The sequence below is a fragment of the Hylobates moloch genome, unplaced genomic scaffold (genome assembly GCF_009828535.3).
Source record: "Hylobates moloch isolate HMO894 unplaced genomic scaffold, HMol_V3 SCAFFOLD_3, whole genome shotgun sequence".
Classification (NCBI taxonomy): Eukaryota; Metazoa; Chordata; class Mammalia; order Primates; family Hylobatidae; genus Hylobates; species Hylobates moloch.
Window position 1 is genome coordinate 100,835,743 of NW_026652278.1, and position 288,358 is coordinate 101,124,100.

The window sequence follows — 288,358 nt, forward strand, 5'->3', positions numbered from 1 at the left end:
TGCAACCTCTATTTCCCTGGCTCAAGTGATTCTACTGCCTCAGCCTCCCAAGTAGCTGGGACAGGTGCATGCCATCACCCCTGACTAATTTTTTTTTTTTTTTAATAAACAGGGTCTCACTATGTGGCCCAGGCTGGTCTTGAGAGGTGACAGCATACTGGCAGTCCTCACAGCCCTTGCTCGCTCTCGGCACCTCCTCTGCCTGGGCTCCCACTTTGGTGGCACTTGAGGAGCCCTTCAGCCCACCGCTGCACTGTGGGAGCCCCTTTCTGGGCTGGCCAAGGCGGGAGCCGGCTCCCTCGGCTTGCCGGGAGGTGTGGAGGGAGAGGCGCGAGCGGGAACCGGGGCTGTGCGCGGTGCTTGCGGGCCGGCTGGAGTTCCGAGTGGGCATGGGCTTGGCGGGCCCTGGGCAGTGAGGGGCTTAGCACCCAGGCCAGTGGCTGCGGAGGGTGTACTGGGTCCGCCAGCAGTGCCGACCCACCGGCACTGGGCTCGATTTCTCACTGGACCTTAGCTGCCTTCCCGCGGGGCAGGGCTCAGGCCCGCCATGCCTGAACCTCCCACCCCCTCCATGGGCTCCTGTGCCGCCCGAGCCTCCCCGACGAGCGCCACCCCCTGCTCCACAACGCCCAGTCCCATCAACCACCCAAGGGCTGAGGAGTGCGAGCGCACGGTGTGGGACTGTCAGGCAGCTCCACCTGCAGCCCCGGTGCGGGATCCACTGGGTGAAGCCAGCTGGGCTCCTGAGTCTGGTGGAGATGTGGAGAACCTTTATGTCTAGCTCAGGGATTGTAAATACACCAATCAGCACCCTGTGTCTAGCTCAAGGTTTGTGGATGCACCAATCCGCACTCTGTGTCTGGCTGCTCTGGTGGGGCCTTGGAGAACCTTTGTGTGGATACTCTGTATCTAACTGATCTGATGGGGATGTGGAGAACTTTTATGTCTAGCTCAGGGATGGTAAACGTACCAATCAGTGCCCTGTCAGAACAGACCACTCGGCTCTACCAATCAGCAGGACGTGGGTGGGGCCAGAGAAGAGAATAAAAGCAGGCTGCCCCAGCTAGCAGCGGTAACCCGCTGGGGTCCCCTTCCACAGTGTGGAAGCTTTGTTCTTTCGCTGTTTGCAATAAATCTTGTTTCTGCTCACTCTTTGGGTCCATGCTGCTTTTATGAGCTGTAACAGTCACTGCAAAGGTCTGCAGCTTCACTCCTGAAGCCAGCGAAACCACAAGCCCACCGGGAGGAACGAACAACTCCAGACGCACCACCTTAAGAGGGGTAACACTCGCTGCGAGGTTCCGCGGCTTCATTCTTGAAGTCAGTGAGACCAAGAACCCACCAATTCCGGACACAGTCTCACACTCCTGGCCTCATGCAATCCTCTTGTCTTGGTCCCCCAAAGTGCTGGGATTACAGGCATGAGCCACTGCATCTGGCCAAAATTGCCTTTTTTTTAAGAATTAATAGGCCAGGTGCAGTGGCTCACACCTATAATCCCAGCACTTTGGGAGGCCGAGGTGGGCAGATCACCTGAGGTCAGGAGTTCGAGACCAGCCTGGCCAATATGGTGAAACCCCATCTCTAGTAAAAATACAAAAATTAGCCGGGTGTGGTGGTGGGCACCTATAATCCCAGATACTCGGGAGGCTGAGGCAGGAGAATCACTTGAACCTGGGAAGCAGAGATTGCAGTGAGCTGAGATCACACCACTGCACTTCAGCCTGGGCAACAGGGTGAGACTGTCTCAAAAAAAAAAAAAAATTAATAATGTATCTTTCCACTTTCCCTTCCCCCCTCAGAGTTTCCTTCTTAAAAAGAAAACAAAATAATTAATAATATTATGTTCATGACTATAATCGAGCACTTTGGGAGGGCAAGGTGGGTGGATCGCTTCAGCCCAGGAGTTCGAGACCAGCCTGGGCAACATGGCAAAACCCTGTCTCTACAAAAAAATTCAAAAATTAGCTGGGTGTGGTGGTGTGTGTTTGTAGTACCAGGTACTTAAGAGGCTGAGGTGGGAGGATCACTTGAGCTTGGGAGATCGAGGCTCCAGTCAGCTGTGATGGTGCCACTGCACTCCAGCCTGAGTGACAGAGTGAGACCCTGTCTCTCTCTCTCTATATATATATATATATTCCCTCTCTCTATATATATATATATTATATATAATATTACATTTCAGTGTGTTTGTGTATCAACCACAAGTTTTATCCATTCATTCACGGCTGGACACTTGAGTTGCTTCTATCCTTTGGCTGTTGTAAATCATGCTAGTATCAACATGAGTATACAAATATCTGTTCTAATCCCTGTTTTAAAATCTTTTGGGTATATACCCAGAAGCAGGATTGCTGGATCATATGGTGATTCTATTATTCTATTTTTAATTTTTTGAGGAGCCACCATACTGTATTCCTTAGTGACTGTACCACTTTACCTTCCCACCAACAATGCACAGGGATTCCAGTTTCTCCATATTCTGGGCAACACGTGTTATTTTCTGGGTTTTTTGTTTCTTTGCTAGTAACCGTCCAAATGCATGTGAATTTTTGTTGTTGTTGCTTTGTTTTGTTTACAGATTGTGATCGTATATTTTTATACATTGCTATAATCAAGAATTATATTTATACTGAAAAAAATATCTGTTTGCAAAAGACTCTGAGATGTATCATCTACAGCTGGCTATGCTCAGTGCTGTTTGTCTCATGCTGTTAGCAAGTCTGCAGACACGGATTTTGGGAGGAATTAGCCTTTGTGGGGTTACCTCAAAATCCCATACCTACTAAGTGATGGTAACAGCATGTTATAAAGGCCATTATCCCCCTCACCTAATCTGCTTAATGCTCCCAACTTTCTCCTATACCAGCCACTTCCTACATATATTTTTTAGGCTGTTTCAGTTTTTTTTTCTTTTTAGAGACGGATGTCTTGCTATGTTGCCCAGGCTGGTCTTGAACTCCCGGGCTCAGGCAATCACCCACTTTAGCCTCCCAAAGTGCTGGGATTACAGGCGTTTGCAACCATGCTCAGCCCCTGTTTCAGTTTTTTTTGTTTTTGTTTTTGTTTTTTTGAGACAGAGTCTTGCTCTGCTGCCCACGCTGGAGTGCAGCGGCGCTATCTCGGCTCATTGCAAGCTCCGCCTCCCGCCTTCATGCTATTCTCCTGCCTCAGCCTCCTGAGTAGCTGGGACTACAGGTGCCCGCCACCACGCCCAGCTAATTTTTTTGTATTTTTAGTAGAGACAAGGTTTCACCGTGTTAGCCAGGATGGTCTCGATCTCCATCTCGCGTGAGCCACCGCGCCTGGCCCTGTTTCAGTTTTAATAGCGCTTCAATATTCATTTAAGAGGAAGAGGAGGAGGAGTGGAAAAAATATTCATTTCAAATGCCCATTACTTGGAGGTATACGTTCTTCTCCACGAAAATAAGAAGTTAGGCCAGGTGCAGTGGCTCACACCTGTAATCCCAGCACTTTGGGAGGCTGAGGTGGGCAGATCACTTGAGGTCAGGAGTTCGAGACCAGCCTGGCCAACATGGTGAACTCCATTTCTACTAAAAATACAAAAATCAGCTGGGCGTGGTGGTGCCCGCCTGCCATCCCAACTACTCAGGAGGCTGAGGCAGGAGAATTGCTTGAACCTAGGAGGCAGAGGTTGCAGTGAGCTGAGAGCACACCACTGCACTCCAGCCTGAGCAACACAGCAAAAATCTGTCTCAGAAAAAAAAAGTTGAGCTTTATGTTTTTACTAAAGCCTTTGAAGTATGTGTATTTATTAATATGAAAGTCATAATTCAATCAAATTAAATATTCACTTTAGAAATATTTTCTATGGAAATAGAAGGAAAAAAATCCCCTTAGAGAAATGAAGTTCCTTCTGTACCCCTCAGAAAATCAGTGCTATAATGGGTAAGTTTTCATTGCTGCCTCACCCTACTTGTTCCGTTTTATACAAAACCAGAATAGCTTCCTGTTGCACTGCCAGATGGTTGAAGTGATTTCACGGGGACATCGCCCACACGTGCTTTAATGAAGAAGTCCAAACAGAATAGTTTACATTTCTGGACTAAGAACTCCTAAAATGCCTTCTGCTCCAGAATAAGAGAAAGCAAGATACAAATTCTTGCACACGTTCTTAAGTGTCAAGCTTCTGATGGCTTCTGTGAAGTAAGCATTTCCTTTTCCACTAATTGTCTCTCTAGCAGGTGGTTCCCATCCCTGGTGGCACGGTGGCATCACCTGAGGGGAGTATTTAAATCCCCATGTGCGGGCGCCACCTCCAGAGATCTTGAATTCATCTATCTCCATGGTGGCCTGAGCCTCAGGAGTTTTGTGTGTGTGTGTGTGTGTGTGTGTGTGTGTGTAGATATATATGTATATGTATACATATATATGTATCTCCACGCACACACAATAAAATATAGTGTGTGTGTATATATATAGTGTGTATATATATAGTGTGTGTGTGTATGTGTGTGTATATATATAGTAGAGATAGGGGTCTCACTATGTTGCCCAGGCTGGTCTTGAATTCCCAAAATGTTGGAATGACAGGTGTGAACCACTATGCCCAACAGGAGTTTTTAAACTCTCAGAAGAATTCAAGTGTATAGCCCAGGTTGAGAAGCCAGGTACTACTTAATTTGCCACTTTTATCAACTCAATTCCTAGAATGATGAATCCTCTTTTTTTTTTTTTGAGACAGAGTCTGCTCTGTCGCCCAGGCTGTAGTGCAGTGGTGTGATTTCAGCTCACTGCAACCTCCACCTCCTGGGTTCAAGCGATTCTCTTGCCTCAGCCTCCTGAGTAGCAGGGATTTATAGGCACGCGCCACCACACCCAACTAATTTTTGTATTTTTAGTAGAGACGGGGTTTCACCATGTTGGCCAGGCTGGTCTCAAACTCCTGACCTCAAGTAAACCATCTACCTCGGCCTCCCAAGTGCTGGGATTACAGGCATGAGCCACCGTACCCGGCTCCTGCATTTTCAAATGTGTAACCAGAATTCTAAATCAGACTTGGCATCAGGGTTCTAAGTTCCCTACCTTTAGCTACGAGAGAGCACAATTTAAAATTAGTGAGCTAGATTTACTGCCTGGGATCCCATGGACAAACTGGAGTTCTCTGACATGTAACCAGTCTGTGATTGCGCAGAAGCACAAATTCGAGTGACAGGAGCATCCACATCGCTATTCAGTGTTGCTACTTGCTGTGGGTGGGCTTATTGCATAACACCTTTGTCTTCTGGTTAAAAATGACCTCCAAGTGAGAAAGCAAATGTTGGCGAAAATGAAAAGAGCAGGCTGGATGTGGTGGCTCATACCTGTAATCCAAGCACTTTGGGAGGCTGAGGTGGGAGGATGGATTTAGCCCAGGAGTTTGAGACCAGCATTGGCAACACGGCAAGCCTCTCTTGCTACAAAAAAACACAAAAATGACCCAGGCATGATAGCACATGACTGTAGTCCCAGCTACTATGGAGGCTGAGGTGGGAGGATAGCTTGAGCTTGAGAGGCAGAGGTTGCAGAGAGCGGAGATCATGCCACTGCACTCCAGCCTGAGTGACAAAGCAAGATCCTGTCTCAAAAAAAAATTAATAAAATAAAAATAACAGTTACCTTTTTTATAAAGATATACATAAAAAACACTCAAAAACATTCAATTGTAGGCTGGGAGCGGTGGCTCACACCGTTAATCTCAGCACTTTGGGAGGCTGAAGTGCATGGATCACTTGAGGTCAGGAGTTCAAGACCAGCCTGGCCAAAATGGTGAAATCTCCATCTCTACTAGAAATTAAAAAATCAGTTGGGCGTGGTGGCACACACCTGTAGTCCCAGCTACTCGGGAGGCTGAGGTATGAGAATCGCTTGAACCCAGGAGGCAGAAGTTGCAGTGAGCCAAGATGGTGCCACTGCACTCCAGCCCGAGTGACAGAGCAGACTCTGTCTCACAAAAATAATAAATAAATAAAGAAAAGAAAAGAAAAAGAAAAACATTCAATTGTAAAGCATTTCCATGCATTTTCCATTTTCCTCAGGAATGCTTATATTCTTCACCTCTTTCAGTAGTCAGTCACTTAACAAAATGCCATAAACTAGAAAAAAAAGTCAGCCACCTTTCTATAGCACATGTGGGGAGAAAGAAATAGCAAATTAATTTCATGTCTCTTCCTGGCTCATGCAGCTGCATAGCTGTATCTCTGTTATCCTCTGTTCCCTCTCATGGCTGCCAGCTTCTGTGTTAGGCCTCTGTTCAACCTGTACCTAGTTGCTGCTAAAAACCTTGTACTACTTTTATTTATTTATTTATTTATTTATTTATTTATTTATTTATTTATTTATTTTTTATTTATTTATTTATTTATTTATTTATTTATTTATTTATTTATTTTGAGATGGAGTTTCTCTCTTGTCTCCCAGGCTTGAGTGCGGTGGCACGATCTTGACTCACTGCAACCTCTACCTCCCAGGTTCAAGTGATTCTCATGCCTCAGCCTCCTGAGTAGCCAGGATTACAGGTGCCCACCACCATGCTCAGCAAATTTTTGTATTTTTAGTAGAGATGGGATTTTACCATGTTGACCACACTGGTCTTGAATTCCTGACCTCAAGTGATCCACCTGCCTTGGCCTCCCAAAGCGCTGGGATTACAGGTATGAGCCATTGCGCCCGGCCCAAAAAACCTTGTCCTACTCACCTTCCATGACACAAGGTTCTACGGCCATGCTGAGTGGAGGGATGATTTAGGGAAGGCCAAATTTCCATTTACTGCCCAATCCTTTGGTTTTCCACAACACTCCACCTGAGCCCATGAGGCTTGCTGAAGTTATGCAACTAACTAAAGGGAATTACAGCCAAGCTCAGTGGCTCATGCCTGCAATGCCAGAACTTTGCAAGGCTAAGGTGGGAGAATCGCATGAGGCCAGGAGTTCAAGACCAGCCTGGGCAATACAGCAAGACCCCCATATTCACACACAAAAAATAAAAAGTTAGGCTGGGCACGGTGGCTGATGCCTGTAATTCTAGCACTTCGGGAGGCCAAGGCAGGCAGGTTGTTTGAGCTCAGGAGTTTGAGACCAGCCTGGGCAACACGGTGAAACCCCATCTCTACAAAAAAATACAAAATTTAGCTGGGTGTGGTGGCACATGCCTATAGTCCCAACTACTCAGGAAGCTGAGGTGGGAGGATCACTTGAGCCTGGGCAGTGGAGGCTGCAGTGAGCTGAGATCATGGCACTGCACTCCAGCCTGAGTGATAGAATGAGACCCTGTCTCAAAAAAAAAAAAAAATCAGCCAGGTGTGATGGCATGCACCTGTAGTCACAGCATCTCAGGAGGCCGAGGTGGGAGAATCCCTTGAGCCCAGGAGTTGAAGGCTGCCATGAGCTATGATCATGCCACTGCACTCCAGCCTGGGTGACAGAGCAAGACCTTGTCCCATAAAAAGAGAATTACAGGCTGGGAGTGGTGGCTCATGACTGTAATTCCAGCACTTTGGGAGGCCAAGGCGGGTGGATCATTTGAGGTCAGGAGTTTGAAATCAGCCTGACCAACATGGTAAAACCCCGTCTCTACTAAAAATACAAAAATTAGTGGGGCGTGGTGGTGCCCACCTGCAATTCCAGCTACTTGGGAGGCTGAGGCAGGAAAATTGCTTGAACCCGGGAGGCGGAGGTTGCAGTGAGCTGAGATCATACCATTGCACTCCAGACTGGTCAACAACAGCAAAACTCCATCTCAAAAAAAAGAGAGACAATTACAATGTAGTCAGAGGAACTTTTAAACAGGAGGCAAAATATGGCTATTTTCAGAACCTAAGGCAAAAGAAGAAGAAATCAAGCACTCCTCACAAGGCCCTCTCTGGCACAGCCCAGTTCCTGGCCTGTCTTCTCTGTCTCACAATCCACCTTCCTATATATTTCTGCAGAAAGGCTTTTCTTCAATTATTGTTTCATTTTTTGAAACTGGAAAAATTCCTTCCCTCCCTCTGAAATAGCTTCCTACCCTAATCAAGGCAATATATAGCACTCAAAAATCTTAGAGTACATTTCCCAAAATGGAGTTGCAGGATCTATTCACTTAATTTACTCAAATTCAACTGCTATACAACCCTTTTTAAATAATAGAGAATAATAACAATTTGTATAGTGCAGGTGACACTGCCTGCTTTCTTCAAAAGCTTTCCACCAAAAGTGAAAATGAGATGGGAGATATGAGTCTACATATCCTTCCTTGGTAGCAGTCCAGGAAGCATCTCATCTGCCTGTCCTAAGGTTAATCCTGCTATTAGATACCCATCTCATTCAGCATGCAATTGAAGAAATAATGACTCTCTTGCTGGGGAAAACACTAGTAGAGGCCTATTGGGTAACAATGTATCCATCTTCACTTCCCAAAGGATTTTCAAGGGTAATGTTGATTGTATACAATTTTCTCTTTGGAGGTACTGACTGGGATTACAGGCATGAGCCACAGTGACTGGCCAAAAGTGTTTACAACTCTTTATAGAAGGTTTTCTTCATGCATCATACAGAAAGAACACCCTTATCTTCTTGAGACAGCCCCACCCCTAGTGTTTTGCCTTTATGGAAACATGCTGAAAATATAGCCCCTTTCTCAGCCATACATCTCTTCACCACTATTCTGCCTTATTCTGCCTTTTCTTTTTTCTTTTTTTTTTTTTTGAGACGGAGTCTCGCTCTGTCGCCCAGGCTGGAGTGCAGTGGCGTAATCTCGGCTCACTGCAAGCTCCGCCTCCCGGGTTCACGCCATTCTCCTGCCTCAGCCTCTCCGAGTAGCTGGGACTACAGACGCCCGCCACCGCGCCCGGCTAATTTTTTGTATTTTTAGTAGAGACGGGGTTTCACCGTGGTCTTGATCTCTTGACCTCGTGATCCGCCCGCCTTGGCCTCCCAAAGTGCTGGGATTACAAGCGTGAGCCACCGCGCCCGGCCTATTCTGCCTTTTCAATGTCTTCTCTCTGGTCACCCCATCGCCCATGTCACACAGCCTTCAAGTGGTAATGGTCAACTGGTCACTGAGACTCCCATCCCTTTTGTTGTTGTTGTTGTTGTTGTTGTTTTTGAGACGGAGTCTCGCTTTGTTGCCCAGGCTGGAGTGCACTGGCACGATCTCGGCTCACTGCAACCTCTACCTCCCAGGTTCAAGCGATTCTCCTGCCTCAGCCTCCCGAGTAGCTGGGATTATAGGTGCATGCTACCACGTCCAGCTAATGTTAGTATTTTTAGTAGAGACAGGGTTTCACCATGTTGGTCAGGCTGGTCTCAAACTCCTGACCTTGTGATCCGCCCACCTCGGCCTCCCAAAGTGCTGGGATTACAAGCGTGAGTCACCGGGCCCAGCCGAGACTCCCATTCTTGCCTGATGGCAGAGCCACGCCACTCTAGAACGGCCAGAAGACCTGGCAGCTCCATACGCCCAGAAGACCTGGTAGTTCCATATGCCCAATGGCCCCTACCTTTCCTTTCTCTACACAGAGGAAAGTCCACAGAATCTTCCAGGAACTACCACTGCTTTTTCTGTTTTTAGCTCTGGTGAATATAATCCTCCAAACTATTACATAGGTGATGATGTGCTACAGTTTTTTCATGTTCAGTCATTTTCTTTGCTGACGAGGTTTGGATTTCATGATAGCCTGTATACACACAGCACCTCTCACCTGATCAGTTGTGCATTTGATTCAAGCAGGATTCGTTTTAAAAAGTTACACATTTATTTATTTATCATTAGTCTGTGAATAGTCACAGCATGTTTTCCATGACCAATAATGACAAAGAGAAAATGCTGTGTTTCCAGCAAAGCAGAAAAGATTGATTAGATTTTTATCTTTTTCATCTGTAGAGTTAAATATTATATTTAAATATTAACCATTATAAATATTAAATAAATATTATCATTTTAATTTAAAGTTAAGGCTAAACTAGGTGCAGTGTACTCGTACCTGTAATCCCAGCACATTGGGAGGCCGAGGCAGCACCCTAGAAGTTTTTTTGTTTGTTCGGTTTTGAGATAGGGTCTCACTCTGTCACCCAGGCTGGAGTGCAGGGGCACTATCTTGGCCTCACTGCAACCTCCACCTCCTGGACTTGGGCAATCCTCCCACCTCAGCCTCCCAAGTAGCTGAGACCACAGGCGCATGCCACCGTGTCCAGCTGAGCCCAGAAGTTTGAGATCAGCCTGGGCAATATGGTGAAATCCCATCTCTACAAAAAAATAAAAGAATTAGCCAGGTGCAGTGGCATGTGCCTGTAGCCGCAGCTACGTGGGAGGCTGAGGTAGGGGGATCACTTGAGAGTCTAGGAGGTCGAAGCCACATTGAGCCATGATTGTGCCACTGCACTCCAGCCAGGGAAACAGAATGAGGCCCTGTCTAAAATTAAATTAAAATTAAAAAGACTAAAAAGTGAATACATAAATTAAAGTTAATATGTAATACATATTCCTTGCAAAATCCTGTAACATTACAAAAACATAACAAGCAGAAAATAATAGTCATTGCCATCTGTTGGTCCTATCCACCCTACCAAAAAAATCACTATTCATAGTGAATATTCTTCCCAATAATGTAACCTCTTTTATTTTGTTTTCACTTAATAATATATCATGGCTGTGCACGGTGGCTCATGCCTGTAATCCCAGCACTTTGGGAGGCTGAAGTGGGCAGATCACCTGAGATCGGGAGTTTGAGACCAGCCTGACCAACATGGAGAAACCCCATCTCTACTAAAAAAAAAAAAAAAAAAAATTAACCAGGCGTGGTGGTGTATGCCTGTAATCCCAGCTACTTGGGAGGCTGAGGCAGGAGAATCTCTTGAACCCTGGAATCGGAGGTTGTAGTGAGCCAAGATCACGCCGTTGCACTCCAGCCTGGGCAACAAGAGCGAAACTCTGTCTCAAAAACATATATACATATATATTTTATAAACATATATATATATATATATATAATTACTGGGCAGGCGCACTGGCCTGGGACTACAGGCACATATGTATTATATATAATTATACACCTGTGATCCCAGCATGTTGGGAGGCTGAGGCAAGAGGATCACTTGAGGTTAGGAGTTCATAACCAGCCTGGCCTAGTGGTGAAACCCTGTCTCTACTAAAAATACAAAAACTTAGCTGGGCATTGTGGCAGGTGCCTGTAATCCCAGCTACTCTGAAGGTCGAGGCAGGAGATTTGCTTGAACCCAGCAGGTGGAGGTTGCAGTGAGCCGAGATCATGTCACTGCACTCCAGCCTGGGTGACAGAGTGAGACTCTGTCTCCAAAATAATAACAATGATAATAATAATAATAATAAAGTGTTACTATTAGGTTGGTGAAAAAGTAATTGCAGTCTTTGCCATTAGTTTTTTTTTTGTTTGTTTTTGAGCTAGAGTCTTGCCCTGTCACCAAGGCTGGAGTACAGTGGCACCATTTCTGCTCACTGCAACCTCCACCTCCCAGGTTCAAGCAATTCTCCTGCCTCAGCCTGCAGAGTAGCTGGGTTTATAGGCACCTGCCACAATGCCCAGCTAAGTTCTTGTGTTTTTAGTACAGACGGGGTTTCACCATGTTGGCCAGGCTGGTCTCAAACTCCTGACCTCAAGTGATCCACCCACCTCAGCCTCCCAAAGTGCTAGGATTACAGGCGTGAGCCACCATGCCCAGACTTCTCCCATTACTTTTTTTTTTTTTTTTGAGACAGAGTCTTGCTTTGTCACCAGGCTGGAGTGCAGTGGTGCTATCTTGGCTCACCACAACCTCTGCCTCCCGAGTTCAAGCAATTCTCCTGCCTCAGCCTCCCGAGTAGCTGGGACTACAGGTATGCGCCACCATGCCCAGCTAATTTTTGTATTCTTAGTAGAGACAGGGTTTCACCATGTTGGCCAGGATGGCCTCAATCTCTTGACCTCGTGATCTCCCCACCTTGGCCTCCCAAAGTGCTGGGATTACAGGCACAAGCCACTGTGCCTGGCCTTCGCATTACTTTTAATGCCAGAGAAGAAGGCTTTAATTGGGTGCTGCGGAGGAGGAGAATGGGAGAAAGTCTCAAGTCCATCTCCCTAATCTACTAAAATTGGAGTGCTTATATAGCAGGGAAGATGGGAAAACAAGAATTAGGGATGGGTAAGGAATCTATCATGTTGGATGAGGGGTCTTCTAAGTCTGGATGCAGTGATTTGAAGAGTTTCAATTCCTTGCCTGAGGGTTGATTTCTTAAGAAAAGAACTCAGATAAGACAAATGGGTTTCAAATTTCAAGACTGGGAGGGTCAACTTTTAGTTTATTTTAAAAAACCTGTAAATATCAGTTCTGTGGGACAATTGGGACAGTTTCAGAAGCAGGGGTACTACTTCCTGTGGTTCAGTTGGGCCCAAGACAGCTGGAGTCTTTCTGATTTAGGGGGAGGATTACTAAACCTAACTGGCTCACATTGAAAGCCATGTTTTCCTATCAGCTTCATCACTAATAAAACCGACTTTTTTTTTTTTTAATGCAGAGATGTCCTAATTTCAAACAATAGTTCCATTTATGTAATGAACTTCCATCCAGCGTACATTTAATGTATTATTTAAAGTTAACAGTAATATTTTAATTGGGATTTTAAAAATCATTCTTATGTGAAATTGTCTCCTGTTTTGTTTTTTTTTTTCTCTTAGGTATTTGTCTTGAACTCCTGGCCTCAAGCAATACTCCCTTCTTAGCCTCCCAAAGTGCTGGGATTACAGGCATGAGCTGAGATTACAGGCATGAGCTACCAGGCCTGGTTATTTCTATCATATATTTATCATTCATGCTTTAGATAAAGGATTTTAGATAATTTCTTTATTTATGCCCCAGAAACATTTAAATTGCATAAGAATTAAAGATCTAGAAAAAAAATTCCCATCTCCCAGGAAGACTCTGGGTTTATAGTACATTCTTCTCTCTTTCTTTTCCTTTCTTTTCTCTTTTCTTTTTTCTTTTCTTTTCTCTTCTCTTCTCTTTTCCTCTTCCTCTTCCTCTTTCTCTTTCTTTTTCTCTTTCTCAAGACAGGGTCTTGCTCTATCACCATGGTTGGAGGGCATCCGTGCAATCACAGCTCACAGCAACCTGAAACTCCTGGGCTCTAGCAATCCTCCCACCTTGGTCTCCCAAAGCGCTGGGATTATAGGCATGAGCTACTGTGCCCAAACTCTTCAACTGATATTCTATGGGGTGTCTAGTGTATGTCAGGATTTGTTTTAGGCACTAGGGATACAGCAATAAATAAAATAGACTTGTTTCCTGTTCTTCTGAGATTTACATTCTAGGCTGAGAAGACAGTCAATAAATAAAAAATAAAACAATAGGTGGCAATAAGTGCTTTTTGAAAAATTAAAGTATGTATAAGGGGTGAAGGTGGAAAGAAAGGGTAATTGGGGTGGGGTGGAGTTGGGTAGGTGACTATGATGCTATTTTAAGTAGGATGGTTAGGGAAGACATGTTTGAGCAAAAGCCTGAATCAAATGAAGAGAGTGGATATCTGGCAGGTAGAAGCATAGTCTAGCCTTGGGGAATAACAGGTGCAAACAGTAGGTGAGTGACAGATGAGGTGGGGGAAAGCCTGGGTGCCTGATGAACTTTAAGCATATTGGTATAGCCCAGAGGTGGATCAGTAGGATGAAGTAAACTACTGTAAAGATTTTGGCTTTTTATCTGAGTGAAATGGGAAGCCATCAGAGTTTTAAGCAAAGAAGAGACAAGACCTGATTTAGGCTCTAAAAGGGTTGCGCTGGCTCCTGTGTTGACAGCAGACACTAATAAAGACAGAGCAGACTAGCTGAAGGCTGTCAACTCATCCAGGTGATCGATGACTTTACGTGGACTTGGGTGATCGCTGTGGAGGTGATCAGATTCTAGATATAATATGATGGTGTTGCTGACAGAGTTTACTGATGTGGGGATGTAGGGTAGGAGAGAAAGAGGAGTCAAGGCTCTTTTGAAGTTCTTAGTCTGGAGCAGCAGTACGAACAGAATTGCCACTTAACGTGGAAAGGGCAGATTAGGGTGTCTTTAATTTGAGACCTCTTGAATTTCGAAATGGAGCTAGTCATTTCCTATTATTCAGGGTTTGGGGCCTGAGCAACTTGAGCTGCCATTTACTGGTTTTGTTTTGAGACAGAGTCTCATGCTGTCGCCCAGGCTGGAGTGCAATGGCACGATCTCGGCTCACTGCCACCTCCGCCTCCCAGGTTCAAGTGATTCTCCTGCCTCAGCCTCCCGAGAGTAGCTGGGATTACAGGTGCCCACCACCATGCCAAGCTAATTTTTGTATTTTTAGTAGAGACGAGGTTTCACCATGTTGACCAGGCTGGTCTTGAACTCCTGACCTCAGGTGATCTGCCTGCCTTGGCCTCCCAAAGTGCTGGGGTTATAGGCCTGAGCCACCACGCCCCGCCTATTTACTGGTTTTGTATTTCCCACCTGAAGAGCTTCTGTTTTCATCAACAGTTCAGCATTTGCTGTTTTCAGACTGATTTTTGCCAGTCTGATGGATTTGAAATTGTTCTCATTATCATTTTAATTTGCATTATCCTGATTTCAGTGATACTGAGCATCTTTTATTATGTTTGGTGAAAACATGTATTTTGTCTTTCATAAATTGCCTATTCATCTTTTCTATTTTAGTTATTGGTTTATGGAGGCTCAGGCTATAAATCCTTGGTGGGAGGCCGGGCGCAGTGGCTCACGCCTGTGATCCCAGCGCTTTGGGAGGCCGAGGTGGGTGGATCAGGAGGACAGGAGTTCAAGACCAGCCTGGCCAAGATGGTAAACCCTGTCTCTACTAAAAATACAAAAAATTAGCCAGGCATGGTGGCACGCGCCTGTAATCCCAGCTACTCTGGAGGCTGAGGCAGAAAATTGCTTAAACCTGGAGGGGCAGAGGTTGCAGTGAGCCGAGATCGTGCCACTGCACTCCAGCCTGCGCAACAGAGTGAGACTCCGTGGCAAATCAATCAATCAATCAATCAATCAATCCTTGGTGGGTTATATCAGTTGCGTATATCTTCTTATAGACTATAGCTTGTTTTTTCATTTTGTTTCTAATTACTTGGTCACTCAAACCATTATTTAAGGCAGATTAAATAACACACAACCAGATTGGGCAACATAGCAAGACCCTGTCTCTACAAAAAAATTAAAAAAAATTAGCCAGGCATGGTAGTGCACATCTGTGGTCCCTGAGCTACTCAGGAGGCTCGGGTAGGAGGATCAATTGAGCCCAGGAGGTCAAGACTGCAGTGAGCCGCGATGGCACCACTGCATTCCAGCCTAGGCAACAGAGCAAGACACTGTCTCAAAAACAACAACGACAAAATTTATCCTAAAAATGTATTTGTCGTTTATCTAAAATTCGAGTTGAGGGGCTGGACATGGTGGCTCACGCCTGTAATCCCAGCACTTTGGGAGGCTGAGGTGAGCGGATCACAAGGTCAGGAGTTCGAGACTAGCCTGACCAACATGGTGAAACTCTGTCTCTACTAAAAATCCAAAAAAAAAAAAAAAAATTAGTTGGGCGTGGTGGCGTGCACCTGTAATCCCAGGTACTCAGGAGGTTGAGGCAGGAGAATTGCTTGAACCTGGGAGGCAGAGGTTGCAGTAAGCCGGGATCACGCCACTGCACTTTAGCCTGGGCAATAGAGGGAGACTCCATCTTAAATAAATAAATAAATAAATAAAATTCAAGTTGAACTGGGTATCCTATGTTTTATCTGGGAACCCTACTGGAGATAGAACTGGAGCATCTGCCTTTGACCCAGAGATGAAACCACCTATGGAAGAAAATGGAGCTATTGTAGCAGGCCTGAAGAGCATACTTTGGGATCGTTACCTGAAAAAGACATAACTTTCTTTGTAGCCACCTCTATATACAAGTACTGTGGTATTTAAAAAACATTTTGGTGCAAGAGCTTAGCCTTTGTCCTAACCAATACGTGAAAACTTTCTTGCAATTCCAAGGATTTAAAGGATTGACCAGGTGCGGTGGCTCATGCCTGTAACCCTAGCAGTTTGGGAAACCCAGGCAGGGAGATCACCTGAGCCCAGGAGTTCAATACCAGCCTGGCCAATATAGTGAGACACTGTCTCCACTAAAAAACTTTTTTTAATTAAAAAAAAATTATGTTTCAGGGATTATGAAAACAGAATAGTGACTTGGGGGAAGTTACTAAACTTTGGTATAAGAAAAGAAATCCGGCCGGGCACGGTGGCTCAAGCCTGTAATCCCAGCACTTTGGGAGGCTGAGGTGGGTGGATGACTTGAGGTCAGGAGTTCCAGACCAGCCTGACCAATATGGCGAAACTCCCTCTCTACTAAAAATACCAAATTAGCCAGGCATGGTGGTGGGCACCTGTAGTCTCAGCTACTCGGGAGGCTGAGACGGGAGCATTGCTTGAACCTGGGAGGTGGAGGTTGCAGTGAGCCGAGATCATGCCACTGCACTCCAGCCTGGGCAACAGAGTGAGACTCTGTCTCAAAAAAGAAAATAAATCCTACAAGCAAATCAAAGTGAATTACCTAATGCAGGGGTTGGCTGACTGTGGCACATATACCAAATCCAGTCTTCTATCTGTTATAAAGTTTTATAGAAAACAGCCACATTCATTCATTTATACGTTGTCCATCCCTGTTTTAGTACTGTAACAGCAGAGTTGAGTAGTTGCAACAGAGGTCGTGTGGCACTGCAAAGCCTAAAATGTTTTCTATCTGGCCCTTTACAGAAAAAGTTTGCTGATCCCTGACCCAAAGGAAAACCATTACTCACCTAAAAATTTTTCTCAGCATTAATTGATAAGAAAAATTTTGAAGAAAACAAATAATGTGACTTAAAGATTGAATGATGTGGTCATTCCCATTTAAAAGCAGCTGAGAGGCTGGGTGCAGTGGCTCATGCCTGTAATCCCAGAACTTTGGGAGACTAAGGTGTGAAGCTTTCTTGAGGCTGGGAGTTCAAGAATAGCTTGGACTAAAAATTAGCTACCACACCCAGGTAATTTTTAAATGTTTTTGTAGAGATAGGTCTAATTATGTTGACCAGGCTGGTCTTGAATTCCTGGGCTCAAAAAATGGCCTCCCAAAGTGTTGGATTACAGGTGTGAGCCACTGTGCCCAAAAGTTTTTTTTTTTAATGAGACACACACTAAAATCTGATTTGTTTATTGCCTGCAACATTTTTCTTTTTTTCTTTTTTTTTTTCTTTTGGTTTTAAACACCAATTTGAATGAGGCTTTTTTATACTAAAAGTTATCTGTTGTTTATCTGATATTCAAATTGAACTGTGTGCTCATTGTTTTTATTTGCTAAACTTGGCAACCCTACCTCCAATCACTGTGAATCGGGGAAGGGTCTAGGAAGGCACAGATCTAAGCCTTTTAAGGGAAGGCTTCCAGAGTGACACACAATCATTCCTGCCCACATTTCATTGCCTAGAATTTAGTCATGGCCACACCTAGACACACCTAGATAGAAAGTCTAGCTTGTTAACCAGGTGCTTAACTAAAATACTCCTATTATAGGAGAAGGAGAGAACAGATTTGGGGGAACATTTAGCAGGCTACCATAGTATATCTTTGAAAAAATTTTTTTTAGTTTCATTAGTTGTAAATTCTGTCAGAGACATCAATTTCTCTAAATCAGATTTCTGTTGTCTTCTATATTTTTCATCTCCTGTCTAATCACTTTAATCTTTGTCCTTTTCCTTTGTATTTGATGTGCTTTAAAAAAAGTCTGTCATCCATCCCACAATTTTCTGCTAGATATTTCTTATTTTTATTTTTTAAAAACAGAGATGAGATCTCACTGTGTTGCCCAGGCTGGTCTTGAATTCCCAGGCTCAAGTGATCCTCCCAGCTTGGCCTCCCAAAGTGCTGGGATTACAGGCATGAGCCACTGTGCCCTGCCAGACATTTCTTATTTCTTATTATTTTTAATTCATGTATTATTTCTGCAATGGTATGATTTTTCCCTCTCAGTGCCTTCTCTTGGCCATTCTAACATCTTTTATATTTCATTCATTCTCTTGTGATTTCACTTCTGATATATTTTATTTTCTTCAGGGTATGAAACATTTGTCTCTATATTTCTTCTGCTTACTGGGGTGAATCTTCTTCCATAATGTATCTTTTCTTTTTAGAATATATTCCTTTATTTCATCTCTTCCCCAATATCACAATTTAAAATGTTTATGTCAGTCTTATTTTCTTTTCATTCATCTTTGATGAATATTTACTATCTAAAATTTCTATTTATATTGAAAGAAACAGGATGGATGAATTATCTTTGAGGACCCCAGGCTTCTTGTTGGATTCAAGCAATGAGGAGCCACAGAAGAAAGCTGGAAGGAGGCATGAGAATGGGTTCATAAAATGTGGTATGAGATTGGGCCCCTTCATAGTTTTAGTGTTTGTTTTTTTCTTTTTTAACGTTGTAATTTTTAAAAATTAAAATATAATTGAAAAAATCTTTGAGGAGAAAGGTTATGTAAGCCTGCCATCTATCCTACTTAAGCCCAGATGTGAATTACTACATATTGTCCTGCGATCTCTTCCTATTTAAGGGAAGAAGCCTTGGTTAGTTGACTTTTGGATTAATAAGGAATGCAAGCAATTATAGGGACAGAGGAATGGAATCTACAGTGCTAGACAATATTGAAAGATACTCGGAGTTTCTTGAATCAAGGAATAGAGAAGTCTTTAGGTGTCTTTCCTGATTCTGCTCAATGACAATGAAAGGGAAGGCTAGAACTTTTTTTTTTTTTTTTTGATGAAGAGATTTGATTACTTTGGATTAGGCCTATGATATTAAAAGTCAACTGCTAGCACAGTTTCCTAGTTAAAATGCTTGGAATTTAGCATTCTATTCCAAAATGATAAAAACATATTTCAATTCTCCAGTTGTAACATGGGTTTCTCCAGATTGCACAGTATTTTCACAATGTTCCAACTCATATTTAGTTGGGTGGGTGGAAACATTTTAAAAACTGGTCTCATTTTTAAGGAAAGTTGGAATACTTATAAATGAAAGTCACGATTCTTAGGATAAAATAAAAACTTGCACATGGATTTTTTTATTCATATTTTTTCTTAAAACATATAAACTTAACAATGTTGATGACTATGACTAGCATATCACTAAATTTTAATTATGGAAATTCTAATGCTGAATAATAATTTGGATCTAAAGAAAACTTTTGATATATGATTAGGATAAGCTTCGGGGTGAAACTTTATAGTTTCTGCCAAAATGCAAGTGATATTAATTTTTAGGATGGTCTTATGGCTGAAAAACAGCTAAATCGCTGGCGGTAAAGTTTATTTATTTATTTTTTTGAGATGGAGTCTCACTCACTCTGTCAACCAGGCTGGGCCCTGCCTCCCAGGTTCAAGCAATTCTCCTGTCTCAGCCTCTCGAGTAAGCTGGGATTACAGGCCTGTGCCACCATGCCCAGCTAATTTTTGTAGTTTTAGTAGAGATGGGGTTTCACCATGTTGTCCGGGCTGGTCTCGAATGTCTGACCTCAAGTGATCCACGCACCTGGGCCTCCCAAAGTACTGGGATTACAGGCGTGAGCCACAGCGCCTGGCCAGAGAAGTTTTGACAAGGAGATAAAATGTGGCATTTCTGAAAGTTGAGGCCCATACCAAGTGTTCTCTTTGTGGACACCTCTTATAATTTACACTGTTTGTTTTAGGCATATTCACATAGGCCTATACATATATCTTCCTGTGACCTGTACTGTTATTGGATCTGTACAGCCAGGAATTTCTTGAGGTATAAATATTTATCAATAATAGTGACATAACCATCTTTTAGTTCTTGAATAATTCTGTAGCAATTTCTATGTGTAAAAGATGTGGTAGATATTATGGGGATGTGAAAGTAGTAAAAGCTCCAGGAATCTCCTCTAGAGAAGTTTATAATCTAGATTTAAAAAGGAGATAATATTTAAAAATAAGATTATTTTTTTCCCACAATATATCCATGTAACAAAAGAAGATTGTTTATAATCAAGTAACAGCAACAAAGAAACAAACAAACAAAAAAAACCCAAAAATAAACACCAGTATTCTAGTCCAGAGGAGGAAAAGATGACAATAAACTGAGGGCAGATAAATTATTCAAGAATATTTATTGTGTGTGGCACTTTACTAGGCATTGTATATAATGAATTAAATAATGTCACTGCCTTCTAGAAATTCATCAAAGATAGTAATCATGTGGAGAGAAATAATAAGATACATATTTAGCAAATGCAGAACAATAAATTAGTAAATCATTTACATTATTCGTTTAAAAGAGATGAAGGAAGAATCCTAGAAATTGCTGATTGTGGAGAATCATTCCCTTCTCTCAATTAGAATAGTTAAATGCCTTGCAAGTGTGGTGGGATTTCTGTAGCTAATCAGTTCAACATGAAAATCTTTTGCTTTTTTTGTCCAGGCATGGTGGCTCACGCCTGTAATCCCAGCACTTTGGGAGGCTGGGTGGGTGGATCACCTGAGGTCAGGAGTTCAAGACCAGCCTGGCCAACATGGTAAAATTCTGTCTCTACTAAAAAATACAAAAATTAGCTGGGTGTAGTGGTGCATGCCTGTAGTCCCAGCTACTGGGGAGGCTGAGGCACGAGAATCCCTTGAACCCAGGAGGCAGAGGTTGCAGTGAGCCAAGATCATACCACTGTACTCCAGCCTGGATGACAAAGTGAGACTCTGTCTAAAAAAAAAAAAAGTCTTTTGCTTTTTCAAAGTAATATTAGCAGGTAATGTGTCTTTTTCGTAATGTGTGAATAAGAAATAAAATCCATAGCATTTTCCTAAAACCAACAAAACAAAACCCCTTACTCTTCTGAGGGCCACTGGTCTTAACATAGTTTTGCAAATGCTTCAACCCAAATTGCAAATTTCATTTGTGGATTCACTAGCAAACACTTGTGCTTCTCAGAATTGCCAGCTTCTGTTAACATATTCATAGTAGAAATCATTCATAGATTATCATAGAATGGCCTTCCACACCAGGGGCTGGGATACTTTGACTCCATTTCTGGCTTTGACATTTTTTCCCTTGACATTGGTTCACCAAAACAGTGTTACGTCATTAGCAAAGCCAACATTTACCTTTTAAGGATACAGTTCTCATCTTCAAAAATGTCTTGCCTAGATTTTAGTGTATAAAGCTTTCTTGTAGTTTTTATTAATATAGCTATAGTAATTTCAGAGGCTTTTTCCAAGGATACTCCAGGAAGTTTGATTATAGGAAACCCACACATTTATTAGCTATACTCTAAGGAGGAAAATAGCCTTTTAAAGCAAACAAAGCTAGAATTACTGTTAGCTCTTGCTTATCCATGACATTTGAGGATGAAGAAACTATCAAGATAGCAACCAGTTAGTTTCAATCTCCTTTCAGTTACAATGGCCCCAAAACCTATTGTTTCACCAGATCTCTCACTGAAACTAACATGTAGCCGCGTGACTGAAGTCTGGCCCCCTTTCCTTTCCCTTGCCCTCCCTCTGGTGGAGGTGTTCACAAGTGAGATGTCCACGATGGGCAGCTAAGGAGAATTCCAAGGGCGTGCACCCTCCACCAATTACACCAATTAGCCTTTGGAATGGAGAAAAACCAGCTGCAGGCTTCTTCTTTCCAGATGCGTAGGGGGGCCACACTCACTTTTTGGTCTGGTCAGAAGGCATCCAAATGATGACCAAGCGCGGTGGCTCACGCCTGTAAACCCAGCACTTTGGGAGGCCGAGGCGTCATTTGTTCAAGACCAGTCTGGGTAATGTGGTGAAACCCTGTCTCTATGGGGGCGTGGGGGGTGGGGGGAGAAAGAAAAATTACCGGGGTCTGGTGGCATGTGCCCGTAGTTCCAGCTACTCAGGAAGCTGAGACACCAGAATCCCTTGAGCCCAGGAGGCAGAGGTTGCAGTCAGCCGAGACTGTGCCACTGCACTCCAGCCTGGTGACAGAGTGGACCCCGCCTCAAAAACAAAAACAAACAAAACAAACAAACACAAAAAAGCATCCAAATGAGAGCCAATATTAAAATATTCTTGTTCATGGCTTCAGAAAGGAGTAGACCTAATTTTTAACTGGGCTCATATATTCCTAAACAGTATCAGTAAAATGTTATAAACAGTAGGGTTCCTGTTGGGGAAATAGTACGAACTTCTGCTTCGTAATAATATTTTATTTTTTGAGATGGAGTCTCACTTTGTCACCCAGGCTGGAGTGCAGTGGCACAATCTTGGCTCACTCCAACCTCTGCCTCCCGGGCTCAAGGGATTCTCATGCCTCAGCCTCTCAAGCAGCTGGGATTACAGGCTCGTGCCCCCACGCCAGGCTATTTTTGTATTTTCAGTAGAGAAGGGGTTTCACCATCTTGCCCAGGTTAGTCTTGAACTCCCGGCCTTAAGTGATCCGCCCGCCTTGGCCTCCCAAAGTGCTGGGATTACAGACATGAGCCACCACGCCCAGCCCGTAATATTTTGATTGAAATAATGTTTTTTACATTTTAAAAGTGTCTTCTGTTGCCCAGGCTGGAGTGCGCTGGTGTGATCAAGACTCACTGCAGCTTTTACCTCCTGGGCTCAAGCGATCCTCACACCTTAGCCTTCCAAGTAGCTGGGACCACAGGCATTGGCCACCACACCTGGCTAATTAAAAAAAATTTTTTTTATAGAGATAGGGCCCCGTTATGTTGCCCAGGCTTGTCGAACTCATGGGCTCAAGTGGTCCTCCTGCCTGGGCCTGCCAAAGTGTTGAGATTACAGGCATAAGCCACTGCACCTGGCCTTAAAACTTTCTTCACATCCATTATCTCATTTGATTCTCTTTAACAGTCCAGCAAGATAGGGAGGATGCTGTTACAACTCAGAGGCCCAGTAGAAGCCCAGGACACAGGTTTTTCAAATCTTAGCTGTGCACCTTTTGCACTTCTCCGTCCAGATAGCCTAATACACTTAAGATACCTAAGATAGTAACTTATCAAAACAGTTCTTAAAAACATTCCCAAATTTTAGAACATCACAATTATATTTGTCCCAGTGTCCCAGGAGTAGAGTTAAATTGGCACTCAAAGACCACAATAATTAACACATAGTAAGTTAAGTGTTAGCTGTTATTATTAAAAACCCATATTAAGAGGTAGTATAGTGACTTATTTATTTATTTATTTATTTATTTATTATTTTTTGAGACACAGTCTGGCTCTGTTGCCCTAGCTAGAGTGCCACACTTGGACATGGCTCACTGCAGCCTTGAACTCCTGGGCTCAAGTGATCCTCCTGCCTCGCAGCTTCCTGTATAGCTGGGACTACAGGCGCATGCCACCACGCCCAGCTAACTTTTTGTTTGTACAGACGAGTCCCCCTATGTTGCCCACGCTGGTCTCACACTCCTGGACTCAAGCGATCCTCCCACCTAAGCCTCCCCAAGTGCTGGGATTACAGGCATAAGGCACTGGGCCCAGCCTAGTATAGTGTTGTGAATAAAAGAATGGACTCCGGAGCCAGATCCCTTGGGCTTGAATCCTTGCTTCACCACCCACCTATCTCGATATGTTGTGTGTAAAGCTTTGAGAGGACTACCTAGCAGGAGGCATTGACTTTGATAGCTCTAGTACTTAGACACATAAGAATTTGCCCTGAGTTACATGGTAAATGATGGAGTTGGATTGTAATCTTGATCCTTACATCTTATTACCTCTTATAGCAATATTGCCTCTCTAGGTTATATTATTTTTCCATAATTCCTAGAATGTGTTTTCCTTCCTTTTCCTTCTCCTTTTGTGGCCCACATTTTACTCTCCTTTATCAAACTGAAAATTTCACAATCAATATCTACAAAAATTGCTAGTGCAAAAATTTTAACCCAAAAGTCCTCAGCTGTTAGGTATGCCATGCATGCACATTTGCATGTGCAAGGAGTTGTTTTGTACTGTAAGTTGTTTTTCCTTTCTGGACATATTCTATAAGCCCACAAGCGGTGAGCTACTTGAACCCTGAATTTCTATTCACTTCTTGTTAATTTACTCAATCGTATCTAGCACTGGATCTGCTACAGCCAGTGGGCTATTTAGTAAATTACCATCTGACCGGCAGTCCCTCCTTGGATTTTATTCTATTTTTCTTTTCTTGATTGTTAGCTGACTTGTTTGGTGACGGGCTGTCAAGAACATGCAAATTTCATGGCCATATAAAAATGATCTCGTCAACGTCTTCCCTCGAATTGAAGCGGAGGATTTAGTTGTAGATTTGGTTTGGCACCTTCCACTTTAAGGAAGATGTAGAAACTAAGGCGCAGGTACTCCAGCTGCAGGGAGTGTTTTTTGTCCCCGCTCCCCTGTCCCCCATAAAGAAACAGGACCTCAGGTGGTGGGCGGGCGGGGAAGAAGGGATGTCTTTAAGTCTACAGGGGAGAGTGTAGAAAGAAAGAAGGAAAAGGTAAGCGGATTCCACAGTTTCTAGGTTTTGTTCTTCTTTTTTTCCCTTTGGACGGCGGTGGCAGCTGATCAGACACAATAGCTGGCAGGCCCCCGCCGCAGAGAGGATAAAAATAACCCTCAACAGCACCAGCAGGAGCACTGAGAAGGGGAGGGGAGTGTGTATGGGGGGGGCGAGGATGAGGGTGACAAAGTGACAAACGCTGCCTCCGACTGCGAGCAACTCCCCTCCAGCCCCGCGAGGCTCGGAGCCGGGGAGCCACTTCCCCGGAGCGGGGCGGGGTGGGAAGGGGAGGCCGAGGGGGCGGCGGCCTTCACCCGGGGGCGGGGAAGAGGGCGGAGGAAAGCCTGACTCACCAGCCCCTGACTGGTTCGCGTTCTCTCGTCGCGTCTCCCGATTGGGTAATTTACAGCGGGAGATGTTGTGAGGCACGGCGGGGCGGAGCGAGCTGCCGGGGTCTGTGACAAGGCCCGGGAACTGGGTGGGGAGGGCGGCGGTTGTGCCGCGGCTCCGGAGCCGCTGTGACCTGGAGTGTGGCGGACAGAGAAGCGCAGCCGCCCCTCCACAGTTCCGCTAGCCGCGCCAAATTCGCTCGGCCGCTCTGCAGAATTTATAAAAGGGAAAGAACTGAATGAGCAACGCTTGGCTAACTTCCCCCTTCCCACCACAGGAAGAGATTTTTGCTGTGAGGCGTGAGGGGACACTCCCTTATCTGGAAGTCCCACGTCTCCTCGCAGCTTCATTGCCTTCCTGCTGCAAAAAAGGGTTGGGGGCACAATTTGCCAAGCCCTGTCCCCCGGTCTAGGACCTTTGATCCCTGGAGTCTGCAGATGTCGCTGTTACAGGCTTGTCCCCCTCTCCACCCCAGACGCCTACCACCAGGTCTCCTTCCCCGGGAGCAAGCCCATCCCTGGACGCTGCCGCTCAGCGCGTGGGAGACTGCAGGGGCGGGGAGCGTTGTGTGTGCCTGGTTTTGGGGTGCTGGGGGACGAGGGCTTGTAGGTCCCGCGACCCACGGGGAGGGGGCAGGCGAGCACTCCGCTCCGGCCTCCGGCTAATCCCCCTTCTCCAGCGTCGGTTCCCCGGACCCGTGTTATTCAAGACAGAAAATATTCAGCCCCAGAGCCTCCCCTGGGGAGGGGAGGGGAAGGAGGTGGAGTGGGAGGAGGTGGATCCAGGGAGGAAGAAGCGAGAAATCCGCCCCCGGGAAACAGCTCCGCGCGGCCGCGGACCGAGGCGCTTCTGTCACTTGGCGTTCGCGGGCGCCGGAGCGGGGCCCCGGCCCGGCCCGGCGAGGCGAGGGGAGAGTCCGGCGGCCGCCGCCCCGCCCCACGCCCTCCCGCGGCGGCCAAGAGCCCGGGGCCGGCCGGGGCAGGTCGCGGCGGTGCCTGGGAGCGGCCGGCCGGGGGCGGCGGCCTCGGAGCGCGGCGGCGGCGGCGGGCAGCGCCGGTCGTCCGGCTGCGGGGTCTGGCTCGCGCCGGGCGGGCGGAGCGCGCTGTCCCGGAGCTGGCCAGCCCAGTGCAGATCCACTCGTCCCGCTTCCTCTGGTGCGTGTCTGGTTTCCTTTCCGTCTCAGCCGGGAGGGCACCGCGCTCGCGGGCCGTGGAGCCCGGCTCGCCGCGGACTCTCTCCCTTCCCGCCACCTCAGGCCACCCGGCTGGGCGCTGGCTCGGGGCCGGAGGGAGCCCACGGCAAGGGCCCGGCGGGGGCGGAGGGGCCGCGCCCGCGTGTGCTGAGCAAGGGCGGGCGGCGGGGCGGAGGGAAGGGCACAAAGGCCGTTGGTGGGCGCTGGGGTCCGGCCGGCCGGCCTTGGAGGAGGGGCGCCTGGGGCGGCTCATGAATATTAACCGAGCCTGCGGCCTAGCGCGTCCCGGCCGGGCCCGGCGCCCGGCCCGCGTCCCCGCTCCAGCTCGCCGCCGCGCTTCGGCCGCCGGGCCCGAGCGGGCGGGAAGGGTAAGGCCCCCGGTTTTGTCTCGTCCCGGGGCTCCTAGCACCTTTGAGAAAGTCCATATTGGGGCCGCTCTTCTCGGGAGCTCGAGGTCCCCGACCCGCCTCAGGAAGGGGCGGGGGAATCGTGGGGAGGTGGGTGGTGGTTTTTTCCCCCTAGGTGACCACAGGGGAAGGGAAGCCTTGTCGAGTGGTAGTTGGGGGAAAAGCCGCGACTTCAGAGTTGCTCGGGTGTAGCTCCGGAATCATGCCCCAGAGCGGGAGCGGCGCCCGCGTCCCGCCCGCGTCCCACCCTCGGCCGCGCACGCCTCCCCGGCCGTCCCCGGCCGTCCCCACCCAGCCCCGCCGCGGGCCAAGGAAAACAGCCGCCTCCTCGGGGACGCCGGCCGGGGCGGTGGGGCGGAGGGGCGGCGCCCGAGTCACCCGGAGACGCCGCTGAGCCCACGCCGGCCCCAGCCAGGCTGGCTTTGTGCTTGGGTTTTTGGGGGGCGGAGGGGAGTGAAGAGGGGGCTTGAAAAGTGTGATCCCATTTCAGCCTCGTGGGGGAGAAAACTTCACCGAAGTGTCCTTGTCTGGGTGATGCAGAAAACAACATGCACAGCCTTCTGCTTTGCCCAGGAAAGACATGAATTAAAATGCACTTGAATGGGGAACATTTTTTCTTGAAGGCTGCATAACAGCCAGGTGTGTTTGACGCAACCGCTGGGCAGTTTCGAGATTTCTCTTTTTTAAACACCCCCTCGAATTTATAGGCTTTTTGTTTGTTTACGTTAAATTTTTTTTTTTTGTTTTGCTCGGGAGGAAACGCGAACTTGGTGTGGACATGTGGGCAAGACAGTGATAGGCGCCTGGAGAAAGTTCATGCCCTTTAACTTCTCCTTTTCCTAGGATCTCTCTAGGAGCTGACCCTCGAACCTTCACGACCCATTCGGATTTTTCCAGGACTTAGGAGTGGCACTGGGAAGAAGGGGACCGCTTTCTGCAATTGGCCTCGACACTGGCTGCCAAGAAGACCTGTCGCCTTTGTTTTTAAGTCTCCAGAAATGGAAGAAGAAGGCGAAGTCAGTTGAAGTCACGAGAAATCAGCGAGGCATTTGAAGGCGCTTCCTGAAAACCTTTATTCCTTGGCACGTTGTCGGTTTCACCAGCCCTGCCCCTCCTCGGAGCCTGCTCGTGGAATTCTTCCCCTTCGGGTGTGTGGTGGCATTCCCCCCCCACCTCCAATGTGGACTCCAAAGGATTTGTCCCTTCTTTGTCATTTGAAATGAAATGATGGCCACGCGTCGGACTGGTCTGCCTGAGGGAGATGGTGACAAGCTCAAGGCCTGCGAGGTAAGCGCGGAGCCAGCGTTCCTGGCCGGCAGGGCGGTGGCCTGTGTCTTGAGCGTCCTGCAAGTTGGGGGTCACCTGCCACGGGGCCTCACTAGGGGCTTCCCGGGGCTTTGAGCTGGTTGGTGGGAGCGCCCCAGCTTAACCAGTAGCGAGGAGAAGCCTGGCCCGCGTCTGTTTCCAGGGACTCCCGTGTTTCTTTTGCAAGAACATGTCCCACATTTTGGAATGTCCTCATCTTGGTCACCCTTTCTCAAAGCCAGGAATTCTCCCATCTCTGTGGCTGTGGATACTACAAGCCTGAGAATGGGCACCTCAGTATCCGTTTTCCTTCAGTCCCCTTCTAAGATACTTGGAGTTGAGCTGGTTGGGGGTGGCTTTGAGCGTTTGTGTCTGCTCCCAGGTGCAGAGAGGGCAGCTAGTATGCTTGTTGCACCTGGAACTTAGTCTTTCTTTGGTACTGATGAGGGGAGCCTGGCTGCTGTTGCTGCAGATCTCTGCTTTAGGTAGAAAAAGAAGTGTTTTTCCGTGAATAGTTTAAGCACAGCCTTGCAAAACAACCTTACAGAGTCGTAATTCCAACTCCCAGAAAAATCTCCTGCCTTTACTGTTCTCTTATTTATACCCTCCCTTTCACTACTCTGAAGTTCTGTGAGCTGCTCTTGGGTGTCAGGTGGCTTGCGTTGCTGGTTAGGGTAGCATCTAGCATCTTCCCAAGGGCCCAGAGATTTTACTCCAGACTTCCTGAAAATTTTGGAGCAGGCAGGACAGAAATCATAGAAAATACATTGATTTATGACACCCATATACCCTGTTGCCTCTCACCTTTTTTTTTTTCTCGTGTTTGAGATTGAAGTATTCGGAATTTACTTCTATTATGAATATACTATGTTTATCATTGGCGGTTTCTGTAATTTGCTCATTCAATAGACTGAGTATTCTTATCCTTTAAATTTTACTTTTGAGATGCCTATGTTTTCATTGAAGGGTTGAGGATTACTTTAGACAATAACATACCCAAATGAGCCCTCATTCACTGTCTCACTTTCTTTTGCACCGGATGTTAAATTTTACCTTCATAGTCCTTGAAACAAGGGCTGGCTCTAAGTGTGTGAGTTTTGGCATTTTAATAAAAATGAATCAGAAGTTAAATTTTGGTTCATAAAGCAAACAGAGAAACTTGCTTCGTGCAGCTTACTTCATGTCGAGTTAGAAAGTTTATGCAGAAAACGCTGTGAGGTACAGTGTGCTATTACTGTACAACTTATTAGGCAGAACTATAGGTTTACATTTAGAATCAGTGTTTTACTTTTTGACATCTGTAAACACCTGCTTGCAGGCCAAAGCATGATTAAGTAGAACACCACAATCCTCTGTTCAGGGTAAACCATAATAACTCCTTTTGGAAGGCCTACCTGCAACCCGGTGATTGCTTAATGTGTATTGCAGTTACATAATAATATGTATTGTGGTCCTGAAGCCTTATTTGTCATTGTCTTGTGAATACTTTAATTAGCATTGTATTTGCATTCTATTTGCAAGAACTAATGTTATTTGATTTTTTTTTTTTTTTTTTTGGTCATTTAAGAGATGTCCTGAAACCAAGAATTTAGACACATCTTGTCCTTGGCTAGCAAGCAGTATTTCCAGTTTGTTGCACACTTGGCTTTTATTAACAATGACAGTTATGTATTTTTTAACGGCTGTGAAATTTGTTTTCATTTGGACCTACTGCTGGCGGCATGGCTATCTTGTTTTTAGTTTAGGAATGAAGAAAACACAGTATCACCTGTGTTTTGCTCATGTGAAATATATATACAGTATTTATGTTTGGTATTAAACTACAATATTATTTGACTTTCTAAAGAATAGGTATTTTGCCTAGATTCTATGTGGAAGTGGAAATAAAGGGGATATATGTTGTCAGAAAACATTTTAAAACCTCAGGGTTGGGAGTGAAGAGAACTTGTGTAATTATTGCCTATATTTGTGACGTGTTTTTATCTGTGATTGATGCTTCTGATACACATTAAATCTTGTGAATATTTTTTAGTAATAGAAAGGGAGTTGCTAATGAAATACTTTGGGCTGATATTTAAGTTTTTGAACATTGCACTTAATTTTTGTCCTCAATTTTATTAGAAGCACTACATTCCACAGTGGTACTATCATTCTTTAAAAAATTTTAAAAATCAATAATGTGTTTGGATACTACATTTATTACTGTGTTTTTAACTAACAAAGAGATGAGCATGTATGTCTTAATAGTAATGCTGTTAATCAACCAAGAAAACCTAACTTTGTAGGACAGAAGAAATCAATGTAATGAATTAATAGGAGTCTCTATTTCATGCTTTATCTAATTAGCCAACTCCACCTTCTCTGAATAAGGTCTTGTGCTTTGTTGAAAAGCAATCAGATTTCTTGTTCATCTTAAGCATTACAATTTTATTGTGTTGATATATGAATACATTTAGACTTCCGCACCCCCAGGATATATTGGAAGGCTCAAAACAAATAAACAGCCCTCTTCAAATAAGAAATTAGGACAGTTCAGTAGAATATGTCTTGGCATTATACAGTAAGGATGGTCCAGAAGGTACTCACACGAATTTATATACTTTATACATCTCAAAGTGTATTTTTAAAACTTGAAATCACTCACTCTGAACCTAAGTGATTTTTGGTGTGTGTGTGTGTGTGTGTGTGTGTAGTCTGTGAAGTCTTCTGACACCAATCTTTGAGTAACTTTGCTCACAAAATCACTTTATATAGGTTTTTCTGTTGAATTCTCTGTGATATTATCACCCCTTTTCATATCCATATAGCTTCATCTTTCAAGGTTTAACTTTTTTTTTAAGCCAAAGAAGAGAAAATTTTCCCTCAGCTTTCTTAACCACATGATTTTTTTTCCATTTCTAACATTTATTTCACTTTTTATCTGTAGTCCATACTCTTGTCCAGTAATAGAATTTTTGACACTTTGTCTATTATTAAACTTTTTACTAATGCAAATGAACTTATTTTTGTTTTGCTTCTTGACCTAGGCTAAGATTATTCTATGATCGAAATGTATTATGGCTGATGAAATACACTTGTTAGTTGATTTTGAAATACTGTAAACAATACGATAAGACATTTTTCTGGGTACGAGTTTATATGAATCCATGCGTTGACTCTTCCTTTTGGAATGCTGGACAGTTTGCTTTTGCTTTCATCCCAGACTCCCTGGTTCCTTCTCAGGCGCGCTCTCTTCTCCTCCCCTCCTTTCTATCTCCCTCTCTGTCTGCCTCTTTTGTAGGGTTTTTCTTCCTCTTCTTGCCCCATTGTTGGTTTTATCCAGAGCCAAGGCCTTTCCATTCCTTTATTCTCTTTCTCACTCCTTGGGTTTTATTTTGCACTCTCCTGTGTGCTGGTCACTCCATATCTACCCCTCTATCTCAGCCTTTATAGTTGACCTCTAGACCTTTTCAGCCAGTTGCCTATTTACCGAACACTTTTGGGGGATATTCCCCAGGCGTTGCAAACTCATCAGATTTCACCGCTACCACTGACTCTCCCTCTTCCTGTGCGCCTTCTTTCGCTGAATAGCACTACCATCTATTTATTGGTCCAAGTCAAAAACTAGGTCAGCATCCTCACTCTTCCGCCTCGTCATTCCTCATATGCAAAGTCTTATGGAGTCCACATTCCCAATACCCACTACCCCTACCGGAGTTCAGGTCAGCTGCATCTCACTGATGAACCACAGAAACAGATTCCCTACAGAGTGTCCCAATAACTTAGCCTTGTCCCCTTCCGCAGCTCTGTCCCTACCGTAATCAGAATGATCCTCCTGATGGGCAGATCACCTGAGGTCAGGAGTTCTACACCAGTCTGAGCAACATGGTGAAACCCCATCCCTACTAAAAACACAAAAATTAGCTGGGCATGGTGGTGCACACCTGTAGTCCTAACTGTTTGGAGGCTGAGCTATGAGAATCCTTGAACCCAGGAGGCAGAGGTTGCTGGGAGCCGAAATCGTGCCACTGTACTCCAGCTGATCATTACATTACCTCCTGTAAGACAATTTTCTGTCTTCCCATTTCCTTTGAAATAAAATTCAGACTTCTGGGAAGTCTGAAAGAACTTCGGTAATTTGGTCCGTGCTTCTGTCTCACTTGTTACTTCTTTTTGTTCTTCCTAGGTTGAACTCCCGTCAGGTCCTTTCTTCTACCCTTCCCTCTACTGTCCCCTGCTCCTCCTCCCTCTGCTCCATGGCTGATTTTCACTCATCATACTGGTCTTTTCTTCAATACTGCTTCCTCAGGAAAGCCTTCCCTGACCCACAAGACTTTCAGTTGCCCCTAGTGTATTCTCTCAAAACACCCTGCACTTACAGGAATACCAGTTACAAGTTTATCTATATCCCCCTTGGATTGCAGTCCCCATAAAAGCAGGGACCATGTTTGTTTCCACAGGGACTGACACATAGTAAGTGTCAGGTGATATTTTTTGAATGAATAAATGAATATACAGGAAAGACTCTACATTTTATTCAGTGTTCATTTAGATTCCGGGACATTATACTCTCAATTATCTTCCTTCCTCATTGTCACCTCCTTCTGTCTCTTTGAAGTTTCCTCAGCACCCTGATCTGCTAAACCTTCCTACACCTCAAGGCTCAGTTAATCCTCATTTCTTCTCCCAATACTATTTCCTGGTTTTAAATATCAAGTATATGCAGATAATTGACACACACACACTCACTTATATTTCTTTATGTGTACGTGTGTGTATCTCTATTGCTGACCTGCCCCTCTGTCTCTCAGATTCAGATTCCTACATCCAACTGAGCTGTCTGCCTAGAATCTCCATTTGAATAGTAAATAGGCATATCTAAAACCACAATCCTGACTCTACCTCCATTCCCCTGGCCCACCTTCCTAAGTCTGCTCCTTCCAGTCTTCCTCATCTCAAGCAATAGCAATCCCATCCTTCCAGGCCAGGCGTCTTAGAGTGATCTTTGATGTCTCTCTTTTTTCTCATACATGACATGTGGGTCTGGTTGACTGATTTCTCCACTTCAGTCCTTGCCAGCCTAAAGCCTGTTCTCCACACAGCAATCAGGACAGACAATTTATAAATCAAATTGTGTCATTCCTTTGCTCAAATTCCTCAAATGGCTTCTCATTTCTCTGAAGATTGAAGGCCAAAGTTCTTGCAGTGACCTGCAAAGCCCTGTATAATTGGTCCTCCCCCCTCCCTGAGCACACCTCCTGTGCCTCTTCCCTCCTCACTCTGTGCTAGCCATGGTCTCTTGCTTTTCTGCATGTACACAAACATGGGAGTCCCCAGAGCCTTCCCACTCACTGAACCCTCCCCTTAGAACACTTCCCCCGGTCTCTGCAGAGCTTGCTTCCTTGGCTCCTTCGGGCTTTTGCTTAGCGGTCACCTTCTGAGTGAAGCTTTGCCAACCACTCCCTTTATTGAATGCCCTTCCCCTGCTCCCTGTGCCATGCTCTGCCTTCCTTCTTTGCTTTATCTCCCTATCACTTAGTCTCCACCCGGCATGCTTATACATTTGATTTTGCTTGTTTATTTGAGACAGGTAATATATCTAGAATGCAGGCATTGAGAATGCAGTTTGTCTGTTTTGTTCACATTGTGTTTCTTGTGCCTAAAAGAGTGCCTAGCACATAATAGATTGTTAATAAATATTTTTTTTGAATGAATAAAGACTTAGAAAAACTCTAAAATGTTACTGAGTTTGCATTTGGACATGTGATATGTGAATTCTTATTTTATTTATTTTATTTCTTTTTTGAGACAGAGCCTTGCATTGTCACCCAGGCTTGAGTGCAGTGGTGCAATCTCTGCTCACAGCAACCTCCGCCTCCCAGGCTCAAGTGATTCTTCTGCCTCAGCCTCCTGAGTAGCTGGGATTACAGGCGTGTGCCAGCATGCCTGGTTAATTTTTGTGTGTTTAGTAGAGATGGGATTTTGCCATGTTGCCCAGGCTGGTCTCGAACTCCTGATCTCAGAGTGATCCGCCGCCCACCTCAGCCTCCCAAAGTGCTGGAATTACAGGTGTGAGCCACTGTGCCCAGCTGAATACTTATTTTAGTTTATACAAAATATGTACAGTATGAAGTATGTTCTTCCTTAGGCCTCCTGCCCACCCTAAATTCCATTCCATTTCCGTTAGAACTGCTGTTAAAATTTTCGGTGCCTTTTTTCTTTGCACCTTTTTTACCTTTGGGAAGCTGGTAACCAAGTAACAGTAACCAAGACAATGTGTAGTACAAATGTATGAAACAATTTCCACTAAGATATGAGATCATGATAATTAACAGATAAGTGAAAGGGCAATCAGACTGGTCGATAAGAGAAACTATAAAAAGATAATCTGTCTGTATGGATGACGTTTTATTTCTTAAAATGAATGGCTAGTGTATGGATGTTCCTTATTACATATTTTTATTTTTTCATGTCATAAATATTTCATAACCAGTTAAAAAAAGATCACAAACATTGACTGTGACGAAATGTTAAGTTGTTTATCCTGAATGATGAGAATATCAGGATTATATTATTTTTACGTTTTTTCTTTTTTATTACCAAAATGACAAAGAAAACTATGTATAGACTTTAAAAATAGGTAATATGTAATCAGTCTTGTGAAAATTTGGTTTGTGGCAAACCTACACTGCTTAAAACAATACTTAAAAAGCATACACACTGCTCAAAGCAATACTTAAAAAACAATTTTTTCTTTTTCTTTTCTTTTCTTTTTTTTTTTTTTTTTTTTGAGATGGACTCTCGCTCTGTTGCCCAGGCTGGAGTGCAGTGGCGTGATCTCAGCTCACTGCAAGCTCCACCTCGCAGGCTCATGCCTTTCTCCTGCCTCAGCCTCCCGAGTAGCTGGGACTACAGGCGCCCGCCACCATGCCTGGCTAATTTTTTGTATTTTTAGTAGAGACTGGGTTTCACCAATGTTAGGATGGTCTCAATCTCCTGACCTTGTGATCTGCCTGCCTTGGCCTCCCGAAGTGCTAGGATTACAGGCGTGAGCCACCGTGCCCGGCCAAAAAACAATTTTTAAAAAGCAAGTTTCTTCATTGGAGGCATAGGATTCATTCTAGACTAGTTATAGTACGGTATAACTCTATTATTTAATTTTAATTGTGTGTTTCTTCATACACCTGAATTTAAGTGTCAGAATACTGTTCCATGCCAAAAGTTTTATGCTGTAAGTTAGGGTTAAATCTAAAACCTGTTAGAATTGAGAATGATGGCAGTAACAGCAGCAGGGATCATTAAGTGGCATTTCGGCAGAAGCCTGGATTTGAATGTATGGAGTGGGGCCTATCACTAGATAAGAGCCATCAGCAAAGTGAGTACCCAGATCTAAAGAATTTCTCCGTAAATTGTTAGTGTTCCTTCCCATTCATTTCTTCCAGGTTAAGCGTTTTATGAAGTTCATTGTGCCTTGCTGTTCTTCATTTCTTTAGTTACTACCAGGTCAAGTAATCTAGCACAAAAGTAATACTCAGTTTCTTTTGTTCTTTGCTTTGTGAAGGGTCCTGTCATCTTATTATAGTTAACAATATGCTGATTTAAGTATGGGCAATGCTAGCGTTGATAAGATGCACAGATGCTGTTATTCAATGCAGCTATTTTCTGTTACAGAAAGACCATATGGTAGGCACTTGTTTTTCTGTCTAGTTGATGTGATTAGATTACTAAAACGAAAGGTTATTGGACTTAAAGATTGTCCTACTATTTTATCTAATTTTAATTGATTATAAGTAATTAAATGTGTTAAAATATTATAAGTCTTCCGTATCTTCCCTGGTTTGAAGTAGAAAGATATCTAAATGCAAAAAACTCAATTTTGGATTGCTTTCACCAAAATAGTTTTATGGTTTAAGTTGCCATGTTCTTATAAAATTGCGTATTGTGCAAATAGTTTATTTCACAATATAATCTGGATGATGGCATTTTGTGCTTCTCAAATAATCCAAAAGACAAATGGATATATTGTACTACAGGTTTAAGAAACTTGATGTGGGCTGGGTGTGGTGGCTCACGCCTGTCATCCCAGGACTTTGAGAGGTAGAGGCAGGAGGATTGCTTGAGCCCAGGAGTTTGAGACCAGCCTGGACCAAATAGGGAGACCCCCATCTTTTAAAAAAAAAAAGAAAAAAGAAAAAAAGAAACTTGATGTGATGGAAATGTTTTATAAGTCCTCTTCTAGTTATCTATTTCATATGCAAGAATTTTCGGCCGGGCGCGGTGGCTCAAGCCTGTAATCCCAGCATTTTGGGAGGCCGAGGCGGGCAGATCACGAGGTCAGGAGATCGAGACCATTCTGGCTAACACGGTGAAACCCTGTCTCTACTAAAAATACAAAAAAATTAGCCAGGCGTGTTTGCGGGCGCCCGTAGTCCCAGCTACTCGGGAGGCTGAGGCAGGAGAATGGCGTGAACCCGGGAGGCGGAGCTTGCAGTGAGCCGAGATCGCGCCACTGCACTCCAGCCTGGGGGACAGAGCAAGACTCCGTCTCAAAAAAAAAAAAGAATTTTCCACTGTGTAGATTTGTGAATAAAAGGATAGATTGAGAACCCAAATTTGATATTTCTGACTATTCATCTGTTTTGGGGTAAACAGATCAGAAGAAACTATTTATTATTGTAAAAAAAATAAAAAGACAGGGAAGTTAAAGACTTTATTTACTTTTCCCTGGTGACTAGCTGCTGTGGAGTTTTCTATTTGATATTGGGTGTGTTTTTGATTCAGAATTGGTTGCTTACGGCCTTTTCCCCTGTTGCTTATCTCTGTTCTGAAGAGGGCTCTGGCATAGTCAGAATTAGTGCTATGTATGCAGCACTGTTTATAATCCCACAACTTCTTTTCCCTTCGTACAACCTAAGGAAGACACCCTCTTGAGTTCTATTTTTTGTTCATTGTACTACTCATTAATATATTGAGAAGACTTACATTCTTGGGTATATGTGCTGATGTTCTCCTTACAATGTAGAGAGTGTCCTTGAATATCAGATACAAAGCTGGATTTATGATTATATTTAGACATTCTTCTGGATGTGGCATAGCTAGTGTGATGTTGGGAATTCATCAGCACCATTTTTTTTAACCTTGAGGTAATACCTCTGTAATACCCAGTATTTTCCTAGTAAATACAGATTGTATATTTAAAAGAATTTGTATAAGCCAGATCAGTGAGACTTACTTTCTTCTCTGGGTTCTGCATATTGGTTTCTGGAAACATTATGTGCTAGTAGTGGATGTGAGGGGAAGGAAAGGCTCTGGGCACCCCGTTCATATCAGATTGTTATTCTAATCCTTTTAGGAAATTGTTTTTGTTTACTTTTTTTTAATTTAATCGTATAGACGCCCTTCTTTGTCCATAGATTGTATAAACAGTCAGCCCTCTGTATCCATGGGGTTGCACATTCGTGGATTCAACTAACTGTGGATCAAAAATATTGGGGAAAAAATTGTGTCTGTGCTGAACAAGTACAGACTTTTTGTTCTTGTCATTATTCCCTAAACCACAGTATAACAACCGTTTATGTGGTATTCATATTGTATTAGGTATTGTAAGTAATTTAGAGGTGATTTACTGCAGGAGGTGTGTTAGGTTATATGCAAATATTGCTTCATTTTATATTAGGAACTTGAGCATGCGTGGATTTTGGTATCCGCAGGAGGTCTTGGAACCAATCTCCCATGAATATTGAAGGACCACTGTATAGATCATATCTATTTTGTGGCAACATAGGTCCAGTCTCTGCCTGTCTGTACATGGCCTTCTCTACTGCATGCCCATGTCTCCGTCTGCCTTTCTCTTGTAAGGTCATATGTCATTGGATTTAGGTAATTCTCAAGATCCTTAACTTGGCCAGGTGCAGTGGCTCACACCTGTAATCCCAGCACTTTGGGAAGCAGAGGCAGGCAGATCACTTGAGGTCAGGAGTTCGAGACCACCCTGGCCAACATGGCAAAACCCTATCTCTGCTAAAAATACAAAAAATTAGCTGGGTGTAGTGGTGCACGCCTGTAACTCCAGCTACTTGGGAGGCTGAGGCATGAGAATTGTCTTGAATCCAAGTGGCGGAGGTTGCAGTGAGCCCAGATGGAGCCACTGCACTCCAGCCTAGGTGACGGAGTGAAACTCTGTCTCAAAAAAAAAAAAAAGTTCTTAACTTAATTACATCTGCAAAGACCCATTTTCAAAATAAGGTCATGCCCACAGGTTCTAGGTGGACATATCCTTTCAGGGGGGTTACTGTTCAAACCCCTACACTGGGGTTTCTTCTGTTTGGTCACATGCTCAGATGTTTCTCTTTGCTCCTTTTTTTCCAGATGCTGATGCTGTGTACAACCTAAAAGTGTTAGTGATTTGCCTCTTCTCATGTCTGTTTTGGGGTTCCTAGGGATGCCTTGACACCTAGTTTTGTTGTAAATATTGCCCACGTGTTTTTGTTGTTGCTTTTGGCTTGCTATCTGGCTACACTATCTTTTTTTGAGGGGAGAAGGGGATTCAGGGAGATTTCCATGTTGATTCTCAAATAAGGAAAAGACAGTTACGTGAATATTATCCTTCACGTGAAACTGGTTGAGTTTTCTAAAGGATTTTACAGATGAAGATGTTTTGAGGTCGGGACTGAAGATAGGAAAAGTAGACTATGTTTAGGAATGATTTATAAAAGATTGATTATGGTTGGGCCTTTGGTCTCTGAGTTTTTTTTTTTTTTTCTTTTTTGGTATGAACTTTTCATTTAGTGGTTCCCCTGGGAACTTTTGAAAATCAAATGCCTGAAACCCTTCTTTTCCTTCTCCCAGAATTTTTCAGCATCTTAGAGGATGGAATAGTATCAGTTGTTAGATATGCAGCGATTTTGCTAGAAGCCCAAGTGCTCCAACTAACTTCTTTCTCTCTTTCTCTTTTTCTCTCCCTCCTCCCTCTCTCCCTCCTTCCTTCCTTCCTTTTTTTTTTTTTTTTTTTTTTGAGATAGAGTCTCGCTTCGTCGCCCAGGCTGGAGTGCAGTGGCGCGATCACAGCTTACTGCAACCTCTGCCTCTCGGGTTCAAGTGATTGACTTGCCTCAGCCTCCCAAGTAGCTGGGACTACAGGCACCCACCACCATAGCCAGCCAATTTTTGTATTTTTAATAGAGATGGGGTTTCACCTTGTTGGCCATGCTGTTCTCGAACTCCTGACCTTGGATGATCCACCCGCCTTGGCCTCCCAAAGTGCTGGGATTAAAGGCGGGAGTCACCACACCAACTACTTTCTTAGTGAGATTGAGGAAGGAAGCAACTTGTGTTTTGCCTACAACTGGTGATAATGACCCTTTTGTTCCCAAGATAAAAGTTAATCAAAAATGATTCAAATTTGATGTAGTGCCAAACTTTCCTGTTATATTTAGAAGTGTCCTTCCACATTTATTAACAAATTCAACAAATATTTATTGAGCACCTTTTAAGTACCAGACACTGAGGGTGCAGCAGCATAAAAAAAACATAGTCTGGCTCCTACCTTCATGGGTATACGTGGGCAATGGGAAGTACAGACAATTGAACAAGTACTTATAGTAGAGTTGCAATGAATAGGATTTTACGAGAAGAATAAGGAGCTATGAAAACGTATAGCAGGCCGACCTCACCTATTGTAGAGATCAGGGAAAATCTTCCTGGGAAGATTGTGTCTAAGCTAACTCAGGAAGGAGTTAACTAGGTCGAAAGAAGAGAAGAATGTTGTGGCACAGGGAACAACTTTAGATTCTGAATATGCTACAGCTAGGGAGAATATCTATTATCTCTAGAATACTAGGGAGAATATTTAGTGTCTCACTAGATTCTATCTAGAGATTCTACATATAGTATATCTAGAATATTTATATCTTGAGATACTGAATATTCTCCCTAGCTGTAGCATATTCAGCTGCAAGACCAGGAAGGGAAAAATATAGAAGTGAGCAACAGCCTTTATTGAGTCTTTTCAATATACTCAAGTTAGTTTTCATAGAAAGAACAACTTTTGTTTTTACCCATATTTCATCAGTTTCCATACCATCTACATTACATTATTACCAAACACAAATAAAACAGACATAAAGAGATATGTGCAAAAATAAAACTGACTTATGTTAAGCTTGAATGTCACTTGTTGGGAGCAGAATTGAGTGTCTAGATTATCTTCCCAGACATAAGAGTTGAGTTTGCAGTACTGTTGGATTCAGTTTGCAGGTATTTTGTTGAGGACTTTTGTGTCTGTATGCGTCAGGGATATTGGTCTGTAGGGTTTTGTTGTTGTTGCTGTTGTTGTGTCCTTGTCTGGATTGGTTTTTGTTTTTTTTAAGAGATAAGGTTTTGCTCTGTCACGCAGCCTGCAGTGCAGTGACATGAACGTGGCTTACTGTAGCCTCGACCTGCTGGCCTCAAGCAGTCTTTCTGTCTAGTCTCCTGAGTAGCTGGGACTGCAGGCATGCACCATCATGCCTGGCTAATTTTTAAATTTTTTTTGTAGAGATGAGGTCTCACTGTTTTGCCCGAGCTGGTCTTGAACTCCTGAGCTCAAGCTATCCTGTCGCCTCAGCCTCCCAAAGTGCGGGAATTACCGGCATGAGACACTGTGCCCGCCCCCTTTTCCAGTTTTGGTATCAGGGTGATACTGGCTTCATAGAATGAGTTAGGGAGAATCCTTATTCTTTAATTTTTTAGAACAGTTTCAGGAGGATTGGTATTATTTCTTTTTAGTTCTTTGTATGTTTGATAGAATTTGACTGTGAATCCATCTGGTCCTGAGCTTTCTTTATTGGGAGATTTTTTTAAATTACTGATTGAGCCTTGCTACTTGTTATTGATGTGTTCAGGTTTTCTATTTCTTGGTTCAACCTTGAGTGGTTGCATGTTTCTGGGAATTTATCCGTTTCCTCTAGGTTTTCTAGTTTGCGAGCATAATTGCTGTTCATCATAGTTTTTGATGATCATTTGTATTTCTGTGGTATCAGTTGTAATGTCTCCTTTTTCTTTTTTTTGAGACGGAGTCTCGTTCTGTTGCCCAGGCTGGAGTGCAGTGGCGCGATCTCGGCTCACTGCAAGCTCCACCTCCCAGGTTCACACCATTCTCCTGCCTCAGCCTCTCCGAGTAGCTGGTACTACAGGCGCCCGCCACCACGCCCAGCTAATTTTTTGTATTTTTAGTAGAGACGGGGTTTCACCGTGGTCTCGATCTCCTGACCTTGTGATCCGCCCGCCTCAGCCTCCCAAAGTGCTGGGATTACAAGCGTGAGCCACCGTGCCCGGCCTATGTCTCCTTTTTCATATCTGATTTTTTTTATTTGGGTCTTCTCTCTTTTCTTTGTTACAACCTCTGTGGAAAACTGTGTGGAGATTTCTTAAAGAAGTAAAAATAGAACTACCATTTGGCCTAGGAATCTACTCAAAGGAAAAGAAATCCATTTATCAAAAAGATAACTGCTCTTGTATGTTTGTTGCAGCACTATTCACAGTAGCAAAGGTATGGAATCAACCTAAGTGTCCATCAATGGAGGAATAGACAAAGATGATGTGGTATATTTGGAATGGAAGACTATTCGTGGAATACTGTTCAGCTATAAAAAAGAATGAAATCATATCTTTTGCAGCAATGTGGGTGGAACTGGAGGACATTATCTTAAGTGAAACAAACTAAGCACAGAAAGTTGAATATTGCGTGTTCTCACTCATAAGTGGGTGCTAAAAATTTGTACACATGGATGTAGAGAGTGGAAGGATAGACAATGGAGACTCAGAAGGGTGACAGAGTGGGAGCAGGTGAATGATGAGAAATTAGTTAATGGGTACAGTGTGTGTTATTCGGGTGATAAATATACTAAAAGCTGACTTGACCACTACACTATCTGTGCAAATAACAAAATTGCATATGATACCCCATAAATTTATACAAATAATAATAATAGAGTTGAGCCATGAGATCAGCCAGTATTCAAGAATTAGCCAGGAAATCAAGAATTTTGGTTGATCTAGCAAGTCAGTTAGGCAGAGTTCAATTAAGCCAGCATCTATGGTAATTATAGTTTTGGGAGTTGATGAGGTCGTTGAGGGAGGGAAGAGGGTCAAAGTCCAGAATCTGAGGAAACACCACCAATTAAGGGACGGACAGAGGCCGACAAACCAGCCACCAAGACGAACTAGTTAGAAACAAGCTTTTCAGTAGCCTCAGTTTTCAGATTTTGAGGACTTTGAATTTGATCTTTATATTTAGCTTTTGGCAAGCTTCCAACAGCAGCATTGTTTAACCTAGCTTCTCTCAAATTTATTTTGCTATTGAAGACTTTTTTTACTTAACTGTAGTTTATATTCTGCATCCTATAAAACAAGTAGGAACATACTTTGGGAAACACTGCTGTATACAGGCAGAAAGGAGCAACAGAAGGAATTTATAGGGTAATCATATGATTAGCTTTTAGTTTAAAAGATGCTTTTGTTAGTCCTGAACAGACAAGATTCCAGAGAGGGGTGACAGGATGTTTGGGAGACCAACTAGATGCCCTGTGATAATTCAGGAGAAAGTTGATGGGGGTCTGAATTTAGGCAGTCCCAGTGGAATGGAAAAAGGACAGTTCAGTATATGTTTTAAGAGAAGTGACAGGATTTGGTAGCTGGATATGAGAGGTAAGGAAGGAGGAGTCTAAGATGACTCTGGTTTCTGTTTGGGTGACTAGGGGGATGAGTTGTACAGCCACTATGCAGATTAGGGAATAGAGGAGGTAGTGCAAGTTTGGAGGGAAGGTGATGAATTCAGTTTTGGACACGTAGTATGTAGGTGTATGTGCTTAGCAAGTGTTTAGTCATGCAGATTTGGAGCTTGGGAGAAACAGTGGTGTTGAAGAGGGCTTTAGAAGTAATTCATAGTTAAAATCACAGGTTGAGGTGACATCACCTATGGAACTGTAAGAAATTAGAGGGAGGTCAAGGATAGAATTCTGATTTAGACAGAAAGGGGTGATAATCTTGAAACTATTAATCATTTATTAGATATCTGTTAGACACTGTTTGAAGCATGTTACAGATGTTATTTCAGATTAAACCTTGTGAAGCTATGTCTCCATTTTACAAATGAATGGTTTGAAGCTTAAAGGATAAGTCTTTAGCCTCCTTGGTCATACATCTGTCTTATTAAGATCTAGGCTTTTCTCACATTGCTACATTGCCTTTTGCAAAGAAATAATATTTAAGCAGTAAGAGAACAAAGAGAGTGGAACTGTGGTACCCAGGATGAGAGTCATTGAAGGAGTTTTTAGCTCTGTGTGGCGCTACTGAGCGGTTAAGAAAGGACGGAGTACCCTTTGGTACCCTTGGGATCAAGTCAGTGTGAGCGTCATTGATGATGGCACAGCCTTGTGTCGGAATTTGTTTGCTGTGGACCGGAGCCAGCATAGTTGATTAATTTATATACCACCTCCCCAAGTTGTGTTTTCATTGAATGACTGAAGATGCCCAGAAAAGAAGGAAAAAGCAATAACCTTTTACAAATTAAATAATGTTAAATACTCAATAAGAATTTTATGAAAACTTTCCTTCATGATCTAATAATTTAAATGTGCTAGTGGGAACTACATTTGGGAAGATGATGTCCTTCTGCCAGTTAGCTATTTCTGCTTAGACAGGAAAGGGAGGGGAAGATCTTATTTGTGGACCACATCACTGCAGAGCTCTCATAACCCGCTGCTCTGCTGACAGAAGCTGAGTCAGAGAAGAGATGCAGACTGCGCTATAGGCAGTCATGGCCCAGTTCAGGATTTTAGACTGCATGATCAACCACAATTGGAGTTTGTTGTGCAATCTGTATTGTGCATGGGGTGGTCAGGTTTGTTTCATAAGTGTGTATGTATATATTTGCTTTTTAATTCAAAACTGCTGTGATGTATAAAGCAAAAGTAAATCAGGATATGAAAACAGTCTTGTAAGAATAGGAAAGTAATCTTTTAGAATATTTTTTGTCAAAATACCTGTTTAATGTGATAAATCTAATGATCTGAATTACTTTAAAAGAATTAAGTTAATTCTTAAGTAGCACAGATGAGACTATTTGCAGAGCTTTAAGTGGTGGAGGAGGGGAAGTTAGAATGAATTACTTAAAGCTGGCAAAAAATCAAAACAATATAATTGTAACATAAATGTTACATATTTTTGAAGGCATCTGACATTGTATTTATTAGAAAGTAGGCAAGATTTTGGAGTGAGTTGCTTTTTAGCTAGTTTTTCAGTTTTAGTGAAATATGGTTCTTGAGTTCTTTCACAGTGGGATTAAATGGAAGTACTTTTTGAAACTTTTTTGATTACTAGTCTGTTTAGAAAATGGTTATTTTGCAATAGAGAAAATCTGCTACGATAGCTGTCGTCTGCTTTTGAGTATTCTTCCCTAAGAAGCAAAAGCTCTTATTTTTCCCTTTATCCCTCGATCAACATTGTTGTTATCAGACTGTTGTTGTTAATCGTAGATAATATTGTACAAATTCAGCATAATGGCTTCTTTTACAGAATAGAAAGCAACCTGGATGATAGCTTTTCTTCCAGTTATCAGTGAATCTTTAAAAACTGTGAATTATTTACCTCATAGGTTATTCATCACTTTGTGGGTATTTGTCTTCCTTACTAAAAACAAGTTATTTAATATTGTTTGAAATTTAAAAGGAAAACAGTTGAAAATGTAATTGAAAGCAATGAATGATAAATAAAGCACACTGACCATGCTTGCCCCAGCCCCAGCCATTTCTCAGTTCTTCCATAGCTGTGATGTGAGCTTCTTCGTTTATGATACGGAATTAGTTCCCAGTAGGACTTCGGGGTCTCCAATACTTTTCTTTATGTCCTGTTTTCTCTATTCTGGAATGGTGAAAAAATATTTTCATAGTTTAGGCTGGGCATAATAGACTAATGTATCAGAGAAATCAGAGATGGAGAAGGTCATTTAGTCTCTGTTTATTTCACCGTAAGATTGATCCCTCAATGCACTTTCTAGTTCTGTGCCTAATGGATTTACATTACCGTAAAAAATATGGATTTTGAATGGCTGCTAAGAGGATAAAAGAAGATAGATATTGGAATTATCTTAACATGTAAAATTCATAATATCAGGAGCCTAACAAAGCTGAAACTTAAAATTTTTTAGCGTTTAGTGACTAGTTTACATATTATTAACTCATTAGTTTAATCATCAGAAAACTTTCTAGTTTGAGGTCTGAGACCTTTTTAAGACGTCTTCATTCTGGGTAATCCCAAAGGAATTTTATTTGAGTTGCAATAGAATCTTGGGATGCATTGATCCAGTAAGCCAGCAATAGCAAAAGTGCTTCTTTGGATGTGCCTTGGCCTGGGGTTTTTTGCTAGGATTGTTGTTGCTACCATCCTTGTGGTTTAGGTCTGATAATCGGCCATTTAGTTGCCAATGTCTCTGAGAAGAAGAGTTTTTAGGCCAGGCATAATGGCTCATGCCTGTAATACCAGCACCTTGGGAGGATCACTTGAGCCCAGGAGTTCGAGACCAGCCTGGCCAACATGGAGAAACCCTATCTCTACCAAAAATAGAAAAATTACCACCAGACATGGTGGCTCACACCTGTAATCCTAGCACTTTGGGAGGCCAAGGTGGGCGGATTGCCTGATCTCAGGAGTTCCAGACCAGCCTGGGCAACATGGCAAAACCCTGTCTCCACTAAAAATACAAAAAAAATTAGCCAGGCGTGGTGGTGCATGCCTAATAATCCCAGCTGCTTGGGAGGCTGAGGCATGAGAATCGCTTGAACCCAGGAGGAGAGGTTGCAGTGAGCCGAGATTGTGCCACTGCACTCTGGCCTGGCAGTGGAGTGAGACTCTGTCTCAAAAAAGAAAAAAAAATAGAAAAATAAGTCAGGCATGGTGGTGTGCACCTATAGTCCCAGCGACTCGGGAGGCTGAGGTGGGAGGATTACCTGAGCCTGGGATGTGGAGGTTGCAGTGAGCTGAGAATGGGCCACTGCACTGCAGCCTGGGCCACAGAGTGAGACCCTGTCTCAAAAAAAAGAAAAAAGAAAAAATGTGGAACTTAGCATAAAGTAAAAATGGCATATGACAACATCTCCTGTGGCTTCTGTGCCACCACTTAAAGTATTTGGTGGAGGTCACAAAATCAGTGCTTTGGGAGCCAGGCAGTTGAAGAGTAAAGAAAGTGAGTGGATCACAGTCAGGGGTTAGACAATAGAGGCTGGTGGAGACCATGGATAACTAGAGATTTGGCTTTAGGAGATTGTTGTCACGTTGTACCCACTGTTGTCAGATCATTTAGATTTCAAGAGAAGTTGAAAATCTGAATTTTCATGTGAACGTGTCCTAATTTTTAAATGTTGATGACTAATTCAAGGTTTTCAAAATAGTGAGATCTAAGCAAAATACATCTGCTGGCCAGATGTGGCTCTAGGCCTTTAGTGTGTAACCTCTTGTTTATAGGAATACTTAGGGCAGCACTTGGTTTCTTTTGAGTTTCACCGTTGAAGCTAAGCAGTGATCAAGGATGCTGCTGGATACCCTTGGAAAGCTTATGGTATAGGTCGGGAAGAAGTATGGGTGACAGAAAACAAGTCACAGAAAAGGCAGGATGGGAAGGAAGGAGAACAACTGACGGAGACAGACAAAAGAAATGATATCATGGGAAGTGGGAGAGTGGCCATCATGTTTCTCAGGTGGCATACTGAGAATTCTGCAAGGTAACGTTACTTATTAAATATTACCACTGTTGTATGGAGGCAGTATAGTGTTATAGTTGAAACTGCAGAGTTTAGTGCCCAAGAACTGAATTCAAGGCCTGGAGTTGTTCCTGGCTCTGTGGCAGTGGTATGGCTTGAGTGTTACTTGCCTTCTCCCCTCTAACAGTACCAACATCAGGGATTGTTGTGAAGACTAAAATGAGATAACCTGGATATAGCATTTAACATAGTGCTGGCGTGTTGAGTGCTTAATACATGCTTACAATTATTATTAATGTATTCTAAGTTGGTATAGGTGATGTTATATGAGATTTACATTAAAACTAAAGAGATGGTAGTAAAAAGATCCATTAATTTAATTTTAAAAATTACAAATGCATGGTCACTTGTAAAAACTGGAAAATTAAAATTGGTTTACATAATTAAATCCTTCAAATTCAACTCCTATTAATATGTTGATACTGCCATTTTTTTTCACCCAGTGTGTCTAGTTTGTGTGTGTGTTTTACAAGTTGGAATATTACGTACATTTTTCCATTTTAGGACATCATTTTCAATGCCTGTGTAATATAGAGTGTATAGTACAGTGTATAATATACACTATAATATAAACTATGTATTATGTGTGCATATATATATATATATATAGAAACCATTTATCTGTTGAACATTTAAATTGCTTCCAGTGTTCTGCTTTTATAATGTATGGTGAATATCTTTGTGTTTTAAACTGTTTCCTGTTCAGGATTATTTTCATAGGATACAGTCTTAGAAGTGAAATTACTGGGTCATGGTGACACTATTTTTAGGATATAACTTTAATAACAGCCTGGGCAATATAGTGAGACCTCATCTTTACAAAAAAATTAGCTGAGTATAGTAGCACACACCTGTAGTCCCAGATATTTGGAAGGCTGAGGTGGGGTGATTGCTTGAGCCAAGGAAGTGGAGGTTGCAGTGAACTCAGATTGTGCCACTGCTCTCCAGCCTGGATGACAGAGCAAGACCTTGTCTCAAAAAAAAAAAAAAAAAACCTTAAAACAATACATTTTTGTATTCTGAAGATCTTAGAGAGGTGATTGTTCTTGGGCTTCTTGACGGATGAGTGAATTTTAAAAAGTTATAGATTACAATACTGGTTATTCCCATACCACAATTAAGAATGGAGGTATTGGCCAGGTGCGGTGGCTCACGCCTGTAATCCTAGCACTTTGGGAGGCTGAGGCAGGCGGATCATGAGGTCAGGAGATCAAGACCATCCTGGCTAACACGGTGAAACCCCGTCTCTACTAAAAATACAAAAAAATTAGCCAGGCGTGATGGCGGGCGCCTGTAGTCCCAGCTACTCAGAAGGCTGAGGCAGGAGAATGGCATGAACCCGGGAGATGGAGCTTGCAGTGAGCCGAGATCGCGCCACTGCACTCCAGCCTGGGTGACAGAGCAAGACTCTGTCTCAAAAAAAAAAAAAAAAAAAAAAAGAACTGGAGGTATTTTCTCTCCCTCACCAAGGTGTGTGATAAATTTCAAATGTTCTAATCAGTGTTTAGAAATAGGGGTTGAATGTTTGGTCATAATGGAGCCAGATACAAGAAGTTGTGCATTAAGTTTTCATATATATGGCATATCCCATAATCCCAGTTCTTGGTTTCCTTCAAGTCCAATGACAGCTGTTATTACACAGCCACATACATAGGGAACTCAGAAGGAATACTGGGGAGCATCAAGCATGGGAGATCCTGGCATTATCACTTCTGTAGAAGTGTATACAGCCTGCGGTCTGTTTTCAGCTCAGCATTGAGTATGATCGTTTTAAACATCAGAACATGAACATGGTATTCTACCAGAGTCCACCAGAGGCTGCCTATATTAGCATAAAAACCAAGGGCCTTAAGAGATTTTGTTCCCTCGTTTCATTATCTCCAGTACCCTGTTTCCACTTCCTTTTGAAACCCTAGTCATTCTTCTCTAACCACACTGGCCTCCTTTGCTGTTCATCTCAGGGCCTTTGCACTCACTGTTCCCACTTCCTGAAATGCTTTCATTTCAGATCTCTGCATAGCCTGCTGCTTTGCTTTCTTTAGGGTTCTAGTCACATGTTCCCTTCTCAGAGAAATGTTCTGTTCCAATTTAAGATATTACAAAGGGAAAAATGATCATGCCATTAAAGAAGGCACTTTTTTTTTCTTTGAAAGAAGGTTGTAAAATGATTGGAAATTTTTATTATTTAATGGAAATCTCATTTTGTATAAGTCCATTTCAGGAAAGAGCTGGAGAAATCATAGATTGGATCCTTCGAACTGGAAATGACAAGGAGATAGCCACACCAAAGAGGCCTCAAGCTTAGTGAAGTTCCCTCTCCCTGGGGAAACCAAATGGGAGAGGGAAGGAGAGGCTGCATAGAGCATTTTTTTTTTTTTTTTTTTAATTTTACTGCTTTCTCCCTGAAGCTCCTTCCTCTTCTCTTCCTCCTCCACTCCTCCTGTTTTGTTAAATCGTATCCTAGGTCTCTGTTCCTTAGAGCTGTTAAAATCAGCAGCTGCTTCTAACACCAGTAGAAGGAGGCTTTACGTTGATAAGCTAGGAAATTGGAAATACGCCTTTTGACACTTAAGGTACCTTAAATTCTTGCTACTTTAAGTGTGGTCTATGAACTGACCAGCAGTATCTACACTCCGGGAAGCTGGTAAGAAATGCAGATGTTCTGGTCTCACTCTAGACTTTAGGGAATCAGAATTTGCATTTTAACAAGATCGTCAGGTGATTCTTCTGCACATTAAAGCTCTGCCTTCAATGGCTAAAAGAGAGTTAAAGGTTATTTTTGAGAGGTACCTAATTTGTTTTTCTTTAAATATTACTTTACGTTGTATCATCCTTTTAAAAATTAGGACAAATGCAAAGTATTATGGTGTTACCACTTACCATATTATTTAAATAATTATGTAGGAAAATTCTAAGTGGCTAAATGGTACCTCTTTTTTGCAACCACTGGATAAGATCCTAAATTAATCCAGAATACCTAATCATAAAGAAAAGTCTCAATTTTTCATGTTTTATATTTCATTGTTAACATAAATGGAAAAATCGAAACCATCTTTAATTCTTATTATTTTAATCAGTTAGGGAGCCTGAAAATTGGACTTTTAGGCTGAGAACTCCGAGGGTTTTGCCTTGCCTAGGTGTAATACTTTAAATTGGCTTTTTTCCTGGCTTGACCTCCCCACCAGCCTCTCTGTAGCATTGTGGGTGTGCTGTGTGAGTGCTCTCTCTGCACATGCTTGTGGCACACTTCCACACTCATCACCTTGTGTAGGAGACATCAGCTGGAAGTGGCACAGGGAAACCTTGCTGGTGGGCAGGGTGCATACGGGATGAGCAGAGACACTAATATGTGCGGGGACACAACTGGCATTGCCAAAATGCACAGACGGTTGGTTTTCCACAGGTGGATCTTGCAGGTGAGAGCAAGGGGACGGGAATTAAAGGACAGAGGCCTATTAACCATTGTTAGGAGAAATCCAGCCAGACCGCTTTTGTATTTCACCAGCAGTATTGGAGAACCGTTGACCTAAGCTTCAGAATTGCAGCTATCATAGCTATTGGCCTTCAGCAGGAGAGGGAAAAAACACCTCTCTCTGCCCCTCACAACAAGCCTCTAAAATGATGAAAAATGCCGCAGGAACATTAGTTCAATATTTTGTGAGTGATGAAGAATAGGTAATATTTAGTGAGTACTTAACTATGTGTCAGACTATTTAACCAACTCTACGGAGATGCTATGAATATCACATTCCCATTTTACAGACGAAGAAGCTGATAAACAAGGGCTTAAGTCTCTTGTCGGGGCCACATAACTAAGAAGCTGCAGAGCAGCATGCAGGCCCAGGGAGTGAGACTCAAAGTCTGGGTGCTTGATGCCTTCTCTTTACCAAAGGATATAATGTAGTGTTCTAGTCATCAGCTTTTAAAACTAGTAATTCTAGGCCGGGCACGGTGGCTCATGCCTGTAATCCCAGCACTTTGGGAGGCCAAGGTGGGCAGATCACCTGAGGTCAGGAGTTCGAGACCAGCCTGGCCAACATGGTGAAACCCCATCTCTACTAAAAATACAAAAATTAGCTGGGCGTGGTGGCAGGCACCTGTAATCCCACCTACTGGGGAGGCTGAGGCAGGAGAATCGCTTGAACCTGGGAGGTGGAGGTTGCAATGAGCCGAGATCACACCATTGCACACCAGCCTGGGGGACAAGAGTGAGACTCCATCTCAAAAAAAAAAAAAAAAATTCTAAAGATGTATCAGACATCTAGAGTAAATAATAAAATTATATGGATATAATATGCAAATACATGTGTAAATTATATATTTCCCTCTCATTCCCAATTGCTGGCCAATTTAGGGAGTAGTGGAGAGAAGTAGACTGAAAAAGAGATAATAGGAGCCAGAAAGGGGACAAAAAGATGAAAGGAATGTCTGGAATGATAGATACACAGTACTGAAGAGCTAAAGATTGAAGAGAAAGCTAAGGTAGGAAAACACTTTTGAAGGGCAAATCAGGTTTTGCAGTAACTATTAGTGGTTGTGAGTTTTAGGCGCTTTTTGTAGTGTTGATTAGTTGATGTTCTTCTGCTCTGTTACTGAAACCTTTAGCATTGCTGATATATATGTACAAATATATTGTGAGTTGGTGAACGTGTCATATAAGCAATATAATTACAAACATTGAGCCTATGTGAGCAGAATTCAATGTTAAAATTCTAAAAAGTGGCATCATTACTGTCATTTAACAATATGCATAATTGCTTTTAGCTGGAAAGTGGTTATGTTTGGATTGTAAACAATTTGCTTTAATTTTAGTTCACATTGGTGGTTAATAGCAAGCCAGCTGCTTCTGGATCTGTAACTTAGAGGACCTAGTAGGTACTTGGCCAGAATACCCTTGTAGGGTATTCTGCCTGGGAGCTCTGGTTGATGGGTGAAATCAGGTTTAAATGAATAAGAAAGAGAAAATGGAAATCTCTGAAGGAATAGGAAGAATTTAAAGGAACAGTCTAAATGGTGTGTGGATGAATGGATGGCAGACCCATCTGTCTTGGCTTCTTGATGAGAGTTGGACTTGACTGCAAAGAGAAAAGCACTTAAAAATACAACCTCCTCCCCAACTTTGGGGAAAACAGTTTGCTTGAGAGTAGAGGCACGTACTCACTAGTCACTTGGCCGCTGCTTGGTTATGTGACTGAGCAAGTGTGTTAATGCTCTGGATTTTAGTTTTCCTATGTTATAAACTGATTAGATGATTTCTTGGGCTTCTTAATTCTAGTTCTGACAAAAAGTGATTCTTAGAAAAGCAGGATATGTTTTTACATAGTACTATATATTTGAGAAATGAAATTTTGACTCCCGTGTTGTACCATGTTTAATTCATGATTGATGGGGAAAGTTTCTTGTGTAGGGTCCCATTCATAGTGACTTTCAATTTAGAGGATGAATGGGAAAATCCTTCATTTATTACAAAGTATACAATAGGTCCATTAAAGAATGCAGCACTAAATTTTTCTGAGGGTGGTCATACATAATAAGCAAATGTGGGAGCTACTGAATTTACTAGCTATATCAACAAAATGCCTTAGAATTTTCCCCCCAAATGCAGTACATATGACTCTGACACTACTGGCTTTTTAGCTGAAGATAGTGTTCAGCTCATCGGGTTGTTTTATTTTGGTTTTTCTTGAGACGGAGTTTCACTTTTGTCGCCCAGGCTGGAGTGCAGTGGTGCGATCTGGGCTCACTGCAATCTCTGCCTCTCAGGTTCAAGCGATTCTTCTGCCTCAGCCTTTCTAGTAGCTGGGATTACAGCTGCACACCACCATGCCCGGCTAATTTTTTGTATTTTTTCAGTAGAGCCTGGGTTTCACCATGTTGGCCAGGCTGGTCTCAAACTCCTGACCTCAAGTGATCCACCCACTTTGGCCTCCCAAAGTGCTGGGATTAGAGGTATGAGCCACCGTGCCTGGCCAGCTCATCAGGTTTTAAATTAGAAATTATAAAGCTCTGTATAAAATGTAAGAAAAAAGCATCCTTTAAATTGATGGCTCATTTAGGGAGTAATGGAGAAAATGTGAACTGAAAGGGAACGAGGGGAACCTGGAGAAGAAGAAAAGATGGGATAGGAAAGTGGGAGAGGGAACATACTAGACCAAAAGGTGTCTCTTTCTTTTCCTTCTTGCTTTGTCTCTTTCTTTTTCTGTTGCTGAAATTCATCCCTTTATTTGTCATATTGTCCTCATACCCCTCACCCCTTCACCCAGACCCCTTTATAAGGTCATTTCACCCATTTCTCAGCAGCAAATACCTCCAGCTGCCCTTTTCCTCTGGATGGTTTCCCTTGGCTTAATGAGTTTTGCCCCATCTGGGACATCACTTTCACCTTTCCCAGGGGTGGATGAGAGCCAGTGAAGGGCCACCCCTAGGAACATGTTTTGTTACCCATCTCTAGAGATGCTGGGTCGGGCTTCTGGATGCTGTCTTGATTTTGATACTCATTCCTACATTTCATTGACTTGGAATGTTAAATGCTGCTACCTGGCCTCTGCTGTTCTGTGATCCTAACATCCTCCGTGGTCCTTAAGAAGCCCAGACCTGTAGCAATACTGTCAGTGCTGGCCAGTATTGAATTCTGGCCAGCACTGAATACTGTCAGTGCTGGCCAGAAGGGGACAGAGAACTGGCACTGCCTCCATCAGCACATTCAGTATTGCCGTGGTACACGGAGTGTCCTGTGGGCCCTCCCGAGGGTCGCTGTTAGCTGGTTGGTTTTCCGACGTAACACATAGCACATAGACCTGTTTAGCAGGCCCGATTCTCTGAGCCTTCAGATCCCTTCTGCCATGGTCTGTCATAGCAGTTCTGGCATCTCTACTTCATATAATGTGGGCCATCATTTTTTCCAAACTTCCTAGAGCCATCCCAGTAGTATATTTGAGCCTCCACTGAGCCCATGCCTCAGTATTAATCCTGTGTTAGGTCATAGTGCCTCATTTCAGCCTTCATCCAGCGTCACATTTTACCGCCTTGAGCTAACATTCTCAGAACCACTCTGCCCCACTAAAGAGGCACAGTATGCTTCTGAGTACTTTACCTATTGCCCCTGAATGCTGAGGTTTTTCCCACTCATTGGCGAAAACGGGCTTTCTTCTTCGTCCTGTGTGACTTTTGAGGGTTGGTGCCTGTAATTTCTTCAGGAGATTCTTTTCCCTCATCATTGCTCAGCTGAAGACGGGTCGGGGAGGACCCCCTGCAGATTCTCAGAGCTTTCTGTCTCTCTGGGCCACTTTCTTCTCCAGGACTCTGTGCTTTGAACTTGAGCCGCCCTGCCTGGTTCCCCTGCCCTGTGTCAAGGCCCTGAAACTTTCTGTGCAGTAAGCTAGGGCGCCCATAGGGCCCACTGTTTGTGTCCTCTTTTTGAGGGCTCACTGTCCCTTGTGGCCTGATGTCCAATGCCTGGAAACCATTGTTTCACATATATTGTCTGGATTTTTAGTTGTTTTTGGTGGTAGAGTGTGTCAGTTCAGTTATCTGTTGCTGAGTAATAGATTACCCTTAAAATTTAGTGACTAAAGGAACATTTATTATCTCAGTTTCTCTGGGAGTCAGGAGTCCAGGTGTGGCTTACCTGGGTCCTCCAGCTCAGGGTCTTTCGAGGCTGTCATCATGGCATCAGCCAGAACTGCAGTCATCTTGAGACTTGCCTGGGGAAGAGTCTGCTTTCAGGCTCACTCATGGGTTGCTAGTGGGATTTAGCTCCCCACAGGTGCTTGGGTTGAAGGCCTCAGTTCTTAAGGGGGCTGTTGCCCAAGGCTGCCCTTAGAGGTTTCTTGACACATGGGTCTCTCCAGAGGGCAGCTAACAATAGGGCAGCTGGCTTCATAAGAAGAAATGATGGAAGAGAGCCAGAGAGAGTGCAGGCGAGACAGGTCACAGTCCTTCGTAACCTAATCTTGGAAGTGATATCCCATCACATTTGCTAAATTCTATTCTTTTTTTTTTTTTTTTGACACAGAGTCTCACTCCGTCACCCAGGCTGGAATGCAGTGGGGCAATCTCAGCTTACTGCAAGCTCTGCCTCCAGGCTTCAAGTGATTCTCATGCCTCAACCTCCGGAGTAGCTGGAATTACAGGCACCCGCCACCACGCCCAGCTAATTTTTGTGTTTTTAGTAGAGACGGGGTTTTTCCACGTTGGCCAGGCTGGTCTTAAACTCATGATTTCAAGTGATCCACCTGCCTTGGCCTCCCAAAATGCTGGGATTATAGGCGTGAGCCACCACACCCACCCTAGATTCTATTTATTAGAAGCAAATCGCTAGGTCTAGCCTACACTCAAGGGTAGGGGATGACACATAGCATGAATATTGCAAGGTGGGGATCACGGTTTTCTTCTTTTTTCTATCACTGTGCTTGATGATAATCCATTTAGGAATTGGGAGATAATGTTCAGGGAGTTTCTTTCTTTTTGTTTTTTTGTTTTTTTTTTTTTTTGAGGTGGACTTTTGCTCTGTCACCCAGGCTGGAGTACGGTGGCACCATCTCGGCTCACTGCAACCTCCGCCTCCCAGGTTCAAGCGATTCTCCTGCCCCAGCCTCCCGAATAGCTGAGATTACAGGTGCGTGCCAGCATGCCCAGCTAATTTTTCTATTTTTAGTAGAGACAAGGTTTCACCATTTGGCCAGGCTGGTCTTGAACTCCTGAGCTCAGGTGATCTGTCTGCCTCAGCCTCCCAAAGTGCTGGGATTACAGGCGTGAGCCACTGTGCCTGGCAGTGATTCATTTCTTTTCTAGGACTTAGAGGATGCAGCATAAAGTAGTGCGCAGGCAGCTATGATGTATTATAGTGAAAGAATACAAAAGCAAAGTGAAAAAGTGTATAGGACAAAGTTCAGAGGACACCCCTACAAGCTTCTAAGAGTCCTCTGCCAGTGGAGCCACATAGGATGTACTTAATCTTCCAGCAACAGATTGTTAAAATATGTGTGAAATACTGCCTACCAGGGAAGCTCATTCATGACAAGACGTTTATTGGGGGCAGGTCACATAGGTACCTTCAGCCTAGTATATATCAACATTCTAGACCCCCAGAAGGAAAGGAAGTGTTCAGCATAAACCATATTGTTTGCACAGTCTAGGCACGGGGAGCCACTATCATTAAGGAATGACGGGAACCCTCTTGAAATCCAAGTTGCCAAACACCAACAGAGGGCCGCCTCGCAAGCTGGCCTTTCTAAGGATAGCAGTCAGGCCTCCTTTGTTAATTCTTTCTTGTACAATAGGGAATGGGAATTTATGTTAAGCTTACCACAAACCATAGTGACCAGTCAAAATATTTTGTTAAATTTGATGATTGTGGGCCTAGGCATAAGGGAGTATGGGTGAGTTGAATGGTACTTTCTGGGGCCTAGAGATCAAAGGAATGTAATTCGGGCAATAATCCTAACATTTAGATCCCAGCTTGGTGTTACAATGTATACTTGTGAATTTAGAAAAAAATGAAGTTTCAGTGGGCCATTGGTATATATCTTTTGCGCCTGATTTTGTCCTGACCACTGTGCTGGGTATAGGCTGTAAAATGGTGAACATGTATGTCTGTGTTCCTGAAGATTGTAGTCTAGTGGAGGAGAGAGATATTAAATGAATGAACACAGAAATAAAAATATAATTACAAAAATAAAACTCTTTTACAGGAAAAGAAAACATTCATTTTCTACTCAATACAGTTTCTTTACATACCTGGTTTATGGTAGTAAAGCCCTTAAGATGAGACAGAGCTTGGGTAGTGAGCTTTGACACAGCCAGGAGATTTGTGTGGCAGGAGCCAGTGAATGGGGGAGAGGGATGAGGGTGTTAGGTTAGAGTCAATCCCTCTGCAAGAGAAGGTTTTAGGTGCCAGGCGCGGTGGCTCACACCTGTAATCCCAGCACTTTGGGGGGCTGAGGCAGGCGGATCACCTTAGGTCAGGAGTTCAAGAACAGCCTGGTCAACGTGGTGAAACCCCATCTCTACTAAAAATACAAAAAAATTAGCCAGGCGTGGTGGCAAGTGCGTGTAATCCCAGCTACTCGGGAGGCTGAGGCAGGAGAATCGCTTATACCGGGGAGGCAGAGGTTGCAGTGAGCTGAGATAGTGCCATTGCACTCTAGCCTGGGCAAGAAGAGCAAAACTCTGTCTCAAAAAAAAAAAGAAGGTTTTAGATTTCCTTCCCAGTGTGATGGGAATTCTATTGTTGGCTTTTTAGTATGACAATGACAATCAGATTCATGTTTGTTTTCGTAAATATTTTAAATAGAAATATAGCAGTACGTAAAATGCATATATCATAAATACATAGCTTGGCGAGTTTTGCAAAGTGAACACGCCTGTGTCGTCATTGGCCACCCAGACATAGAACATGAGCAGCGCCTCAGAAGCCTGTGTTATGCCCTTGGCAGTCATTGTTTTCTCCTCCAAAGATCATCCCTCTCCAGACTTCATCACCATATAGTGGTTTTGCCTATTTGAACTTTCATGTGAATATTATCACGCTGTGTGCACCTGTTATGTTTGACTTTTTTCACTCAGGATTATCTTTGAAATGTATCCATGTTGTTGCATTAGCTGTAAATTGTCTAAAAATTTGTTTATGGTAGTTCATTGTATGAATAGACCACAGTTTATCCTACTCTTTTTTTTTTTTTTTGAGACAGAGTTTCATTCTTGTTGCCCGGGCTGGAGTGCAATGGCACAATCTCTGCTCACTGCAACCTCCACCTTTCAGGTTTCAAGCAATTCTCCTGCTTCAGCCTCCTGAGTAGCTAGGATTATAGGCGCCTGCCACCACGCCCAGCTACTTTTTGTATTTTTAGTAGAGATGGAGTTTCACCATGTTGGCCAGGCTGGTCTCAAACTCCTGACCTCAGGTGATCCGCCCACCTCGGCCTCCCAAAGTTCTGGGATTATATGCATGAGCCATGGCATCTGGCCTATCCATTCTACTCTTAATGGACATTTGGGTTGTTTCCAACTTTTGGCTTTTACAGTTTCCAAAATATAGAGCTGGTTTATAAGAAGACAGACTCTTAGAAATGGTTTCTTGTGAAAATTAAAATTACTTAAAATTTGATTTAAATATTTTATATAATTTAGTGAGAAGAATTGTACCAGTTTTTCCCCTCATAGTCTATACTTTCCATGGATGTTTTCATCGACTCCATGCCTATAGGTATCATATGATAGACTGACGATTTCCAAATCTCAGATCACTTTCCTGAGCTTAGATTCGTTTGTTTAACTGCTAAGTATCTCCACTGGCACCTTACAGGTGCTTCAAACCCATATCACAGACTAAACTTATGTCCTTCCCTCCCAACACCATTCCTCTCCATCTACTAGACTTCAGTAACAACAACAATACCAACATCATCAACAAAAATCCGAACACCTACACTATTAGTAAAGCAGTGTTACTGCCCTTCTTGTAACAGAGAATTCCATTTTGTCTCTTCAGGCCGATCTGAGTGATTCATGTTTCTTATTTCTAGCTTACACATTTTTAGTAAAATTTATGGTATATTGGATTCTATTTTTTGTGAGTATTGTATGCATTTCATAGTACTTGAAGATTGTCTTTGTAAAATATACATCTTATATATTTATGCTTACTTAAAAATCAACAGTTTGCCCTTGTAAAAGGTTTTAGAGGTTTCTCATTGTTCAACCTTCTCTGGTATTATTGGGCTTCTCTGGCATTATTTGGTCATTTCTGTATTTTAGCCAATTAAAACATTTATTCTTTGTAAAAATATTGTCTATTAAAATAATCCATCTTATAATGTTTCCAGAAATACATTATGTTGAAAGGCAGTTGTATTTATAGGACATAAATTATGAAGTGATTAAAATAATTTATTGCTTTCTAAAAGGCCTTCCTCCAGGGTTTTAAATAGTAAGTTCCACCAATGCCTCTAAAATGTGTCTAAAATACTTTTTGATATTTAATCATAACTTTTCATGAACAAGATATAAAATAAATACCTTCTACCTTTAGAATTTTTTACTTAGTTGGGTTTTTGAAATAAATAAGACACAATTCAGTTTGACCTCAGCGATGTATTTGAAAGAACGTGAGTGAACTGTATGTTATTACCACATTAGAAGTTGGATGACAGCCTCATTGCTCCATGTCTAAGCCCTGTCTTTCCCCAGGGAACTGTGGATGCTATTAGCTCAGCTTCATGCCATTTGCCTTTGCTGGACCCAATAACTCAAAGCTGGACCAACTCTGATGTTTCCACCTAAAGTTAGGGTACATACCAGTGCTCACACTAATCAGAATGTAAGACAGCTTGATCCTGTTACCTTGAAAGGCTTGTTATCTTGTCTCTAAGGGGTCTGCTACCCCAGCTGATGACTTCTCAGTTTCTGTGTATTTTAAGCTTCCTTTCCAGTCCCCAGGGATTTTTCTTTGATTTCTACTACTATATTTTAAGACATTCCTGTTAACCCCAATTTGTAATTTTACATGGGAGCTGTGTTCTGAACACCAATGACACCATGTACTTTTCTAATTTAATCTTAAAGACGCTGGAGACTATATTGTATCTGCCTTTCTATGTCTTATGTGTGTGTGTTTGTGTGTGTGTGTGTATATATATATATATATATATATTTTTTTTTTTTTTTTTTTTGAGAGAGTTTTCCTCTGTCGCCCGGGCTGGAGTGCAGTGGCATGATCTCCACTCACTGCATGCTTTGCTTCCTGGGTTCATGCCATTCTCCTGCCTCAGCCTCTCAAGTAGCTGGGATTACAGGTGCCCGCCACCACGCCCGGCTAATTTTTTGTATTTTTAGTGGAGACGGGGGTTTCACTGTGTTAGCCAGGATGGTCTCGATCTCCTGACCTCGTGATCCGCCTGCCTCAGCCTCTCAAAGTGCTGGGATTACAGGCAGTCATCATCTTTTATCTCTTAAATGTTCAATACCTGCTGAAAAACAGAATTACTTTTTGGGAAAAAACATCTAGATACATCTAGATATTTATCATCAAAGCATTTCCCATTGTTGACCTTTATTGACAAAAAAAAAAAAAGAGAAAGAAATCTTTAAAATTAGAAGCTCCGTAAACAAGCTGCTTGTGAAGTTATCAAGCATACTTAGCATGTAAAAAATTGTATTCAAGAATCTAATTTCTCAGTTGGAATTTAAACAACCTTTAGTTCACAACATCAGATTTCCACATGTTGAAAAATTTTGCGGAGAAATACCCTGTCAAAGAATCCTAGTATGTGAGGAATAATTTACAATAAGATTGATCTCTGTGGCATTAGGACTATGGATAGAGTAATTTAAAAATAAGCAATATTTAAATGTTGAAAAACGTATTATTCCCTTCCGATTCATGGCATATAGAGAAAAGCAGGAGCTAGCTCCATCACCTACTATTAGCTGTGTATTTTTGACAAATTCATCACAGCTAGCCTGTTTTTCCATCACACTTGTGATATCTGCAAAAATATGCTGAAAGTTTTATGGATATTCAAGATTTTCTTTTTCCCTTCGGACAAAACAATATTTTATATACTGTTTTCCCAAGTATCTCAAAAGTGATATCACAATACATTTTTGAAATAAGCCTTTCTGTATCAGTGACCCCTATGTTTTTTTTTAGGTAGTTAAATAGTGCATGTACTATGTGCCTGGTACTATTTTAATCCCTTTACAAACTCATTTAATCTTCTTAACAAGAATATGAAGTGCACTGTCATTATCATCCTCATGTTAAAGACAAGGCACAGTTGTGTTAAGGAACTTGTCCATGAGCCACAACTTAACAAATCAAGAATCCAACTTAACAAATCAAGGACCAGGCAGTCTAGCTCCAGAGTCCATGTCCTTCCCCCCAAGCATGCCATCTTCCAGTGTTACAAAAGAAAAAACGAGCCAGGTGACGGTCATACCATACTAGTTCCAACAGTTTATATACAAGAATAAAAAGCCATGTGGCTGCACACATTCAAATCCTGTCTTGTATTTTCTCGGCTAATGACATCATAAAAAGGTGTTGCGTCACCATGAAACTGGCTCTAAAGTAAGGAATGAAATTTTACTTTAAGTAAGTGGTATTATTAATGTTGATAGTAAAATGGAAAAAAAAAAAGACAAAATGCTTTCCAAGAGTCCATAGGAGTTAGGCTTGTAATCTTAGATACATGATGGAATCAATATCAGTATCTTTTAAGAGGAACGCAGTATAAAATGCTTTCTTGGGTCTTATTATGAATGATTCCTGGAATATACTAGGACCCTGTTCTACTTAAAGTGCAAATAATTACAAAAGATAGATTAGGACTTATATATTGTTTATACAGGCACTCTTTTATAATTCTCTTGCATTTACTTTTGTGACAGCCCTATCTCTTTAATCTCTGTTGAACATGTAGACTTTGTACTTTTTATCTGTGAAAACCAGATACAACATATCTATCTAAATAAGTTTTTTATTTTTATTTAAGTATAACTTACTAACTATAAGATCCATCCATTGTAAGCATACATTGCAATGGTTTTTAGCAACTTTATGCAGTTGTGAAACTTTCATTGCAGTCTTTTGGAACATTTCCATTGTTCCAGTTTGGGATGCCGGTTTGCATTCCCTTATGTGAGGTTTTTATCACCTTTATTTGCTTTATGATTAGTGATTTCCCCTTACACTCTCTCTTACCCTCTTTGAGTTTGCTTTGTCTAGTTGTTATATCTAATTTTTATGGAATTAGTTTTTAATCTTTATTTTGGTTTCTTTTAACCTTGAGTTATTATTCAATCAAATGACCTTGTTATGAAGTCCTTTAAGGGAGTCAAATGACAGTTCTTAGTCCACAGGAATTTAACTGCTATTATTCCAGTCACTTCTTGGCTTCTTGCACTCTGATGTTACATGAATTGGCACTCACATTAGGGAAATAAGATGCGTGTAGAGGGATGTTTCTTAGGTGAAGAAACCCGTGACTGCTGGCTCCTTCGCTGTGTGTGCCTATAGCTTGCCCTTGTTATAAGATCTAACAGATCAGTGGCAATGTGGGTGAGTAGAAGGAGTGAAGAGGGCACATATGTATATTTCTTTTCATCTTCTCCTTCTGTGAAGGCCCATAGAAATGTAACCCTCTAGGAGACTAGAGGAGCTTCAATGTTATGTTCTGGGTGGGTGGAATGACTGAGACACCTGAGCTATGTCACATTCAGAAATCTTAATTAGTTTGCAGAGAGCAAGAAAGAAATTGCCTACTCTGCATCCCATCTTCTCTGTTTGTGTAAAGAGCCCAGTAAAACAAGACATAGCAGGCTCAGTTCAGAAATGTGAAGCATGTAACCATGATCCAAGAATTACCTATATAATTTTAAAAAAAAGAAAACTTGGATATATTTGGGAGCTGTGAGGCCAAGTTATAATAATATATTAGAAATAAATTTAATACTGTATAGTTTTTAAAGTGTTCAAATATGAGTCCCACAGGAAAAGGAAAATGTAAAAGATAATAAATTAGATCAAAAAGCTGTTACGGGGAAGAATCTATGTAGATTATGAAATAAAAGAGATGATGAAAAAAATTTAACATAGAGAAAATATTCCAGCATTGAATTCAGGAGACCATTATTTTAATTCTTAACTGCGATGTAAACCAGCTACAATCTTGGATAAATCACTTAGTAAATCTGGACCTCATGTGTAAAGGGTTCACTTATTTAGATTAAATCTTAAAAGACTCTTTTGTGCTCTAAAATTATATAATAGGATGGCAGCTAAGCACGTGAAAAGATATTCATCATCATTTGCCATAAGAGAAGTACAAATTAAGATCACAATGAGATGCCACTATACACTTGTCACAATGTCTAAAATAAACAATAGTGGCGATACCAAGTCCTGTCAAGGATGTGGAGAAATGGATCACTTATACACTGCTGGTGGGCATGTAAAATGGTACAACCAGTCTGAAAAGCAGTTTGGCAGTTTCTTATAAAAGTAAACGTGCAATTATATGCTGTGGTCTGAATGTCCTCCCAAAATTCGTATGTTGACATCCAAACTCTCAAGGTGATGGTTTTAGGAGGGTAGGGCCTTTGGGAGATTATTAGGTTCTGAGGATGGAGCCCCATGAATGGGATTTATGCCCCTATAAAAGAAGCCCCAGGAGACGACTTTGCCCTTCCACCATGTAAGCAAGAATGTGCAGCCTATTTAGGAAGTAGGCCCTCACCAAACACTGAATCTGCCGGTGCCTTGGTCCTGGGCTTCCTGGACCTCTAGAATCATGAGAAATAAATTTCAGTTGTTTATAAGTAACCTAGCCTTATGATACTTTGTTATAGCAGCCCAGATGTACTAAGATGACATATGACCCAACAGTAGCACTCTTGGACATTTATTCCAGGGAAATGTAAATTGTGTTCATACAAAAACTTGTACATAAATGTTCATAGCGTATTTATTCATAGTAACCCAAAACTTGAAACAGCTGAGATGTCTTTTAACAGACAAATGGTTAAACAAAATGTGGTACATCCATTCCATGGAATACAACTCAGCAATGAAAAGGAATGGACTATGGATACATGCAGCAAGCTTGGTGAACCTCCAGAGAACTATTCTAAGTGAAAAAAGCCAATCCCAAACGGTTACTGACTGTATGATTCTATTTGCATAACATTCTTGAAATGACAAAATAATGGAAGTATAGAACAGATTAATTTGGGAGGCTAAGGCAGGAGGATAACATCAGCCCAGGAGTTTGAGGCCAGCCTGGGCAACACAGTAAGACCCTGTCTCTAAAAAAAAAAAAAAAACCCTCAAAACAAACCAGGCAGCCAGGCATGATGGTGGTGCATGCCTGTAGATCTGTAGACCCAGCTACTTGGGAGGCTGAGGTGGGAGGATTGCTTGATCATTGGAGGTTAAGGCTGCAGTGAGCCTGATTACACCACTGCATTCCAGCCTGGGCCACAGAGCAAGACTCTGTCTCAAACAAAACAAAACAACAAAAAAACAGAAACAAACCAAAAGAAAAACAGATTAGTGGTTGTCAAGGGTTAGGGGACATGTAGGAGGTGGAGGGAGAGAGCAGGTGTAGGTATAGTTATGAAAGGGCAACAAGAGAGATCCTTGTGGGGATGTGACACTTCTGTATCTTGACTGGTGTGGTGGGTATATACACTTACATAATGTGATAACCCTGCATAGAACTAAACACGCAAGGAGTACAGGTAAAACTGGAGAAATATGAATAACATGAGTAGATTGTATCTGTGTCAGTAACCTGGTTGTGATATTGTATTATAGTTTTCTGAGAAGTTACTGTTGAAGGAAATTGCATAAAGATTATATAGGATCTCTCTGTATCTTTCTTTCCCTCTTTTTTTTTTTTTCCTTTTTGTGGAGAGTGAGGTCTCACTATGTTGCCCAGGCTGGTCTCGAACTCCTGGGCTCAAGCTGCCCTCCCACCTCTGCCTCCCTAAGTGCTGGGATTACAGGCATGAGCCACCATGCCTGGCTGTGTATTATTTCTTAAAACTACCTGTGAATCTATAGTTGTCTCAAAATGAGAAGCTTAATTTAAAAAAGAACTAAAATTTTAATGACTATTTTATTCATCCATGTATCTACTCTGTGGAACAAGGTTGGGTAAACAGTAGGTCCTCAGTAAATATTTATTTACTGATTGAATGAAGAAAGAGTATGTCAATGAGTGAGACCGTGATCTGCACATATACAATGAACTCTCATTTGGATCTCAAAAGAAGGATCCAGTCATTACTTACAGCTTAACTAGACTATTTGGGAAACTAAGCCTAGATAGAATACCTCTTACCCTACAAACGCTACCTAATATGCTTGCTTTTGCAGTCGCTTGGGACTTAGCTTGAGTCTCTCACGTTATGCTCCGCTAAATCCTAGAAGTGGGGGATAAACTACAACGGATTTCTGATAAGTTACTTTCAAATATACATAGCCTCCATAGATGACTTCAGAGACTTCATTCACACAAATAGCTAAAAATAGGAAAAAGTTAGCAGTTCATCCAAGATCCAGTTTCTTATTTTCTTATTTCTTACTTACACTATTGATTGCTAACCCAGTTTTTTCCAGTGCTCCATTATTTGCTTTGATGCATCTTTCTAGTTGCATTTTACATGCAAGTATGTTAAAGTGTTGTGAGAGATTGTGATTTAAAGAGCTATCAGGAAAAATAGATTTGAAAAGACAATGGAGCTTGCAGAGAAAGAATGAAGAGTTAATATTTATTTATTTAGAGTTGGAGTCTTGCTCTGTCGCTTAGGCAGGAGTACAATGGTGTGATCTTGTCTCACTGCGACCTCCGCCTCCTGGGTTCAAACAATTCTCCTGCCTCAGCCACCCGAGTAGCTGAGATTACAGATGCCCACCACCACGCCGAGCTAATTTTTGTATTTTTAGTAGAGACGGAACTTCACCATGTTGGCCAGACTGGTCTCTTTGGCCAGGCTGATCTCGAACTCCTGACCTCATAATCTGCCTGCCTCAGCCTCCCAAAGTACTGGGATTACAGGTGTGAGCCACTGTGCCTGGCCCGGAGTTAATATTTATTAAATGTTTATGTACTCTGCTCTTCATACGCATTTCACATTTAATCCACATTCATTCTTTGGGAGAAGTGCTTTTATTCTTATTTTAATGATGAGAAGACTGAGGCTTAGAGACGTTAAATAATTGTCCACTATACTGCAACCAGCAAATGGCAGAGCCAGAGTTAGTGCCCGATTCAGCTGACTCCAAATCTCCAAATCCTAAGTTCTTTTTTTCAAATTATGTTTATAGATTTAGGGAGTACAAGTGCAGTTTTGTTACATGGGTATATTGTGTAGGGGTCTACTCTGGGCTTTTAGCATAACCATCACCTGAATAGCGAACATCGTACAGGCAATTTTCCACCCTCATCCCCTTCCACCTTCCCCTCTTTTGGAGTCTCCAGTATCTATTTTTCCCCTCTGTATGTCCATGTGTACCCATTGTTTAACTCCCACTTATAAGTAAGAATGCGAGCCTATGTTCTGAACCACAATGCTAAGCTGAAAATTAAAATTCTGGGTCAGATAAAAAGAGAGAATCACATTCCTATGCCAGTTCTCAGCAGCATGCAGTAATGCAATGCACCTTTGTAACAAAACTGCACATGTACACTCAGAACCTACAATAAAAGTTGGCAAAAGAGATAGAATCAAAATAGAATCTTGTTTTCTTGAAGAATGTTGGGAGATAGGAAACAATGATTAATAGTTATTTTTTCCAATGTTAAATTCTAGAATCATTTTTACTTTTTAGGGTTTTTTTTTTCCCCCTGACATGGAGTCTCTCTCCATGTTGCCCAGGCTGGAGTGCAGTGGTGCCATCTCAGCTCACTGCAGCCTCCGCCTCCTGGGTTCTAGTGATTCTCCTGCCTCAGCCTCTCAAGTAGCTGGGATTATAGGCACGTGCCATCGCACTCAGCTAATTTTTGTATTTTTAGTAGAGACGGGGTTTCACCATGTTGGCTAGGCTAGTCTCAAACTCCTGACCTCAGGTGATCCGCCTGCCTCAGCCTCCCAAAGTGCTGTGATTACAGGCATGAGCCACTGAGCCCGATCTACTTTTTATGTTTATATTTGCTATATACAAAAAGATGCGCACATATATATAGTTTTGTATATCATATTGACTTTATATGTTATAATAAAATGAACCCTTAGGAACTCCCCACAGATTTTAACTTATACATTACCCATGCTGTTGGAGTATGTGTGTTTTCCCCAGATCTCAGCCCCATGCTTCCTCATTCACACACTCCTATCCCTCCAGGATAACCACTTTCTTGAATTTCATGATATGCATCCTATTGCTGCTTCTTTTGTTTAAATGTCTTTATTGAGGTATGTTTGATATATAATCAACTGTACATGTGTAAACTGTACAGTTCAGTAAGTTTATACACAAGTATGCACCAGCGAAAACATCACCACAGTCAAGGTTATTCACCACCCTTCACATTTCCTCATGCCCCTTTGTAATAATCTCCATCCTTACACCCACCCAGAGCAACTGCTAATCTGCTTTCAGTCAGTATAGACCAGTATTTAGAATTTTTCTAGGATTTATATAAATGGAGCATACACTATGTACTCCTTCTCCTCCTCCTCTTCTTCTTTGATCTGGGTTCTTTAACTCAGCCTAATTAACATATTGCTACATATATCAATAGTTGATTTCATTTTATTGCTAAGTAGCATTCTATTGTTTGGCTGTGTCACAGTTTATTCATTCATCTGTTACTGAAATATTTCAGTTGTTTTCCAGTTTGTGGCTATAACAAAGTTGCTATGCACATTTGTGTACAAGTCTTTATGTTGACATATGCTTTCAATTTCTCTATGAGTAGAATGGCGGTGTCATATGGTAGGTGTATGTTTAACTTAAGAAACTGTCAGACTGTTTTCCAAAGTGTCCCATTTTACATTTCCACTAGCAGTGTCTGAGAGTTCTAGTTGCTTCACATCCTGACCAACACTCAGTATGGTTAGTTTTTATATAGCACATCTATTATGTATGCAGTGGTATTTCATTATGGTTTTAGTTTGCATTTCCATTATTGAATTTTGAGAATTCTTCATATATTCTAGATACAAGTCCTTTATCAGATACATGATTTGAAAATATATTCTCCCATTCTATGGCTTGCCTTTTCGTTTTCATGAAAGTGTATGTGTGTATATATGTACATGTATGTGTGTGTGTGTGTGTGTGTGTGTGTGTGTGTGTGTGTGTATATACTTTTCATAAAATATATATATTTTTTGAGACAGGGTTTCATTCTGTAACCCAGGCTGGAGTGCAGTGGTGTGATCACAGCTCACTGTAGCTTCAGCCTCCTGGGCTCAGGTGATTCTCATGCCTTAGCCTCCTGAGTAGCTGGGACTACAGGCATGCACCACCACACCTGGCTAATTTGTTTGTTTGTTTGTTTGTTTTGAGACAGAGTCTGGCTCTGTTGCCCAGGCTGGAGTGCAGTGGCATGATCTTGGCTTGCCGCAACCTCTGCCTCCCTGGTTCAAGCGATTCTCCTGCCTCAGCCTCCTGAGTAGCTGGGATTACAGGTGCATGCCACCCCACTCGGCTAATTTTTGTATTTTTAATAGAGGCGGGGTTTCATCATGTTGGCCAGACTGCTCTTGAACTCCTGACCTCAGGTGATCCACTCACTTTAGCCTCCCAAAGTGCTGGGATTACAGGCGTGAGCCACTGTGCCCAGCTACCTGGCTAATTTTTAAATTTTGTGTAGAGACAGGGTCTTCCTGTGTTGCCCAGGCAGGTCTCAAACTCCTGGCTGAGATCCTCCTGCCTCAGCCTCCCAAAGTGCTGGGATTACAGGTGTGAGCCACCATGACTGGCCAAGAAGTGTCTTTCAAAGGGCAGAGGGTCTTAATTTTGATGAAGTTTCATTTATCTTTTTTTAAAAATTCATTGTATGTTCTTCCAATGAATATTTTTTGTTGTTGCTGTTAATGGATTGTGTTCCTCAGGGTTATATCTAAGAAATCTTAACCTAAGTTCATAAAGATTTTCCCCTATTTTCTTCCAGAAGTTTCATAGTTTTAAGTGTTACATTTAGGTTTATGATCATTTATTTTATTTGACTTTTTTGAGACAGAGTTTCACTCTGCACCCAGGCTGGAGTGCAGTGGTGTAATCTCGGCTCACTGCAACCTCCACCTTCTGAGTTCAAGCAATTCTTCTGCCTTAGCCTCTCAAGTAATGGGGATTATAGGTGTGTGCCACCACACCCAGCTAATTTTTGTATTTTTAGTAGAGATGAGGTTTCACCATGTTGGCCAGGCTGGTCTCGAACTCCTGGCCTCAAGTGATCCACCTGCCTCGGCCTCCCAAAGTGCTGGGATTACAGGCGTGAGCCACCGCGGCTGGTCTAGGTGTGTGATCATTTGAGTTAATTTTTGTTTGTGATATGAGTTACAGATCAAGGTTCTTTTCTTGCACACAGCCTCCACACAGTTGTTCCAGGGCGATTTGTGTTTACAAGTATTTGTATTATACTTGTACAGTATTGACATGGGTTCATGTTTCTTTTGGATAAGTACCTAGGAGTAGAATGGGAGCATCATGTGGTTGTGGGTCTACAGCAGGACTCCATATTCTGTTCTGTGAATCTGTGTGTCTTGATTCCAATACTGTACTGTGTTGATTACTATAGCTTTGTAAGTCTTGAAGATTTGTAGTCTGAGGGTTCCAACTTTGTTCTTATTTGAAGTTGTTTTGGCTATTTTAGGTTCTTTGCATTATAAAGTGGATTTTAGAGATATTGTAGCAGCTTCCACACAAAAATCTGCTGAGATTTTGATTGGAATTGCAATGGATTTATAGATGAATTTGGGGAGAGTTAACATTGTAACAGTACTGAGTCTTCTAAATCATGAACATGGTATATCTCTCTATTTATTCTTTAATATCTCTTAATGTTTTGGAGCTTCAGTTTGTAGATCTTACAAATCTTTTGTCAGATTTATCCCTAAATATTTCATATTTTTAATGTAATTATAAATGGTATTTTAAAAAGTTTTAAATTTTCAGTTGCTTATTGCTAGTATATGGAAATGCTGGTTTTTTTTTTTTTTTGGTATACTGTATTATTACTTTCATTAACATTCCATTTACTAGAACTCAATCATATGGCCACCCCTACTGCAAGTTTGGCTGGGCAATGTTACCACCTAGTTATCTTTTCACCTTTATATGAGGCAAATTATTGTGGCAGAGTGGGTAGACTCACTGGTGGAAGATAATAACAAATGTAATAGAAGCAAAACTATTCAAGTATTTGCAATTCAATAAAGGTGACCTTTTCAAAATGCTGGGATTAACTTGGAGTCGTAATTTAAAACAAAATCTTAGGAGCTATGCAGACATGTTAAGTTTAAGATACATGTCAGGTTGGAGAGAGGCTTGGGCTAGAAATACAAATTTGGGAGTCATTTGCATATTAGACGGTGTTTAATATAGGGAATGGAATGAAATCACCAAAAGACAGAGTATAGCTAGAGAAGTCCATAGACTGAGCCCTGGGTACCTCCAGGTTCAGGAACTTAGCAGATGAAAACAAAAGAGCCTGAGACAAAGTCACCCGTGAGTTGGAAGAAAAATCAGTGTGAGAAGTCAAGTGGAGAAAATTCTTCAAGAAGGAGGAAGTGACCCTTGTGCCAATAAGGTGCACATAAGATGAGAACTGAGAACTGATCATTCAGTTTAAAATGTGGAAGTCATGGGGGACCCTGACGAGCAGTTTCTGGGAGTCAGACAGATAAAAGCCTGATTTAAAGGGATTTCAGAGAAATGGAAGGAAAAGAATTGGAAACAGCAAGTACAGATAACTTTTAAGGAGTTTTGTGCCAAAGAGAAGCAGACAAACAAGGTGGTAGCTGGAGAGGGTTGTGTGTGTTCAAGAGAGGATTTTGGACAAGTACAGTGGCTCACACCTGTAATCCCACCACTTTGGGAGGCTGAGGCAGGAGGATCACTTGAGCATAGGAGCTCAAGACCAGCCTGAGCAACGTAGTGAGACCTTGTCTCTACAAAAAAAAAAAAAAAATTAGCTTGATGACATTCACCTGTAGTCCCATCTACCTGGGAGGGTGAGGTGGGAGTATCCTGAGCCCCTGTGATCCAGTCTGCAATGAACTACGATCATGGCACTGCGCTCCAGCACAGGCCACAGAGCAGACCCTGTCTCAAAAAAAAAAAAAAGAAAGATTTTTTTAAGATTAAAGAAATTACAAAATATGTGTATGCAGATAGGAATGCTATATATAGTAAAGAGAGAATAAGTTATGCAAAAGAGAGAGGGGAGAATTGTTGGACCTGTATCTTTGAATAGTAAGAGGGGAGGAATCTAGTCTCAACTGCTGGGGCCTTGCGAGAATGGACAGCTCATCCATCATAGCAGAAGGGAAGGCAGGGGAACATGGGCACGGTTGCAGGTTGATGGGGTGATCATGGCAGGCGATTCAGTTCTCATTTTACTGCTTCTGTTTTCTGAGTGTAATAGAAAGCAGGACCATCTGCTGCAGGTGAGTGTGGAGAAAAGGGATGAAATAGTCATCTAGGAAGAATGACCAGAGAGAAATGTGCTACTATTGACTGACAACACTAAAGGCTCTCTTGAGGTTGGTAGTCATGAACTTAGAGTGAAATAGCTTAGTTTTTGTTTTCCTCTACCCATGTTTACCTGCATAAGTGCAGGCCCAGAGTAGGCAGTGTTGATTTATCCAGGGTTAGGTTTTGTCAGGCAACTTTGAGGAAATGGGAGAGGGTAAAGGAGTGAATTGAAGCTGGTGTAAGAGGAAAGTGAGAACATGGGGTGATGAGGGTCAGGGAAAGGGTGGTAGAGTCAGCTCCAGATTGAAGAATTGTAAGGGTTGGGGGATAAGAGGGAATGAACTAAATAGTGAACTAATAATAGGTGGTGGTTCTAGGTGGGATTCTTGATTTGGGCTTGTAAGGGGGTGTCAGTCATGACCAAGTGAAAGCTGAGAGTGGAGGAGAGGAGGTCAGAGAACAAGAAGGCCAGGGTATCAGAAGGGTTATCTATGTGGATATTGAATTCGTGCTCAGAATCTGAAGACCTTTTCTAGTATTTTCTAATGTCCTTTGTTGCTGTTGGACTATCCGATAAGGTTTAGGTTTCTTTCTTGGTCAGAGTTTTATATCTCTTCTTTCATGCTTTCTGTTTCTTAATCCATAGTGCTCTTTAAAATTTCTTTGGTATTATCTTTCATTCCTTCTATTGCATTTCTAATTTTAGCAATTATATTTCTATTTTCTGAGAGTTCTTTCTTCTAATTATTTATGGCATTATTTTCTAGAAAAAAATTCTAGGTTTTGATAATTGCATGCTTTGTTATGATAATATATAATAAATTTTAGTTTTTGATAATTGCATGCTTTGTGTAATTTATGCATCAGAAAATAGTTCATATCGGCGCTCAGGTATTAACATTTTTACCTAGAATTTTTTTTAGGTGAGGAAGTATATTGTGTTATGTAGTTAACTTTTAAATATCTTTTCACTTTAGGTCTCAAAAAATAAAGATGGAAAAGAACAAAGTGAAACTGTATCACTGTCCGAAGATGAAACATTCTCCTGGCCAGGTCCCAAAACAGTTACGTTGAAAAGAACATCTCAAGGCTTTGGTTTTACATTAAGACATTTTATTGTTTATCCCCCAGAGTCTGCAATTCAATTTTCATATAAGGTAAGAGAAATAGTTAATAGCAACTTGAAAAAAAACCACAAGGCCATTCCTATCCCCTTCTAGTCTTCCTCTTACCCTTCCCTCTGGCCTTTTTTTCTGTCTTAAAAGAATCAAGCATTACATTTGAATTTTTATTATATTATTTTTCTCCTTTTAGGTATTTTCCCACCTTCAAGAACAAAACAAACTTTAGTCTTCTCTGAAAGATCATAGTGATTCTAAACTCCAAATCTATATTTTTTAAGGACTTCTAATTCCAGACTTCATTCTACTTTTCCTAATGTGTAACTGTTTATTATCTAGAAAGGTAGTGAGTTTTCTGGGCAGACTATGCAGAGGAAATGGTTCACTAAAATATTCTAGCAGTTATAGAAAATTAGTAGAATTAGAACAATACTTAACTTTCAGATATGTAATATGATGGCATGTTAGAATTTAAAAACACAGCTTCTCATCAGAATGAATTACATTGACAGGCTTCAGTGGACAGTAACACAGCCTGAAAAGGACAGCCTGAAAAGGACAGCCTGAGATAATTATAAGTGCAGTTGACACACTGAGTACTTGCTCTGTGTTCCTTACCATTCGTTATGAGCGTTATCTTACTTTATCCATGCCAGAATCCTGTGGAGCAGGTGGTATTATTAGCCCCATATAACAGATGTGGAAACTGATCTGGGTCATAAAACAGATAAGTAGTTGATCTGGGATTTGAATTTGACCAATATACATGCTTGATGCTGAACTATTACACAATAGTATAATGGAAATGATGATATTCAGAAGAGTTATGAGACCCTAGCCAGGCCACTTCTTTTGACCTCTCAATTTCCATTTTCATTTGTAGGAATTGAACTAGGGTATTAGAAAGGCTTTTCTAATTCTAAATATCTATGAATCCAAAACTGTCTTTTAAAAAGTAGTGTCCGTATTTGTATCTAGAGACCACAGTTTTAAATTATATTTTTGTTAAATATGTCTTTCTAGTAATGTCCTACAGGATATGCTTTTTTGAAGTACTGAATAGCTCTGTTTTTTCTTTTCTTTTTTTAAATTTTTTATATTTGGTTACTTTAACACTGAGATAACAGCAAACAACTGAATATCTTTTAAGGATTGTAAATAATTGCTACCTTTAGAATGAAATTTATCTGTTTGGGTTTTCTCAAATGTGTATAAAACAACTGGACTAGATCTCTTAAGAATCTAGCTGATATTAAAAAGTCTCAAATAGTGTTACTTATACATTAGGTCACATATGAGAGCACTTGATAATTACATTAGGATTGTGTATTTTTTGTCTTTTTGTTTTTTGTTTTGAATGAGAGCTTTAGGTCATGATGGACATATAGGTAGTACAATTTTTATAAGATAATTTTACCAAACTTATATAAACATGTATTATTATTATTGGAAAATATTTCTAGAAATTTTAGTAGCACAGTACAATAAACCCTCACTTAACATTGTCAGTAGATTTTTGGAAACTGCAACTTTATGTGAAACGTATTTAAGTGATAACTGATTTTATGTTGGCTAGAGTTTACTTGGCATATTTCTGGTCCAAAAAAAAAAATCACCAAACTTGTAAATAAAGACCAAAACACTTCCAGTATTAAACATTGAAGTAAATGTGAGGTGTTCATACACTTAAGAAAGCGTTATAAAAAGTCCAGAGTTGAGGGTGGCTGGAGCCTATCCCGGCAGCTCATGCAGCTCAGGGCATGAGGTGGGACCTAACCCTGGACAGGATGCTGTCCATCCCATTGCAGAGCACACACACAGCCGCACTCATTCAGACCGGGACAACGTGGGCACACCTGTGAATTGAACAGGCACAGTTCTGGCATGTGGGAGGGAACCGTAGGACCTGGGGAGAACTCACACAGACGTGGGGAGAATGTGCAAACTTCACACAGACGGGGACCCAGTAGAGTGTTAATTTTTCTCGTGAACGTGACACCAAAACAACTTTGAATGAAATGATGCTATTCCAGGACATGCTTACGCTTGTTAACAGCATGGTCATTGGCATCAAAAGAGCCTGGTTTTGAGTTCCATTTCTGCCTCCTGTTAGATCTGTGACCTTGGATAAGTCAACTAACAGACAATAGTAGTACCTTCTTCACAGGCTGTGTGATGATTAAATGATACAGTACTTGTAACACACAACATAGAAATTGACACTGTAATTGCTCAATAAATTTTAATTATTAATGCTATTATTTAATACAGATGTTCTTGCAAATAGGGCTCTGTCTCGTAAATTTTACATGGAAAATATATATTGAATCTTTTCCATTTTAATTACGAAATTTTATAAATTCATTTCAAACGAATTAAAAATTTTAATATTATATAGCTTTTAGAAAATGTGTAATTAATATAACAGTGTCCTTATTTTGTCACGTAGCTGGCAACCTCAGTCTCAGACCAGATCTTATAATCAGAAGAAGAAAAAAAAACATTGGGCAGCCAAAATAAAGGTCAAAAAATTATGTAATAAATTATCAGCCCTTCACCCAACGTCTGTTTTTCTAAGGTACATGGTAGCTCCAGGATGGTAGAGGCTCAGCAAATATTTGAAAACATGTATTTTTAGACTAGTTTTTAAAGGTTTTTTTTCTAATTTTCCAGCTAGAGGTAGATAACATGGCAGCAAGACAGCTTGGTAACAATGAAAGAGACCAAGTAGATAAACTTCAAAATTGAATACAAGAACTTAAATATGTAGCAATTTGGGGCCAATCCATTTATATAGACAGCTCTGGGTCTTGTAATATCCCTTAAAGGCACATTTAAGTATAGTACAGTAAGTGATGACCTGGCCTTTCCATCTGTCCAACTGCCTACTTGACAACTTCACTTGGATATCTCCATTAGAAATCTCGCACTCAGATGCCAAAAACTGAACTCCTGATGTCTTACCTCTAAATTGGCTTCACCCACATTCTGCTTATCTCTATTTGTGAAAACTCTATCTTTCCAGTAAAAGGTACTTTCTATACTGTTATTGAAGATGGGCTGTACGTTTGCTTTTGAGCTTGCCAGTGGCTATAGAAAAGAAGAGAATATGATCATTAAGAATATTGTTAGTGAGATTGTAATTGGCACAATTTGGGGAGGTCAATTTGAATTAAATTGAGCCTTGCTGTGATTAACAAGAGTTTATAAATGTATACTCATATATGTATATATATATTTTCATTTGTAGGATGAAGAAAATGGAAACAGAGGAGGTATGCGATAAACATTTTAATTTGTCTCTGAATGTTTTTCTACCTATTTCTTTCTGTTCTTTAAGTGATACTAAATGAGATGATATAATTTTTGGTGTTCAAATATATAATACTTCTTAGGTGTGAGAGTCCTAGAATTAAATGTTTTTTACTGTGGACTTCAAAGTTTTATGAATTCCATTGTCTCATCTTAATTTGAACATGTAATGATTTTGTTGTTCATTGTATGTGTTTTTGTGGAGGAATATATCATTATAATTCCAAAGAGAGCCCTTAAGATTTTTATTTCAATTAATAATCTTTATAAATGAGGTGATTATTTTAGGTAAGGAATGCTATGTGTTTTATCAATTAGGTTTATTGAGTCAAATATTGAAAAGAAGAGGGTTTGGGTTATTCTTGTAGTTAATGTTACGGTTGATTTAAACATTAATGAACGTAAAAGGACAATCAGGCTGGAGATAAAATTATTTCTTAATAACTGATTTTAAATCAACTTGAATGAGTTAAAATTCACACTCAACAAAATGCACCCATTAAAAACTTTTATTTCTAGATAATTTTAGACAACAAAGTTGCAAAAATAGTACAGAGAATTTTCATGTATCCTTTATTTTACTTTCACTAGTGTTAAAAACTTACAATACCATGGTGGGGGCAGGCGCAGTGGCTCACGCCTATGATCCCAGCACTTTGAGAGGCTGAGGCGGGTGGATCACAAGGGCAGGAGATCGAGACCATCCTGGCTAACACAGTGAAAATCCTGTCTCTACTAAAAATACAAAATATTAGCCGGGTGTGGTGGCGGGTGCCTGTAATCCCAGCTACTTGGGAGGCTGAGGCAGGAGAATGGCGTGAACCCCGGAGGCAGAGCTTGCAGTGAGCCAAGATCGCTCCACTGCACTCCAGCCTGGGCAACAGAACGAGACTCCGTCTCAAAAAACAAAACAAAACTTACAATACCATGGTACAATCAACAATACTAAGCAGCTAGCATTGGTACAATACTACTATGTAAACTACAGACTTTATTTGGATGTCGCCAGTTTTTCCGCTAGTATCCTTGCTCTCTTCCAGAATCCCATGTTGTATTCACTTGTTGTGTCCCTTTAGTCTTTCCTTGTATTTTATTACTAGTACTGATCAGTTATTTTTTAGAATGTCCTTCATTTTCAGTTTATCTGATGTTTTCTCCTTAGTTCAAGGTCATACATGTTTAGCAAGAATACCACATTTGCATCTATTTTAAGTGTATAGTTTGGTAAGTTTTGATGAATGTATAACCTGTGAAATCAGTATCCCAATTAAGATGTGATATCAGAACAACCGTTCCATCATTCCATAAAGTTCCCTTGTGCTCCTTTTTTATTCTGCTGTCTTTAGACAATCACTGATCTGATTTTTATCACTATATAGGTTAATTTTTGCCTCTTCTAGATTTTTTTTGTAAATGAAATAATACATCATGTACTCTTTTGTCAGGCATATTTTTGACCTTCACTGTATTATATGTATGGGTACTGATAGTACTACTGTTTTTTCGTTTATATGAATATACCACAAATTGTTTAACCACTCAACCTGTTGATGGAGCTTTGTAATAACCATTTGAGGTCTTGAAAAGGTTATGGGTTAAAATGAGAAGGAAATGGCCTTTTTTCGTTTTTTTTTTTTTGCACTATCAAAAGTAATCTGAGGGTGTAAGGCCAGGCAGGACTCTTCATAGTTGTCACTGGTACAAGATGAGCCACTCCTGCATTACCATCTGTCATGCACCAGGGTTAGGATGAATTCCAAATGCTACTTGGCATGGGTTAGAAATAAGCCTTAGTGGGGAAAGGGAAAACTCACAAAGCTGGCATCAGCAAGAGAAAAGAGGATGTAGGTACTCCATCTTCCCATCATCCTAAAGGCTGATGTGCTGATACCTGGACAACCTACTGGACACACAGCATCTAGAATTCATGCCTCTTATCGGGGGGCGGGAATATATTTCTAATAAATATAGAAAGACATTGTTATAAAACTTCATGCAGATCATTATGTGTCTGACGTAGTTTGCTGAAGTGAATGGATTTAGTTTTGTGCTTTGGCTAGGGAGAATAAACTTGAATATTTATAAGGGAAAACTAGGAGATCTATTATAGATTCAGCAGAAGGAGATTTGAAGAGGAATAATAGAGTGAGCCTGAAGGGTATAATCTGCTGGAGAAGATAACAGTTTGCCTATTTTAATTATTAATTTATGCTTAATTTCACTCCAAAAAGGGTTTATGGCCACATGAAGAAAGACCTTATTTATACCAAGATAAAATATAAGGTCAATTATGGTAAAAAATAAATTAAGTTGACATTCAGAAGATTTAGTACACATAAATTCATGCTTTAGAATCTATACTGTTATTATTATTACTATTATTTTTTGAGACAGTCTCACTCTGTTGACAGGCTGGAGTACAGTGGCATGATCTTGGCTCAATGCAACCTCCTCCTCCTGGGTTCAAGCGATTCTCCTGCCTCACCCCCCCGAGTAGTTGGGACTAAAAGTGCATGCCACCACGCCCAGCTAATTTTTGTATTTTTAGTAGAAACGGGGTTTCACCATGTTGGCCATGATGTTCTCTATCTCTTGACCTCATGATCCACCCGCCTTGGCCTCCCAAAGTGCTGGGATTACAGGCGTGAGCCACTGCACCTGGCCGGTCCTATACCGTTATGGAAGATGGGCTGTAAGTTTGCTTTTGAGCTTGCCAGTGGCCATAGAAACGATGAGAATATGGTCATTTAAGGATACACATTAAGAAAACAACATTTTGCACTGAGGTCTGAGACAGGTTTCTCCCTTAGAAAACAAGGAGTGATACAGTAGATGATATTTTCAACACCACTTCTTCCTATGGCTGTTTTTAAAGTGGTTCCTCAATGTAAGCTGACTGCAAACCCCAAGGTCTCATTCAGCTTAAAGCGCTTCTCATCTGGGGATGATATTGCTCCCTGGAGGTATATGGTAATGTACCCTCTTTATACACATCTTTATCACAATTGGGAGAGGGGGAGTGTATATTGGCATCTGGTGGATAGAGGCCAGAGGTGCTGTTGAAACAGTGCACAGGGCAGCCCCCCCACAACAAAGAATTATCTGGGTTGGGCACATTGGCTCACGCCTGTAACCCCAGCACTTTGGAAGGCTGAGGCAGGTGGATCACTGGAGGTCAGGAGTTTGAGACCAGCCTGGCCAGCATGTTGAAACCTCTTCTCTACTAAAAATAAAAAAATTAGCCAGGGGTGGGGGTGCACGCTTCTAATCCCAGCTACTCAGGAGGCTGAAACAGGAGAATCGCTTGAACCTGGGAGGCGGAGGTTGCAGTGAGCCAAGATCGCACCACTGCACTCCAACATGGATGACAGAGCAAGACTCTGTCTCAAAATAATAATAATAGTTATTACCATTACCTGGTCCCGAATATTAATAGTGCAAGGACAAGAAACCCTGGTTTAAAGTGATGGGCACCAAAGCATTGTGGTCCAAGTGTATAGGTCCCCGTGAGTCTGGCTTGATCCAGTGACAACATTCAAACCGTTTAGAAGAATGGATATTCAAGGCTGCATATCCGGTGATCTTTTTTTATTATTATCCCTTACAACTGAACTTGAGATCTGAATTGAGTTACTGCTATAGTTTGAGGTTAAATTATCTGGTTGCTCTACTGGCATTGTGTGATGTTGATTAAGGGGTAATCCTAAGTAAGAAAAGTTACATTGTAAGAAAATATAGAGTCAGTATAATAACTAGAAGATAAGATGGCTAAAAGAAAAAGTCCATAAAGAATGTAAATACAGTCATCCCTTGATATACCCAGGGGATTGCTTCCAGTACCGCCCACACATATGCTAATCTGCACACACTCATGTCCTGTAATAGACCCTGTGGAACCCATGTATTGGAGACAGAGCTTTCGCATCCTTGTGTTACTATGAATACCATATTTTTACTGAAAAAAGAAAAATCCACAGATCCTCAGAGCTCAAACCCGTTGTTCAAGGGACAACTGTAATTGAAATATAGTAAAAGTTTACCATCAGAGGTCTAACAGATTGAGGGAGAAAATAATTATAAGTGAGGTTAACACAAAGGTAAATCAATAAGTTAGTTAAAAGACTAATAAGATAACTTTAAAAATCACAAAACTAAGGCTTTAAAATGAGAGAAATAGAAATTCAAGTACCTTACCTCTTCTGAATCAAAGTTCAACAAAGTTGGATATTTATTAAGTCCAGAAGATCTGTAGTTTTCTTCCTAAGCAAAGAAGAATATGGAAAGGTATGACAGTATTTGGAGAAAGTGATTTATAATATAATTGTAATATGTTTGGAAGAACTGCTTGATTTTGGGGAGTGGGTTGGGAGAGTGGTGGAAATTAGCACATGACTGATAATCTATTTCAGGCATCATAATACATATTTTTATCGTCTTTAATCCTCACTCTAACTCTAAGGGATGAGATAATATTCCTATTTTGTAGATGAGGGAACTGAGGCTGAGAAATAGCTTGCCCACAGTCATACTGCTAGTAAGTGATAGTAACTGGATTTCCACATCAGTTGTATCTAACTCTTAGGTCCATCTTATAATTCTGCCCTCTTACTTCTGTTAACATCTTTTTAAGTCCCTTCCTCATTTCTTTAATTTTATTTTAAAAATAATGTCTTAAAAAGGGTATGACTTATGTAGTGTTAAGAATTAGAAGATAAATATAGGGTGTGTTTAGTATGTTATGAAATTAATTCTGTGAATCCTGCATGGAGAAAGGTCAAGGAGATCCCAAGTTTAGAGGCTGTGAATACTTTGCAGGGGCAACCATCACTTGTTACTCAGTTTCAGTACTTGGCTAGCAGTGGACCTGCAAAGCTTAATGAGGTTATGGAGTCCTAGTGCTCCACCAACCTGATTGCACCTTTGTTTTCCAAGTGTGAGTTTGCTCTTGGCATCCCAATTGATAGTTGGGGTCACAGGCAATTTCACAAAGGCCTGTTTAGCCCTAAGTATAATAGTCATGATACCATTGCAAATAACCTGATCAACAATTACACCATATTGTATGTGAGAAAAATTTCTTCTAACTTCTAGACAGTTGTTTACAAGTCAGTTTTTAGAATGCAACCTATTCAGAAACAAACTATGTATAATTTAGTATTTTAATTCAACAGAAGGTTATGATTTTTATCTTACTGTCTCATTTCCTTTGAAAACTTATTTTCAAGCATGTTGAGATCCTGAAATCCTTGTTAAGTAGAATTTTGTGTTAGTTTAGTGGAATCGGAGCCTCCAGTGTAATGATCACAGTCAAAGCCTAGAATCACTGGTGAGAAAATAATTGCCAGGATTTTATTCAAACTCCTAAGAGATGCTGTTAAAATGCCAAAATTCTGTTAAACAGTTGAACGATTTTGTTTTGGTCTTCTTTCCTTTTGGCAGTTTAGTGAAATCTCTGTTGCCACTTAATTTTCTTGTTTCTTTCTTATCAACCAAGAAATACCGAGCCATTTAATTTTCTGATTATTTTACTTACCCAGTGTTTGCATTTTGCTTTGTTTCTCATATCCTTTATGTGTGCACTCTTTTATATTTTAAAAGTATTTTTTTCTTCTTGTTGGTTAGTTTTCTGTACTATGATGCAGATTTTTTGTAAGAAAAAGGTTAAGTAAAAGAATATTTTTGGTGGTAATAGTTGCTTGTGGATAATTAATACCTTGCTGACATCCTGTATTCCCTTAAATCTCTGGAGAATATAAATAATAATTTATAAGATAAATATATAACAATATAGTATAACATTATGTTCTAATGTAATATGATTATAATATAAATAACATTTTAAAGAATTTATGAATAGAAATAATCAAAATAAGAATAGTGGGGTGGTGGCAGCCAGCTTCAGTGAGTCTTTCGGCAGCTTGGACTGGTCAGATGGCCTTGAGAAGAAGGGTGGTCTCGGGATGCCATCCAAAGTTGATGACAGTGGTTGGAGCCCTGGCTCAGCATAGGGGCCTGAGCAGAACATCCGATATTTAGCTTCCTGTGGTATACTGATGAGCAGAGCTCTTCCGCTACATATGTCAATTTCGATTAAGGAGATATGTTCAATAACTTTCTTCACAATCGCTGCACTATTAATAAACAAAAGGAAATAGAGAGGAGGATTTTAGGCTATTTAATGCAGGAAATATATGATGTTGTATTGGGAATGGAGGATTATAAGCATTTCATTCTTTGATGCAAAAAATCAGATATAATATCAGAGAGATCTGGATGTTACAAAACACAATTAGAAATTGACTTTCCACCAGCGTTGGAGTGATATTCATTAGTAACCTTGGCGAAACCTCATTTGGTAAAGGTATCCTGTACTGATGGGAGACTTTTCAAGCATGGTCCATGATCTAAGGCTTTGGGTGGGGTATCAGAAGCGTGTTTAGAATTGCTTTCAAAATGTAGCAGTGTTACATGGATCTCTTTTCTGAAGTCTTTGGGAAGGAGCATTCACTGAACCCTTCAGCATCTTTTTATTTTTTATTTTTATTTTTTTTAAGAGAGAGAGGGTGTTAATCTGTTCCCAGGCTGGACTGTAGTGGCATGATGATAGCTCACTGCAGCCTCAAATTCATGAGCTCAAGCGATCCTCCTGCCTCAGCTTCCTAAGTAGCTGGGACTACAGTTGTGCCCCACTGCCTCCCAGAGTCATTTTTAACTATACTGACCATTTAAACTATTTGAGTTTCTCTGATAATTAGGGAAACATACTAATTAGGTATGTTTTTTATGAACTTTTAATGCTGGTTATTAGTACAATCACAGGTGTCTTAAATATTCTTGAGGATATTTTAGGAAGTAGGAAGAATGATGATGATGAAGATGATAATAATGATGATGGTAGTGGTGGTGGCGGCAGTTAATTTAACAGTGTACAGCCTGCATTCCAAGACTTTGCATGGATTAACTCATTTAACCCTCTCAACAGCTTACTAAGGTGGATATTACCACTGCCATATTTCAGATGATGAAACTAAGGTGCAGAGTGTTTAAGTTACTAGCAGGTGGCAGAACTGTACTACAACTCAGGAAATCTCTAAGTTTCTACCACAGCCTCTCAATAAAGTTCTTTACTCTTGGCTGGGTATAGTGGCCCATGACTGTAATCCCAGCACTTTGGGAGGCCAAGGCAGGAGAATAGCTTGAGGCCAGGAGGTTGAGAACAGCCTGGGTAACATAGCAAGATCTCTTGTATCTACAAAACAAAAAAAGAAAGTTCTTTACTCTCACATAATTCGTTCTTGAAAATATGTAAGAAAGAGGATTCTGGGCCGGGTGTGGTGGCTTATGCCTGTAATTCCAGCACTTTGGGAGGCCGAGGTGGGCAGATCACCTGAGGTTGGGAGTTCGAGACCAGCCTGACCAACATGGAGAAACCCCATCTCTACTAAAAATCCAAAATTAGCCGGGTGTGGTGGCACATGCCTGTAATCTCAGCTACTCGGGAGGCTGAGGCAGGAGAATCGCTTGAACGCGGGAGGCGGAGATTTCAGTGAGCCGAGATCCGCCATCACACTCCATCTTGGGCAACAAGAGTGAATTTCCATCTCAAAAAAAAAGAGGATTCTGTTCCCTTGAAAGGTAGATAATAATAAAAGATCCATTTGTATATCTTCTTTGGACAATAGTGCTGCTGTGAACATGCATGCACAAGTGTTTGTCTGAATTCTTGTTTTCAATTTTTGGGGGTTATACCTAGGAGTAGAATTGCTGGGTTACATGGTATACCTATGTTTCATATTTTGAGGAACTGCCAAATTGTTTTCCACAGTGGCTACACTATTTCTATGTCTCCACCAGCAATGAATGAGGGTTCTAATTTCTGTACATCCTCTCCAACATGTGTTGTTTTCCATTTTTGTATTATAGCCAACCCAGTGGGTGTGAAGTGGTATCTCATTGTGGTTTTCACTTGTATTTCCTTAATGCCTAATGACTTTGAGCATCTTTTTGTGTGCTTGTCGCCATTTGTATATGTTGTGTGGAGAAATGTCTGTTCAAATCCATTGCCTGTTTTTAAATTGGGTTGTTTTTTTGTTGTTGAGCTATAAGTATTTTTTTTTTTAATACTTTAAGTTCTAGGGTACATGTGCACAACGTGCAGGTTTGTTACATATGTATACATGTGCCATGTTGGTGTGCTGCACTCGTTAACTTGTCATTTACGTTAGATATATCTCCTAATGCTATGCCTCCCCTCTCCCCCAACCCCACAACAGGCCCCTGTGTGTGAAGTTTCCCACACTGTGTACAGGTGTTCTCATTGTTCATTTCCCACCTATGAGTGAGAACATGTGGTGTTTGGTTTTCTGTCCTTGCGATAGTTTGCTCAGAATGATGGTTTCTAGCTTCATCGATGTCCCTACAAAGGACATGAACTCATCCTTTGTTATGGCTGCATACTATTCCATGGTGTATATATGCCACATTTTCTTAATCCAGTCTGTCACTGATGGACATTTGGGTTGGTTCCAAGTCTTTGCTATTGTGAATAGTGCCGCAATAAACATACGTGTGTGTGCATGTGTCTTTATAGCAGCATGATTTATAATCCTTTGAGTATATGCCCAGTAATGGCATGGCTGGGTCAAATGGTATTTCTAGTTCTAGATCCTTGAGGAATCACCACACTGTCTTCCACAATGATTGAACTAGTTTACAATCCCACCAACAGTATAAAAGCTTTCCTATTTCTCCACATCCTCTCCAGCACCTGTTTCCTGATTTTTTAATGATCACCATTCTAACTGGTGTGAGATGGTATCTCATTGTGGTTTTGATTTGCATTTCTTTGATGGTCAGTGATGATGAGCATTTTTTCATGTGTCTGTTGGCTGCATAAATGTCTTCTTTTGAGAAGTGTCTGTTCATATCCTTTGCCCACTTTTTGATGGGGTTGTTTGATTTTTTCTTGTAAACTTATTTAAGTTCTTTGTAGATTCTGAATATTAGCCCTTTGTCAGATGGGTAGATTGTAAAAATTTCCTCCCATTCTGTAGGTTGCCTGTTCACTCTGATGGTAGTTTCTTTTGCTGTGCAGAAGCTCTTTAGTTTAATTAGATCCCATTGTCAATTTTGGCTTTTGTTGCCGTTGCTTTTGGTGTTTTAGACATGAAGTCCTTGCCCATGCCTATGTCCTGAATGGTATTGCCTAGGTTTTCTTCTAGGGTTTTTATGGTTTTAGGTCTAACATTTAAGTCTTTAATCCATCTTGAATTAATTTTTGTATAAGGTGTAAGGAAGGGATCCAGTTTCAGCTTTCTACATATGGCTAGCCAGTTTTCCCAGCACCATTTATTAAATAGGGAATCGTTTCCCCATTTCTTATTTTTGTCAGGTTTGTCAAAAATCAGATGGTTGTAGATGTGTGGTATTATTTCTGAGGGCTCTGTTCTGTTCCATTGGTCTGTATCTCTGTTTTGGTACCAGTACCATGCTGTTTTGGTTACTGTAGCCTTGTAGTGTGGTTTGAAGTCAGGTAGCTTGATGCCTCCAGCTTTGTTCTTTTGGCTTAGGATTGTCTTGGCAATGCGGGCTCTTTTTTGGTTCCATATGAACTTTAAAGTAGTTTTTTCCAATTCTGTGAAGAAAGTCGTTAGTTTGATGGGGATGGCATTGAATCTATAAATTACCTTGGGCGGTATGGCCATTTTCACGATATTGATTCTTCCTATCCATGAGCATGGAATGTTCTTCCATTTGTTTGTGTCCTCTGTTTATTTTGTTGAGCAGTGGTTTGTAGTTCTCCTTGAGGAGGTCCTTCACGTCCCTTGTAAGTTGGATTCCTAGATATTTTATTCTCTTTGAAGCAATTGTGAATGGGAGTTCACTCGTGATTTGGCTCTCTGTTTGTCTGTTATTGGTGTATAAGAATGGTTGTGATTTTTGCACATTGATTTTGTATCCTGAGACTTCGCTGAAGTTGCTTATCAGCATAAGGATATTTTGGGCTGAGACGATAGGGTTTTCTAAATATACAATCATGTCATCTGCAAACAGGGACAATTTGACTTCCTCTTTTCCTAATTGAATACGCTTTATTTCTCTCTCTTGCCCGATTGCCCTGGCCAGAACTTGCAACATTATGTTGACTAGGAGTGGTGAGAGAGGGCATCCCTGTTGTGTGCCACTTTTCAAAGAGAATGCTTCCTTGCCCATTCAGTATGATATTGGCGATGGGTTTGTCATAAATAGCTCTTATTATTTTGAGATATGTTCCATCAATACCTAATTTATTGAGAGTTTTTAGCATGAAGGGCTGTTGAATCTTGTCAAAGGCCTTTTCTGCATCTATTGAGATAATGATGTGGTTTTTGTCTTTGGTTCTGTTTATATATTCTGGTTACCAAGTCCTTATCAGATATATGATTTGCATGTATTTTCCTCCATTATGTAGGTCGTCTTTTCACCTTTTTTTCACTTTCTTAGTAATGTCCTTTGCTGCACAAAAGTTTTTAATTTTGATAAAATATAATTTATCTACTTTTTGTTATTTTGCTCATGCTCTTGTTGTTAAAAACATTTTGATGAGTGGAAGAAACCAAGCACAAAATAGTACTATCTGATTCCATTTATATAAAATCCTAGGAAAGACTAATCTAAACAGGTCTGTGAGTTGGCATGGTGGTTTGCACCTGTAGACCTGGTTACTGGGAAGGCTGAGGACAGAAAGATTGCTTGAACCCAGGAATTCAAGGCCATCTTGGGCAGCATAGCGAATAGCAAGACCTTGTCTCTTTTTTTATTATTATTATTATTATTTTTTGAGACAGAGTCTCACCCTGTCGCCCAGGCTGGAGTACAGTGGTACGATCTTAGCTCACTGCAAGCTCCGCCTCCTGGGTTCACACCATTCTCTTGCCTCAGCCTCCCAAGTAGCTGGGACTACAGGCGCCCACCACCACGCCCAGCTAATTTTTTTGTATTTTTAGTAGAGACAGGGTTTCACCGTGTTAGCCAGGATGGTCTCGATCTCCTGACCTAGTGATCCACCTGCCTTGGCCTCCCAAAGTGCTGGGATTACAGGCATGAGCCACTGTGCCCCGCCAAGACCTTGTCTCTTAAACAAAACAAAACAAAATCCTCTTCTAAACAGGTCTGTGGTTGCCTGAATTGACTGGGAAAGGGTACCAGGGAACTTGTTAGCATAATAGAAATGTTCCATATCATGGTTATGGTAGTGGTTACATGGGTGCGTGCAGTTGTCTAAACTTATTGAACCCTGCACTTAAAATGGGTAGTTTTTATCTTATGTATGTTATGCCTCAATAAAGCTGATGTTTTTAAAAAGAATATGTACAACTTATCCAATCTACTGTTAATTGACATTGAATTGTTTTCAGTGTTTAGCTACTTCAAACAATGCAGCTATGAATATTCTCGCATGTGTACTTTTGTACACATATATACTCATTTCTAGAGGGTATGTATATCTAGGCATTGCTGGATCATGGGCATGCATATGATTACATTTAGTAGATGCTGCTAAACAGTTTTCTGAGGGGACCGTACCCATTTACACAACTCAGCAACAGTGTATGAGAGTTCTGCTTGCTCTGTATCCTCACTGACACTTGCTGTTGTCAGTCTTTGTAATTTTAATCATTCTAGTGGATGTACAGTGGTGTGGACTATGGCTTTAATTTGGATTTCCTGAAGACTAATGAGGTTGATTACCTTTTATTTGGATTTTACCTGTCAGTTCTTTTTTCATTATTAACTTGTAGGCATTCTTTAAATATTGTGGATGAGGACTTTGTTAGTGATATACGATTAGCAGGTAATTCAACCTGTGACTTGCCTTTCAGTTTCTTATTAGTAATTTTTATAAGGGGAAGTTTCTAATTTTAATGTTATCTGAATTATCAGTCTTTCCATTTGTGGTTAATAGTTTATGAGTTCTAGTTAAGAATTTTTTTCTACTCCATGGTCATGCAGATATCCTCCCGTGTTATCTTCAAGATGCGTTATTCAAATTAAGCCTAAAATCCACCTGAAATTGATTATTTTTGTATATGATATGAGGTCAAGATGAATTTTTTTCCTATATAGATATTTATTTGGCCCCACACTATTTTGTGAAAAGTCCATACTTTCTCTAGAGCTCTGTAATACCACTTTGATCATAAATTGTATGTGTGTAGGTCTGTTTCTAGACTTGCTTCTATTCCAGGGATTGACCCATGGCTCATTTTTGTACAGCCTCCAAGCTAAGAATAGATCTGTATTTTTATAGGGTTGTTAAAAAAAGAAGAATATGCGACGGAGATTGTATGTGTCCCAGAAAGCCTAAAATATTTACTGTCTGGCTCTTTACAGAAAAAGTTTGCCAACCTTTGTTCTATTCCATTGATCACTTTCTTTGCACCAAAACAACACTATCTTAATTAATGTGGCTTTATAATAAGTGCTGCTATTGGGTAGAATAAGTCCTCTTAGAATCGAATTTTCAGTTTCTATACCCACAAGAAAAAATTCTGTTGGAATTTTTGTTGGTTTTATATTGTTTATAATACTGGAATATTTGAAATATGGAATCTTTTGATCTATGAATGTGGTGTATCTCTCTCATGAATGAGTGTTAAAATGGTCTGCATCTTTTGGGATAATCCTTTGATTTTTCTTCCTTAATCACTTAATGTAGTAGATCATGTTGATAAAGTTTTCAAATGTGAAACCAGCCCTGCATTACTGGACTAAACCAAACTTGTTCACAATGTATGATGCTTTTTTATATATCACCAGATTTGGTTTTCTGTTTTATTTAGAATTTTTGCATCTCTGCTCAAGGATTGCCCTCACCTAAAGGCGGGCCTTGATCTGATAATTGGTGTTGAGTAGCAGACATCAAGATGGAAGCAGATACTAAACCAGGATGAGATATGCAGAAGGCTTATTGAGGGCAATGCTTGTAAAGGATAAAGAAGAAAGCAAGAGAGGACAGGGGAAAACCTGAGACCATGAGACAGGCCTGACCCCTGTGAAGGAAGAGAGGAAAGGAAAGAATTGGTAGGAAGGGCCCCAGCCTGCAGCACAGATCTAAGAACTCCTCTGCTAGGCCAGTGAAGAGTCCCCAGGCAAATACTTGTCTTTTAGAAGAATCCTGCTTTGGGCAGGAATGGGGAAATGTGGCCTCTGCATGAACATGGTGATGGATCCAAAGGGCGGCAGCTGGGGCTGTCAGTCACAGTCTTCCCCGCGGCAGGTTCTTCAGAAGGAGGTGTGTGGAGGAACAGCCCACCTCCATGCTTGACATGGTTGGCCTTTTTCTTTTCACCCCTGCTCACAGGTTGTATTCTTTTGGTAGACCCCAAGCGAAAACATGGTGTTTTCTAGAGCTCTTTTCCTTGGCTGGCCCTGAAGTTCCTTTTTTTTTTTTTTTTGGTCTCCTCAGCCTTTTGAGATTGATGGAAGCTCTGTGCAGCTGGTCAGTCTCTCAGCCATTACTTTGGAAACAGGAAACGCCTCAAGGTGAACAGTTGTGCAAAGCACTGGACTCACCTCTCTGGATTTCCATCTATTTGGAAACTTGTCCCATTAAGCCATCTCTGCCTTGGTAGCTTTCTGGTGCCTTCACACAAATGTGGTTATACATCGTCTAGCTTTTCTGGCTGTTATTCATGGGTGGAAGAGTTGATTCTGTAACCAGCTAGTTCACCGTAGGTAGATTTAGAAATTTTCACCTACGTATTTAACGTAATTAATTATGTATTTATTGTTTAATCTTTTATTTTGAACTTTCTCTTGGTTTATTCTTATATTTTTCTCTTTTCTGAGATTAAAAAATAATTTCTCTTTTATACTTTCTGCTTGAAAGGTTAAATAACATTATTACCCTTCTTTTAGTGGTTATCCTAGAAACAATATGCAAGCTCATCAAAGTCTAATGCTACTTAAAATTCTGTTCTACTCTTATAAAATATAAGGACCTTAGAACATTTTAACTCCATTATCTCCTTCCTATCTACATGTTGCTTTTTTTTAAAGAGATGGGGTCTCACTGTATTACCCACGCTGATCTTGAACTCCTGGCCTCAGGCAGTGCCCCCTCAGGCACTACTCAGAGCCTCAGCCTCCTGAGTAGTTGGGATTATAGGCACCTACCCCTATGCCTGGCTAATTTTTGTATTTTTAGTAGAGACAGGGTTTCACCATGTTGGCCACGCTGTCGAACTCCTGACCTCAAGGTGATCCACCCACCTCGGCCTCCCAAAGTGCTGGGATTACAGGCATGAGCCACTGCACCTGGCTGAACAATGATATGTACTTTTAAAAAGAAGATGGAGACAACTTGAAACTTTGCTTGAAAGAGAATTGCTTAGGGAAAAAGTGATAGCTGCTTTCAGATGTTTGAAGGGATATTTTGTATAAGATGAAGTAGATTGATTTTTCACAATTTTTGAAAGCTATAGACCTTTTCCCTAATTCTGTACTGGAAAATTCTACTCATATTTTGGAGACAGTCTGAGTGATTGTTCATGCTATGTGGTAAACAAGTAGGGAATTTTTTCCTCCTGACGTACCTGTTGGAGGGAGGTGGTGGCAGCAGCATGAACCTAATGAAGGCAAATAGAGAAATGAGAGGCAAAGACTGAGCATTAGAATATGCAGGCTGGGCACGGTGGCTCATGCCTGTAATCCTAGCACTTTGGGAGGCCGGGGTGGGTGGATCACCTGAGGTCAGGAGTTGAGACCAGTCTGGCCAACACGGTGAAACCCTCGTCTCTACTAAAAATACAAAAATTAGCCGGGTGTGGTGGCGCATGCCAGTAAATCCCATCTACTTGGGAGGCTGAGGCAGGAGAATCACTTGAACCCAAGAGGCAGAGGTTGCAGTGAGCCAAGATTGTGTCACTGCACTCCAGCCTGGGGAACACAGTGAGACTGCCTGGGAAAAAAAAAAAAAGAATATGCAACGTAAATTCTTCTTACATACTTTGACTTTTCAGTATTTTTATAGAAAATAATATTTTTTATGTATTACTTTCAGAGCAAAGATCACTAAGGATAGAAATTGTCTTTTGTTGCTGAGTTTTCAGTTCCTAGTAAGTACCTGGTACATATAGTAGGAGCTCAGATGTTTGCTGAGTAAATGTGTTGAATAAAGAGAGGTGCACTGGGGTATTTCTAATGATGACCACCATCTTGAATTGGCACAAGCTTCTAAAATGACTGCTCCCAAAGCTGCAAAATTTGCTAAGTTAGTATCTAACCTCTGCTGTTGAAGAAGAAAAGCAGATTTCTGACTGCCCTCCTACTTTTCTTTTGTCTTTTCCCATCAACCTCTCTAACACAAAGTGCCGGTGACGCTTTTTTGATTTAGAAATCAGTTTCCCATAGCTGCTATGTGTGTAAGCTAGAACAGTAATAACAAAAACATGGTAATCCTGGATTTACATAACAACTTGAACTTCCTCTTTGTAAAATAAACTGGTAAAGTAAGGTGGTCAAGTTAGATGAAAGGTTAAAAGAAAATCTTTTACTTCAAATCCCAGGAAACCTTGTTTATAGTGATCTAAAATGCAAGGAATTCAACTGGATTAAAGTAGCATTGTCAGAAATTCCATTTCTAGGAGTAGATTTTAAGAGTTTGAAAAGCAGTGCATAAAGTTAATTTGGCAGCCAAGAAAATAAATGAAATTTAAAAAATCTCTTCAAGGGTTCTAAAACACTTAACATGAAATTTAGGATTTCAGAGAACTAATTGGAGACACTGAACAGATAGGACGATACAGGTGAAAAAGAAGAAAAGTGCATGGCAGAGTATTAATGTTCTCCAGAATATTAATTTCTCCTCTGGAAAGAACTTCTTTATAGAAATGTTACTCTAGAGGTAACTCTGTAATTAGGTAATTTTGAGCTTTTTTTTCTAAATTAATTTTTAAAGTTATAATTGACTATACATATTTATGAGATACAGTGTGATATTTTAATGCATATATACGTTGTATGATGATCAAATCGTTGTATAATGGTTTCTTTTTATTATTAAAATTTTTTTAGAGACAAGTTCTCACTGTGTTGCTCAGGCTGATCTTGAACTCCTGAGCTCAAGTGATCCTCCCACCTTGGCCTCCCAAAGTGCTAGGATTACAAAACCAAGCTACCATGCTGAGCCATTTTTTTTACCCCTTAAATATAGGGTCTCATTCTGTCTCCCAGGCTGGAGTGCAGTGGCACAATCTCAGCTCACTGCAACCTCCACCTCAGCCTCTGGAATAGCTGGGACCACAGGCATGCACCACCGTGCTTAACTGATTTTTGTATTTTTTGTAGCGACAAGGTTTTGCCATGTTGCCTAGGCTGGTCTTGAACTAGGCTCCTGGCTCCGCCTTCCAGAGTGCTAGGATTACAGGTATGAGCCACCACACCTGGCCAAGTTGAGTTCATAGAAGTTGAGCTGTCTTTTTTTTCAGCTGCTCCATAACTTAAGACCTTAATCATAGACACCCCCTAGTTGAGTAGTCCCATTTTCCTTCCTAATTGCTCTCCAGCTAGTTAGCCTACATTGAAAGTATGTGATTCATAAATCCATTTAGTAAAGATTTAATTATAATAGTTACAGTCCCTGTTTTTGATGTTTAAGATAATTTTTCATCTTTGCTATAAAAACAGAAAAGAAATATTTACATGTAAATGCTGAACACATTAAATCAGAAGTATAATTTTTATTTATTCCTTTAGCAAACATCTGTTGAGTCAGTCCTGTGAGCCACTCACTAAACTAATTACTGGGAAGGAAGTGATGTGGCCTCTAACCTCACTTCCTTCAGATAGCTGTGCACATGTCACCTGTTAGAGAGGCCTTCCCTGACCGCTTCAGAAAAACAGCCCTGCCTTTCCCTCTTCCTTTCCTTCTCACTCTGCTTATTGTTCTCCATTGCAGTTGTCACCATTTCTCATATTACTTATTTCTTCCTGAGCATTTTTCTCTCTCAGTTGGAATGTAGAGCAGAAACTTTATTTTCTTACTTTATCTCTTAAAGCCCAGAACAGTTCCTGGCACGTATACATCTAATGAATATATATAGAATACAGACTCTGATTCCTTGTGCCATGATCCTACAACAACTGCATATACCTTTATTTTTGTACTTATGTAATTATTTTATACTTATATCCTCCACCAAACTAGAAACTTTTTTTTTTTTTTTTTTTTTTTTTTTTCTGAGACAGAGCCTCACTCTGTTGCTCAGTCTGGAGCGTAGCAGCACGATCTTGGCTCACTGGATCCTATGCTTTCTGGGTTCAAGCAATTATCCTGCCTTAGCCTCCCTAGTAGCTGGGACTACAGGCACTCATCACCACACTCTGCTAATTTTTGTATTTTTTTTTTAGTAGAGATGGGGTTTCACCATGTTGGCCAGGCTGGTCTCGATCCCCTGACTGCAGGTGATCAACCCATCTCAGCCTCCCAAAATGCTGGGATTACAGATATGAGCCACCACACCTGGCTGGAACTTCTTGAAGTCAGTTTTAACCATCAGGTGAGGGGATCTCAGGTGGGATGTCCATTGGGTTGTTAGCAGATGAATAGGAGTTTATCAGGAGGAAGGAAAAATGGCATTCCAGAACAGATTTTAGAGACATTTAGAAGTTACATTTGCCCAGATTTGGTGGAAAGATTTTAGAATGGAGTGTGTGTCTCCAGTTAAAGATGCCTTTTGGAGCATTATGCTTTTTTGGCTTGAGTGACTGGACAGATGGAGGTGTCATTAAATGAAGGATCGAAGGATATTGAAGTGAAATATATCTCTCCTTCCTCTGGAGAAATGAGTTTAGTTTGGGATAAGTTGCATTTCTGATGCCTGTAGAGAGTTCAGTATCTAACTGAAAATTTGTTTCTAGAGTTCTCAAGAAAGAGGTTATGGGTTGAAAATAGATTTGACAGTCATTTTATATGTTATAATTAAGTCTTAAGCATAAGTGAAACCATACACAGAGAGGATAAAGACATGTAGAATAAAGACAGGACTCTAAGAGATGGTCAGAGAAAGAAGAATCAGAAAGGAAATTTGAGAGTAAGTAGTGGAAAGGTCTGAGGACAACCAGGAGGAGTTGGTAATTTGCTTATTAGGAGGTGATAATTTTAAGTGGGGCAAGGGGAGTGGAAAATTTGTCCTTTGTCATAGAGAATTCATTAGGATTTGGACTAAAGAGATACAGTTGGACTAGACCTGACAAATGGCAGTTTGGTAAAGTTACTGAGAACAGTTTCAGTGCAGTGGACGGAAGGGAGGAGGAAGACAAATAAGAGTGGGTTGGAACATAAAAATTAGAGCAGCAAACCGTGACAAGGTCAGGGTGGGGTAGTTGGCAATTTTGCCCCCCAGGAGATATTTATTAATTTCTGAGAAACCCTGAATTAGAGGTAACTGAAGGTAAGTGATACATACACTACATTTGTAAGTAGTTTGAAAAACAAAGGGATAGAGAGGATAGCTATATGGAAAGGTGGAGAGAACTTTTGTTGTTTGGGAAGCTTTTATATATCCATGAGATTTGGACAGAACACTAGGGATTTTCTCACATGAAGTTTTACATATGAGAAGAGATAATTATGGTGGCAAGGTCCTGAAGAGGACTGATGACTAAATCCCTACCTGAAATAGGACAAAGAAAATGAGGACAGGCAAAGAAAAAAAAAGTTGAGGTTATAGCAATTGAGTGAACTGGGAGACAAGGTTATTGAACTACTGTGAGGAAATCAGCATGGAACAGCAAGTTAAAGAGGGTTATGATGACCGGGTGTGGTGACTCATGCCTGTAATCCCAGCACTTTGGGTGGGAGGCTGAGGCAGGAGGATCGCATGAAGTCAGTTTGAGATCACCCTGGTCAATGTAGCAAGACCTTGTCTTTATAAAAATAAATAAATAAAAAAGAAGATTACTAGAAGTTTGAAACAGCAACCTTGAGGGGGCAGGAATTAAAATGCAAGCAAGAGACTTTTCTGAGCAGTGTCAAGAACTTAGCTGAACTGGGAAATTGTAAATCAATTATTGTTACGCAGTTTTATTCAGCTGTAGTAGCAGGCCAAGAACAAGAACAGAGCAGGTGTATTTTGGAATTCTCCGTAGTTAGAGATTGGCAAATCGAATGCTTTGAAAGGTTAAGGGGAAAGGAAGTTGAGGGTGCTGGTGAATTTTGTTGAAATACTGATCCATGGGTAATCTTAGTAAGAAAGAAAGTAACTTCTGTTCCAATTTTAGTATATGTGTTGCCGAATGAGCATGAAAGTAATTTCTGGAGGGAGACTGATAGTTTAGAAGAATGGAGAAGGCTAAAGGGAATGGAAGGTCTTAATAAAGTCAAGCAAGTTTAATTGGTTAAAGGATTGAAAGGTGATAAAGTCAGATAGAAAGATAGTTGGTTAGAGCACCATAACAAATTTTTCTGAGTTTGCAGAAAAATTAAATTCTAGCATAACAGAAATAATAGGGCTATGAATCTAGATAGGATAATATTGTGTGTGAAATGTTACATGTGAAATGTACAATGCTACATGAACTTCAAATACTTTAGAAGTAGTATGCCAGGATTCTTTGTTCATTGTAGGATAATCAATGCCTGGCACATTTGTAAGAGCTCGGTAAATATTTGTTGAATGAATAACCCATCCAGAGTCTCTCTTGCCTAGATAGTTCATAATGCCAGAAAATTTTGATTCATGTCTGACACCTAGTGGTATTGTACTTAAACTACTGTTGAGTGGCAGCATTTTCCTTATACTATTTGAGGGAAATAGTATAGATTAGTCATAGCACTATTGCTTTGTCCCTGAAACAACTCTCCAAGTTGGTTTTGGGAATTTTTACTATTGGCATTTTCCAGGGCTCTAGTTTTAATTAGCAAACATTTATTGAGTATCTACTATGTGCCAGGCACTGTTCTGTGTGCTGGAGATTTTCATGTACTATGTATTCTCGTGCGTATATGAGCTCACTGAACTTGAATACATAGGTAGAGCAGGTGCATTGGGCTGCTTGTTAAGGCACTTAATTTAGTATTCTATTATGATTTTTACATGTGAAACCTTTCTAAATTTATTTCATAGCCTTTGGGGCTATCATTTCTGTCATGACATACTGCTTTTTATTAATGTTAAGTAGGTTATTTAGGAAGATGAAAATAGAGTGGGTTTGTTTGTCAGCTTACAGTACAAATCACATAGTGCAGAATGTTACATACTGTGAAGAACTGTTGAAGGATTTTGTTGTCCTGCCTTTAAGAAAATATACAGTTCTTATCTGTTAGTGGTGTATATGGATATATTTAAAGTATCTATGAATGACATGATATCTGGGATTTGCATTAAAATGTTTTAAAGTGGGTGGGTTTCAATGAAGCAAGACAAGACTGAAAATTTTTTTATAATTATTTAAGCTGCATTCATGGGGCTTTATTGTTCTCTCTACTTTTGTGTATGCTGGACATTTCCACAGCAAAACTTTTATTTTTTTTTCCAAGATGGAGTCTCGCTCAGTCACCCAGGCTGGAGTGCAATGGCGCAGTCTAGGCTCACTGCAACCTCCGTCTCCCATGTTGAAGCAGTTATCTGCCTCAGCCTCCCAAGTAGCTGGGATTACAGGCATGTGCCACAATGCCTGGCTAATTTTTTGTGTGTTTTTAGTAGAGACAGGGTTTCACCATCTTGGCCAGGCTGGTCTTGAACTCCTGACCTCGTGATCCACCTGCCTCTGCCTCCCAAAGTGCTGGGATTACAGGCGTGAGCCACTGTGCCTGGCCAGTAAAACCTTTTAAAAACTAGAGAGGTGTGGGTTGAAAGAAAGGTTAGCATGATTCAGTTAGAACATGGTTTGCTTTTTTATATTAAACAAATTTTCTTATTTCATTTTGTTCTATTTGTTATTACTTGAAGATCAGGTTGACTAGAAAGATAGTATGTTTTTACTAATAATAGATATAATGTGATTGAGACCTGACAGGTGACATTCTACTGACAGTATCCAGAGATGATCGGAATTTGGGTTTGGGAGCTCGTGGTAATTGCTGGATCTGCAGATTGGAGACTTGGAGATATAATTTTAAAGTGCTAGCTATCACCTGCAAGTGAGAGCATTTTGAGCGAGAATTTGGGGAACAGCTAGATTTAATAAGTTGGCACATCTTTCTTAGTGCTTCTCTCCTTACCAGAAAACAAACAAACGAACAAAGAAAGGACTAATAATCTGCCATAGCAGTCTTCTTAAATTGGATTCTGCTTAATGACTTATATAGGATATATTTATCATATGATACATATGGATTTTTAATATTGGACATTGTGTCTCTGTTAGACTCTTAAGATACCAGTAAACCGTATCCCCAAAATAAAAGTTAGAAGCCTGTTGTCAACAATAAGAAATAATAGTTATGAAATATTTTAGGCAAACAAAAATGTTACTTCTAAATGCTTGCCACCCATCTTTGTCATCTTAACATTTCAGCTTTACCTCCACTGCCTCATAACCTTTCTTTCTCCTTCTCTTTTTCTCTCTCCTGAAGACATAAATGACTGCAAATATAATAAGGCCCTTTTATGCCACTCTTTTCCTATTCCCTTTCTCCAGAGGTAATTACTAGCCTGAATTTGGTGTATATTACTCCTTATTTTTGTTTTTTTCCTTAATAGATCCACGTTCCTATTGCTCAATAAATTCTTCTACATGCTGTTTTTTTCTGTGGCAGTCTATTTTCTATCAAAGAGAAATAAAGATGCCTTTTCATCACTCAGACATAACTTTGCTATATATTTCATTCTGTGTCGGGGTTTCAGTTATTTTTTTATCTGAAAAATAGGTATTAATTTCAATATGCTATTTATTTCCCTTAAATAACTGATGCTTGGTGCCTTCATATTCCATTAGGTGATAAACCTCTTTAGCTTTCCACCTTTCTGGAGGGTATACTTCTTCTGAGGCTTATCTGACTTTCAGATTGGAGCACAGTCTCATTTCAACGGCCTTTTGTTGTATAAAGATACAGATTTTTCTTTGGCAACAAAGAAACCAATGGAAAAAAATACGGTTTTTTGAAATAAGTTTCATAAAAGCAGAGATCTGGTTTAATTAAAAAAATTATCCAATAGCAAGTTTGGGAATTCTGAGAGAGAAGAAACAAAAGCTCAATCTCGGTTGTAACCATTATTTTCTTTCTTTCTTTTATATTTTATTTTTTTTTAAGCCTATAGTACCTGATATTCCCAGGCAGTCTCCCATCCAAGTATTAACCAGCCCCAGTCCTGCTAAACTTCTGACATCAGACAAGATTGGGCACATTTAAGGTGGTATGGCCATAGACAAGAGCCATTATTTTCTATTGCTTTGCTCTTGATTAAAATGTGGGATAGTTTTTCTTTGTATAAACTATATATTTTTCCAGTCTGTTAAGAAATATGTTTCTCTTGTCCTCAGAACTGTAGGATTTTCTTACCATCATGATCTGTTTCTCTGTGATCTTCATTACAGAGTCCTTTTTGTAACTGTCATAGTTCAAATTTTGTTGCTTCTTAAAAGTAATCTATTAGCTTTAGTCTGTTTTTTTGGATACTTAATATTTAAAAATTTCAAATAATTTAGATGTTGCAAATGATTTTGTCTTAGGCTTTCTCCAAAGAAGGAGGTCACTAGAGATGTAACTCATCCTTTTTGACTGACAAAGCCCCCAGGCCTATAGATTTAGCACTTTGGTTTTAGACACAATCTCTTTGAAGACAGGTGTATAGTTTGTGTCAGAGTTATTGGAAATTTTTTTAGTATAATTTCTTTTTACCTTTTTACTTTCTTTTCTTTCATGTTTCCTGTCCCATCCCATACCCCGGCAGCATTCCTTGACTTCCCTATAATATGACAGTTGAGTTTGATGAGTGTCCTTTCAACCAGTATTTATTGCTCACTTGCGATGTGACAGGCTCTGTGTACCCAAGATCATCTCTGATCTGTTTGTAAACCTGAAAAGTTTATAATCAGGACTATCATAATAGTAAGTAATACTTAACAAATGCCTGCATGTACCAGATATTATATAAATGCCTTACTGGATTATCTTTTTTTAATCCTCACAACAACCTTGCGAGGTAGGAATAATTATTATCATCCCCATTTTTCAGATCAGTAAACTAGGGGCACGTACAAATCATTCATCTAAAATCACTTGGATATAGGGTTGTCATATGAAATACAGAATGCTCAATTAAACTTGAATTTCAGATAGACTACTACTATTTTTTAGTTTAAATATATATCAAATATTGCAAAATCTGATGACCCCACTTGGAAAATGAATGACAGAGGTGGGATTTTAAACCATGTAATATGGTTATAGGGCCCAAGGTCTTAACTGTTGCATTATAATGAATACAGAGAATAAGAATCACATCCACCTGAACATTCAGTATTTAGATGGCAGCTACTACCTATATATAATTAATTTTTTTACTCAAGTTATTTTTCCCCAACTGATCATATTTACTTCATTGTAGACGTATGTGTATTGTTTCTGATTTCAAGTGTACTATTCAAGTTCAGGTAAATTTACATGTGCTTTTTATGTCTTTTTAAGTCAGTACTAATTATATATTATAACATAAAATGGGACTTTTTCTGAACCTGGTTACTTTAGCTGTTCTCATCCATGTAAGTTAATTGTCTTTTTACCTTCTTTTCTGCAAATATAGGAAGATTTAACTGCATGTATGTGCCAAAAAGACACATTCTCTTTTGATAAGGTTAGGAAATGATATTTGAATAAGGTATTTAACAGTTCTTTGAAACATGTCCCATGTGTTCTCAAAAAAATTGAGAAGTTATAAAATACGGATTTGGAATTGAAAGAGGCTTTTACTAAGAATTGCCAGGCAAGCCATCTGGGTCTCCTAAGTAATCATACAGGGAAGTAAGGAGTCATTTTTCCTGGTGAATTACCACAGTTCGGGATCGGGCTTTTAGTTCTGCATATCTAGAAATTTATTTGCAAAAACTAAAGACCTGAGAGAGCTTGTGAACGACAGACGTGTTAAATATGATACTTTTGATTTCCAGTTCTGGCAAAATTGCGGAGCACATATCTTAAAAAGAAGACACTCTTGGCTGGGCGCGGTGGCTCACGCTTGTAATCCCAGCACTTTGGGAGGCCGAGGCGGGCGGATCACGAGGTCAGGAGATCGAGACCACGGTGAAACCCTGTCTCTACTAAAAATACAAAAAATTAGCCGGGCGTGGTGGCGGGCGCCTGTAGTCCCAGCTACTCGGAGAGGCTGAGGCAGGAGAATGGCGTGAACCCAGGAGGTGGAGCTTGCAGGGAGCCGAAATTGCGCCACAGCGCTCCACCCCGGGTGAGAGAAAAAGAAACCGTCTCAAAAAAAAAAAAAAAAAAAAAAAAGGAGACACTCTTAAAATCCATGAGTCAAGTGTTTAACTCAAGACATAGAGCCAAGGTGTATAGAAATTGAAGAAAAGTATATTTCTTAGTGAAATCTGCTTATATTTAAGGGATATTTACGGGAAATGTTTTTCTCTCTCTAGGAGGAATTGGATGATATCTAGGTAGCAAGTCAGATTTTTGGAGAAAGTTCAGAAAGGAAAGTGAGCAAGAGGCTGGGCTTGGTGGCTCACACCTGTAATCCCAGCACTTTGGGAAGCTCAGGAGTTCGAGATCGGCCTGGCCAACATAGTGAAACCCCATCTCTACTAAAAATACAAAAAAATTAGCCAGGCATGGTGGCGGGCACCTGTTATCCCATCTACTCGGGAGGCTGAGGCAGGAGAATTGCTTGAACCTGGGAGGCAGAGGTTACAGTGAACCAAGATCACACCACTGCACTCCAGCCTGGGCAACAGTGCAAGACCCTGTCTCAAAAAAAAAAAAAAAAAAAAAAAAGTGAGCAAGAATTAAAAGTGTAACTCTCAGCAGATGTAACAGTACTTGCTATAGGATCGGACTCTATTTTAATCTATTCCATCTTCGTATGTTTTCAGGCATAGTGTATTGAAAGATTTGTCAGTGGCAAAGTATGTCTGACTTTACAACGGCGGTCATTTCAAAATTAGTATTTTCTTTTATAGAATTAACACCACATTATTTTGGACCACCTCTATTCTGTGTAAGTGAAATTTTGTATCAGAATTTTCAGAAGTCACCGCATTGCTACCCAACCAACATTTTATTATTTTGTAGAATTCGTTAATGGTCATTTACATTTTGTATTTTTAAGTATGAAATAATCACCTTTGAGACACAGTGGACTAGAAGACATTAATAGGAACAATGTCTCTTCTCTTTTATTATATAAATCTTTCCATGAAAGCAGTGACTTGATGCAACAAAACTTACTAAGCCTTTAGATCTCTAGCCAAGAAGATAGATGTTTTTTCTTTAATGCCAACTATTGTAAATATTAGATTGACCACAGAGTGACCTAACTTGATCACCAACTTGATTGGAATTCAGCGTTTGCATTTGAAGCAACTTGATAAGAAAGTATTTTTCCTTTTAAATTAATTTCAAATGGACTGTCTGCTTGAATACAGTAGAGCTTGAGAAATAAATCACTTTTAGTTACTTTTGAGGCAGCATGGAATTGCCACACTTGCATTCAGGCCTGGGTTCAAATCCCTATGCTGCCTCTTAGCAAGTTACTGAGTCTCTTTTTCCTCTTCACTCAAATGGCAATTTTAGGATCATAATGCCCATCTTGAGGGCTGGTGTGAATTTAAACTAAATAATAAATGTATTAATTCATTGAATAATTATTTATTGAATGCCTGCTCTGTGCTATGGATATTAGTGAGCATTGCAAAAATTCCTGCTCTTTGTGTTAGAGAGATATACAACAAACATGTAAGCAAATAAAAATGTAATTTTAGGTAGTGGGTTGTAAGTTTTATGAAGAAAAATAAAGTGTAGCACACAGAAAATTTCAAGTGGCAAAGGAAGGGATTTGGACCGATGTCTACTCGGTTCTAAAACAAGCAATTTCTGCTATGCCCCATTGCCTTTGAAATCTAGCCATTCATTGCTTTAGAGGGCATCTTTCAGAATAAATAGCTAAGTATTTAAGGGGAGCTAGTGATAGATATTCCTTTATTAAGTAACTTCCTTTAAGCCATCTTGGTGCATACACTATGGTAACAATTCAGTTTTATATGGCAATAATTATGAACTCTTTGTATTTGACACTCAATCATTTTTTGCTCAGTATTGCTGTTTAACAAGTAGTATCATGTTACTCAACACGTGTATATGCCTTATTTTCTCAGTTACATTCTTCTTTAAGTGTCAGGACTGTGTCTTCTACTTCAGTGATTCTCAAACTTAAGTGTGCATCACAATCACCTCAGAGTTTCTGATTCAGGAGATCTAGGGTGGGGTCCACAAATTTGCATTCCTAACATATTCCCAGGTGATACTGATGCTGCTGGTCCTGGGACCACACTTTTAGAACTACCGTGTACCTCCTTCTTCCCCCACAATACTTATGCTATTTATCACTTAGCTTAAATGTCCTCTCATCTGCACATTTTTCCTTGACTTCTATTTCACTGAAACAACTAGTTGTTCTCAAAATTTAATGTGTATTAGGATCATCTGGGAAACTTGTTGACAAAGCAGATTTCTGGTCAGACTCCAAAACATCCATTTTTAGCAAACACCTTAGATGTTAATGCCAATGATCCATGGAAAACAGCTTGTGAAATTCCGACTTACGGGGTTGATCATGCTCTCCTCATTGCCATGACTGTATTTTATATTTGTCTCTGATTCTTTTTTATACTATACTGTTATTTGTTTGTATGTCTTTCTCCTCCTACCAGACTCCCTGAAGGGAAAGGAATATGTCTTGTTCATTGTTACATTTTAATGCTTAGCACAATGCAGTATTAAGAAGCAGTAGAGGCCGGGCGCAGTGGCTCACGCCTGTAATCCCAGCACTTTGGGAGGCTGAGGCTGGTGAATCCACGGGGTCAGGAGTTTGAAACCAGCCTGGCCATTATGGTGAAACCCTGTCTCTACTAAAACATACAAAAATTAGCAGGTGGGGTGGTGTACACCTGTAGTCCCAGCTACTCAGGAGGCTGAGGCAGGAGAATCACTCGAACCCGGAATGTGGAGGTTGCAGTGAGCCAAGATTGCACCACTGCACTCCAGCCTGGGTGACAGAGTGAGACTCCATCTCAAAAAAACAAAACAAAACAAAACAAAACAAAAAACAAAAGCAGTAGAGTGAGTACCGCTTGTGTAACCAGCTTTGGCACTTGTTAGCTGTGTGACCTTGGAGACTTTATTTAATCCCTCTAAGCTTCAGTTTCCTTTTTTGTGAATGGTAGTAGTAGTACTTACTTGCTATGGAAATTAGCTCTGAGATACACTATTTAGTGTGGCAGCTGACATACGGAATGTAGCCAATAAATGGAAAGCATTACAGTGTTGTGGTTGTCATTATATTATGGAAGAAGCAAAATAAATGTTTGAATTAATGAAAACCCGTACATTATAATTTTAGCATCCAAATTCAGGATATGTATTTAATACTTCATTAAAAATCTTTGCTTAATTGTCTCAAATACTATTTTATATTTTGGTATTTTAGTAAAGTATTGTGAAGTAAAATTATGCTTTGGGCTTCTCTAACAGGAAAACAAAGAAACCGCTTGGAACCAATGGATACCATATTTGTTAAGCAAGTTAAAGAAGGAGGACCTGCTTTTGAAGCTGGATTATGTACAGGTGCTGATATTCTTCATTAAACAATACGTTTTAATTTCTTTTTCACTTTATTTCTTCCATATTTCATGTACGATATTTTTTCCTTTTGTATCTTTCTGTATGCTTCTTCCTTTTCCTTCACATCTGTTGTTACTAATTTTGAGAACTAATTATGTTTCTTGATGCCCATATGGATGGGTTTGAACAGAAATAACAATATAAATTGATACACTGTGAGCACTTTTAATTACCACACAGATAATAGACTCTTAGAGGCTCTTTTAAGGAACAAATTTTGCATGCATTGAATTTTGACAAAGGATTACAAAGTAGGAAAATGATGAAGGTATTTATTTGATCTAAGTGAAATAATCTTGGATTTTCAAGTTCTGGAAGTGCCTGATCTGCCAGAGTTGAGTTAATTAATTTGCAGCACAAAGTGGCTTAAGTCTCCTATGCGGAATGTAAGCCTGGCTTCATCTGAAGGTGTCAGTATATGTGGCCTAATTGGCTGGATATAGTAGCTGTTCTAAAATGTTTTGTGATTTGTGACTTTAATAAACCCTAAGTAGAGATTTCATTTATATTAGTGCACACTCTAAAATAGTTACTCTTTTCTTTTGTTTTTTAAACATTAAACAATTTAAAATGGGAATTTTTGAAAAACTATATTTCACTGCCTTTTAAATAAAATGCTATATTTTCACCTACAAATATTAGAAAGTAGTGGACATCATTACTAAGATTTATAAGGATGTACTGTTAATGTATTACCCACCTTAGTTTTTTTATTATACTTAAAGTAAGCCTGATTTAAATATCATTAATATGTATAATATGTATATTAGTGTGCATATGGGATTTCTTTAGAATGTATCATCTGTCGTATTTTAAGCCCCACATGATTGGGAAGATGAAGTGGAGATATGCTGTGATAAGCACACAAAAAGTACATTTTTGCCTATTTTCTTCTTTCCTCTGTTCTTTGTTTCTGTCTTTTCCTTTCCTACTCTACTCAGAGTAGAAAGAGAATCGCTTGAACCTGAGAGGCAGAGGTTGCAGTGAGCCGAGATTGCACCACTGCACTCTAGCCTGGGAGACAAGAGTGAGACTCTGTCTCCAAAAAAAAAAAAAAAAAAAGACAGGGTAAGTGGAGAGATAATTAGTTCTGCAACTCAGGAAACAACTGATAGGAGTATAAGTAGTATAGCTTTGGTCTCCTGGTGACTAGACCTTTTGAAATTTCTAAATTCAGTAATGACTGGAACTCTTACTTACAACATGGCTAGTTTCACAAAAAGCTGGATATATTAAAATGTATTTACTTTTGTAAAAACTTTAAAAGTAATAAGCTAGGATATTCATATAATTATTTTATAATTATGATACTAATAATTTTCTCACAATTCTGTATTTTGTTATTTTAATATATACCACATTAAAAATAAGGACATTATTCAAGAAATATTTCAAAAGTGTTCAAAAGTGACTTTCTGCAGGATTTCTCATGTGTTTTTTAACTTCTCTTTGAAGGTGACCGAATTATAAAAGTCAATGGAGAAAGTGTTATTGGCAAAACCTATTCCCAAGTAATTGCTTTAATTCAAAACAGGTAAGAGTCTTAAAACATTAAAACCCAAAGATGGGTTTTACAAATCAATAGAGCACATAGGGGATTTAATACAATCTTCTATTCTTATAAGGAATTGTGGTGACAAGGAGATGTGGAACTTTCCCTTAGATATAATGCATTTGAGAGTTGCCAAGGACCAGCTCTCTGAGGATAGCTTAGTTGGTGGCTTTGGCTTGACAGATGTATCAGATTTACATAGAGGCTGTGAGGCACACATCTTAGATTTACTGTGTTTACCCCTTTTATTTGAAGTGACAGATGTATAATTTGTTTCTAATATATAAATAAATGCATATATAGTTTATTTTAAAACCTCTTACTGGGGTATGTTACTTTTAAGTATCTTTTTGAATAATCTTCTTAGCCTAAATTAATTCATTTTTTCTAACCAAGACAACAAGACATTCCCTTTTAATCCATTTGTCTTCCTGCATTTTACAGAATAATAGGATTTTGAGCTCCAAAGTTAGATACATATTTATAGAGTGACTGTCTATGAGACCTCGAAGATCATTTAGTCCTACTCTGTTTCACCCACACAACTAGAAAATTTTTCCAAATTACAAATAAGTTAGAAACCAAAGAGGTTATTACCATATTGAATTTCTGTCAAGGCTAGGCCATGGATCTGAGCCCAATCAGATTGTCACTGTGTTGTAAGAGGTTCTTCTCAGATTCAAATACAGGAACTTTTGGATTATTTAATGCTTTTTGTTGGCCAAACTCACCTGTCTGTAATTCAAGTGCAGTTCATTTTCTGAAGATTTTTATCAAGCTCTCCTAACTATATCTAGAGTGGCTCATGCTGAAATCTGAATTATTTACACTAATGCCCTAATACATTGCCATTTCTTACAATTAAATGACATGATCATGATTAATTGATCTCAGTGTATTTTCTTTAATGTTTTAATATTTAATGGGAGTCTAACAGAAAACAACTCTTGAATATTGCCTCTAATGTTGATAACGAATTTAAAGCCTCTCCAAGGGATAACAGATTTGCCAAACTTTTTTTCCTCAAAATAATTTAGATCATCATAAATACAACGATATGTTTTGTCAGCCCATAACATAAAAGATTTTTAGTGTATTTGTTAATATCTCTTCTTTAAAAACCAACTTAATCATTGTTTTCTTCAAAATCTACATTAATTCTTCTATTACTGGTACAGTTCATCTTTCAGAATAATAACACTTCAACCACTAAAATCAATTTGAATATTAGAGAAATATTTTTTCATAATCTTATTTCCATTAAAAATGTTGTTTTTCTTCTGTCTGCAGTTGGTAGCAAATGGGTAATGCACCACAAGCCCTTGAGATTCTGCAGTGGATTAATATAACATGTGTCCTTGCGGGCTGGGTGCAGTGGCTCATGCCTGTAATCCCAGCACTTTGGGACGCTGAGGTGGGCAGATCACTTGAGCCCAGGAATTTGATACCAGCCTGGGCAACATGGTGAAACCCTGTCTCTACAAAAAATTAGCTGGGCGTGGTAGTGTGTGTCTGTTGTCCCAGCTACTTGGGAGGCTGAGGTGGGAGGATCACCTGAGTCCAGGAGGTCAGTCAAGTGAGCCCAGGAGGTCAATCAAGTGAACCTTGATAGAGCCACTGCACTCTAGCCTGGGTGTCAGAGTGAGACCCTGTCTCAAAACAAAAACAACAAACAAACAGATGTGTCCTTGCACAGGAGTTTATCTAAACATCAGTTTCTACCAACTCTAAATATTGAAATGAAAGTACCTACATATTTTACTAGTTAAATTTATTTGAATCTGTGGTTCTCATGGGTTTAGTATAATCTGAGCATTTATGAAACTAAACATAATGCTTCAAATCTGTCAAGAAGAGACACCAGTAGATTATTTTGTTTTTTGTTGTTGATTGTTTCTTAATCTCTTGACTGTATTGGGGGAAAATCTGTCTGATACTGTTAGATTAGTTGTTGAAGCATTTGGTGGAGATAGTAGCACTGCCTTTGCCATAACTTTTATTTTATTTTATTATTTTTTTTATTGAGAGGGAGTTTCACTCTTGTTGCCCAGGCTGGAATGCAGTGGTGTGATCTCAGCTCACTGCAATGTCCGCCTCCCAGGTTCAAGCAATTCTCCTACCTCAGCCTCCTGAGAAGCTGGGATTACAGGCACCTGCCACCACGTCCAGCTAATTTTTGTATTTTTAGTAGAGATGAGTTTTCACCATGTTGGCCAGGCTGGTCTCGAACTCCTGACCTCAAGTGATCCACCCACCTTGGCCTGGGAACGAAAGCTGCTTCGCCCGGCACCTTTGCCATATCTGTATGTACCTCCAGATCACAGGATTCAGTTTTGTTTACCCCTTTGAACTTTCTAAACTTAGGGAAATTTCTCTATCATTTTCAGCAGGAAATTTACAGAACCAAAATAAAATTAGACTTTGAGCTGTCCCTATAAAGGCACTAAAAGTAAATCATAGGGAAGAAAGCAAATAGTTGAAATGTTATATAGTTATTAAAAATGAGTCAGCTCAGTAGTTGTGACAGTAAAGCGATTTCCTTCACTTCTGAGGCCAGGAGGGAATATTGCAAAATTAAGATGTTTAATAGTACTTGGCTGGGCGCAGTGGCTCACGCCTATAATCCCAGCACTTTGGGAGGCCGAAGTGGGCAGGTCCCTTGAGGTCAGGAATTCCAGACCAGCATGGCCAATGTGGTGTGCCCTCCTCTCTACTAAAAATAGAAAAATTAGCTGGGTATGGTGGCGCATGCCTGTAGTCCCAGCTGCTTGGGAAGCTGAGGCATGAGAATTGCTTAAACCCAGGAGGCAGAGGTTGCAGTGAGCCAAGATTGTGCCACTGCACTCCAGCCTGGGTGACAGAGTGAGACTCAGTCTAAAAAAAAAATTACTTAAAATATTAAATTTGAGGGTTCTTTGATGTTAATGAATTTTAACGTGATGAACAGACTGTATGACAACAATCTATAATTTGTTTTGTGACTTGAATAAAACAATAAATAATTGTATACTGATATTGTTAAGAGTTTTGTCCTGGGACTCTTTAATATAAGCAACATACTTTATATTTCTAAATTAGAAACATGTTATAAAGAAGACTTTACTGATTATGAATAGCACAAACATGGCAGGGGTCCGTCCCTCTTTTGTATATAGTTAACTTACGTATACAAAGGTGACTTCTTTTCATTCTAATGATTTGATTTTAAAAATAAAGATATAAGAAAACCAAAATAAACTCTTAAACAATTTAAAAAATACTTCTGAGTTAACTGTTTTTCCATAAAGTCTTTTTTATACACTTCTACCTCTCCTAAAATAGTATATATATTCAATTTCAGTGATACAACATTGGAACTTAGTGTTATGCCAAAAGATGAAGACATTCTCCAAGTGGTAAGTTTTATTTATTCATATATGAGTTGTTTTACAGTCATGAATGTTAGGAAAACATTTTTGATGGAAGTATTAAAGATTGAATTTTTTTTAATAAATAAATAATTTTTTAATAAAAAAAATTCTAGAATTTAAAAACCCTCTGGTTCCTTTTACAGAATCTGGAATTCTCTACATTTTACAAAAATCAGACCAAAAATACCATTGTCAAGTTTTTGCAATTAAGTGACATGGAAATGTTATGTTGATTCTACAGTGAACTCTTAATGCTGTCATTTAGAATGAGATTCCTAAAGAGTTTGTCCTAGTGTTGCCTTCTAGTTCATCCTTGGACCAAAGGAAGAGTTCATAGTGCAAGTGCATATCCCCAGGAATTAGAATCTTTTTTATTTCCTTCTCATTATGTACAGAGAAAAAAAAAAATAGAATCTTCTTTTTTTAATACGAGGACAAATTTTATGATTGCCATTTTCTAATTTTCCAATAAATATTACTGTTTGTAAATTCACCAGGCAGTATTGTTAGTAGTATCAATTCATTCCTAAAATGTTCACAATGAACGGAGTCTACACCTTAAGGGGAAAATATGTTACGGTCTTGGAATGAAACTTGAAAACTTTAGTATTTAGTCTAAAATATTTTTCTGATTTTTATAAAGGAATTGAATGGAATACTTAACTCCTTTACTAAGCTTAAATATTGCTGATGACAAAAATATAAATTTCGGCTGGGCACGGTGGCTCACGCCTGTAATCCCAGCACTTTGGGAGGCCGAGGCAGGCGGATCATGAGGTCAGGAGTTCAAGACTAGCCTGGCCAGCATGGTGAAACCCTATCTCTACCAAATACAAAAATTAGCTGGGCGTTATGGTGGGCAACTGTAATCCCAGCTACTTGGGAGGCTGAGGCAGGAGAATCACTTGAAACCAGAAGGCAGAGGTTGCAGTGAGCCAAGATCGCGCCACTGCACTCCAGCCTGGGCGAAAGAGCGAAACTTCATCTCAAAAAAACAAACAAAAATACACACACACACACACATTTCATTCAAGAAAATAACACTTTCCTTCAATTGATTTTGCACTTCAGTAGAATAAAATAGAAAAACTTTAAGTAACATACTGACAACTAACAGTTAGATCTAGGAAATAGCAGTGGCCACTGAAGTATTTATTTTTAATTCTTTTTGGTGAATAATTGGGTTTTTTTCTTATTACCTATAGCTAAATTCAAGAAAAGCAGGGAGCTTATGGACTCTTTGTCATGGTAATGGAAATGGTATAGTAATGTTCTTCATTTGTAAGGCAGTAGTTTGAACTTAGCTCATCAAAGGGCCTAAATAATCTGTAAACATGTTTTATAAAAAAAATCACTAAAGCTGATCCTAAGGAGTCATTCACTGACATGTAAACTATAATTAAGTGAAACTCATGGGGATTAACCCCATGTTTTCAAGGCATGTAGATTTTACTTAGGAATGGCTTAGTACTGATAACAATTACCCTTCTGAAGTACACAGTTCAGTTGGAGTTGGGAGGCTCAGGAAGGAAGGTATAGTTAGCTGCAGTAATTTTCCTAGGCATGCAAAAGTGGTTGTAGAGTTCCTACCCTGACAATTCAGCATAGTGATCATGTAGCAGACATAACCACAGACACCAATGGCTATGAAAATCACTAGACTAGAAATAAATAGGGAATTCTTCTCTAGTACTCTTCTTATACAGAAAATGATGTATATGGTAGCGAAGGATTTACCTGGCGTCCTCCTTGCAATCTGAAGGCTTGAAGACAGAATCAGCTCATGAAACTGAACTGTTTTCGATCTTCAGTAGACCCTTTCCTTGCCAAGGTGAAGGCACTGGTTGGATGGCTCTTGGAACAGTGCTCATTTCACAGAATGGCTGGCAAGGAAGCAATTAAATGCAGAATCGCCATGATATCCTGCAGTGTGATTGATGAAGAGCAGCAAACCACTTCATGCAATGGAAGGAGTAATTTTGTAATGATATGATTAATGGAAAAACAGGTCACTTAAAGAAAAATTAGTTTTTTTCTGTTACTCATTCATGTTCTAGAATAGTCTGTCTTGTTATATTTTATTTAAGTAAATCTAAAGTAAAAGTAAAATATAAAGTATCCCAGAGACAGAGAAAAACCAGTTCAGTAAATAACATGAGCATACAGATCTTCAAGGCTCAGCAGTAAAGAGTTCTGGTATACTGTAACAGAAAATTTATTTTTAAAACATGGTATTTGAATTACTTTAATCATTAAGAAATAAAAGCACATGGCTTTAATCATAAAAGAAAACTCTACTTTTTAACCTATCCTTAATTCACATTTGAATGCAGTGTAATTCATTAAGAAATCAAAGGAATATATAATTCTCTGTCTCTAACATATATTCCAGAGTTAAAATGTTCTTTAATGTACTTCAGAAGTACTTATGCAGATCTTAAATCTGTGGTCCAAAATATATGCTTTTAAAGATGTATTTGTTCCCATGAGGTTGAATATTTATTGTAAAGAAAAGCAATGGGTAATGTGAACATTTTTACAGCCACTGTAAAAATCATTTACCCATGGAAACACTTGTAGGTTGTATATGTTTGCCTGGGCAACAGGATTGGGTAGTGCATGGAGGTTTTTTTTCTTTTCCTGAAGTGATGTACAGACCAAATTATTTTAGAAGTGCTCTGCTCACCTTTGAGAGGTGGCCTAGAAAATTTAATTTGGCTTAAAACTTGCTCATATAAGGACAGGTGTATGATTATAGGTTTCATAATTCATGGATGACAATGATAGAATGTTTAAAACCATGAAGTAAAATTAAGAATAATTCATTTATGTTTTTAAACTACTGCTAGTAATAGGAATCCCGTGCTTGGCAGCCTCATTTTTTAAACCAGCATATATTTTCTAGCTTAACAATATAAATAGTATTACATTCATTTTAATCATTTTAACAGTATTTTGTTGTAATACTTTAGACTCTGGTATCTTAGACAGGTTCGTATTTATTGCAAAATAAAAAGGTTTTTTATTTTATTTCCAAAAACCAAAATGATTTTGGTTCCCCATTAAATGTTATCTATGCATGAATGAAATGGCCATACCAATCTGGTCACCTAAACAATGATGCTGACTCTCTTAGTCTATTTGGGCTGCTGTAACAAAATACCTTAGACTGGACGGCCTATAAACAAAGAAATTTATTTCTCACATTCTGGAGGCTGGGAAGCCCAAGGTCAAGGCTCAGGTAGATTTGGTGTCTGGTGAGGGCCCATTTTCTCATAGATAGTACCTTTTCACTGTGTCTTCACTTGGTGGAAGAGCTGAGGCAGCTCTCTGTGCCTTCTAAGGACACTAATTTCACACATGAGGTCTACCCTTATGACCTAATCATCTCCCAGAGGCCCCATCTCCTAACTCATTCACATTGGTGATTAGGTGTCAACATACGAATTGGGGGAGGGGAACACACAAACATTCAGACCATAGCACTGACCAAAGAGAATACTTCCCTGAGTGAGATAGTGGTAGGAGAACTAGATTGGGGCATTCTTCTTGGTTCATCACCCAAGATAGTTTGTTAATCATTTGGCTCCCTTGACTCAAAAATTAAATTTTAAGTTAATCGGTTTTTATAACTCTGCAGATTCTTGGGTATATCTAATATTTGGCCAGGACATTTTGAACCTACTTTGTGCTGTTCTGTGTTAAACACAGCAAAGTTAAACAGCATGTCTGGTATAATAAGGAAGAAAGCAAATGGTATAAGGATTTGAACTCAGGCGGGTCTGAGATGAAAGCCTGTACTCTAAACCACAGTCCTATACTGCTGTTGAGTGGAGATGAATTGTTTAGGTGGCTTACCATAAGTCACTCTGCCAGTTGGTGTTGGAGCTGTTATTACAACGTGTACCTCTGGGTTCTGAGTCCAGTGTTCTTTCTTGCTGCTCTATGGATATGTGATATAAATTGAAAAATGTAATTTAAACTAAGTTTTTCTTGAAGCTTATTGGAATTACTTTTAAAATAAGCATTTCATGTGTTCTATTATCAGTATAATATCCTATTAAGATTAAGTAGCCATTTGTCAAGTGTACATGTAGGTGGTCCGGCCTAGAGTAAGGGAAGCAAGAGTATGAATTCTGGAGGGTTCTCTCATATTTTGCAGGTTAGCAGCAGTTTACTTTGTAATTTCTTAAAATCTATTTTTAAATAATTACAAGAATAATATGTGCTGGTTGAAAATATTTGTAATAATGCAGAAAGGTATAATAAAAAGAAAGTCCTACTCCATCTACACCATCCCCTTCTCCCATTCCCTACGCTGGCATGGTTGGCATCTACCAACAAACATGAAGTTATTCTTGCTTTTATCATAGTTAATGGCATTAAATTAATAACCTGTTAAAGATGAACTGAAAGGCAGGAATTTTAATCTTACCACCTTATTCTTCAGGGTTTTTTTTTTTTTTTTTTTTGCTCTGTTTCGTTTTGTTTACCATTTATCATAGGTAATTGTCATGGTGATTTTGATGTGACTGTATAAAAAATGAACTAGAAGATTATTTTAGGATTATTTAGTTACTGTCAGGCACTGTACATATAATCAAGATCCAGGCTGTTAATATTAAGTTGTATTTAACATACCCTTTGGAGTTCTAATTACAAAGAAAGAATTCTTTGGGTCATCTTTCTTATTTTCTTCCTCCTCCTCCTCCTCCCCCCCCATCCCCCAACTTTTTAGAGCTTTTTGTATCTAATAGGCAAAATAGGGCTGTTAGGGAAGGCTTCAGTTTTTAAAATACAAGCTGTTAAACTCCAAAAGGTGTAATACTTAAGTACAAGGGTAAAGAAAGCTCAAGAAGGAATGTGAAGTGGTATACAAAAAGGCTGAGTGGAAAAAATGACTAAAAATGTTTTGTCATATTCTGTTGAATTCACAAGAGCTAGTCAATTGGGAAAAATTTAAATGTCTAATTCTATCAAAACACCTTCATATGTTGTAAAGTATCCATTTGGGCTTAAAACCTAACAAATTCAAAATTGTTAATACTGAATATGTAATTCTTATGACATTGGTTTCAAAAATAATATTCCTCCCCAAATTTGAATAAAGGAGAGATCTTTAAAATATTAGTTCTACCCGGGCTTGGTGGTTCACACCTGTAATCCTGGTACTTTGGGAGTCCGAGGCAGGTGGATCACTTGAGGTCAGGAGTTCGAGACCAACCTGGCGAACATGGTGAAACCCCATCTCCATTAAAAATACAAAAATTAGCTAGGCATGGTGGCTCATGCGTGTAATCCCAGCTACTCAGGAGGCTGAGGCAGGAGAATCGCTTGAACCTGGGAGGCACAGGTTGCAGTGAGCCAAGATTGCACCACTACACTCCAGCCTGGGCAACAGAGTGATACTCGGTCTCAAAAAAAGAAAAAAAAAAAAAAAAAGAAAATAGTTCTAGAACAGCATTTCCCAGGCAGGTATTCTAATTATTTTAAAATCTCTGGGGAAAAAATTGGGTTCCCTGGCGAGTAAGTTTGTACTTTTGAGTTTCACAGTGTACATTTTGTGAAAAATGTTCTTGAATGAATTCATATTTTATCTCAACCATATCTGCTTACATTAGATAATAGTACTGCATGTGTGAGATGTTCACTGTTAATGCCTGCATATGTATGGATTTCGGGGCCCCTTGCGATAACTTAACTCAGAAGTGGGGACCTGTGACTGTAATGTCGACTATTTAGCATTTAGAATTGCCACATAGGAATATTAGAGATGTCTGAAGTATGTAAAATATTCTCGTTTTAATAGTTCCAGCCGTATACTTCTATTACTAAACAATAATATTTCTTCCCAAATTTGAATAAAGGAGTCATCTTTAAAATATTAGTTCTAGACTAGCATTACCCAAGTAGATATTCTAATTATGTTAAAACCTCTGGAAAAAAAATGGCCTCCATGGTGAATAAGTTTATATTTTCTTTTCAAATTTCACAATGTACATTAATGTCATTGTGGTTTTGAGAAATCAAAAAGCTTGCCAAGTGACCCTACATCATTGACCATAGGGACCTCCTCTCCCCCATCCTCCTTTTCAGGTGGTGTATAATAAAATTACGCAAGGATGTTGTGGGAAATGCTGTACCAGACAGTACAGTTTTCTCTCATCCAGACACAATTTTCCTATTGCAGAAAAGTATTGGTATGATTCTAATCAGCATGGAAAAGATAGACTTGGTGTGTCAATGCACATACCCAAAATGCATGTTTGGATTAACTGTATTCATGCCATAAAAATATTATGTAGACATGTTTTCTTTTATATGGCTAGCTTTAATTTCTCACTGCATTCTAGTCTCTGTTCTATAATATTTATTATAGGTTAAGAATTACTCTGGAAATAATATTTTTATGTCTATCCAGTAGTTATTTTTGCAAACTAATACAATAATACAAAAGGCACAGTGTTGAAAGATCTTAATTTTTGAGTGAAACTTACTTAAAAGAAATCATTTCCCCCGCTGAATCTTAGTGTAAAGGCAGCTGCAGTCTGCTGACAGCTTGTGGTTATGCTCTGATTTACTGGGGAAGGAGGAGGTTGTACTATTTTAAATGCATAATAGAGCATTCGTTTCGTCATCTGGAAGCAGAGATGGAAGAAGCTCGGGGGAAATGAGAGACATCACTGTTGCTCTCGTGGAGGGAAGCTTTGTAGCATGTTATCAGACAGCAGTGCATATTGAAGAAAATATCTGTTAGGAATGCATTGTCACCAGATGTATTTTGCTTTCAAGAATGGTAGACACATCAAACAAGAATCAGATAAAAGCCTGAGAAAAAGATGTTCAGAAGAATACTGGAGTTATTCTTTATGCTTCACTGCCCTTTACCTCTCTTGGTACCTTCCAGAGAAACAAGTATAGATGTATTTTTAGCTTGCCGTTTCCAGCATCAATATGACAACATGATTTTGTCTTTATATCAGTAAGCAGCTTCTACTATGTTTTCCTATTTTCTGCTAGCTACAGTTTACAAAGGATGTCACAGCACTGGTAAGAAATGCACAGTAGCCATTTCCTTGCTTTTTAAGTCATGTTTTGTAGAGATTTGTAATAAGCCAATCTATTAAAAACTGTTCACTTTGCTTAGAGAAATCCCTGTATCATGTTAATCTTACTAATTTGCAGAATGTGTTTGTGATAGATGGTTTGCCATCCTTATTTTTTATTTTTGTTTGGTTTTCTTTTGTATCCTGTACATAACTGATGCTACAGCGTAATATTTATCTGCATCAGCGTATATATATATATATATATTTTTTTTTTAAAGTATCTCACCCTCTTCCTGTCCCTACTACTTTGCTGTTATGTTTGTGGCTGCACTTGAGCTTTGCAAGCTGTCGAATGCAAAGAATAGGATGTGATGATAGACTTGAGTTAAGCTTGTTTTGATTAGGAGAAGATGTGTTACCACACCTGTCTCAGATGCTGAACATAGTCCCTGTGTTGCACTGATGAGCTCTGTTTTGTAAAGTCTCTATAGTTGATTTCTGTTATTCTTAAGGCTTTAAAAATATTGCTGAATAATTTTACAAATAGTTGATAAAAAACAATTTAGGCTGCATGCCTGCCTGTTAGTAACAGAGAAATGTCTCCTTATAATAAGTAAAAGAGACCAAATAAATTTGTACGATATACTTTTGCATTAGCTTAAAATAAAAATATAAATTATATACAGAACGATGAGTTACCTTTTTCATATTTTTGTGCCTTTATTATATGTGCTTTATTTCTTAAACTTGCATATTATCTTACTTTAAATATTAAAATACTTAGCATGGCTGCTGAAGGGCTTAATTTGTCAAAATGGATTATTCTTAGGGACTCTGTGATGGTTAATTGACAAGATGCTTCCTTCAAATAAATTAGATTTAATTTATTGTAGTAGTACTTAAAATGCATTTAAGATTTTTAATATTTTCACCTTTTCTCTGGCAAAATACATGAATCTTCCTTTGCTGGGATTTATTTGGCAGCCATTTAACCTGTCGACTGCTGAAAATCAGAAGGCTTGAATGGGGAGAATTTTAGAAGCAACGTGGGTACATCTAATTGGTTGGGTAGAAATTTGATGAGTTTCACATGCTTTGCACAAAGAGGTGATTGTAATTTGTATGTGTTGCAGATTCTACAATTTATTTGATTTCTGAGAGACTAGCTCTTTATAGATTTGTAGAGTACCCTTATGTTGTGTTTGCATGCATGCTATAGTGAATGTCACTCAGGAACGAGGTAGGACATAGATAAAATAGTGAACTGTAAAAACGGAAATTATTATTGTTTTTATGAATTTCCAGTGACACCTTTCTCTCATTTCTATACAGGCATATTCTCAAGATGCCTACCTGAAAGGCAACGAAGCTTATAGCGGCAATGCCCGCAATATACCTGAACCTCCACCAATCTGCTATCCCTGGCTGCCATCTGCCCCATCAGCCATGGCACAGCCAGTTGAAATATCTCCTCCTGACTCATCATTGAGCAAACAGCAAACCAGTACACCAGTACTGACACAACCTGGTAGGGCCTATAGAATGGAAATACAAGTGCCTCCATCACCAACAGATGTTGCAAAATCAAACACAGCAGTGTGTGTTTGCAATGAAAGTGTAAGGACTGTCATTGTGCCTTCTGAGAAGGTTGTAGATTTGTTATCCAATAGAAACAACCATACAGGTCCTTCACATAGAACTGAAGAAGTGAGGTATGGCGTGAATGAGCAGACCTCTTTAAAAACAGTGTCAAGAACCACATCACCGCCATTATCAGTTCCCACCACTCATCTAATTCATCAGCCTGCAGGCTCCAGATCATTGGAAACTTCTGGAATTTTACTTAAATCTGGAAATTACAGTGGACATTCTGATGGAATCTCAAGCAGCAGATCTCAGGCTGTGGAGGCTCCCTCTGTATCTGTTAATCACTATTCACCAAATTCCCATCAGCACATAGACTGGAAAAACTATAAAACTTACAAAGAGTATATTGATAACAGACGATTGCACATAGGTTGTCGGACAATACAAGAAAGATTAGATAGTTTAAGAGCAGCATCTCAAAGCACGACGGATTATAACCAGGTCGTCCCCAACCGCACTACTTTGCAGGGACGACGTCGAAGCACCTCTCATGATCGAGTGCCCCAGTCTGTCCAGATACGGCAACGCAGTGTGTCCCAAGAAAGACTGGAAGATTCTGTGCTAATGAAGTATTGTCCAAGAAGTGCATCTCAAGGAGCACTGACGTCTCCATCTGTTAGTTTTAGTAATCATAGAACTCGTTCATGGGATTATATTGAGGGACAGGATGAAACCTTAGAAAATGTCAATTCTGGAACTCCAATACCTGATTCCAATGGAGAGAAAAAACAGACTTACAAGTGGAGTGGGTTTACTGAACAGGATGATAGACGAGGTATTTATGAAAGACCTAGGCAGCAAGAAATTCGTAAATCTTTTCGAGGTTCCAATTTTACTGTGGCTCCAAGCGTTGTTAATTCTGATAACAGGCGAATGAGTGGTAGAGGAGTGGGATCTGTGTCGCAGTTTAAAAAAATTCCACCAGATCTAAAAACACTGCAGTCAAACAGAAATTTTCAGACTACTTGTGGAATGTCACTGCCTCGGGGTATTTCACAAGACAGGTCACCTCTTGTGAAAGTCCGAAGTAATTCTCTGAAAGCTCCTTCGACTCATGTCACAAAACCATCATTTAGCCAGAAGTCATTTGTTTCTATCAAAGACCAAAGACCAGTAAATCACTTGCATCAGAACAGTCTGTTGAATCAGCAGACATGGGTAAGGACTGACAGCGCCCCCGATCAGCAAGTGGAGACTGGGAAATCCCCCTCTTTGTCTGGAGCCTCTGCCAAGCCTGGCCCTCAGTCGAGTGAAAACGCTGGTACTTCAGATTTAGAACTACCTGTCAGTCAAAGGAATCAAGATTTAAGTTTACAAGAGGCTGAAATTGAGCAATCAGATACTTTAGATAATAAAGAAGCTGTCATCCTAAGGGAAAAACCTCCATCTGGACGCCAGACACCGCAGCCTTTAAGGCATCAGTCTTACATCTTGGCAGTAAATGACCAGGAGACCGGGTCAGACACTACCTGCTGGCTGCCCAATGATGCACGTCGAGAGGTCCACATAAAAAGAATGGAGGAAAGAAAAGCCTCGAGTACCAGTCCGCCTGGCGATTCCTTGGCTTCCATCCCATTTATAGGTGAGCTCATTTAGAGTCATTGGCTAATATGCCAAATGTATAAGAAATCTTTCCAGAAAAGTATTTCTAGTTCAATAGGCACAGAAATCGTACACTGTGATTTTAAAATGTTTGTAGTGAAACTCATAAGCTGTACTTCAACCAGAGCTTTTACAAACCTCTTTAAAAGTTATTTCTAGTACCAATTTTCCTTTAAAAAAAAAAAAAAAACTTCGTGTATCTAGTACCCATTTCAAATTTTTATTTTGATGAAACAAATTCCTGAGATTAAGGAAATCGGTGAAGCAAATTGTACCTAATTGTTGATTCAGGTGAATGAAAAACCAAGTGGAACAGTTTTGATAATTAGTTACCAACCTTTCATTTAAACGGTGCTTTTACTTTCTAAAGCATATTTCTTTGTAAATTTAACGTGTCCTGAGAGAAAAGACCTCTTCATTGTCAAGTTAGTTTGCCATACTATAAATCCTGGAACAGATTTAGAGAAGTTACTTAAATTATAAGCGTGTGCCACAGTTGCTGGCACCTGTCCTGTTGAGTCTTCTGTCTGCTCCCTCCCACCCCAGATCTGTTCTCCATACAGCAGCCAGTGTGATGTTTTTAAAAATGTCAATTAGATCACACCACTCCTCTCTGCAGAACCCTCTGTTTCCTTCCCATCCATGTCACCCAAAATAGCATGCAAAATCCTCCCGTGATCTGAAAGGCCCTCCATGGTCTGCCTCACAACTCCCTCTCTGATGGTGTCAGAGAGATCCTACCTTGTGATCTCCTATCACAATCTTCCATGTGCATCCCATCTGCAGCCTCACCAGCCTCCTTGCTGTCAGCCGTGCCTTGCTACAGGGACAGGTACAGCTGGTTTCCAACCCTGGAACACATTCCGCAGATAGTCTCAAGCCTCTGTCTTCCTCATGACATTTGGGTCTCTGCTTAAAGATCTTATCCAGGCAGGCTTTGTGACTCACCTATCTAAAACAGGTATCCCACGCACAGACACAGAAACGGACATTCTCTTCCCTTAAGCTTTTTTATTTATCTTCGTATTACTGTTTCCACTTGACATGTTTTTTTGTTACATGTTTCTCAGTAGAACTAAAACTACATGAGAGCAGAGATTTTAAATCTTTGGTTCACTTTTGTGTCCTTAATGCCTAGAACACTGCATGGCACATAAAGAATTCACTCAATAAGTATTTGTTGAGATAATGGCTGAAAGACAATTTTGAAATGCTGGTTAAATGTATAGCAAAACAACAATACAGTTCTCATCATAATGACTGTGCAGCTCTAAAACATCGTCTGCTAACAGGTGATGACTTTTGTCCTTAATATTCATTTTATAAGTGAGAAATTTAAGGTATAGAGAGGATAAATAACGTCTCTAAAATCGCACAGTAAGTGATAGAGACAGGGTCTCTAGGTTTGCCTGATTCAGCCTCATCCCAGAGCACAGCTCCAGGGAGTGCGCCATTTATATGGAATGCCTGTGAAGAGCGCCCCCTGGAGGCATGCGATGCAGGGGCTTTTTTCCTTCTCTTTTTGCCACCAACCAGGGCCATACTTCTAGTCCCCGTGGTGCCCCATGGGTTTATGAAAAGAGTTCTCCATCATTTTACAATATAATATGCTTCTCTTTGAGTACTAGTTGAGTTTTTCTTTTCTACGGGAACATTTTTAAAACAGTTGAGGACTATTGTTTCTTTTCTACAGAAAAATTTTTAAAGCTATCAATAGCTTTACAATTGATAGCTTTAAAAATGTTTCTTAAGAAAACACTTAATTGGATAGGTGACACTAAAAACTTTTTTAAAAAGTTCCACACAGCTTATGTTTTTTTATAAATAGGATATATTCGAGTTGTCAACATTGTGGGGAATCTCAACCTAAATTGTACCCATATTCATATCTGTACCCCTAAGGCCAAGCTCAGCAAATAGTAGATTCCTGTAGTAGATGGAATCTTATACATCATCTAGAATAGATATTTTATAGAAAGCAACTGATGATGAATGATTGTTTTATGAGGTTTTAAAATGTAAAAAAATCTTACAACCTGTGGCTGTTTCACAGGCCCATGCAGTCTTATCAGAACAGTGGCATCATGTTTTCTTCCTACATAATAACAACAATCTAGTCAGATTACATTGGAGTAGTAAAAAAATGTGCTGGATATATCTGTTAATATTTTTTCCTAGTTATGAAGTATAGAAATAAAACAGTTAATTATGTTATTAAAGAGAAGACTTTGGCTAAAATAGAAAATAAAGATCTGTATAATTCTATATACATATAGATGGATGTAAATAAATCATTTTATTTACTAAGAATAAAAGTACTCTCTAATTAGTTCCTATCTTATTTGACTTTCGCCCCCCTTCCCCCGCTGCTCACCTCTTGCTGTGCAGCCCAGTTCCTAACTGGCCATGGACCAGTACCAGTCTGCAGCGCAGGAGTTGGGGACCCCTGCTATATACTAAGGTTGTAGGAGGCATACAGGCATACAAAACAAAATGAGTACATTTTGTTTTTAAATTTAGAATATTACTCATTAACAGTATTTTGTTTACTGTTCCCACTCCCCCCCCACTTTATAAAGCTGCATAGTAAGGCCTGAAAATAAATTTCAACTTCTTTTATAAGTAAACACAAACCTCAACAATGTGAGCTGTTCATGAGTAATCTCACGGTGAGTAGCAGATACTACAATGTGTTCTAAAATCCTGACTTCCTACACTTCTCTAATTTATACCACTCATTACTAGTAATACAAAAATACTGTGACTGTTACCTACACCCAGGGTTTCATCTTAACTTTCTTTCTCCATGCTTTTGTCATATCTCTAAGACTCCTCCTCCTCTGTCTTACCCCAACATTGGCTGTGTGTGTGCTCAGTGAGGGTTAGCCCTAAGTTAAATTGAATTTGATGGTCACAGCCTTATTGGCACTGTCATATCAAGATGATTTAGAAGTGTTAGATTTGGTAAGATATAGCTGGATTACATTGTCCATACAGGGGAACTTAGCTCCCTGAAATTTACCCAAAGGGAAGAGGTGACCATTCCCTATACCGAGTTCTCCCTTTGGGAGCTCTGGGCTCAGTGCCAGTGGTGATATCACAGGACAATGCAATGAGCACCCAGCCCTTCTTTAATACTAACTCAGGCTGAGTCTTAGCAAATAGTCTGTTTATAAAGAGGAATCATATACTTTATCATCTTACATCTCTTATAAAGAGAAATCATGTACTTATCGTCTTTATATGTCTTTTTCATATATCGGCTTTTCCCAAACATGTGATGCCATTGGTACTTAAGCTTAGAGATTTTTGCTTCCACTAATTTGAGTAACGATGTGAGGTAATTTAAAAAATAATAAAATAGTCCGGGTGCAGTGGCTTGCGCCCGTAATCCCAGCACTTTGGGAGGCCGAGGCGGTCAGATCACTTGAGGTTGGGAGTTCAAGACCAGCCTGGCCAATGCAGTGAAATTCCATCTCTACTAAAAAAAATACAAAAATATTAGCCAGGCATGGTGGGGTGCCTGTGAGCCCAGCTACTTGGGAGGTGGAGGCAGGAGAATTGCTTGAACCTGGGAAGCGGAGGTTGCAAAGAGCTAAGATCGTACCACTGCACTCCAGTCTGGGCGACAGAGTAGTGAGACTCCACTCAAAAAATAAAATAATAAAATAACAAAAACTTCTGCAGTGCTTTATAATCTACCACGTACTTTATAATGTACCAGTCCTTACCATAACCCAGTGGGAAATTTATGGCAGAATTAATAACCCATTTTATGGATAAGGAAAGTTAAGTACTTTGCTGAAGCTCTCTCAGATAACTGACAGAGCTGATTGCCTGTTGGCTCCAAATTTCATATTCTTTGGACAGTGCCTCAAAATGAGCAAAAATTTAAATCTTGGATTTTACTTTTTTAAATCTTAGCTTGAAAAATCATTCTAAGTTTTATACTCACTATTATTAGCTCAGATCACCTAAGTTTGAATTGGCATCTTTTCCCCATGCTTTTGTCATATCTCTAAGACTTCTCCTCCTCCATCTTACCCCAAAGTTGGCTGTATGTGTGGTCAGTGAGGGTTAGCCTAAGCTAAATTGAATTTGATGGTCATAGCCTTAATGGCACTGCCATATCAAGATGGTTTAGAAGTGTTGAGGTCGTTAACAAAAACGTTCCACCAGTAAATAATTTTAGATGCTCTTTTATCTTTTCTTTGATAGTAGCATTAGTTTTTTTTTGTTTGTTTTTGAGATGGAATTTTACTTTCGTTGCCCAAACTGGAGTGCAATGATACGATCTCGGCTCACTGCAACCTCCGCCTCCTGGGTTCAAGTGATTCTTCTGCCTCAGCCTCCCGAGTAGCTGGGATTACAGGTGTGCGTCACCATGCCCAGCTAATGTTTTGTATTTTTAGTAGAAATGGGGTTTCACCATATTAGCCAGGTTGGTCTCAAACTCCTGACCTCAGGTGATCCGTCCCCCTCAGCCTCCCAAAGTGCTGGGATTACAGGTATGAGCCACTGCACCTGGCCACATTAGCTTTTATTCTGAAACACGTTAAATTTCTTTGTAGCACACTTTATAGATTGCTATGCTTATTTATTTAGGGAAATACGTTTTTTTAAAACCTAGCTGCTTTTTTTTTTGAGATGGAGTCTCACTCTGTCACCCAGCCTGGAGTGCAGTGGCATGATCTCGGCTCACTGCAACCTCTGCCTTCCAGGTTCAAGCTATTCTCCCACCTCAGTCTCCCAAGTAGCTGGGATTACAGGCGTGTGCCACCACACCCGGCTAATTTTTGTATTTTTAGTAGAAACGGGGTTTCACCGTGTTGACCAGGCTGGTCTCGAACTCCTGATCCGCCTGCCTCAGCCTCCCAAAGTGCTGGGATTACAGGCGTGAGCCACTGTGCCCTCCCAAAACCTAGCTCTTATAAACTATGAAATTGTTTCACTAAAGTAGACTTTGGAGCCTTTTCACCTAGTTCCTTTAATGTTGAAAATAGACCCAAATTTCAAAAGCCCCCTAACAAATGCCTGGTTTATAAAAACCTAAAAATGTTTTATATGTTTACATAAATAGATAATTCCACTCCTTTAGTGGATTTGTATCTGTAGGCCTTTTGAACTAGAATTGGCCCTTCTCATCACCCAAGTCCAATTTCTTTATTTTATAGGTAGTGAATGTAATATCCAGAAAAGTTAGGTGGCTTTTGCAAAATCGAACACACCAGGTCTCTTGACCTCCCTACTCAGTCATCCACATTTCGACTCCCTTGCTGCTTTTCTGTGTACTAGAATTGAGAATTAATAATTTTCAAGATAGATTAGTGAAATTGGTGACCTGATATTTATTAAATTTCTAAGTAAATGTTGAATTTGTTGAAATTGTTACAACATATCAGCTGGCAAGCTGGATCATTTTTCATACACACACGCTCGTGCACGGGTCCATGGACACACACCCTCACCCCCAGATCTTAAGAGTTTAGTTAACTTGTTTGATCTATGGGACTGCAAAAATTCAGCCAAGTAATTGTAACCTGTTAACCGTGGCAAATCTAGAAGTGATCCTTCCACTTGTCCTTTGTAAATTTAGAGCCCTTGCTGTGCTGACCTGGTGCATGCTTTCTTGTAGATGAGCTGACCATGATATTGCACACATCCCTGCTTTTGCTCTGATTTTGTCACCTCCCTTTCAAATACCTACTTCACAGTAGTTCCCCTTAGATTTACAACTGCACTCCCTCATCGTCAGCACTGACTGCCATCTTGCCATGGCAAACATAAATAGGGAATTTATTCAAAATACTCTCCCCTTCCTAACCACTGTAAAATCGTTTCTATCTAATAGGGAGATACAGCATTGACCTTCTGGTTATTAAGATAACCAAATCTCCAGATGACTTTGAAGAAGCCAAATGTTAATTCAAATCCATGTTCACAGAACTGACCATTAAAGAAACTTGGTCTTAATTAGAAAATTGAATTCCAGTTATGATAATGAGCTTAGTTATTGTAAAAATTGGGAATATTTGAACTAGGTGATGGGCACCCATCACCAGTTCATATAAAACAGGACTTACTGCTTCAAAATTTATATTTATAATTAGTGAAAAATGTTTAGTGAGCCTACTCAAGGTCTGTTGCTGGGTCAAAGATGAGAAGGCCATGTGACTATATTAGCATCATTTTTAAACATTCTTTCTCCAGGCCTTTTAAATGTAATATAAATGGAGTTGTTTCAGCATGCCATTTTTATTAGCTCTTGTACCTGATGTTCAGTAATTGGTATTAATGGGGCTAATTTAAATTTGCCTAGGGAGTTCAGTTTTTTAGGATGTCTTTATTTCGTTGGGCTTAACTCTGATTAAAAAAAAAAAAAAAGTGGCATTGCCAAAGATTAATACATTGTTACTTGAAAGAAGGAGCTTATGCTTGACTATTAATAAGATCATTTAACTTTAGCCGTTTACCTCCTTTGATTTAAATTGAGTGTATATCTCAGAAGGCAAGTAAAAAGAAAGGATATTTGTCACATTTGAATTTATTTATTTATTTATTTTTGAAACGGAGTCTCCCTCTGTCGCCCAGGCTGGAGTGCAGCAGCTTGATCTCAGCTCGCTGCAAGCTCTGCCTCCCGGGTTCGTGCCATTCTCCTGCCTCAGCCTCCCAAGTAGCTGGGACTACAGGCGTCTGCCACCACACCTGGCTAATTTTTTGTATTTTTAGTAGAGACGGGGTTTCACTGTATTAACCAGGATGGTCTCGATCTCCTGACCTCGTGATCCGCCTGCCTCAGCCTCCCAAAGTGCTAGGATTACAGGCGTGAGCCACCGCACCTGGCCTGAATTTATTTTTAAGACACAGAATCAATTAGCAATATTTCCTCTCCTTTTCCCTAAGGATGAGGAAAAATCAAGATTTTAAGCGTATTTTGCTTGAGGTATGTCCCTTCTGTTAGGAGTTGGAACAGAAACAGCTTATTCAATTTTCATATTTTAGTAAAAAGATATATACATGCTGTTGCTATTTTGGAACCACATATATAATTTTAGGTTAGTTGCCATTTCTTTCAACTTATACAAATTTACCCCTCTTTTTGCAATATATAGTTTACTCTGTCATTGAAATAAGTGTTAATATTCCTTAAATTATTATGCTGTAATTTGGGGAGGGGGTAGGAATACTATTTCGTAGCAGAGGTGAAATAAAAAGCAGAATTATGTCAGGGAACTGATTATTCTGCCATGATCTATGCTGAAAATTCTGATAATTTCACTGAGTTACATAAAATTATTGTCAACTGTAATTATAAAATATAAAGTACATTAATTATATGCTTCTTTGTAATTATGGTCAGCTGTGAGAAACGTGCCTCATAACTCAGCTCACCTTAGAAGGGACTTTTTTTTTGCTCTGTGCCCTAACCTGTAACAGTGGACATTGGGTGTTATGAGAAGACATGCACATTTGTCAGGGTGCTAGAAACGCATTGCCCTCCACATTTATGTTCATCATAATTCTCTTGGTTACAGGGACAGGGCATTTATTTCAAATTAGCTCATGCTAAGAAGTAATGTTAGCTCACAGAGAAGAACTTCTGTGGTAGACCTGGTTCCATGCATGGCTGGATCCAAATACCCAAGTAATGACATCAAGAGTGAGTTTTTCTGTTTCCTTTTTCCTTTTTTTTTTTTTTTTCTTTTTTGACATAGAGTCTTGCTTTGTTGCCCAGGCTGGAGTGCAGTGGCACAATCTCGCTTCACTGCAGCCTCCACCTCCCAGGTTCAAGCGAGTCTCCTGCCTCAGCCTCCTGAGTAGCTGGGATTACCAGCGTGCGCCACCATGCCCAGCTAATTTTTGTATTTTTAGTAGAGATGGAGCTTCACCATGTTGGCCAGGCTGGTCTCGAACTCCTGACTTCAAGTGATCCTCCCACCTTGGCCTCCCAAAGTGTGCTAGGATTACAGGCATGAGCCACCGCGCCTGGCCTGTGAGTCTTTTTTCGTTTTGCTTTCTTCGTTCTCAGATTCTTTTTCTCTACGTAGTAGAAAAGGTGGCCGTTGGTGACAACAGTTTACTGATTTCTACAGTTTTTGTTCTCCAAGGAAAGAAAAGAAAGTCCATAGTTTTCTCACTGTCCATGTATTGAATCCTAGAGATACTATTAATATAAGGGGCCCTGACTGCGTGGTTCTTGCCCCTTGGCCAGTCTCTGTGGATTGAGAGGGATAGGCCCTATGGTTGGTCAGGCCTAGATCATGCCCGCCCACAGGAGGGCCAACCGCTCCAGTGAATCCCATTGAACCTCTGGGATAGACAGGCATAGACACTCTCTGTAGTTATCTTGCAGAACACGAAGAGGAACAAATAGGATGAGAACATCTTGAAGTGAGAATACTTGTCAGTTTATGAGATGAAAAAACAGTTATAAATCACGTTTCATCTTGCTTTTATTTGATCATTTCAGTAATAGGTTTTTACCAGTATTTTTTACATTTTTATTAGGCTTTTGTATTTCTTCCATGAGTTGTCTTTTCATGTGTTTTGCTCTTTCCACTGTGATTTTAGTAGTCCTTACTTTATAAGAGCTCTTCATATAGGAGGGCTTCCCTTCTTTCATGCTTTGATATCTGAAAAATTATTATGTAACAGTTATGCATGAAGTTTCACAATATGAAATCTTTAAGATGTTTTTCTAAAATATTAATTGATAAGCAACAAACAGTGAAAGTTTCCTATTCAGATACGAATAATCAATAGAAACATAATTTGAAATACTCTCCATTTGGAAAAAATCCAAATTGAATAATGGAGTAGATATTATCTGTGAGGATTATTTACTTTTGGAAAACATTGTTTTCCAAAGTAACATTTTTGGATATATAGGCGTGTATTTTTTTACATGTTAAGAGACAGTAACCACATTGAATTTTGATGTGTAGCAACTTAGGTGTCTTTCACCATTCTTTTTATTATAAAGAGCTCTGGGTCTTCTAGTGAAGAAAGTAAATGAAGACTTTTTTTTTTTTTTTTTTTTTTTTGGTGACAGAGTCCTGCTCTGTCGTCCAGGCTGGAGTGCAGTGGCATGATCTTGGCTTACTGCAGCTCCGCCTCCCGGGTTCAAGCGATTCTCCTGCCTCGGCTTCCCGAGTAGCTACTTCCCGAGTAGTACAGGCGTGCACCACCATGCCTAGCTAATTTTTGTATTTTTAGTAGAGACAGGGTTTTGCCGTGTTGGCCAGGCTGGTTTCAAACTCCTGACCTCAGGTGATCCACTCGTCTTGGCCTCCCAAAATGCTGAGATTACAGGCGTGGGCACCGCGCCTGGCCAAGACCGCATTTCTTTTTTTTTTTTTTTTGAGACGGAGTCTCGCTCTGTCGCCCAGGCTGGAGTGCAGTGGCGCAATCTCGGCTCACTGCAAGCTCCGCCTCCCGGGTTCACGCCATTCTCCTGCCTCAGCCTCTCCGAGTAGCTGGGACTACAGGCGCCCGCCACCACGCCCGGTTAATTTTTTGTATTTTTTAGTAGAGATGGGGTTTCACCGTGGTCTCGATCTCCTGACCTCGTGATCCGCCCGCCTCGGCCTCCCAAAGTGCTGGGATTACAAGCGTGAGCCACCGCGCCCAGCCAAGACCGCATTTCTTAAGTCAGTTCTTTGATTACATAGTTTAACACGAATGTTTATGCCACTTAATAACAAATCTGTAACCTCAGTAGTTCATAAATATGTTTTGAATGCATTACTTGTCTTAATGTATGTGATATGCCTAGGATAAAGATGATTGATTTTCATCTAACAGAATATTTTATTTAAAAATTTAGAAGTCATTTGAAAGTGTGACAGCATGATGCTTTTGAATATATTTGTATATGAGATGAAAAATTTTTGTTTTCCCTTTGGTCAACTAAATAATGTGTATTTTTCTACAGTGGAAAATAAGATAAATTGGAATTATTCTTGTTTTTACATAATCTGCACATTGGTAATAATTAAAGTGTATGTGAAAAGTAGAGTTTTTGAATTTGGATTATTCCTAACAAAACACAGTATTTTTAAACCAGTAGAAAAGTTTTTATATTTTCAAAGGGAATCAAGAATTGGATTAGTATAGTCTGTAAATGTGAGGTAATATAATTGTGTTTACTTTAAAAGTATGTTTAGCTTTTCCTTTTCTCCTTTTAACATACCAGTAAAAGGAATTTGTTATAAAGAATGCAACAATACTGAAATGAGTAAGCCCAATGTTAGTCTCTTCTCCCACGCCTTCTCCATTCAGTCCTCCTTTAGAACAGGTGAGTATCTATCCTCCCACCTGTTTTTGCAGACATATCTAAAACTGATTATTTTAATCCAGTGTGTTTCAGAAATGTTCTCCAAAATATAGTAAGTCGGAAGAGATTGGATGAATACCATCAGGAAATCCAGGGACACAAAATTTGAAAATTGTATTTAATGCTTTGCAATAATGCTTAATCCATGCACAGTTTGAATTTCACTCTCGTTACTTTTGCAAGGCATAAAACCATTCTCAAAGATTTATCCCAGTATAATTAAAGAGGTATTCATACTGCATGAGTCAGATACTTTCTGAAGAATACAGTATATTCCTCTTCACATCAGTATTCATTAATCTATAACAATTGTGGATCAGCAGACTCTATAAAACCAGGCTGCTTTATATCATGTATCATTTGAAGAAACTTTGTTGAGCATGTGCTAATTTAAATATCAAAATCAGTTTTAAATACTACAAGTTTTAGTGAAATTAAATTGTTATCCTTATTGAATTTTTAAAACTTCAGTTATGTTCTTGCTTTTGGAAAAAGAATTACTGCATTCTTACTGACATGATAGTAAACTGTCATATACTTAGTAAAAAGTGGTGCATAGAGAAATTTTCAAAATGTCTTCTCTTCCTAAAATGTAAAGAGCTGCTTTTAAAGAAAGTTGTAAAAACAGAAAATAAGCTAAACACAGTTAGAATTTACTGATTTTGGCCATAAAATGGAAATGTTATATTTTTGTAACATTATCAGTCCTCTTGATTAAAATCCTGATAATATGGTACAGCATCCTTAGAATTTAGTCAAAATTAAAATAGCTGGACCTTTTAAATCCAGGCATCAAAACCCTGGTTTATCATTGTAGTATATTCTTTAATAGGTTTTATTCTGGGGCATTTAATTTTAAGGATTATAGTTCCAGCATCCTATTCAATTACATTTCTTGGCCTCAAGTATTAGAATTTAAATCACTGATATTTTTATAAGAGTAAGAATTTTGTGCAAATGGCCCTGGAAAGTTATTTTGGAAGCTAGAGACTGAACTTTGTCTTTCTACAAAAATTGAGATACACTTGTGTGGGGATGAGGGGGGGATACGGTTTTAGGAATTAATGCTTTGAAAACTGAGCCTCAGCCAATCACCTTAATTTCCTGAAGTGATAATCTATGATACATTTAAAATTTGAAAAGTAATTCTTTCAGGGTGATATATGATTATTGCTCTGGTTTGATAGGTTTAGGTTCGAGGTACCTATAAACTTTAGTACCTTGACAATCAGTTAGTGAAGGCATTAATTGGTTGGTAGAGCAGCTCATTTAATTTCTTATACCATATTCTCAGAATTATTTAGAATTACTAGAGTAATAACTGTAAATCAATTTTTAGCAGATGGAATAGGTCATTTAGTGATGTGCTTTGGTGGTGAAGTGTTAAAATCTTTATCTGACCCCCTTAATAGTGATTATTGACTGTGAGTTTTATTATTAATAACAATTAGGTCATTGAACATTCTGATTTTCCTTTTTTCTTACAGATGAACCAACTAGCCCTAGCATTGATCATGATATTGCACATATCCCTGCTTCTGCTGTTATATCAGCCTCTACCTCTCAGGTCCCCTCCATAGCAACAGTTCCTCCTAGCCTCACAACTTCAGCTCCATTAATTCGCCGTCAGCTCTCACATGACCACGGTATGTCTAAAGGGTGGTTTTGTAAACCATATCTCATGCTCTGTTTTCCACTTAGAATAGTATGATAAACTGATCTTTCCACCATTAAAAGAATCTGGGAACCACTTGTGAATGTCTAAATATTGGATTTTAATTAATTACAGAATCTGTTGGCCCTCCTATCCTGGATGCTCAGCCCAACTCAAAGACAGAAAGATCAAAATCATATGATGAGGGTCTGGATGATTACAGAGAAGATGCAAAATTGTAAGTTTCAGGTGTATTATTTTAAATATTTGTATGTGGGTTCAGCATGACCTTGACACATAAGTTCAGAATTTAATGATGTCTTATGTTTTCTAACTCTGACATTAGAAATGCAAATAAATAAAGTTGTTAATGGTAACATTAAATTGAATTTTAAAAATCAGTAACACACAAACATGGCAGAAAAATATGTTACATACTCTCACCCTAGAAACTGCAGCCATTCAGTACTATTCAGACATAATATGTTACTGTTTTCTTTTGTGTAATTCTAGAGCTATTCTATACATAAAATCATATGTACAGTACCTAAATATGCATATATGTGTGTGTATTGTATTCTAATTATTTTTACAAACAGATGACACATGGTATAGACACCGATCTTAGAGATCCTTAAATGCATATAGTCCTGGCTCATGCTGTTTCATGATTTTTTGATTTTCCATTGTATAGTTTATACCATAATATACTTAACCAATACTCTATATTAACAGACATTTATATTGATCAAATCTTATGCTATCACAAATACTTCATTGACTATATTTGTACATAGTTCAGCTAGCACATGTGTGAATAAATATAATTGAAAACAGGATTCTTAACATCAAAGGGCATGTGTGTTTTTATTTATTTTAAAAATTTATTTATTTTTGAGACAGTTTTGCTCTTGTTGCCCAGGCTGGAGTGCAATGGCGCGATCTCGGCTCACTGCAACCTCCACCTCCTGGGTTCAAGCGATTCTCCTGCGTCAGCCTCCCAAGTAGCTGGGGTTACAGACATGTGCCACCTAAGTTTGTATTTTAGTAGACACCGGGTTTCACCATGTTGGTCAGGCTGGTCTCAAACTCCTGACCTCAGGTGATCCACCCACCTCGGCTTGCCATATTTTTAATTTTAATATCTATTGTTAATTGCTGTCCATAAAAATTATACCAAACCACATTCCCACCAACAATATACAAAAGCCTCTGCTGTTACACTCTAACACAGTGTATTGTTTACTTTGATACATGTATTTTTAATTATTATAATGGCATATTGCAGTTTTAATTTGACACTTAGCAGTTGAACACCATTTCGTATATTTAAGATATTTATATTCTTCTGTGAACTGATTTTTTTTATTTTTTGATTATTTTCTACGGATTCTTCTGACTTCTGCATCCTTTTTATATAAAGGAAGCTAACATTTTTCTGTGATGTGTTGCAAGTCTTTCCTAATTCAATATTTTTCATCTTTTTTAAACCATGCAAAAATATTTAAAATTTTTTCTGTGGCTAAATTTAGGAAATATTTGTGGCCTTGGAATTTTGAGTCATATTGTATCAAAAAATTCTGTCACTACTCCAAAGTATGACAAATTTATGTTTTTTATTTTTATTTTTTTGCAAACTTACAACTTTGACTCATCTGGAATTAATTTATTCAAATTAGATAAAGAGACAACTTTACATTTTCTAATATCTTTGTTGTCCCAAAAGCACCTGTTGAATGTCATCCTTTTCCCACCGATGATACACATCATCTTTATTATATACTAAGTCATATGTATTTAATTTGGGGGCTCTATTCAGTTGATTTATCTGTATATTAATGTACACCAGGTTCTATTAATTATGGTAGTTTTATAATGTCCGTCTTACCTGGTAAGGCTATTATCCGTCATTATTTTGTTTTTTCAGAATTCTCCTGGCTATTTTTATTTTAGTATTTGAACCTTAAAATCAGATTTTCTAGTTCTTGAATTCTTATGTACATTTTCATTGATACAATGATCAATTTATAAATTAACTTGGGGAATACTGTCATCTTTATGATACTGAACCTTATGTTAAAGAACTATTTGTCTTTTTTGTTACCTTTGCATACAGTCCTCTGAGGTTTCCATTTGGTTATTCTTTATATTCCAATAAAATTAGTTCTTTCTGGAGCAGCTACTTGAGGGAGGTTTGTGTGAGGCTAGCAGGGCTTGCTTCCAGGCTAGCAGGAATTTTCCTAAAGATACAGGGTTGGATTTGTGAGCTATTTTAGCCTTTATTTCTTCCTCATTATAAGATATCAAAAACTGCCGTTATTTCAGAGTCTACCACACCCTACACCAACTACACACTGTTTCCTGCAAACATGGCAGGACTGTATGTTTCCTCATTCTCCTCTGATACTCCATGGTAACAAATGAGGCTCCTGTCACCAGCTTCAGCACACTATTTTCCATTGTTCCAAACAAGGGATGGTTGGTTTCAGTCTCTCAGAAATCAATGTAGTGCAGTTTTGAGATCTGCAAGTAATCGGTGCCCTCTTCTTTCTTCCTGTATCCATTGTTTACTTCACTGCAGTTAGCCACCCTTCTTTATATAGTGTAGTTCAGAGTTACAGTGTCTTCTGATATAGTTGAAGATTGAGTTTGCATATCTGTTTCTTATTACATTGTTGTTTGAGGGGGAGGTTTCTGAGAGGAGAAAACAGTGACACCTTTAGTAACATCTTAAAACTCTAAGTTTCTTAAATGAATTTTGAGTTTAAAAAGTTTATTGTCCCTTAATAAAAGTTAAATTATTTTCGATTATTTTAACATGAACCTGTCTCCTGAAGCGCTAAGCCTTTTCAGTGGCAACAGTTGTCCTTCTTTTTGAAAGCAGTCATAACGTGGTTGGAGTAGAAGAGTGAAGGGCCAGGACTGTCTGTAACTGCGCCCTCCCTGCCACATTTCCAGTTCAGGGTATCCACCAGCAGGATGAGTGGAGATGACAGAGAGCATCTCCCTGAAGCTGGCTGCTAATGGCAACTGCTTACTGATCATAATTAACATCATGGAAGTCCTTAATATAGCATTGCAGCTACAGTTAACTAATAACATAAAACCCAGTGTTCAGCCTGAGTAGCTTTTTCTTTGATAAAAAAAAAAAAGAAAATCCCACACTTTAAGCAGAAACAATTTTAATTTACCAGATCAATTAAAGTTTTAATTATTAAGTGGAACATTTTTTATAAAATTAGCTTTTTTTTCTCTTGCATTGAATAGTGGACATTTAACATGATAATGATGAAATGTCAGATTATTATTGAAAGATTAATTGTAACATTCAAATTATTCTTACATCTTTAAGGTTTTTTTTGCACTTACTGAAAATATTCGTATATTTTTTCCCCAACAGGTCCTTTAAGCACGTATCTAGTCTGAAGGGAATCAAGGTTGGTATTAGAGTGTTTCTACTTACCTTAGTTTATGTCTTCATAGAGAAGTACTTCTTTTACTCAGTAGACATTTAATATTTAAATATTATAACCTTTTATTCTGTAAGTATGTAATACTCGATACACATTGTGCTGATTTTTCTGACTTTATCAGTTCAAGGCCAGAAATCTAACTGCCCAGCAGTCCTTTTTGTATTTTGTTGTATGCTTTTCTATCCTGGACATTATTTCGTGGCTTTCCCCCAACACCCCCCACCCCACCCCTGTTCTCTCTCTTCTCTGTCCCCTTGTACTTCCCTGAAAACATAGAAACTATTAGACAGGAATTTCCTTATTTACCATCTCCAAAAATATCCCTGCCTTTTTCAACCTCCACATCCTGGGTTCAAGTGATTCTCCTGCCTCAGCCTCCCAAGTAGCTGAGATTACAGGCGCCTGCCATGCCTGGCTAATTTTTGTATTTTTAGTAGAGATGGGGTTTTGTCATGTTGGCCAGGCTGGTCTCGAACTCCTGACTTCAGGTGATCTGCCCGCCTTGGCCTCCCAAAGTGCTGGGATTACAGGCGTGAGCCACCATCCCCAGCCAGTCCCCTGCCTTTATACCCAAACTTGCTGCCTTCCTTATTCTTAACCGTAAATATTGCTGTGCTTGTACCATTATCCTATTAAAAACCAACCCCCACACTTCTTTGGATTCTCTTGCCTCTCACTTTCTCAGTGCCCTTCTGCACAGTCACCATTTTAACATTGACTCGTTCACTCACTGTTGTCTGCACCCATGTTCTGTTTCCTACATTAAAATAGAAACCTTCCTGGAATCCACATCCTGCTTTATTCGCTACTCCTTTTCACAGCAGAACCCCTTGAAAAAACTATAGTTTCTACTTCTTCTCAGCTCACACACATCAGAACAACACTGACATTCAGGTTCTGAAACTAATGGTTAACCTTGGTTTTTAACTTCCTTGAGCCCTCGCTGGTATTCAACGTAATTTCTGGCTCCCTTCCTGAAACACTTTCTTCTGCTGGCTTCCATCTTGCCACACTTTCCTACTCTTCCTTCTAACTGAAAGACTACTTCTCCATCCCCTCTGCAGGCTCTTTTGCTCCACCTAATATTTGAATGTTGGAATGCCTAGAGTTCTGACCCTTCTTTATCTACCCTGATTTCCTCAGTGATCTTATGCAGAGGTCTCCCAAGTTTACATGGCTATCCTTGACCTCCTTCCTGAACTGCAGCTCGTGTCAGCTGCCATCACTTGGATGTTTAATCAGCAACCCAAGGTTTACATGATGATTAGACCCCAGTTATCCCCAGACCTCGTTATCCCTTAGTTTTCCCCATCTCAGTAAGTTCACTTCCATTCACCTTCTTGATGAAGCCAAGTATTTCAGAACTAGCCCTGTTTCTTCTTTTTCACTCTCCCCCATATCAATTCCAGACTTCTTTTTCACTCTCCCCCATATCAATTCCAGACTACCCTGAATCTTCCTGTCTTCACCTATACTACATAAATCCAAGCTGCCGTCATTTCTCACCTGGATTCCTATAGTCACAGCTCTTTTCATGCGTGTGCCTTTAGAATCCACTCTTGACAGAGTACTCAGAGTGAGCTTTGAACTGGGTGATCAGTTATTCCCCCGATTCATCACTTAATGCTTCTTTCACATTTCCTACCATGGCCTAAAAGACCCTTAATGATCTAGAATTAGCTGTTTGTTGATCACATTAATCAGTGAACATTTAAAGTGATAATGATGATATACAGTCATTAGCTATGCATTCTCACCAAACTTCTCTTCCCTCTGACCTTTTATGGCTGGCTTCTTATTTTTCCTCCAGATTTCAACAAAATATTATTTCTTCAGAGAAGCCCGCCACAGCATTACCAGTTTCTAGCTGCTTCTCAGCCATTCGTTATTGCATCTTGCCGTTTTCATTCTTCAAATGACATAAATCACAAACCGATCATTTTCTCATTTTTCACTAAAATGTGAACTAATAAGAACAGGAAAATTACACGATTTGTTATTTTTAATGGTTAAAAAATGACAATTCACATTTTTTAAACGAGACTAGATATTTTTAAAAATATAAAGTTAGGATTTTTCAAAAATAGCCCTTCACTTGAAACATAAGAGTTTTTCACAAAGCAGTTCCCATGTGCAAGTATTTATAAAGGAAAATGCTGACATTTTACTGTTTTCTTGGTCTTTTCTATAGATCCCAGACAGCCAAAAGTCATCGGAAGACTCTGGGTCCAGAAAAGATTCTTCCTCAGAGGTCTTCAGTGATGCTGCCAAGGAAGGGTGGCTCCATTTCCGACCCCTTGTCACTGATAAGGGCAAGGTAGTGTATTTTCTAAGCCACCCTGAGTGTCAGAAATGCAGACCCTGACAAATAAACCATAAAGCCTGTATACATAAAATGGCATGATATCCAGATTAAAGAGTGAAAAAAACCATTTATAAATAGATTTTTCTACATTAAAAAAGTATTCCTTAAAAAATTCTAATTATTGCATTAATTTAGTACTTTCTGTCCTGTGTAACAGCTACATGTAGAATATATTGTCTTACATTTTGGCAATGTAAAAAGGAAATCAAAGTATTTAAAAAGGAACTCTGCTTTTCTTATTAGTTTATTAGCAATGGGTTATTCCATTGTCCTTTAGGAAGTGGCAGTTCAGTTTTAAATTTTTATGTCTCTTTTCTTAGTTTATTTTAAATTACCTGTATAACTTTGTTTCATTTTATTTTAAAAACATTAAGTTAAATATAAAAATATCAATATATGCATCCAGTAGATTTCAACAGAAAAAGACTTTGCCATGAAGAGTTTCTATAATATTTGGACAGCTTATATATAAGAACATTTTAATGCTGTCAGAAGAGTTTAAAAATTTTAAGAAAACTCACTTTGGTTGTGGATAGAGTTGCTTAGCCATATAAAGTTGATGAACTCTGTTAATTAGTTATGTATACAATTGTTTGAGAACTCCTGCAGTATCTGTCATTTGTGTGCTCTGAGACGTAAGTCTTTCACTCAAAAGGTTTTTTGGACTGATTTTTAAATTTTCTATTCCGTTACTGTTTTTGATATATTTTGCTACATTTATTTTATTTGATTAACTTTGTTCATATTGCCTTCCCAGCTAAAGTTGGGATTTCATTGTCCTTGACTTTGATATGAATACACTGCCTAACTCAGTTTAGCTCCACAATTTTTATCCTTCCTCTCCTCACAATTATGTAGTGAGCTAAATCTGCCACCTGCTACACTAGTTATATGTAAATGCAGAGGAAGGGTATTGCTTAATGTGCTTATCCTGTCACAAAGATTTAGCCAAATATTGACTATTAATGATTTCAGGTTTAATGAACTGTCGCATGTTTTCTAGCGAGTTGGTGGAAGTATTCGGCCATGGAAACAGATGTACGTTGTCCTTCGGGGTCATTCACTTTACCTGTACAAAGATAAAAGAGAGCAGACGACTCCGTCTGAGGAAGAGCAGCCCATCAGTGTTAATGCTTGCTTGATAGACATCTCTTACAGTGAGACCAAGAGGAAAAATGTGTTTCGACTCACCACGTCCGACTGCGAATGCCTGTTTCAGGCTGAAGACAGAGATGATATGTTAGCTTGGATCAAGAGGATCCAGGAGAGCAGCAACCTAAACGAAGAGGTGGGTGTTCAAAGGAATGCTGGAGAAATCTGACTCTTTCACAACACTTTCTTACAAAGATCTAAGGAATATGATATATCATTTTTATAAAAAATTATAATATGCTATTTTCATGTAAAACAGTTGATGAAAAGGAAAACTCAAACATACCTTTTTTATATTATTTTCACATATTGGAAAATCACCATCACTGAACTAGAAAAATAGGTTATTTATATATTCTGTATACCTCCTCAGAAGCAATGAACTACATTCCTAGTCCTGGTTGTTTGTGACCAAGTTATTCCAGATCCATTTCCATCTTTCAAAGACAGGATTGTTGTAGGGCTTAAGTTATAGTAAAAATACTTACCAGTATAAATAACTATATAAATGCAGAGTGATACTGATGATTTTTGTTAATAGAACTATACAGTCAAGAATATGATATAGCCTACTGTCACACAATAATTAGTTTATAAGAAAACTTGCATTTTCAAAAATCGTAAGTCAGCTTTTTTTTTGTTTGTTTGTTTGTTTTGAAACTGAGTCTTGCTCTGTCGCCCGGCTGGAGTGCAGTGGCGCGATCTCAACTCACTGCAAGCCCCGCCTCCCGGGTTCACGCCATTCGCCATTCTCCTGCCTTAGCTTCCCCAGTAGCTGGGACAACAGGCAGCCGTCACCATGCCCGGCTAATTTTTTGTATTTTTAGTAGTGATGGGGTTTCACTGTGTTAGCTAGGATGGTCTCGATCTCCTGACCTCGTGATCTGCCCACCTCGGCCTCCCAAAGTGCTGGGATTACAGGCATGAGTCACAGTGCCTGGCCCAGCTTTTCTTTTTCATGCAGAACAGTGTTTAGGGATTTGAGAATTTGCAGCTTATGATCACCAAGGTATTTTTACAGTAGGAATTTAAATAGTAAAGATAGTTTTTAAAGTATGTATAACTATAAACTTAAGCAAATCTAGCAGTGATTAAGTCAGCATTTGCTCAAGTATTTTCTTATCATTAACACAGTTTTTTCTTTACTGTGTTCTCACTTTTCATGCCTATTTATTATAACCAAAAAAGGGGCACAAAGTTCTCTTTTAATACTCAGGAATGCCTACATTAAATGTGAACTTATGCAAATTACGTTCTAATTTAGTCATTTCCATTATATCCAATTCAAAGTATTAAAACGTATACCATAGGAAAAGTGTGCTTTTTTCCTTTGGTAGTTTACACTCTGCCTTGTTTGTGGTTAAAAATAACACCAGATCTTTATCAGTGCAACCTATGTTGTACAACTACAGAGAACATCACACCTGAATTTTTGCAAAATAAACAGGGAGAATAAGAACTTAGATGTGGATTTCAGGTTTAAGTTATAGTTCAGAGGAGTTCTGTGTAACAGGCACCTACTATGCGTCAGGCATTGTCTCAGGCAGTAGACTGTCATTGTTAAAACTCCTTCAGATGAGTTGTTCTGTGACACATAGTGGCTGTTTGGAGGATTGAATGAGATAATGCATATGAAGAATGCCAAGTAATAAACATTTATTTAATGTGAGCTATTATCATCACCATCTAATCTTAAGACACAGGTACACAAGTATTTTCCCCAGTTTTATAGATGAGAAAACAATAATTCACTGAGCACATACCATATGGCAGATACTATTTTAAACATTTTACATGCATTAATCTCAGCAACCATATGAATGTGTCCTATTATCATCACCACCATTCTACAAATAAGGCAACTGTGGCAAAGAGAGGCTAAATAATTTCCCTAAGGTCACACAGTGACTTAAGCATCAGGGGTAGGATTTAAATCCAGGCAGTCTTATTCTAGATCTTAATCATACGATCTTCTCAGCTGATAAGTTGGAAGAGTCTATTTAAATTCAAGATAACTTACTCCCATATTTAAAGACTGTATTCTTTGTAAACTGTATCATCATTCACTATAATCAAAACGAGGCAGGTTAAAAAAAATTGAGAACCCCAGTCAATATCAATGTATAATTGGAATGAATAGGAAAAAAAGGATCACTTTATGGTCAACTCTGGGTTTACCATATAGCATTTCATACAAGTCGACTCACAGAGGTTAAAAAAAACATCAAGCAAATTTTGAGCTTTTCTCTTTTTTGTCTTCTGATAATGTAACTGCCACTTGTGATAGTAGTTGATCCTTGGTTTCACTGTCCTTAAAAATTAGTCACTAACAAATTCTGGCAGTCTGTTTTCATCTTTCATCCACCTATATTATTTTTCTTTTTAAAGAAAAATCACTTACACATATATTTCTTAAATGCTGATCATTCTTTCTGGTATTAGAGAAAACACTGGCTGCTTCCTAGTCATTTATTTTAAATAGACAGATCAATTCAGTAAGTATTGAACACATGTTACTTGCTGGTACTATCCTAGGTATTGCATGGATACAGAAAAGAAACAAAACCCTTTGGCAATGTTGGGAGGCACTTGGAACATTTGTCACACGGTGATGTTGAATAGTAGCTTTGAAACAGCTCCACTGAGAACAGATGATAGTAGTGTTTGTGTTAAATAAGCAAAGCAGTACAACAGAAAGCCTCAAAAAAGTAAGGATCACTTATTTATGTTTAGAATTGATTTTCTGATTTTACCTTATTCTGTAGGACACTGGAGTCACTAACAGGGATCTAATTAGTCGAAGAATAAAAGAATACAACAATCTGATGAGGTGAGAATCCCACCTTGCCTGCAGTTAATTTGGATATAAAATCAGTACAGTCATCCCCCTTATTTGCAAAGATACAGTCCAAGACCCCCAGTGGATGCTTGAAACCGCAGATAGTACCAAATCCTCTCCACACTATATTTTTTCCCATATAGTAATGGGCGGGTAGGGTATACAGTGTGGCTACTCTGGATGAAAGGATGATTCTTATTCTGGGCAGGACTACAAAATTGAAAGCTTATGAATTGTTTATTCCAAGAATTTTCCAGTTAATATTTTCACACCATGGCTTACCATGGGTAACTGAAACCATAGATAGAGGGGGATTACTGTAATTGTTAACAAATGTCATTTCCTTGAACAGCAAAGCAGAACCGTTGCCAAAAACACCTCGCCAGAGTCTCAGCATCAGGCAAACTTTGCTTGGTGCTAAATCAGAGCCAAAGACTCAAAGCCCACACTCCCCGAAGGAAGAGTCGGAAAGGAAACTTCTCAGTAAAGGTATTGATGTTAGCTTTTTAACAAATAAATATGATGATTTAAAACTGACATCGTAGAGGCATGTTTATGTTTTCTGTACCATTTCTACTGACCAGGCCCCATGTCAACTAGCTCAAAATTCATAGTAGGCTTGGTCTGGGCTCATTGGGCCTTTCCCTTTGTGAGGTCCAAAACACCAGCTTCATTATAAAGAGGAAGTGAGGGAAAATACAAAAATACTTAAATCAGAGACATTACAAATTTAAATGACTTGGAGGATTCAGGTCCTATCATTTTGAAATAAAACTATTATTTTTCCCTTTGTTGAAGTCTCACGATAAAGATGACCCACTGATTCTATTTTTTTTTTTTTTTTTTGCTGTTTTAAAGAAAATTATAGCATGCATTATAAAAGAATGAAGTAAAAGTTATATGGAAGAGAACATATTTTTGTTAAATATAGGATGTATTATTTATATTACAGGACTTGGATTTATGTAAACATTGATAAAGTGTTTTTAAAGTCATGATTTAGACACTCATTTCCATTTTATTATGTTGTTTTATTTTGACTGGCAATCAAAAGATGATACCAGTCCCCCAAAAGACAAAGGCACATGGAGAAAAGGCATTCCAAATCTTATGAGAAAGACATTTGAGAAAAAGCCAACTGCTACAGGAACTTTCGGCGTCCGACTAGATGACTGCCCACCAGCTCATACTAATCGGGTAGGAGACACCAGCCCACCGGATTTCCTCAAGTCATTAATTCAGTTTTGATTATAATAGGATCTGAGTATATAGCCTTTCAGACAACAGAGACTGTCAATCTATTTTCCTCTTCATAGCAGACCTTAGTTTCCCTAAGTATTTCTGACCTGTAATGCTTTTTTTCTAATGTATTGACTCTGAAATTGAATAATTATTCAACCGTTAGGAATTTGTCTGAAATGGTCGGTAAGAATTCATCTTCAAATCGTGTGTGTTTCTGCTTTTAGCATCTTAAAACAAGGATGAGAACAAGAACCTGATTAAGAAAGTATAATATATGTAAATGTATGTGCATATGTTTAAAACACCCATGCTAGGATTCGTATCATGAATTGATACTACTCTCTCCTCCTCCTCTTATCTCTTCATTCAGCAGAACGGTTTCCACATTCTCTTCACCTGTTCTTACTTCCTTGTTATAATGTTATCTCTCTGGGGATCCCTCTCTTTCTCTCGGTCTATTCTCTTCTTACTGTCTCAAATACCTCTTGCAGGTTTTATCTATTCCCAGATCTATAATGTCTGTATTCTTTATATTACATAACAGCAATTTATGTTTCTTTTTGGATGAAAGGGGCATTTTAGCTGTGATATACAACTACTAAACATTTGTGCTGCATTAAATAAAATGTTTATTTCTTGTTTTGCAGTATATTCCATTAATAGTTGACATATGTTGCAAATTAGTTGAAGAAAGAGGTCTTGAATATACAGGTATTTATAGAGTTCCTGGAAATAATGCAGCCATCTCAAGTATGCAAGAAGAACTCAACAAGGGAATGGCTGATATTGATATACAAGATGATGTAAGTTTGCTTATTTGAATAACTGATCCTTTTTTTTTCCCCCTTTGGTGGAATTGGATATGAAAATACTATATTTCTATTTTGTACACCTAGAAATGGCGAGATTTGAATGTGATAAGCAGTTTACTAAAATCCTTCTTCAGAAAACTCCCTGAGCCTCTCTTCACAAATGGTGAGTTAACTCCCATGAAAGGAAATGGTTCAAGTTACAACTGGAAAACCATAGAATATTAAATTGAACCAGGACAAAATGTCTTGGTCAAAGGAAACAGGAGGCTTTATTTAGTTCTCCCTCATATATTAAAAACATAAAAGTTATTTAGGTTCAGTGAAATATGTATTATCTTGTTCATACATGTTTGCAGCCAAATTAATATTATTGTTTCTTAATATTATTATTTCCAGTCAAATGGCTTCTGACATCATAAGGTACAATGAGTAGAAAAATGTTTTTTCAGTCAAGCCAAGTATTTAAGTGCCGTGTAAGACACTTTACTAGATGTTGTTGGAGGGTGGGGGAGGAATGGACAGGCTGTGTAAATATAGGATGGTTCTTGCAGGGAACTTACATTTTAGAGATTTACATTTCAAAGACTATGTAGAAATCTTTCCTATGTTGTGGTTTAAAATTGATCCTTAAAGGGAAACTAGATTACAATTCACCTAGGCAATTTAAGATTAATTTGTTTTATTGTTCTTGTCGTCAGATAAATATGCTGATTTTATTGAAGCTAATCGTAAAGAAGATCCTCTAGATCGTCTGAAAACATTAAAAAGACTAGTAGGTATTATTTTATATTTTTGGGGATACAACTAAAATTCAGCCTCTAAATCCATCGTGAAAATAATCTGTTTCAGATTCACGATTTGCCTGAACATCATTATGAAACACTTAAGTTCCTTTCAGCTCATCTGAAGACAGTGGCAGAAAATTCAGAAAAAAATAAGGTATGTAAAATGCTTATTGAAGAAATGTACTTTTAGTGGCTTTAGTTTAAAAGATATGCTTCATTACTTCATGCCAAATACTCAATAAAAGTTTGTAATTCAACATCAAAAATTCAACATCAAACTGGGTAAGTCCTTCTTAAAATTGTTTTTAAAAGCAAAAGATCCCAAAATACCAGTTGTCACCATTTTAAAAGGATATCACCATTTTAAAAGGATATTTTAAAAGATTTCTTTTATGGTTATTCAGTAAGAAAAATGAAAAAGTCAGAAATTTTACTTCTCTGATTTTTTAGCTGTATATCAATATTTTGAAGAGGTAACATATGCATGCGCTACAACAGTCAAAAGGCCAAATAGAATACAGGGAAAACAGATATAAACAGATAAGTCATTTTCATTCCTTTTAACACCACCACATTTTCTTTGTCAAACACAACAAAATATATTCTTTATATTGTCTAATATTCAGTTCACATTCAGTTTTTTTTTTTTTAAATTGTATTAGAGACAGGGTCTCACCATGTTGCCCAGGCTGGTCTCAAACTTCTGGGCTCAAGCAGTTCAGCTGGTCTCAAACTTCTGGGCTCAAGCAATTCACCTGCCTACCAAAGTGCTGGGATTATAGGCATGAGCCACCATGCCCAGCCCCATTCAGTTTTTCTTGATTGTAAAAGTGTCTTTATAGGGTTATTTGCTTAAGTCAATATCCAAACAAGGTCTACACATGGTATTTGGTTGACAGGTTGTAATCTTAACTTAGTTTTTTGATGATTATTGCCTAAATCCATTATATCACCAGAGATTGTAAAATGATGATTTTCTAACTCAAGGGCATTACTTCTTAAAGTACTGAAACAGTCGTTTTAATTTCTGGGGAAGAAAATATAAGAATACCATAAGCTCAAGAATATTGCTGACGCTCTTTTCTGAGTGATTTTTCCTTAAGGTAGAGAAAGATAGATCAGTTTAGTGGCTGTGCATGTTCTGGAAGTTGCAAGGATTGATTATGAGAAGAGTGTCAACCTCTATTACCTGTAAATCAAGAAGCTTACTTCCTTTAGGTGCTCAATTTCCTCCATAGTGATAGGGCTACAAAATGGTTAGAAAAAAAAAAAAAAAGAGGAAATGAAAGCCTAGACTGTTTCCAGAAATTCATATTGTACAAGCCAAAGAGTTTTCAATATAATTGTAGCTGAAATAGTCTCTAATTAATTTCAGTATTTCCTGAAATCTATTACATCATTCATCAGTTTTGCTGCGTGTTAGGATTTACTGTTGGTCTAGTTAATTTAGAAAGTACTGAATTAATCTTTAGCATAGGTCTTTACTGAAGAATTTTTTGTGTCTTTAATATAATTACACTGTTCCATTGATCTATGTCTCTGTTGTGGTACCAGTACCATGCTGTTTTGGTTACTGTAGCCTTGTAGTATAGTTTGAAGTCAGGTAGCGTGATGCCTCCAGCTTTGTTCTTTTGGCTTAGGATTGACTTGGCGATGCGGGCTCTTTTTTGGTTCCATATGAACTTTAAAGTAGTTTTTTCCAATTCTGTGAAGAAAGTAATTGGTAGCTGGATGGGGATGGCATTGAATCTATAAATTACCTTGGGCAGTATGGCCATTTTCACGATATTGATTCTTCCAACCCATGAGCATGGAATGTTCTTCCATTTGTTTGTATCCTCTTTTATTTCATTGAACAGTGGTTTGTAGCTCTCCTTGAAGAGGTCCTTCATGTCCCTTGTAAGTTGGATTCCTAGGTATTTTATTCTCTTTGAAGCAATTGTGAATGGGAGTTCACTCATGATTTGGCTCTCTGTTTGTCTGTTATTGGTGTACAAGAATGCTTGTGATTTTTGTACATTGATTTTTGTATCCTGAGACTTTGCTGGAGTTGCTTATCAGCTTAAGGAGATTTTGGGCTGAGACAGTGGGATTTTCTAGATATACAATCATGTCATCTGCAAACAGGGACAATTTGACTTCCTCTTTTCCTAATTGAATACCCTTTATTTCCTTCTCCTGCCTGATTGCCCTGGCCAGAACTTCCAGCTCTACGTTGAATAGGAGTGGTGAGAGAGGGCATCCCTGTCTTGTGCCAGTTTTCAAAGGGAATGCTTCCAGTTTTTGCCCATTCAGTATGATATTGGCTGTGGGTTTGTCATAGATAGCTCTTATTATTTTGAGATATGTCCCATCAATACCTAATTTATTGAGAGTTTTTAGCATGAAGGGTTGTTGAATTTTGTCAAAGGCCTTTTCTGCATCTATTGAGATAATCATGTGGTTTTTGTCTTTGGTTCTGTTTATATGCTGGATTACATTTATTGATTTGCGTATGTTGAACCAGCCTTGCATCCCAGGGATGAAGCCCACTTGATCATGGTGTATAAGCTTTTTGATGTGCTGCTGGATTCAGTTTGCCAGTATTTTATTGAGGATTTTTGGACATGAACAGACACTTCTCAAAAGAAGACATTTGTGCAGCCAAAAAACACATGAAAAAATGCTCATCATCACTGGCCATCATCAGAGAAATGCAAATCAAAACCACAATGAGATACCATCTCACACCAGTTAGAATAACGATCATTAAAAAGTCAGGAAACAACAGGTGCTGGAGAGGATGTGGAGAAATAGGAACACTTTTACACTGTTGGTGGAACTGTAAACTAGTTCAACCATTGTGGAAGTCAGTGTGGCAATTCCTCAGGGATCTAGAACTAGAAATACCATTTGACCCAGCCATCCCATTACTGGGTATATACCCAAAGGACTATAAATCATGCTGCTATAAAGACACATGCGGGCCGGGCACGGTGGCTCACACTTGTAATCCCAGCACTTTGGGAGGCTGAGGCGGGCGGATCATGAGGTCAGGAGATCGAGACCACGGTGAAACCCCGTCTCTACTAAAAATACAAAAAAATTAGCCGGGCATGGTGGCGGGCGCCTGTAGTCCCAGCTACTCGGAGAGGCTGAGGCAGGAGAATGGCGTGAACCTGGGAGGTGGAGCTTGCAGTGAGCCGAGATTGCGCCACTGCACTCCAGCCTGGGCGACAGAGCGAGACTCCATCTCAAAAAAAACAAAACAAAACAAAAAACTAATGCACACGTATGTTTGTTGCGGCACTATTCACAATAGCAAAGACTTGGAACCAACCCAAATGTCCAACAACGATAGACTGGATTAAGACAATATGGCACATATACGCCATGGAATACTATGCAGCCATAAAAAATGATGAGCTCATGTCCTTTGTAGGGGCATGGATGAAACTGGAAAACATCATTCTCAGTAAACTATCGCAAGGACAAAAAACCAAACACCACATGTTCTCACTCATAGGTGGGAATTGAACAATGAGAACTCATGGACACAGGAAGGGGAACATCACACTCCGGGGACTGTTGTGGGTTGGGGGGAGGGGGGAGGGACAGCATTAGAGATATACCTAATGCTAAATGATGAGTTAATGGGTGCAGCAAACCAACACGGCACATGGATACATATGTAACAAACCTGCACATTGTGCACATGTACCCTAAAACCTAAAGTATAATAATAATTAAAAAAAGAAAGGAACTTAAATGAAAAGAAAAAAAATATATAATTACACTGAATCTTGAAGAAGGGGTATGGTATTTTATGGAATATCTTTCAAGAAAAATAGAATTTTTAAATTTATGAATAAACTGTAGACTATTCTACCAGTTTTATGTAGGAACCAGTTGAAACTGTTTGCCCAGATAAAATATTACGGTGTATACTTATAAATAGTAATGTATGTTATCATTAGTCTAAAAACATAAATCATAGTCTAGAGTCCAGTAAAAATTTTATATAAGGCATTTGAGATGGTAGACTTCTGTTTTTTTGAGCCACCAACACCAGCACAGATTTAAGAGTAGGATGAGTACGTATTCTAGAGGGAGACCAGAAACATTTCTGGGTGCCTAGTTTTAAGTACACCTTTCCCACACATAGTTTCTTTCTACCAAGCCAACTCTCTAGAAAAATCCTGACTTCAACACAATTTCTTCTTATTCCTCTGCACTGATGGTGTCATTATGTGTGTGCTACACTAGTTAGGTGTGCAGCAGTTGCTTTTCTTTTTTTTCCAGTTTGGCTTTTTGAGTTTGGCAGTGAGTTTTACCCTCCTGGGGTGTTATTAGGGTTGATTAAAGTTATTTTAATCAAATACTGAATTCAAAATATATCACACACTATAAGATTTAATGAAAGAAAAACAAAAGATATGTACTTTTGACAAATCTGATAATTAAACAAGGAATACTAAATATGGAAATTAATGTAGCTTCAGAAGATTGGTTTCAAGTAAAAATTGGTCAGAAATAATATTTCCAAACATTGGGTGTTTACACATTAGTGATTTTGATGTACTAGAGGGAAAATCTGTAACCTTTCATGTATCTTTAAGCACTTCTTCCACTTTTCATTTCTCAAGGGGAGGGAGTTTTTTGGTTTTTTTTCTTTTTTTCTTCAAATAGGGTCTTTCTTCACTCTGTCGCCCAGGCTGCAACCTCGACCTGCTCCCACCTCAGCCTCCAGAGTAGCTGGGACTACACGCACACACCATCATGCCTGGCTAATTTATTTTTAGTAGAGATGAGGTCTTGAACTCCTGGGCTCAAGCAATCCACCTGACTCGGTCCCCCAAAGTGCTGGGACTACAGGTGTGCCTGTAATCTTTTGCAAGTTTTTTTTCCTTTGATTTTAACATTTTTATCAGTTAATCCAGCTTTGGTAACCCTCGTTTTGAACCAAATCAGTTGTTTTCAATCAAAGGCTTCTTGGAAAAAAATGAATGCTAATTATGCATTGCACATTATCATTAATGCAGAAAAAACGTTTAGTACTCATCTGCTTTGAAAATCCTAACTAGGCCACTTGAGGCTGACACTTGGAATCACAGCACTTTGGGAAGCTGAGGCTGGAGAACTGCTTGAGGCCAGGATTTTCGAGACCTGCCTTGGCAACATAATAAGATTCTATCGAGAGTGCAGTAAGCTGTGATCATGCCACTGCACTGCAGCCTGGGTGAACGTGAGACCTTGTCTCAAAAAAGAAAATCTTGCTAGAAAGCATTATTTTTTTAATCTACATCAAAGCCATTTTTCTGTTTATTCTTTTTCATCAAAAATCCTACAATGGGAATTTCAGCCTACTTCCTTAAGAAAAATTCTGGTATTTCCCAGTATCATCCTTTCTTTCAGATGGAACCAAGAAACCTAGCAATAGTGTTTGGTCCCACCCTTGTTCGAACATCAGAAGACAACATGACTCACATGGTCACCCACATGCCTGACCAGTACAAGATCGTAGAAACGCTCATCCAGCACGTAAGTTCATGCTTCATCTCTGCACGAAAATTCATTTTCACGGGCAGCCGCTATTTGGTCAGAGATTGGTTGTAATATTTTTCCCCAAGAAAATTACCCTTTTTCTATACTATCCTCCAAGATCTCAGTATATTTAAAGGCTTGTTTAATTTCTCTTCTCACCTTTTTTAAATTTTAGCATGACTGGTTTTTCACAGAAGAAGGTGCTGAAGAGCCTCTTGTAAGTATTGTCTGTCAGCATTTGTACTCAGTGGTTTCATTTGGGACACAAGATCCTGGCGCGCCAACAATGTCAACTTCTTGCTTTGTATGCTATTGTCCGCTTTGCGCCCCGGAAGCAGGTCTCTAGCTCAGTTTCTGATCTAATGAATATACAAGTATGGTGCTTATTTTGCAGTTAATTATGCGTAAACAATGTAAAAACATTAAGCACAGGTGCTTTACTTAGTAATGTGTCTTTTACTAAATGTTGTTTAAATTTTAAAGAAAGTATCTTTGAAGAGATGATGAAGAGATCTTTGTTTATTAACCATAGACAACAGTGCAGGAGGAAAGCACAGTAGACTCCCAGCCAGTGCCAAACATAGATCATTTACTCACCAACATTGGAAGGACAGGAGTCTCCCCAGGAGATGTATCAGGTAACTCTTGCCTGGGCAGTCTTGACCTTTAGGCTGAAAGCTACATTCTTATAATATGAAAGAGCAAATCAATCATAGTGAATTGTTACTTATGAATTTTTTCTTTTTCTCTTCCTTTCTACTAATAAAAAACCTTAATCTTCCTTTTCCAATTGATCTGAATTATCTTCCAGTGACTCTAATGCCATTGGCAGTGCATGCAGTTGTAATGTTTGTCAGAATGGAACTATGAGGGAAATGAGCATGCAAACCACTGTTTTTTTTTTTGTTTTTGTTTTTTTTTTAATTCACAGTTTCCATGTAATAGTCATCACAAGGTAAAACAGATATATGCTACTGAGTATGTGGTTGCTGTGATGGCAGAAAGTATGATCTGGGCTGTATAAGTAGTTCTTATTCTTGAGCCAGGAGTTCTGTTTAAAAGCAGCAAGTTAAATCTGTTGGACTGGTAATGGGCACCATTTTCATAAATACAGTGTATTATTTGTCACAGTAAAAAGCCAGCCTATTTGACATTTATTTTCTTCTGTTTCCTGTTGCCACCCTAATGCTTGGTTAAGTATTAGTTCTTCTAGGCTCTTTTGATGAAAACTTTCTCCTGCCAAACTGTTGCACTAATCTAGCATGTTGTTTTACACAATGTTCTCCCTTTGTCTCTAGTTCTTGTTTTAGTCCTAAAGGGTTTTTTCAGCTCTTACTGACACAGGCAAATCTATACTGATGTTGAACAGGCGAAGTGGGAGGAGTCTATCACACGGTAATGTCACTAGTGGATTCTGTGATGTCCCTGATGGACAGCTGGAACTGTAGGAAGAAGGAGGACTGTTGTCCACACTGTAGCTGCCTTGTCTGCAGAAACCCCCGATTCTTGTAAATGCAAACATAGTTGATCTGTGGTGTAAAGTTTCTCTTAAGATTATTGTAAACAGATCAATACTACTTTCTTAAAAGTTTTTCTGCTGTTTCTTGTTATTTCTGAAGCAGACCCTGAGGAGAAATAGCATGGTATGGTCTACCAGTTCTTCAAGTCATAAAGCATTTGGCCATGTGTTAAAAGGGGCGTGGCATGGGGCTCAGCTCATTAATTCTGAAAACCAATTTCCCTAATGTTGAAAGATGAAACTGCAAAATCGGTATTATCCTGAATATTGCTAGCCCCTTCCTACCCTCTTTATAATTGTATAATCTGAGTTTTTGCCAGACAGTAAAATTATGGTCTCCATTTTTCCATTTCCATAATAGCATTTGTTAATAGATAATTGCAAAACTGGTAGCAATTTAACCAAACTAGTCAAAAGGATCCCTCACTGCACTGCTATGGAACTGGGGTCTGAAGCACAAAGATAAACATTATTTAATATAAAACCAAAGTGACCTGGAAGCAAGATTATCTTAATGCCTCTTTTGCATCTATACGCATACAGCATAATGCTTAGAAAATTTAAGTCTGACAAAAATCAACATAAACATGCCAGTATGAGTGTCTCAATTGTAGCTAGGGCGGCCAACACTCTTAAAAGTTCTACATTGTGTATCAGTCTCAGATACAGGATGTGGTACATTAAAAAAAAATTATTACACTGTCCTGAAGCTTCTTTATTGCTAGATTTAATATTTAGAAAATCTAATAAACACGAGTATTTCTGTTTTTGTTTAGCACAGGGCTCCTTTGCCATTTCTATCATTGAGCTGGTTCTGCCTACAATTCACAGCATCCTTTCATGGCGGTGGCTTTCTGTGGTGCAGCTTGCATCTTTGTGAGCTCTGACTACCCACTGTGTTCTATTGTTTTGAGTTTTGCTTTCACATTTGTTCTGTGCCTGTCTTTCCATAAGTTTTGCATTGTTTGTGGAAAGCAGTAAAGATTGGCTAATACTGACCATGTTTTATTTAACTTTGCACAGATTCAGCTACTAGTGACTCAACAAAATCTAAGGTAAATTGTTTCATACAATTTGAAATATTTTAGGGGGGAATTGTTTTTTGGCTGATTGTTACGGTTGATACACAAATGCATTCCTGTGTCTAATGAGACAGAGCAACAAAGTATAATCAAAAAATTAATTCCTAAAACAATATATGATAGAAGAATACTAGATTTTGAGTTGAAATAAGAACTCAAAAGTTCATATTCTTCTCATTGTGCAGTTTTAGCATAATAAAAAGAACTAAGGCATTCTTTAATGTGAAAATTAGGTCCTAACATATACAGAAGTGAATAATAAAATGAGAAGCCTCCCTGCACCCATCTTCATCTCCCATAATTATCAGCACTCGGCCAACTCCCTTTGCTCTGTATGCCACCTGCTTCCCTCCCTCTAGGACCATCTTTACACAAATCCCAAACATCATATCATCTGTAAATATTTCAGAAATATTATCAATTTTTTGTTATGCATTTTTACAAACAGTATAGTCTTGCCTTTTCAGTGAAATCACTAGTTTTTTTAATAATATTTTTACACAATCTGTGTTCCCTCAATTACACAACTTTTTGAGTAGTTTGTGGGATGTTTATAGTTCTTAGAAGTTTTTTGTCGTGTCAGTGGATCTAAATTTTGCTCTGTTGAGGCAGTAGCAACTGGAATTGTCAGACTTCTTAAAACATTGTTATGTTTTGTAATGAGACATGAATTTTACATATCATGTTTAAATATCATAATAGGACTCCATAGGATTAAATTATAATTCTTACAAAAATGTTTTATCATGTCTCTATTACTTGTGATGTTCATCTTTTTGCCCAGCTTTTTATCTTGAAAAATGTTAAACCTACAGAAAAGCTGCTAGAATAATAGCACCCAAATCCTTTACCCTAGATTCATCAGTTGTAAATTCACACTTTTGTTCTGAATCATTTGATAGTTACTTGTAGAGATAACACTACTTCTAAATACTTCAGCATGTATCACCAGAGAACTGGGACATTCTCCTATATAATTACAGTGTAATTTTCATACTCAGGAAACTAAGGTAAGTACAACACATTATTATCTAATGTGCAGTTTTTATACAGATTGTCCCAGTAATATTCTTTACTTCCTTAGACAGAATGCAGTCAAGGATCATTCCTTGCATTTCTTTGTCAAATCTCTTTAGACTTCTTTAATCTAGAACAGTTTCCTTAAGTCTATTGCCAGCAGATGAGATTTACCTGTTTGAAATCCCTGCTTTTCCCTTCTCTAGATGCATTTTTCTTAACCTATTATTACAGTAGCCTTTTCTTCTTATCCATAGTGGTGTTATGCCATGCCTGTAATATAGTAGATATCCCAATGACATGATTAACTACCTCTAACAGTCTCTGTAGAAAAGTAGAGTAATTTGCCTCAACACATATATGATCATAGAATTGTAAAGAGAACCTTAAGGAAATCTGAAAGACAGTGTAATCTAATTGCTTCTCCCCACGGAATTGAGATGTTTAAAAGTGAATCCCTTGCTCGTACCCAGCAAGCTAGAGAGGATGGACACCAAGGTCTCCCAATTGAGAGCCCAGTCACAACCATTATCCCCTACAGTCTTCAGCACAATGGGGGGAAATGTAAATAACCATTAGAAATGTGCTGGATAATTATGAAAGTCTTTATAACTTATAAAAACAAAGTTCTGTTCATCTGTGATTTCATCTTGGTGAATTCTTTGATAGAACAGCCTAAATTTTTACTTTAAGACTTTAAATAGAGCAGTTTTAACTTGTCTAAGATTTGTAGGCAATAGAGAAATATAGTATCTGCTTCTATTACTCAGCATACCTCCTGCCTACCTGCTTGTCTTAAAAAGTGTGTGGTAAACCAGCAGATATTTAGGAACAAACTAATAGTTGCAATCAAGAACCTATTATATCTAGATGCAGTGGCTCATGCCTGTAAATCCTGGCACTTTGGGAGGCTGAGGTGGGAGGATAGCTTGAGACTAAGGCTTCTAGACCAGCCTGGGCAACATGGTGAAACTCCATCTTAAAAAAATTTTTTTAAAAGAACCCATTATACATAGCAAATAACTTTCCCAATAACAGTGCACTACAGTGTTTCTGTGGTAAGGTTTTAATTGTACTTATGTTAATTGATCTTTCCTTTCTACCTTCCTGGGATGGGTTCTCACTCTGTCACCCAGGCTGGAGTGCAATGGTACCCTCATGCCTCACTGCAGCCTCGACTTCCCCAGGCTCAGGTGATCCTCTGACCTTGGCCTCCCAAGTAGCCAGGACCACAGGTGCGTGCCACCATGCCCAGTTAATTTTTTGTAGAGAACGGCTTCACCATGTTCCCTAGGCTGGTCTCGAACTTCTGGGCTCGAGCAGTCTGCCCACCTCGGCCTCCCAAAGTGCTGGGATTACAGGCATGAGCCACCACGCCTGGCCTGTTTTTTGAATATTCTAATTCCGTTGTTACCTTGAGATAAATGAAGACATTACCAACCTGATTTACTTAAGGCAGATCCTTGAAGATCCTGCCTGAATGAACTAATGGAAGACCAGAGTTCCCTTATCTCAATGAGCTTATCTGATACAGTATCTATGTCGTGTGGTACCTGTAATTAGAAAAATTAAAGTCAGTCATAAACATTTAATAACCTATATCAGAATATGATGTTTGACCATGTCACAATATTGTTTAACCTATCCCATGCCTCTGTTCCAAATGAAGGAAGTGAAGAATGCCTGGGCACTGTGGAAGGAGGGAAGGTCAGGTGTTTGGGGGATTTTAATAGGAATCGGCACTAAGCACAGACTATTTTCCTGAAAGGCAGATGTGTATGAGCTGTGGCTTGGCAGTTAAATACCACGAGGCAAGAAATTGGACTCATTAAATAAAAATTTGACTTTGGTCCAAGGTAAAAAGAGGTATTAAAAACAAGCTAATTGCACTGTTAATGCTTCCAGAGCTTTAGTAGATATAATTTGATAAGAAATATTTGGGAGACAAGCTTGTCAGAAAATGAACTCAGCTGCGTTCTTATGCTCAGAGTCTTTCTTCTCTCTTGCTTCCCAGGGTTCTTGGGGATCTGGAAAGGATCAGTATAGCAGGGAACTGCTTGTGTCCTCCATCTTTGCAGCCGCTAGTCGCAAGAGGAAGAAGCCAAAAGAAAAAGCACAGCCTAGCAGCTCAGAAGATGAACTGGACAACGTGTTTTTTAAGAAAGAAAATGTGGAACAGTGTCACAATGATACTAAAGAGGAGTCCAAAAAAGAAAGTGGGACACTGGGCAGAAAACAGAAGATCATCATTGCCAAAGAAAACAGCACTAGGAAAGATCCCAGCATGACAAAAGATGAAAAGATATCACTAGGAAAAGAGAGCACGCCTTCCGAAGAACCCTCACCACCACACAACTCAAAACACAACAAGTCACCAACTCTCAGCTGTCGCTTTGCCATCCTGAAAGAGAGCCCCAGGTCACTTCTGGCACAGAAGTCCTCCCACCTTGAAGAGACAGGCTCTGACTCTGGCACTTTGCTCAGCACGTCTTCCCAGGCCTCCCTGGCAAGGTTTTCCATGAAGAAATCAACCAGTCCAGAAACGAAACATAGGGAGTTTTTGGCCAACGTCAGCACCATCACCTCAGATTATTCCACCATATCGTCTGGTACATACTTGACTAGCCTGGACTCCAGTCGACTGAGCCCTGAGGTACAATCTGTGGCAGAGAGTAAGGGGGACGAGGCAGATGACGAGAGAAGCGAACTCATCAGCGAAGGGCGGCCTGTGGAAACCGACAGCGAGAGCGAGTTTCCTGTGTTCCCCACAGCCTTGACTTCAGAGAGGCTTTTCCAAGGAAAACTGCAAGAAGTGACTAAGAACAGCCGGAGAAATTCTGAAGGAAGTGAATTAAGTTGCACCGAGGGAAGTTTAACATCAAGTTTAGATAGCCGGAGACAGCTCTTCAGTTCCCATAAACTCATCGAATGTGATACTCTTTCCAGGAAAAAATCAGCTAGATTCAAGTCAGATAGTGGAAGTCTAGGAGATGCCAAGAATGAGAAAGAAGCACCTTCATTAACTAAAGTGTTTGATGTTATGAAAAAAGGAAAGTCAACTGGGAGTTTACTGACACCCACCAGAGGCGAATCCGAAAAACAGGAACCCACGTGGAAAACGAAAATAGCAGATCGGTTAAAACTGAGACCCAGAGCCCCTGCAGATGACATGTTTGGAGTAGGGAATCACAAAGTGAATGCCGAGACTGCTAAAAGAAAAAGCATCCGGCGCAGACATACACTAGGAGGGCACAGAGATGCTACTGAAATCAGCGTTTTGAATTTTTGGAAAGTGCATGAGCAGAGCGGGGAGAGAGAATCAGAACTTTCAGCTGTAAACCGATTAAAACCAAAATGCTCAGCCCAGGACCTTTCCATCTCAGACTGGCTGGCCAGGGAACGCCTACGCACCAGTACCTCTGACCTTAGCAGAGGAGAAAGCGGAGATCCCCAGACAGAGAACCCAAGCACACGAGGAATAGCCAAGACCGACACACCTTTGTCTCTTCATTGTGACACAAGCAGTTCTTCCAGCACCTTGGCTTCAACAAACAAGCCCCTTCTTTCCATACCACCACAGTCACCTGACCAAATAAACGGAGAAAGCTTCCAGAACGTGAGCAAAAATGCTAGTTCTGCAACGAATGCCCAACCTCATAAACTGTCTGAAACCCCAGGCAATAAAGCAGAGTTTCATCCCTGTCTTTAAACTGGGGTTATGTCCACTCTAGCAAGTAAAAAACTACTGTTACACGTTCCAGTAACTCTGTCAATATTTTCTTGTATCAGAATTGTTATTATGCAGCCTTCATTTGGGCTGGTTTCATCATTTTGCACTGTGAAATAGCTTTACAGTGCATTACTACAGCCAGAAGAACATATATATATATATATATATATATTTAAAAATATATTGGATAGTTGTATACAAATGAGCAAGGTATTTGTTGCAACTTACTACATAGCATATACTCAAAATCACTGAAGAAAATCGCTGGCATCAGTGTGCAGCAAATTTGTTCTTTTGGTTTCATCACTAACAAAAGTGCCTCATCATAAAAATACAGTTGGTTTTTAGGGTGCCATATTGTTAAAATTAGATAACTTACATTGAATAAATAAATGCGTTTTATTGGTAACAAATTTCGTTACATTTACCAGTTTTAACACAGGTGGATACAGAACTTCCATTCTTTAGTCATTCCAGGTGGATCTGAGTTTTATATTCAAACTTTTAATACAGTTTTTGAGTTTTGTGTGACTTGAATTTTTAATCTTTCTGTAAAATACGTAACTTAAATGAACATATTAAATGTGTATCTTTTCTTCAGATACCAGATTTGATATAAATGTTGTAACATAGGTGTGTAGATAGTGGATCCTGGACGGAACTGGCTTCTTTATCGAGAAGAATATAATTCTGCATGAGGACTTAATGAATCCAAACCTGTGTCATGCCTGTGTGCATACCCAATTAAACACTGGAAATAAAAATTGTTTTGGTGAATTTTGCATGGCTTGAAACTTATTCTGATGATATATTTTTAGATGTCATCTATTTATAACTACCTTACATGATTAATTGGTCCTACCTTTAAAAAGGTACCTACTATATTTATACATTCCATCTTCTCCTCTTTCTTGCTGTGGTGGGCAGAGACTCTTACAGATGCTTACATTAGCCTAACCTCGCTTGTCGACAGATAGATAGTATTTAACTCTTCTAAGTAAAGTAATGTATGTTAATGACCTTTTCATGAGTGAAACGAACATGAGTTTGGAGTCAGTCCAACTGTACCTAGATACGTGAACTTGAACACATTATTTAACTTCTCTGAATTTGTTTTCTCATATAAACAGTTACAGTAATACTACCTATTATAAGGGTGATTAGATTTAAATGAGATATTGTTCCACTTACAGTGCCTGCCACACACTAGTTTCAAAATAAATAGAACAAAGCTGTTGTTGGAAGTAATGGTTACAAAAAAATCTCAGACTGTTAAGGCTGAGAAGGACCTTAACAGGCATCAAATCCAGAGATTCTCAACTGTCAAACCTGACACTTTCTTAAAAGTATTTTGAAATTTCCACTTTACCATCATGAAATGAAATTCATAATATATCTAAATATAACTATATTCAGTATGTTATAATATAGACTATAATCCCCTATTATAGTAGAAAAGAAAAATGAAAGTGATTTATAATAAATTTTTCAATATGCAAATAAATGCTCAGGTACAACTACATCATGAAAATAATATAATGGAATAGTCAGATGTTTGCTCCAATATATAGAATCACTAACAATGGTAACTACACATGGAGATGGTACCATGAATAGTTTGCTGCTGGTGATGAGATTTTACTAAGAGCCATGCCCTGCTTTTAAAGTTTTGAACAAAACAAAGCACACGCTTCCCTTAGTTTATATGAAGGGGAGTTCTTGCAGTGTATTATTAAAACTGTCAAAAACACTTTTTACTTACATGTTTTAAAAGTTACTTTCAAGGCTCAAATAGCTTTATATTATTTGTTCTTGCTCCGAAGTTTATTTTTCTATTTTTTTTTTTCTTTTGAGACAGTCTTACTCTCAGTCTATTGCCCAGGCTGGAGTACAGTGGTATGATCATCACAGTTCACTGCAGAGCTGCGACTGACAGGCACGTGCCACCGTGCCCAGCTTTTTTTTTTTTTTTTTTTTTTTTTTTTTTGTAGAGACGGGCTTTCTCCATGTTGCCTAGGCTCATCTCAAACTCCCAGGCTCAAGCGATCCACCCGCCCCGGCCTCCCAAAGTACTGGGATTACCGGCATGAGTCACCACGCCCAGCCTTTCTTTGGCTTTAATTTGCTGGACTTTTTAATTTCTTGAGACGATCGCTTGGAAAATCGATTTTTAGTTGTTTTCTAATATCTGCATTTTAAGGCTATATGCTGTATTTTTATTATCATTCATTTCAAAATGTTTTCTAGTTTCCATTCTGATTTTTTTCTTTAACCTGTGAGTTATTTAGCAATGTATTGCTTAATTTCCAAACATTTGAAAACGTTCTAGTTATGTTGACTCCAGCGTAATGTTACATTATCATTAAACATACATTTGAAATTGAGACATCCATTTTGACCCACTATATGGTCAATTTTGAGAATACATGTCTACTTGAATATGTTTCTATCCTTACTGGATGCTTTTTGTTTGGTGTATTAGGTCAAATTGAATCATGTATTACAGATCAAGATCATTATAGATTTCTTACCTGGCTCTTACCAGTTCCTGAGAAGTGATAGAATATTATGATATGAATGTAGATTTGCATATCTTTTGTGTCAATCTTTTATTTTGAAGTTTACTAAGTGAACATAAATTTAGAACTGTTATGTCTTTGTGGTAGATTGACCCTTCTATTATGAAATGTCCTTCATAATCAGTCTCAACCAAAGCTTTATTGCCTTAAAGTATTTTATAAATGTAGCTATATTAGTTACTTTTGGTTAGTATTTGCATAATACATCGTTTTCATCCATTTTAATTCTTTTGTATTTTTCTCGTAACAGCATATAGATTTTCTTTAAACATAGTCTCTTAGTTGGAATACGTAACCCAGTTACATTTAATATAATTATTTATGTGTTTGGATTCACATCTACATCTGAACCATTTGTTTTCTCCATGACCAGGGCATTTTACCTACCCTTTTCTCTTGTTTCTTGCCTCTTTTGGATTAATATTTTTATTATACCATTTCCCCCTTCTATTAGCATATTTATATGTTCTTTTCGTGACATCCTTGACTTAACCGAATATAATTTAAATTGGATTCTACTCTGCGTGTGTATTTTTTTTGTAGAGACCAGGTTTCATCATGTTGCCCAGGCTGGTCTCAAATGCCTGGGCTCAAGCGATTTGCCTGTCTTGGTCTCCCAAAGTGCTGGGATTACAGGTGTGAGCCACTGCACTGACCTGGCACATTTGCAGCTTTACTAGGTTTTGCCAAATTAATCTCCAGAGTTCACCGGCAGTGTACGAGGATTCTCATCTCTTCACTTCCTCAAGTACAGTAGGTACTGTCAGTGTTTAAAAATTTTGTTTTTAAAACAAAGTTGGTGGGTGTGAGATCTCTCACTGGTTTACATTTCCTGCATTACTAGGGAAGAGACCACGTTTCAGATGTTCATTGGCTATTCTGGTTTCCAACTGAATTAACTTTTTTATTTTTATTTTTATTTTTTTGGAGACACAGTCTCGCTCTGTCACCAGGCTGGAGTGAAGTGGCATGATCTCAGCTCACTGCAACCTCCACCTCCCGGATTGAAGCGATTCTCCTGCCTCAGTCTTCTGCGTAACTGAGATTACAGCCACGCGCCATCACACCTGGCTGATTTTTTGTATTTTTAGTAGAGACGGGGTTTCACCATGTTGGACAGGCTGGTCTTGAATTCCTGAGCTCAGGGAGTCCTCCTGCCTCAGCCTCCCAAAGTGCTGGGATTACAGGCATGAGCCACTGCGTCCAGCTATGTGAACCTTTGACCTTATTTCTTTTGTTTTTTTTCTCACAGATCTTTACAAGATCTGGATACTAATTTTAATTTCAAATCCCCTCTTTCAGTCTATAGTTTTTAAACTTTGTTTCAGGTGTTTCTTTGCATAGTTTTAAATTTTATTTATCCCGATTTGTTGGCTTTTATATGTGTATTTTGAGAACCACTAAAAAATACTTCCCTATCCACAGACATATGGCATATGTTTGTTTTCTAGTAGGCTTAAAGTTGGTTTTCATGTGCTGGAGTTTATTTTGTGACTGATATTAGGTAGAATGGCAGGGTTCTTTTCCTCTGGTAGTTTTTGATGAGCTTTTCGCTACAAAATGTCAGATCCCTGGATTCGTATGCAAGACAATCAAATGTCCCACTTGCCATTTCACTGTAGCAAGGTTAAACCTTAGGACACCAGCAGGGCTGCTTTAGCTGACTGATTTGTGCAGCAGAGAACAGTAGGAGCCAATTGTAACACAGGCATCTCAGCTGGCTGCCCAGGAAGGAAGGAAGGAGGGGAGTTGTACTAGGGGAAAAGCATCTGTTACACAGACTTCCCAGCATCCCTGCTATGAAAGCTGAATACCACGAGAGCTGGAACAGCATCTTAGGACAGTAGAAGGAAATACAAAGCAGAAGGAAGCTTAGTTTTGTCCAGCCAAGGAGAAGGTTTAGACAGTATAATATATGCTCAAACCTTCCAGTGAAGCAGTTACAAAAGGAAAATATTGGGAATTGGAAATAAAGATTTATCGATTATCAAATTTGTTGACCATGGGGTCCTGAAGATGCTTTCTTACAGACACAAAACATGTTTTGAAACCTTTACTTTCTGAGAGTAGAATGAAGATGGCAGTTGTAAAAATCTACCAACAGAACAAAGCAAAAAACTTAGGTGCTCATCTATGACGTCGTCTGAATTTCACCTAGTCAGCATTAGATTTTAAGGTATGGTTAAGCTTCCCCAGAAGTTGGAATCACTGTACCTCAGTTTTTGTTACTTTTTTGTGTTTTTGAGACAGGGTCTCACTCTTGTCACCCAGGCTAGAGCACAGTGGTGCCATCTCTGCACCACTCAGCCTTTCTCATCTGACCACACAACACAGAAAATGATTTGAGTAGCTATTCTCAAAATTCTTCCAAGGATGGATGGTACCTATCCAGTACGTTAGATCCGTAGGAGAAAAGTCAATTCATTATACGTAACAATGTCTTAGGATCATCACATACATGTTTAAGCAAAAACATTTCATGGCACATTCTTCATAAGGCAATAAGGAAGGCAGTAGATGTAATACAGTAGTTAGCTGGGATTCTGAGAGCTGGCAGGCTAACTTCAGATCCTAGCTCTGGCACTTAACAGATAGTAGTATCTATCAAGGATGTAATGAGTATGTCATGGCTGATAAAGTGCCTGATACATAATAACTGCCATATGTGTCAATTATCCACAAGACTGTAAACCCCACAAGAGTAGAGGTCTTTGGTTTACTGGTGTATTCCATGCCTGGAACAATTGGCAGGAAGATAGTTGGCACACAGAAAATATTTGTTGGATGAAGAGGGATGTTGTTCAGAGCCTAGACTGAGAAAAAGAATTACATGGTTAGGAGCAGGGCCATTGTATAATTTGTCTAACACTGGATACTTGAAAATAAAGGACCTTGATCTATGTGGCATTGATTGTTGTGTATGATGGGAAGTGGGGATCTATCTTTTTTATCCTGTGGTCCCAATACCATGTACTGAAAGTACCCTGCTTCCCCTCTGGGGTGCAATGCCAGCTCTGCCATGTCACTTCCCATATATGTGTTGGACTGTGTGGGGCTCACTGTTCCATTGGCCAGTTCTAGTCCGTTGGTCCTAATACACACCTTATAAATCTTGGTAGGAAATCTTGCCTGCCTGTTTCTTCTTATCCAAGCCATTCTGGGTCCTATGAGCTTCCACATGAATTTATTTTGTAACTCAATATGGTGTTGTCTTTACTTTTTATTGATAAGATTCTTCTGTTCTCTTTAATTTCTCAAGTTGAATGCTCAGGCCGAGTATCAGTTATTTAAGATTATACATTTCCTTGTAAATAGTATAAGCTCTGTCAAACAAGATTTAATGCTAAGTATTTTTGTATTTCCTATTACGATTTTGTCTTGACACATGGGTTGCTCAGAAATATGTTTTAAATTTTCCAAAGAGAGGGGATTTTTCTAGTTTTTTGTAGTTTTCTAAACTGCGTTGTGGCAGAATATGTGGTCTGTGTGATCCTAGTTCTTTGAAATCTGTTGAGGCTACTATACAATCAGTCCTAACTAATGTATGTGTGTTTGAGAAAGAGCTGTACTCTCCAGTTGAAAGGCACACATCATTGAGCGTATGTCTGTTGTGATTTCAAATCCATACCTGATCTGATGGATCAAAATTCATGTGATTTTGGGAGGTCCATCAGTTACTGAGCATGGCTGCCCTCTGGTGGATATGCATGGCTATCCACCATTACAAAGCATGGTGGATAATGAATTTGTCACTTTCTCCTTGTCGGTTTTTCTTTTTGTTATTTGTTGTTGTTTTGCACATTTAGAATGGCTATAACTTCCTGTTTCTTCACTTGTGATTATGTAATAATTAAATTTTTATTATTTTCTAGTGATTCTTTTCATTTCTACTTAAAGTCTTATTTTGTATTTTGCCATATATTAATTTAGTTACACTAGCTTTATTTTGGTTTGTGTGTTTTTCATTCTTGGTGTATTTTTTCCATTCCATTTCAATGAGTTCTAACTAATGGTGTAGGTGTGTTTGTTTGAAAAAGATATGTACTCTCCAGTTGAAAGGCACACACCATTGAGTATATGTCTGTAATCTTTAATATCTTTTGTCTTTATATATTAAATGCCATATAGCTCATTTCCTTTCCTTTCCCTTGTTTTTAAATTAGTCTTACAAACCGTATCATTTAACTTCTCCAGTTAGTCATTTTCCATTGATAGTACTTACTGATCTGTTTTCATCATCTGTTGAATTGCGTTTTGGGGGTTTTTGTTCCTGTGACCCCTTTTTGGTGACATGTTTTTCATTCTTACTTTTAGATGGATTTTTTCCTTCACTTTTCATTTCCTCCCTAATTTCTATCCTTTTAGTGCATACCCTAGGAAATTTAGTATGCATATGAAACAAATTTAATCAATAGCTGTACATTTCTCACAAGCAACATAAAGATCTAAGCCTACTTTAAGTCCAGTCATCCTCTCCCAACTTACATACTATCAATCATTGTTGTTTTATACAATCAGTGCCAATGGTTAGATTTACTTACACCTTTACCATTTTCAATAATCACTGTTCCTTCTTGAACTGCAGACCTACCTTCTAGACTAATTTTCCTTCTACCTAAATTGTGTCTTTCAGAAGTTTTAGTGAGAGTCATTAGGGATAAACATTCTCAGCTTTAGTTTATCTTATTATTTTGCTTTCACACTTGAAAGACCATTTTGCTGGATACACAAATAGGTACACAGCAATCGTTTTCCCTCAACATTTTGGAGATATTAGTCCCTTTTTCTTGGCTTCTGGTGTTGCTGTTATGAATCAGTTTTCATTCTGGGTCTGTGTATTTTTATTCTCAGACTGTTTTAAGATCGTGTCTTTGTCCTGGGGGTTCTGAGGCTTTGCTGCAATGTGTTTAGATGTGGGTTTCCTTTTATTATTCTGCTTAGGATTTGTTTGGCTCCCTGAAACTGAGGATTGGTATCTTTTGTCAGTTCTTTAAAATGTCTCAGTCACTTTTAATATTGGCTCTTCCCCCTTTGCTCTGTTATCTCCTTTAGGAGCTCCTCCTGTTAAACGTATGTTGAATGAACTTACTCTATCATCTGTATTTTTTACCTTATTGTTTATATTTTACTTCTCATTTTCTCTCTGTGCTGCATTCTGGGTAAGTTCTTCAAAACTATATTCCAATTTATTATTTTGCTTTCAGCCGTGTCTAATTAATCTGTTCAGTGAGTTTTAAATTTCAGTTCTCTCACTTCTAGAAAGTTCTCTTTAGCTGTTTTTTAAAACAGCCTAGTCAGTTTTGAGGTCTCTTTTGCTTGCATCACATTGTATCCCCTTTTATTTCTGTAAAATATAAAATACATTTTATAAGAATTATGGGACCAAACTGCCTGACTTCAAATCTAGACCTTACCATTTACGAAGTGGATGAGTTTGGACAAGCTACCCAACTTACATGTTAGTTTTCCTCATATGTAAAATGAGAGAAATAATAATCCTTCTCTCAGTTATTGTGTTTTCTGTTATTTTATATCTGGATCCAATAGCTATCATACCTTCAGTTTTAGCAGGTTTGATTCTTTGATATTTCTACTGACTCGTGCCTAAGGTGATCTGCTTTCTCATATGGTAAAGCATGTGTTCACAGTTTATACAAATCAGGGTAATAGACTTATTTTATCATTATCTTTGAGCCAGAAAAGTAAACATTTGTCATGGTGTACATAGTTCAATATACCCAAATGATATTTTATCTTTTAATCTTTGAGAATACCCAAAGATTTAAAGACTAATGGGGAGGAGAAATCATACAATCATATTGATAAATGCACATTTACACAGTGACTTTGGAAGACGGCATAAGATTCTTAGTAGCTCAGACTCACACAGGAGTCTCAGGAAGGTTTTCTTAGAGGATTCCTTATCTTAAGAATCTGAGAATAAAACCAACGAGAGCCACCCTGAAGCCAGGTGACTTTATAATAATACACTCCCCTGTGGCTAACCTCAGATACCAAGAAATCAAAAACTTAACCTGGGCAATACCTTGACATTTTTAGACTACACTGTTGCCCCCCCCACCCAAAAAAAAAGGTCTCCTTTATTTCATGTTTTGAGCACCCAGAGGGCCTTGCATCTTTATCATTCTCTCTCTCCATTTTGGCTCAAGTGACTGACTTGAAAAGCCTATTAAAGTTTCCCTTAGGCCATGTTGACTTTCATATAACATTCCACATTTTTCCTTGTCATGAATTCTTAGAAGGAGAAATATCCAATTATTCCCTTTCCATTTTCCAAGAGTGACCTCTTCTGCAAACCTACATATGGCCCCACAGGATGCTTGAGCTATGGGATAATGAGGGGAGCCAGAGTTTTGTTTACAGACCCTCCTTGTTCCTGGTGGTTCATTATTGATTAGCAGACACTTCCCATCCCTGCCCTGAGAAAACATCATTCAAACAGAGGGATTTATCCTCAAAGAAGAGATGAGCAAAATAATCTTATGCTTGGAGATTTCTCATGGCGGGGTTGGAGAAAACAGAACAAAAACTGAAATCATGTAGTCAACCACAAAAACAGAAATGTGTTTTTCTTGTTTAAGAGTGCTGTATTACAGTTCTAGTATTGACAGCATTTTAAGTGTTAGAAAATAGTCATCATCCCATTCCTCCAGCCTATTTTAGCAGAAATCATGCAAACAAAAGTCATAAAACTGTAGCTTTAGCATTTCTGCCTTCCTTGGGTTTCTTACCCAGCCGAGAAGGGGCTGAAAACTGAAGCTCCACCCCTGATGTCCTTGCTTATGTAACCTTGTCTGGGAATTTCTCATGATCATGCCCTCCAGCTGCAGCTCCTGATAGCTTTTTCCAGCCTGTCCCTCACCTAATTATTTTCATCTCATGTGGTCTTACTGAACTGATTGCTTGCCTGTGGCCATAATAAGACAGTGTTCAAGGCGAACAAAAAGATGTCACATAAAAATCCAGACTTTTTAAAAACTGGAAGGTCTAGCAGTGCTAGTTCCCCCTACAGGGTAGTGGCAGGTTGCAGTCGCCCCTTAGAGAGTGCATGTGTGCTCCCCAGTTTTCTCAGCCCCACCAGGCTGCTTCCCCTACCTGCCTGGACCCGCTGCACAACAATACTGCAATCACTGCTTTAAACCCCAAATTACTACCCTCACTCCTGGCATGAATGAGATGTCCTTGAATTAGAAATACAACAACACTTTGGCCTCTCTAGCCAGCGCCCATACATTCTACCCAATTGACTCTACGTCTACCCGATCCCAGCGATTCATCTAGGATAAGAAAGAATAGGAAAGGACAATTGAGAAGCAGTTCTCCTTTGGACATAACGCATTTCCGTATTGCCAAACTCCCTGCCTCCACCACTTCCTGTATAACAACAGCCAGCATTCACTGAGCACATACTGTGTGCAAGGCCCTGTCCCAAGTATTTGATATGCATCAATACACAGGTCTCACAACTGCCCAGTAAACAGATTGTGACACAGAGTCCCAGTTATTTCCCAGTACTGCTTCTTAGAGACTACACTTCTCAGCCTCCTTCGCAGCTAGGTGTGGCCACGGGACTAGATAAAGTGGTTTAACGCAAACTCCAGCCACTGCGTGCACGCGCAGGGGACACAGGCTTCTATATGCTTTCCTCTTACCACAGACTGGACACAGCCTGGCTTCCACATCCCCTTGAAACACGCGGGAATCTCAAAATGAGAGCCTTGCACAGTGGATCCCAAATAGATGACACTGTGGGCCGCCTACCTCTGGGCTGCTTGGACATGAGAAATCAACTTCTCTTGTTTCAGCCATTATTACTTCGGGTTTTCTGTCATGTGCAGCTGAACCTAGCCCCAGATGATACAGAAGTATAATATCCCTGTCTTATGATGAAGAAACTCAGGCACAGAGAGATTCAGCCATTTGTCCAAGGTTACCTCAGGACAATCTTAGGAAAGGAAAATCTGAGATCTCCACCTAGATCAGATCCCCCCACCCCCAGGATGTACTAACGGTTAGTGATGGTGTAGGATCAGATCCCCCCACCCCCCTGTATGTTCTAATGGGTAGTGATGGTGTAGAATCAGATCCCTCTCCACCCCCCGCATGTTCTAATGGGTAGTGATGGTGTAGAATCAGATCCCTCTCCACCCCCCCGCATGTTCTAATGGGTAGTGATGGTGTAGAATCAGATCCCTCTCCACCCCCCGCATGTTCTAACGGGTAGTGATGGTGTAGAATCAGATCCCTCTCCACCTCCCGCATGTTCTAATGGGTAGTGATGGTGTTAGAATCTGTCAGATTGACTCCAGTGGTTCCAGTTTTCATTTTGATAACATAGAATTCCAGAACTTACAAAATTTGAGAGATTTCTACCCCTTTGTAATATACTAAGAACACAAAAGTAAATGGAAACATCAGGTTAGTATTGTGTATTTGAATAAAATCTAGCCCACCTGAAGATTTTACTTTATTTTGTTTTTGAGACAGAGTCTCCCTCTGTCACCCAGACTGGAGTGCAGTGGCGGGATCTCGCTCACTGCAACCTCGGCCTCCTGGCTTCAAGCGATTCTCATGCTTCAGCCTCCTGAGTAGCTGGGATTACAGGTGTGTGCCACCATGCCCGGCTAATTTTTTCTACATTTAGTAGAGATGGGGTTTCACTGTGTTGACCAGGCTGGTCTCAAACTTCTGGCCTCCAGTGATCCACCCACCTCAGCCTCCCAAAGTGCTGGGATTACAGGCATAAGCCACCCCACCTGGCCCACTTGAGGATTTTAGGTGATGATGTATTATTTATGCCACTTAGAAACGAGGTTTTTCTTTTTTTTTCCATGCCCCAAAGTTATAACAAGAAATAAGGCTTTTCTGAAACAATAGAATTTACTGGGCAAAGTATATGAAAAATAAAACAGAACACATAGAACCCAGAAGTTTGTTTAAATGCATTTAACTTCTCTTACATATGTAATTTAAACATGCTTTTAATTGCTAACTCAGCCATTTTCATAAGCAATCTCAGTTTTTCATAGGAAATTGAAGCTCAGAGTCAGAGCTGTGAGAAACAAAACCCCCTCAAGGAAAGATGCTTTGATTTCTTTAAAGTAATTTCATTTTCTGCTACCAAAAGTCATTTTAGAGACAGGTAAAATACTTATTTGCCATGAGTCAACCTGAACCTACTATACACTCAATTCCTACTTGAAATTCAAATAACAGCTTTGTGCACACAAATTCTTAAAAGCAAAACAAAATATATCAGATCTGCAAAGATTCCATTGCCACATTCTAGGATGACTGCTTTCATTTGGTTCCCCAGAGCTTTCCCACTGACAACACTGGCTTTGTAGACGTTGCCTGGATTCTTCCTTGACTCAACCTCTGTTGCCTTTTTGAAGGTTCTTGGCTTCTGGAAGCCGCTCACACATCGTGGCCACTCTCCCTGACTTCAGAGCCACAGTTGTCACCATCACATTACTCACAACGTCACTGTCTCCTCAGCCACCTTCTCCTATCCCTGATGATCTTCTCTCCCTCCTTTCCTTTGTTCCAGGCAACAATTGCTATCTCCAATCAGGTGCCATTTTCCAGCCCTGTTTCCCACTGGGGAAGCCACGAGCAGAGGTCTTGGGAGAAAGAAGCTGATTGGGTGACTTCACTTCCTCAAAGCCATGCTTGAGTCTTTTCTAATTCTGCGGCAGGAAGACAGCCTAGCAGAAAGCCATTTTTCTTTCCTGGGGCACCAGAGGCTGGCACTGAGCTGTGGAAGGTAGCCAGAACCTCAGGCAGACCTGGAGCTGACTCCTGGGTGTGGAACTCTCTCAGCTGGGTCATGTGTCACTCAGGTCTATCTGAGGGACTGTGCTTTTCCCAGATCAAGCTGCTATCACCATCTCAGGGGGTGCCAGAAGTGGGGTGGCATTTTCTCTGGCAGCAAAGGGGGCCATTAAAGCCCAGGGGTGGTAGACGGTATGGCTGCACACAGGATGGGGGTGTTTTGGGGAAGCATTTTTTGGGAGGTCAGCCCTTTAGACTATGGTGTGACTGACCTTGAGACAGCAATTGAGCTAATTTTTCAAATCCTTGGTCTCCAGTTAAAAAACCAAAAATGTAAAGATCTTGTTCATTTTTCTCAATGCCTCCACCTTGCCAGAAGCATCTGACATTGCCGTAGCTAAAGAATATGGGAAATGTGCCCGACTGCCTGGACAGTGACTGACGTGATGGAACCCAGAGATGTCCCCACAGTGTCATCCATGGGCAAGCAGTGTGTTTTAATGTTGCAGAAGGTGGAGGTGGAAGGAAGGGGTGGAGAAGTGCGGCCTCGGACCAGTTGGAAGCAAGTCACCCCACTCAGCTCAACAGGCATCGGGTGGGGTCACCCACTTTGTCAGCTTCTGCCACCTGTCCCCTGAGCTTCTGCACAGCCACAAATCAGACTCAGGAACCTCCTCAGCTTTTTCTTTTTTTCTATTTTCTTTCCTTCTTTATTTAGAGACAGGGTCTTGCTCTGTCTCCCAAGCTGGAGTTCAGTGGCATGATCATGGCTCACTACAGCCTCGACCTCCCAGTCTCAAGTGATCCTCCCACCTCAGCCTCCCATGTAACTGGAACTACAGGTACACACCACCATGCCTGGCCATTAATAATTTTTTTTTTAAAGACACGGTCTCACTATGTTGTCCAGTCTGGTCTCAAGCTCCTGGGTTCCAGCAGTCCTCCTGCCTGGGCCTCTCAAAGTGCTGGGATTACGGGTATGAGCCACTATGCCCAGCTCCCTCAGCTGTTTCTGAGCCTCCAATTCCCTTTCATCATTCCCCTCACTGCATTCAAAACACATTTTTCTGCTTAAAATCCATGAATACTTTGCTTTTGCCTACAAAGCAAGTGACTAACTTGGTTGCCTAGCATGGGAAGCCCTTATTTTAGTTCTAAGTACTCCTATGCCAAGGCACTCTGCCCTCCAGCCTAATGACATGTGTCCTTGGCTTGCCTTAAAGTGGGCCCTCTCTTCTCTACACTTGCACCTACCCTGAACCTTCACACTGGCAGCACCGTGACTGTGTGTCCATTTTCTGCCTTTCCTGCCGGATTTTGAGATCCTTGAGGACAGGGGTGGAGTGTTACCCACATTGCTGGCTAAGGGAGCACACAGGAGACCTGGTGCCATTGCAGGTTTTGTGCCCTCAAGGCAGGAGAGCAGTAGGGGAGACCACACTCTCTAAGACATGCAGGGCCAGCGCCTCTCCAGGGAAGAGGGCCAGAGTGACCAGGGCCTGGGTGAGGTGGAGCAAATCTTTAGCAAAGCTCCTCCACCACACGGTGGGCCTGCTCCTCCTGCAGCTCCCACTGGCAGCTCCCAAGAGTCCTGGTGACCAGATGGCTCAGCATCCTTCTCCGGCATCCCGCCTCTGCCTGCCCACTCCTTTCCTCTTCTCCCTGCCCATCAACCTTCTGGTCAGTGACAGCTCCTCTGAGAGGCTTTCCTTTCTGCCCAGAGCACAGCTTCTCTACCTCAAGGTTCCAACGTTTCTCATGCCCTTCCTGCTTGGAAGAGGAGAGATTTCAAGACCCTATGTCACTCCTTCTAGGTGACAGTCTTGCTTTTCCAGGAACAGGATATCTGAGAAGTCATGAGCACATGAGAAAAGATCTCCGACGGGGCCCTTAGAGCCCTGGGATGTGGCATGTTCTTTTCAGAAGCAAGAGCCCTGGATTCTCTCGAGAACAAAGCTGAGGGTGCCTCAGACCTGGCCCTGGGCCTCAAAGCTACCAGACGGAGCAGCGCCAGATGTATCTGTCTCTATCTCTCCCTCTCTCCTGCCCCGCCAACCCTTAAGCCCCAGGTTCTTCAGCTTCTCTGGGCATATCTGCCCTCGTCCTCTCCCTCCCTTCTGGTCCCTTCCTAACTGCAGCTGGCTCCAGGCCAACTAGGGGCCTAACTGCCAGGTTTGAATGAAAACTGAGTTTATCAACTTAGCTGGCAGCCTCTGTCCCCAGCAGCCAACAGAGGCCAGGATAGAAGAGCACAGCTGGAGATCCACCTGTGTATGTCCCTTTGGGGCAGCCTCACCCTCAGGGGTTGGATTGTTGGCAGGGCTACAATGGCACAACCACAATGCAAAAATTTAAGAGTTTTTAGTACTTACAGACCCTGGGGGGTACTTGGCACACCTGGAGGTTGTGGGAACACACACACGCACATGCATACACACGGAAGTTGGGGGGTGCAGACAGGGAAAGAGAAGAGACTCCCTTATCTGAGCACAGCCTTTATTGGGTCCAGGGCGTTATCCAAACAGGTTTCCCACAGGGACCTTTACTTGGTGGGTTTCAGGCAAGCAAGCAAGAGTCCCAGGAGGCCACGCTGCCACCTCACAAGCAGGGCACCCCAGCTGCTAGGCAGGAGAGACACCTCCAAGTTCTTATCTCTGGCCACCGGCTGGAGCCATCTGGGTGGGGCGGGGTACTTACTGGAAACCCCGTCAGGGGAACTAAGCCCTGCTCCTGGTATGTGAAAGGTAAACTTACATTAAAAACTGGATGCTGAGGCCGCATAAAATTAGAAGCACTCCCTGCACTCCCGTTTCTCAATGCTGCCTTCAGCTTCTGCCCTGCTGCTGAAAGGTTTTTTGTTTGTTTGTTTGTTTTGAGACGGAGTTTCACTCTGTCGCCCAGGCTGCAGTGCAGTGGCACGATCTCGGCTCACTGCAAGCTCCACCTCCCGGGTTCACGCCATTCTCCTCCCTCAGCCTCCCGAGTAGCTGGGACCACAGGCGCCCACCACCACGCCCGGCTAATTTTTTTGTATTTTTAGTAGAGACGGGGTTTCACCATGTTAGACAGGATGGTCTTGATCTCCTGACCTCGTGATCTGCCCGCTTTGGCCTCCCAAAGTGCTGGGATTACAGGTGTGAGCCACCACGCCTGGCCTGAGGGAATATTCTTAGGTCAGCTGCCCCTCAGCCCTCAGCCATACAGAACTCAGAAGGGTGGGTCACAGGGCCCCAAGTTGGTGAGGGTGGCCGTGGAGGATCTGCATGATGCTGTTACCCTGATCCCTTTGGGCCTTGCACTCCTTAAAGATAATCCTTTAATCTTTTTTTTTTTTCCTGAGACAAATCTTGGCCCACAGGAACCTCTGCCTCCCAGGTTCAAGCGATTCTCCTGCCTCAGCCTTCCAAGTAGCTGGGATTACAGGTGCCCACCACCACGTCTGGCTAATTTTTGTATTTTTAGTAGAGATGGGGTTTTGCCATGTTAACTAGGCTGGTCTTGAACTCCTGACCTCAGGTGATTCATCCACTTCAGCATCCCAAAGTGCTGGGATTACAGGCGTGAGCCACCTTACCCTGCCAATGCTCCTTTTCTTAATCTGGCCTATGTTGATCCTCAGAGGGTGCGGTCTACTTCCTTCTGATGCCCTTACCCCCATGCCTGCAAAAGGGCTGCAGGCTGCATCTCTGGACAGCAGAGTGGCTTCTTCTCTGTTGCAGAGCCAATCAAAGTCTCCCTGGCAGTCCTGCTCGTCAAAGGGCCCTCACAGTTGCCTCCAGGAAGACCCCTTTCCTAGAACTACTCTCAACCCTCTCCTCCTGCTTGCTGAACAATGAATCAACACACCTGGGGGCATCACGGCTTTGGCCTGGAGATAAGCACGTGTGCTTCACACTCCCAGGACCACAGAAGGCTGCAGGTTGGCCTCTCCAAATTAAGATGACCTGGTATGCCAGTGTGGCTGAGAACCGGACATTGGCAAGGCTCAGGACAATGGTACAACTGGATGTATACATACCATATGTCTACATACAGAAAAGTTATACATCCAGCTGATGAACTGCAAAATAAAATCTATTTTACACTTCTGACTACATAAGCCTATTTTCATAAATTCCATCAACATCCTACCGTAAAAAGCCATCCCTCAGAAACCTCTCGGGCCTAGAAGAAGTCTGTACCCCAAAGCTTTCCACCATCTGGACATTGGACCTAGGGTAGAAGTTCTTGAGTTCCAGAGGGCAGGCTTGGGGCATGTGGGCAGAGTTCCAGGGTCCCTGCACTTGGAGCATGGCCAGTGTAAGTGGACAGATGTCTAGACCAGGCGTCTGTCCTCGCACTTGGAGCATGTCTGCTTACACTGGCCATGTTCCAAGTGTGGAGACCCTCTTGCAGGCATCAGGCCTTGAAGATGCCTCCTCTGCAGGGACAGTGTCACCTGAGCAGGGCCACCATGGAGCCCTGTAAAGTAGAGGCCTGGGTCCTTCTTGCTCGGATCTCAGGACAGTTCTTTTTGCTGTCGGATTTAATAATCTAGGCCAGGATCTAATAATAAAAATAGCGAATATTATTGAGCACTAAGTCACAGATGTTTTAAGCTCTTTGCACATGTGACCCGATTTATTCTCACAACAATTTCATGAGATGGACTATGATTTATATTCCTTCTAGAGAGGGGGTAACTTAGGAACACAGAGTTTCAGAAAGTACATAAGGCGAGGCCAGGCACGGTGGCTCACACCTGTAATCCCAGCACTTTGGGAGGCTGAGGTGGGTGGATCACGAGGTCAGGAGATCGAGACCATCCTGGCTAACATGGTGAAACCTCGTCTCTACTAAAAATACAAAAAATTAGCCGGGCGAGGTGGCAGGCGCCTGTGGTCCCAGCTACTCGGGAGGCTGAGGCAGGAGAATGGCGTGAACCCTGGGGGGCAGAGCCTGCAGTGAGCTGAGATGGTGCCACTGCACTCCAGCCTGGGCGACAAGGCTTCGAAGCTGGTAGGTGGTGTAGCCGTGTTAATATCCAGGCAGCCTGTCACTGGAGCTCTGTTCTTAACCACTATAATATATAATGCTTTGTCAGTGTACCATATTAATAACTATGCCTAATCAATGTCATTAATCACATTAACAGAATAAAGGGGAAAATATCAGGTGGTCATCTCAATAGATGTGGAAAAAGCATTTAATAAGATTTCTTTTCCTTCATAAAGTAGAAGAAAAAACTGAGCAAATTGGGAACAGAATATAATCTGATAAAAGAATATAATCTTATGAAGATTATTTTACCATAGAATCTATAGCAAACTTTATACTTAACGTTATAAATTAAGTATAAAGATAATGGTAATAGCACCATTACCTGAAATGATACCCAAACCAGAAAAAGATGTAAGAAAACTACGGACCACTCCTCATGAACTTATGCCCCCAAGTTTCCAACAAAATAATACAAATTAAATCAAGCAATATATTAAAAAAGTAATTATATACCATGATCTAGTGAGGTTTATCCCAAAAATGCAAGGTGGGTTGAACATTAAAAAAAAGCAATATAATTTACTGTATTAACTAATTAAAAAGAGAAAAACCATATGATCATTTCAAGAGATATCTATTGAAAAGTTATTTGGAAGAATCTAAATTCTTGAAAGCTGCTGCAAGCTGTAAAGCCCTGAGAGCAGGAACAAAAAAAGGAGTAACTGCTAATGCCAATTCTACCTAGGAAGAAAGAGAGAAGATAAAAATTATCAATATCAGGAATGAGAGAGTTGATATTGCTACATATTCCACAGGTATAAAAGGAAATAAGGGAATATTATGAGCAACTTTATGCCAATAAATTTGACAGATTAAGGGAAATGAAAAAATTCCTTGAAAAACAATCAACTAAAGATCACTCAAGAAGCCAGGCACAGTGGCTCGTGCCTATAATCCCAGCACTTTGGGAACCCAAGGCGGGTAGATCACGTGAGGTCAGGAGTTTAAGACCAGCCTGGCCAACATGGTGAAATCCCATCTCTACTAAAAATACAAAATTTAGCCAGGCACGATGGTGGGCACCTGTAATCCCAGCTACTCAGGAGGCTGAGGCAGGAGGATTGCTTGAACCCGGGAGGAAGAGGTTGTAGTGAGCTGAGATCGCACCACTGCACTCCAACCTGGGCAACAGAGTGAGACTCTGTCTCAAAAAAAATAATAAAAAATAAAATAACATAAAATAAAAATAAAAAGATTACTCAAGAAATGGATAACCTGAATAGCCCTGGATTTATACAGAAATTGAAGCTGTAGTTTAAAACCATTACACAAAGATAAGTCTAGGTTCAGATGGTTTCACTGATGAATTCCGCCAAACATTTAAGAAAATAAAACCATTTGATCCAAATTCTTTCCAGAGTTTCCAGAAAATGGAAAAAGTAGGGATACTTCCCAGTGCATTCTAGAGGCCACTATTACCCTGAAATGATACCAAAACCAGAAAAAAATATAATAAGAAAACTATAGACCATTCCTTATGAACTTATACCCCCAAGTGTCCAACAAAATAATAGCAAATTGAATCAAGCAATATCTGTATAAAGAATTATATGCCATGTTCAAGTGAGGTTTATCCCAAAAATGCAAGGTTGGTTTAACATTTAAAAATATATATAATTTACTGTATTAAATTAGAAGAGAAAAACCATATGATCATTTGAAGAGATATTACAAAGTTATTTGGAAGAATTCAGCATCCATTCCTGTAAAATATCTCAAAAAACTAGAAATATAAGGGAATGTCTTCAACCTGATAAAGAACATTATGAAAAAACTTACGGCCAACATCATATTTAATGATGAAACACTGAATACCTTCTCCTTTAGATCAGGAACAAGAAAGAAATGCTCACTTGTACCACTTCTACTTTCCAGTGTGTTTAGGGCTCTAGTCATTGAAATGAGATAAGAGGAAAAACACCACCTGGATTGGAAAGGAAGAGGTAAAAAGAGCCTTTATTTGAAAACATACTTGACTATATAGAAAATCTAACGGATCTACAAATTGCTATTAGAAATAATAAATGTAATTAGCATGGTTGCAGGATAAAAAGCTGATGTACAAACACAGATTGTATTTATTTTATTTATTTATTTTGAGATGGAGTCTTGCTTTGTCGCCAAGCTGGAGTGTGGTGGCGCGATCTCGGCTCACTGCAATCTCCACCTCCCAGGTTCAAACGATTCTCCTGCCTCAGCCTCCTGAGCAGCGAGGATTACAGGCAGGCGCCACTACGCCTGGCTAATTTTTGTATTTTTAGTAGAGACAGGGTTTCACCATGTTTGCCAGGCTGGTCTCGAACTCCTGACCTCAAATGGTCTGCCCACTTCAGCCTCCCAAAGTGCTGGGATTACAGGTGTGAGCCACTGTGCCTGGCCATAGATTGTATTGCTAAATACAAGTAGAAATTAGCTGAACTTTTAGAAATATCATTTATAACAGCATCAGTACATATTAAATTCTTAGGGATAAATCTGATGAAAACTATGAAAGTCCTATACACTAAAAACTATGAAAACATTGCTAAGAGAAATTAAAGAGCATCTAAATAAATGGAGAGATACACAACTTGTTTATGAGTCAAGAGACCTAAGAGGTTAAGATGTCAACTCAACCCAAACTCATCTATAGATTCAACATAATCCTGAAAAAAATCCCAGCAGACTTTATGAGATAAACTGACACATTCTAAAAATTCATATTGAGATTCGAAAGACCTAGAATTGCCATAACAACTTTTAAGAAATCCAGGATAGAACAACAGATTTATCTTCAATTGATTTGACAAAGACCAAAGGCAATTCTATGGAGAAAAGACAGCCTTTTCAACAAACAATCCTGAACAATTGGATATCCACATGCAAAAAATGGACTTTCATTCATACCTCACACCGTATTAAAAAAAAATGCAGAATTGATCATAGACCTAAATGTAAAACCTAAAACTACAAATCTCACAGAAGAAAATATAGGCATAATTAATTTTGATTCGGAATTAATCATTTCTTCTGACATCAAAAACACGATGTATAAAAGAATTGATAAATTGAACTTGATTAAAATTTAGAACTTCTATCCTTCAAAAGACAAAATTAAAATAATGGAGTGCTGGGTATGGTGACTCATGCCTATAATCCCAGCACTTTGGGAGGCTGAGGCAGGAAGATCATTTGAGGCCAGGAGTTCAAGACCAGCCTGGCCAACATGGCGAAACTCCGTCTCTACTAAAAATACAAAAATTAGCTGGGTGTGGTGGTGCATGCCTGTAGTCCCAGCTACTCAGGAGGCTGAAGCACAAGAATTGCTTGAACCCAGGAGGTGAAGGTTGCAGTGAGTTGAGATTGTGCCACTGTACTCCGGCCTGGGCAACAGAGTGAGACTGTGTCTAAAAAATAATAATAACAATAAAATGATGGAAAACTGGGAGAATATATTCTCAAAGCTTATATCTGATACAAATAAATGAACATATATAAATAAATTTTAAAACTCAATAATAAAATGAAAAACTCAGTGAAAGAACATCAGTGATTTTAACAGACATCTTACCAAAGAAAATATACGGCTGGCAAATAAGCACCAGAGAGAGGCTCTAATCATTAGTTAATTTAATTTAGGAAATATGAAAATCAAAGTGAGATTGAATCACTAATCACTGACTCTAGAATGGCTAAGATTCGAAAAGACTGACCATAGCAAGTGTTGATGAGGTTGCAGAGGAATAGGCACTCCCAGACCGATGATGGGAATGTAAAATGTATTTAATACAACAACTTTGGAAAGTAATCTGGTAGCTCCTCAAAATACTAAACAGAGTTCCCTTACGATCCAGGCATGTCATTCCTAAGTATTTGCCCAAGAGGAATGAAAGCATACGTCCGTGCAAAGACTTCTCCACGAATGTTCATAGTACTTTTGTCATAACAAAAACCCTGAAATAATCCATGTTCATCAACACGTAAATGGATAAACAAATTATGGTATGTCTCTTCAATGAACTACTGCTTAGTCATAAAAAGAAATGAACTATTTATATAACATGGATGAATTTCAAAATAAAGCGAAAGAAGCCAAAAAATAAATACAGGGTCTAATATTCCATTTATTTAAAATTCTTGAACACTCAAACTGGTGCATAGTCACAAAAAGCAGATCAGTGTTTGGGAAAGGGGGGGATGGGGAAGGGTGGGGAGAAGGGATTAGAAAAGAACATGAGAGAAATTTTGGGAGTGAGGAATACGTTTGCTACCTTTATTGTCATGATACTTTTGTGGGTATCAAAACTTAGGAAATCATACCCTATAAATGTGTGCAGTTTGTTGTATATTGATTTTATTCAATGTAGTGAGCAAAGTTTAAGATGCCCCTGCAGTGATCCTGCCTACTGGCAGTGGCAGCCTCGAGTAACCCTCTCTTCTTGAGAAACTTGTTTCTAATCAACACACTACCTTGATGTTAAGGGGATCTCAGTTCCAAGTTTGGACTTCCCTCTTGCTAGCTCACTCTATGCCCTGCTGGCTTTGATGATGCCAGTTGCTATACTGGGGAGGCCCATGGGGAAAGGAACTGAAGATGGTCTCTGGCCAACAGCCTACAAAGCACAGAACCCCTGCCATCAACCACTTGAGCTTGGAAGCAGATCCTACACCCCAGTCTAGATTCCAGGAGAGACCCCAGTCCCAACTAAAACCTTTTTTGGCAGATTTTTAAAGCAGATAACTCTGCTAAACTTATCTAGATTCCTAACCCACATAAACCGTGTTGTTTTAAGCCAATAAGTTTGCAGTAATTTGTTTCACAGCAACAGATAACCAATGTAATTTTTAAAAAAGTAAACGAGGAAGCAAACAAACCAAAAACCTACAATGAGTAGTATTCACACAACTACCCGAGTAGCTAAAATTAAATACTGATGATACTGAATGCTTGGAAGTGGAGCACTTTGAACTCTCATACACTGGAGTAAAAATTGGTGCTGCTTTTTTGGGAAATTCTGTGGTCTGGCAATTCCTCTCCTAATAATAGGCCCAGCAAAAATGCAACCATATGTGCACCAAAAATATATACAATACTGTTCAAAGAAGTTAATAATAGTGCCAAACTAGAAGCAAGCCAAGGTCTTATTAGCAATAAAATAGATTAATGATGGTATCCTCATACAATGAAATCCTGTACAACAATGAGAAATAACAAACTATCGATACAACCAACACCTTGGATGTTGACCTCAGAATCGTAATTAGGTGAAATAAGCAAAACACAAAAATGCACTTAATTATGGTAGAAAACAAGTCAAACTAATATATCATTATAGACTCAGTAACAAGGAAATCACAGTTACTTTGTGAAGCACCTCAGAGGAGGCCTGAGGGTTTTAGTAACTTTCTATTTCTTGAGGTAGTGTGGGAGGTACACCAGATATGTATACTTTATAAAAACTGAGTTGTAAACTTCTAGTTTGTGTACTTTTATGTATGTTATACTTTATAGAAACTGGACTAAAGAACTGATTCATGTTAATTAAAAACAACAATGTACCTTGTGGGATTCTGGAATTTACAAAGCACTTGGCATCCATGCACTGTTGTCTTAGTCTGTCGGGGCTGCTGTAACACAATACCTGGGTGGCTCATAAACAACATAGATTTATTTCTCACCGTTCTGGAAAGTAAAAATCCAGAATCAAGACACTGAGGCTTGTGCTGGCAGATTTCTTGTCTGGTGGGGGCCCACCTCCTGGTTCATACATGTCTGTCTTCTCACTGTATCCTCACATGGTAGAGGCGGCAAGGGAATGCTTAGTATCATTTTCATAAAGGCTAATCCCACACCTGAGGGCTCCTCCCTCATGACCTAATTACCCCTAAAGGCCCCATCTCCTAATACCATCACATTGAGAGTTTGGATTTCAACCTAAGAAGTTGAGGGAGACAAACATTTTGTCCACAGCAACTGTCATTCTTTAAAAACAGGTAAATAACCTGAAAGGTATATTTGCACATGAGAAAACTGACTTACGCATGTTTGGGACCTAGGATACACACAAGATATTCCTTCTAATCAAAGTAACCACTGAGTATTTAAAAAAAATAAAAAAATACAACTAAGTCAGTCATATGGAAGTCTGTCTTCACAGTAATTTATCATCTGGGTCGTCTTGGAACTAGTAATCCTGATCCTGTTAAGATAGAGCAACCAGTGGGGAGGCTGAGGGCTGCCCTGATTTTCTTCTAAGGTCAGTGCACACTAATAGGTGGTGGGAAGGAAGAGACATGAGCACACAGCAGGCAGGAGCCCTTCTGGGGATGCAGGAGGAGGCAAGCTACTGGCTCTCCACTGTCTCCCCTGATGCCATCTACTCCCAAATTTGGGGGGCCACTTAGAAACAAAAATCAGGGATTCTCAGCTCAGGGAGCTGGAATATGGTCAAAACTGTGAACAGGCCTCAGGAGAGCGCCCATTGCTTTCAGTTGATTCTCCAAGGGGCCATGACCCTGGTAAGTTTGAGACCTCTTTCCTTGGGCCACTTGCTCCAGCCTGATGCTGTTGTCCCACTGCAAGCCAGGCAGAGGTGTGCAGAGCAGCCCCTTGTCACCCCAACAGCTCCCCATCCCAGCTGAGCTTCAGAATCCTGGGCAACTTCTCACCGCGGGTCGATGAGCTTTTAAAGCCCACAGTTAATTCTCACAGTGGCTACAGTGAAGAGCCATGGGTTTGCCTCCTATTCCCATTCTGAGTACTGGGATGTGAGGACAGGACTCTGCACCCTGTGATGGCTGAAATTTTGACCCTGCTTGTTACAGAGCAACTTATATTAAAGCAAACATGGAAGGGCAAAAGTTTGCAGAGGCGAAACGTGGGAGCAGAAAAGAGGGAGGGAAAAGAGGGAGGAAAAGAGGGAGGGAAAAGAGAGAAAGGTGGCCACTTGCAAATGAGGAATGGGATGCTCCATTTCCCTTTTCCCCTACTGAGGCCACTCTATGTCAGAATCAGCTGCCAGTGTAAGATTTCTTTAAAAGAGAATGGCTTTTGAGTATAAAACATGACACCACCTACTCACTCACTGGCATCTTCCATAGGCCAAGAACAGAAGTGGTCAAACCCCACCCCTGTCCTCACAGGGATCTGGGTGAAAGAGATACAAACACCCAACAAATAAGGTGTGGAATTAAGGCAGAGCTGCTCAGCCTGGGCACACCTGATACATTGAGCCAGATCATTCCCTATTGTGGTGGTGGGGGGCTGCCCTGCAGCACCTCTGGGCTCTACGGACTAGATATTGGTAGCACACCATCACCCTAGCTGCGACAACCAAAAACATCTCAGACACTGTCAAAATGTCCCCTGGGGGTGGTGGGGGATGCAAAATCACATCAGGTTAAGAACCTCCAAGGTAGAGCTGTGGTCTCCAGAAGTTGGAGGCATCAGTTCTGCCGGGGGAAGTCAACAGAGGCCGCAGAGAACTCAGAGCACATCTGAAGTAACACCACCCCAGGCCCAGGCCTTCACATAGTGCCAATGTCTGAGAGCCTGGACTTGGGAAGAACTGACAGTAGAAATTCAAACAGACCCCCAAGCAGCGCTACCTTCTTTGGTAGCATGTGGCTGTCTGTTAGAGATGAAAATTCCAGGGCTGCATGTGGTGGCTCATGTCTGTAATCCCAGCACTTTGAGAGGCTGAGGAGGGAAGACTGCTTGACCCCAGGAATCCGAGACCAGCCTGGGAAACATAGTGAGACCCTGTCTCTACAAATAATAATAATAAAACTTAGTGTGCCTGTATAGTCCCAGCTACTTGGGAGGCTGAGGCAGGAAGATCACTTGAGTACAGGAGTTTGAGGCTGCAGTAAGCTATGGTCATTCTACTGCACTCTAGCCCGGTTGATAGAACAAGACCCTGTCTCTAAAAAAACAGAGAGAGGAAAGAAAATTCTACATAGCTCCCACAACCATACTATGGCACTGGGGGAGAATAAGAGTTACACAGAAGCTGAGAGTTAGTGATCAACAGGTAACGTCTTTGCATATTCATCAGGCAAAATTTTACTGTGGAATAGCAGGAGGTGAAGTTGGAGATGTTGACAGAGCCTGTAGGCCCTAGAAAAAGTTTCAGATTTTATTTAAATGCACCTGGAATGGTCTGTTGAATCGAACAGGTGGAAATGTGACAGGGACAGGGATATATATATTTTATATATATACATTTTATATATATTTTATTTTATATATATATATAAAGATATATATATAATATAAGTATATATACAATATATTTTATATATAGTATATATATAATATATATATACTATATATAGTATATATATATATATACTATATATACTATATATACATATACAATATATATACAAATATACATATATAATAAATATATAAATACCATATATATATATATATACTATATATACTATATATACACTATATATATACTATATGTATTATGTATATTATATATTTATATTAATATTATATATACTATATATATATACTATATATATAAAAATTTGTCTTTGAGTCCAAAATAGCAATTGCACAAGTATAGAACAGTGGCTACATGGCTTAGCTTTTGCACAGGTGGAAGAGGCTCAGGGACTTTTGGTGACAGCCTTTATCAACTAGAAACACAATGTGCAAGCTAAGAGATGGAACACGTGCAGTAGGCTCTGCTGCTGACATTTGTTCAGATTTTGGTAAAATACACCATCATCTGCTCCTAACTACCTTTTCTGAATTGAACCATTGCTTTGGTTAGTAAGGTAAGGACCTTCCCCAGTTCATACTTTTCTTTTCCTTTAGAGACAGGGTCTCACTCTGTTGCCCAGGCTGGCGTGCAGTGGTGCGATCAGGGCTTACCACAGCCTCCACTTTCTGGGCTCAAGTGATCCTCCAGCCTCAGCCTCCTGAGTAACTGGGACTACAGGCACACACCACCATTAATTGTTTTTTTTTAATAGAGAAAATGTCTCACTACGTTGTTCAGGCTGGTCTCAAACTTCTGTGCTCAAGTGATCCTCCTGCCTTGGCCTCCCAAATAGTGCTTTTTAATCCACATACTTTTTAATTCACACACTTACAGCTTCTAGCTCCTTCAGCCCTGCGGTGGACAGCAAGACTTCCTCCAGAAATTCCACATGTGGAAATGAAAGAACAGCAAACTCATGGTTAGCAGACCGCCTCCCAGGGATTCCCATTCCTGCCCCATGGAGTTTGAATTCCCAGAAGATTCTACTTTGATCTGCCCTCTGACACTTGGTATTCCACCACTGGACACTTGATCCTTTGATTAAATTGTTGCCCTCTTCCTATTGCCCTAACAGGCTTGGAAAGGAACATCGGTTTTCTGGTATCTCAGTTTATCACTTCCCCCAAAGATAGAAACGATGGAAGGCACAGAGGAGTTCTGTAAAGAAGCCCCAAACTGAGGACAAACGCCAACCACCTCACATTTTCATCCGGGGCTACGGCTGCATATGGCTGGTACATTGTACATTTAAAATTTTTTAATTGGCAAATAATAATTATATATACTCATGGGGTACATAGGGGTGGTTTTATATATATATATATATAAATAAAAGGTATAGTGATTAGATCCGGGTAATTAACATATCCATCATCCTCAACATTTCTCATTTCTGTTAGGAGCGTCCAATATCCTCCTTCTGGCCGGGCGCGGTGGCTCACACCTGTAATCTCAGCACTTTGGGAGGCCAAGGTGATCATGATGTCACAAGTTCCAGACCAGCCTGGCCAACATAGTGAAACACCCTCTCTACTAAAAATAGAAAAAATTAGCCTGGCGTGGTGGCGGACGCCTGTAATCCCAGCTACTCCGAAGGCTGAGGCAAAAGAATCGCTTGAACTCGGGTGGCGTAGGTTGCAATGAGCTGAGATCACGCCATTGCACTCCAGCCTGGGCGACAGAGCAAGACTCCATCTAGAAAAAAAAAAAAAACCCTCCTTCTAGCTATTTGAAACTATGTAATATAGCCTCAGCAAAAACTGAGATAAAGGAAGTTGAGAAACTCAACGAGGTGCAGAAGTTTCAGGTGACCACCAGATGGCAGCAGGTGAACAATATTTTCCTCAGATGCTGTAGCCTCTTAAAGGAGCCTTCAATCTCAAGTCGTAAAGAGTGTTAAATGTGGATGGCATGAACAGTAGGAACTACGTGCCCCCCATGCCTCGTCCCCCAGCCTGCACCCTACAGAAGAATGTGAACCTTCCTGATTTTTGGCAGGTCCTGCCTTGGGGTCCTCTGTGTATAATACAGACATTGATTCCTGCACTTAATAATTTACTGACCACCACTCACCCCCACTGTCTACTTTAGTCTCCACTAAGTGCTGTGAAGGAGGGTGAACTCATAGAGGGCACTGCGAGATCCAGGTTTCCTGGAATGAGCAGCGTGTGGGCTGAGATCAGAAGGATGAGGAGGAGGTGGGGTGAACATTCCGGGCACAGGAAGCAGCTTGTGGCTGGGGCTTGAGGAGCAGCAGACCAGAGAACAGTGTGGCTGGGCCAGAGGGAGCTAGGGGGCAGGTGGGTGAGGCGCCCACTGAAAGATAGGGAGACGCCAGATTCCGTGGGGCAGGGATGCCGCGCTTTACCTTGGGAGTGTCTCCTTTGAGGGATTTTAGACAGAAGGGGCAGGAGGAGGTCAGGGGCCCTTTCTCTGGAGTCACTCAGCGAGCGGACATTCTTTTTGCAGGATGGGGAAAGTGTGCTAGGCCTGGCAGGGCAACTTCTGCTGTGCAATGGATTCTATTCATTTGTGAGACTGAAGAATGTGCAACTGCAGTAACTGTACAATGATCTAGTTATTCCTGAACATCTCCTTCCCTGACTCCATTTCCAAGTAAGTTAGCCAACTGTTTGAGAATCAAATACACCTTCTTGGCTTAGCTTCCCAGAGTCGATGTCAAGTGAAAAAAAGCACTTCTCAGAAAGGAGTAGAGACCTCCTTTTCCAGCCCAGAGGACACCAGGGATATGAGGAAGGAGGAGGCCGAGGCCCCAGACTCAGACCCTGGTGTGTGTGGTCAGATGAGGGCAAAACCACAAAGGGGGTAATACTCAAGGGAGGAGACCAAACAGGTCAGAGACAAATTCTGGCTTCCTTACAGATGTAAGAAATCTTAGGTCTCCAATATGGTTTGGCTCTGTGTCCCCACCCAAATCTCATGTTGAATTGTAATCCCGTGTCAGAGGTGGGCCTGGTGGGAGGTGACTGGATCACAGAGGTGGTTTCTAATGGTTTAGCACCACCCCCCAGTGTTGTCTCATGATAGAATTCTCATGAGATTTGGTTGTTTAAAAGTGTGTAGCACTTCTCCCTTTGCTTTCCCTTCTTCCTGCTCCTACAACATATGACGTGCCTGCTTCCCCTTCGCCTTCTGCCATGATTGTAAGTTTCCTGAGGCCTCCCTAGCCATGCCTCCTGTACAGCCTGTGGAACTGTGAGTCAATGAAACCTTTTCTTTGTAAACTACCCAGTCTCAGGCAGTTCTTTAGCAATTCCAGAATGGACTAATACAATCTCTAATCCATCTGCAATCCTAAATCTGTCTAATGTACTATTTTAGATCCAATCTCTTTAAGGAGCAGTCCTGAATACCACTTTTAATGCTGGCTCAAAGTGTGATCCAACCAACATGCTGCAGGGAAGGACTTAATGTCTTCTGCAAACAGGACGGCTCGACTGTCGCTTCCTAACATTGGGGATCATCTGTGTTCGTGTTGCCCGGCAGAGGTGTGTTGACTGGTAATGATGCAAGGTTGGTCCCTTCTGTCCTTCATCCATAGAAAGGGGCTATCATCTCGTTTGTTTCATATAGAATACTTGTAGGTAAAGGCTTTAAATAAAGCCAAAGACAAGGAATAAAAATGTGTCCCAGGTATGGAGATACGGAGATGTAAGTAACACTAGAGGTAATCATTTCACGGTGATTCAAGAACCAGGAGAAGTGGGAGAAGCAGGGGGTGAAGACCAGGCATGCATACAACATAGAGAAACTGAGGAAGGGCTGAGGGTGGTGAAGCAGCAGAAGCAACCTGTCTACATGCTGATGGGCAGGATTACGTGCAGGGTGGATGTTGGTGGTGTTGGGGAGGGTCTCACTGAAAGTACAAAACCTCTGAGCAGTGAGGGACACACTGAGGGCAATTGGAGAGGAGAGGGGACCTGTTGATTTGGGCCTGGTGCTGCTTATGTTTTTAACCTGATGGGCAGGGAACCTCCACGCCACCCTCTGGGGTCTTGCCTCGCAAGGCTGAAGTCTGGGATGGGCTCTCTCCTGCCCAGGGTTCCTCTGCTGGGACCACGAGTATCCGTTTCCTCACTCTCCTGCCCTATCCTAGGATCCCAAATCATAGCTGCATGAGCCACCCTCCTGGAATCTCTCTCCTTCAAGGAGTGGCTCTGCACTTCTGATTTTTGGCTTTACCTATTGACACTATGTCCAATAGAAGCCTGGAGGAACATTTGAAATACATCGCTAAAATGATATGCATTATTAATAGGACCTCTGTAACAAATGTGCATGAAATGTCTCATTCAGCCAAGTATTAGGAACTATTTTCGGGACTACTAGAATTTCCAGAGGCTAAGGAAAGGGCTACGTCTGTACTTTCTTGAAATCTAATCCCTAAATTACTCCAAGTTCAAGGGCACTTGTATATACACATTAGCTCCTGGAAAATAAAACAAGCTCCAGACTTAGCCAACGCTGGAAGTTCCCTGCAGTTTGGAAGTATCAAAATGCAAAGCCAAACTCTAAAATGCTCCAACTGACACTATCTAGAGGACAAAAATGAAGTCCATACATTTCAACTATTTCTTTTAAAAACAGTTGGAAAGTTTTTTTTAAAAATCCAGAAGTGGTGGCTGAGCTGTACTTTTTCAAGTGTGGATCTCCTGTAGTTGGTAACAGCCACCTTTAAGGAACAGCATCTTCTCGCTACGCCTGGGCCTCCAGCTTTCTAGCTTCACACTGTGGTTCTCAGCCTTGGCTTCCCATTAGAATCACCTGGGGGTATTTTAAAAGCCTCCCTTTGCTGACGCAGCACCTCTGAGCACTTGAATGAGAATCTGTGGGCAGGGCCCAGGCGGCAGCATTTTGAAAGCTTTTTTGAGGATTGCAACGTGCAGATGGGTTTGAGAAGCTGGAACACCAGCTGAGCCTATCCTCAGTACAGGGTCCAGCTTTCTTGGGTTCTTCCCCTGCAGGGGTGTCCCCCACTGATCACCACCTGTTCCCGAGGTTTTCATGTTTAAGTCAGAAAGGAGATGGTGTCTGTGGCAGGCTAGGCTGGTTCTAAGTCCCAGGTACCAAGTTCCATCTTGCTAAGCCCAGGGCTCCAGCACTCCACCCTAAGACATCCATTCCCACTCATCATTCCAGGATGTTCTCTTCCTTCCTTCCTGCCAATTGCTTAGAGATTGGGTTCCTTTCATGTTGTTTTTTGTTTGTTTTTAATTGAGATGGAGTCTCACTCTATCACCCAGGCTGTAATGTAGTGGCATGATCTTGGCTCACTGCAACCTCCGCCTCCCTGGTTCAAGTGAGTCGCCTACCTCAGCCTCCCTAGTTGGGACTACAGGAACGCAGCACCACACCCTGATAATATTTGTATTTTCAGTAGAGATGGGGCTTTGCCATGTTGGGCAGGCTGGTCTCGAATTCTTGACCTCAGGTGATCCACCTGCCTCAGCCGCCCAAAGTGCTGGGATTACAGGCATGAGCCACCTCGCCTGGCCCTTTCCTGGTTAATCATTTGGTCGTCCAGGCATGAAGGAAAAGAACAGAAATGCTAATACCAGTATGGGCTTCCTGAAAGTCCCCTGGGAGTGGCAGGTCACTGAGGCACCCCTGGCTCTCCATGTGTCCCTAAGGGCTGTTCTTACACAGGGAGGAGTCACCGGGCTGCGTACTTTCGAGGCTCCCTGTTGGGTCCTTATGCCCTCAGGGTTTGTCCCAACTCAACAGTGAGGCCCCTGTTCATTATTCTGTGCCAGTGGTTCTGAGTCACAACAATGCCACACTTGAGAGGCAGTTTTGGGTATTTGTGGAGTTTTCTAGTTGTCCCAATGTTGGAGGCAAAACTGGCATTTAGTGTGTAGGGGTCAGGGATGCTGATTCGGGATGTCCTATGGTCAGCTGCCCAGGAAAAACTGTGCCCCACCCCCAGCACAACCTGGTCACATCCCACTGGACATCTGCATAAGGAAAAATGATCCGAGTGTAGAGGCCAATTTTATTTTATATTTAAACATTTTTGCAGCCTCAAAATATACAATAAAATTTTTCAGGAACGTGTAAAGTGAGGAAGAGTCGTATTCTGCTTTGTTCAAAGCTTTAAACAAAGTCATTCGCTATTTGGGAAAAATAACATTACCAGCCATTCACAGCATTCGAGTCCCCAGTACGACTCATCTCTGAACGTGAATTCTGCTGATGGGTGCATGCATGGCATGGAAATAATGATAACTTTGTTATAGCGCCACTAGGACATTGCATTTTGTTTTTGAAACTAGGCGAGTAGGTAGGAGATGTCATAAGGAATTTCATCTCGTACAAAACATTTGTAACTAAAAGGGGGCTTGGATCTATTGGAATCGAGACTTATCCTTGAATTTCAAAGGATCACTCTGAGAGGCTGAGGTGCCCACTCACGAGTCCCTGCCGAGAAGCCGAACTTCGAGAAAACCCTTTTAGGAGGCACTTGGGGGCCGCTTACCCTGGTCTCCAGCAGCTGAAGTTCCCGAAGGCACCAGCAGGAGGGCCGTGGTGAGGCCTCCAGGGGTGTGACCAGAAAGGTGGGGCGTGGTTTAGCTGGGGCAGGATGAGGCATTACCTGGAGGGGTGTGGCAAGGCCAGGAGGAGGTGGGGACTGGTACCGGTAGGACCTACGCTGGGCTTGGCTTGTCTGGGGTGTGGTCTTTCTGGCAGGTGAAGCCTTCCCTGAAGTCCCAGCCCAGGGCCCTAGAGTTGTAGTTGACCACCTGGGGCTTAGGGGAAGAGGAGTCCCTATCCCAGGTTCCAATCCAGATTCACTGCCTTTCCGACAATAGTACTAGATGAGAACATTAGCCCTTTAAGTGGAAGGCGTCTCTACCTACACATCTTTTGAAGGTGAGGCAACCAAAATTTGCAATCTAATAATCCCATAAATGGGTAATTTTCTGCATTGTGCTCATTCGTTTGATCCAGGAATGAAAAACCTCCCCTTAAAGCCACCTTCTTTCAAAGGGGCAACCTGAGCAGCCCCCACTGTAAGCAGGATGGTGAGTGCCCAGAGGTGCATGCTGCACTTGTCACCTCTTGCCTGTTCTCAGTGTCCTGCAGTGAAGTGGGGAGGGCTAAATGACAGGAACTTTTGCAGTGTTTGTGAGGATTAAAAGACAATAGATGCAAAACAGCTTAGCATTCTATGTGGCCCATAATAGGGAACAGATGGCAGTTATTGCTGATGTGTTCACAGACACAAGGATTAAGGACCACCCAATACGTTGGGCAATTAAAATATTAAGCATTTTGTGCAAATCGAAGGCATGCACTGTAAGCTCTCCTGCCTTCTTGGCAGAGATTGGTGAGCATAACTTAACCTTTCTGGTTCCATCAGGGCGAATATTTGCTTCTAAGGTGGGCACCTGACTTGGAGCTAGATGGACATGCACCTTGGGAGGGCCTGGGATTCTCTTCTCAGCGGTGCTTTTGGGGTTATTCTTTTCGGACATTACCTTCTTAGGAGCATAGATCAAGGAATGAGTGGTTGCCCAATGCCAGGGGTATGTTTTCCTGGATAATGGCTTCTTTTGCAAAATAACCTTTTGAATTTTCAGTTGAAGCAGCTGTCATTCCTCTACTTCCTCCAAAAAATATCCCGGTTGCTCTGAAATGCCTTTGCATTTACTGAGCCTTGGAGGTGGGGAGGACCTTAGCTAGAATTACAAGGTGGGGCATTCAGGAAGAGGCCCAGGTTTATGTTTTAAATGTGGCCTGCGGGGAGGGGAGTGGCGAGACCTGCTCTCAGCACCCAGTGGATGTGTCCCTTTTACCCCATGGGTCTGGCCCCTGGCACTCAAGCCCAGGAATGAGCATCATCTGGGGAATATGCGTTGGGGTGACCTGGGAGCACCTTCTGCCAAGCCTGCAAATGTGACTTCACAAAAGAACCACGGTTCTGAGCCATGATTCCCGGGGCCTTGGCTTTTCTCCATCTGTGTAAATGTCTATTTTACTTTGGAAAAAAATCCAGTCACGAGTAGCATTAAAAGAAAACCAGCTTCTTTAAAAATGCTGTAACACTATCATAAGTTCTGTATTATACCTGTCAGTGCCAGGTGCCACCACCTCTGTGAAGCACCAGACAAGCCCGCTGCTCTGCACTCCTGCAGCCAATTGCCAGGACTGCTCGTACTCCCCCACCTGCATCAACTGTGACTTGATCTCCCCGGTATGTGTGCCACGCTTTCCCCAACTAGACTGATGCCTCTTAAGGGCAGAACAGTGTCCCAATTGTCACCGCAGCAGTAATAATCATCATCAACTTTTTTTGTTTTTTAGACAAAGCCTTACTTGTTGCCCAGGCTGGAGTGCAGTGGCACAATCTCGGCTCACTGTAACCTCAGCCTCCCGGGTTCAAGCGATTCTCCTGCCTCAGCCTCCTGAATATGTGGGAATATAGATGTGTGCCACCACGCTCAGCTAATTTTTTTGTATTTTAATAGAGAAGGGGTTTCACCATGTTGGCCAGGCTAGTCTTGAACTCCTGACCTCAGGTGATCCACCTGCCTTGGCCTCCCAAAGTGCTAGGATTATAGGCACGAGCCACCGCACCCGGCCCTCATTAACTTTTGAGTGCTCCGTATGTTCGACTCTGTCTTCAGAATTTTGTATACATTGTATTTAATCCTCCCAATGATCCTTTTTAGTAGGTGCTATTATTCTCCATGAACAGGTGAAGAAGCCAAAACACGCCCAAGGTGGCACAACCAGAAAGCAGCACTGATGCCATGGCCAGATGCCTCCCCCATCCCATCCTACGTGCAGAAGATGCTCAGTGAGGGCTGGATGGACTGATTGTTGAATAAACCTGAGAAGCCACATGGTTTATTTCTAAGAATCTTTTTAGATACGGTGAATAACTGAATGGTGAACTTAAAAGATAGGCAGGTGTGGTGGTGCATGCTTATAATCCCAGCTACTCCAGAGGCCGAAGCAAGAGAATCGCTTGAGCCCCAGAGTTTGAGGCTGCAGTGAGGTATGATTGAACCACTGCACTCCAGCCTGGCGGGGACAGAGCAAGACCTTGTCTCTTAAAAGAAAAAAAAAACAGAGAGAGACTGTCTTAACTGAGTGTCTGTTAAATGTAGTTTAGCAAAATCTGAAAACCCAAGAGCTCAGCTCATCCTACCCAACATCATTCACTGTAGATGTTCAAAGAAACGAGGTGCTATCGTGAGTTTTTATTGTTACAGTTTCTAACTTGTTCTTGAGGTTTCTCTGTCGAGAGTGGCCATAAGCCGAGACAGCCCCTCTTTAGGGAAGCCCTGATGGGATGGGGTGTAGTTAGGTTTGGGTGTGTTGGTCAGCTAAGGCACAATGAGGAGGTGAAACCAAAATGCATCAAACAGAGGAAATATCTTACTTACAGATTCCAGAGAGGGTGGCGGGGGGGCCTTCATGAGAGGTCTGGAGGCAGCAGCAGCAGAGCTCAACCAAGAGGTGGGGAGCAAGTGAGAGTGAGCAAGCCTGAGGGGCTGTGCTTCTATCAGGGTCCAGGGGCGTTACCCCTTAGGCTTTCCCATGGGGGTCATGGATTGTTTAGTTTCAAGAAAACACGTGTGCAGGGGAGGCTTATTGACACGACTCTGGTGTTAATCATCAGGAGTTACCACGGGCCCGCAGGTGTGGGGCATGTTGGGTTTTCGGTTGGTGGGATGAGGAAGCAGCCTGGGCTGTGTTTTTCAAACAACCACACTGGGAGGGGAAGTTTTAATGAGGCCAGAGAGGGCGGGGTACAACAAGGTTTCAAACAACTAGGTTGGCCGGGCGCGGTGGCTCACACCTGTAATCCCAGCACTTTGGGAGGCCGAGGCAGGCGGATCACGAGGTCAGGAGATCGAGACCATCCTGGCTAACACAGTGAAATCCCGCCGCTACTAAAAATACAAAAGATTAGCTGGGTGTGGTGGCAGGCGCCTGTAATCCCAGCTACTCAGGAGGCTAAGGCAGGAGAATTGCTTGAACCCAGGAGGCAGAGGTTGCAGTGAGCTGAGATCTTGCCACTGCACTCCAGCCTGGGCGACAGAGCGAGACTCCGTCTCAGAAAAAACTTAGGTCAGGCCCAAAAATGGGTACCGAGGCAGGAGCTATATTGCACTAATTTAGACAGGCACCTCCTGGCTCTGTGCTGTGATAGGAAGTCTTTGCAACATCTGACTCTGGTTTTTGCAATCACGGTAGTTTCTCCTCCAGTTTCCTGAAGAGGCAGGCAGCACTGGGTCAGATCTCAGGGCAGTGGATGGGACTGTGTGGAGTTTTCCCTTACCTGGTGAACATGTCCCATCCTTCATGACATTGGCTGAAATTACCATCACCTCTGTGACCTTGCCAGAGCTCTCTGGGAAGTCTGAAGCTAAGCTGAAAAAGTGAGCCCACCGCCTGCTGTTTTGCTGCTTATAAAGAATTTTCAGCTTGTCCATAAACAGAAGCAAATAAATTGGCATGAATTAGCTATGAGATATATTTATATATAAACGAATATAATGTCTTTAAGGTGATTATGGGACATGAGTGAAATGTTGGACCCTAAATACTTTCCTAAGTGCCACCTGAAACACGGGACTGCCATTAACATAATGAGCAGAGATATGAATATTTCTGGCGGAGGCATCCCAAAATAAGTAAGCCTGAAACTCAGGAACACTGAACAACTGAGTTGCAAGAATATTTGCTTTTTACATGAAATCACCAAATGAAACATTTTGAGGTGAAAAATCTAAGTAGTTTCCTGAGATTGTTCCTGTGGTTAATTCATAATCCTGGTATTGTTTTCACTAACGTTCTTCCCCCATACCTTTTTTTTTTTTTTTTTTTTTGAGACAGGGTCTTGCTCTGTCATCCGGGCTGGAGTGCAGTGGTGTGATCATAGCTCACTGCAGCCTCCACCTCCCAGGCTCAAGCCATCCTCCTACCTCAGCCTCCTGAGTAGCTGGGACTACAGGCACACACCACCATGGCCACCTAACTTAAATTTTTTTTTTTTTTTGGTAGAGATGGGGTCTCACTATATTGCGCAGGCTGGTCTGGAACTCCTGGCCTCAAGCAATCCTCCTGCCTCAGCCTCCCAAAAGGCTGAGATTACAAAGCATAAGCCACCATGCCTGGCTTCTTCCCATTTTAAAAAATGAAAACACATGGTGTAATGTTAGCATCTTTCCCTCTAGGCCAACAATAATTTTTTAAGTTGAGGACTCAAGAAAAAAGCCGAGTGATAAAGACATTTTATTTCCACTTTACTTCTACTGGAAGTTTTTTAAAAAGAGAGAATATAATAAGAGCCCCTCCAGGAACTGGGGGTGGAAACTTTGTATCCAGGTTTGCTTTCTGTCATCCACACCTTGATAAGCCACAGGGAAGAGAGCCAGCCAACAGGTCACATCCAAGGCACCACACTTGCAATTAATTTATTAGGAACTCATCATTAGTCACCCCAGAGCTTTCAGAAAAGTAGTGTCCTCTGAATGGATGTGGTTACATCCCTCAAAGTGGAAAAACCATTTAACTCGGTAACAGTTACATTTCGTTCTTTGACTAGGAAGTAGTTATAGTGACAAGGTACAAAAAATAATAAGCATGCAGCCCTTTATTTAGTTTTGCAAAGTCTCTGCTTATAGTTCTGTATATTACATGACTGTGTTATACAAATACATTTATTTACAAAACACTCTAGCTGTGCAAACTTGTTGCTTTTTAAAAATGTATGGATACTTCCATTTCTGCCGGTCCCGATATATACTTTTAAAGCATGCATAAAAATTAACTTTGGTGTGGGAAAACTACTCTATGTGCTGTCACATACAGTATTTTAATGTCTATGTATATTTATATATTTACAAAAGTTTTTCGGTTTACAGAACCGTACAGAGTGTACATTTTAAAATCCACAATGCAAGAGCGTGGGTTACCAGGTCTCAGAAAACAAAAGAAGGGGTTAGATACGCCAAAGAAAACAACTAGAGAATCTCAACATGTTAAAAAAGAAAAAAAAAAAAAAAAAGGAAGGAAAAAAGAAAGAAAAGAAGCAAGCAAAGAAAACTAGCTTGCTTGGGCTAGCAAATTATTATACATACTTTTCATGGCAGTGCAATAGGTTTGATAAATTGCCTTCTACACATGCCTGTCTGTAGGGCTCATGTAGAAGGTCATTGGTTTTATAGTCTAGCACACTACTTTCAAATGTACAACGCTATAGTATCAAAATGTTTTGGCAAAAAAGATCTTGAAAGGAACCATGAAGTTTTGACAAAAATAGAAATCTGTAATAAAGCTAAATAACACTAAAATAAAAGGAAATATTATAGTATCTGTTTTACAATTTGTATAGTCACACTTGTGTAATTCTCTGTTCACTTCTAGTCTCCGTAATGAAAAATAGTTTTATACAAAACATACTAAAATTCTGGAATCATACATGTTTTATATGCTTAAGACAATTCTGTCTCACACGCACCTTTCTCTCCCACCAGAACCTCTTTTTGTAACACATGCTTACTGCATTTTATAGGGATTGAGTATAGACAGTAGACACTATAGCAACTAGGTAAAAAGAAAACCAAACAAAACGAACGAGCTTTACTGAAATCTATTAATCCCGTATTTAGCACATACTTAGCATTAAGCCTCAAACGATACAGCAATATGTTACATTCTCTTGTGAAAACAGTTGTTGTAGACTGTTAATTTTTTTTTTAATGTAACTCCGACTTGTGCCTAATAGGATTTGACCTTTAAGAGGTTTCTTTTGCTGTGGATGGGGTGGCTTTGCTTGAACTTCCATTCTGTGCCTTGTAGCTGGTGAGGCTGGGAGTATGGATGGTCCTGGTGCCCTTGGCACCTTGATTCAGTGAGACGGAGGAGGCGGGAGAAGGAGGGGAGGAGGAAAATGACAAAGGAGGGGGTGCTCGGCCATTTTGACTCTGCAGTGAGAATGAAAGATGGTGACCTTTACCTGTATGAGTGAGGCTCTGAAACTTCAAAGAGCCATTAGAGACAGAAGGGATGAGGGAGGCAGAGTGAGCAGGTGGTCCTGTTTGGGGGCTGAGAGGGTTAGAAGCAATCGATGGTTTAGTAGCAGGTGGATTAGGGAGGTTAGAGCTGTCACCACTAGAAGAGGGCAGAGAACTGCTTTTCCCAGAGCTGGGAGAAAGGGCTGGAATCTTAGAAGCAGGTAAGGAGGGGGAAGTAGGCTTAAAGTCCCCACCAGATTTCTTAGCACTTCCATTAGCCTGCAAATAAAGATGGCGGGAGACATTTTGTCAGAAAGGTGGTCACATGATCAACCCACAGGGCCTGGCAACACAGCCCTTCTGGGAATAATTCAATCAAAGAAAACCAACCAAACACAGTTCAAGGCCTGAGCTAAGTCTTGTTGTGCTCTACTGGACCTGGTAGAAACCCCCCATGTACATAGCAAAGGATGGACAAGAAAGGAGGAAAAGGAAGAATACATTTGTGAGAGGAGTCCCATCATTCCAGCTCTACCATTTCCTGTGTGCCAGGTGGGCCATGCGTCTGGATAATTACTGGGGTGGGGGCCGGGCATTGTGATGGAGCGTTAATGTGCTTCTAACACAGTACAGTCAACATAGACGTTAGTAGTGGTGACGTTAAGGGCAGTTCAACCACAGGTTTGTTTGTCTCTGCTTCCCGAGGTGTTCAGATGAAACACTACATTCACCAAAGAAAAGCCACCTGGTCTGGCACCGTGTGTTAACAGTTAAAATTTGGAGTTTGGAGTCACAAAGTAAAAGATGTTTTATTGCAAGCATGCAAAAGCGTGGTAAAAAAGTTTAACAAAGGTTTTTTTAGACTTTCTTCATGCCCCCAGATCCAGGATGCCTATGTAAACCGTTATCTTACAAAGAAAGCACAATGTTTGGTATAAACTAAGTCAGTGACTTGCTTAACTGAAATAGCGTCCATCCAAAATTGGGTTTAAGGTAAAACTACCTGACGATATTGGCGGGGATCCTGCAGTTTGGACTGCTTGCCGGGTTTGTCCAGGGTTCCGGGTCTGTTCTTGGCACTCATGGGGACAGGCATCCTGCTCGTCTGTGGGGCCCCGCTGGAGCCCTGTGGGAAGGATCAGTGAGAGGGGGAAGAGAAGGAGAAGCGCGTGAGTAGGTCATCCGTGAGGCTGCCCCACTATGTGCAGAGAAGCTCAAGGTGAGAAGCCACAGCCCTACATGCAGGACAGATCTAGGAGACATCAACTGGGGTTAATCAGAAGAATCAAACAGAATCAACTGCTCACTACTGATCAAACAGATTTTAATGTGAGTATCAGAGCAACCATTTCAACAGCACATGGCTGACCCAGCAGCCTTGTGTTTACCCAACACCAATCAGCAACAGAGGCAAAAACAGAATTGATTAGCTGTTAGATACCTAGTTGTTGTTGTTTTGAAGGTGAGGGAGAAAGTATGAAAGAAGGGTTTCATGGCGAACAGACAAAAAAAAAAGCCACCTGAAAGAAAGCAATTAAGTTACAAGACACCTTTCGCTAATGGTGATTATGGCAGATTTAGGAAAGCAGCTGGGTCTTTTCATTTTCCAGCAGACCAAGATACCTTACGTGAAGCTGAAGGTATCGACGTAGGGGGCTCTAGGGCAGTGGGGCCTTCATCCGGAACTAGCAAGGGTCGGGGAGAGGCCTCTTGGGCTATGTGGGATGAACTTGCAACAGAATCTCTGTTGGAAGAACATGAGGTATCAACTAGGGCTTTGGGACTCATCTCACTGATTGTATTTTCGAGCTGTTTAATGGTCTGCTCCAGGCTATCCAATGTTCTGTAGGTGTTTTTTCTGATTTCATCAGTTCTTGAAATCGGAGATGTACTCTCGATGCTGGGCTGCTCTTGCCTCCTCACCATGTTTTCAGGGGTGTCTTCAGGTTGAGACCTAGCGATTTCGAAGCGCTTGGCTTCTTTGTGCTGTTTCAGGGTGCCATCCTCTTCCTCTTCTTCATAGACTACCACTTGCAAAGTCTTCTTCCCTGTTTTAGTTCCAGTGCGAATGGCTTGAGTGAGAGCGGCGAGTTGCTTCTTAGGGAATTTGAATTTAAACTTTTTCTTGGGGCTTTCAAACTGGTCATCGGTCGCGTCGTCACCCTTGCATTCCGAATTTGGAGAATCCACGTGGCTGAACTTGTTCAGCTCCATTCTGTTCATTTCCTGTCCTCCTGGGATTCTGGTCTCTGTGGCCAGGGAGTGTGGCTGTGACTTTGTTTCCACCTGTTGTCCAGTTCTAAGATTGCCTGGGGCCACCTTCTCATGAGACATCTGGGAGGTGTCATGATTCTGGACTACAGAATCTCCATTTTCCTCCTCTTCCTCCTCCTCTATCTTTTCCTCCGTCATCATTCTCTCTAACTCCTCATCACATTCCTCAAAGATAGTTGAAAGTCTCTTATATGCAGACCGGATGTCCATGGGCTCGTCGAAAATGATGATCACTGGTTTCTTGTCCAGGCACACGACTGGCTCCTCATTGTCAGTCCCTTCTTGCCGGGGGGTCAACTCTTTCCTGGCATCGATATTAACTGTCTGTATGTCTTCTCCCTTTTGGCTAACAATATCATGCACCTCCCCACTGGAAAGAACCTGGACAGTGGTTTTGGTAATCATGAAGGCAATATTGTCAGTGGCTGCATTTTCTTCAGTGGGAGAACTTGAACTTGATTCTCCATCCTCATTAGGGTTCACGTTAGCATGCCTTGCCCCCTTGGGTCTTAGAACAACTTGGCCAAAATCTGTCATGATAACCTCTTGATCTTCTGTTTTAAGATCATGCACACTCGATTCTGTTAATCTAGCGTGAGAGGAAATGTGACACTTATCCGTATTTTGCTTTTCCATCTCCTTTGTCTTCCCGTAATTCAGCTTCTGGTTCTCGGTGTCAGGTACAGAGTATTGCAGGCCCGAGATTTTAGACCCTTTGTTTATTTCATCTTCTAACGAACTAATGCCAGAGAAACTGAAATTGGCCTTAGGCACAGTTTTCTGGGAATAGTTTCTATTGTCTCTGAGTAAACTCACATTGGATATGGAATTTTCCTTCATTATGATCTCAGTTTTATATTCTGATGTTCTTGATGATGCATCAGAAATACTATTCTCCATTCCTCTTTCCCACTTAGGAGGGTCACTAGGTCTTAGAGCCCCTGTGGTAACCTGAGAGGGAGAACGGAGGAGGGAAACCACACACATTAATCAGCAATGGATCTGCAGAGGCAGGTAATTAATGTGCATGGTATTGGTTGGAACCCAGATCTGATGAACTCACCTTTCGGAATTCCATTTGGAGGCCATTTTCATATTCAACATCAGATTTCCGTACATCTTCATGGAAAAATTCCAAATTCTGGTAGAATAGTGTAGGACATGTTACTCCACAAAACCACATCCCCCCTCAAAAATGGACTATAACTAAATCGTTCCTTTAATTACATTTCTAAGACATGCGGGCCACACGTATTTGTTACACACCAATCCAAAGCCTAGAGCTGTTTACCTTGGATTGCTTTGTTCTCCAACTGCCAAAAATGCCCTGTGTTTGCACAAGATGAAAATCTCAATTAGCAAAAGATTTGAAGAATTTAAAATTTTGTGGGGGAGCAGTGACGAGAATAAAGGGACGGAGTCATTACTAACATGTCCTCTTTTCAACATGAGATTGTGAGCTTAGCAGAATCTAAAACCTGAAGAACTGTGAAAAGCACAATCTATGGGCTGACAGAAAGTTTTGATCCTAATCCAGATCTGCCACTAAACTGTGTTACTTTAGATAAGTCACTTTACTTCTTTGGCCTCAGTTTTCTTGCCTATAAACTTAGGAACCAGCCCAGGGGAATTTTAGTTTCCCTGACAGCTCATTATTTCAGTCCTCTCTCTGCTTCTGTTATGGAGATTGTCCTATAAAGACATCTGCCTTGGTTGGGTTTGGCATTTGGGGATGAAAAAACATTATTTTCCCCTGATCAAATGACAGACTGAAATGCAGTTTGTACTGCAGGTGTCAAAGTGTCAAAATAACCTTCACACTCCTCATAGCCGAGATGATCAAATCCAAATTCAGAGTATCCATCATGCTGTTACAAGAGAACCTCGATTCATATCCATCATGCTGTTACAATAGAACCTAAACATTCACAAAGCACATAGTTGAGGTTACGTTGGTGATGGTGACATCACAACTCAGCTTTCATTCTCTATATTTTTCAGTGTAGAGTGAAGATACATGTCTTAGGGTCTCACCAAGATTCAGGAATGAAGGATCCAGTGGTGAGGACCCAGGTATTCAAGGCGCTTCACCTGGAGGCCTGGCCTTTCCCAAGGTGTATCAGTAGCCCCAGGCCCTGACATAACACTATCACTAGTGATGCCTTGTCGGTTCCAAGGCACTGCTGCCCTTTCTTCTTGCTGAGGTGGTTGATTATAGCAGGATGGAGCACAGTTCCCATGAAGGCTGCTTGGTTAAAGCAATGACAACGCAAAGCACAAACACCTGGGCCCAGCCAAAGTCAACCCAGAGCAACCCCTATGACCTCAGTTAAGAATGGAAAGACTGTTCATACACGCCTGAGGAATGACACACAAACAACGCAGTCAGAATTAATCACACACAAATACTGCACAAAGTACAAGGTACACGAGCCACCAAATACCTCCTGTTTTGCTTCTGCTTGCTGCCCAGGAAGCCCCCAAACAAGTGCCATGATTCGGCTGCTGCAGCAGAGCCACATGGCTTCTTTTGTGGGATTTTAAATTTAAAATATGAAACAATGAATACATCAAGTAAAAGGTTTTAAAGAAGAAAAATAATTGAGCTTCCTGTAATCCCAGCTACTCGGGAGGCTGAGGCGGGAGGATTGCTTGAGTCCAAGAGTTCGAGAACAGCCTGGGCAACATGGCAAAGACTCCATCACATATACACAAAAATAAAAAATAAAAATAGGCCATGTGCAGTGACTCATGCCTGTAATCTCAGAACTTTGGGAGGCCAAGGTGGGTGGATCACTTGAGGTCAGAAATTTGAGACCAATCTGGTCATCACGGTAAAACTCCATCTCTACTGAAAACATAAAAATCAGCTGGGCATGGTGGTGGGTGCCTGTAGTATCAGCTACGTGCGAGGCTGAGGCAGGAGAATCGCTTGAACCTGGGACGCAGAAGTTGCAATGAGCTGAGATCGTCCCACTGCCCTCCAGCCTCCAGGGCGACAGAGCAAGGTTCTGTCTCATTTAATTCATTTATATGTAAATGAATTAAAAAAAAGTTTCAGCCTAAGGTTACAACTCCAAATATGGAGTCAGCATATCATGCTAGGACCTGAATGAGAACTTGCCCCCTAAATCGTGGATGGAATTGGCATGTGATCTAAAGACACATACATGGCAGATGTTCTGGGGGTCTATTTACTGGAGGTTAGGGTTGGTGTCTGTTGGTTGGTCATGGCCTGTGCCATTCCCATCATTAAACATTTCAGGCCAGGCATGGTGGCTCACGCCTGTAATCCCAGCACTTTGAGAGGCGGAGGTGGGTGGATCATGAGGTCAGGAGTTCGAGACCAGCCTGACCAACATGGTGAAACCCTGTCTCTACTAAAAATACAAAAATTAGCCAGGCATGGTGGTGCACACCTATAATCTCAGCTACTCAGGAGGCTGAGGCAGGAGAATTGCTTGAACTCAGGAGGCGGAGGTTGCAGTGAGTTGAGATTGCACCACTGAGCTCCAGCCTGGGTGAGAGAGCAAGACTCGGTCTCAAAAATAAATAAATAAATTTCAAAAATCCCCCCTGTAATATATGTATTTTAAAACTGAGTAGTAGCATAAATGCTCTAATGGAGAGTCACTAGGATAAAAATGTGAAGTTTGGTTTTCATACGACCTATACTTTTTATCACTGGGCTAGAAAAAAATGAATGAATGTATCAAAGCAAGTGCATGAGCTTGGTCATAATTGTCATGTAAACTCACAATGATTTCTTAGTCTTAGATGGTCAAGACTCTGTGTGAAAGGTAATTATGCCTCTTTAATATGTATTTATAGGCCCTGAGATTTGGATTATGAAGACAATTGGAAAAGCACTCAATAGGCATATGGACAATAAACCAAAATGAGAGACAGGGTTACAAGAAAATTGCATACAAGTGAAGAACTAGGCTGGAGTTTCAGTGATGACAGGAGAAAAAATGCTTAAGAAAACATCCGATTTATGGAAGGGTAAATACTCAGCCCTGGAAGAGGTTAATAAGGACCCAAAATTGGGAATAAGAGAAGTCGGATATACATGGTCATTCTGAAGTAGGTTAATCCACTGAGATTAATTATCCAGAATAAGCACCTGTGACTAACCTGAGTGTTGGGCACTCAATAAAGACCTGCTTATTAGCCAATGGATCCTGAATTGAGATAAATGAGACCAATGGGATATGGATTTGTAATTATGGGGCAAGAAATCTCATGCCACTTTCTAGCCAATTAGAAATGCACGGTGGCTCACGCTTGTATTCCCAGCACTTTGGGAGGCTGAGGCGGGTGGATCACCTGAGGTCAGGAGTTGAAGACCAGCCTGGCCAACAAGGTGAAACCCCGTCTCTACTAAAAATACAAAAAAATTAGCCAGGTGTGGTGGCGCATGCCTGTAGTCCTAGCTACTCGGGAGGCTGAGGCACGAGAATCGCTTGAACCGGGGAGGGGGAGGTTGCAGTGAGCTGAGATGGCACCACTGCACTCCAGCTTGGGTGATAGAGCGAGACTCCATTTCAATTAAAAAAAAAAAAGAAAAGAAAAATTCTACAATGAGACAATAATGGTCTCCAGAGGGATCTTTGAGAAAGTCCAAGTTCCCAGTCAGTGTTCTAGACAGAAATGGTCACATTAGCCCAAGTATAACATGCTATACCAGGCCTTGCATGAGTTAGTTTTAATAAGCCCTCATAAGGAAATTCCACATACTGAAAAACCAATATATTTCTGGCTGGGCACGGTGGCTCACGCCTGTAATCCCAGCATTGTGAGAGGCCGAGGCGGGTGGATCACGAGGTCAGGAGTTCAAGACCAACCTGGCCAAGATGGTGAAACCCCATCTCTACTAAAAATACAAAAATTAGCTAGGCATGGTGGCAGGTGCCTGTAATCCCAGCTACTAGGGAGGCTGAAACAGAGAACTGCTTGAACCTGGGAGGCGGAGGTTGCAGTGAGCCAAGACCATGTCACAGCACTCCAGCCTGGGTGACAGATCGAGACTTGGTCTCAAAAAAAATAAAATAAAATAAAAATAAAAATAACAATAAAAACCAATAATTTCCCACATGGTTTCATGGGTTCAGTTCAAATTAGTAGATTTTCTTTCTTTTCCTTTTCCCCTTCTTTCCTTCCTTCCTTCCTTCTTCCTTCCTTCCGTTCAGTTCAAATTAGTAGGTTTTCTTTCTTTTCCTTCCCTTCCTCTTTCTTTTTTCCTTCCTTCCTTCCTTCCTTCCTTCCTTCCTTCCTTCCTTCCCTCTTTCCTTCCTTCCTTCTTTCCTCCATCCCTCCCTCTCTCCTTCCCTCCCTCCCTCCATATCTCTCTCTCTCTCTCTTTCATCTCACTATGTTGCCCAGGCTGGTCTTGAACTCCTGGCCCCAAGTGATTCTCCCATCTTGGCTTCCTAAAGTGCTGGGATTACAGGTGTGAGCCACCATGCCAGGCCAGGTTTTCTTCATGAGAAACATTTATCAACAATAACTCCCCTTGGATATAGCAAGATTCCCTTCCCCCATTAACAGTGTCACATGTCAGTTTATGTGGCAGAGAGTTTACACAAGGGTGCCATGGTGGTTATGAGCCAGGGGGGAAGCGAGCTGGCCTCCTTGGCAAGGCCTCTCAGCTGGGAGCTGGGAGCCCAAAACTGTGTCTCTTGAACGGTTGTGTTAGAATAGCCTTTCAGTTTTGTGATACTACATCTACCTCCTTGAACTGTCATACATGGACCGAGGTACCTATCTGTATTAGCTATTGGGCTATCTTGCATCTGATTAGTTTGACTTTATTTAAGGAAGGCTAGAATCTTTGAATTCTGAAAGATAAGTCCCTGGAGAAAAATGTTAGGCCTTGAATTGGTCATTGCAAGCTTTTTATCCTGAAGTTTAGATGGAAGCTGAATTCAAGTAAGATATCTCTATATCTGAAAATCCAAGATGCTCTAGGTGCAACCTAAAGTTGCATTTCAGACATTCAGGCTATGGTCGCTTCCCTAGAGTGCTTACTTACACAATGACAGCAGACTTTGTTTCAGAGCCTGGATTCTTTTTTTGACGTCACACATATATTTTAACACTAAAACTATACTGAACTTAATATCTTGGAAAGTACACTTTATAAATGGATAATACTTAGCATAAATTCTGTTTGGCATCTTGGACGTTTGTGCAAATACACATTTGTACGTTTCCATGAGGTTACACCAGTGTGTGGTGGTAGATACTTTCTACCGTGCATTTTCTTCCCCAAATCAAAGGTTTTTACCTTTTTTTTTTTTTTTTTTTGAGACAGAGTTTTACTCTTGTTGCCCAGGCTGGAGTGCAGTGGCATGATCTCAGCTCACTGCAACCTCCGCCTCCTGGGTTCAAGCGATTTTCCTGCCTCAGCCCCCCGAGTAGCTGAGAATAGAGGTGTCCACCTCCACACCCAGCTAATTTTTTTGTATTTTAAGTAGAGATGGGGTTTCACCATGTTGGCCAGGCTGGTCTTGAACTCCTGACCTCAGGTGATCCACCCACCTTGGCCTCCCAAAGTGGTGGGATTACAGGTGTGAGCCACTGTACCCGGCTGATTTTTACCTATTTTTTTTTTTTAACATAGATAGTTGTTTTTCTTTTTTGCCCAAAGGATGTTACAAATTAGAAAAACTGCTAAATACTTGGTTGCTGTTTCTATATATTTCTTTCTAGAGTTGTTCTAGAAAGTACTGAAAGGTGTACACTCTTTAGTTTGGGAAGATAGTGTCTAAATTCTGCATATACTATTGTATGCTGTGAGCTGGAACACAGTGTTTGCTCTGAAAACCTGAGCAAGATATCTCTGATTTTAACCTATGACTGTGTCTCCATTAGTTAAAAAAAAAAAAGAGAGAAAAAAGACAGAGGGGACAAAGGTCGAGTACAAGAGCCGTGTTAGTGTCAGAGCAAGGAAGGAAGGACTCCCAACCGTGTGGCAAATGTGCAGTTGCCACGTTACCTTCTTCTCCTTGGGTGGCACTGTGGCGCCCGACCTACTGTCTTTAACGTGACTGTCAGCCCGGGATGGCTCAGCGTGACTGTTTGAATTTACATCCATAAAGGAACACTTCTGGAATGCCTAAGGAATTAAAATACTGAGGTTAATAGGGATCCACTGGTACTGAGGAGAATGGAAGGAAACAGGCAGGAACAACCAGACGCTTGGGGACCCCAGCCCGGGTGCTGCACGCACGTTTAGGCCAGGGAGGCAGCACCCTGAAATCCTGCTCCTCATGTGCGCTCATGTTGACAAAGCTGGCTTGGAGGCTGAGCCCGAGGCAAAGGCTGCCTTCCTTTCTTGGGGAATGCCAAGATAAAATAGAATTCTGCCTATCTGGGGTGAACATAAATTGTTACTTAGGAGGGCTTCTTGCTTTGACCTTTAAAAAATGCTCAATATGTAAATAAATTAAAACAAAAAGCTATCTTTCTTTTTTCTTCCTCCTTGTTTTTTTATGAGCTTTATTGTAATTATACAGCAAAAGCTCACAAGACGTTTTAAACCTTTAAGTCTTACAATAAAAGTACTCTTAGCAATCCTTCTCTGAAATAGTAACAGGTACTACTGCGCTCCAAGGTGTTCTGAGGCTCATTTATTTATTTATATATACATATTTTTTTTTATTATACTTTAAGTTCTAGGGTACATGTGCACAATGTGCAGGTTTGTTACATACGTATACATGTGCCATGTTGGTGTGCTGCACCCATTAACTCGTCATTTACATTAGGTATATCTCCTAATGCTATCCCTCCCCCCACCCCCAACCCCACAAGAGGCCCCGGTGTGTGATGTCCCCCTTCCTGTGTCCAAGTGTTCTCATTGTTCAATTCCCACCTGTGAGTGAGAACATGCGGTGTTTGGTTACAGTAACTAAAACAGCATGGTACTGGTACCAAAACAGAGATATAGGCCAGTAGAACAGAACAGAGCCCTCAGAAATAATACCACACATCTACAACTATCTGATCTTTGACAAACCTGACAAAAACAAGAAATGGGGAAAGGATTCCCTGTTTAATAAATGGTGCTGGGAAAACTGGCTAGCCATATGTAGAAAGCTGAAACTGGATCCCTTCCTTACAACTTACACAAAAATTAATTCAAGATGGATTAAAGACTTACATGTTAGACCTAAAACCATAAAAACCCTAGAAGAAAACTTAGGCAATACCATTCAGGATATAGGCATGGGCAAGGACTTCATGTCTAAAACACCAAAAGCAATGGCAACAAAAGCAGAAACTGACAAATGGGATCTAATTAAACTAAAGAGCTTCTGCACAGCAAAAGAAACTACCATCAGAGTGAACAGGCAACCTATAGAATGGGAGAAAATTTTTGCAATCTACTCATCTGACAAAGGGCTAATATCCAGAATCTACAATGAACTCAAACAAATTTACAAGACAAAAACAAACAACCCCATCAACAAGTGGGCGAAGGATCTGAGGCTCATTTAGAATAAAGTGATGCTTTTAAGCACGATGTCATTCCGAGTGGCCTAGGAGCTGCCTGAACCCTGGAGATTTGGTCTCTGAAAACTATAAGAGCCAACAGTTGGCTCTTGTGAACTTAAGTCAGGAAGGCCAGTTCTCAAACAAAGGGAGAAAGTATAGAAATAGACTGTGTCTACAGGGCTATAAAGGAAGCGGGCATGTGGGCAATGTCCAGATAATATGATCATGAAAGAAGGAGAGACTGGTAACTCAGGGACCCAAGTTTATGGACATCAGTGGTTCTCAACCAGGCTATATACCACCCAGATTAAAAAAAAAATACTGTTATTCTCAAACACTCTTGAGACCCCACTCAGAGAATACACAAATCAGAATCTCTGAGCTGTAGGAATTATTTTTTAACTCCCAAAGTAATTCTAATGTGCAGCTAGGATTAAAAGCTATTTTTATTTGTTTGTTTGTTTATTTATTTGAGGCAAAGTCTCGCCCTGTTGCCCAGGCTGGAGTGCAGTGGTGAGATCTCAGCTCACTGCAACCTCTGCTTCCCGGTTTCAAGCAATTCTCCTGCCTCACCTCCCAGGTAGGTGGGATGACAGGCACCCGCCACCACGCCTGGCTGATTTTTTTGTAGTTTTAGTAGAGACAGGGTTTCACCATGTTAGTCAAGCTGGTCTCAAACTGCTGACCTAAAGCGATCTGCCCACCTCAGCCTCCCAAAATGCTGGGATGGCACGTGTGAGCCACTGTGCCTGGCAAAAGACCACTTATTTAAATGAATCAGCCTAAATAATTGCCTAGTGTTTTCTTTATGTCAAATGTTGTCATTTGGAGAGATCTCTGCCGGCAGAAAGAATAATGCATGTCCTCCTTCAGTAAACATTCCAACATTGGTCCTAAAATTTGAAGGTGGCTGATGAGGGACTTTCTCTGGCCTTTTCTTCCATGACTGTTTGCTCCCCTGTCTCTGCTGTACCTGGCCTCTTTGCTGTTCCTTAGTCCCCCCAGTCCTAGCTTGCCCTGGATGTGTTTGGTTTATCCGCTTACTTAGAGCGCTGCTTACAAATGCCAATTGCCATCTCCTTTGAGCTATTAGACCCTCGATTTCGGAGCCTATGTTTTCTTCTGATGCCTGGAGATGTGGAGCACAGAAAGTGGTTCCACAACTGTCCTTCGAAGGGGCCACAGCTGCTCCTTGTCTTGCCTTGAGAAGGTGCAGAAGCAAGAGAATCATGGCCACTGGCCATTGACCGAGTTGCGGATTTAGCAGGCTGGGTTTCTAACCCAGCCAGAGGGCTAACAGGGTTTGGTTAAGTAAAGATTAGAGCACTTCATTCACCGATTTTTTTTTTTTTTTGAGACAGAGTTTCACTCTTGTCACCCAGGCTGAAGTGCAGTGGTGTGATCCTGGCTCACTGCAACCTCCACCTCCTGGGTTCAAGCGGTTCTCCTGTCTCAGCCTCCCGAGTAGCTGGGATTACAGGCGCCCACCACCATGCCCAGCTAATTTTTGTAGTTTTTAGTAGAGATGGGGTTTTCGTTATGTTGGCCAGGTTGGTCTCGAACTCCTGACCTCAGGTGATCTGCCCGCCTTGGCCTCCCAAAGTGCTGGGATTACAGACATGAACCACCACGCCTGGCCACCACTCTTATTATGTAACCACCAAAAATATGACATGAAGCCAGATATGCCAATGTCTGTACAGTGGTCAAAGAGGGCATCAAATATTTAGACTTCAATGGAGAAAAGTGTCTCTCAGCGGTGGGCTGTAAGTGGCTGCAACAAATTTAGTATTTCTCTTAGAGAGGTGTAAAAAAATATCCACAAGCCTGAAGGATACCAGCTTTATAAATCTGTAGTTCCTATGAAAACAATTATCCAAGCCTTCTAAAAACCTGCAAATAGCCTGATTGGTTGCGGGGATGTCCCAGACTAGTCTGTGAGTTTTACTGAAGCGTGAAAGGGCTCACATATGTGACAAATCAACCAGCAGTTCTGTTTTCCTTGCAAAATCCAGGCAGCTCAATTTTGGCAGTTATTACCATGGAAACCAGAGTAGAACAAGTGCAGTGAAAATAATGTGGATTGAAAGTTCTCCCTACTCCAAAGAAAAAAGGAAAATTTATGGGTTGGCACAAAGCCATTGGTACGTTGGTAAAAAGCTAACATGTTTTTGAGCCCCAAGGTGCTGGTGTTCCAACTATCTGATTGACAGAAAAATCCTACAACAAGCATGAGGCAAATGAAATACTCTGTACAAAGTTTGTTCTAGGAATTGTGTACATGTCTCTGATGAGACAAGTTCTCAGGACATAGACCTGGGGTAGAATCACATCCGTGATGGGAATGTGGGATCAGTTTTGGGCACAGCCTTGGCACGCCATCCTTCATCCTATGAGTGGACTATGTCATAGTTAAAAAATAAATATCTAAAACTAATACAGTATCATTTCTCAAACAGACCAAGGAAAATGGAAAACAAAATAATTCAGCTTTTCAGAATATCTGAAAAGATGACATTGATATTGAACAGGGACCTGGTATGGACCATAGGAGGCCAGTCATTGGCCTTGAGTCCACGATCCAAGGTCGGTGGCTCTAAGTGGTAAAGCCAAGGAACGGGAACCCACCTAACGTGTGCTTCAGTCTGTCCTTATCAAGACAGGACAATGGCTGGTATTTCTAATCCTAATCTTACTTGCTTTTGAAATGAAGCAGAGTCTCTTAAGATGGAAAGAAAGGAAAGTCAGTCCTACAGGCAGAGTTAGGAAAGCGTGAGTTGTTTTGTGAAATGGTCATTCCTTGCACATCTTATAGGCATCCTGAGAGCCTTGTTCAGCGCCATCTTGGGAAAGCAAAGGCCAAGGCCAGAAGACACAGCTTCTGTGGTCCCGGTCCATGAGCTTCCCTGGCCCTTTCGCTAACAAATCTGTGAGTGCCATGGCTGGAGAGACCCAGGCGGGAGGCAAGGAGCCAATGTCAGTCACCTCATCCACATACCTGGAGTTCTGCCATTATTTTGTCTCCTTCTTCTTCTTCTTCCTCCTCATCCTTTGAGGAGGAGGTGGTGACAGGGGGTGGGGATGGGGTCCAGGCTGAAGCAGGCTCCTCTGCTGGACATTTTGTGGCTCTGGTCTGTGGGCTCGGTCCAGCATCTTCACTGCTTGCCTGTGGGAGATTGAAACCACAGACAGTGGTTTAACATCTCCTAGGTGCTAGCAAAAAAGAGACAGATCGCATGGTCCCTCACTGCCTAGAACACTTGCTTCCGAGATCTTAGCTGAGAAAATAGCTGAAAGGCTATTTTATTCCTTTGCATTTAGTTTGTGTTTGTGTAAGTTGTCATTTTGGTGAATGGATTAAATAATTACAATATAATTGGAACTCCTCAACATTCAGTGTCTTTGATATGGTTTGGCTGTGACCCCACCCAAATCTCATCTTGAATTGTAGCTCCCATAATTCCCTCGTGTCATTGGAGGGATCAGGTGGGAGGTAATTGAATCATGGGGGCAGGTCTTTCCCGTGCTGTTCTTGAGGTGGTGAATAAGTCTCACGAGATCTGACGGTTTTATAAATGGGAGTTCCCCTGCACAATCTCTTTCTTGCCTGCCGCCATGTGAGAAGTCTCTTTGCTCTTCCTTCATCTTTTGCCATAATTGTGAGGCCTCCCCAGCCACTTGGAACTGTGAGTCCATTAAATCTCTTTTCTTTATCACCCAGTCTCAGGCACGTCTCTATCAGCACCCTGAGAACAGACTAATACAGTCCTCATGAAAGACCCTCCCATACTCCATCTCTTTGGAAATTGTGTTTTACATTTAACATGAAAGCTAACACTTGGTTAATTAAGTGGAATCTAAAGCTCATTGAACATCTTTCTGTATAGCCTCCCACAACGGTGTCAGCTCACCTCAGTTACCTTTGGAAGATAATCTTTCTTTTGTTTCCCCCTCCTACCCTCATTTTCAATCTTATGATGCCCACATGGGAAATAGCTTGTGATTTGCATTTCACATTGTTGCAGCTAAAAGTCAAATAAGGATAAAACTCATGGTCTGGGTCTAGTCCAATCATACTGGCTGCCACTGTTCCATCTGTGGTGCTTCCTGGGGATCTTGTATGGTCGAGTTACTACTTCTCTGCCTCACTACTTTTTATGTTCTAACAGAGAGAACCTCGTTTAAGGGTATCATCTGAACCCAGAGGCCAGTTTACCAGGGCTTAGCCTATCAGACCTTAGCGGTGATGTTCTCCTTTCTGCCGGTGTAGACCACATCGCCTGACCTCGTGGTGGTGAGTCCCGATCCTGGCAGGTAGCTTCGACGAGGAGGTGGCGGAGGAGGAGGGGGCGACTTTCCCCCCAGCTTTTCCAAGTCCTGTTCTGAATTTGGAGAATCTTCTGGAAAACAGTGCACCATTACAAGAATAATCTTTTTTCAAGAAAACATCCAGAAAGTCTGGTATATTGCTACAAACTCAGTGCAATCTGATTTAAAAATTTTCTATTCTCTCCATAAAGCAAGGATTAAGTGTATAGACCCTAAAAAGCGACTGGATTTAAATCCCAAAAAGACCCTGCACAAGTTAATAAACCTCTCTCGGTCTCAGTTTTCTCATTTGTTAAATGGGTATTATAATATACTTTCCTTTGGGGTGTCATAAGGATTGAATGACTTATACGCTGAGCTTGGCTTAGTGTAAATGCTATGTAAAGTATGATCTATTATTGTTAAATAACATTCTTGTTATGAAAAAAGCTGAGTATTACTTGGATAGATAAAAAAAAAAATTGAAGCCCAAAGGCAAATCAATAGCCCCCGGCTTGACCTCCAAAGCCTTCATCCCTCAGTCTGAAAAAACAGCATCAGCAAGAGGGGTTTCTGCTGAAGGTCAATGTCAGAGTAGAATCTGGCCTAGGGAGGGCCAGAGAAAAAATGGGATGCAAATGAAAACAAAGAACAAAGTTGGAGAGGAAGTGGATTTGATTTTTTTAATTAAACAAATTTTTAAAATTTTTTTATTTTTTAGATAGAGTCTCACTGTCACCTACTCTGGAATGCAGTGGTGTGATCAAGGCTCACTGAGGCCTCAACCTCCTGGGCTCAGGTGATCCTCCCGCCTTAGCCTCCCTAGTAGCTGGCATTACAGGTGTGTGTCACAACACCTGGCTAATTTCTTTTCTTTTTTTTTACAGGCGGGGTTTTTGCCATGTTGCCCAGGCTGGTCTTGAACTCCTGGGATCAAGCAATCTGTCTGCCTCAGCCTCCCAAAGTGCTGGGATTACAGGTGTGAGCCACTGCACCAGGTCTTTTTTGTTTTATTTTTGAGATAGGGTATTGCTCTTTCACTCAGGCTGAAGTGCAGTGGCGCCATCACGGCTCACCTCAGCCTCAAACTCCTGGGCTCAAGCAATCTTCCTGCCTCAACCCAGAGTAGCTGGAACTGCAGGTGTGCGCCACCATGCCCAGCTGATTTTTTAATTTTTGTAGAGAGGGAGTCTCACTGTATTGCCCAGGCTGCTCTTGAAGTTCTGGCTTCAAGTGATTCCTCCCATGTTGGCCTCCAAAAGCAATGGGATTACAGGCATGAGCCACCATGCCAGCCTTTATCAATTTTTGATCACTATCCACATTCCTCCATTATCCAAGTAGTCAGAAAATTCACACAAGGGGAAATACAAATGGTATTTAAAACTCTACACTTAGAAATTTGCCTCATTAATAAACAAAAATACATTAAAAATGATAACTCCATGACAAATAAATTAAAATGACAGAAACTAATGTTTACAGGTCACGGACACTACCTTTACACATCTCTGGTAGCCTGTCCATCACTGGACTGTTTCTGAGACCAGGTCAGAGATGCATCAAAAAAGAAAAAACAAGAACATTTTAACTAAGTCAGAATACCTTGGGGAGTAATTTTAAAAGTGATTTATGCAAATGTAAAAAATCAGATAGAATCAAGAGCCAAAATGAGGTAAGTGAACAAAATGTAGTATGTTTTTGTTGTTCAGTCATGAGAAGGAACAGTTATGAGACCTATATAAAATGTCAAAGGACTCTATGACAAAATTAATAATGGGGCAGAGAGAGAATTAGGCCAGATAAAAATGTGATGAGCTGGCCAGTGACTCAGGCCTGAAATCCCAGTACTTTGGGAGACCGAGGCGGGTGGATCACCAGTCAGGAGTTCGAGACCAGCCTGGCCAACATGGTGAAACCCCGTCTCTACTAAAAATACAAAAATTAGCTAGGTGTGGTGGTGGGTGCCTGTAATGCTAGCTATTTGGGAGGCTGAGGGAGGAGAATTGCTTGAACCCAGGAGGTGGAGGTTGCAGGGAGCCAAGATCATGCCACTGAACTCCAGGCTGGGTGACAGAGCGAGACTCAGTCTCAAAAAAAAAAAAAAAAAAAAAATGTGACGAGCTAGGGCATTTTCTCCATCAGAAATTCTCTATGGGGACTGTGGCAGGAAAGTCACTTTGTGTGAGAAGCCCTGCCCTGCCCAGGACCCTAGACAGACCTGACACAGCTGGATGGTGGGGAAAGGCATAAGAAAAGCCTCTTAGCACAGACTGAGGGGGAGGGATGAGGTGAGTGGAGCTTTAGGGGATGAAATGGATGAAAACTGGGGAGGAGGCAAGTGCAGTTGGTCCTCTGCATCCATGGATTCCACATCTGTGGATTCAACCAACTGCAGATGGAAAAAAAAAATATATATATATATATATATATATAAAAATTCCCTCCACATTCCAAAAAATAAAACTTGAATGTGCCTTGCTCCAAGTACTATGTTGAATCCACATAAATGAAGTAATGTGTAGGCATTGTATTAGGTATCATAAGTAATGTAGAGATGATTTAAAGTATATGGAGGCAGGCAGTGGAGTCACGCAGCTGAAGTGTGCTGGCCCCATAAAGTATATGGGAGGATGTGAGTAGGTTACATGCAAATACCATGCCATCTTATACCAGGAACTGGAATGTCCTCAGATTTTGGTATCTGATGGGAGTCCTGGAACTAATTTCCCATGGACACCAAGGGATGACTGTACAGTGGTTATAAATGGAATCCACTTTAATGTTTCTCGAAATGCAAGTCAAGATGGGGATTCCTTTCCAAATTAATTTTAGTTGCTGGATAAGGCACTGTGGAATGTGACACTGCGGAGACATTAGGCTGCAAGTAAAATAACATCCGAGTCCATAATTTTAAGATCAGAATAAGACGCACGGCTTGTAACTGATAGGATATTTAATAGGTTGAGATTCTTAGAAGTTATATTATTATTGACATGTTGGCATTTAACTTCCATAGTTGAGTTGGTTAAATACATATTCTAATAATTTTGATTAAAAAATGCAATTTTGCCGTATGATCCAATATCCCCTGAGAGCTCATAAAGGCTACCATTTTCTTTCTGCAAGCATACAAAAAGCTCTTGTCTTAAATGCAGGCCTAATCTTTTCCCATCTCGTGCTGTGAAGTATCGCAAATGCATAGAAAATGCAAACACTAGGAATTTAAATTTTCCTTTATTGGCCATTATTCTGGAATCCTAACACAGAACTCAGCTTCTCTACTGTGGTTAGCATAAAAAAGTAGTAGTGAAATCAAGTGTGGCTCAAGCCTGTAATTCTAGCTACTCTGGAAGCTGAGGTGGGAGGATCGCTTGAGGCCAGAAGTTCGAGACCAGCCAAGGCAACATAGTGAGAAACCTGTCTCTAAAAAAATAAAAAAAAATTAGACATGTGCAGTGGTGTGCACATCTATAGCCCTAGCTACTTCTTGGGAGGCTGAGGTGGGAGGATTGCTTGAGCCCAGTAGTTGAAGGTTATAGTGAGCTATGATCATACCACTACACTCTAGCCTGGGTGGCAGAGTAAGATCCCATTTCCAAAAAAAAAAAAAAAAAAGAGAGAGATAATAGTAAAGATCTAAGGAACACCAGAGGATTTGCTCTTCCAGGTTTTACATTTTGTAAGATTTGTAAGAACTGAGACATTGGTTCTGTTGATGAGTATGTGCTGTCATGGATGACACTGTATTTGCCCAAAGCCATGTACCTCCGTATGTTCCTGCTGTGGGACCGGACCTTACCTGAAAGTTCCACCGTGTCCATTGGGGCATCTCCCCTTGGCAGTGGGCCTGTGGCTGGTGGCATCTCCAGATTTGGTATTGACTTCATGATATTGGCCTGAGCTTCTTCTAGGAGCTTCTCAAACTCTTTCCCATTATAGTGGTCCAGATTTTGCCTTTTTTCCTCCCATTTCTTTTCTGCTTTCTGGAGGAATATAGCAGGTAAAGAAAGTTACATGGACACATAGAGGAGAACAACAGACACTGTGGCCTCTCAGAGGGTGGAGGGTGGGAGGAGGGAGAGGATCAGGAAAAATAACTAATGGGTACTGGGCTTAAGACCTGGATGATGAAATAATCTGCACAATGAACCCGCATGACATGTTTACTTATGTAACAAACCTGCACTTGTATCCCTGAACTTAAAATAAGATGCTTTTAAAAGTATTTTTTCTACTACCAAGATGTATTTTTTTAGAGGCAGGGTCTCTATCTGTCATCCAAGCTGTAATGCAGTGGTTTCATTATAGCTCACTGCAGCCTCCAATATCTGGGCTTAAGCAATCCTCCTGCCTCAGCCTCCAGAGTAACTAGGATTACACCTGTGAGCCACCACACCTGGCTAATTTATTGTTTTTAAAGCAGCGATGGGGTCTGTTATGTTGCCCAGGCTGGTCTTAAACAACTTGCCTCAAGGAATCCTTCTGCCTTGAGTGAGACATGAGTCTCACTCAATTAAAAAAAAAAAATAGGCTTGGCATGGTGGCTCACGCGTATAATCCAAAGTGCTGGGATTACAGGCATAAGCCACCATGCCCAGCCTAAAAATTTTTTAAAATTGAGTTTTCATTGTAGAAGAGACGTCCAAGCAAACAAACAAAAACCCACAACACTAACAACAAAAATCCTGTGTCTTAGTACCACTTCTATCAAAGAATTGCTAAACGCCCTCTGGGTCACACTGTCTTACTTATAAAATGAGGGAGGAGGTATTATTTAGATGACCTGTAAGCTCCTTTAAGTTTCACAACAGAGAGTAATACATAAAATGCATTTTAAAACATCTGTACACTTTTTAAAAGAACATTTTCCTGTGACTTTTGAACCAGCACCTTAATAATTCCAAGAAGGCAGAGTGGAAATTCACACCAAGGTTAGTGGAACCCCATAACCTAAGAATTGGCAAAGATCATTGAATCAACATATGGGAACTTTGAGGTCCAGCGAGATGAATAATTTGCCCAAGTTTCATTACATATAAATAATAGCCACCACCTCCACCATTCTAACCCTCCTTTATTTTTTCTTCCTAGCATTTATTACCACTTGGCATATACTTTTTTTCTGTCTCTTCCTACAAGTAGGTAAGTTTCTTGAGGGCAGAGACTTTGTCTCTTCTGTTCACTGGCTTTCCCCCAAGCCTACGAGGGCCTGGCACATAGCAGGCTCAGTAATCTCTGTTGAATGAATAAAGCTCACCCCATTTGTCAGTGGCAGAGCTGGCAGAAAAACTCAGGCCTCCATACCTGTGGATCAGGGCGTTTTCAGAGATGACTCGTGTCTCCTCTCCAAGTGTAAAATACACACATCACAATGATCACTATGCCCACTAGGTTCTCAATAGAGATTTGTTAAGTAAGAGTGCCATCATACTGACATCCTTTAAATGTTGAGATGTTTAAAGTGGCAAGATGTCTTAAGTGACGGATCTGCCAATTCTTAGGAGGAAATGTCTTTCCCTCCCCTGCCCTACTAGGTACTGGGAATAGAATCACACCCCATCAATCACATTTCCATACCCTTGTGATATGCATTTTTAAAATAGCTGGCTCTGATTAGGGGCAAGCCAGGGCCCTTGCAACACAGAGAAACCACCTAGTGTTCAGAGGCCCCGAGGCCGTGACCGCAGCTGTGGCACTTTTGCCAGGTCGTCTCAATATACTCAACCTGAGCTCTCCACTGGTGACTTTCAGTAGAGGCAGGAGGGTTAGGACAAGGTTGTTGGGTGATAAAGCAAATGAGTGGAGGAAAAGTTACAAGGCAAGAAGAAAAAGAGAAGTAGAAAAGACAAATGTGTTATCGGAGCACTGGTACCAGCCCTTGATAAAAAGAATATTTAAAAACATAATATGTCATTTGATCTTATGATTTTTAAGACAGGGTCTCACTCTGTCGCCCAGGCTAGAGTGCAGTGGTGTGATCTTGGCTCACTGAAGCCTTGACCTTCCTGGGCCTAGGTGATCCACCCACCTCAACCCCCTGAGTAGCTAGGGCTACAGGCATGTGCTACCACGCCCAGTTAATTTTTGTATATTTTTTTTGGTAGAGTTGGGATTTTGCCATGTTGCCCAGGCTAGTCTTGAACTCGTGTTCCAGCAATCTACCCGCCTCGGCCTCCCAAAGTGCTGGTAATACAGGCGTGAGCCTCATGTCATTTGATCTTATGGCCTAGTTTTCTCTTTTCATTCTGACTGCTCTACCGTTCATTCTTAGATGACTATAGTAACTTCTCATCCAGCTCTCTTAATTCTAGACCCACCACCTCAATCAATTCTGTATGTTGTTTCTAGATTAATTTCCAGAGGAATGCCATTAAAAAAAAATCACGGATTAAAGCTGCAGCATTTCTCTGATACCTTCCAAATAAACTCCAAACATCATGGACTGTTTTTCAAGCTCTCAAGTCAGTTTCCAGCCCATTTCCCCAGTCTTAGGTCCTCATTCTTGTTCCACTTAGCCCAGACTTTGATCCAGCATTTTAATATCCTAGGATGCCTTCACCGCCCTCCCCTGCTAACCAGGTTCCACTTATCATCTAGATGAGTGGCAGACCCTCCCCAGGCTGCCTTCACCTCAGTGGAGTGCTTGAAGTCAGCTTGTCCTGGCCCAGGAGAGCTGATTGTCACATTTCTTCCCAACTTCAGCAGAAATGGTGTCATGTCATAACTTGAAATCAGCCATGGTTGTGATATTTACACCATGGAAACTGGCAAATGCCACACATAGATCTGCACGCACCACCCCCTCCCCCCACCGCCTCCCCGCCCCACCGCCACAACTACTACAAGAGAGCTGGTTGTTAAACACTTACCAGCACACCGCTGTCTCACCTTCCTGCAGGCTAGATGTCTCACCCTTCTCTGAAACCAGATGACCTGTCTCTTAACCTGGCCACTGAATCCCACTTCCACTTCCAAAACTCTGTCTCTGATCCATACACAATTATGTCATCATCTGGCCTATAAATGCTTTAAGGGGAAGGTCCATGTATCAGACTCCTTTATGGGGTTATGAGAAATGGAAATAGGACTCTACCTCGATAGACACTGCCCTGTTCTTGGCACTCACACCGTGGATTTCTTCAATGAACAAGCTCTGCATGGCAGACCCATTCATGGGCATCTGTGGGGAGTGCGGAGCTTGCGACGTCTGCAGGGTGGAGGTTGCTTCGTGGGGGATGGCTGGGGAGCTGGCCACGTGAGGCAAGTTCTGAGCAGGGTTCAGCAGGGCCACGGAGTGCTGGGAGGGCTGGATGACCACAGGGGAGCTCTGAGCGTGGTGAACCGTCATGCCGGACAAAGGCACCACTTCCGACTTCGCATCGCCAGGCGCACGTGTGCTGTGGAAGGGCTGGCCGGAGGTGTGGGCTGCCTCCTCCTGGCTCTTCAGGACTTCGGCGGCCGTGGCCTTTTCCATAGCCATGTACTGTGCAGCTTGGGCAGCGTCCGTGCCTTTCAGGAGCCCATCAGTGACGAGTCTAGGAGAAACCATGCACAGCAGCATTAACTCTCATGTCACTTTCTCATGGTGGTATACTTGCAGGCTATGTCATCCCAAAGCCAGGTGAGAGTCACACATCCCAAAGCTCGGAGTAGCCGCTTAGGGACATGTATGGACATATCCCTTTCTGCTAGTGCGGTTGTGCTCAGACCCTTGCAACTCCATCATTGTTTTGGGGGTGGGTAGAAGAAAATGAACCATGAGTCTAACAGCAGCCTCTCTAACTCCTCCACCCGATTCTGGCCTATGCGGCCCTCAAATATGCTTAGTTCGAAGCCAAAAGTTTGCTTGTTCCCTCCTCTTTTCACTGCCAAGCATCTTGGGCGGGCAGCCCACATTCTAATTCCTTCTGTTTGCTCTTCTGTATCTCAACCTGTTGCTCACTGGCTTCCCCACCTGGATTCAACCAAGTCTTGCCACAAGGTACACAGTGACTCCAAATCTAACGGTCGTGTTTACTCCTCAACTTCCTCTGGTGTTTGGAGTCATTTGAAGCTCTATGTCCCTCCCCACCCATGATGCAGTGGAAAAGACAGGGTGTCTTGTGTCAGATCTGTATCTGAATATCAGTTATTTCATGGTTTTTTTTTTGTTTGTTTTTGTTTTTTTTTCTGTCACCCAAGGTGGATCAGGCCACGGCTCACTGCAACTCGCTCCGGTTCACCCATTCTCTGCCTCACCTCGATCGCACTGGACTACAGGCCCCCCACCACCCGGCCAATTTTTTGTATTTTATAGAGACGGGGTTTCACTGTGTTACCAGGATGGTCTCGACTTTGAATCATTTTATATTATAAAAATCCTCGTGTTTTATATAACTGCCTCAGGTGCTTTTGCATAAAATGTAATGATGAAGATGGGGATGACGATGGTGATGATAATGACTTCCTCAGGGCCTGTTGTTAGGACTAACATTAACATTGTAAAGTTGTGTGTGAGACAATGTCAAACATGGTACTTGACCTCTAATTTTTAGTTAGTCCCTCATCCCCTTTTTATTATATTGCTTTTTTTTATTTGAAAAAAGACATTGCATTCTATAACTCTTCTGCTACTCACTGCTCTTTCTTTTGCTGTTTCTTTTTTTACCCCAATGCCTTAGATTCTTAAAGATCCCCAAGGATTTGTTCTCTCCTTTCCCTATCATTCTGCCTTAACCCTCTCTTCCATTTTCTTTTAAGAAACAGGGCGTCGCTCTGTTGCCCAGGCTGGAGTGCAGTGGCTCAATCATAGCCCACTGCAGCCTCAAACTCTTACGTTCAAGAGATCTTCCTGCCTCAGCCTCCTAAGTAGCTGGGACTACAGGTGTACACCACCCTTCCTGGCTAATTTTTAAAATAATTTTTTGTAGAGATGGTGGGTCTTGCTCTGTCACCCAGGCTGGAGTGCAGTGGCGCGATCATAGCTCACTGCAGCCTTGAACTCCTGGGCTCAAGTGATCCTCCCATCTCAGCCTCCTGAGTAGCTGGGATTACAAGCATGTGCCACTGCACCCAGTGTTCTTTCCCATTTTCAATAATCATCTCCATGAAGGTGACTTCATGCTCTGTCTCCCAGGCTGGAGTGCAGTGGCACAACCTCGGCTCACTGTAGCCTCCACCTCCTGGGTTCAAGTAATTCTCCTCCCTCAACCTCCCAAGTAGCTGGGATTACAGGCACGCCACTGCCTGTAATTCCTATGGGAATTCACTATGTTGGCCAGGCTGGTCTCGAACTCCTGACCTCAAGTGATCTACCCACCTCGGCTCCCAAAGTGCAGGGATGACAGGTGTGAGCCACTGTGCCTGGCCAGTGAAGGTACTTTTGGCAACACAAATTTTGCATGCATATGTGTTTTCAGTGAGTGTGGAGTCCTGGAATTTTCTTTTCAGTGAAATTCCTGAATTTCTTTTGGTCTTTACTCCACTGTGACCTCTTTGATGAGCAGGTTTACCTTTAGTAAGGGAGCCTGGCCCAGGCCACTCAAAAGGCTTTGTTTCTCTTTTCTAGGCGGGACCAACAGTCTCACAGATACGCCTTCAGGAGGTCATTTAAGAAAGACTTCGTTTACTTCTATTACATTTCTTTGAACTGAATTCATCTATGCCCCTGAAGTGAAGGAGGCTAATAAATTACTTCAATCAATTTTTCAACTTCAAAATGTTATTTTAAAAAACCCACCTTCTGATGATTTTTTTAAAAGAAATGGAGTCTTTCTCTGTTGCCCAGGCTGGAGTGCAGTGGCTCAGTCATAGCTCACCGCAGCCTCATACTCCTGGGCTCAAGGGATCCTTCTGCCTCTACCTCCTGAGTGGCCACCACACCTGGCCTTTCAGATGATTTTAAAACAATGTTTACTGTGTCTATTAATTTTAAACCCTAGGATGGGCTCCACCTAGCAATCCTGTGTTGAAGAATTAGAACCTCAAGCCATATTGCAATAAAAGTTCAAGGGTGAGAAGGACTTGGGGCTTTTCCTCAGGACACTGGATATGTCCTGGGAGCATGGTGGAAGCCTGAAGTCCCAAACCTCCACTCTCGCTTTCCCAGTGCACCCCTCCGCAGGCCACCCCCAGCACGATCAGGGCCCGGTCACCTCCGCAGCATGGTCAGGACGTCTGTCATGCTGCGCACACGCTTCAGGAGACTGTCCAGCTTGTGTGGCTCCTCCTTCAGAAACCGCACGGCCTCCACTTCTATGCGCAGGATGGCTCGCATCTTGTTTTGTAAGGTTGGAAATTCTCCTGCAGGCCCAAACCAGCAGGTGAATTGGAGGAGAAAAAGCCAAACGACAACCCTCATCCCGCACTCCGATACTGGACAGAGAAGTGCAGAGTTCGCAAGCCACAGGGCGGCTCACACATCTTCGGGTGGCAGTGGGTTAAGAGCACAGAGGAGCATTGGAGAAACTCACCTTGGGCAAGGGTAAAGCTCCTCTAGGCCTGTTTCCTGTCTGTGTATTTGGGATAAAGCCAATTGACCATTAGGGTTATTATTATTACTTTTTAATTTGACTGATTGACAGGGTCTCACTCTGTCATCCAGGCTGGAGTGCAGTGGCATGATCAGAGCTCACTGGAGCCTCAAACACCTGGGCTCAAGCGATCCTCCTGCCTCAGCCTCCTGGATAGCTGGGACTATTTAGGTGCTGCACACCACCATGCCCAGCTAATTAAAATTTTTTTTCTTTTTTTGAGATGGAGTCTCGCTCTGTTATCCAGGCTGGAGTGCAGTGGCATGATCTTGGCTTACTGTAACCTCTGCCTCCTGGGTTCAAGTAATTCTCCTGCCTCAGTCTCCTATGTAGCTGGGACTACAGGTTTGTACCACCATGCCCAGCTAATTTTTGTATTTTTAGTACAGACGGGGTTTTACTATGTTGGCTAGGCTGGTTTCGAACTCCTTACCTCAGGTGATCTGCCAGCCTCGGCCTCCCAAAGTGGCATGAGCCACTATGCCTGCATTTTTTTTTTTTTTTTTTTTAAGAGATGGAGTTTTGTTATGTTTCCTAGGCTGGTCTTGAACTCCTGGCCTCAGGCAATTCTCCTGCCTTGGCCTCCCAAAGTGCTAGGATTGCAGGCGTGAGCCACCATGCCTGGTTACAGGTTTTTAATTTAATTTAATTTTTAATTTTTTGGTTTTTATTTATTTATTTTTTGGAGACAGGGTCTCACTCTGTCACCTAGGCTGCCAGGCTGGAGTGCAGTGGTGCAATGGTGGCTCACCATAGCCTTGACCTCATAGGCTCAAGAGATCCTACCACCTCAGCCTCCTAAGTAGCTGGTACCACAGGCATGCGCCACCACGCCTGGCTAATTTGTGTGTGTATATATATATATATATATTTTTTTTTTTTCTTTTTTTTTGGTAGAGATGTGGGTCTCTCTATATTGCTGAGGCTGGTCTTGAACTCCTGGGCTCAAGTGATCCTCCCACTTTGTGTTTTTAATGGGTTTGACACATGCATCCCGGTGCACTGTAAGAGCCTAGCAAAGAGAAGTGTTACTGGAATCATTTAGTGTGAAATCTTACAGCACCCACTCTAATACCAGCTCCAAGAAGAGGGGGATGTGCACCTGCTTTGTGCTGTGGGGTATCCCAAGTGTCCAGAACAATGCCTGGCACATGTAGGTGTTTAATAAATACTTGCATACATGAATGAATCCTTCTCTATGTGGCAGATTTTTAAACACCGCAGGAAAGACAGCTCAGACTCCTCCCCCAACTCAGCAGAAAGCTTACCTTTCAGGGTAGCTACAGCTTCTCCCACTTGACGCAGGAGGAAAGCCCCATCTTCCACGTCTTTCAGCGTAACCAATCGGCTGGCTGCCGTGGACTCCTTCTTCATGTCTTCAACAAAGTCTTCCAACTCGCTGCAGGAGCAAGGACACCAGCACATAGAGCTGAACACGAGGCCTCGCAGAGGAAGGGCAGGGGCCGAGTGCCCTTCTCAGCCTCTGATTTCGTATAGAGCCCCAGCTCCTCCCCGCTGCCTTTCGTGTGGTGGTGGGGGGAGTGCGGGGACCAAGTGTCCGTCTCAGCCTCTGATTCTGTATATCTGCATAGAGCCCCAGCCCTTCCCCTGCCTTTCCTGTGGTGGTGGTGGAGGGGGGTCGCTTGTCTTTAACAGTGGCTGGGAACATGTTGAAGTGGTGTGAGGCAGGTACAAGGAGGGTTTTCCAGGGAACGTTCCACATTGGCCCAAGGGACGATTGTGCCTGGCTAACAGAGGACCCAGTCTTTATATTCAGTGGTGCTGATGCCAGCAGAGGGACAGAGGGAGGGATAGGTGGAAGGGTGGAGTAGGAGAGAGAGGGAGAAAGAGAGAGAGAGAGAGAGGGAGACCGACCTGCGGTGCAGTAAAACAAGAAGCCCACATTGGTTAATATCAGGCTTCTCAGCTTCAGCATTTGACATTTTGGGCTGCGTAATTCTTCGCTGTGGTGTGAGGAAACTGCATGGTAGGATGTTTAGCAGCGCCCCTGGGCTTCATCTACTGGATGCCAGTAGCAACTTTGCCTACCTCAACTTGTGACAAACCAGAATGTCTCCAGACCCAGACATTGTCCAATGTCCCTGGGGAAGGGGGAGCAAAATTGCCCCTAAATGAGAACCTCTGGTTTATACTGATTGTCTCATCAACAAGGATGAACTCTTTCTTCTCCAAGCTACCAAGAGAAGAAATGATTGCAGAAAATAAAAATGACGACAGACGTGGTGTCTGTGGATAGAGGGGAATACTAGCTCCAAGAGACAGAGATCGGAGACGAGGTCTCACCCTTCAGAAAACAACCACCTCCTTGGACACATTACTAACCCCATCCTAAACACCTATACATCTACGAAGAGAAAAATCTCTCTCAAGGAAACAGGGATAAAGAACTTTCAGAAATGCAGACCAGTAGGGGGCAGTAAGTGAACAGCGATTCCACCTCCTGGAGCCCGGAGTGTGGAGCCAGCGTCCGAAAGAGAAAAACGAATGCACGGTGTCATCTGCAAACTGATGGCCCTCGAAGGCCTTTTCCACTTGGGTGGGCAAGTGGATGGGGCTCTGGATCGCATGGCAGCTGCGGGAGGGGTTCAGGAAGGATGCCACATGTGTTCAACAGGATCCCAGGGAAAATGACAAATTCCTTCCCTGCAAGAAGTGGGATGGAGTTTTTGGTGATGTCTTTCATTCTGTTATGAAAAATAAACCAAAATTGCTGTGGCCATTTCAGATGAAATGATGCTACTTCAGGACCAGAGGGGAAAAGCCTCATCTGCTCATTGTCCACGTCTGTAAACTATGGAAAGGGGCCCAGTGTTCTGTGAACACACCCATGGGAAACTTCCTAGAGCTGTTGCATTCTTGACACGAAGAGATTGTGCCACCCCACTGAAAGGCTCTAAATATGGTAACTTCATGTGGAAAAGTTCTTTTCTATTGCATAACCAAACAGAATGACTTCCCTGCATTGACTGGACACAGTGTCCAGTCCTGCAAAGCTTTGCTGGAAGAGCTAAGGACCAAATATTTTCCTGGTTCCGTTAACAACCAACATGTCTGTCAGGGGGTAATTAATACTTCAAGGAGCTGTTATCTGACTCAAAGTCAGTCTGCCTAGAATTCTGTTTTGATCTCTTCTATACAATATGCCTCTTGGATTTTACAACCTTGCATACAGAGACTCTTAAACTTCACAGCTTTATGGAACATACAGAAATGTATATTGGTACAATTGTATACAACAATGTCACTTCTCTGCAAACGTTTATGATACCTACTTTAGATAAAACATTAAAAATCACATTTGTTAATTCAAAAATGTAAGAGAGACATGGGGCTAAAATGAATGCTGGAAATACATTTTTGACATGGTAATCAATATGATTTTTGAAATATCAGCTTTGCTCCACAGAATGTCAGATATTCATAGATGTCACAGTTTACAGCATTCTATTTGTTTAAGTTGCTTTTCATCCTAGCTTTGTTAAAAAGAAGCATGCAGTTTGTTGGAATGTATTTCACTTGACTGTTATTAGAAGACCAATTATTATTTTCATGTAGAAATTATCTAGACCCAATTTCTTTTCATAGTTTTATTTTTTATTTTTAGACAAAGTCTCTCTCTGTCACCCCGGCTGGAGTGCAGTGGCCCGATATTAGCTTACTGCAACCTCCGTCTCCCAGGTTCAAGTGACTCTCTTGCCTCAGCCTCCTGAGTAGCTGGGATTACAGGTGCCTGCCACCATGCCCAGCTAATTTTTGTATTTTCAGTAGAGATAGGGATTCACCATGCTGGCCAGACTGGTCTCTAACTCCTGACCTCAAGTGATCCACCCACCTTGGCCTCCCAAAGTGCTGGGATTACAGGTGTGAATCATTGTGCCCAGCCCATCTCTTCATAGTTTTAGACCCAAATTTCTTCTCTCTGCCTTCTGAATGGCTCACCAGTAATTCAATCTAACGTGCTCCACAAGGAGACTTATATTCTAGTGCTTGGAAGAAGAAGAAGGAGAAGAAGGAAAAGGAGAACGAGGAGGGAGAGGGGAAGGAAAGAGGGATATCGCTGTTCTGATATTCCAGAGTTGAAATTTCTCGCTTTTAAAAAATAAGCTCTTTTTAAAAATAGACGCATAATAGATGTGAGTTTTGGGTACATGTGATAATTTAGTACATACAATTTGTAGAGATCAAATCAGTGTACTTGGGATATCTGTCACCTTAAATATTTGTCTTTTCTTCATGCTAGAAACATTCTAGTTCTTCTCTTCTAGCTATTTCCAGTTGTCTTTTATAACTGCTCTCTTTCCATTCAGCTCTAGCCATCCTATCAGTTAACCTACTTTATACCTTATGGAAGGAAAATTTACACTACCATTATTAAAAGGATATATATGTATATAGATATTTTTAGCTTTTTTTTTTTAACAGGGTTTTGCTCTGTTACCCAGGCTGGGGTGCAGCGGTGTGATCATGCAGCCTTGACCTGCCAGGCTCAAGCCATCCTCCTACCTCAGCCTCCCGAGTAGCTGGGACCACAGGTGTGTGCCACCATGCCCGGCTAGGGTTTATTTTTATTTTTACTTTGTATTTTGTAGACATGGGGTGTCCCTGTGTTCCTATGTTGCCCAGGCTGGTCTTGAATTCCTGGGCTCAAGCGATCTTCCCACCTCAGCCTCCCAAAGTGCTGGGGTTACAGGCATGAGCCACTGCACCCAGCCAAAAGGACATATATTTCAAAAGGTGTTTTAAAGAAGAATTTTGAGAGCTAGTCTTAGGTGGTGAATACCGTAGGACGTTTCGCATTTGACTTCATTCTTACTTCCACTATGTGGTTCAGGCCTCGCTGCCTTTTGCCTGACGGATACAGTAGCTTCCCATATGGTCTCCTAGTCACTGATCTATTTTCCCCTCAACCAGTCCCACACATGATCACCAGAGGGACCTCTCTCCAATACAGCTCTAGCTTTGCTACTTCCTTGATCAAAAACAAAAACCAAAAAAACCCAAACACTCAGTGTCTTCCTCATCATTCTAGGCAGTAACTCTCAAATGTGAAGGTGCTTCAGAATCACCAGCTTTGTAAACTGCAGATTCCTAAGCTCCATCCACAGAAATTGTGAATCTGGGGTTGAACCCCGGAACTTTCAAGAAAAGCCAGAAATCCAGGTTTCTCTTACGGAATCTTCCAATCTCTGTAGGCACAGCCCAGACAGGCATCAAGCAGGTATGTGAGGCCTGAGTATGGTCTAAGATACAGGAAGTCAGAGTGCAAATGGGAATGGCACTCCCCAAATATGGGATGTTATTAGTATCTTGCACCCAACTCTGCTGCCTAACTGGACTGCTCCCCAGTTCTCTAAAGACATCTTGCATTTTCCAGGCCAGAAACTTGTTGGTTTGCAGGGTTCTACTGCCTGGAGGTCCTTCCGTTTCTACCCTCTGCTGATGCAATCTCCCCATCTTCAAGGCCACCTCAGTTGAGTTTAACAAACCATTTCTTTCTTTCTTCTTTCTTGTTTTAGAGATTGGGTCTTGCTCTGATGTCCATGCTGGAATGCAGTGGCGCAGTCATAGCTCACTGCAGCCTTGAACCCCTGGGCTCAAGCGATCCTCCTGCTTCAGCCTCCTGAGTAGCTGAGACTACAGAGGCATGCCACCACACCTGGCTAATTTTTTCTTTTTAGTACAGACAGGGTCCTGTTATGTTGCCCAGCCTGTTCTTGAATTCCTGGTCCCAAGTGATTCTCCCACCTCAGCCTCCCAAACTGCTGGGACTATAGGTGTGAACCATTGTGCCCAGCCTAACAAACCATTTCTGAAACTACTATGTGCAAGATACTGTTTGTGGCCTGTGGGTCATACAAAGAATGACTTCATTCAGGTTACGTCTTCCTGATCCCTGGGTTAGTCTCTCTTTTGTGTGGGTACAACTGGTACCTGTAAATCCCCTGTTCGGGGCTATACTCCTATTTATCAGGCTGGCTTTGCTAGACTGAAGATCTTCAAGGGCTCTTTGCATATTTTACTCATCTGTGGCCTTCCCCAGAAATCCAACCAGATAAAGCCCTCTTATGATATGTTCATTCCACTACCTTTTCTGTCTCATTCCTATGCCAGGCTATAATCTCAGAGTATTATTGAGATTAAAGATGGCTTTTCTAGGCCAGAAGTGAGAATTATCTCAGCTAACCAATAAACACAATTTTTTTTAAAAAAAGAAATTTACTGGCCGGGCGTGGTGGCTCATGCCTGTAGTCCCAACACTTTGGGAGGCTGAGGCAGGTGGATCACCTGAGGTCAGGAGTTTGAGACCAGCCTGACCAATATGGTTCTTTACTAAAAATACAAAAATTAGCTGGGCATCATGGCGTGCACCTGTAATCCCAGCTACTCGGGAGGCTGACATAGGAGAATTGGCTTGAACCCGGGAGGCAGAGGTTGCAGTGAGCTGAGATCATGCCACTGCACTCCAGCCTGGGCAACAGGGCAAGACTCCATCTCAAAAAATTTTTTTTCATAATTTTATTGGATAATTTATATAAATGTTATTAAAATGATATATATTTTTATTTTTATTTTTACTATTATTTTTTGAGATGGAGTTGTGCTCTGTTGCCCAGGCTGGAGTGCAGTGGTGCAATCTCAGCTCACCCCAACCTTCCCCTCCCGGGTTCAAGCAATTCTCTTGCCTCAGCCTCCTGAGTAGCTGGGACTACAGGCACACACCACCATGGCCAGCTTTTTTTTTTTTTTTTTTTTTTTTTTTGTATTTTTAGTAGAGATGGGGTTTCGCCATGTTGGCCAGGCTGGTCTTGAACTCCTGACCTCAGGTGATCCGGCTGCCTCGGCCTCCCAAAGTGCTGGGATTACAGGTATGAGCCTCCGTGCCCAGCCAGGATATGCATTTTAAAAGAAGTTTTAAAGAAGAAACTGGAGACCTAGTTTTAGATAATTGGGCTGTCACAAAGACATTTCAGACAAATAACAGCCTTACCAACTCATGGTGGGTGATTAACTCTGTCTATAAATGTGTGAACTAAGTAGAATTTTGGAAGCTATTTTGAGATGTGGATGAACAGCGGCCTAATTTAATTTATTAGGAAAAGAATAACTCAAATTGATGTTTTTTTCCCTCTAGACTGCTGAGAGGGACGCTCTAATTTTAATCAAACACATTAGGTTGGCATCCAGGGTGACATGAGCCACAGCTCCAGGAGGAGACAGGTGATTGAACACAATGCTTTCCATCATGGAAACCTCTTCTCATTATGGCCATGAGAAGAGTTTGCAAATTGCTCCCTTACAATCCCAATTTGAAAGATTTAAGTTTTCCAAGAAATGAGAGAATTATCAACACTGGAGAAACCCCTCAAAATTACTATTCATTATACTAAAAGGTGAGATAGTTCTACGATAAATCTTCATTGCATACCAAAACATACAATTATCATAAAAGATGTGCCTGCCTGGTGACCGGGGAGTAATACAATTCTGCTCATTTCAATAGTAGGACTTGATAGATGCTTTCAATAAGAACCTTAAATAACATTCATAACAGCTAAGGAAGCATCTTTCATTCTGGGTCAGATACATTTTACATTTAAATTCTTCTTTTGCAATTTTAACTACAGTTGAATAATAGGAAGATAATTTTAGTGCTGTGTTATTTTGGCCATTAGTTTTAATTTATTAAGATAAAATATAGGCTTCCTATTTGTCATTGGGTTTTGCCATTTACTACTTTTAATTTTGTGTGTTGCTGAGCCCTGGAGGAGAGTATGAAGCTGCAACTCTCTCTCTCTGTTTTGTGTGTGTGTTTTTTTTTAAGAGACAGGATCTCCCTATGTTACCCAGGCTGGTCTCGAACTCCTGGACTCAAACAATCCTCCCGCCTCAGCCTCCTGAGTAACTGGGACTACAGGTGTGAACTACCGTGCCCAGCAATGCTGCAACTTTTAAAGAAATTCAGTCACCTGAGGACCACTGAATTTCCTGGGCCTCCATGGACAGGTGCTGAAGTGTCCACATATACCAGGGTCAGCAGAACTCTAACTTATACACAGTAGGTGCTCAATAAAGAGAGGGCAAGACCACCAACTGGGAAGGACCTCCTTCTTAGCAATGATGATTTTCCTTTGCAGGTCAAACAGCTCAACATGCAAGTGACTGGCACTCACCACAACTTCTTGACGATCTTCTCTTCCTCATGAAGATATTTTTGTCTCTCTTGCTCCACTAGGACGCGCTGTCGCTGCACCGGATCCTCCAGTCTCTTCATTGTTTCCATCACTTTGCCACTGATTTCCAGCTCGGCCTTCTTCATCATCGCCCTCAGCAGGTCCTGGTTCTGCAGCTGTAAACACAAAAAATCAACCTCAGTGGGCTCTGCCTGCCTGAAATGGAGGCAAGTGAATGCCTTGAAATCTTCAGAGCACTTTGGGTAGACAGCCCTGCAGCTGAATCTTTACTTATTTCAGTGAGAAAGGAAAGGGAGCAAAGACTGTACATAATGTGGCTTCTTCCACCAACATCTGAATTTTGGCAGCCAACTGGCAACCAGACTGCCTGCAAGACAAAGGATCCTTTTTCTACTCTGGTCAATGCATCACAGACAACAGGCGTAAACTCTCATTGATGTATCTTTACAGGGAGCAGCACAGGGCACCTGCTTTGGAGCCAAGAAGACTTTGGGTCAAATCCCATACTCTCTCCCTAGCCCACTGTGAGACTTTGGGCCCATTATTTAGACTCCCTTGATCTTCGTTTCCTTACCTCTAAGGATGGGGAATCCACTTTCCTTGGCCATTCTTGAGGGTTACATGAAATACCGCATGGTATAGAATGGGAACTCAACACGTGGTCATTTGGCTATGAAATATGTCAGTATCAGTTCAAAGAGGATCCGTGTCCTTTTCGTTCACATGGTTCCATGTACCAAGTACCATGAAATCACAGATGCTTAAAACATAGGACTTTAATGTTGGCAATGATGATGATTCTAGATGAGTCCAGGGCTCTTGGCAATTTATGAATTTCTCTAGATTGGAGGTAGACTACCTGTACATAGAAGCTCGCGATTTCCAAACAGTTCCCAGAACATTATTCTTTCTCATCCCAGAGCATATAGGAGGTGGGAGCTTTATTCAGGCTTCACAGGAGTCTAGTTGAACACTTGAGTCCCTGGAGCAGGACGATTTTCTAACAGCAGATCCATCAAGTGAATTCACTCAATCAGCCTCCGTAACAATAATGATATTATGCCTAGTATATTATCCCTAAAGTTCCACTGAAATACCATTTAACAAATTTCAATGGTTTCCTGTTTTCCGGTTTCATGGACTGGTTTATCATCTCATGGGGGTGATGATGTCTTTGTCAACTTCTATCATCCATGTAAATTGAGGGGAAATACAATCTGACCATGTCACCACCTGCTTAAAGCTACATCATGTCTTCTGTTTTCTCTGAATAAAGATAAAACATTTCAACACAGGCCACAGGCAGAACCACCATTAGGTCCTAACATCAGCACTGCATGGTGATGAACTGGCCTCTGGGAAAGACTGCCTGGGTTCGATTTCCAGTTTTACCACTTAGTAGATGTGTGTCCATGGACAAGCTATTAACCTCTGTGTCTATCCAAAAAAGGGGTAGTAATATCTCATAGCTCGTAGGTTGGTCATGGAGACTCCGTGAGACAATAAAATAAAGTGTTTGGCACCAATCTAAACCTGAACACACACCAGCCATTGCTAACAGGGAGGGTGAACTAGTGGGTGGAGCCTGGCGTTTTGTCTGGGAGGGAACCACATAGAAATGTATCACTTTTGGTTACTTTCTCTACAGGACTCATGATCATGCTCTCACACCACTTTTGCTAATGTCTTTTTATTGTGGTCTTAAAAACCGGTCAGTCACTATTTTGCTAAAAGGCACCATTTTTGTTTGTTTGTTTGTTTTTTTTGAGATGGAGTTTCACTCTTGTTGCCCAGGCTGGAGTGCAATGGCACGATCTCGGTTCACTGCAACCTCTGCCTCCTGGGTTCAAGCGATTCTTCTGCCTCAGCCTTCTAAGTAGCTGGGATTACAGGTGCCCACCACACCACCACACCCGGCTAATTTTGTATTTTTAGTAGAGACGGGGTTTCTCCATGTTGGTCAGGCTGGTCTCGAACTCCTGACTACATGATCCATCCACCTCAGCCTTCCAAAGTGCTGGGATTACAGGCATGAGCCACCACGCCCAGCCAAAAAGCGCCAGTTTTAGAGACAGTGTACAGAGAATAACATCCTCCTATGCTCTCTCTGGCTACAGCCCATTCTCCAGGTGCTGGGCAATCTGGTCCCTTCCCTTGTGGCTAATCTCCCTCCTTGCATGCACCTGGCACTCTGCTCCAGCCATACATCATTTCAGTTCTTCACAGGCGCCAGGCTCCTCTTTTTTTTTTTTTCTGAGACAGAGTCTCACTCTGTCGCCCAGGGTGGAGTGCAGTGGTGTGATCGCAGCTCACTGCAACCTCCGCCAGACTCCTATTTGCCAGGCCTTTGCACCTGCTATTCCCATCTCCCAGAATGCTCTTCCCTCCACCTGGTTAATTTCTGCCCTCCACAGAGTCTCTGGTACACTGTGTCTCGCATATTAGCAGAAAACTCAAAATACATCTGTTGAATGAATGAACTGAATGAATCAGTAACATTGATAAGAACAGGCAACAGTGAAGAATCCAAAATTCTCCTCTAAATGGTTGAAACCTGCTGTGACCCATGGGCTTAGATACGTGTTGGGATCAGCTCTCCTGTGCCTTGTCTTGCTCTCACTGCAGGGATGTGGCAGGGCTACAGGTCAGCACTGTTCATATCGGTCAATTAACCACACACAGCAAAGCCATGTGCTATCAAGATGATTTGCTCAACTTCAGTCCCTGTGTCCAATCCCACAGAGCTCCTGCCTTTGAAGGGGAGGGGGAATGAGTGATGACAGGGATGTGAGGGGAAAATGAGTAGATAATTAAATGGGTCTAAGAGTGACCAATGCCTGGGTCCCAACTGAGAGATTCTCATTTTACTGGTCTGAGGTACTGTCTGGTTGTTGGGAATTTCTAAAACTCCTCAGATGATTCGATTTGCCACCAAGGATGATTTCATGGACTAAGAAAAGGGCTTTTGAATAGACAGATGATGTCACTGTGCCATCGGCTATGGGGCTCAGCAGGGCACCTAACCCTCCTGCCCAAATTTTAAAACAAGCTTACGTGAATCTGGGGTCTGGTTAGATAGTGGATATTAACAATGGATATCATGCTAGAAATTATTGGTGGAATATTTAAAATTCATAAAATTGAAAGGTGGGAAAAGTGAGGCCCTGAGAAGTCAAAGGACATGTTCAGGGTCTGCTCGGCAATTATAGAGCCCAGTTAGGATTAGAACCAGGTCTTCTGAATTCAACTCATCAATTTCCCCACCACCCCAAGTTGTTCTTCTATCAAGGCAGGGAGCATGCCATTTTGTTCACAGCTACAAGCAGTGTGTGGCACATTGTAGGTGCCCAACATATACAGTTGACACTTGAACAACACAGGTTAGAACTGCATGTGTGGGTCCACTTATATGTAGATTTCCTTCCTCTTCTGCCACCCCTGAGACAGCAAGACCAACCCCTTCTCTTCTTCAATCTATTCAATGAGAAGACGATGAGGATGAAGACCTTTATAATGATCCACTTCCACTTAATGAATAGTCAATATATTTTCCCTTCCTTATGATTTTCTTAATAACATTTTCTTTTCTTCAACTTACTTTATTGTCAGAATACAGTATATATTTGACACAGCAGGCATGTGAAAAAAAACAAATACAGTATATAATATGTACAACATACAAAATATATGTTAACTGTTTATATTATTGGTAAGGCTTCCACTCAACAGTAGGCTATTAGTAGTTAAGTTTTGGGGAGCCAAAAGTTATAGATTTCTTACTGCCTGAGGGGTCAGCACCCCAACCTCCATGTTGTTCAAGGGGCAACTGTATTTGCTCCATGAATGAATCACAATATAACGTTTCTGCGAAGGATAAGAACATATTGGAAAATACAACTGGGCATAATGTTTAAACGCAACTAGACTCACTCTACTAGAAGAGGAGGAGAGGGAGAGGCTCTGTTACAATTCTAGGCTTTATTATCCTCCTGTCTAGAAAGGGGGGCCTTACAGGATCCTGCTGAGGGTATTAAGAGGGAAGCTGTCATGGCTCACCGGCTGGCACGTGGGCAATGAGGAGTGAATCATGAATGAACAAGGTCTACATAGGTTCTCCGTCTGCTTTCCCAGTCCCCCTGCCCTCCCTGCCTGGTGTTCTTGCCACTGTCTCCAGGCTGCGGGACAGTTCCTGCTTATCTGAGCACAGTGTAAAAAAGTGCTAAAGATAGGATGTGGATCACCATCTTTCTCTAAATGCTTCAAGTAAATTACTTATTGGAAGCTCAAATTGTTAAGTTGGTTTTTGCTTAAGAGGTGATACCTACATTTCAATAGTTAAAATCAACTGTCTTGAGGCACAAAGTTTACAAACAATAAAACATATCCATCTTAAGTGCACAGTTCGATGAATTTTGACAAATGTATACACTGACGTAACCACTGCTGAAGGACAGCTAAATATTTTATCACCCTAAAAAATTCCTTTGAGACCTTTTACAATCAATCCCCAACCCCCAGCCCAAAGAAACCACCAGTCTGCTTTCTGTCATTATAGCTGAGTTCTTTGTGTTCTAGAACGTTATAAAAATGGAATTATATAACATGTGCTCCTTTGTGTCCAGCTTATTTTGTTCAGAATATGTTTTTCTGAGATCCAGCCCTGTTGCTGAGTTTTTCAGTGATTCATTCTTTTATTGCTAAGTGGCATTTCACTGTACAAATGGATATAACAAAATTTTAATATTTGTGTACATTGACTTGATTCTTGTGATCTTGCTCAAGTCACTTATTTCTAGTAGCACGTTTTGTAGATTCCATTTAATGTGACACACATACAATCATGTCATTTGTGAGTAAAGCCAATTCGACATTTTACTTTTCGATTTGCGTGCCTCTATTTCTTTCTCTAGCCATACTGAACCTGCTACAATCTTCAGTACAGTGTTAAACAGATGTGAGAGTAGGTTTCTTGGCCTTGCTCCTGATTTTATGGGGAATGTGTTTAGTGTTTCACCATTAACTATGTTTTCTGTAGGTCATTCACAAACATTGTTTATTAAGGAAGCTTCCTTCTACTTCTAGAGCGCTGTTTTTATCATTGATGCTAAATTTTGTTACATGCTTTTTCTGCATTTATTGAAATACGACTTTTCTGTTAATAAGGTCAAATACATAGATTTTTTTCATATTAAAACAATCTTGCATTCCTGGAATAAAACCCCAGGATAATGTATTATTCTTTTTATATATTGCTGGATTCAGTTACTATGTTTTGTTAAGGATTTGTTACATATATTTTCATGAGGGATATTGGTTTGTGGTTTTCTTTCCTTATAATATCTTTGTCTGGTTTGGCTCTTAGGGTAATGTGGGCTTCATAAAATGAGTTAGGAAGTATTCTCTGTTTTCTGAAAGAGTTTCTTCCTTTCAATACTTTAAAGACGTCATTCCACTGTGTTCTGACTTGCCTTTTGTTACTAATGAGAAGCTGGCATTAATTCTTAGTTATGATTCTCTGTATGTAATGGGTTTTTCTCTCCACCTCCAGCTGCTTTGAAGATTTTTCCATTTATCCCTGGTTTTTAGCACTTTGATTACCATGTTCTATGGTGTAATTTCCACTGTGCTTACCATTCTGGGGGTTCACTGAGCTTTTTTGGTCTGTGAATTTACAGCTTTCATCAAATTTGGAAAAAATTCAGTCATTATCTTTTTGAATATTTTTCTCTTTCCACTTCATCTTTTATTAATATTGTCTCACTGGTCACTACATTTTAATTCATTTTCTTTGTCTTTTGTCTCTCTATACTTCAGTTTGAACAGTTTCCATTGCTGTTTTTAGGGTGACTGACATTTTGGGCAGTGATTAATCTTCTGTTAAGCATATGTGGATATTGTTTTGCAGCTCTTGAAAGCTCCACTTGGATATTTTTTATATCTTCCATTTCTTTCCTCATTATGTTCATGTCTTCCTTTAAATCTTTGAGAATAATTATAATAGCTGTTTTGAAGTCCTTGCTGCTGATTTCATTATCCCTGCCATGTCTGGTTGGTTTCTCTTGACAAATTTTTCTTAAGGTTATAGGTCACATTTTTCAGCATCATCACGTGTCTAGTAATTTTTGAGTGGATACTGGGCATGGAGCTTTGAATTTTGTTGTTTTCCTTTACGGATTTTGGACTTTCTCTGGCAGATAGTGCAGTTACTTGTGGATCAGCTTTGTCCTTTAAAGGCTTATTTTTAAGCAGTTAGGTTAAATCTAGGGTAGTCTTTCCTCTGGGGCTAGTTTAGTCCTAAGACTGAGGGACAGTCCTTCTCCAATCTCTACAAAATGCCCAGGTGCTCAACTAGGCCTCTTCACTTTTTGCTTTTCAAAATGTGAACACTTCCCAGGCCTGTGTGAACTTCGGGAACTTTTTGGCTTACAGCCCCCACTTAGTCTTTGCCTGGCTTAGCGGTTGCTGTCATACTGTACATGCTTGGCTTAATATTCAATAACAGACCCATTTATTGATGTAGTTCTTTCTCTGCAGAGCTTTCTTGTGTTTGGTACTCCAGTCCATCAGTTCTAGCTGTTTCAGCGCTCTCTAAACTTTGGTCTTATCTCCTCAACTCACTGTCAGTGCCATGCTTGGGTTTTTCCTTCCTGCACCAAGATCTGAAAGTGCCTCCAGACAGAAAGCTGGGCCAACTGTAGGGTTTTTTTTTTTCCCCATTCTCCTAAGGATTACAGTCCTGTGTTGTCTAATTTCTGAAAACATTTGTTTCAAACATTTGCTTATTTTTCAGTTTTCTAGTTGTCAACAGTGGGAGGGCAAGCAGAGTTGCAGTTATTCCTCATAGCTGGAAACATAATTTATTGAAAATGCTTTGCCATTTTTATAAGCACTCTTAGACAGAAATAATGCTCTTGTCCATTAAAATTTTAATTGGACCAGATAAGTTATCCAAATCACTCCATGGAGAAACTAGAAAACTGCCTAAACCTAATTCCACCCACCTGAAAATGGACCTGTATCTCACATACTCAATTTTGATTTCTTAGGTAAAATCTAAGACTATCAGTCTTGCCAAAAGTGGATAATGTAATTGGACTGACTTCGCTGTCTAGCAGTGACATGGAACAGTGGTTATACCACATATCAGAAAGATTCAGGAGGAAAGCCAGACCTCAGAACGACTCCCCACCCTACCTGGATCTGTTCCCACAGGCTTCAGGGAACAAGACAAGGGATGCCTGGTCATAGCTATATAACCCACGTTATCAGGGTGCTGTCTCCCCATCTTAGAAAGCCTCTTGTTGTCTGAAGATCTGACTAGAGCTTGGTACATTGTAAGCAGCCTAATCGTCAAGCCCTGTACTACTTCCGTTTATTATTTCTGCTTGGCAGGGGACACGGGTCTGTTGCACATGGGAAACTCCAATATGCTGTTCTAAGGGCTCTGCATTCCCGTGACCATTGTTATGCATGTCAGAAGATAAATGAGACCCCGGCACATTTCCACGAGGTGCTATCTTATAAAAAGACACGTTAAGGAAACTGTGTTGAATTTTATCATTTCAAATACAAGGGCTGTATACACTACTATGTTTATTTTTTATGTTGCTATTTTACCTCCTCCTTCTCTTGGGAAGAGACAGTAAATTCTCAGGAGTCCTACAAATGTAATGAACAACCCAATTGTTTATTTATCAGGAAGCAGAATAAAGAGATTGGGTCCAAGGACAAAGTTGTGGGGATGAAAGAAGGAGAAGGTCTCCATCCTCTCTTTAGGCCAAGTCCTATCTGGCCTCTACAGAACCTGTACCATCTCTTCCGGAAGCTTATCTCTCTCTCCTCAGCCACAAGGAGGGGCAGAAGTGCAGTCACTTCTGTAGATATGGGATGACTTTGGTAAAATCCAAGTACTGTGGCATTTTGGGAAAAAGATGTTCATTATTTAGAAAAAGTGGGCTTTTTTCAAAATGATATCAGGAAAGGTAACAGGCAAACATAATCATCACTGGAGGAGAACATCTGTTAGGTACAAAACCTTGAGAAAACCCTTTCCCATTGCTGCTAGCTAATTACAGACCCAACTGTTATTTGGGAATGGGAATATCATACTATAAAGGTTCCGTATAGCTCTTGTACCAATTGTAGCTAGCAGAGAACATATTAGATTAGCCACTGGGAATGAGGTGCATTGTTCGAAGTCAAGGCTTTAAGTCATTGGTAATAGCTGGCTATCTCAACATTTCCAGGAGGTGTCTTCATGGACTAAGCATTCATATTACCTGAGAGCAGTAGTTTTTACCCTGGAACGTTCTAGAGTCACCAGTGCCCAGCCTCCAGTCCGTGCCAATGAAGTCAGACTCTGGCCATGGTGCCTGAGCACTGGTATTTTTGTTAAGGGTTTCAGGTAATTCTAATGAGTAGCCAGGATTGAGAGCTACTCTCGGACTGATAACTCCTGTGAAATTGGAGAGCAGAAGATAACACGAACAAGCTTTTAGTGGTTTCCTTGATCTTCTGCTTAGGTTCCCTTTGTCCCATTGAAATCTACCCACCTCATCGTGTCTGCAACAAATTTCTATTCCTGAGAATAATCCATCAGTTTTGAAAATGAAATGCTCAAATAGGATATGCTCCACAGTCTAGGATTTTCCAATGATTTAATTATCTAATTACTGGAGCTGGCTGCCAAGCACAAACGGTTTTATTCAGTTTCACTATTTTATAACACAGTTCAAAGAACATTTGAATTTCTAATTCAATTTTTGTTCTTTTGAGACTAGTCTAGTGTTTCGTATATCTCTAATGATAGCACCATTATTGGACTTATAACCACTGTGGGGCTGCAGTTCATTTTTGGTATATAGTACTGCACATGTTGAAGGAGAATTGGTGCCGAGATAGCTTAATTATTCTAAACTGTTTTTGTCTTAAGTAGACTCCCTTGATTGAAAAGACAGAAGTTTGATGGGGAGGAAAGCTGAATGGGACCCAGGGAATACAAATACAGAGGTAGAAACAGTAACAGCCAGGTTAGGAAACACCGTGCTTATTTTTCCCTATGAGTCTGTGCTTTAGAACTGCCCAACTTCCCAGGCTCAAAAGCACATTTGCTCACTGTTCTTTATTCCCAGAAAGCCAGAAAAGTTGAGTAGTTCTGGAACAATAAAGAAACTTGTGTGGTTAACACAGCATTCCTAGACCTTGGCCAAAGACCTTCTTTGTTTAAGAAAACTGCTCTTTTTCACAAAGCTGCACAGTTCAAGGGTTGCAAGGCGAGACAAGTGTGAGAGATCCCTCCCAGCCGGCCAGAGGACCAAACTAAGCCAGCCGCCGGTGGGGTGACGCTGTAGCTACAGACATCAAGAGAGCCTTGGTATCAAATTCACCTCTAACGCCTGTGAAATTCCCAGGGGAAGTGCGGCATTTATGCTAAAGCAATTCCATCCCTGTCCCCAAACCAACAAATGCTCACTTTTGAGAGCAATTAGGTACTTCCATACAAATGATATGTATGTTTTTCTTGTAAGGGCGCAATGAGAAGGTAACAATTTCCAAATGGCCAGCAGATGGTGCCAAAAGGCAGGAGCAGTGAAAAGAGGGGCTTAACCTCCGGGAGCCCCACGTAAGAAAGAACTTGAGAGCCCACAGGCCCCCTCTGAACTGCAATTGTGTCCTTTGGCCTGCAGAGTACTCAGTAATTGGTTTTTAATTACTTTCCAACATTTTTAAATGGCGGTAATTCATATAAAACCTGTGTCTCCAGATTTGCTTGAAATATTGAAACATCTAGAAACACTGGATACTAATTCTATCAGGTTAAGAGCCAGTTGGAACTGAGTGGCTACTATCCTTTAAAGGGGCCAATTTACTGTGGTCTCTCCTCCGTTTCACTTGCTGTTACTGCCTGGATACTGAAGACATGTGACTTTGTCACCCCTGACACGACCCAGCCCAACCTGTACACTTCATTTCATTGCAATGTGTCTTTAAAATTGCAAAGCGAGGAGAAGCTAATGCAAAGGATGGGGCCATCACAGATGATGCGATTCACTAGGAGATTTAAATGAATTTGCATCAGATATTCAAGGTATCTGGGATGTTGCCTAAGAGACAGAGTAGCCTTTGGAGATCTGAGCACTCGCTCTTCTAGCAACCCTCATGATCCATGCTGGGGCCTCGGGGCAGGTCTCTCAAACCAGCTGCCTTTCTGTGTGTTTTCTGGTGGGCAGAGGGCAAGGGGAAATTGTTTTCTTAGCCTTCATTAGGTGGCTAAACAACATAGGGCTTGTGCCATCGCTGTGCTGAAGAAGAAGAACCGATTGGAAGCCTTTTTCCTATTAGAGGAAAGGGCTCAGGAGGTTGCATCCCCATGGCTGCTCCAGGATCCTGGATACATTTATCTTTTTTTTTTTTTTTTTTTGAGACATAGTCTTGGTCTATTGCCCAGGCTGGAGTGCAGTGGTGCTATCCCGGATCACTGCAACCTCTGCCTCCCACATTCAAGTGATTCTCGTGTCTCAGCCTCCCTAGTAGCTAGGACTACGGCATACCCCACCATGCCTGGCTAATTTTTTTTAGTAGAAATGGGGTTTTACCATGTTGGCCAGGCTGGTCTCGAAGTCCTGACCTCAAGTGATCCACCCGCTTCGGCCTTTCAAAGTGCTGAGATTACAGGCATGAGCCATGACACCTGGCCATATCTTCTAGCAATATTTGGATTATGAGCTTCTGGAAGTCAGGGAGGATATCTGTATAGAGTCTAGGCCAGCACTATATCCTCAATGCCCAACCTACCAGCCAGGGTAGGGAGGTAGGAGAAGGTGCACAGAGCAAATATGTGGTCTCATGCAGAGATGCACATCCCTACCTCCTTATTACCCAGGACCAGGAGACAGCTTATTCTGCTTTGGCAGATTTATGGGATTTGTTGACCAAGATTCGTGACCCGAAGGGTCACTTACCCTGATTCCCGTAGAGTTTATATATTCCTTAACAATGGAAAAGAGCAAGGAACAGATGGATCACAGTATCCGAATGAAATGCAGATGTTTTTCCTAACAAATCACCATGGCGGCTTTTTTTCCTTATGAATTCATCTTCTATTCTAAACTCATAGTTCTAAATACATCACAGATCCTTGCAAAAAAATGAAAAAAAAAGCTTGGCTGACTATCCACCTTTGTCCGTGTTCAGTGTGGAGGAGGATGGAGCCTCCAAGCTGTCAGAAGGCAGCCTTCACTGGCTGTCAGCATGCTCCCCGGGGCCCCTCTCCTTACGGCTCTTCTCTAAAAGCAAATGCCCTAGAGTCTCTTCCTGCATAAAAGTACGCGCAGCTTAAAGAAGTGGTTATAGATTGACTGTAGTTGCAGTGGAAGGCTCTGGACATGGATTGTGTGTGTGAGAGAGGAAGCCATACTGTTTCTATGGTTCTATATTCTCTAGGTCTTCATGGAGGCCCTAGGAAAAGGAAGGTAGGAAGAGCTCAGGGCAACCGAAACAGAGGCGCCATGCATGAGGAATACCTGGAGCTGCCGCATCTGCTGGAGCTGGAGCCTGAGTTCCGCCACGCTCCGCCTCATCTCAAGCAGGCTCATGTGGATGGCCGAGGTGCCCACAGGTGGAGGCTGGCTGGGAGGCACCGTGGACTCCAGAGCACTGAGCATCTTCCCACCAGACACATGGGGCGTTCCTATGAGAAAAGTGCATCAGAGAACTCAGCAGGCCACAAAGGAAAGTCTAAGCTATGCATCCCATCCCAATGCAGATGACTGGTAATTCTAAAAAGGCCCGTTTCTGTCATTACAAAAAATATGCATATAGATGAATCACGCAGTGTTATGGTATGCAGTGTGCAATAATCACATTCTAGAAGTTTAGTAAGAAACTGCCATAGGAAGACAGGCCACAGAGCTGCCTATGCTCCCATCCATCTATCCACTGATTGATCTATCAATTGATCAATTTTGTTTATATTTTTTTAATTTTAATTTTTTTTTCTTTTCTTAACCTCTGGAAGAAGAGCTTTTTTAAACACACAGGTTTGCATAGAGAAAAGCTTAGAAGTGTGTAAAACAAAGTGTTAACGGTATCTCTAGCTGTGCTTTTTCAATATAAGGTTTTTTGTTTGTTTGTTTTTTACTATTTTTTATTTATTTTTTATTTTTGAGAACAGGGTCTCACCGTATTGCCCAGGCAGGTCTCGAACTCCTGAGCTCAAGCTATCCTCCTGCCTCTGCCTCCCTAAGAGTTAGAATTACAGGCATGAACCACTGCACTTGGCCACTTTTTTGTATTTCTAAAATCTGCATACTGAATATCTGCAATTTTATAATAGAAAAAACTAATTTTAAAATTTCGAGACCTAATATAGAGTGCTCATGTGCCTATTTCCTGCATGGCAGATGTAACCTAAGGACATGCAACTTATTTCTGGGCAGAGATTCGGCCAATCGCCAAGGGGAGATTAGTAAGAAATGGGTACTGCCCCGAATCCCTTCGGATTTCCAAAATCAAAAGAAACAGGGTGTCTGCACACAACTCCTTTAGTAAGAAAATAAGGCAAGATGCAAAAATTCTTCAGGAGGGGACTCTAAAAAGGACAATGCAATTCTATGGAACAGGTACCCGGAGTAGAGGCTGGATCCATGTTACTAATAGACCACACACACACACACACACACACACACACACACACACACACACAGACACTCTCTCTCTCACACACACACACACTCTCTTCTGGAGAAGAGGCTGGATCCGTGTTACTAATAAAGACACACACGCGCGCTTCTGCTCAGTTCTCTTTCCTGTAAAGGGTCAAGCGCAAGCTTTGTCACAGGCCAGGCTGGCCTTGCAGGACAGAGCACTGCTGGCCACTTGCAGACCCTGGAGTGGCTACAGTGTGGTGAAACCTTGTCTTTCCATCCCAGCTCAGCCATTTCGGGAACCTTTCCCGCTCCAGCACACACGACTCAGCCAGGCCTCAGTGGAGCTCAAAGTGGCTCATGAGCCAGGGAGCTCCCGGAAACTGTCCTCTTTCTCGCTTGGCCTTGGCGACGCTGATGCTGCTGGCGCCCCATGCTCTTCATCCACGAGTGACCATCCAAATAGGGCCAGTCTTCCAGCCCCTCTAATGGCCCTCTTGGGGAGGCAGCAGGGGAGCAGGCCAGAAGGCATTTTAAAGGACTAACAGTGGAGCTCTAGGAGACCTGACAGTGAGCTTTTTGTAATGTTTCTTTCTTTCTTTCTTTCTTTTTTTTTTTTTTTTGAGACAGAGTCTCGCTCTGTCTTGCCCAGGCTGGAGTGCAGTGGCACGATCTTGGCTCATTGCAGCCTCTGCCTCCTGGGTTAAAGCGATTCTCCTGTCTCAGCCTCCCGAGTAGCCGGGACTACAGGTGCACACCATGACACCCAGTTAATTTCGTATTTTTAGTAGAGATGAGGTTTCACCATGTTATCCAGGCTAGTCTCGAACTCCTGACCTCAGGTGATCCACCTGCTTGGCCTCCCAAAGTGCTGGGATTACAGGCATGAGCCACCACACCCAATCATGTTATGTTTCTAAGCCTAAATGGTCACTCACATCACCAGTCATGGCTCTGACCAATTTTTGGTAGTTCCTCCACCCCTGAAATCAAAATCATCCTCAAAAGAGCAAGATTTGCCATCTCTGCTATTGTTCAAAAGGATATTCTCCAACTATGAAAGTACCAAGTAAAACATGTCTGATAACATTTCCAGTGACAGCTGCATGTTAGAGTTAACAGTGCCTTCCAATGTCAGTGATTCTGACCACAATCCATTGGAAGTTTTCCTTATCGAATCAGTCAGATTACTTTATCATCACTCCCTAGACAGAGAGGGATAGGCACTCTGTGAGGGATAGGCACACCCACACTCACAACATGCCATATCATTTCTGATAACGAGGTATTTCTCCAACAAAGATGACACTGTGCTACCTTCTGTTTGCTACTAAGAACCATTCTGCTAATTCCTCAGCCAAAGGAAATCACACATTCTTTCTACACCTCTTTCTCCTTACACATTCTGAGGCCACCAAGGTACCTCCCTCCCCTCGATCTTTTATTCCATGGAGGAAAGGCTGAAGACTAGGTACCAGTTGTTACAGTTGAATACTGATAACTGGTTTAAGAAAATAACTTTCACAGCGCAATTTTTTTTTTTAACATGGTTTCGCTCTGTCACTCAGGCTTGAGTGCAGTGGTGCAATTCCCTGAGCCTCAACCTTCCTGGTCTCAGGTGAGCCTCCCACATCAGCCTTCCAAAGCTGGGACTACGGGCATGTGCCACCACGCCTGGCTAATACTTTTGTTTTTTTTGTAGAGACAGGGTTTTGCCATGTTGCCCAGGGTGGTCTCGAACTCTTGGCCTCAAGCGATCCTCCTGCCTCGGCCAAAGTGCTGGGATTATAGGCGTGGGCCACCATGCCCAGCCAATAACCAAATTTCTTAATGGAATCTATACTCATTTTAAAAATATCTTCACCTATAACCTCTTAATCTACTATATTTGGTACATGTAATAGCTCCATCATTCCCTGAAATGGCTCTTTATGTTCATTTCAGCGATCTTCTAGTTGTCACCCCTGTGGACTCTCTCCTTTGCTTCAATGTGACACTGAGCTTTGTCAGCCACTTCTTTTCTTTTCAGTCACTTTGAAGCTTTCCATTATCTTCTTACCTTTCTGCTGCTCCATCTTGGTTAATCTCTTTTCTAACTCCTTCCTCTGCCAACCTTTTAAATCCTGATATGTTGTGTCCCTGGGTCCACTTCTCTTCTTGCTGGACATACTTTCTAGGGAGGTCACTTCTGCTACCACCACCCACCAAGGTCTCCCGCACCCTCATCTGCAGCACACAATTACCTTCAGATCCACATACCAACGCCTTCACACCACTACTGAACTTTTCCATAAACAAGTCAAATTCATTATTTCCACTCATCTTCCACAAACCTCTTTCTGTCTCTATGGGCCTAATTGTATTATATATATAATTTCAATAACTTTTGAGGAACAAGTAGTTTTTGGATCCATGGATGAATTGTATAGGGGAGAAGTCTGAGATTTTAGTGCACCCATCACCTGAGTAGTGTACTTTGTACCCAATTTGTAGTTTTTTTTGTCCCTGATCCCCTCCCACCCTGCCCACTTCTGAGTCTCCAATGTCTATTATAATATGGGCCTAATTTTAGCCAGTGGCACCACTATCTACTCAATTATTGGCTAGTCAGGCTGTCACTTTTTTTTTTTTTTTTTTTTTTTTTGAGACAAGGTCTTGCTCTATCACTCAGGCTGGAGTGCAGTGGCTTGATCTCGGCTCACTGCAGCCTTGACCTCTTCAGGCTCAAGCAATCCTCCCACCGAAGCCTCCCAAGTATGTGGGACTATGAACATGTACCACCACGCTCTTTTTTGTAGACAGGGTCTTGCAATATTGCCCAGGCTGGTCTCAAACTCCTGGCCTCAAGCAATCCTCCCACTTCAGCCTTCCGAGGTCCTGAGATTACAGGCATGAGCCACCATGCCCAGCCTGGCTGTCACTCTTAATAGCTGCGTCGCTTTGGATAACTAACCTAACCTCCCTGAGCTTCTGTTTCTTTTTATGTAAAATATGGGTAATGACATCTTCCTTATAGGGTTTTGTGTGTTAAATGATCTAATGCGCAGTATAAAAACCTTTGAGATGGGAGATTCCATCTGTTCTCTTTCCACAGTAAACTACACATTCCATAAGTAGCCAGGAAGTCTGAGTTTTCCTTTACTCTCGGCCAGATAAGTTCCTTGACTTCTATATAATTCCATTTACTTGTCTACAGAACAGGGATAATACTTGTCTTGTAGCTTACTTCCTAGGATTCTGGAAGAATTATTATATTTTGTGCACTATACAAGGCTGCTATGGCAACGAAGCCCCTGTGGATGATATCTTGCCCTGATACATTAGAGTGAGAAAGTCCAAACCTAGCAGAGACGTGGGGAGTGAGTCCACGTGCTCATTGCCAGTGGCGTTGCAAATCAGCTCGGCCATTCAGAAGAGAAAACTAACAGCGTGTCACCAGTGCCACTGAACTGTCCCTTTGGACTCACCGATTCCACTTTGGGAAATATATCTGAGGAAATGACACAGGCTCCTTTCCCCACATTTGAAAAGAAATTGACAAGAGTTTTTAGAACAAAGAAATGAAACGACTTATATATCTTTAAAGGGACTGAGACATCTTAACATAAAAGGAGTTAAAATGACAGGCATTTGGATTATGATGATGTGTGTCACGTGTGTGGATGTGTGTTCAGTTTTCTTCACTGGAACATGAGAATAAAAACTGTACCTCTCCCTGGATGCTGCAGCAAGGAGTTCATGAGTGAATGCGTGAAAAGCGCATAGGAAGCACATATTACATATTTGTTATTATTATTATTCTTTATAAAGCAAAAAGAAATAAAAGGAGAATACAAAACAGCACGTACATATTGCTTAGAGCAGTACTTTCAGATATGAATCATTTCTAGAACAGATTATAGAAGGATGGGAGCTTTTAGTATTTAGTAGTTTCCTTTCTTCTCCCTAAGTTTACAATCCATTTTAAAAAATGAATGAATGAAGTATCTCCAAAACAAACTGGCAATTGCTCTGAAGACAAGTTTAGCAATTTCCGTGAAATAATTCTCTGGCTTTGGCCAAGGCCACCGATGATTTCTAAGCAAAACAACAAATCCCGTCAGGATCAGGAATGCTGGCAGAGTGGCCCTGTTGGCCTTGTAGCTAAATTGTCCTCAGCCAGAGAAGAACCATGACCAACAGAGCCCTAAACTGAAGTCCCCAATTCTGTCTACTCTACCGTGCTGCACAAAACTAGTACACGTGGCTTCCCTAAATTTGGGGTTTCACCCAACTTGCCATATGCTTTCTGTGTAATTTAGTATCTGAATGTGTTCCTGCTAAGGATTTCTATTTCTAACCCGATGAGAGGGAAGGCCTCATCTTCTTGCAGAGGCCTGGCTTGAGACTGCTGGATGAGACATTCATTGCAAAGACCTGGATACTAGTGAACGCCACTACTAACAGAACTGGGCTCTCTTTCTGGGGAATGCTGGCATTCAAAAAGCAAGCCCTGTCATCTGTCATGAGATTAAAAAGATAAAATAAAAAGCAGGCCCTGGGCCAAGTACTCCTTTTTCTCCCATCTGGACACTGGTCATTCCTCATTGGCTACTGTCCCTTCTCATCCATCCCCATATTGCAGCTGGGCTGATGTCCTTCCCCAGTGTACAACCTTCTGATGGCTTCACTTTGCGCTTAGAACAATTTTAAATTCCCTTGACTGGACAACCCTTCTTCCCCCTAAGTCCTCTTCATCTTTCCGGGCTTAGTTTGTGTCACTTCGTCTGGGGACTGCCCTTGGTATGGGCTAGTCCTATTGGTGAAACATTTATCCTGCACTTTTAAACACTCGACACACATAAAATTAGTTGTCCCATTTCCATCTTCCCCATTGAATTCTAAGTTCTAGGCAGGCAGCCCCGTGTCTGCAAGATGCCCACCGTATGGCCATATCGATGAGCAAATGAATGAGCGAATGAATGAAAACTGAAGGGAGAATACAGTGCTTTGCCCCCTGAATTAATGAATAAATCTGGAATTTCAGTATTAGCAGGAATATCTAGGAATCCTCTGACGGCATACCAAATAAGTGACTTAGGGAAATGTTAAACATTTCTGAGACCAGCCAGGGCTCATCCCAGGCAGCCCACAGGCCTCCTACAGCTCCAAAAAACACTCACTTACCTGCACTATCTGTGTGGTTCCTGTTGGCTGTGGTTTTCATCATTTTCTCACTGAATAAAAGAAAAAGACAGTCAGCTATGCAGTTTCCAAAATGCCTTTTTTTTTTAAGCCCATTCCATCCACTATTTGAAGCAATTGGCAGTGATGGGATTAAGCAATGAAGGTATTTTAGCATCTGCATCACAATTCGCCAGGATGGAAAAGGCTTCCCAGGTGTGCACCTGACACTGGGGGTGGAATGCAGCCAGGCTCACTTGTGACTTTCAGATGATGGCGACGTGGACACGCAAGGGTGGTGGTTGCAGGCACTGCACGGTGAGTGGTCCATGAAGCCACATGCACTGGGAAGCCCATTTACCTTCTTGGGCCAAAGTGTTACCTTCGACCAAGAATTACCAGAAAGAGGAAAAGAGAAAACAAAAAAACCAAACCCCCCAAAACAAAAAAACAACACCCATGATCCATAGAGACGTGAATAGTTTCAGCCTTGAAATGATTACAAGGAAACAGATTTGAATGAATGAATTATCTTAATGATTAAAAGAGAAACAGATTGAATTATTTTTTTCATTGGCTTTCTTCTTTTTTACCTAGATGCATCTTTGCTATAACTTGTAATGGGCCCTTTAAAAAGCGCAGACTGAACAAGGCCAGTTAAACTGGCAATCTGTTTCTCCATGGCTTGCATCCTCTCTCTGTAAAACAAGAGAATTGTTTGTTAAAGCTCTATTGACTTTCAGACCGGTTTGTCCGGGTGAATGCACCACCTGAGGGTTATAAAAGGTACCACCTAGAAGGCCGTGGAAGTTCACCCAACCTGGCCCAGGAACATGAAGAGCCGCACATCCCCAGCTGAGGTCAAGATTCGTGATCAGTGTTCAGTATCAAGCCAGTGACCTGACTGGCTAAAAAAAGACACAGCACGGACCAACTGAAAAACATCTCCCTCGGAAACACTCCTGTTTGCACATCCTATGTTTTTGAGTCTTTCTGCCCTGCTTTCTTTCTTTCACCTTGCACAAAAGGGCTGTTCCTTAGCATTCGCAGTGTCCCAGGCCAGATCTCACCTAGCTGCACACATTTCTATGCCGTACACCTCAGCTGGGAGGCTGCCGAGTGGTTTTGGTGTAAATGATGGAGATGTTTGCTGTGTGGGTAGTAACACTTGTGTCACAGCTTAAGGGCAACACAAATATGTCTCTTCTTTAGACCATGGAGAAATATGACTGAAACCTGGCCAGGCGCGGTGGCTCACGCCTATAATCCCAGCACTTTGGGAGGCCGAGGTGGGCAGATCACCTGAGGTCAGGAGTTTGAGACCAGCTTGGCCAACATGGTGAAACCCTGTCTCTACTACCAAGATTGCACCAGTGAACTACAGACTGGGCAAAAGAGTGAGACTCTGTCTCAAAACAAAACAAAACAAAAAACCCCATGTATTTGAAGGTAGATGATGTTAGATCTAACGTCATAGGAACTTTAGCCTGGAGGCTTTTACAGAATCACTCAGGAACACGAATATCCCTAACAGCTTAGCCGTCTCAAGACATTAATGAAAAATTTCCCAATGATTTCCACATACAGATACTGTTCCTCTCTCTCTAGGGCTCTTTGATGCTTCATTACAGTTTAGCTGGCATTTGAAATAGGCTCACATTTCTAGACCTCAGACAACGGACATTTCGCAGAACTATTGCCATGTTTTCAACACATTGTTAAAAACAATACAAGTAAGTGAATAGAGGCTTCACATGTCACCTCGTGTGAATTCAGTTATGCATATTTGTTAGTTCAAAACAGGAAAAGGAGAGAGAGGAGAACAATGCATATGGCATGGGCATTGCCTGTGCTCTTATCTCCCATGAGTGAGTGTCCTTGCATGAGCCTGAGATAAGAGAGGGGACCTCACTCCTCACTGTGGATCTCAGTCCCACAGGCCTCTGGGTTTGTGAGTGATGGGGATTCCTGTGCTGCAAACAGTATATTCTTACACTATTAAATATAAGCTGGCTAATTTATCTGATTGTCAGTGGGAAAAGTAATGATGGTCTGGCCGGGCACGGTGGCTCCTGCCTGTAATCCCAGCACTTTGGGAGGCCCAGGTGGGTGGATCACCTGAGGTCAGAACTTTGAGACCAGTCTGGCCAACATGGTGAAACCCCGTCTCTACTAAAAATACAAAAATTAGCTGGGTGTGGTTGTGCATGCCTGTAATCCCAGCTACTTGGGAGGCTGAGGCAGGAGAATCATTGGAACCTGGGAGGTGGAGGCTACTGTGAGCCGAGATTGCGCCACTGCACCCCATCCTGGGCGATGGTGCAAGACTGTCTCAAAAAAAAAAAAAAAAAAGGAACGATGGCCAGTTCTTCCACTAGAAAAAGCTAGCTGATTAAGTTGGGCTCTTTTTGAGAGATGGCGCATCTGCATCCTGAACTTTATGACAATCAAGATGATATTCAAGGGTAATTTTGTCCAACTCAAGCATTGCAGCCTTGAGTTTTGCCTTCGGAATGTAATTCTCAGTGCCACATGTAACGCTGATCTTAATTTTGTAATTGCAAGCTTCTGATATCAGAACTCCATGCATTTTCTTTAGTTTAAAATTGATGGTCTGTCACAATACTGAGTTTCTTGTATGTAGGTCATGCAGTCTGGATAGTTAAAGGTTGCAAATCCACCAAGGAGGAAAAAAAACACCAAGCAATTTTAAGTGTTAATAGTATGATCTCTCTGTTGTAACAGAGTGGAAATAAGAAATCTCAAATGGTGAGTGTGGAAATATATCTCCACGGAGTGATTTGCAAATGTTTCCAGGTACACCAGTTGATGCTAAACCTCTCAGTCATATAGCATTTCAGTCATACCTTGGCGCCCTCTTTGCCATAAAATAGTCCACATATCAAAGAGAAAAAATGGTTAGAAATTCAAATAAGGAAAGCAGGTTAGTGAATATCCAATGGCAATGTCAAGCTTATTGACCCAAGTCACAGTAGCATCTCAGAAAAAATGGGAGTGGTGGTTGGTCACTCTTCCTGCCACATGGAGGGCACAGACTTGCACAAACTTTTGGGAAATGAATGACTTCCTCGGGAGAATGCTCAGCCCCAGGTGAAAGTTGCCCAGTGTCCTCATTCATCCCACAGGGACTCTATCCACGGTGGTGCTGGACTAAAATGAATGACACTAAGAGCAGAGGTGCATTCAGGGCTACCTTGAGATGTACTACTTTACTGCTCTTCTTCAATCCTAGGCAAATGCAAAGGATATTTCTTTAAGAAAAAAATAAGGTAACGTGGCATTTTTAGAGTCTAGACAGCTTTGGTAAGGAAGTTGCTTAAAGGGTTCTGTACAGCTGGAGTGTGGGATAGGAAGGCATGATGACAACCTTAGTACATTCAGAAGACAGTAATATTAAGAAATGCAAGAAATAGGTAGGTCTCATTTATGTAGAGACTAAATGAGACTCTGCTAAGAGGGAAATGGCAGCGGGGAGTCCTGGGATTCCATCGCTGGCCACGAGAACAATGCTGGTTAGGGCTAGACCAGCCTTCTTTCTGCTTCCAGTCTGGTCAACAGGTTTCATTACATTGTCCAACAAAGGAGAGCATCAGCATTAAAATTCAAAACAGGCTGGGCACAGTGGCTCACATCTGTAATCCCAGTACTTTGGGAGACCAAGGCAGGTGGATCACTTGAGGTCAGGAGTTCGAGACCAGCCTGGCCAACATGGCGAAATCCCATCTTTACTAAAAATACAAAAATCAGCTGGGTGTGGTGGCACATGCCTGTAATCCCAGCTACTCGGGAGGCTGAGGCAGGAGAATCACTTGAACCCAGGAGGCAGAAGTTGCAGTGAGCAGAGATTGCACCACTGCACTCCAGCCTGGGCGACACAGCAAGACTCCGTCTCAAAAAAAAAAAAAAAAAGAAACAAAAAAAAGAAACAAAGCACCTGAATCATCCTGGATAAACAACATTGCTCCTCTACTGATTCATCCTCGAGGTTAGAACTGTAGAATGTCACAACACAGACCACGTCATCTACACATGGAAGTCTGGGGAGCTGCAGACACACCTTCGGCATGTTCCTTGGCTCAGTGAGTACTCAGCTTCTACCCTGATCTCCCACCAGATAATAGTTTAAGGGTGCAGAGAGAGACAACTCCCAAACAGCATCCTATTCTTCTTTAAGGCTGATATTGATAGAGCTGCAGAACGGTCTGGGATAAGAGTCTGGGTTCTTTTAGAACAAAAGGGCTATATGCACTCCAGGTACCCGCATGCTTGGCTCGCCTTTTCGTATCTGTGAGGAAGGGAGTGAAGGCTCCCTGGATGGCCTCATTCAGGGTATGTCACCTGCAAGGCCGCCTTGAAAGAGACACGCTGCATCAGAGATACTGAGTCAGGTGGCTTCCCATCTGACATCCCCCCTGGAGAGTTCAGATGCTTGACAGTAGAGGGGAAGCCATTCTCTCCCCGGTGGGAGCACATAGAGCACCGAATACAAGTGTATGCTCTACTGTCTTGACCAAAGCCACTTCACAAAAATACAATTCTTTTGACACATGGTAATGAGAAAACATTTTCCCTCCTATTTAATCGTCAAAGTGTATCTGGTTTCAGGATTCGTTTTGGGGACATTATCTGATTTATACATTCATAAATAAGATTGTCTTTCCATTTTATGGTTGGTAATCTGGAAACAATTTTATGGTTTAAGTAAATTACAGCAACTGGAAACTTATGCAGCCTTCTCCCATGATGAAATGTTAGGAAGTGTGTTTTAAAGTTGAAAGGGAAGAAAGCAAAGTGCCATGGAAGAAGAGAAATGAACACAACCCTGTCATTTTATTGCAGTGGCAATTTTTCATGCTCATCATCAGAATATTAAAGACGTTTAGGCTCATTCTTGCCAATATCGCTTGGTTTAAAATATGACAGGACTGATACAATTACTGTTGAAAAGATGGCTTAAAAATGATTTCATAAACCATTTTATATCATTCCACAAACCATATTTATGTGATTAGTGTATATGGTTTACTAGTCATTTAATGTCTTAAGTCAGCCTGGCTGAACGAGTCTTCTCATGATCCAAACATAATATTAATAAAAAAACTCAAGTCAAATTCAGGGAAGTGCTGTTTCCAATGTTAAAAGTCCGATTACTCTAAACAACTTTCCTGCAAGCTCCATGTCTGTCTGTGAAGATGAAGCAAAATTCATACTGTTGGTGGTCTGTTCTGTCTTTGGAACACAGAAAAGGAAAAAAAAAAAATGTGTTTTTAAGGGGATGATTTTTAGCCAGGTGACTCCATTTATAGAACTGTTTTTTTTTTTTTGACAGGGTCTCACTCTGTTCCCAGGCTGGAGTACAGTGGCATGATCATAGCTCACTGCAGCCTCAACTCACCAAGCTCAAGAGATCCTTTCGCCTCAGCCCCCCAAGTAGCTGGCACCACAGGCATGCACCACCACACCTGGCTAATTCTTTTGTATTTTTAGTAGAGATGGGGTTTCACCATGTTGCCCAGGCTGGTCTTGATCTCCTGGACTCAAGTGAGATCGGCCTCCCAAAGTGTTGGAATTACAGGCATAAGCCATCATGCCTGGTCCACTTATATAACTTTTTGATTCAAGTTTCACCTTGATTTTTTTTTTTTTTGACTAGAGACTTTGTACTGACCAAGGTGTCACTAAGCCTGAATTAAGTCCTTATTATATATCTAAGTAAATGAATGGCTATTAAGAAACAAGTCAATAGCATATGAAGCTGGCGATTCCCCTATTAAGAATCCCAAAGGATTTGTTCTTAAATATCCAGAAGATATATTACAAGAGATGGCTGAAACCAGCTAGCCGAGCTGACATGATTAGCCCCTAGTCTGAAGCATTAACCTTCCTAACCAGTTAGGGGAGGGGATGATTTTTAGCCAGTGACTCCATTTATAGACCTTTTTTTTTTTTTTTTTTTTTTTTTTGAGACAGGGTCTCACTCTTTTTTTTTTTTTTTTTTTTTTTTGAGACAGGGTCTCACTCTGTTCCCAGGCTGGAGTACAGTGAGCATGATCATAGCTCACTGCAGCCTCAACCCACTGTAGTCAGTAACAACTGCAGTATTCTGGCCTTCTGAGAGTCCCTACTAGGTGGTTCCTTCATTTGCTTCTAGTTCTAAATTTTGCAATTTTTTTCTTTCTATTCCTCCTCATTCCCTCTCATCTCTCTCCCCGCCAGAAAGTGTTACATGGTCAATGAGTCAATCAACAAATATTTTTGAGCCCTTAATACGTGCTAGGTAACATGCTAGCTGCCGTGGACACAGCAGAGGCATTGCACCCACTTTCCCAGGAATGCCTTCCTTTGACAATGTCAATTTCTTTTTTTCTGGGAGAAAGCTATCTGAACTAAAACTCTTTGGTCTTGGCAGTGCCGAAGGCATTTTCCAGAATGCAATAGTGAACAGGTTTAAAGCGAGGCTATGCCCTTGTTTGTTCATGCTCTGACTCTGGTATGAGGAAAAAAAAACCCAAAGTAATTAAAGACTCTGTTTTCAGATGAGTTCAACAAAACAAAGGAATTCAAATTGTCTGAATTTGTGGTAAAGCTTCAAATGTGACTCTAAGCAATGAACTTTCTATTTCTGCCTGAAGTTAACCTATTGGTGGAAAAGCTGTGTAACTAAAGACATTGCTCCCCAAACTCCCAAAACATTTAACTTCTCATTGACACATTTAGATTTGGGAGACATTGGTGTAGTTGGCAGTCAGGGCTGCCATTTCTTCTCCCCGGGCCCTGTGCTTATGGCATGAGCAAGAAGACTGGCTATGTTCTGTCTCCCCTAAAAAGCACTTCAATCTTTTGTTTCATCTAATGTCTCAGCATCTCCCCTGCTTTGATATTCTTGACTATCTCATCCCTAAGTTCCCTACCATTATCCAGGAAATTCCCTTCCATCCCTGGATGACTCCAGCATTAGAACTGTGCTCCCACCCACCATACCCCAGCTGCCATCCTTTGTAGCTTCAACATCCATACTTACAACCCCTACAGAAATTTGGCACTATAGAGCCTCAAAATCTTTACAGCCATCCTCTGACCTTGAATTCTAACTCAGAATGGTGTTACTGTCTAGATCTGAAACTCCAAGACCCCCTCTGAGTATGGCGATTTTTTGTTGTCTTCATTTCTCTCATTCATATGAACTATTTCTTTATCTGTAGCCTGGCCTTATTTTCTCCACCTTCGATACCATCTGAACAGTCTCTGGTCATTTCTCCTGCCACTTACCCAGGTTGGACCCTGAATACTTTCAATATTATCCCAACTGAGCCCCATTGCATCTGGGGCTATTTTTCAGCCTTGCTGTTCCCATGCTATACTGACATTGCTTTCTGAATGACAGAGGAGGGTAATAAATGAGAAGAAAAGGCCCCTTGTGTGCCCCTTCTATTTCTTCCTATGTCCTCTCGTTCTGGTAATCTTCAAGGAGACAGAGTTGGTGGACACCTTCTTATTAGGCACTTTTTCCAAGTCAGGAAAGAGACTGTAACCTAACCAAAGGGGCTCATCTAAAATGTTCTGCATTTAACCTACAATGCATGAAGATAGACACATTTAAGGACACCTGTAAAAAACAGGCAAAAATGAAGCTCCATTTACAAGGATCTGGAGGAAAAAGCTATTTCTAATCTTTCTTCATAAATTCACTGAGGTGTTGAGAGAATGAAAACTGGCAATGAGATGTGGAGAGGAAATGCTGTGGAGATGATGGTATTCTCTCTAATAAATAGTTCTTCACATACTCCTAGGGATGCTGTTTATTTTCTTCAAGGCCTCGGGAGACAATTGATTATCATGTCAATTTCAGTTCACTTCCACCATCACTTTGTGCATGAGCACCATGACGGGCGCTGAGAGTCAGTGATGCTGATGCCTTTCTTCCTGATCCTAGGCTTCGGATGACTTGGCTTGGGTGGGCATGGTGGCTATGGCCCAGCCAGAATTCTGTGGGGTTCCTCTGTGCTCAGTGCTATCAATAAGGTACTCCTGGATGATGGAGACAGAGCAATAGGCTGGGGAAGAACAAGTTCTTATAAGAGGTGAGATGTGAATGATGCTGAAAAGAATGGCAGAATTTATCCGGAGGGAGAAGAAGGAGAAGGGAGCAGTGTTCTGAGCAGGGTTCCAGGGCAAGGCAGAAGCCATAGACCAAATACAATCTAGCGGAAGCAAAAACAGTGGACCAGGAATTAACCCAGGTTTGTGCTCTGACTCCATCCTTACAGCGGTGTGACCTCTCTTTCATCCATTAATCCAACTGACATTTATTGAGTACCTACTGCATACTAGGGAATGCTCCAGGCACTAAGGACATAGACATGAACAAAACAGACAAAACTCCTTGCTTACGTGGAGGTTACATTCTACTGACCATCAACGAAATAAATGATAAACCTTAGACACCAATGAGCATGAAGCAGAAAAAAAAATCTGGGAACAGATATAGAAAGAAAAGCTGAAATTTTACCCAGGGTGAGCAGACAGGACTTCACTGAGAAAGTCACTTTTGAATAAAGACCTGAAGGAAGTGAGAGAGCAGGCCATGTGTGCTGTCTGGAGGAGGAACGTTCTAGGCTGTGGGAAGAGCAGGTGCACTCACACATATACATTCTGCCCAAGGCAGGAGCATGCCTGGCAGTACTGAGGAGAGCTGGGGAGGCCAGCGTGCCTGCAGTGAAGGAAGGAAGGGGAGGGTGATTGACATGATGTCAGAGGGGCAGAGGGTTGACCTGGCCAGGGCTTGTGGCGAGGGGAATCAAATCATTTATCCTCCACACCAGGATACTTCAGGAAGTGGACAGGGGAGCCATTGGTCCTTGCAAGTATTGTAAAAGGACAACAGGAATACTCTGGAGCTGTCCCAGTCCAGCTGAGAAGGGCATTCTCCCTACTTGGGTGTCATCTTAGGGACTCTCGCTTTGACCCTGAGTGTGATGGGAACCATGGGAAGTCTGAGCTGAGGTTGGACGTGAAAGGTCTCATGTTTTAACAGGGTCACTCTGGCCCCCTCCACTGAGAACAGGCTGAAGGTGGCAGGGACTGAGTGGGGAGACCTCTTGGGAGACCACTGTAGCAAGTCAGGTGAGAGCTGGAGGTGGCTTGGCCCAATGGGTAGCTGTGAGGTCGAGAGCAATGGCTGGAGCCAGGAAACCTCTGAGTACAGATCTTACTGTTCTCTGGGTCTGGGTGTCCAAACACAGGGTTGGGGAGAGAGCAATCAAGATGAAACCAAGGCTTTTGGCCTGAGCGACTAGATGAATGAAGCTGTTGTTACCTGATATGGGGAAGACAGGACTTTATTTTTGGGCATGCTGCATTCAAGTTCATTAACAGACATCCACGGGGAGATACAAATCTCCACTCAGAAGTCACTTAACGTCTCTGAGTCTCCGCTTCCTTAACCATCGAACTGGGAAAACAACTGCCTTACCTGTCCCAAAGGCTGTCACCCTACAGAGACGTCAAAATGAGGGCAAATGAGAACAATGGTAGGGAAGCACATTATAACCTGTAAACCATTGAGGATGTGTAAGCCTTCCTGATCTCCCTTTAAATTCAGTCATTCAACAAATATTTCTTGGGCCAGGCACAGCTCAAGATGCTGGGGATATGGTGATAAAAGCACAGGGCTTGCCCTCCTGGAACCTACATTTGGGGCATGGGAGACTGCGGGGGAGTGTTGCAACTTCAAGTGTCATGGCCAGGAAAGGCCTCCCTGAGCTGGTGGCATTTGGCAAAGCCTTGAGTTTGGAGAAGAGCCAGTCAGTTAGACATTTGGTGGAAGAATGCACGAGGCAGCAGAAAGAGCAAAGGTGAATTCTCCAAGGTCAGAAAGTCCTGGACAAGGTCAGTTACAGGAAGTGAGGGAACATGGAGTTGAGTTCTTGGCAGGCCACGGAAAAGGCTGAACGAACCCTTACTCTGTAGAGGAAACAGTCTCGGAAGGCCCCCACCCCTTGTTAAACAGGGGTACCCATTCTCTGATGCCCACTACCCACAGAAATCCAGCCTCACTTAGAATCCTGGAATTACATAAGCTTCTGGTTGGAAGGGATTTACATAAATCCCATAGCTCTTCCCATTCTGGGTCCGTGATCTTAACTGAAGCTATAAAAAAAAAAAAAAAAAAAAAAAAAAAGGCGGGCAGGTCCAACCAGGAGGTCCAAGCTCTGTCCCACCCAGGCCTGGTGTTTCCCGCATGCACAATTTGTTTCCCAGGTTCTAGCAGTGCTCTGCCCAGCACAGCAAACATGCTTAGGGAAGGCTCCAGGCAGCCTTTAATCTATTTCACAATTCATTTTCTGTGTAGGCTGTTCTGGTTGGGACCAGGAAACAGCCCCAAGTCAGGAATAAGAACACAATCCGCCTCAGATCTGAAGGGCTGGCACAACTATATGGCTTCATGGTTTTATGTCAATGAAACATTTATTCATAGAAAACTTTCTAGTACACAAAGTGATTTAATAGCTATTTTCATTTAAATTGCACAGAACTTGTCCCTCTGCCAGGCACAGTGGCTCACACTTATAATCCCCAAATTTTGGGAGGCTGAGGTGGGAGGCTTGCTCAAGCCCAGGAGTTCGAGGCTGCAGTGAGCTATGATTGCACCACTGCGTTCCAGCCTGGGTGACAGAGCAAGACCACATCTCTAAAATAATAATACATTAAAAAATAAAAATAGGCCATGCGCAGTGGCTCACCCTGTAATCCCAGCACTTTGGGGGGCTGAGGTGGGCAGATCCCCTGAAGTCAGGAGTTCGAAACCAGTCTGGCCAACATGGTGAAACCTTGTCTCTACTAAAAATACAAAAAAGTTAGCCGAGCGTGGTGGCGGGCTTCTGTAATCCCAGTGACTTGGGAGGCTGAGGTAGGAGAATTGCTTGAACCCAGGAGGCGGAGGTTGCAGTGAGCCGAGTTCACGCCACTTCACTCCAGCCTGGGCAACAGAGAGAGACTGTCTCAAAAAATATATATCTATATTTATATACATATATATACATACACATATATATACACACACATATATATACACATAAATACACATAAATACAATAAAAATAAAAATAAAAAATTGCACAGAACTCTTGAGTAGATTATCATCCCCTTATTAGGACAAAAGACACCGGAGGCTTAGCCAGGCAGGGCTTTTCGTAGGGAAACAGAGCAATTAGCCTGCAGGCTCTCTCGGATCCAGGGCTCTCTGTGGCACTGAGCTGCCTCCCTTAGTGACTCACAGCCAGGGTGAGGCACTTCACTTCCTGTTGGCTCTCTGCTGGGTGCCTGGAGCCACCACTCCCCAGGGCAAGCCTACACCTTGCTTTATGAAATCACCTATTTTGCATTTTCTTTCTCTTCCCTGAGGCTCATCTGGTACATTTGTGTTCTGGAAGTGACATCTCATTTTTTGCACAGGTACAAACAGGTAGGAATAGCAGTTGCTTCACGTTATGGGCCAGCTGAACATGGCCAGCTAATTTACCTTCAAATGAGAAATGGTGTCAGGAGAGATGGTCTCTTGAGTGGACCTCATGGTGACTGTGGAAATGAACTCCCCACTCCCGCCTGCTTTAGAGCTGTAAATCTTAGGGTGGACTCAAAAGAAATAAAACAATGACTCAGGGAAAAGAAAAAAAAGTTTGCTATATTTGGTCTCTCTAGTGCATTTCCTTTTTGTTTTGTCTTCTTAGTTATTTGTGCTTGCAAAGACAAAATGTGAGGGGAAGCACAGCGAGTCCTGAGCTGAGGCTCGACGTGACAGGTCTCACGTTTTAACGGGGTCACTCTGGCCTCCCCAATGAGAACAGGCGGAAGGTGGGCAGGGACTCAGTGGGGAGACCTTTTGGGAGACCACTGTAGCAAGTCAGGTGAGAGATAGGGGTGGCGTGGCCCAGCGGGTGGCTGTGAGGTCAAGAGCAATGGCTGGAGCCACCCTTAAGGCAGCAGGATAGCGAAATGTCATTTAACTAGAGTAGCTCCCGTCCTTGGACCTTTAGGAAGTCTCCTTGCTGTTTCTCCTGCTGTAAAGTCAGATATTAGGACACAGTATTCTCTAAGGTCTCTTTAGCTTTGAGGATGGACAAGGAGACAGAGGAAGTATTTACTGGTGATACAAGTTGGCCCCGCATGAGTATATACAGACTTTTTTTTTTTTTTTGAGACAGGATCTTGCTGTGTTGCCCAGGCTGGAGTGCAGTAGTGCAATCATAGCTCACTGCAGCCTCCAACTCCTGGGCTCAAGCGATCCTTCCACCTTAGCCTCCTGAGCACCTAGGACTACAAGCATGTGCCACCACACCTAATTTTTTAAAAAGTCTTTTGTAGAGATGGGATCTCACTATGTTGCCCAGGCTGGTCTCGAACTCCTGGGCTCAAGTGACCCTCCTGCCTCAGCCTCCTAACATGCTGGAATTACAGGCATGAGCTACTGCACCCAGTTCAATAGAGACTTTTTAAGATCTGCGATTTTTGAAAGTTAGAATTCATGCTTAGACCCAGCTGTATTTTTTGAATCACTTCATTCATGAAAAATGAAGTACAGAATTCAAATAAGGACAAGTGTAATCTCCATGGTTTCCGCCAGACAGAAGGACAAGTAAATCACAAGAGAGGCTAAACTGTGTGTCTGGTGTGTCAACAGAGTCTAGGATTACCAGCTCCTGGGCTATTTTGATGATCCATCTTTAGGTTGGGTGGGAATCCCATGATTCTGCATTAAGTTATTTTGTCATCTTTTCAGGAGGCTTACTCTGCACCTAAGCTATTCCTCTTCTCTTTGAAGAAGTTCTAGTTGGCAAAGGAAGGAGTTATCTGAATCTCACAGTATTTAGTTTTTTCTGGCTTAAGTTTCTGGTCTCAGACTTAGGGCTTCTGATTGACAGCACTTCGTGAATATTCAAAGGAGATACGGCAACACATTTTAATTTGATCTAATTAGTGACAGACGATGCCTTTTCCTTTTGAGAGATTGGTTTGTTTAAAGTAGCACACAGACCTTGTGGCTGCTATTCCATTGGCATTTCTGACAGAGTATCCCTGGTGTAAGAATAGAGCTAGCTGTATAAATTTGTTAGTTGGTCTAGTATGTTTATCAAATATCTGTTGCCTGAACTCAGGAGTTGAAGGAATAACTAGCAAATATGACTTAACCATGAAATTCCATTCCTGTGAATGAAATAACAATTCGGTTGGTTAGCACTTGATTCCTGAGACTGGCAAAACATCATGTTGAGACGTCATTTTTATAGGTACCATGATGGTAAAAGTATAGCAAATTTTGGATAGAGACTAGCTGGTCTTTCCCAAATGACATCTTTTCATTACGTACATGCCCTCAATTCTAGACCATCTCGATGTTCTCAAGAAGACTCTCAGACCCACATAACTTTGGGAAAATGTTCCCTTTTCTGAATTCATAGCAATTACTGTCTGTATCACTTCTTTGGAATTAATTATGTACAAGCAGACCCCAAATTATGGCAGGCTTGTCATTGAAAAGTTTACTTGTACTTTCATTGTTTAGAACTTGGAATAAATGGTGGTTGGATTTCCAGCTGGCCCATGGAAGCCTCTTTAACCTACAATGTATTATTAGTCCTGTCGTTGTTCCTCATTGCTTTCAAGGAAAACGTGTCCTGACTTCCAAGCTGGACTTTGGGAAGCTGGGAAGAGACCTTCCTCTGGAGCTCAAGCCTCTGGGGGTGGCACGTGACTTGGCATGTCCCCTTCTCTCCTCCCTGACTCAAAAGGAGACACTGTCACTCTCAGGAATGACAAGAAGAGCATCCCTGGACATCACCAAAGCCAAAAGAAATATCAAGTGTGAAATTCTGTGATTGTGGTTGTTTCTCAAAAATAGGTATTCAGTAGGCATTTGTAACTCAGAAGCTTCCTGTACTTAAACTGTGACAAAGCTTATATGTTTATATTAAGCTTTTAATATTTTATGACTGTCTTCATGGTTTATGTTCCTGGTGTATGGGAACCATATCTCAGTTTCTTTGTATGCAGCAAATCGTCCAGTCCACAGCTAAGCACGTAAGAGCAGCTCAATAAACATTTATTGATCCATAATTACAGCTACATGAAAAAGCAATTCAGACAAGAGCTGAATCAGTCAGGCACTGTTAGGCATCAAAACAGATGACCTAATGATTTAACGCATACCTGGCTTAGCTGTCTTTATCTTCAGTCTTATAGCTCAGATGCAGTTTTAAAAGGATGCCCTGAACCTAGCTTGTCTTTTTGCCCCTAGACCTAAGCAGATGTGCAACCCTGGCTACTTTCCTGAAATGAACTTAAAAGCAGTTTTGATACTCTAAACATTCTAATTTGGATCTGTAAGCCCAGCTCATTCTATTCTGTGTTCACATTTAGTTTAATTCTCTCACCCTTGCTCGCCTTAAGTGTTTTCTGATATCATATTCAGAAACGTCTCTCCCTGCTTCTTCGGGCAGTTCCTCATCCTCGCCAACTCTGTGTATTTACATTCCTATTTAGTAGCACTTAGTAGAGTGCTTTGCTCAAACTAGAAACTCTCGACCACTTAGTATATCCCAGGCTGGCATAACACACTGAACTGTAATGAGTTGTTGCATCCTATGGGGTAAACACTATTATTATCTCTATGTCACAGTTGAGCAAATGGAAGCAGAGCAAGATTCGGTAATTTGTCAAAGGTCCCAGCTGCTGGCAAGTGTTAGAACTGGGATTTGAACCCAGGCACTCTGGCTTGGAAATCCATTACAAGTTACTGCCTCTGAACAACTGGTTGATGAGCAGATTGATTGACCCGAAGGTAGTCACAGCAAGCTCTATCAATAATGAGTTGCTTTATCAAGAGGAAGAGGGCAGAATGGAGGTCATAACTCTCCTGGTCCTTGCCTTACGAATGTCACAATTTACACTGCTTGAATATGGGGTATTCTTTCATTTCTCTATTTTGTTAAAAGTAGAAAAAGTTCAAGTTTCCTTTAGAGCAACGTTTCTAAGCTGGGGCATTGTGCACCCCCTGGGCAGGGCATTACAATATCTAGAGATGTCTTTGATTATCCTGGCTAGGGCAGGATTGGTGGTTGGTATTTGCTACTGGCTTCCAGTGGGTAGAGGCCAGAGATGCTGCTAAACATCTGCCATGGTTTGGATATGGTTTGTCCCCACTAAAACTCATGTTGAAATGTGATCCCCCATGTGGCAGTGCTGGGAGGTGGGACCTAGTGGAAGGTGTTTGGGTTATGGGGGCAGATCCCTCATGAAGGGCCTCTTACTGTTCTCAATGTAGTGAGTGATTTCTCGCTCTCACTTTTAAGAGATTGGATTCATTCTATCAGTAATGAATTTGTTCCCATGAGAGTGAGTTGTTATGAAACAAGACCCCCCCTTAGGTTTCTCCCTCTTTGCCTCGGTTCACTTCTCCCTTGACCTTCTCTGCCATGCTATGATGCAGCACAAAAGGCCTTGCCAGAAGCTAGGGCCATGCCCTAGAACTTCTCGGCCTCTAAAACCATGAGCTAAATAAACCTCTTCTCTTTACAAAGTACCCAGTCTCAGGTATTTTTTATAGCAACACAGAATGGAGTAAGACAACATCCTACAATGCACAGGACAGCCCCCTACACCAAATTATCAGGCCTAAACTGACAACAGTACAGAGGTTAGGAAACTCTGCTTTACCGAGATGCTAACTGTAACTACTTAGGATATCACTGACGTGGCTCATTTTTTTACTATACCAGCAAGAAAGGAAAGCCAAGTAACCCTTCTTTTCCCATCATTCAAACTGACTGTCCTCTAGGAGGATAAAGCATGGTTTAGGAAATCTTCAAAGGTCTTCCAGTTGCAGTGAACATTTTTCAATGACATAAATCTGAATTTAGACTTTCATTTGATCAACTGTTTAACCAAGGATCCATCTCACCCTTAAAAGTTACCAACATAGTAACACTGAATCCTCATAAAATGAGAAAGTGATGTGAAATGATTAACAACAGACACAAGATGCCAGTTGCCATGTGGGCTTCCTCCTGTACACAGAAGTTTCTGCTAAGTCTACCATGCCTCAAAAATCATAATAGAAACTCAAGTTGCTTGCTTTTCTGTAGATATAGGTGCTCGGAATGGGCAAAATTTTTCTTCCTAGTGTAACTCTATGCTAATTTGTTGAATGTAGCTGCTCTAGGTATAGAATAATGTAAAAATACAATCTCAGTCAAGTTTACTGGGTCCTGAAAAATGAATTTGGAGGAATCTGTTACATATTTCGAATGTAAGGTAGTCACTTTGCGATGAGCACTCTTGAATTTTGAGTGTTATTTCACTAAAGGTATTTTACATTATAGTATATGATCCAAACTACAAATAGAAAATAGCAAAACATAAATGTCCCAGAATTTTACAATTCTTAAGGGCTGTTTTATGTGCCATGAATAGAAATAATGATGCTGTTTAATGAAGTAATTTTACAGCCTAGAGAAGACAGAGCCTCAGGCACTAAGCCATTTGTCACACATGGTCTCCTTGGGCAGTCTCTCTTAGTCACTAGGACTATTCTCTACTTGGAGTCCTAGCTGAATGGAAGTCACTCGGATAAAACCACTTCATCACTCAAGATTGCTTTCTTTTCTAGAAGCTCAGACACTAGAATGGCTGTTCTGAAAGTCAAAGCAGCTATGATCTGTCACTGTACCCCAAAGTCCCTGTTATTCCTGGGAGGAGACCCCTACCATCACATGAATGTTATACCACAGACACTGTGTTCTCCAGATATTCTAGATGCAATTTATTATTACTAGATGCTCACTGAAGCATCTTTAGAAAGAAAGAGATGCCAAATTCATTAGCACAAGGTACGTGACTAAATATGACTCAAGACTCAATTACTTAGTCTTGAGCGAGCTATTTTCAAGTCAACAGAGCTGTTACCAAATCATGTTCCTTCAAAAAAGCTACCACTGGATGTCTTCAAAGTATGCATGTGGAAGGAAGAATTTTTCCCTCTGATTTCTAACATCCCACAGTTATTTCGGCTATTATATTGAAGTGCTCTTCAGAACAGCATAAGAACCCAGTAGTGCCAACAGAAAGCACAGCCACCGATTTCTCAGCCTCCCTCCTGTGTTTTTGCAGCTTCACATCTTCGATGTAAAATGTCACTTGAGAGTCTCATATGAAAAACACTCTCATATTTATTTGCTTTTTAATATTATTAAATTGCAACAGAAATTGGATTGGTTCTTTATAGGACCCTGTGCTCATGAAGTTAAGCTTTAAGGGGCTGAAAATTCTTTAACAATACTTACACAGATTAAGTATTTCTAAATGACATCATGATATAGATGAGACAATGGACTATAATTTTGTGCTTCAGTAATTGTTTCTGACGTTCCTGTTTTTAACATTTTTCTTTGACATAGTACTCAGATGCATTAAAAGAAATGACATCTACCAAAAATGTTGTCCTCTTTCTTCCCCTATTTCTGCATAATTGTGCTAATGTACTAGCTAGGGCAGTTATATTTAAAATGGCATGTGTATATTTAGCAGCATAATTATGCAAATTCTACTGTGTTTATGATTGTAAATATCCTTTAGGAGCAGTTACTTAGCATCTAGTCCTGAAACAATTTTTGAAGAATTCTGGTTGAAATGTTCAGAATTCACTCCTGAATTAACTTCTCTGTTGTGTGGAGGTGGGGCTTATAGTTCTCATTTGCAAGGCAGAATAGTGCACAGTGGTAAACAGTATGGAATATATAGAATTCTTTAATAGTCCTGGACATTTTATGCCACCTACTGGCTTTGTGGCCTCGGGCAAGTTACTTAACCTCTCTGAGCCTCAGTTTCTGCATCTGTAAAATGGAGATGATGATAGTACATATCTCACTGGGTTCTCATGATGATTACATTGTATAATGTATAGAACCCACTTCACATAGTGCTTGGCTCATAAAAGGCTCTCAATAAATGATAGGTGCCATTCACCTCCTTCCTATACATTCCCCAAGAATGCTACATGTCAGCCTACTTACCAAGATATCTAAAAGAGTTCAGGGCCAGATTCTGAGCTGTCCTTGGAGGAGGACGTATGGCATGAGCTCCACCCTTGTCACTTTGTCCCATGTAAGAAACAATGGGGGAAGCATGTAGGAGTGCTGAGGGCAAAAGTTCCAGACTCAAGTTCTTTTGACCAGAGAATTATTCTTCACCTTTGACATGTGACTGAGAGGAGTTAGCACGGAGCGTTTAGATCTTTCAGCAATAGTGACTCTAAATGTAGAGAGAGAGAGTGTGTGTGTGTATGTGTCTGTGTGGGAGTGTGTGAAGGTGTGTCTGTCTCGTGTGTGTCACGTGTGTCTGTGTCTTTGTGTGTCCATGTGGTATGTGTGTGTCTCTGTGTGTCTGTGTGTCTATGTGCAGGTCTCTAGGAAAAGAGAATCTAACCAGCCCACATATACCCAAGCATTCCAATCCCACCCTCTGGAGATAAGCTGATTACAGGTGGAGAGTCACCTTGGCAAGATGTATGAGATAAAATTCTTCCTGTGCTATTTTACATTATGGGGAACGAAAAATGTGAACGTAAAATTACATTCATAATTACAATCATATGTCAGAATACAGTAGTGATAATGACAGTGTATTTTAGGTGAATATTCATCTGTTTGGTCAGTTTTTCTTATATTTGTTAATCTGGAAATAGAATAATTTGGATTTTCTAAAAAGGTTTTCTAACATGTAAAACTGAAGTCCATAGAATTTTCTGAAATTTTACAGAATGGAAGTCTCTAGGGTTGGCAGATCTTTTTTAAAAAAGGAGTGGAGGCCCTCAAAGAATACCCATAGTACCAAAAGCTAAAATCTTTCAAGATTTTGATCTCATACAGAGATGACTCCACAGGTCAGCAGAGGGTTTGTTTTATTCTCTCCATAACTAAATCTCTTGAAAAGTGAGGCTCAAGGATGTACATTAAGTTGTGTGTGTGTGGTAATTACACGGATGACACTGAGCTAGGTTCTGGAAAGAAGGCAGACACCATCTTTGGTTGGCCAAAAATTTTGATAATTTCAGCACTATTCCCAAAAGAATATTACATCTAAACTAATCTGTTTTCATGCAAATTCAGGTTTTTATCATCCAAGAACTGGGGTGGAAACAGTTCAATATGATCATGGCAAAATCAAGCTCCTGATGCTCTTTTATCTAGGACAGGTCAGTGTGGGAGGCAGAGGGATGACGGGGAGGATGGATTCTGGCTCTCAACATTATATGCAGGAGACAAATTATCTTTATTGTTTCCTGGACTAAATTCTTGCTCCTGTAAGTTCCATCCCCTCAGTGACATACCATTTCCCAACCAGCACCTCACAGCCCGCCAAAGGGGACAGGTGTGTTATCCTTTCTGTGAAGTATGCAACACAGGCTTCCAAGACTTATGGCACATCTTGGTAGATTCCTCTCCAGATGTCACATTGGTCTGTTCCCATGAACCACTATGAGTGTTTATTCTATACCCCTTAGCTCTCTGCAGTGATGGGAAGAGTCCCTTTCTCTGACGCTTAGAATTTCACTTCATGAGGACTTTGGAAAGGAGAGAATGAATACTATTTTACAATCCTTACTTTTTCTTAGTCCTGCATCATCAAGCCATTCACTGTTGTTGTTATTCTAGCTACATGAGAGAGTTAGAACTTTTGTTTCATTAATGATCCCAAAACTTTCATGTTCTTTCTCTTTCCATCTCCTGAAATCTTTCTGCTATGATATTCCCTGTAACTGAACAAGTAAGAAGGGATTGCCCTTTCATAATAAAACTGTGCCAAAGAGGACTTCAGGGCTTTCTGACTTGTGTGTGAAAATAGTAAGGTAGACAGGTCACATTCCATTAACAATTTTGGCCTTCTTTTTATATGGTATATAATAGTAAGTGATATTAACATTTTTTAGTGAGAAGCAGTGGTTCTAATAAGGTATTGAATAACTGAATATCTAGACACCTTATTTTTCTTTTTTCTTTTTTTCTTTTTGAGATGAAGTCTCGCTCTTGTCCCCCAGGCTGGAGTGTGATGGTGCGATCTTGGCTCACGGCAACCTCCACCTCCCAGGTTCAGGCGATTCTCCTGCCTCAGCCTCCCGAGTAGCTGAGATTACAGGCACCTGCCACCACACCCGACTAATTTTTGTAATTTTAATACAGATGGGGTTTCACCATGTTGGCCAGGCTTGTCTAGAACTCCTGAGCTCAGGTGATCCACTTGCCTTAGCCTCCCAAAGTGCTGGGATTACAGGCGTGAGCCACCACACTTGGCCTGGACATCTTATTTTTCATACCCCCTTGATTCATATATAACAATAGGTAGCAGCAAGCTTAACCCTCCTTTGGACTCAATTTCTTTGGCTAGATTTTTATGATTATTATGTTGACTTGTTTCAACCAATTCAGGCTAGAGAAATTCCCTTTATCAAAATTAGCTTTTCTATTACTATATGAACTTTGGAAGGTTTTCAAGATAGATTAGGAAGCTTCTGAATTGGTAAATTATAAAATATGTCTATTTAAAAAGAAATTCAAGTCCCCAGAGAGTCTTTCCCTGGAAAAATTTTGCTCATTTCAGCACCACTCCTAGATAAATATTAAATCTAAGCCATTCTATTTTCATCCAAATTCAGATTTTTATCCTCCTAGAAAACAGACACATTGTTTCCACTTCCCACAACCAGATGAGAAAACAAAATTGTATTCCACAAGGAAAAACACAAACTGCCATTTCCAACAGTTAAAACTGAAATCACTCCTTATTTTCAGCAGTGGCAGATCAATTATTATGACCTTTTGATCTTTTCATCTGGCTTCTGCTAATGACAATTTTCTTCCAAATTATTCAGATTTATAGAAGTGATAATACTGTTAGATCCACGCTCCAGAGGCACAAGGGACTGATTACTATTGTTGCTGCACCTGTCTTCTTGAACATGGCTTAATGGCTGTAACCCCTGCCAATTTAGAAACTATTTGCAGACAATGGTGGCTTTGATACCACTCTGTGACTCCTGCAGCATCCACAGGGCATGCTGCAGAGGTGGGTGCTCAGACATTTATTCTGTTGGTTTGGCCCCTGTAGAGCAGCCCACAGTGACACAAGGGCCCAGGTACCACCCTCGGTCACCCTCACTGCACCTTACCTGGTCTCTCTGTCTTTGGGTATTGTCGCCGTGCTGTAAGCAAAAACTTGCTTTTCCATTAAAGGAGGGCCAAGGTCCACAAGGCTGGATAATCCTGCAGCGCTCCGTGGCTTTTCTATATACACCAAGGTGCCTGGCTCCTTTTTAAAGGCCTGGCGGCTCGGCGAGGCCCGGTCTGGCTGCATGGCGTGAGGGGGCCCGTGGGCATTATAGTGAGCGTGCATGTCTATCATCCTCAGGTCACTGACTCTATGAGGAGAGGCAGGGGGTGTTTTGGAGCCCAGTGTAGGCAAATGGCTATCTGGATATTTCCTTGATTTCTGTCTGTACAGTGATTGTTCCATATGCATTTCCGCTTGCATTGAGGGGTTACAATAAGCACTCGCTGACCGGATGGCAGTGCGGTGATATGCAATGATGTGGTCAGGGACATCCAGTGGGTGTCCACCATGGGACGAGGCTATGCTCATCCGTCCCTCGTGATAAAGGTAAGGATCAGCATAGAAACCCTCATTTCTGTACATTGCGATGTTTTTGCCACTCATGTCTTCATCCGGCTTGACATCTCTTCTTTCTAAAATGGCGCTTGGGCTTGGAGAGATGGGTCTGGAGACTGGCAGGCTGGAGATTCTGTCCCTGGGGATGGTGGCATTGCCAGGAACAACCATGGAGCGGGTGCCCCCATAAGGAATTCTGGACGGGGAGGGGGGCATGGAATGGGGCACCGGAGTAGACGGTGGGGAATTTGGAATCGCATGGGGTGGATGAGCAGTAGATCCGGGGCGAGAGGCCCCAGGGCCATCTCCTCTTGCATAAACAAGTTCTCTCTGCATCTGAAAAGAAAACAAGGGATTAGAAAGTTGACTCTGATATTTGTGTTTCAAGAGAAGTCTCAGTGTGTAACCGTGTGGCTTCCCCTGCAAGATGTACACACCCTCATCCTGGAATCTGTGAATATGTTTCCTTACATGGCAAAAGAGACTTTGCAGATGGGGTGAAGTTAAGGATGGTGAGATGGGAGATCTTTATCCTGGTGGACTCAAGGCAATCACAAGGGTCTTTATACTTGGAGGAAGGAGGCAGGGAAATCAGCTCCAGGGGAGATCTATGATGATGGAAGTAGAGTTAGAAGAGTTTGGAAGGTGCTATGAGAAGGGGCCATGAGCCAAGAAATGTGGGCAGCTGCTAGAAGCTGGAAAAGGTGAGGAAATGGATCCCGCGCTGGAGTCTCCAGAGGGAGGGTGACCTTGACGACGCATTGATATTGACGTGCAAAATCCACCTGGGACTTCTGATCTCCATAACAGTAAATACACCTATGGTGTTTAAAAAAATTATGGCGTTTTAAACCACTAAATTTATGGTAACTTGTTACAGCAACCACAAGAAATGAATACACCTGATGGAGAGTGCAATTTTGTGGGATTTCAGGAAAAAATCGTGTGGTGGCTTAAATTTTAATGTCACAGCTTCTTAAAGACGCTGCTTAATAAATGCAGGTCTAGTGTATCAATAGTGCTAACGTTGAGTCTTCTAAAACTTGTCCTGAGCACATTTTTCTACTGTTAGCCTTGGGAAATAGTAACCATGTTTCCCATCTTTCAAAGTGGATACAATCTAGGGAGATGAGCAGGGGGAAAGGAGATGCATGGGGGAAATCCTGGAAGGGAAGTTTCATTTGTTCACCAACTCTTCATGTGAGCCTATGAGAAATCAGCACGGAAAGGCTGGAAGGAAATAATTAAGCAATAAAAGTACAATGGCAGTGGACCCTTGAAGAACACAGCTTTGAACTGTGTGGGTTGACTTATACACAGATCTCCTTCCTCCCCTGCCACTCCTGAGAGAGCAACGCCAAGCCTTTCTCTTCCTCCTTCTCACCTATTTAACATGAAGTTGACGAGGATGAAGACTTTTATGATGATCCACTTCCACTTAATAAATAGGAAACAGATTTTTTTCTTCCTTATGGTTTACTTAGGAACACTTGCTTTTCTCTAGCTTACTTTATTATGTGAATACAGTATATAATATATATAACATTCAAACTATGCGTTAATCGACTATTCATGTCATCTGTAAGTGTTCTGGTCAACAGCAGGCTGTGAGTAGTTAAGTTTGCAGGGAGGTAAAAGTTCTACACAGATTTTTTTTTTTTTTTTTTGAGATGGAGTCTCGCTCTGTCTCCCAGGCTGGAGTGCAGTGGCGCGATTTCAGCTCACTCGCTGCAATCTCCACCTCCTGGGTTCAAGTGATTCTCCTACCTCAGCCTCCCAAATAGCTGGGATTACAGGCATGTACCACCACGCCCAGCTAATTTTTGTATTTTTAGTAGAGACGGGGTTTCTCCATGTTGGCCCGGCTAGTCTCGAACTCCTGACCTCAGGTGATCTGCCTGCCTCGGCCTCCCACAGTGCTGGGATTATAGGCATGAGCCACTGCGCCTGGCCTCTACACAGATTATTTTTTTTTTACTGTGTGTGGGGGAGTTAGCATCCCTAACTCCCACCTTGTTCAATGGTCAACTGTAATTTGCAACTATGCTACTGTGTTTAGCAAGGGAGTAGAATAAAAAATACAAACTAATTCAGGATATGATGATTTCATATATTTTTGCTTTGGTCAAGGTGCAATGGGGAAATGACCACTGAGATTCTCCAAATAACTGAGGGGAGGAGAAACAGGCTCCATCCATTCTTCAAGTTCTATTGGTGAGGTCACAGGAGACCACAGTTCCTATCCTGACTTCCAGTAGATGTGACAGAAAAGAAGGGTATAAATGGTTGGAGGGTGGATGAGGTAGGGACCTGAGGAAAGAGGTGAGGGCTTGAGTGGCAAGAACCAAGATGAGCAGCCAAGAGACCCCATGATGTGGGTGATGTGGAAGACAGTAGGGATAGTAGAGGCACCAGGAGAAGGTTGAAAATGAAACAGAACCTAATGCACAGGATACAAACTAACTGCTTCTTTATCGCAAAAATTCACTGCATGTATTAAAGAGTATTTACCAAGCACTTGATAAGTGCCTGGCGTTATTCTAGGATACAGTTCTAAATAAGCCCCCAAGTTCCATGGAAACTCCCAAGCGCCATGGAGAGGGCACCTGTTTTCTTAAACTTCGTAGATGAGAATGCAGGAACAACCAGTGGGACTCCCACGGCTTCCTTATCTTGTTCCTGGAAGGATCCAGCAGTGTAGAATACCTGCCCTGTGACTTTTACATAGACAAGTGGATTTCATAATGAAAGTGACCAATGAGAAGTGCAAATAAGGTGCGAATATGTAGCAACAAAATGGAGCCCTTTTTGAATACATGACCTGGGCACCATGGAATTGGCCTCTTGGCTCCTACAGGGGCTATTTCCCGGCCCCCTGGAGTATGCAGGCTCCTCCCTCACAATTACAATTTTATCTCCACTTCCTCCCTACTCCCCTCCCAAGACTTACACACAGAGCTCCCACTATGATAGGCTAATCCATTCTCCCTTCTCTAAACGTAACTTGTGACATCCTGATGCCGTCCTCACCCCAGGGTGTCTTGGGGATCCATATGAAGGTTCGAGGTCAGGCTCCAGGTGCGTCTGCTCTGCATGGCCCCTGCCCTGATGCTCCAGCCCATGAGGTCCTCCCTGCTCCTTGGACACCCTCATGACTCAGGTGCTCAGTGCTTTAGACCAGAGGGGACAGTCCCAAGGTCATTGAATGATAATACACCTGATTGATGCTCATTCCAGGGAGGCTGGGCAACCGCGTGACACAGGTTTTGCAGGAGAGTGACACGGATCTTCTATAAATACCTCTCTCACTCTGCCTTCACAATTCAGGGCTCAATAAAAAGCAAAGTATGGCTCAGCAGGAAGCAACACAGGGCTTCACAGGTCATAAAATACAGGAGGGACTGGCTCAGCGAGCAGCGGATATGTGGGCAAATTCCCCACATAATCAGATTACACAATGCAATAACCAACCAAAACAAACATCCAGATAAATTCATCACATCGATTCAAATATGCCACTGTTTATAAAGCATTACACAGTGTCCAAGGCAAATCACATACAACAAATAGTAGGTACTGTTGTCATTATTGTTATTAATTCCAGAAAAATATTTAAAATATGTAGAACTGCCTGGGCACAGTGGCTCAGGCCTGTAATCCCAGCACTTTGGGAGGTCGAGGCAGGTGGATCACTTGAGGTCAGGAGCTCGAGACCAGCCTGGCCAATGTGGCAAAACCCCCTCTCTACTAAAAATACAAAAATTAGCTGGGCGTGGTGGCGTGCACCTGTAGTCCTAGCTACTCGGGAGGCTGAGACAGGAGAATTGCTTGAACCCAGGAGGCGGAGGTTGCAGTGAGCCGAGATAACACCACTGCACTCCAGCCTGGGTGACAAAGTGAGACCCTGTCTCAATCAATCAATCAATATAATATCTAGAGCCCTCTTGGTACGAACAACAGTCCTAACTAGGTCAATCACTATTCCCTGTTCTCTTTTCCTTCCTTAGCCACCTTCAGAATACATCTTCATCTGAGGGACTATGACCCCAATTAACCAGTAGAAGCTTTCCTCTTTTTGGCAGGAGTGTAAAAAGGGACATTAAGATTCTAGGGGCTGGGTGCAGTGGCTCACGCCCATAATCCCAACAGTTTGGGAGGCTGAGGTGGGCAGATCACTTGAGGCCAGGAGTTTGAGACCAGCTTGGGAAACATGGCGAAACCCCGACTCTATAAAAAATACAAAAATTAGCCAGGCATGGTGCATGTGCCTGTAATCCAGCTACTCAGGATGCTGAGGCACAAGAATTGCTTGAGCCTGGGAGGCGGAGGTTGCAGTGAGCCAAGAAAGCACCACTGTACTGCAACCTGGGCGATGCAGCAAGACTCTCTGTCTCAAATAAAATAAAGTAAAATAAAGTAAAGTAAAATAAAATAAAATAAAATAAAATAAAATAATTCTAGGGAGTATAGAACTGTCCAAAAGGATAAAGAATATTAGTAAAAAGAAAATGTAAAATTTATTTAAATTCATAAAAAGTTGAGTACACTTCTTTGAAAACAGCAAAGGTATTTACATAGGTATTTTAAAAACATGCTTGGTGACATGCAAAAAATGGTTAGGAGATATATTAATAACCTTTAAAATGAAACATTTAAAGATCTAATTAGAATATCTCATTAGATTTTCTAATGGTATGTGTAGATGAGATTAGAAAGAAATATAACAATTAACTAAAAGTAATTCTGATACATTGTATTGGGCATTCATGTGGGAAACGCCAGTGATAGTCGAAATATTTTACAGCTAATATCCAGTATGGCATGGACACCAACCAACCAGAATGGGACCTCAGCCAAAGAGGATGGATGCTTGCCACGAACAGTCAGCATCCTGGGTCTGGAGCTAATCCTGTGTGTCTTTCCACTTGTTTGAAGTGGACAGTGTGTCTTTCCCTGTCCACTTCAAAATAATCTTGCCATCATCCCAAAGGGTCACCGAAAGAGTCACCGTCAACCTGAGTTATCCACAGTGGCGCTGAATACAAACATTCAGTTATGACAGAATTGGTAATCTGAGGTTGAATGTCTCTATCAACACAGGTGACTTAGACGTCAGAAGTCTTGGCAGAATTCTTATGTAGGTTTGCCAAGCTATGACTGACTTTCCAAGACGGAGTTTTAAAAAGAACCAGGATCATGTATTTCATGCTTGGCTCTAAATAGAGCCCAAGAAGAAAAGTGACACAATGATCCCAATATAGAGTGGGAAAAATTTGTTTTAAAACCACAACTAGGATGAACCCTTATGATCAGACAACTTGGGAATCCTACCATAAAAGACAGGGACCAACCTAAGGCAACTCACTGTTAAGATGTGGGGGAAGGTAAGGGGACATCACTGGAGGGATGTTTTCAAGTCTTCAGTGTGATTTCCAAGGTCACACTTGCAATAAAAAGTAGAATTTAGAGACTCCAGAATCTGATAGACTGAAGCAGCATGATGGTTAAGATTGTATAATTCACAATTTAAAACAAACTCAGCCTTTGATGCGGGTATTCTTACTAAGGAGAGATCTTCCTAGAATCTGTCACCAACACAGACTTATTTTGTTTTGGTTTTTAACTGTTATTTGGCTAATGAGTAAAGACATGGCATTAAATACATACTGGGTTTTTCCTGCGCTGGTACTCAAAGTCAGACCTTGTGGGAGAAAATTATACTAAACTTATAAAGAAAATAAATAAGCAACACACACACACACACACACACACACACACATACACACACACGAGTTGCCATTCACATTAATATATCCCAGTTCCTTATTCTACCACCGATCTCTCTGATGCTACTAATCTTATCATCTGTTTTCCCTTAGTGAGTGTAAGTAACTAGCTATATTGTGTCATTGACACTTTTTCCCCACAGAATTTCAACACTATTGTCATAATGTAAGCTTTAAACAATTTCATTTTACAGCAAGAAAGAGATGACTGACACAGAAAAATAAAGGTTCTTCTAACCCCTTTTCTGAATACAACACAGATACCTATTTGCCTGCACCTAAGCCCAGACACAGAAAATGTTCATTCATCTGCACTAGATATAATGGCAACATATGAACAAGACTGTTCTACCTCATTCATCTGCTTGGTTAGGCACTGTCTTTTCTTCTTTCCGTTACTGCCCAAATCTCTATTGTCTCTTTGTTATTTGAGTTCTTCCAGTTCTTAGAAAGAGGGTAGTTTCTTCAAGAGCCTCATCATAATAGCAGGCTGAGAGGCTGGTGTCCCTGTCTACAGACTGCACACGGATCAAAATGCTGTTTACACCATACTTCTGAAACACCAGAGAATATCTGGGGCCATTTCAAATTAAGATCTGAAGTCTGAGTTAGAAATTCTTACATGCAGCTATATTTTATTTCCCAACAGAACCGTAAGTCAAATCGAATATCACTCATTCAGAAGTTTCTTGAAGGTAAGATAAGAAACAACATATTAAAATTGTTTCCAGGAAAAAAAAAACCTAGTATAAAAAATATTTGTTTAAAATCATCTTGGGAAACTGCCTCATGTAATCATGTCTGTGGAGCATTTATATATATATATATTGCTTGTGGAAAAGGAATATTACGTACAGTTTGTTGTATGTCAAACCCCACCCTTCCAAGTCTAGAATTTGTAAACGTTCCACTCAATCAGACCACACAATGAAGTAAGCAGAGAAAACTGAAAAGGAATCGTATGACACTCTTTCACCCTCAAAGAATTAAAGCCACTTACTTTTTCTTAAGGAAATCACCTGTGTAACTAACGCCGTGAGTAAGCACATTCGCTCAGGTCCTGATTACATGATTCCTTTGTTTGCTGGCTTCATCTAAATCCTTGGTTCCACATTTGAATATTTTAGACAGCTTCCTCTTCAGAAACAAAATCATCACAAAAGACACAGAGATCCTAAAATGTTTCTCAGCTCGAGTGTTCACAACCAATAAAGACCATATTGTATTACCAAGTTTTCGGAGAGAAGCTGACACTGGCATGGATAAAAAGTAACCTTCCCTGTGCTAAGTCAATTTCTCCTCCCCTTGGAAATTAGTCACTGAATAACCTCAGCCCACATCCAACCACAGGCTACCTCATGGGTGACTCAGTCCTTCAACAATTGCTTACAGGGAAAACACCAATGAAGGAACTTTAAACGGCCTAGGTAAATGGGTTAACAGCAAAGGAAATATTACAAAATATATTTCACTGAAGGCAAACAGGATCATTAAAAAGGGCAAACAACCAGCCACCGAGAAATGAAACTGTCAAAAAACCCAACATACTCAATCCAGAAGAGCCAACTTTCAGATCAGTTTTCTGTTGACTTAAAGGTGCTACTGCAAAAACCTAGACCAGCACCCAACACCCACTTTGCTGCCAGACTTTTGAAGTCTGGCAATTGGCAGCTGAAGGAAACATAAGCCTCTTCCCCTGGTTTAATACCAGAGGGAAAACATGAGGGAGATAAGGAGGCTGTCTATTAATTAACCAGCCCTGTTTTACCATGCTGAACTTTGGGTAGCAGCCATTAATCAGTCCTACATAGCGCCGGGCAAGGAACTGCAATCACCCTGGAAAATACATCTGAAATGAGAAGGAAAGATAGAGAGGGCAAACCATGGCTGTGCAGAGGGGATTCTGGAAAGGAAACCAGAGCCCTTCTGCCGCACCCTAAACAAGATGAAGGACGAGAAGGTAGGCAATCCCCAGAGACCTCTGGCTGCAACCGCTGTCAGCACAGCTGGTCTCTTCCAGGGGAACAGGTGCAAGAAGGTGCATGTCCACAACACGAAGTGACTTGCAGCTCTCAGCGGAGGATGGGCATTAATGCATTGCTAGCAAAAGGTGGGGGAGAAAGGAAGCATCTCCTGCGCTCGCAGGCAGGCTCTGATTACCATCATGTTTTCTGAGCCCTTGGGGACTGGGTGGAACCGAAAGCTATCCAAGTGGGAATACGGTGACAAGGAACTCCACTCACTGGGCTGGAAGCCCCACTGGCTTCACGCCACACCCAACTACCACGCTCTGGGCAGCCTGTGCATTTTTAAAACATTTTAAGGCTTTTAGAGGTTGTTCTTTCTGACCAAAAGAATTCCATGACGTCTTTCAAGTTCAAATCCAGTCCTTTGCAGGCTTTCTAAAAAAACTGTTTACTGCCATCAAATCACTTTGTGGTTATTAAAGAAGGAGGCAAATGGAGCACGTGACATTGCCACACTCCTAAGATGTCTCACTAGGAACAATATTTGGATGAAGTGGTTGTAACAGATGCCACCTAAGAGGTCGGAAAACAGTAGAAGGAATGTGGAAGCTCTTGTTTTGATTTTTAATCTAATCAGCAAGGGTTTGTTATTTCTCACCAGAGTATGGGAGGCACACACTATCAGCTTCTGATGAATCTGGTATACATTAGGCAGGTTTTGTGTCTTTGGTCAAGCACGTACTTTCCAGGAAGGGGGATGGAGGGGTGGTCCCCCTTGTCTGATTAGGCCACGATGCCGCCCCTATCACATCCTCCAAAGACCCTGTCTTATGGCGTGAGGTGTGCTAACAGACATGGCTCTTACAATTCTTCTTTACCTGCTTATTATGGGCAGTGTTGCTTGTTCCAGTGGCTATATGTGAAGGGTCTAGGGCCAGGCTGTCCCCCAGGAAACAAAGCAGTGAACTCTCTCTGTCTCTCTGCTGCTTGGCTAAGCAAGTCATGCCATGTTCAACATGTTATCCCATATCTGCTGTGGGCTAGGTGCTATGTGGCTCACGCCTGTAATCCTAGCACTTTGGGATGTGGAAGCAGGAGGATCCCCTGAGCCCAGGAGTTTGAGACCAGCTTGGGCAACATAGGGAGGCCCAGTCTGTATAAAAAGTAAAAACTTAGCTGGGCATGCTGGTGCATGCCTGTGTTCCCAGCTACTTGGGAGGCTGAGGTGGGAGGATTGCTTGAGCCCGGGAGGTTGAGAGGCTACAGTGAGCCAAGATCACACCACTGCGCTCCAGCCTGGGTGACAGAGTGAGACTCTGTCTCCAAAAAAAAAAAAAAGGTAACAAAACGAAAAACCACAAGAAACCATGTCCATTACACTAGAGAGAGGTGGCTTCTGTTGACCCTGTTACAATGAGAGTCGGTCGGTTCAATATGAGAAGTCTAGTTTACCTCTCCCTTCCCTTCCTTCCTGCCAGGTTCACAGCAATTTCCTTTCACTTTCAAAATGCTCCAGGGCACTGTCTGTAGCATGCACGCATGGATTCGTCATTACCAGAGCAGTAATTCACTGTCAGGAGTTTGAAAGCCAGCCCAATCCTGCAGTGAATCAGGATGAGTTAAATGCTCTTTGGCAAGCGCCGAGCTCACCCAAGAGAGAGGTGGAGTTCAATCTCCAAAGGCCCCAGAGTACCCGATAATGAACCAGATGAGCCAATTTCCTAAACAATATCCTGGTGCCATCTAGGACCCAGTGGCTTCATCTCAGTGGAAGGCACATTCTCCAGAGAAGGGCTCTTTCAGGCTAACTCACCACAAAGTTTGGTTCAGTATGAGTGTGTGCAACCACTAACACCCCCATGCTTTGGTTTGATTACTCCACCAGATCCTTGTCTGCCTCCTCTACCTAGGGACGTTACAGCCATTATTACGTTACTCTTCCCAGCAGCGTATAAAGTGTCCTACTCTTCATTTTCCCTCTTCCTTTCATTGACTGGGCCTAAAAGCAAAGTGGAAGCAATGTATTCTTTCTGAGTCAGTGTTAAGAATGGACATGCTAGGAAATATTCAGGATTACCTCAACAGGAAGTAATTTTTATGGTCTAGTAAGGCCAATAGTATTGTGACACATATTCATTCCTATTTCCCCTTTCATATTCATTTCTTCATTGGCTTTAAAAAATTACATTTGCTCAAAGAAAATCTAAACTGTGCCTACAGATATGAAGATGATATTAGGAAGGGAAGGGATTATTACTTTGAGAAAATTTCAAATTCATCTTGTTTGCATTGGTAAAATTGGGAAGATTGCCATTTGTAAGGTTTTAGTTAGCCTATTGTTTCATTTGATTGTAAAGGGAATGTCTCCCAGACATGAGACAGACAGACAGACTGCTGCCAAAATTATTTAATTCCCAGGAAAGAGATGGTCCAGTCAGCGGTTAGCTTACGGCTGTATTTAAGATGAGCGTTATTTCTATAACTCTTTTGACACATGAACTCCGCTGAGCCCTCCAGTGGCCAGACCTGGCTGACCAGTCCTGGGCCCAACAGTGATTAAAGATCTCAATCTGGAACAGAATAAAGAAGTAATGTTAAATAAATCATTTCGCTTCCAAGCCACAATCAATAACTGTGCAGTGCTGTAGGATGGATAAAAGAAAAATGTCCTTCTCACTGACACTCAGTCTTCTCCTGGGCTACTCCCATGTTCTCCAGGCCAAGGACAACCTCCTTTTGTACCGAAAATAGTTACAGTTTGTAAAATGATATCTTCTTTATACCACTTGCAACAGATGGTACAAATAACTCCTTCTCTTATCTCCATCTCTGCACATCCACCCATTTCCTGGACGGACCTTGTTCTTTTATGCACAGCTCCCTTTTAATGTTTTCTAGATTGGATGCTAGTAAGTTATCTACGGCACCCAACTACAACTTTTTAGTGCCTTAGACTTTATTTTTCTCTTTGTGACAGTTCTTGAAACTCCTATTTAACTTGTCAACCACATGTTGCCATGTAGGATATATTGCTTTATTTGCTTGTGACACTTCATATTCTAACAAGGGATTTCAAATCCCTGTGCTCACCATACCCCACCCACAAACACTCCAATAATCACCCAGCAGTTTGTAGTTTACAAAGGGCTCTCAATTGTGACATTTCATGAGCTCCAGAACTCAGTGAAAGACACAGGACAGGTAACCTATGTCTTTTTGAATGGTTGGGTAACAGAAGTGCAGGGAGTTAAGAACCTCACCCAGCTTCCCATAGCTGCTAAGCAGTGAAGCAGCAAGAACCCCAGCTTCCTTGGTTGTTTGCATGTGACCCGCTGTGTACTTCAGGACACCGCGAGCTATTCTGCAAAGAACGATGCTCCTCATGCCCGCCCACGCATGATCACCGACGGATTCCTTATTTGATTTCTGGCCTTGGTGTGAAACATGAACAAGTCTGTCTGAGAAGTACCTCACTCCATTCACAGGTCCATATTTTCACAGCAAAGGCAAAGAATCACTGTGGCATCTCACTGGGCTTCGGCTCTAATGATTTAGAGCCTCTCTTGACTTACAATTAGGTTTTATCTACTTGCCTCAAAATGAGTAAGTTATATAATTAGTTATATATTAGTTATATTTAACTAATAGATATATCAGTATATATGCTTATATATATTATACTTATATATACCTATCTATATTATACATCACTTAGTACTATATAGATATCACCATACCACATAAGTTATATATATGTATACATATATACATACATGTACGCACAGACACATGCACAAAGTCATCATCAGTCATAGGCACCAGATTACTTATGAAATAAAATATCTGAGCCTTAGCTGATTAAAATCCCTTACCATTATAACCCTAATTCTATTACGGGGTGACATTCCCAGGACCACACCCCTCAGAGATGCATGCACTGCCCACAGAGGCACAGGGTCTCCATCGCTGCACTCTGTGCTCTTCTTTCTTTTCACTGGAGAAACTGACCAAATTGATTATATTGTGAGCAAAAATAGCTAGGTAGAGCATTATATAACTTTAGGATGATTACAACAACGTGAGAATTAAAATATATATATATTTTAGTTTGATGATATAACATGCCTAAATTTACACAATGAGGTGATGTTGATCTGTGTAGAATTTTATGCTATACAGCTGGGTGCAGTGGCTCACACCTGTAATCCCAGCACTGTGGGAGGCCAAGGCGGGTGGATCACCTGAGGCCAGGAGTTCAAGACCAGCCTGGCCAACATGGTAAAACCCCATCTCTACTAAAAATACAAAAACTAGCCGGGCATGGTAGTGCACACCTGTAATCCCAGCTACTTGGGAGGCTGATGCAGGAGAATTGCTTGAACCTGGGAGGTGGAGGCTGCAGTGAGCCAAGATTACGCCGCTGTACTCCAGCCTGGGCAACAGAGCAAGAATCTGTCTCCTCACCACCAAAAAAACCAAACCAAAACCAAAACAAAAACAAAAAAACAATGTTATGCTCTACAACTGCAATTTAAAGGATAGATATGAAAACAGCTAGGTGGAGTGTTATATAACTTTAGGATGATTACAGCATGAAAATTAAAACGTATATATATATATATATATATATATTTTAGTTTGATGATATGATACACCTAAACTTAAACAATGAATTGATGTTGATCTATGTAGAATTTCACACTATATAATTGCAGTGTAAAGGATAGACGGTTTTCAGAGCCCATGAGAGAAAATGGTGGTAAACACATTGGGGAATGGCAGATGTCAACTTGGAAACCATATGGCCATTTATTCATGGTCTGTCAATGTCTTCTCACAATGGAGCTACTCAAATCCCAGGATGTCTGTTTCTGTAATAACTCCTTTCTCACGGCCTCATGTGGTCTCAGCTTCTTACTACCAATTGCTCCCTTGTAGGTTTAACCCCATCAGGCCTGTCTCATGTCTCCCTTCACTGCTCCTCCTTCTTTGACCATAGCTTTTCTGAAACCAACTCTGTGGACCTGGGTTACCGTCTTAGCCCTTCTACAGGAAACACATTCCTTTGCCTGCATTCTGCTGTGTTCATATTGATCTCAGTAGGATATGTGTAGGTTCTACTACCAAGCAAAAGAAAAAACATACAGCATAAGGTGAGCTGTGTCTGTGCAGCAAATTTTAAAGGGTATGTTATGGATGACTTCTGATGAAAGGTGTTTTAGTTGTGCCATTATTTTTATCCTCAGCCAAACAACATCAGCCCATGTGTCAAAAGAAGAAAGGATTGTCTGAGGGAATAGTCCCAGAGGGTAACACCAAAAGACAGTAATTCACAGATCTGCCAGGTTCAATTTTTCCTCAAAATAAACATGAAAAAAACAATGATGGGGACCCAGATTAAAACAGCCCTCATGCCAATTCTTCCTGGGTTCAGAGGAGCCGCCTGCTCCACTGTGAATGATCTTCACTGTGAACTTTTATTCAAAAATAAAAGAAGTTCCATGGGTATCCTAAGTATACTGAGTGTGCAAGCTGGGGAAATTCTCGCGTGTAAAGCTAGGAATTGATGCCATTTGTTATACAATTTTATAGGCTCATGAATGAAAATTTTGTACTTACCCAGTTTTCATTAGTTATGAAAAAATCTAAGAGGTTCCAGGTTTATAAATTAAATGAGCATAGCTTTGAAAACCCATCTGCTTTCCTTGGGTTTAGTTGGAGTCTGTGGCAGAGAACACGAGAACACCTGCTAGTTTTGGGGCCAGGCCAGTGGCTCTGAAAGCCCCCAGGTATGTTTCTCCGCAGTAGGCGCAGCAGGGTAATGAGGGAAGAACACCAAATGGGGAATCCCGGAACCAGCATTTTGGTCCAGGTGTTAACATTGTTTTCTTTCTTTTCACTTTTTTTAGTTTTAAAGAAACAGGGTCTCATTCTGTTGCTCAGGTTGTAGTGCAGTGGTGTGATCATAGCTCAGTGAAACCTTGAACTCCTTGGTTCAAGTGATCCTCCCACCTCAGCCTCCTGAATAGGTAGGATTACAGGTGCATGCTACCATGCCCAGCAAATTAAAAAAAATTTTTCTTGTAGAGCTGAGATCTCACTACATTGCCCAGGCTGGCCTCAAACTCCTTGCCTCAAGAAATCTTCCTGCCTAGGCCTCCCAGAGTGCTAGGATTAGAAGAGTCAACCATCACGCCTGGCCAACATCCCTTTCTTTATCTGTAAATAAGAACTCTCATATAGACTTTCTCTAAGGCCCATTCCAATGATGAGATTCTGTGGATCCATATACTTACTGAGTAGTTACCTATATGCAAAGCCCAGGGTTAAGGCTGATGAGGGAAAAGGGATCTGTAAGACATGATTTCTACCTATGAAGAACTTACATTCTAGTAGGAAAAATAAGGCTTGTACATGAACATTAAAATATGACAAAGCGGCCAGGTGCGGTGGCTCACGCTTGTAATCCCAGCACTTTGGGAGGCCGAGGCGGGCGGATCACGAGGTCAGGAGATCGAGACCATGGTGAAACCCCGTCTCTACTAAAAATACAAAAAAAAAAAAAAAAATTAGCCGGGCGTGGTGGCAGGCGCCTGTAGTCCCAGCTACTCGGAGAGGCTGAGGCAGGAGAATGGCGTGAACCCGGGAGGTGGAGCTTGCAGTGAGCCGAGATCGCGCCACTGCACTCCAGCCTGGGCGACAGAGCGAGACTCCGTCTCAAAAAAAATGAAATAAAATAAAATAAAGTAAAGTAAAAAAATAAAATATGACAAAGCAAGAATAACTTTGCCAAGTGTCAAATGAGTGCAACAGACAAATACTCTGGTAGTTCATAGACTAATGAGGTTTTTATGGTGGGGATGACTGAGGAACACTTTTCTGAAGAGGTGAGAGTGGGTTCATGAATGATGAGTAGAATTTCAGCAGGTAAAAAAGAGGTCCCTTTCTTAGGTATTCCAGGCAGGAACGAAGGCATGGTCAAGGACAAGGGATAGGAAAGTCCAGGTGCCCTGGGGGAATGGCTAGACTACTGACCCAACCAGTGAGTTACTCTGGAACAGTCGTTCTCCAACTCTCAGACAGTGGGCTTCGGAATCACCTGCAGAGTTTAGTAAATCAGATTACTGGGTCTAGCATCCACTGTGTCTGATTCAGTAGGTCTTGGGTGGTGCTGAGGAATCTGTATTTCTAACAAGTCCCCAGGTGATACTGACCTGCTGGTGCAGGGAATACTCTTTGAGAACCACTGCTTTAGTGAGTAGAGGGACATGGTAATACAGGGTCACTGAACGTTCACATCACAATCTCCATTCTACTGTGAGCTTGGTTAAATCCTTTGGATAGCAATCATAATTATCTAGAATTTCTCTATTATAAATATTGTCAATTAAATCTGCCAAGAGAAGATGGAAATAGGGAAGAAAATGAATATTTTGGGTGACTTCCTATTTACCAATGCTTTCCAAAATTACCTCATTTAATTCTCATCTCATTCCCATTAGATACATTATAATTCCTATTTCACAGATGAACAAACTGGGGCTCAGAGACTTCAAATATCTTACCTGAAGTCAGATAACAGGGCCAGGATCTATGAAGTGCTAGAATAATATTGCATTCTAGTGTTAAGAAATCAGCCTGGAGGTCTGACCTTTGAATCCTCTTCAAAGGAGGGCAGCGGTTCAAGAACCTCTGAAAATGAGTACTATTTCTGTCCCAAATCAGGTCCATCTGTATTGAGTGTTGCAACAGTCACAAGAGAAGGGTCAAATAGACCAAGCCATGTTCATGTTATCTACAAATGTGGGGAGCAAAAAAAACTTCTTCCCAGTAATGGCTTTAGGGTACCCACGAGCCCCATAAGACTGCTCCATTTCAAAGGAATACCTTCGTGTTTTCAGTTCAAATAGCAAGTCAGTCAGCCAGCCAGGGAACATGGCTGGGAAATCTGAGATGGTCAGCAAAACCACTGCTTCTCCTTATTTGGATAAATAACAGCCTCAAAGACAACCAGTTTGGGAGCTGTACATGCCCTGAGGCCGGGCTTGGCAGGCATCTCTGCCCACGCCCTGCCATGCCTTTTGCTGCACCAACAGCTGAAGGAGTTTAGCCAAACATTGAACAATCCCTTCTTCCCCACCAGGTACTGACACCGACAGAAGCCTCCTCTTCAGAGACATGATCTGCTTCCCTGTTTCCCAACAACAAACTGCCAGGTGGGCCTTTGAGTATCCCTACGTTTAAGTCAAGCCCTGTACTCCTGACACTGAGTAGCTCATGAGAAAGAATAGAAGCAAGTCAATAAGTCATGCTCCATATGACGAAATGCATACAGAGAGTAAGGAGCTACACACTGTCTAGTTGCCCTTCTTACCCATTGCCTCTAGGAAGGAAAGACTTCCCTGCCACACAGGATGTAAGGCATGTGAAGAAAATGCTTTGTAATCTATGGAGCACTTTTCAAAGTTCATGATTAGGGCCGAGCACAGTGGCTCTCACACCTATAAAGCCAGCACTTTGGGAGGCCAAAGCGGGATGATGGCTTGAAGCCAGGAGTTTGAGACCAGCCTGGGCAACATAGCAAGACCCTGTCTCTGCAAAATTAAAATTAAAAAAATCAGCCAGGCATGGTGGTACATGCCTATACCCTGGCTACTCGAAGGAACGAGGTGGAAGGATGGCTTGAGCCCAGGAGTTCGAGGCTGCAGTGGGCTATGATTATACCGCTGCACTCCAGCCTGGGTGACAGAATGTGATCCTGTCCCCCACCACACACACACACATACACACACACACACACACACAAGTTCTTGATTAGCACCAAGAGCTTTCAAGTAACCTCAAAAAGAATCAAGCTGCAGGCTGAACCATAGGTAGCTTATCTTCCCTCAATGCCCAACTGAACCTCCCCAACTCTTTTTTTTCTTTGCATTATCTTTATTTTTCTGAAAAGCAACGTTAGAGCAACATTTCTCCCAGAGAGGACAGGAAGATAAGTGACAATAAATAGAGGGGATTTCTTAAAATTAGGGCAGCAAGACACTGGTGCCATTTCGATGACCTTTCCTCCAACGCACTGAAGTACACAAATTAGTTTCCTTTTTTTTTTTTTTTTTAATTCAAAAGGGTTTAATTGTCTGGGCATAGTGGCTCACACCTGTAATCCCAGCACTTCAGGAGGCCCAGGCAGGTGGATCATTTGAGGTTAGGAATTCGAGAGCAGCCTGGCCAACATGGTGAAACCCTGACTCTATTAAAAACACAAAAATTAGCCGGGTTTGGTGACGGGTACCTATAATTCCAGCTACTCGGGAGGCTGAGGCAGGAGAATCACTTGAACCTGGGAGGCGGAGGTTGCAATGAGCTGAGATCACACCATTGCACTCCAGCCTGGGCAACAGAGCGAGACTCTGTCTCAAAAGAAAAAAAAATAAATAAATAAGGTTTAACCCCCTCATCAATCAGTACTCCTCCACACCATCATCTCGAGGAAGGCAGTGGGGTGTGGTGGAGCGAGCACCAGATTATGACTCAAAAGGCTTGGTTCTTCCCTGCTGGGAATCTCTTCTTGGCTATGGTCTCATAACTGTGACTGTAGTCCTGACACTGAACTTCTATGTGCCCCTGATTCAGCTGCTTAGTTGGTTCAGTAAAACCTTCTTGCACTTTCTCTTCTGGTGCTATGAATACCTAATGAGTTCCATCACTGTTGTGTCACTGAGCACATATGATTATTAATATCATCAGCAAACATTCACGGGCCCACTCAGTGAGCTGTGAGGCAGAAGAAAATGAATAAAACGGAAAATACTCACTTGAATATATTCACAGGAGGATGAAACGAATGACAAAATCGTTTTGGAGATACAAGAACTGGCAAAAGAACGAGGACTCTGGATGCAGCTGATGTAAGAACATCATACTGTATTATATTTCAAAGACATCATATTTGAGAAAATGGTCCAAGCTCACGCCTGTAGTCCCAGCACTTTTGGAGGCCGAGGCTGGTGGATCACTTGAGCTTGGGAGTTCGCAACAAGCCTGGGCAACATGGTGAAACCCTATCTCTACAAAAAACAGAAAAATTAGCCTGGTGGGGTGACATATGCCTTTAGTCCCAGCAACTTGGGAGACTAGGGTGGGAGGATCACTTGAGCCCGGGAGGCGGAGGTTGCAGTGAACCACGGCACCACTGCACTCCGGCCTGGGCAACAGAGGGAGACTCTTGTCTCAGAAAAAAAAAAAAAAAAGTACTTTTCCTCATTCCTATTCCCAAATTAATTGATCATTCTGAACCCAGATCAGGCTATATATAAAAGACTCCCAATTCATTTCATAGTGTTACAACAACAAATAGACTCAAATTGCAATTATCTATAATCACTGTGAGATGGGTGATTACCCACATCTTGGCATTGGATCATTCTCTTTTCCTTCCCATCTTACCACCTGGGAGAACATCTCTTTTGTGAATGAAAAGAGCATCCGTGTCATTACTTGTCTGTGGCCAGAATGCAAGCTTTGGCTGGTGAAGAGGAAGCTGAACTAATTAGCTCAAGATATGTGTTTAGAGGCCCTCGGAATTTCAACTACATTATCCATTCTAGTCCTGTCCCACATTTATATTAAAAACAGGGAACTGGGTGCTTTAGTATGGTTCTTGATAGAAAAACATTTATCTTGTAATAATGAACAAAATTAATTTTTGGCATAGCAAAGATTGGGAATTTAATGCAAACGTAGAGATGTTTTGTTATTGCACATATCTGCCAAGACAGCTTTGCACATATACTCACTGTATCTATATTTAAAATATAAAATTATATTTGGGTAGTTTTTATATTAAGATACTCTATGTATATGAGTACATATCTGTCGATAAAAATTCTGTGCCAAAATTAAAAATATCAAAATTCTACATCTGACTCATTTTTTATGCTCTAGTCTCAAAATGATACTGAATAGAAACTTATTAGCATTTCAGTAAATTTCTTCAGATCATTGTTACAAATAATAAAAATACAGAAACATTTTAAAACAACATACTTCAGTCTTAAAATGGTCAGATTAACATAATTATAGCCCGAGGTTGCCAACAGTGCCACATTTCTCATTTTCATGAAAATGCAGAGGTTCTCTCACATTGCAAGCTAATAGGTTCCTTGGTCTAAATATATACAGTAAAATCTGCAGCAAATTTCTGAAGCATTAAGATCTGAACCCTGCAGATATCTGGTGAGTAAGTTGTGCTGCAGTGGAGCAGATATTTTTTTTCCTCGCGGTTACACAGCTGCTAGAAAATATATTTTTAGATTTGCTTTTAAAGGCAAGCAGAAGCAGTTTGCACTTTGTGGATTTCCATCCATGATGTATCCATCATGATCCCTCGGTCCCTACTGCAAGGGGTCAACCATCTACAAAATGTTCTATTCTGTGTCCTCCTTCCTTGCAAGTGACTGCAAGGACTGGCACTAGATGCTCATTCTAGACGAAGCTATCAGACCCTGACCACCCATCCTATGCTTTAGAGGTGCTGCATTTCATGAAAATCATGCATCAAAATTTAAGCACCCTATAGATCAGGTCCCTGCTATTTCTGAAATGCCCCATCGTTGGCATTGGTATGATTCCTTATTGTTGTTTGTGTTGTTCTTTGGTAACTCTTCCTACTCTATCAAGGGTGCATGAAAAGGAACAGGTTCAAAGAGTGAAATCAGAACAAGGCAAAGCACCACCTTTGATGTCACGAGAAAAGAAGAAAAGGAAAGAAATCAAATACATGTGTCGATCAACTGAGTCAAACATATTTTCTGTTTCAGGAATATGGAGTGAGTTAGTGCTGCCTGCACAATGGAAAGAGGTCCTCTAGCTTAAATGAAAAGCTAGGTAGTCACAACCTTTATCTGGAGAGAACTTAAATAAATAAATCTGCGGAAAAAACTATTTAATGAGTAGTTTGTCTTTTCTGCCAAATAGTAAGATGCTGATCATCTTGAGAACTCTTAGAGAAGAATTAGAATTCATTTGGACATCAAAATGGTTCTTTTTTTTTTTTCCAATTGTATGCTTTTAAATCAAGTTTTACCCTATCTCTTCCTTGAACCCTCAATTTGGGCTTCATCTTAAAGCCTTGGTTTTTATACTTCATACATTAACAAGATACTATCACCACTTTGGCTATATCTTTATATCAGCTGTACTAGTACTCATTTAATAATTTTCTTTAAGTCAGTTTTAAATTGACTTTTTTCTCCTTAGTTGTGGCTAAGAATTATAGTTGTGACTTAAGGAGTTAATGAATATTAACTCTCAAGTTCTTTGTGCTACCAGTCTTTCCAACATTCATTCAAAACAACATCATATAATTATTACCACTTACAAACTGTTTTTCTAGTTGCCACCTAAAATCACTGGTTCCAAGCAACAAACAACTTTGAAAGTAATGTGAGGAGTCATACATTAACATTTCAAATAGCATAACTGCAGGAGCTATTTGCCACAGCAAAGAGGCTGTTTTTAAAAATAATGCCATAATACTGTACAACCTTGCTGAGCCAATATTGCTTTATTCAAAGTATCTCATAATTTGAAACAGCTGCTATTTTTCAGTTGACATGATGGCCTATTCTCCTTCCATAAAAAATACTGGATAATCTGAATCTGGTTAGTTTAAAATCCATTTATTTTTAGTCCAGGCTCATGCATTTCCAATTAATCAGCCCTGGCCTAACTACAGGATTTCTGGTTCTCTTTTAGTAAGATAATCCAGAAGAGAGAGAGAGTTGTCCTGCTTTCTAGAGGATTAGTGAAAGCTGGCTAGACTCAGGTACCACAAAA

At 41.2% G+C, this 288,358-nt stretch overlaps 2 protein-coding genes and 1 pseudogene across 27 annotated transcripts in view; 2 read left to right on the forward strand and 1 right to left on the reverse strand.

Moving 5' to 3' along the window:
• Positions 1 to 25,891: 25,891 nt before the first annotated feature.
• On the forward strand, positions 25,892 to 156,525 carry ARHGAP21 (Rho GTPase activating protein 21). Of its 11 annotated transcripts, none has more exons than XM_032145023.2 (27): positions 25,892 to 26,017; positions 27,306 to 27,749; positions 71,669 to 71,848; positions 75,063 to 75,087; positions 102,810 to 102,902; positions 104,415 to 104,493; positions 107,852 to 107,906; positions 114,942 to 114,971; positions 116,303 to 118,199; positions 128,415 to 128,516; positions 130,043 to 130,201; positions 130,345 to 130,447; positions 133,610 to 133,646; positions 135,874 to 135,999; positions 137,051 to 137,335; positions 139,965 to 140,029; positions 140,391 to 140,527; positions 141,093 to 141,235; positions 141,928 to 142,083; positions 142,177 to 142,255; positions 142,791 to 142,864; positions 142,942 to 143,031; positions 148,272 to 148,397; positions 148,576 to 148,617; positions 148,933 to 149,038; positions 150,943 to 150,974; positions 154,033 to 156,011. In XM_032145023.2, the coding sequence occupies exons 2-27, from the start codon at positions 27,687 to 27,689 to the stop codon at positions 155,725 to 155,727; spliced, it is 5,979 nt and encodes a 1,992-aa protein (XP_032000914.1). In that variant the 5' UTR covers positions 25,892 to 26,017; positions 27,306 to 27,686; the 3' UTR covers positions 155,728 to 156,011. The 11 variants fall into 11 exon arrangements, 10 of the variants coding, with proteins under 10 accessions (XP_032000914.1, XP_032000952.1, XP_032000971.1 ...); XM_032145033.2 differs by lacking the exon at positions 25,892 to 26,017 and adding an exon at positions 26,302 to 26,423; XM_032145043.2 differs by lacking the exon at positions 25,892 to 26,017 and adding an exon at positions 26,855 to 27,101.
• On the forward strand, positions 77,984 to 81,527 carry LOC116462520 (coenzyme Q-binding protein COQ10 homolog B, mitochondrial-like; annotated as a pseudogene).
• Positions 156,526 to 192,849: 36,324 nt separating the features above from the next.
• Positions 192,850 to 288,358, reverse strand: part of KIAA1217 (KIAA1217 ortholog) — an 877,411-nt gene continuing 781,902 nt past the window's right edge. For 5 of the 16 annotated variants that reach the window (XM_058436624.1, XM_058436625.1, XM_032145131.2 and 2 more), the window contains 16 exons: positions 267,272 to 268,104; positions 246,627 to 246,731; positions 246,037 to 246,086; positions 239,749 to 239,915; positions 228,206 to 228,381; positions 221,282 to 221,412; positions 219,636 to 219,783; positions 216,596 to 217,037; positions 213,302 to 213,485; positions 209,428 to 209,591; positions 208,190 to 208,357; positions 203,690 to 203,809; positions 197,753 to 197,830; positions 196,039 to 197,640; positions 195,419 to 195,541; positions 192,850 to 194,694 (listed from right to left, as the gene is read on the reverse strand). In XM_058436624.1, the coding sequence (XP_058292607.1) occupies positions 194,197 to 194,694; positions 195,419 to 195,541; positions 196,039 to 197,640; positions 197,753 to 197,830; positions 203,690 to 203,809; positions 208,190 to 208,357; positions 209,428 to 209,591; positions 213,302 to 213,485; positions 216,596 to 217,037; positions 219,636 to 219,783; positions 221,282 to 221,412; positions 228,206 to 228,381; positions 239,749 to 239,915; positions 246,037 to 246,086; positions 246,627 to 246,731; positions 267,272 to 268,104 (4,989 nt within the window). In that variant the 3' untranslated portion in view covers positions 192,850 to 194,196. Of the gene's footprint in view, positions 195,542 to 196,038; positions 197,641 to 197,752; positions 197,831 to 203,689; positions 203,810 to 208,189; positions 208,358 to 209,427; positions 209,592 to 213,301; positions 213,486 to 216,595; positions 217,038 to 219,635; positions 219,784 to 221,281; positions 221,413 to 228,205; positions 228,382 to 239,748; positions 239,916 to 246,036; positions 246,087 to 246,626; positions 246,732 to 267,271; positions 268,105 to 274,554; positions 274,798 to 288,358 lie in introns of those variants that run through there. The other 11 variants (XM_032145137.2, XM_058436629.1, XM_032145183.2 and 8 more) reach the window with 9 other exon arrangements.

Coding starts and splice junctions, on each gene's coding strand:
- ARHGAP21 (XM_032145023.2), top strand. CDS start 27,687: ATGATGGCCACGCGTCGGACTGGTCTGCCTGAGGGAGATGGTGACAAG. Junction 136,000..137,050: donor TTGTCACTGATAAGGGCAAG/GTAGTGTATTTT, acceptor CATGTTTTCTAG/CGAGTTGGTGGAAGTATTCG. Junction 148,398..148,575: donor TAGAAACGCTCATCCAGCAC/GTAAGTTCATGC, acceptor TTTAAATTTTAG/CATGACTGGTTTTTCACAGA.